General features: G+C 41.1%; 1 protein-coding gene across 5 annotated transcripts; it reads right to left on the bottom strand.

Moving 5' to 3' along the window:
- Positions 1-87,104: 87,104 nt before the first annotated feature.
- ZBED1 (zinc finger BED-type containing 1) lies at positions 87,105-243,987 on the bottom strand. Of its 5 annotated transcripts, none has more exons than XM_048492792.1 (7): positions 243,530-243,657; positions 192,476-192,583; positions 180,372-180,440; positions 136,269-136,370; positions 129,949-130,156; positions 117,276-117,483; positions 87,105-87,555 (listed from the first exon to the last, which is right to left on the bottom strand). In XM_048492792.1, the coding sequence occupies exons 1-7, from the start codon at positions 243,639-243,641 to the stop codon at positions 87,367-87,369; spliced, it is 996 nt and encodes a 331-aa protein (XP_048348749.1). In that variant the 5' UTR covers positions 243,642-243,657; the 3' UTR covers positions 87,105-87,366. The 5 variants fall into 5 exon arrangements, with proteins under 5 accessions (XP_048348749.1, XP_048348750.1, XP_048348746.1 ...); XM_048492793.1 differs by lacking the exon at positions 243,530-243,657 and adding an exon at positions 229,518-231,518 and having other exon boundaries at positions 192,476-192,582; XM_048492789.1 differs by lacking the exons at positions 87,105-87,555; positions 117,276-117,483; positions 129,949-130,156; ... (2 more) ...; positions 192,476-192,583; positions 243,530-243,657 and adding exons at positions 228,312-231,518; positions 243,734-243,987.
- Positions 243,988-288,358: the final 44,371 nt, after the last annotated feature.

Genomic DNA, 288,358 nt, shown 5'->3' with positions numbered 1-288,358 from the left:
ACACAGTAATTAAAACAAACTAAAAACAAGCTGAACTTATTAAAACAAGCCACTAAAACATGCTGAAGCAATTAAACATTAAAGGAACATGAACAAGCCAGGACTAATGGATTCTGGGCCAACTGAAATATCAACAGTTTTCAGGCAGACTCATGTAAAGCACTTTATAACAATGTAAATGCAATAGGACCAGAGCATAGATCACCCCTTCCGCGCGTGCAGAATAATGCACTTTCAATCCATTTTCAATGCACTTTACAGCTTGATTTTACTATGCAGAATAGCAAAATAAATTTGCAAACAATTGTGAACGTGGATTGAAAATGTATTATTCTGCATGTGCGGAAGGGGCCATAGTCAAATCATGCTTTGCAAGAAAAGGCTGTAGCTAGCATATTACCCAGATCTGATAGCAAATGCTATATGCGACAGATGAAAGCTGAGACTCCAAATGTAGGCCAGGCTCCAACAATCCCTGCCTCCACCCAACTGCAAATCTGTTTCTTTGAGGGATTGCAAGTTCCACTAGGACAGACTGATTCCTTAATCCTACAAGAGCTTTGTCATCAATCAATAGTTCTTCAGTCTTGTCTGGAATGAGCTTCAATTTTTTGACCTTCATCCATTCTATTACCTTATTCAGACATCAGTTCAGAACTTTCAAAGACCCACCAAACACAGATGTTAAGAATGTTAAGCTATTATGAATAGATATAATAATAATAATAAGCCTTTATTTGGCATAACAATAATCATAACACAATAAAAAACCTGAGATAAAAGGTATACAAATACAAAGGTTTAAGATAAAAGGTATACAAATACAAAGGTTTAAGATAAAATATAAATTATTGATTGTGCATCACCTCCAGTAAAAATTGTGCAACCAATTCACAAGTTTCATTGTCAGAATTGTCCAGAAGAAAAGGAAGTCTACTTGATTCTTCCATTTCACTAGGTATCCTAGAATAGATATTATCTGCATACTAGTGACACTTCACTCTATAACTCTGGATGATCTTTCCAAGCAAATGTAAAGAAAATATTGACTAGCATGGGGGACAAGATGGATGCCTCTGAAACCCCCAGAGAATAAGTACTGCAGAATCAAGTAGCAGTCCCCCATCACCACTTTCTGGAGTCAGCCAACAAAAAGTGGAACCACTTTAGCAAAGTGCCCCGGCTCCACTTCCAACACAGTCAGTCTCCCCAAAAGGATACCATAGTACTAAAAGTTCCCAAGAAAATCTTCAAAAGATGCTTAAGGTGTTACCAGTTCTGGATGGGTTTACACTCCCCTTGAAGGTACAGATCCATAGTTGGATCCATGACTATTGCTGTAAAAGCAGATGGAAGGTGTGGCCAGGTGTACCTTTAACCAGCTTCAATTGGTTAGCCAGCTGCAGCCTTTCATGGGCAGAAAAGATTTGACCACTAGGTTAGTGTACTCCAATGCCCATGAAAAACATTCAGAAACATCAGTAATAACAGAATGCTTCAGCCAGGGTGTTAACTAGAGTGGGTCACAGGGGCCGTTATCACTTCACTGTTGATCTACACCAATCTACACTGGCTTTCCATCTGTTTTTGGACAAAAATCATGGTGCTGATGTTGATTTCTAAAACCCCGTATGGCTTTGGACTAACATGCATGGAGCCATCTACTCTCTGATGAACGTACTCGATTGTCCACTTCTGTGGCCATCTTCTGACTATAAGTGAAGGTTTTTTTTGTTTGAGGTCTATGATCCCTCCTTCTGTCTTGTTTTTAATTGTTCTTTTTATGTATTTGCATTTTATTATTTTGTACATGTATTTTAATATTTTTAATTGTTTGAATATGTTTTTGTTCAGTTTTGATTTTTAAAGATTGTTTTATTGTTTTATTGTATATATTTTTAGTCTGTCAGCAGTTTTAGTGTTGCTGATGAGGGCAGAAAGTTGGGATATATATTTTTTATTTTTTTTAAATGCTGTGATCATTCAGGAATACACTGAGGATCATCTTGAGTAAACAAAGTATAACTTCATTCATTAAAAACACAGAAAGGAGCACAAGTCTTGCAAAATAGATTTCTTATTAAATATAACAGATGACATCAAAAATACTCAAGAATGAATGATCCTAACATATTCTTAATATGCATGTGTGGCGATCCTTAATATTAAAATACAGTGCTACTAATATATATGCACATTTGTTAAAGATATAATGTATTACTTAGCTAGAACAGCAGTCATCTCATCTATATATATAAAAAGCTAACAGTGTTTTTGTTGATGACAGTATACCTCAGTATCTGCTGGGCCAATTCCTCTGAAAATTCCCAGCCACTATAGTCAGCCAGGCGAGAGTGTTTTTAGATGTTCACATTCCTGACCTGGCCTAGGTAAACTGCCTTTTTCCTGGCACTCCCTGAAGGACATGCAGCTGCCTGAGTGTAACTGTCACCCTTAGAATGTTTGTGCAGCTTAGAATGTTCACTCAGATGGCCAAATATGAGCAGGGAAAACAGTACATAGGCAGTAACTCGAGTGGAAGTGAAACACATACACACACATACACATGAGGGAGAGGGAGGGAGGGAGGGGTGGCATGCAAGGGAAGAGAAGTGAGACAGGGGAGACAGTGAGGGGTGGCATGCAAGGGAGGGGAGGCAGGGGGCCCAGCATCTTGATATGACCCACCCACCCTAGCGGAGGAAAAGAGAAGGGAAGGAGGGGGAGGGGTGCCATGCAAGGGAAGAGAAGTGAGGGAGGGAAGAGAGTGAGGGGCGACATGCAAGGGATGGGAGGGAGGGGCCAGGCACCCTAGATTCCCTGAATACTGTGGTTACAGTTAAGAAAACCAGGCATGCATTACTCAGGAGTAAGCTCGGTACAGCAACTGTGACATACTTTGAATGGCTGCGTCGCGCCTAGATGTGTGGGAGGGGTGCCTTTCCATTCCCCCCCCCCCAGGAATGCAGGCACACACATCAATGACATCGCACAGTATCAGGCTGCGTGTTTGCATGAGCACGTACTGCTGGCTTCTGCAATTTATTTGATGCTACTGTTCCTTTTCCATTTCACCACAATAAGCCACAGCAACGCGTGGCTGGGCCCCACTAGTTGAAAGAATATGCATGGTAGAATGCAACAAAAAGCCTCATCCAAAGGGGGGGTAGGGCTTAAGGGTGTTGCACACACTTCTGATGGCACATTTGCTCTTCCCAGGGCACTTACCCCAGCAAAGGGGAAGATATGCTAGTGGCTGCCCATCACACACCTCTGCCACAGCAGAACCTGGAAGTCTGGGCTGCAACAGGACTGTGTTGGTGTTCCGTTTGGACGCCAGCATGGGAGGCCCTCATCAGCAACACTAAAATTGCTGACAGACAAAAAATAAACACAATAAAACAATTCCCTCCTGGAATTGAAGGCCAGTAGCATGGCACACCAACCTTGGACGTATGCCTGCCTTTTGGCAGTGCAGGATCTGACAGCCCTATGGGGCTTTTCATCAGTAGGGAGGTTTCAGGGCTTTTCCCTGCTCCTGCGCTGCTGAAAAGCCCTTTTGGGAGTGGTGGAGTGGTGCCACATTCACACCATGGCTCCCAGCCTCCAAGTTTGGATGGGGCTGTAAAATATTCTTAACTATTCCAAGAATCTGCAGATTTTTTTATTTTACCTCTTTACAGTTTATAACATTCATTATTGTAAATATTCTAATCACATTTCCTGCTTCAGATAGCTATAATTTAACATGAGAAAATATTTACTGCAATATTGATTGTGGGACTTTGGTGTCAGTCATTCATGTCCATGTCCATTTCTCACTGCAGTGTTTTAAACTACTGTAAGAAGCTCCTGCATAACATTATTTTTATTGATCGATCACATTAATGCCTTGCTGTTTCTCCAAAGAGCTCAGAATGGATTAGGTAGTGAAAGCAGGCAGTTTTCTATTGGAGGGTCTTGCCTTTTTGGCTTCAGTAGAACTGATTAAAATGCATCAATAGAATTTCTGCTGATAAAGAGGAATTACTGCTCTTTCCAGACATACTTGCCTGTTCCCTCTCATGCCACTATTACAACTAGGGTTGTTAATCCTTCAGAGGCAACAGTGGATACCATGCCTCTGGCTCTCATTTCCTGCCACCACTTGGGCTGCTAGTCCATTCTGGGGGAAATGCTGGTGGGGAGGGGGTCTTGTGGGGAGACGAAAATCTGGGGAAAATCTCATTAAGAATTGCTAGAAACTCTATGGTGAAACTATAGAATTTTTACAAATTCCTAAAGAGAACTGACATCGTTTCTAAGAAAAACCTGAACAGTGGTAGGAAATTTTAAATGGTTGTTTGGCTGATGGCGTGACATAACTTTTTGGGGGAAACCCAGAAGTAATATCACACTTCTCTAGATTTCATTTAAAACAGTGGTTCTCAACCTGTGGGTTGGGACCCCTTTGGGGGTCAAACGACCCTTTCACAGGGTCGCCTAAGTGTTCTCCATCTGTAAAATGGATAAATGTTAGGGTTGGGGGTCACCACAACTTAAGGAACTCCACAACCTCAGACCTGTTATTGAGGCCCCCACTGCAGAAATGTCTGGCATGCAGGCTCAGCCTTCCCCAAAAGGATGTGCTCCTATGCCCCAACCGCCACAGAGCTGTTACCAACAGCTCCCGTCCCAGCTTTCAGAGCCCGGAGTCACCATTGCAATAAAGCATATTTTATGGCATGTAGCCAATTGTCCATTCCCCCTTCGGATAGGTAGACTCCATCAGGCCAAAACCATGTTTCTAGCACATTAGATATGTCCACCGGGATAACCTCACCACCCACATCCATACCACTTGGGCTGCAGCCTTACCGGTCTCCCTTCTGAAAACCATAGCTACTGCCATAATGCCTGCACCATGGCATGTCACCACACCTCTCTGCCTGACTTGGACAGGTGTGCCCACCAGGTAAAATTATGTTGCCTGTACTCGGAGGTTTCAACCTGCAGGATAACCTCACAGCTTGACTCCCATAACACTTGCCTGCATCTTTGCATATCATGTACCTGGCCCAGTTTTAGGTTATTAACTGAGAACCAGGGCCTCCCCCGCTTAGCCCAAGAGAGCTAGCAGGATTGAGCTAGAATGCACTGTTGCAATAGCCTCCAATTTATTAGGGCTGATAGCACTCCACCATGCCCACCTATGTGATAGGCATAACCAGTTAATCTGGCCAGCAGGAGCCACCATTGCAGCTTACCCAGCTGTAGACAACCAGTCTGACAGCCAATATGCCCCTCTGATCAGGGATGATGATTGCCCGGTTGTGGAACTGTGGCATGTGGTGAACCAGATCAGGAAACTGCATCATAGTCCAGCAGCAGCAAACCACATCGTCCAAGCCAGCTAGCATAACGATGGAGTACCAACCAAGGCACCACCCCATCTGGATCACACAGCAAACCGACCTTGGTTTCCTGCTTCCTTCCAGTTCAAGAAGTAGCTTTCCATGGAAAATAGTTCCATCAGTGACTACTAGCACTGATGATCGAAAGGAATATGCATGTGCAGAAATGTCAGGGCCAAACGGAACATTGCTGTTTTTAAAGAGTTGGGCTGGGGTGTTTGTGTCACAGCTTCCTGATTATAGCTCTTCCAGGATCAACCTTGTGGCCACTGTGTGAAACAGTTTGATAAACTAAATAGGCTATTTTTTCTGATCAAGCATGGCTTGTATCTAGTTCTTATAATAGTTTATCAGACAAAATATTAATACATATGTGCTGAGCTTCTTAGCTAATTGTATCACAGGTCAATGTGCTTCAGTACAATACCCTTTTCATGTAAAACCTAATTTCTTCTGCTCCATCTTTCTGACTATTCATTCCCTTTGTTTACATATTGAAAGCAGCTGCAGTGAATATGTGTACTGGAAAATCTCATTATGTTTGAGACATATTTTCACAGATCCAGAACATACAAAAACATTTTGTCTTTTTCTTTCCTTGAAATACCAAAGTGAAACAGACTATTCACAGGAATTTTCCTTTTTACAAGAGGTGAAAATTACTAATTTCACACAAGTCTGCTCTAGGACAGATAGGACAAATATGTTCTGGTAATGACATTTCTAAACTCATTATGCATTCAGTAGTGTCTTATAGAAGTATAACACTTTTAAAAATAATCTGCAGTTCCAGAGAGGACCATTTTTTTAACATTTCACCTGGTGAAACTTGAGATTATTCTCAGTTCTTTGTTGTCAATGCTAGCTGACATAATAAATGTGCTAAAATGCTCAACTTTTGAAAGTTAAAAATTAGGCTATGTAATGAAATTCTTTCCTAACTTCATAATCTTAATTCGTTGTGGTGAATATTCATTCAAGTGCTAAGAAAATATTCCAGTTGAAAGTTTCACTGAAAAACATAAGTAAAATTTGTCCAGACTTAAACGTTTTGAAGTCTTTACTCTTAGTATCAGAGAATGAAATATGTGTTTAACTTTCCCATTGACATAATTTGTCCTCAAAGGTGCTGCATTAAGGTAGCTTTATGAGTTGATTATATCTGTAATATCTCCATTTACTGTAGCTCAAAGTTTGCCTGCTTCCTTGTGGCATTGAAATCAGAGGAATTTATGTCTACGCAGGATGACTCTCTTGAGCTGGAGCTCATATGAGTAGGCATATAATATTCTTTTTAAAGTACAAAGCATTATTTTTTCATTGCATACTTCCACCAGAATTTTGCCTCTGGAGTTTTTCAGAATGGCTCTTCTTGAGAAATTAAATAATGACTTTAAAACCAAGTATTGTATATTCCCATTTAACATAACAAAGCGAAAATTTCCAGAATGTGTTCTCTAGATTTAACCACATATTTGATGCCTGCCAGCCAAGCAAGATTAGGATAGTATACTTTCTTGGAGTATGTGTGTGTGTATCTGTAGCACTCTGACATCTGAAAATGATTTGGAAGAAACTATCAGAGTTGCTCAATGTATTTGTAGTATTAACTTCACAATTACAATGTGGGATTCTTGCTGTCAAATCAAATGTTGAGATGAGCATCAGTCAAATTTGTTCTTCACAAGTGCTTCTGGCACCTCCAGCATGACTCACTAAAATGTCCCTTCTAAAATCAGAACATTTAATTTTTACAGGAAATATGTAGAAGTATGATTCATAAGCAGCCCCTCAGGGAACTAACAATTTTTTATTATTTTGTTCTTCCTCAGTGTAAGTCCATTAAGAAAAGTTTTCAATTCAAAGATTGCTTTTCAAAAGTGGTAATAAGTATCTGCATTCAGCACAGGTATTGTTCACATAAATGCTAACCCACTGAATCCATTGGACAAATGAAAGCTTATGACATAATAAATTAGTTCTGAATAAGCTGGTATCTGCTTCAGAGTTTCCTTGTTATAGGGAGGTTTGTGTCAAGAAGTATGGCCTAACACAACACAAAATAGTGATTTGATTATAGATAGATGAAATGACATAATCATTGTAGCACATTAGCCTCTCATTTGCTCTAGATGTATCACATATACCAAGGAGTAGCCAGGGTTTTGATGGAGTGTGTATCTTCCATAATATGAATTAGTAAATCTTTGCTTGGAATAACAATCTCCATTTTGCAGAATTCTTCAAGATTTGGGGGCAGAGCCTGGGGAGGGTGGAATTGGGGGAGGGTGCTCAGTAGAGTGTGATGTCATAGAGTCTGTCCACTGAAGCTGCCTCCAGGTTGGGGGGGTATCAGGAGAGGGGGGGTATCAGGAGAGGTATTCCTGCAGGTACAATGGTCCAAGACTATTTAGGGCTTTCAAGGTCAATACCAAAACCTTGAACCTGATTTGGTGTTCAACCTGGAGCCAGTGCAGCTGTCAGAGCACCGGTTGAAAATGTACTTTCCATCAGGTTCCCATAAAGGTCCTGCATTCTGGACCAGCTGAAATGTATAGAGCAGCTTCAAGGATAGTACTGCATAGAATGAGTTACAGTAGTCCAGCCTGGAGGTGACAGTGGCCAGATCAGGGCAGGAAAGGTAGAACATCACCTGCTTATCCTGGTGGAAATGGGAAAATGCCACTCTGGCTCCATTTCTGACCTGTGCCTTCATTGAAAGGGAGGCATTTAGAGTTACAACTAGGTTCCTGACAGTTGGTGCAGGTAGTAATTGCACACCCTCAAGAGTCGGGTGCCGATGTCCCACCCCTGAATCCCCATGGCTCAACAACAGGGCCTCTGTATTTGAAAAATGCCATGTCATCAGACTCTGTCTCAACCATGGTCTCCAGATATCTAGCTAGAATATCATTCTGTAATTTTCAGTGTTTATAGAGACATAGCCCCAGAGGACACAGCCCCAGCACACAGGAAGAGCCCCCTGGGGGTACCAGTGCTATTTCCCCCCCATGCATCCACTGGGGGGGGGGGAGCTTACCAAGCCTTAGTCTTAAACTTTGGGATGTTATGTTTTAGGAAGTCCCATTGATCTCAGAAAAAAATTAGTTCCATGTAAACATGAATAGGCTTGAATTAAGTTTTAACATCTTTTAAAAACTTTTAAAAAGTTCTTCTTAATCTGGTTTTGAATTTTTTTAAAATAATGTTTCTTTAGTTTTCATTATTTTCTTTGAATTCCATTTAAATATTAGTAGTGCAGTGTTCTAAACCTTTTCAATTGCTAGAGTGTGCTAGTGTTATTTGATTTAATGACAACTCATAATCTTTATCTATTTTAATGCTATTCTGTTTGCATTTCAGTGTGTACCCAGAACTTGAAACTTAGCCAGAGAGCTCCTGATTCTCCTCTACATTCCCCGAATCAGATAAGATTGATCTTTTTAATGTGAGGCCAGTGGGAAGTTGCTATGTAGGTCAGGTTTTTTTGAAAAAAATCCAAAGGACAGCATATACAAGGAGCAAAAGTTCTTTACAATCAAGGTGAGGTAGAAGAAAAGACAGAGTTCAAGTACTGTTTATAGCCATGTGTTGAAGTAAGAGTTCAGGTAAGTGTAGTTTTTTCTTGTGTGAACAGTACTGTGCCAACATGGACAACATGGCTCTGTTCCAGTTAACAACACAATGAGAAGCACAGAAGTCCCATTCTTTTCTGTATCCCATTACTCATATCAGTTACCATGAGATGGTGTCCTAAAATACGTCATCTTTCTTTATTATGGAGATGATATGCACCTTACATGGATGCACTTTAATACTAGTTTTTGCTATGGACAGGACTTAAGCCATTCAGTACAACATGGGAGTGGCTGGAGATAATGCCCACTGGTGCTATATGTGTTCTCATGTTGAGAAGCAATTGGATAACCCATGTCCCCTTCTTTAATCATACACACAGTGAACTCTACATGTTTGTGCACATATGTGTAATCTTTGAGTACATGGGGATCGAGATGCTCAGTGGTCAGGAATGGCACCGGAGGGTACAACTTTGATTTCCATCCATCCCACTATGTGTACATTCTGAATTTCAGAAAATGATCAAAAAGTCATCTCTTTGAATATTCTTTCAGCTTCTGTTCTGAAGCTTTGAAAGCTGCTTAAAAACAGGTTTGGGATTCTGCAAATCCTTTGAGCCTAATACTTGGAAAATACTAGCTGAGTGTCATGCTAAAGCTAGCATGAAGTTTTAAATAATAGGATAGCATTGTTCACCAGACATTTAGGTCAAGTTTGTAAATAGACAATTGTCTCTACCCACCTGTGATGAGTAAAAATTGCCTTCGGGCAAACAGGTAGGGAAGTTTTTGAAAACTGGAGGAGAAGGAGTTCTCTTTTATGTTTTTCTTCCAGGCTGTTAATACTCCACAAACTACTTACATAACACTGATGCAAGGGAGGAGGGGAAGAACTGATGACTGAGAAGGATTCTTAAGCCTTTTCCAGCCTGCTAACTCTTTCCCACAAATGTGCATCCAAACAATTTATCGTAGTAGTTTTCCAGCTTGGTTCTGAAAAGCATGTCTGCTAGAAAAACTAGCCTCAGTAGTAGGGATATTTCTAGGAAGGAATCAGCAGATATAAAAGGGATTAAGCACTCCAAGGTACCTGGTCTCTCCTGCAAGTACCCTTTGCAAATTAACTACAAATGTTAACTGTGCCTTTGTCTATTTTGTTGCTAGCTGCAAAAGAGGCAAGGAGCCAGAGTTATACAAAACCAGTCCTGCATGAATCAAGGTTTTACTGAATAGCAGGCTTGAATGGATGGTGTTGCTTTCAAACTTCCCTTTCAGCTACTGTTTGCAATCAGGAGTATCAGGGCATCATGTCTAGCTTTCACCAGGACATTCTGATGAGCCACTGCAGAAAACAATTTCTCTTTCTCACTGATATCATGTAGTCCTCTGTACAGCCTGTAGTACTGTATGGTGTAATACTGTATGGTGAGGTTCAATTTTTTTTAATGTCACAGTCCAAAGAGGTATTTGGAAATTATTCAAGAGCAAATGTGTTCTGCTGACAGTTCAGACATCTTTATGGTGTACCATATAAAATCTACTCTGAAACAACCAAACTAGAAAGATGTGTGGTGAGTATGAAAGTCCATGTAGTCTTTAGAGACCCTGGAATCCCTAGGATCCTAACTACTCATTCTGCTTGCAGTGGCTTGCAGTAGTCACCAATTTTACTTCAGCCATATCAATTTCCTTTCTATTCAAAGCTGGACACTCACTATAAAAGAGGTTTATTGCTGAACCTGCATCTAACAGCTTCCAGGTGGTGACTGAAAATCTCCAAGAATTGCATAGTATCCAGGTAAATGAGACCCTGGAGAAAATGCCTACATTGGAAGGTAGACTTTATGACATTATCATAATGTCCTGCTCTCTCCAGGTTCCACCCCAGAATGTCCAGAAATTACACAATACAGAGGTGCCAACCCTAAACGACTCTGATGTTTCCTAGCCATTAATATTCCTGTTCACATAGTAGCCAGTGCCTGGCGTGTTCTTCACCAGGCCATTCTTAGAGTTGCTGGTATGCACCCTTCTATCTTTTTCCTTTGTTTGGACAATTCTGCTTCCAGTGACATTTTTTCTCTGCATTATCAGCAGATGCCATTTGGCCTAGGATGTCCTTGGGGAACTATTGCTGTTTTTTTTCCTCTGTGGCTGCAAAAATTGCTTGCAAGTGGACTTTTCCTAATTGTTGTTCTCACCACAAACCTGATAACACCACCACAACAGCAATCTTCAATCAGAAATGCAGAACTTTTAAAGAACACACACACACAATAACAGTCAATTATATAGAAGAAACAATCCCCCCCCCCCAATTAAGGTAACTTTTAAATAAACAGGTCAAACTAGACTTTTGTAGGCTTAGCCTGTGCACTATGTGCTAGGCCTTTGTGCCTAAGCCCTCAGCCCCCCCCCCAACCCCTGCCATACAAGACTAAAAGTAAAACAACCACAATAAAAAAGTTAAAAGTTAATTTTAAAAAAAATAAACCTGGCCAGTTAAACTCTTCTGGCCTTCTTCTCAAGGCAGGTCTCCTCTGCAGAACTGGTGGCATCCCATGGAGGCAGGTTCTCCAAAGACCAGAAGGAGGGAGGACAAGACAAAGGGAAACCTCTTGAACTATCACTCTACCAAAGTCTGGAACAGAATGGGTTGGTTAGGAACCAGCATTGTAATTTATACTGTTTGGGCCCACAGGCATCCAAAATCCTTCAGTTGAGGAAAATGTCATTGCTAGTTAGATGGAAAAGCCAACCTCCCTGTCCTGCATGCCAAACCACACCATCCCCCTCATGTGCCACTTGCTTGGCCCACCTCTCTCGCCCGGCCCACTCACTGTCCACCAGAGAGGTAGGCAAGAGGGGGCACAGTTTCAGGGGATGGTGCAATTTGGGAGGGGGAGGATGCATTGGGGAAGGGTGCACCTTTACTAATTTTCCCAGCCACCAATTACTGATGGTATACCCTTGCAAGGATTTTATAATGAAGATAATTTGTACTACTAGTACAATGATTATTTTCAATTTGTTACAGCCACTCAGCACTCTTGGTTATATTTTTCATAAAAGTTACCTAGGAGAGGAATGTGTGATGAATATTTAATAATTACCCTTGGCCCTTAAAAAAATCATGCAACTCAGTCTAATTAGTTATTAGTTAGAATATGTACTTACAGTTGCCAAGCGTGAGACGTGCTCTGTTTTCATTTGAATATATGTTTAATGATTGTGTAAGCCAAATGCAAAACATGAAAGCTGAATCTACGAACATTCTCCAGTTAGCATTATTAAAAGAATATTCTAATTCTTACATGAGGGACATCTGCCTGAGTCTGCAAATGGCCTGAAATAATTTTTTTTTGTATGACTTGTTCATCTGAATTTGTTGGATTCTACTTAAATAAATGGCCTTGACCATCAGTTTTGAGCACAATCCAACAAATATCTCCTATAGGAGCAGAGCTAATCCCTTCAAATAGAAACTATGTAAAAGCCTTCCCAAATTATTTTGTCAGTCATTCCTGTGGTCAACAGATGGGAGGCAAATGATATATCTCAGCACATGTTTTATGATGGATTTAATCAGAGGCGTAGCAAGGGGGGAAAGCGCCCAGTGCACTGGTGTGTCCTCTGCCCTATCCTGCCTCGGAACTGCCCTGGAACACCCACGCCACACCCACGCCATGACCCCAGAACGCCCTCGCCACACCCCCACAGGGGCATGCATAGTGGTGGGTTTCAAATAATTTAACAACCGGTTCTGGTGGTGGGATTCAAATAATTTAACAACTGGTTGTTTACAAGCACCATTTTAACAACCGGTTCTGCCGAAGTGGTGTGAACCTGCTGAATTGCACGACTGGGCACGTACCTGGTGTGTTGTGCACCCCCCAGTCCCCTTGGAGCTACACCTCTGGCATTTAATTTTAACAACAATTTCTGAATACAATTTTTATTCTCATATACATGTGTGTGCTCCTTTTTCTCAATACATATTGCATATACATTCTCAAATAACAATTGACATTCCAAGTAACTGTAATGTCTTGCAGTATCCCTGTCAATGTATGCCACATTTTTTAAGGGGCCAGGCTGCTGGCTCCACAGAGGCTTCCTGGCAGCATGGGGAGGCTGGTAAAGTGGAAAAATATTTCAGCAGCCAAGAAGCCCCCATTGGGCTGCATAGACTTATGCCACTGTTTTTGGTGGTATAAGTCAGAGACCCAGTATAATGCAGCAAAAGGCAGGAGGGAAGCCATCTAACATCACTTCCTATCCAGGCCACAACCCCAGCCTGCCTCTGCGACGCCAGTGGCAGCAAAGGCACTTGTGCTACATCTGGCAGCATGTTGAGGAGGGTTGCGGTAGCCGCACCCCAGCAGGATTGCCCCTCCACTGGGGTAAGGGACCCAGGGAGGACAAATTTTCCAGCTCAGCCAGGCACCACTCCATGGGTGGATTCTCCTCCAGTTCCCCACTTCCCCGGTGGGGCTCTAAAGCACTTTAAAACAGAGCTAAATCTCTGTGGTTTAAGTCAATGGGGTTTTTTTTTAACTCCTGATTTTCCCTAGGTAATTGAAGCCTTTTTCCCTTCTAGATAATCAAGCTGGTTCAGCATACTTGACAGTAGTGTAAATGAAGAACCTGCCTTCAGGGTGAAATTGTGCTGCATTTTTCTCCATTTCGACACTTTGTCTCAGGCAGAGCTATCACCAGCGGTGCTACAGAAAAAGGCCCTAGATATCTCTTTTGTTTCAGTGCTTGTCAACACATAGCTCTTCTTTCAGTGCAGCTGTATGGCTCCATTGGCAGTTCCACAGGCAATCATGTTGTTGGCTTGGAGGATGCCTCTGGGGCTCCCAAGTAGTTGAAATGACCTGTCAGCTCTGAGTCTGTTTATCTTCTCTCAAGCCTGGTCTTTTTGGAGGTTGTTAAAAATCTAACTCCCTTGTGGAAATGCATTTGAATTTTCTTTTTCTTTTTTTACAATGAGGCTGGAGGAAATTCTTTACTCTTAGATCAGTGTAAATATTTACCCACAATCCTGAGGCCTATCTGTCTATGCATCTCCCTTTCTCTAAAACATTGAGATACAAGATGGACTGCACAAGGGAGGTGGGGGTTGGAAATAGTCCAGATTTAATCAGGGAGTCAGAGGGATCCAGCAAATCATAAAGGGAAACAGAAAATAAAGCCAAATACTTCGACTAGCTGGATATGGTCTCCACTCTAATTCTAATTAACTTGATTTGGAACAGTAAGTCAGTGAGGTTCATTCCACCTTACCTTGCCACTGGGGGTCAATCAAAAGAGAACAAAGAACAGTTCTTTTGAGGTTTCCTTTTACACATTATTTGAACACTGCTATCTAGTCACCCCTACTGGCTAAATAGGACACCTGGGCTCATCTTCCTCCTCTGGCACAATGGTTCAATCTGGAGGTGTACGTGACCAATTCAGGGGTCCTTTTGTTTGACCATAAAAATGACTAAAAAGGATGAAATTCCTTACTAAAAGTAGGCAGGGAAAAATGTTTCAGCCTGGTGCATTAAAAAGAATAAGATACATGCTGGACAGGCTTCAAGGATGAGAGCATTTAGAACCACCACTAAGGCCCCTTCCGCACAGGCAATAAAAAGAGTTGTGGAACCACTGTATATGGATGCACATCAGCCACGGTGGCAGCCCCATTGACAGGAAGCGTTCCAGCGCCAGTGCAAGACTTCACATGGTGCCAATTCGCGAGCTGGTTTTTTTTGCTTCTGCGCCTGTGCAGCTACATAGCCACGATGGCATGACTAAACACAGGCATCACGGGTGCTCACCATGATGATTGTCTGGCTCCCTTCAGCAGTGCCTGGGTGGCCACAATTGTAATGATCCACTCAATCCACCACTCAGCACAGCTGTATGCCCCCATGGCTATCCCCTGATGTGGGGCCATGCCTGCCAGCTGCCCTCCAGGTGGGTACCTCTCCAGCAGCTGGCAAGCTGTGGCAGGATGGCTGACCTCACTGGCATGGCTGCCAGGAGAGGCCTCTTTTCCCAGCATGGCTGCCACCAGCCAAGTTGGCATTGCTGGAGGCAGCCTTCCAGCAAGTGATTCCTTCTGGCTCGTTTGCATGGTGCCACTCCCTCACCGTTTTATTCGAAAAGAATCGCTCGTTTAGCAATTCTCAAATAAAGTGGCATGGAGCAAATAGTACATTGCAGTGTCACTTCGTAGCCACGACCCATGCAAAGTGTTGGCCGCAAACGGTCTTTTTGGCGCGACTGAAACACTCTTTATTGTCTGTGCGGGCCTAAGAGAGCCCTATGTCTGGTCACTGCCTGCCTCACCTCTGCAGGCTAGGATCCAGAGTGCAGGAAGAGAATCCTAACCTGGAACACTAGACAATGCAGCAATTCTTGCTTTGTGCCTTTGACAGATGAGGAATTTGGATTATGATAGGTTTATCTGTTTTATTACCATGTATGAGTGTTTCCTTGGTGGGCGTTATAAAAGCATGGAATAGACGTTGTCCTGAGGAACAGAGCATTTCTGTTAACTGTACTTTTTAACCCTACACTGTTCATGGCTATATGTTAATATAGCCTTGCCTAAATCGTGTCTTCCAAGAATTGGCAACTCTAGAGATGAAAATGCTCATTAGCAGTTTGTCAAATGCTCAAATCTTCCTTTTACCATCTATTCATCTGGCTACGTGGGCCCAACTGCCTACGTGGGCCAAAGTAAAATGTTGCAAGTCCTACAAGTATATGCTCATATTCAAATGCCTCTAGCAGCCTGTGCAGGCTGAGGATACTGTTTGACCTATACATGAAATATGATCCTGTTAACTGCACATAGCACAGTACACCACAGCACCTTTGCCAAGTAGACCAGGACTTCCCCATACTTTTTGTTCACTGTTCCTCACAAATACAGACTTTGCTTGATGATATAAGGCCAAGAGACCTTGATTGGTATCTCAGTCATCAAGCAAGGCCTGAGTATGCACTGGCTACAGATCATAGACAAGAAGGGTAATCATACGCAAGTCAGTAGCATGCAAACATAGAAACCATGATTGCATCCCCATCAACATTCTCATCTGTCAGCTCAGCTGCCATTTTTAATATCCTGGTCATATAAAGTATGCACTTTAATGATGTGTTTCAATTACTGTGTTTGAAATTCTTTTCATATGCCCTTTGTGATTTTTCTAATTAAGCTCAGTGCAGATGATAAGGAAACTTTCCACAATGAGAGAATGAAACACTGCTAGTATTATTGAGCACCAAAGTGAAGCAATTATTTCTCTGGGCTCCTCATTTAAAATCATATTTTGCCAGTCATGTGGGACTGTTTGATCTCTTCATGCGAAAAGGTTAGAAATATGTTAATCTCAGGCAGACACTCACATAATTAATTTACTCAAAACAGAGTTCACAGGCCAACTCTGCTCAAAGCTGCTAGTGCCAAAAAGTAGCCTCTGTTATCTGTTTTTACATTGAATTTATCTCAGGGGTTAGCTCATCTCACTGTAATTGAAACCTTCTTAAATAAACTTGAAGAGATATCAGCCTGCTTTTGTAATATGCTCTTTGGCACAACATTTATTTTGAGTTTCTATTAGATTTTGAATAGCTACTTTTATAGCCAGCAAGGAACTGAGGAGCAGGAAGCTGAGGAGCAGATGCTGGGTAGAAAGGAACAGATTGAACCTGAGACAGCCACTTGCTTGCTTCTACCTCGTGTGGAGAATTTACTAAGTTCAAAATCTTGTTTGGAGTGAAAAGACACAGACATGGACCAAACCCATGCTGTTTTAACAAGTTTTTGTGAGATACTGCCTACAGATGCTTACCTGCCAAATGCTAGGAAATAATTCATATAGCAAAAGCGTCTCACTTTTCTACAGACATTGCCAGACCACTGAGTCTTGATGAAGCATCACTAGCTACAGCAGGCTACTATCTGTTCACTGTAGTGGCTTTTGAACTGTGTTCTGGCTTCATTATTTGAAGTGTTCCATAGGTCCCTCAATGAGAAAACTAGATCCATGAAAAATCTTTAACCTACCATTACCAATCTTTTCCTATAATGTACTGCTGTCAAAAAAGTGTCTATATTCTGTGGATACATGCATTAAATGCTGTCAAGTCACTTCCAACTCACAGCAATTCTATGAATCAATGTCCTTCAAAATGTCCTATAGTTAACAACCTTAATCAGGTCTTGCAAACTACAGGCTGTGACTTCCTTTTTAGAATCAATCCATCTCATGTTAGGTCTTCTTCTTTTCCTGCTGCCTTCAACATTTCCTAGCATTAATGTCTTTTCCAGTAACTCTTGTCTTCTCAGTATGTGATCAAAGTACAACCACCTCAGTTTAGTCAGTTTAGCTTCTAGGGACAGTTCAGGTTTAATTTGGTCTAGATGCTACTTCTTTTGTTGGGGGGCGGGGTATAGTTCCACAGTATTCTTAACACTCCAATACCACATTCCAAAGAAATTTGCTTTCTACCTGTCTGCAGTCTTTATTGTCAGCTTTCACATCCATGCATAGTAATGGGGAATATTATGGCATGAATTAACTTGATCTTGGTTGCCAGTGACACATCACTATGCTTAAGAATCTTTTCTAATTCCTTCATGGCTGCCCTTCCTAATCTCCTTTTGATTTCTAGGTTGCAGTCTCCCTTTGGGTTGATGATGAAACCAAGGAATAGAAAGTCTTGAATAATTTCAGTTTCCTCCTTATGCACTTTAAAGTTGAGTAATTGTCCAGTACTCATGTCTTCTTAATGTTCAGCTGTAGTTCTGCTTTGGCATTTTCTTCTTTAATTTTCAGGAGTGGTGGTTTCAAGTTTTTAAGTCTATGTTCTAGGGCACAGTTTATATGTAGATGGGTCAAATAGTGACCAGGCTCATGTTTCAGATAAATCGGCAAATGCTCTAAAGCATGTCCCACCAAGACCCTCCACAATATGCTAGTGTCCTCAGCCAATGAGTCAATTTCCAATAGAAAAGAAGCTGAAAAGATCATTGCCATCCTAAAAGAAATTGTAATTTTGTACAGATTTGTGCCAGTCACACCACCTAATTACCTCTCATTACTTCTTCCATCTGTTGCCTTCCCAAGCAACTTCATTGGTTTAGTGTGAATTCTGAGGATAATTCTACTTATGCTGATCATTTTTCCCCTAAGTAATAAACCTTCCCTTGTGATTGCCTTGAAAATATATACCGTAACTTTGAAGTGTTTATTATAAATTATGTTTGACAAGAAGACTTTATTTTTTCATTTCTGAGTTGTTTCTCATTCTCATTAGCATGAATAGCATTGAATGCAGCACAAAATGTCAGAAGACCATTTCTGTCATGGCAGTTCTGGAGACTGATTTCTGCCACCTGATCATAAACACAACGAAAAATTCTTTCTGCCTCCACCAACAGATTTCTGTTCTGCCCTCTACAATAGCCTTTTAACAAAATTGCTCTCAATTTCTGGCATATAATATTTTGGAAAGAAGCTTTAGTATCAAATACTTTGTATGACTACCATAAGAAATGCTAGTACTGATCTTTCTGTGAGCTTCTAGGGATTAGTCTGAGCTGCAATAAGAACCTTAAAGCAAAGTGCATTTCAGACTGAAAATAAACGAGCACTTCGGGTTCTCTGACATGAGCTGAGCGAGGCTGGATCTGTCAGTCATCTGTAGACCCCAAAATATCCCTCAATGTTAATTCGCACCTTGGAACTTTATTACTTGGGCCCAGTTTGACCAGTCTTAAAAGTCATTCACTTGTAAATAAATATATAATGTAGGTCAGACAGGTAACACCATAGGTTTAATACAGTGATCCAAAAGAGGGCATTAAAATGAGATTTCTGTTACACAAACATCTCTAGATATATTGTTGTCCGGGATGGTTCCACAGATACAGTAAATCATTTTAAAATGCCTATTGGCAGAACTAATGATCCCCAGACAATCCTGCTCTTACTCTTTTGCAGTCATCTGCAATGCTATTGAATAATGATGCAGATGTGGGCATGGTGAAATCCATGATGAGTTAAGACTAGAAACAATTAAAAACTTCCTTAATTCAAGTCTAGAGTGGCTTGCAGTGTCTGCCACAGCCATCTCATAATTATAATAATTTCTGTTATTAATCTTGTTTCTTATTATTTACATTAAACACACACACACGCACGCACACACACACACATTTTATGTTCATTACATGTTAGTTTTTATATCTTTGCTCTGCACATAAATGTTTTAAATTTCAGATTGCTCCCCCAGACATCATTTCATTAATATGCACAACTACCATATCTCCAGTCAACTGAAAAATTTCCAGCACAACAACAGGATCAAAACCTTGTCCAATCATGTTTGAGTTATATTATTCTTCTATATCCTTTTAGGTGAATTACTGAATGTAATTATGCTAATAATGCATCGAAGAGGTAAATCTTTGTCAGATTAATTGCCTCTTAATCACAAATTGTATAATGAGGTTTGTGAATAAAAAGAGATGATACTGATGAATGCAAATATTGGAGTACACTTCAGACTTCCCTAATGTTCCTGCATTTCCTGATCCATGATTATTTTATATTCTTCTGTAATTAGGAGATCAGTAAATAGATACCATCAGCATCTTTGGCCAAAAGATTAAGGACCTTGACTCAAGCAAGGCCCGGATGCAGATTTGTGAGGCAAGTAACATCAACCCAATATTGCTAGACGCTGGCAGCGATTCATATAAGCATGGCAGCTCTGGTTTTCCCATCCGTGTTCCTGTCAGCTGCTACCAGGTAGTGATCCCTTGTCAATGTGGTAGCACCTGATCAGTTGTTAAGTTTTTCATTCAGCTACACTCACAACCATTATCCACATGATAATATTAGATGTTGCTAAATATTATTTATTATTTTGGAGGCAGGATCTGGAAGAGAGAAGTTAATAAGGGTTTCAGCCTGATCATATATTTGGTGTTCAACTAATTTCTGGTTAGACCTATAACAAATAAAAACAAGTGCAACGGCTACCTAAAATAAAATATATTACTAGGACCTATCAAAGGATAATTCCCAAACACAAATTGCTTCTAACAGACATTTCCATCCTTTGACCCTCACCAACCCATTTCTTGTAGCCAGAGTGGATATTGTACACTATGGATATCACACTATGGACTTGTGGTACTTCTGGAATATGGTCAGAATGTAAGAGCCCTGACTAAAATTAGGGGCTGTTTGGTCCAGTTCCTTAAACAGTGTTAGGAGTCTTGGTAACCCTTTCTATTACATACATAAGGAACTAAGGTGCATCAGCAGATGCATTGTAGCAAGAAACATGCTTAGTAAACTGGTTCTTTGAGACTGGCCAATAATAAAAGCCTAGATTTTAAGATCATTCCCGAGCAGTGTTGCTAAACTTCAGGCCTGATACTTATCAATTATTCTTGTTTGCCTTTTTTCCATTGCTCAAATTTTACTATGTGATTGCTAAAGAAAGAATTTGTACAATGGAAGAACTTCCTAGCCCTTGGCCAGTTGAATTTTAATGCACATGGTGAGTTCTCTAATTCAGTAACTGTTTCCATCCACAGGTGCTCGTTTCTGACAAGAATTGGAAAATGTTTGGTTTGTGCAATTGCACAATTAGCTTCCTCTTGTCCATAAACAGCTTTGATTTAATTTCTCTGCTGCATTATTCAAATGTAGCCTATTTACTTCAGCTACCATTGCCACTAGAGAAAAAAGAAAGGCTATCTCAGTTTGCTCCTGTTGACACAACAGCAGGTTACAAAGGCATAGTGGCATGCAGAATGCCTTTTTTTGCACCTTTCTCTCTTTTGTCCAATTAAAAATGAATACCATATAAACATGTTGCAGCTTAGAGCAACAATTAGTAAAACCTAGGAAGATGAACAGCTTATTTGGGAAGATCGTTCCTCCGATTTATGCAATTAGATGTTGTCTCTGACACTCGAAGAACATGATTTACAAGCTTTTGCATTGCTATTCTTCCTGGACCTTAATCATGTTTTGACCATCCCAAAAATACAGAATAAAGTATACCAATGAATTTTCCATAATAAGACATTTGCAACGTAATTTTTGTGTATCCTAGCAATTCTGAATTAATCCCCTGAGCCTTCAGGGAGGGCAGTATATAAATAATAAATAATAAATAAAATATGTTTAATGTGAGGGGCATCGTTCCGTACATCAAAAATATTCTTCTTTCACTATAAGTGCCTCTTTGATGTGACTTCTAAAAATAATGAACAAATTTGTGTGTGAGTGTGTAACAGATTGCAGCAAAACAGAAGAAACCATGGAATATTAATATTGTAATATATTTCTAATTTTGATAACAACTTCATGATCCAATAGGAAGACTGGAATGAAAAACTTCAGATTAATGATTAAGTACAGATCAAGTTTGGTCAAGAAGCCAATGCATGTGTTTTTCCAAGTGGCCACCCTGATGAAGATTCATAAATGTTGTCTAGTGACAGGGCTGGAGCAAGGGGGAACTGCACCCAGGGCACCGGTGAGCCCCTGCCACACACCCGCATGCACCCGCCCCACCCCCAGAATTCCCCCACCATGTCTCTGCACCGGTGCATGCCCAGTGCATCGTGCACACCCCTTTTCCCTTGGCGCTACGCCACTGTCTAGTAATGCTGGGTGATGTAATGAAGGGTCCAAGTATAATTTCTCAGTGTAAACCTGAAATAAAAAACTCTCTCTCTAGTTGAACCGATGCATAAAATGCCATAAATCATAAAAAGAAAAATATATTTCTGAAATGTTTTCAATAGAACATATCATGATAATTGATGTGCTTGTCTGGTCTGGATTCCCCTGGTTTCTGGTAAAATATTCTTCCTTCGTATACTTGAGTCCTGATGGAAATTAAAATTTGAGGGGGCAACAGAGTGTTTTAAAAATAAGAATCACAAATAATCATGCAAGCTCTAACTTCACAGGAAGTCCCTTTTCAATCTGAAAATGTAATCAAAACAAAGCTACTAAGGTATTAACACCCTTCCTTGTGATAATGTATGTGAGTTATCTAACAACCTATTTACTCACCTCTAACTCCTTTGTTGCTGCTGGATTAACACCTTAACTTAGTTCTATCCATACCAGAAGCAGGATCTTAATCTATTAAGACTTTGCACATTTTTCTGACTTCCATTCCAATACACTGTTTTCATTTTAGATAAGCTAAATATAATATTCATAACCATTAACTGAAATATCTGTCTGTAACGCTCTGGAGCCTATTTTAATAGCTTTAAAAAGGGCTTGGACAGATTTATGGAGAAGTCGATCTATGGCTACCAATCTTGATCCTCCTTGATCTCAGATTGCAAATGCCTTAGCAGACCAGGTGCTCAGGAGCAGCAGCAGCAGAAGGCCATTGCTTTCACATCCTGCACATGAGCTCCCAAAGGCACCTGGTGGGCCACTGCGAGTAGCAGAGTGCTGGACTAGATGGACTCTGGTCTGATCCAGCAGGCTAGTTCTTATGTTCTTATGTTCTTAATATGCCTAATAAAGGTTGTTGTATTGTATTGTAACTGAAATATCTACTAACATATCTGACCCATGGAAAATAACTGAAATTAAGTTGGAAGAATAAAGTTTAGGCTTTTTGCCATTGTAAGCCACCCTGAGCCCCAAGGTATAGATATAAAAATAAATAAAATGCAATTAAACAGTTAACAGATATGGCTGGCAGCAAATCATTTTCAGTTTTGCTATCTGTGTCACTGACCAATTCCTCAGATTACTGGTCTTTATGTTCAATCGATTATGAAGATAGACTTGTATTTATTGTGTAATAGGTTCACAGCACAATTGATACCAGGGTACAATTTATACCATTATACAGTTCGGCAGCCTTACTGGGTATTTGCATAGCAGGAGAAGGAGTAAATAAACCTCCAGGGTTAAGGCTGAAGGTAATGGCACAAGGAAGAGTTGAACATCTAAACTAGAAAACTTGCAATTTATCAATAAAAATACTTGGATAATCATTCACAGATCTTCCAGTTATTTTTTTGATATGATACTCTTGAAAAAATAAAGAACTGCCAGCTAACTGAGCAAATGAAAAACATTCATATGAAAATGTCCTTGTGCTGGTACACAACTCATAATTGAAAAAAGAATCATGCTCCCTGTTTCCACCTTGTGTTTCAAGCAGGAACTTGTAAAATAAACATTCATCAAGCATCTCTAAAAATCCTGAGTGGGATTTTTTTGTAACTAAAGTTGTTGCTGCAGGATGAGTTAACTGCACAGGAAGTTCTGCCTGCTCTACATTTTATGAAGGTCAGTTGAATTCTACCTTGAACTTTAGTTTGCTTTGGATGAACATCTCTCCTGCTTGGCCTTTGCATCTCTCCTGCTTGGCTTAATTTAAAAAAGGGTTATCAAGAGACTCCTATTCATTCTGTGTGTATCTTACACTGCAAAGGAAGAGGACTCCACTACCTTATATCCTAATTATGGAACATGCAAAGGCTATACAGACATGTTCTCTAGGAAATTAAAAAAAATCATACAAAGCAAACTGAAGTTTAATTGACCTCTGAGAGATGTGGAGCTGGCATAGTTTCCTATAGCATTATTTCAGCCTGCAGTGACTTTGATTAGTCAAAGTCCCAGTGAAGCCATTTAGCGTTAGCTGGCTGCAGCATATGCCTTGAATGTAATGACATCTCAAAGTTACTACCTGAATTGAAACTGGCTGAATTAAAGGCATGTTTAATAGGGTCTGTCCTAATTACAACATTGCAATTTTCCTACCACACTGTAAACATTGTTTCAATCAGATTACAGTCAACCCATGACCCAAATGGAGCATTGGAGAAAACCTTTTACATAAATATAAAGAATGAACCAGGAACAGTCTGGATACATGAAAAAAAATCACTTTGCCTGGCTTGAAAGTACAGCAAAACCCCCATAAACTTTAATAGAAATTATTAAAAGCACTATATCCAATAGCCCAAATATCAACAATGGAAACAATAATGCAATACATACATACATAAACCATTAATAGGCATCAATAAATACAAAAATGAGATACAAAAGCAATATAAAACAACTGAAATCCAAATGCAATACATGAATAACACAAACATACAGAGAAGGAATCCCAAAATATGCACAAAAGATAATGAATCTCTGTATAAATAATATCCTTTCAGAGAAATCCTTGCGATTCAGTAGAGGCTTGAAGCGCTTCCATTGCCAGATCTCACCTGGATACCATAAAAAGACATAAACTGGCCATGCATAAGCATGAATAAATATCAAAATTTGGAAGTACTCAAGTTGCCAGATGTTCAGCTGGATACCGCATCAGGAAATAAGCTGACCTCATGTGAACGTAAAATAGATATCAGTAGTAATGCTAACCCGGATAAGTTACTGTATATACTTGGGTATAAGTCAATCCGAATATAAGTCGAGGCACCTAATTTTACCACAAAAAACTGGGAAAACTTATTGACTCGAGTATAAGTCTAGGGTGGTAAATTTCAAAAATAAAAATAGATATGGTCGGGTGCTATTTGGGGGTCTCTGCCACTGATCCCCCATCTCACCAATCCCAAGGTCTTTGTCTCCGACCTCTCCATCCCGCAGCTTGTCCAGCTCACCCAGGTTGACTGGCTGTCACCTGCCAAGAGCCAGGGGCCGGCCGCTGCCGAGAAGAAGGCAGAGGCAGAGAAAGTGGCTGAGAGGGGGAAGGCAGAGAAGAAGGCAGAAGAGAGCAAAGCAGAGAAGGAGGCTGAGAAAGCGGCTGAAAGCGGGGAGGCAGAAAAGAAGGCAGAGGAGAGTGAAGCAGAGAAGGAGGCTGAGAAAGCAGCTGAAAGGTGGGAGGCAGAGAAGAAGGCAGAGGAGAGCGAAGCGGAGGCAGAGAAAGCAGCTGAAAGGGCGTAGGCAGAGAAGAAGGCAGGAGAGAGCAAACATGGGAGAGGGGGAACGCCACACAAGAATTAAGTGGGACCCTCACTCGCGTATAAGGGGATGGACATTTAATAAAGGGATGGACAAATTCTTGAGTAAAAATGGCTAAATAACATGTCTGCAATTTCCACAAGCGTAATGTCCTTTAGCAATATCAGATTTAAAAAGGTTGATGAACCTTTAGTTCAACATTATATACACTAAAGACCTGAGGTTTTTGGTTTTGTATAAACATCATTCTAAGCACATTCTGGAAAATGTGCCCCAAATTCTGCTTAGTGAAGAGGCTAAATGGATATTTAAACTTAGAACTTTTCAAACAAGTTGGGGTTTGAACCACAATTTTGGATTTGAGTTGTTATTTGTAATCAATATCACTTTGTGCTACCATGTTCTTTTAATTCTCCAATCCTGTTATATCACTTTAAGTTCTGTCCATTTTTGGCTGAGACAGCTGCAAACAATATAGATGTATGAGTGGTGATGAAGGGTGAACTAGATATGATGGCTTTCTCACGACCCCCACAAGAATGCTGCTGCCATTTAAAGCCCTTTAAAAATGCCACGTGAACCTGATCAAAAGGCTAAGCATAGCACTCTTGTCCCCTGTCCATGCACAGGAGATGGAAATGAGTACCTCAGCCCACTGTGAAGCTGGCTTGATCAGGACCAGACCTTCAAAGCATTTTAAAGTGGCTTTAAAATGGTAGTGGCATCCCCATTTGGCCCTAAGTGAGGGAAAACTACAGATTCAGGATCTGAAATCTTGAACTGAGGTCTCTTTATAGGACATTTCGAGGTTTCTGTAGGCTCTGAGTGAGATTATAACTGGGCCCTAGGGTTATCAACCACAGTTTAGTAAAAACCTGGATATTCCAGGGGTGGAGCCTGATGAGGGCAAGGTTTGGAGAGCAAAGGGATGTCCATGGGGTATTATGCTATAACATTCCAAAGCAGCCATTTTCTCCAGGTGAACTAATCTCAGTCATCTGGAGATCAGTTGTAATAGCAGGAGATCTCCAGCTGCCACCTGGAGATTGGCAACCCTACCAGCCCTCTTTTTCACTTTGTGTTCCTCTTGGGAAGAAAAACAGGTTACAAAATAAATAAATCTCAAAGGAACTCTGACAGGTAGGTTTCAAAAAGCTATAGTGACTCAGTCAAGCTTATACAGTGAGCCTAGCTTAAGACCTTTTCTGCATGCATAGCTTACACAGATTTTCCCTGTGGTCAAACCTTATGTCTTGGAAATGTCTTCTGTGAAATGATTCCAAACACCTCCTTTCCCCTATTGTTTTGGGTTTCCCCTACTTGTCTCTTCAGTTGCATTTATTCCACATGCTACTTCTGAAAACAAATTGTTCCTAATGGTGGTGGGATGTCATCCAGGATGCAGAGAACTACCCTTCCCTTCAGCTACTTTCTCCTCCACCTTGTCCTCCAGGTCTCCTCCAGACACAAACCAGGTTGATTGTATCAGTTTTGTCAACTTCATTTGAAATGAGTGATGCCGAAGGCAAAGATATAATATATTTGCAGTTAGAAGTGAGTGAAATTTACAAGGGAAGTTGCTTTTGCGGGAGGAAATTATTGCTGTAGCAGTTCAATTTCCTCCTGCAAAAGCAACTTTCATTGTCAATTGTCAGAGCACTGGCAGATCACAAGTGTCTGATCAGCAAAATCAAGTTGAGAGTTGTCATACGACCCAGCCTCATTCTGGGCATAATTGAATCTGCTTCATGATTGGACAGCAATATGCATAAAAGACTGTTCTGTTGCTTCATTGTGACTTATGTCTCTGCACTGTCTGGCAGAGCACTTTGTTGGAGTGCTCAACATTGTGAACAATAAAAGTAGGACCGCTTCTGTGAAGCTGAGCTGCTGTGTGCGCCTGAGTTCCTACAACATTCCTTTGTGATTTATTACTCTGCTGCCCTTGGATTTACCCCCTCCTTTCACTCATTCCTAACTGTGGACACATGGGGCCACTCCCCACTCACCATAAGCCGCGGGGTCACCTCTTTAAAAGACACGAGGAGGATGGATGTTCCCCACGTCACCAGCGCCCACTGCGCAGCTGCCCTTAATTTGCTGCTCTCCCACCTCCTTGTCGCGCGGCAAATTAGGTTCTCTGAAAAGAGCAACATTTTCAAAAACCCCGCGGAGTGCCGCCCAGCAGAGGGGGTGGGAACCTCGGCTGTTTGCAGCCAGCGGCTGATTAAGCTCTGGCGCAGCTTCCGGCCAATCAGGAAACAGGAACCGCCATTTTGTTTAGGGAGGGTATTCCCGTCAGAAAGTGCTCGGAAATTGAGACGTGTGCACAACAAGACGTGCCAACATTGCTCTTTTTTTTGCTCTTTTTTGCTCGGGTTCCACTGTTTTGCAGCTTGGCAAAGTGCTGCTAAGCACAGGGTTGTCGGCGGTGTAAACCGAAACTGATATTTACTTTCATTTTTCTGCCCAAGCAATTTGCAACAGGTAGTGTGGAGTCCAGCATGTGCAGACGTCTTAAAACAATGCGTTCAGCTTATCCAAACGAACTTTCCGGGTCAGCCAATCAAAATGGAGCCCCGCCTTCGGCTGGCTGAAACTCCCACGTGTAAATGATGCACACACGTGCCAGCCAATCAGAACGCTCGATTGCCTCTTTGACTGGTGATGTGGAACCCCGCGCTATTTCCTGAATGGAAAATGAGTGGGGAACAAATGTCTCCGTTGTCAAAAGCCATGGAGGCTTTTCTACAAGGGGTCGCTGTGGGGTTGCACTCAGACAAGGTAAGTGGGGAGTGGCCCATGGTGTCTTTGCCTAGATGTGACATGACTCATTCAAAATGAAATTGGCAAATCTGATACAATCTACCTGGCTTGTGTCCATGCCATTATATTGCAGAACTAATGTGATAGAGACATTTTAAGTCCTTTTGAAAATGGAATAGGGGGTGGGGAAGTTAGGCAACTACACTGTCTGACTGGGTTCAGCTATATACTGCTGGCTCCACCTCTGAAGCTCCACCTCCAAAGTCACACTGACTTTAGAGGTGGAATCAGCAGTATAAAGATGGACCTGGCCAGGCTGAGCCCAGTATTGAACTGCACACTCTGTCCCCAAACTCCACATAAAGTTCAGGGGCAGGGTGTACAGTTCAATGCTGGACCCACTTAGCCTGAGCCCAGTTGAATGCTGGGCTTGACCTGGCTAGGTCCACCATTCAAGAGGTCCAAAAAATGCAAAATAAGAGCATTTGGGGGGATCTGCTTATTTGGCTCCCTTTTATTGCCACCTTTTTTGAGGGGGAGAAAAAAACCTGGAAAATACCAACAAGATATTGGGAGGGAGGGCTATCTGCAAATTTGCCAATATCCACTCTTTAGATAGATTGCCACTGGAATATTAGCCTGCTAAATAAAAGTGTTTATCAGCACCTTTTTCAAGTGTTTATCAGCACCCTTGTTTTTGGATGGATGTCCAAAATATATTTTGCTTGACTAAGAGGCCATGGCAACCTTGTTTTTATGGAGTATTTTGTAGCTTTGTTTCTTTTATTCACAGGGACACTTTACTAAGATTTTTCATTTTCTCAGAGTTGGGTCAGGAGGTCCGCCCCCCCCCCCCCACTACATACTAGGTGATCTCTGTTCCTGTCCTGTGTTATAGCTGTTGGGTTTTTTTATTGTTTTGGTGATGTATTTTTGGTAGGTTTTAGAGGTTTTTAAGATATGTTTTATTATGTATGTTTATGGTGTACTAGTCACTTTGTTGCCCTGATGAGGTCAAAAATGCATAATACAATTTTTGCAAATGCAACTAACTGCTAATTAAATAAATGCAACTAACTGCTAATTAAAATATTCTGAGCCATAGATGCTTGTTTTTGCTCTATTCTACTTCCTGCACCCACATGACAGATTAATTTTCAGTGCAGAAAGTTGCAGAGTTACTGAGTTTGACATTTCTTGCTTGAAATCAATTCCTCCTCTTTTGGCAGCCTGCTCAGCCCCCTCAGTTTATAATCTCAAGGGAGAATAAAGGGTGCTGTGATGGGTAGAGAGCCATTTGCTTTTAGGTTTTCCAAGTACAGTTATGATCTACTCTTTACTTTATTTTTTAATTTTTTTAACCCAAGTCTTTCATTTAAAATCTCTCCTCTGAGATCTTTAGGTTTAACCAGGTTGTTCCACTTCACCAACTACATTCTCCCTTTATTATTCCACAGGTGTGATGAAGATCTATTTTGTGGACAAACCAATTTTTATTGGGACAGATAATATAGTCATCAAGACAACTTTCTATCTTTATATGGTCCCTGGGTAAATTATAATAGTTATACTCACAGGAGTCAGGAAACTATATCATGAGTCAGTGCAAGAAACATTCAGAAACATACAAACCAGAATATAACATTGCCAATCATCTTAAAATATCCAACCTGCAGGGAAAGATGAAGAAATGAAAAGGGGGCACATTGCCCTTCTGTGTCCCTTGTGATGATAGACTATCTATTTTTAAAGCAATTAGGCAGGGAAGGAGAATGAAGTTGCAAAAAAGAGCATTCAGAACTGGAACAGAAGAGCCTCCATTTCACTCATGTTGCTTTATGGAGTAGCTGAGTCATCCTTTCAGCTGGCTTTGCATCACTAAAAGGGTGCTTGGGGGCATTGCTGAATCATCCCTGCCCAGTATCACTTCTAAGATAGTAATAATTGTGTCTCCCACAATCAGGACATTGCACACTTTCCATGCAGTGTCATTTGGAGGAATGGGGTCACAAACCTGTCTTGCACCTGCCTCCTGGAGAGCTGTGAAACTTTTCAAGATTGCATTCATAATAAATGTACAGCCATGTTGGTATCTTTGTGACTGGATACATTTTGGAAGTAGTATTTTAGGTATGTAATAAGGATGTGGACCCAATCAAAACAGTGGATTTCTACATACATTACTATCCTCATATCAAAATGCCAAGCAAACGAAAGGAAAGTAATCAAACTTCATAAAACTTTTTGGGGAAGATGCATTTCTTCAAATTCAACAAAACCAGACTGAAAGCAAAAGACATAACTTTTCAAATATACATATACAATATGCATGTGAGATATAATGAATAAACTAACAATTAATTCTATTCTTGTATTCTCAACCACCCTCTTCAAATAATGTAATAAGACAGTCATATCCTGAGTCCACCTTAATACCTGTGTCCAAAGAATATGAAGTCATGTCTAGAACATATGATGCAAATGTATAGATTCCTCGTAGATATCAACAAGTGGGGACCTGCAAGAAAGTTGCAGGGAAAGGGGGCATTACTCACCTGTGTTTCCTCCCCTCCCCTCTTACTTCTCTGCCTCCCACTCTCCATCCTGCTCCTCCTTCTCTTACTCTTGTCTCTCTTTTTGCTCCCCTAGCCCAGCTTTCTCTCTCTGCCATACCACCCCAGCTCTCTTTCCCTATTTTTCTATCACCCTATCCCAACTCTCTCTATCTTTCTTCCACCCTATCCCAATTCTATCTTTCTGCCTTCTTCCCCAGCTCTCTATCTCTTTCTGTCCCTTACCCAACTCTCTTTTTCCACCCCACCCCAGCTCTCTCTCTTTCATTTTGCCCCTCTACTCCAGCTCTCTTTCTCCCCCCTACCCCAGCTCTTGTTCTCTTTTTCTGCCCCTCCTGACCCAACACTCCCTTTCTGCCTCCTACCTCAGCAGTCCCTTTCTGCCCCACTGCCCTAGCACTGCCTTTCTTTACAGCTGTGCAGAATAGCAAAATCCACTTGCAAACAACCATGAAAGTGGATTAGTAGTACATTTAACATATAACAGAGCTTTTCAGATATTTTTCTGAGAGCACTCTTCTGGGGCGGGGGATTCAAAAAGTTTGAAAGCTTGCAACTATTAATTAAGGGACAGTTTCTTTAGTGTACAATACTGGACTGCAATGTCAAGACTACAGAATATCTCAGAATATGCTATATTTGGTATGGAGACTCAAGCACCGTTCCTTTCCCCAGACTTTCACTTCTCTTCACATTCAATAGCAGGCACCCTTTAATGTACTCTGTGGATCATTCTATGTGGACCACCATACATTGCACATATTATCCCACATTCTTCAGTCCTGATTTATGATTTATGAAGATGTGGCAGGCCATTAATGTCAATGAGGAGAAAGTCACTTGTCTTTCAGTTTAAATAAATCTTTTGCATTTGCGTGATTGCATAAGCCTGACAACCTTAATGCTGATATACTTTTCCTAAGTACATACAATTCATAGACAAAAATGGTGCAGTAAAAATATAGAGCTGCCAGTGAACTGGGATGGGTGTATCAAAATGGGATTGAGCAGTGGACCTGGGGTCAGGGTTTAGGGAGGATTTAGAAGCAGAAATCAGAATTAAGATAGCATTCCAATCTTGTGAAGTTTGAGAGAGGTACAAATTCAGATTCTGAAGAACTCTTAAATAGATGGAGGATAAATACTGGGTATATTCCCACAGAAACAGTGTTACATACCAGCAAAGACAGACTAGCAGAAAGGACATGGGGTAATTAAGGTACTCTGAATAAGAGGTCATCTAACTTTTCCAAACATAACTATATAAATTCCATCAAACTTGCCTGGCTGAGAGCTATTTATAAACCTTGTAATAGAGAGATTCTCCTGCTTTTCCTTCTTTTGCTTCCTCTCTTGGAAAATTCCTCCATATGTGGACCACTTTCTTTGGCCTGTTTTGTTTAGCATTCCCTTACTAACCTTCCTTTCCATCATTGTATTTTTTTTGTTTTTAATTGGTTTTTAATGTAATTTTTAAATGTTTAGACTGTTTGCCACTTAGGGTATCCAAAGATGGGTGGCAAGGCATCATAAATTTTTTTTGTAAATAAATATATTTATAAAGTCTACTTTGGGGTGACCAAAGGGACCCCAAACTTCATTTAGCTGAAGGGAACTTGTCCTCCAGTCTTGTGTTGGGAAATGTAGGTTCTCTGATGACAGGACATTTTTAAATAAACTGCAGCTGGGCATCCATTTCCAAGCCTTAATTTTGTGCCTTCTAACTGATAGGTATTACCATGTGTTTGACACAGTCTTTTCTACATATATCATAGCCCCTCAGTAGGTCTATAGCAGGGGTCTGCAACCTGTGGCTCTCCAGATGTTCATGGACTACAAATTCCATCAGCCTCTGCCAGCATGGCCAATTGGCCAATTGGCCATGCTGGCAGGGGCTGATGGGAATTGTAGTCCATGAACATCTGGAGAGCCGCAGGTTGCAAACTCCTGGTCTATAGGAACTGGGACCCTTTCTCCAAGCAACAAAGAAAAACAAAAATAGAATAAAAATATGAAGAACGGAGATCTCAAACATTCTTAAGTAACAGTCAAATATACAAAGCACATTTCAGATGTGAAGCTCTTCAAGTGCAACTCATTCATATGATTCCTGAAACTAGAAAAGGTATCTATAATCCCATCATGAGAAAGGATCTGTGAAGACTATAGGCACTGGTCATATTTTAACAAATTGTTTCTTAGCCCAAACTGAAATCCCTATCCCCCATTTCTCTCCAGGAGTGCAACTTCTAGTAGTGCAGAATCATGTATACAACAGATTATTAGACTTGTTGCATTGCTTTCTGTAGGTGTGCTAATAGATTGATGATATATTAATAAACATTCTTCATACCTTCATCCAGGAGATAACATCAGTGACAGGACAGAAAACAGCATGGCTTCCTCCAAAATAATTATATTCCATCATGTATGTACACAACAAATGACAGTCCCATGTGTTCACATGGCTCCAGCAGGGGCAGCAGGATAATGGTCCTTTCCACACAGCAGATTAAATTGTGTTGTTTTTCCCTTTTTTGTTTTGAGGGGGATGTCTGCGAAGCTACAGCAACACAACATGAGAATTTGCAATATGGTGACTTTGTGTTGTACCTTTGCAGACACCCCTTTTAAAACAAACAAAAAATGGCACATGTGTGGGATCACCATGCAAAACATACTTTATTCATGTACTTTTTACAGTGAAATTGCACTTGGATGAGCTGCAAGCAGAGGAAATCCCATGAAAAATCTTCACCAAATGGCAGAGTAAGAGTGCAAAAAAATGGCAGGAGCAACTATAAGAACATAAGAACATAAGAACAAGCCAGCTGGATCAGACCAGAGTCCATCTAGTCCAGCTCTCTGCTACTCGCAGTGGCCCACCAGGTGCCTTTGGGAGCTCACATGCAGCATGTGAAAGCAATGGCCTTCTGCGGCTGTTGCTCCCGAGCTCCTGGACTGTTAAGGCATTTGAAATCTCAGATCAAAGAGGATCAAGATTGGTAGCCATAAATCGACTTCTCCATAAATCTGTCCAAGCCCCTTTTAAAGCTATCCAGGTTAGTGGCCATCACCACCTCCTGTGGCAGCATATTCCAAACACCAATCACATGCTGCGTGAAGAAGTGTTTCCTTTTATTAGTCCTAATTCTTCCCCCCAGCATTTTCAATGAATGCCCCCTGGTTCTAGTATTGTGAGAAAGAGAGAAAAATTTCTCTCTGTCAACATTTTCTACCCCATGCATAATTTTATAGACTTCAATCATATCCCCCCTATGAAACTGACAACAGCTCTAACAGCCAGCAGGCAGGAAGAAAGAACCATTTTATCTGGAAATGCTTGTGTTCTCTGCAAATAGCAAACACAAAAAGCCTTAACAGGTCTTCTTAAAACATCTGAAGAATGTTTCATTTCTGCTGTGCAGAAAAGACCATTGTGTCTTTCATGATCAGCAGAGACTCACCCAAACTCAATGGGGCTCATAAAGGTTCTCTTTATTGCAAAGAACCATATCCATATGGGTATCGACATGAACACACGTCCCTTCACCCATCTGCTTTGACCCTCTAAACTTCAAGGAGCTGACCTGTGCCTCTGTTATGAGTGAGCTCTCTAGGCCTGCACAGACTTGGTTGTCTTGCTCATGGCCACAGCTTTACTCTAGGTTCATCTTTCTCTGTGTTTTCTTGGTCCTTCCCAGCCAATTTGCTTGACTTTCCTCTCCAGACTCCCTTGGCATCTCCCTTTGGAGCTCAACATCGCTCCTCCACTCTCTGAGTTTTGTTTCACTCTTAACCCCTTCCTTGCCTGGTCTTGCCCCAGCTAGATTTGCACAAGACTAGCCAAAGGTTCTCACTGCCCAGGACTCTTGGTTTCTCCAGCCCACACCATAAGCTGGTAAACTTCCTGCCCTTACAGCAGCTGCTTGGAAGGGGGGGGGGGATTTTCCTGCAGGTGGTACATCCCCTCTGCTGGGTCCAACATACTGCTACTGTCTTCCCAAGCAGTGCCCACCCAGGTGATTCATACAGAAACAACCACTGTACAAATCGCTTGGCCAGGTGACTCATGTAGTGAAAGTCTTCTCACATAAACAGCCCAGCATCTCATATATGCAACTTGCCCAGGTCAGACAAGCAAAGTGATCATTGCCACAGGACTTGCTTGGCAATACTTCAGCCAAACTAAGTACCATATGGGATTCACTTATGCCAAACATTTTTCCATGAGTAGGTATGGTAGGGAGATGGAGCAGGACCTCTCAAGGACTGATTTGATCTCCTTGTTTGCACCAGAGGCAGAATACCCACCCATCCCTGCCTCTCAGAATTCGTGAATCTTACCATTCATGGAGATCCCAGAAAAATCTCCTTCCCTCCCCAAGGAATGTTGAGGATCTACTATAAATAAATCTTGATGTTTCTGAGGTTAAAAAAAATCTATACAGTATGTACTATTTTATCTATTGCAATCAATTAATCTAGGGGTTTCCATTTTTTATGAACATTTCATTTATTTCAAATACAACTAAAACCCAAATAAAAGGAAGGATTGGCTGAATCTTCTTGCTCATACTGAGAAAACAAATTGGGTTTTTTTAGGGTATCACTATTATCTCTTCAAAGATCAATTGAAAACAGTTTACCTAATCCTGAAATGGCCAGCACTTCTTGGTGGCTGGTCACCATTACCCTTTAGAGGGAAGCTAAAGGCTGCTTTTGACCACATTTTCGCAATCCAGTAAGTTGTGAAACAGTGTTTATTCTAATCATAGCAATGCCCAAATTTATGACTTACAGAAAGAAATCAATACCTCATGCAACATTCCTTACAGATTGAGTGGTGTACAGTGCTCGTAACATTTTTCTTGTGGCTGAATTTCCAGTAGAGTAGAAGAAAGCCATCCCTTGGAGGGTTCCAGTCAAGTAGAAAATATCAGAGGGAAAAAGCTATTTGTGGACGACCCTAAACACTGAGCAAACAGGCTTATTCTTAGATTATGCTAGAATCTGCAGCTTTATGTAAACTATGATTCATTGTTCTTGAGACTGTTTTGATGTTGTACATGACTGAATCACATGACTTAGTGCCCGGTTGCTTTAAAATTACCAGAATGTATATATAGGTAAAATAAAGCATTTTCTAGTCTGAGGAAAAGGTAATTGGCATATTTATGACTCCTATTCCAATCTAAACCTTCTTAGAATTCGGAACATCAAAGCATAATACAGAATATTTCTCTATTTCTTTTCCATTGGCGAAATGAACTTAACAACATGTGTCTGGTTTGTTTATAGAATTGAAGATGGATTCATAAATTGGATTTATCCAATTATTTTTACTGAATAAACTTTTTTGTTTTTAAAAATACAGGTTATTTCTTACCTGCAAATAAGGTGTAAAAGGCAGCTTTCAATTAAAAGAACCTGCCTTTTCCTGAGACTGCAAAATGTTTGGGGAATTTTTAGTGAAAGGAAAGAGATAATTTGCTAAAGGTAGAACTCCCATAACATACAAGTTTGCTTCTTCTCTGCAGAGAAGCAGAATAAATCAGGTGTAGCTGGCATATACAAACATGACTGTCAGTATATTTCCATTGTAACATAACACGTGAACCAAGTTGATTGAGTCTGGGTTCAGACTTAGATTAACACTTTTCCTGCTCCTAAGACAGGCAATTGGTATTATTTAATTAAGTTGTTTACTTCTCAGAGAAGGTATGTAGGGTTCACCCTCCCCATTTTAACCTGGTTTCTCTCTGTTTTAGCTATTCCCTTGGTACAGACTGTGCCCTGGGCTTGCCTACCCAGTGCCTATAGGCAGGATTTTTATGTCAGAAGCAATCAGTTTCAACTCTTCACAAAGCCTTAAATTCATTTCCTAAGTGCATATCAATAAAACCAGACAGCTGGATGCTCTGTCATCTCTAACATCCAGCTGTTCTGACTTGGCATGCAGCTGGGGATATTTAAATATAAGGGCAATTAGATGTTCTGACTGTAACTGATTCAAAAGTGAAATATTAAATCACTTTGGCTTTGACAACAAACAGCCAGCAATCTCCTTTGAACCCAATGATCTGAAACTATGTTTGCTGCCTGAGAGTAGCTGATTATGGACATAATATTCCTGTAAAGGATGTGGACACAAGATGATGTCAATCTGAACAGAATCTTATATTTAACATATTTTATATTCCACATGCAACTGTCAAAAATGGTGAAAATCATTACCTTTCAGATAGCTTCAGAGACATCTTGTGGAATACTTGGATCTTTACCAGCTGCTTTTCACAGCTGCAAATGGTGGCAAAAGGAGGAGTGACAAGAGGAGGGAGTGACTCAGCAGATATTATGGAAGGGACTGGGCATTTTTCAACCAGAAAAATTAGTAGATTCAGGATGGACAGAAGGAAATACTTCATTACTCATTAAGTAATTACATTGTAGAATTCACTGCCATTGGTTGCAGTGATGTCCACAAGCATAAGTTGGCTTTAAAAATGATTATGCAGATTCATGGAGCATAGGTCAATCAGTGGTGACTAGCCATGATGACTATAGAGAATTTCCACAACTCTTAATACTAGTGGTAAGGGACAACATAAAAGAAATGCCTTGACCTCTGTGCCATGATAGCTGGCCCTCCACAGCAAATGGTTGGCCACTGTGTGAAACAGAATGCTAGACTAGATGGGCCATCAGTTTGTTCCAGCAAGGATCTTCTTATGTAAATTTTCCTCACTGTGGTAAAGACATGTACAAGTATGTCCTTTTACACCTGATCAGTACATTGCATTGCATTCCAAGTGGTTTGTGTGTATAACATTCTGTATAATTGTTAAAATTGGTTTATATTATGAAGTTATTGCATGTTTGTTTATTTAGATAATAGTATTTTGCAAGCTCTGCAAACACTTAGGAGATTGTTACATCACAGTTCTCATGAAGCTATTCACTGAAGCTTGAATGGGGAAGGCTCGGTGGAGCTATATTTCCCTACTGATGAAGGCTGTTGCCAATAAAAGTTTTACAGGAGACTTGTGAAGAGGATAAAGAGAAAGAGGAAGATAGAGATAAAAAGAGGAATAAGAGAAAAAGGAAGAGGAGACAGGAGGAAGATTGTTCTTCACCTATTACTATTACATAGGACTTATATTTCTTTTGTATGAGTGAGCTAAGATGAAATGTTACATTGTGAATGCTACTTAGCTTGCATGTTTAAGTAATTTGACACATCATGAATTTGTTGTGAATATAACATAAATGAAGAGAATATATCTTTGTGAATACAAGAATTTCAGTTCAATATTGTAGGTACAATTTTGGGGTGAGTGACAACTTCACTCAGCAGAGCCATGTCTTATTGAGGTGCCCCCCCCTCCCCGCAACTCTGGTGAGTAGGGAACAGTTTACCAATCCTAGTCCAGTTTATCCTTCAGTCCTGCTCTGTAGCCAACACAGAGGACATTCTGGACAACAGAGGACAACAGGCCTCTTTATTGCTTCCAACTGGAGAAAACACTTACAAATTGGCAACTCCAATACACACATATACACACATATACACACAAACTACACAATACTTTTTAAAATGCTGGATCCAGGTTCCCCACAGCCACACAACAGCAGTGGAGACAACTATTTGTGTGGGACCTCAATTCAACTAGAGAATGCCGCATGGAGGGAAAGGCTTTCGCCTCCACCCATGCCATTTTGCTGAGATAAAATGGCCCCAGAAGAGAGCTATTTTCCCATTTTGGAGCTGAATGTACATTATTCTGTGCATCTGAGCTTTGAAATGGAAAAGAATAAATCCCTGACAAGACTTCGTTTCTTGGGAAAATAGTGCAGTAGAAGGTAGAATCTTTACCACTGTGGTCCCAAGCTGAAACAAGTCCCACAGACCTGGGAACTTGAATCTGACACATTCTGCATTATGCAATGTGAACCTGAGAGACTACAACTAATACCAAGAACAAGACTGAAATGTGACCCCTCTCTTACAGGCCTTCAGGGAAAAACAGAAATTAGTCTAAGTCTCACTTTAAAAGACAAACATGCATAGATCACATCTTCAGATCAGTAGTTGCCTGTACCGGAGCATTCTGTGTTGTGTTTCCCCACCTAACAGTCTGGATCCAGGTTCCATGTTAGGAAGATTTCTATACTTCTGTTATTATTCAAAATATATAAAAAAGAGATTCAAAAGGCAATTTTTATATAGGAAACAATTGTTACACTGTTTATTTCATTATCTTTAGCTCACTATCTTGCCTTCTACTTTTGAAATTCATTTTCTGCATTGTCCATGATATATTGTATTTTAAACTTTTTATTTGCATTATTTTCTAATGACTCTATCCTAGTCCTATTGCATTGCTCATTGAATACATTATGTTGCCAGATTACATTATTCTTATATTTGCCAATTTGCCTTGAAACATTGTTAGACATTATGTAACTGCAATCTTTTTTAATTTTACTGTATTTTTAACTTTTTAAATTATTTGTTAACCCTTTCAGAGAATCTTTCTAAATGGTCTTTGTCTTTCTTCCCTACAGGAATTCATTGCTTCTGCAAAGTGATTGGATGTCATGGCACTAAGCAATTTCTTGGATTCTGAAACCTACTGTCTTCCATTCCCTGAAGCAGGGAAATAGGAATGGTTTGAAGAAACGGAGCAAAGTTTCCTATGCCCAGAGAGGGAGGCTGGTTGGAGAGAGGAGGCAAAAGGAATGAAGTTCACAGCACTGGCAGGCACTGGACCGAATGAGAGGATGATTCTGCAGGGCACTGACTCATACTTAGGAAGAAAATAATATTTTAATCAAAATTTAATCTCCTTCCATGATATTTTTTCACACTCTGGTTATTGGCAATAAGTTACCAGCTGCTGTAGTTGGCTCAATGACCTTGTACTACAGTGATTATTTTGCTTCAGGAAGATGAATGTCCTTTTAATTTTCTACTTAAAGGTCATTAATTTAGTAAGACTACTCCCTTTTTTGTTCTCATTATGGTGTCATGTGAAAAGAAGCTGATTGGATTTCTTTAGAATTCTCTATAGTTCGGAATACTTCAATTAAAGCTCCATTAATTCATCTCCCTTCAAGGCTAAATTTAATCAGTAAATTATCATATACATGGCACTTAACCAATTTTTCATGGGAATTACAAGTTATGAAAGAGGAAGAATGGTGGAAGAATGCTGTTTGTACAGAGATCCAGTACTGAAGAATGAAGTTGGGATATTTGGAGAGCTAGAGCCTCTGGCATGAGTGATCAGGTGATATAACTAGTAATCAACATAAGCAGTCTTATTAGGTTCCTCAATCCAGATCTTGACAAAGAAAGCCTCTATGAAACCAAGGAAGTTGAAAATGTACTAGTTCTGTACTATTTCAGATTTTGCAATCTTAGATACATTAAGCAGCTAATGCAAATCCCCTTTGTTCCACTGTAATTTGTACCATGGAGAGCAAAAGGAAATATTACAGATTTTAAAGAGTCTGGGTTGTCCAGACCAAATTCATATTCTCTACAGCCACTCAGCAGCTGTGAGGCATGGTTTCTAAAAAAAATGAGAGGGTCCAGAACAGCTGTACAGGGAAAGTAAGTGGTCCTGCCTGACCCAACCAGTTTTGCCATGCAAAACCTGCTCTGGGAGCAGTTATTGCCCTAATTTTTATTCTCCACACAAGCACTCCACAGGAAACTCAAAGCAACTCTTTGAAAACTGTAACATTTAGTTTGGCCTTTGTATTGACCTGTTTTCAGGGCTCACAGTCATTCAAACGCAATAGGAGATTGTTTCAAGCATATGAAGGTGGAACTTGGACACTCCTGGATACCATTGTATGGTTGGATTGCTCTATGGTAAAGTGAAAATATGGCCCCTTCATGATTTTATGGAGGGTGCAATAGACTTCAGCAATATTCAAAGTAGACATGCTTAGAATGGTACTGGAATTCTTCCTTAAGGATCTCCAAGCTTGTTGACTGAATATTACCAAGGTATGTTCTAATTTCAGCTTTCATGAGTGTCGTTGCTGTTCAGCACATGGACAAATAAAACACAAGCAATTGTAAGTTCTATAACAGTGATTCTCAACCTTTAATTCATTACCACTGAAAAAGTTTGCAACAACATCACTAAATGCCCCCTAAGCTGCAAGGTTTTTTTTTTTTTTAAAGGACATATAAACATCATTACAGTTATGGTAGATTTATAGAGGCTGAAACAGTATTATTTCTTGGGGTTTTTTTACCCATTCAGAAAAGTGGCATTCCTGTTCGATTCCTGCTTGTTATGTATCTTTTTAGGTTTTGAGGGTGGAAACTAAGATCTGGGATTTTATCCTCAGAGTAGGATGAGTGGTATAAAATTGCTTGGCTCACTTCAGATGTCACATGAAACCATGATTTGCCTTAGCAATTGTTATCTTTTTACACCAGAATTCATTTCTCAGAAGATCATTCAAAACTAGACTTCCAGTACAGAATATAGCACTGGATGGCTGTGCTTGGCTTTGCTCTAGCTTTGCCAGGCACCAAAGCCCAAGTGTGCAGTTCAGAAAAGAGCTGCATAAGCCTCTCTGGATGGAGAGAACCAGACAAGTTGAGTGTACTTCTGAAGTGATCCCCCCCTCCCCCAGGAAGGATCATGCGGCAACACTCACTGTAGTGGTCCACTGGAGTGAGTAGTAATCACCACCTTTTCCAACGTGAGCTACTAACCCCCCTCAGGAGGAAAAACCCAAGCCATGTATCCCTTATGAATGGAATGACAACGTTAAGAGATTGAAAGAGAAGTTCATATCCTACTGGTGATCAGTCCGGCAAAAATCAGAACATCTTTCTAAGAGGTATGGAGTGAACAGCAAATGCAGAATGTAGAAAAAAGAAGGGGCAATTTTTGTTAAAATATTTGACTGGGAAACTAAGTTAGGAGGATAAGGTGTCTTTTTAAAAAATTTTCAAATTGCGTCAAATTTTAAGTTGATATATTAGAAAAGGTTTAAGAAAAAAGAAGAACCTTTGTTAGGTTTGAGGTTTAATAAACAATGCAAAAATGTTATGGATAAGATTGACCACAGGGTATGGGTGGGAAGTCAGTTACATGTAGTCGATGTTGTTTATGTAGTACACACCTTTGTTGTATAAGTAGAAGAGAGTGGCTGGGTCACCTTTGTTTTTGCCTCCTATGTTAGTTTTGTTGTAGTTGTTAAAAAAACAATAAAAACAATTTAAAGAGCATTCAAAACTTAGGTTGCCTCAACAAATGCATTCTACGGGTTGTGCATTCCAAAATTCTCTCAAAAGTGAATTTTATCCCTTCTGCATTTATTTGCTGTTGTTCAAGATGCCCAGTGGACCGTGAGTAATGTAATTCTCTGGATGGTAGACCTACTTTTTTAGGCAGCTTGAGATCTGTGTTACCTTCTGGCACCTTGGATGTTATAAAAACATTTGAGAGACTAAGCAAGGGAGAGAGGAAGAAGAAAGGAGAAAGACAGGAAGAGTCCTCCCATCCATTGGCTGCCCCTGCTTTCTGCTACCTGACTCTGCACCAGTAGCAGCAGGTAACTTGGAAAACTGGGAGAGGAAGAAATACCTCTCAGTTTAGATATCCAATCCACTCCGAAAGAATTTGGAATGCCAGTGTTTGCTATAATTTTCAAGGTGAGCATTATGGGCTACTAGTTGCAGTTTTAAACCATTTATATGTTAGTCAGCACTTTCTCCTTCACTCTTTGTGAATAATTTGTGGTTCTGAAATGCAATTGCTAGCAGTGCACACAGAATATGGCTTCTGATGGCATTGTCACATTTGTAACCGACAAATTCTTCACAAAAAGTGAAGAAGAAAGCATAGACTCATATATGAATGACTTAAAGCTATTACCACTAACTTCTGAATTTGGTGGATTTTGTGACGGCATTAAAGATAATATAGTGCATGTCATACAGTCAGATGAAAAGAGCCAAACAGAGAGAGACTGATTTAACCCTGGGGGCATGCAACAGATAGACACAGAGCAAAGGAGTGGCAGGTGACAAGGCTGGAGGTGCTAGGGAAAGAAATGCATGCCCTAGAATTGCAAGAGACTATTAAAATATTGAAAGACAGCTGGTCTGAAAACAAATGACACACCAACCAACCCTCCTAACAGAACAAGTGCCACAGAGGTATCCAGAAATAGCAAAGGTCTGCTAGAAGTGCAGTATCAGCCATAGTCTAAATTACTATGTAGCATATGTAGCAGTCCAAATGTTATAGCATAGTTATTAGGGCATGGGTGTGTGAGTTAAGTGATCAATCTTAGAGGGAATGGCTTTTAAAAAAATAAAAGAAATCTTAAATGCACAATTGCAGGGGGGAGGAAAGGCACCTCCCTCCCAGATAAGTGCCTGATTCTGAATGGGTTCCCAGTACAATGGGCTGGAATGCTCTTTTTCCCTTCCCCCTGTGCCTCCTTTCAAGTATTAAAACAGCTGTGTGGAGGAGGGGGGGGTCAATCCATGACTGACAGTTCTAGTGAGCACAAATATGTTTTAAATATATTGGTGACATTCTTAAGAACAATGCAATTTTTGTATTTCATAAAGAAAACCAGATGACAGAGACTGCTTTTTATGCCTCTAGGCAGTGAAACCTTTCTAAGCTCATTGATGTCAATTACGGTAGAGCCTGGAATTCTCCCAGAATTACAGCTGGTCTCCAGACTATAAAAATGTGTTCCCTGGAAGAAATGGCAACTTCAGAGGGCAGGCTCTGTAGCATCCTACCTCCACTGATTTCCCTCCTCTTCCCAAATCTCACCCTTTCTAGGTACCACCCTCAAATCTCTAGGAATTTCTCAAACCAACGCTAGCAACCCTAGACTCTGAAGGGTGTAAATCTCCTTGTGACTGCACTGTAAATAGTTTATTCCAATAGCCAACATTTGGCCACAGACCTAGTTACTATTTTCATAAACTTCACATTTTAACCTTTGATATAAGCAAAAGCAATACTCTAGGTTGGGGTCTCCAAACTATGGCCCTCCAGATGTTCATGGACTACAATCTTCACCAGCTCTGCCAAATGGCCATGATGGCAGCGGGCTGATGGGAGTCATAGTCCATGAACATAGTTGGGAGACCACTGTTCTAGGCTTTTCTTAGCTACTCTCCCTCCCTTTGCAGCATTTGGCTGTGTAAAACCTGTTCATTTTTTATCATCCTATTAAAATATATATATTCTGGATCATCTTCAAGGTTTGGGTGTTAACCTTTAAGTCCTTGAATCATCTGGGTCATAGTATCTATGGGACTGTATCTCCCCATACTGTCCGTGGAGGACCCTTCACTTCAGTCCTCCGGTAGCAATCTCTTGGTGGTCCTTGGCCCCAAGGATATTTGACTGACTTCCAGTAGAGCCAGGGCCTGGCTCCCACCTGGTTGAATTTGTTGCCAATGGACATTATGGCCCTGTGGGATATTAATTCTACAGGGCCTGTAAAATTGAAAAGTTCTGCCAAGCTTATAGCTGAGGCTGCTATGGATTTTATGGTGTTATACTGGCCTCCGAGCTTGTACCCTTCCTCTTCCGCCTAAATAGGATATTATACAATTGGAGCAAGAGCAGGATATGTAATATGGGCAGTGAGAAATTTGATTTTAAATCACCATCTGGGAATATTTTATATGTTAGAATGCTTTAATGTTAACTATTTCACTGTTAAATGGTTTGTGACTGTGATTGAAATTACATGTGTTAGCTGGCCTGAGCCCAGCTTATGCCAGGGAGGGTGGGTATCAAATCAAATCAAATCAAAATAAAATAAAACAAATGTTTCTGGGTACAAACCGAGGATTGCAGAGGTGAGTGACGAAGGTAGAGGGAAGCCACTGACACAGCTAACATTTTCCTGCGCTATATTGAGATTGTCCCAAGATACTTTTCCTTACACATTCTGATTGTTCTTGTATCTGTTGGCTTGTTAACAGCACAAATTATGTCACATACACACCCCATCTAAATCTGTAAGGTCAGTTTCCTGTATGGACTTGTTTCTGCATATGTGGCAGAAGATACAGGCATAGCAGACGTTATTTACCTTCAGCAGTGAGGTACATTGTATTCGTGATGACCCATATGAATACTGCAAAGGGGAAGTCTAATAATGAATGATGAACAAATCAAGTCAATGTATTTTAGCAGCTTGACCTTTGAATGTCTCAATTTATTCACATACAAGTGTAGGATCAGATACAATTTTTCAGGAGGCAAAAAAAGAAGAAGGCAGACACTGACTATGAAGTAGAAATGCAATAAAAGATTTAGAATGAAAAGAAATTGCTGATGGGTCTCTTGCAATTAGGAATGCTTAAACACTATTTGTTCCAGCACATGTCCTGATTGCCAGTTGTGATCAGGCTGCCAATTTTTTTATGATCAGTTACACTTGTGACTTGTTTGCAGCTGTTCAGATAGTCTTGTACTGCCTCTCCAAACTGCACAGCACAGGACCATGGGATTTCATGCATGTGCAGTGAAGCTGGGAGCAGTACCCTGCCAATCATGTGTCACTGCTGCCTATCACTTTTCCTGAAAACACACAGTTCAGTCAGTCACCAAGCATCTACCATTGGCCAATCAAGGCTGTGTTCTTTTTAACTGTGTGCTGTTCCTTTCTGTGTATCTTATCAACTGCTGCAAAGCTGTTTGGCTGGGGAGAGCATTTGTACATGTGTGATTTTGCAAAACATGACAGGAGTCTGGGTTTCCTCCCTTGAATATGTTTTCATATCTTAAAAAATTAAATTATGCAGCATAGTGAGAACCAATCCCCCCCCCCAAAAAAACCCCAGAGATACTTCTTTCAAGCAAGCACACACTGATTGTGCTGTGCAAAATATCTGCCACACAATCCCTTGAATGGCAAATAGATCATTCCTGGAAAACCCTTCATTGCACTTTCTGTCAGGGATGTAATGGCACCATAGCAAGGACTGCTGTGACTGACTGTTTTTATGTCCCTCAGATAAAAGAGCAGCCATGAATGACCACTACCGCAGTTGCTGCCCCAGAAGGGCAGGAAAGAACCAACGGATTCTGCCCTTATGAGGGCAGAAGAGGGCCAGCAGCCATGCCTGTTAAAGGGCATGGTGCCGTGATGTCATCAAAAAGGGCTAGCCAGTCCTATAAAAGGCCAGCTTGGCCTTTGTTCCAGCCATGTGCAGCTGGCCGGCCAGTGAGTTGCCCACCCACCTCTCCCTTAAAGAATTCGGTGACATTGTTAATGCATGCTTCTTTGTCATAGCCATTCGGGCCGTTTTGCACATGGGAATTGATCTGATCGGGCTGGGGGTGGGAGCTAGGGAGCTAACTTCCCACCCTTGCGAGGAGTGCTACAGCAAGAGGCTGATCACCCAGCTGAGCATTGCAGTGGCCGTGATGCACAGAGCGGAGCTCTGGTAAGAGGCCAACCATCTGGCAGGGCTCCACTGCAGCGGCACAGGGCATCCATTCAGCCAACAGGGTGACTGGAAGAACGGTTTGCCCAGGAGGAACCCCTGGGGGGTGGCTGCCCAGCATTCAAATCAGATCAAGTCCCATGCTGCACCTCACACTTCTTTCTGCAAGGTCAATAAACAATTGACTATGACCAAAATATTTACCCCAATCACAAGTGCGGTGTGGTTACTGGGTCAACAGGGCTCTGAGCATGGGTGGTCCCATCTTTGAGTGGCAGCTGAACACAAGCAAGCACAGTTAACATGAAGCTGCAAACCTGTTCACAATTTGTTTGAGCTGTTTACTAACAAGCATCTAGGGATCAGCTCACTCTGATTGCTGTTGAAACTATTCCCAAAAACTTTGTTGCACCCCGAATCTTAGAAGGCAATGGAGCCACCAATGACACATCCTTACTCTTAAGAACTATACACATTTTGCCAGCCAAGGAGTCATTCTTCCTTGTGGAACAAAAACCTCTTCCCTATTTTTCTTTCTGTGCTGATGCTGAAATCATAGAATCATAGAGTTGGAAGAGACCCCAAGGGCCATCAAGTTCACAGTGTAACAATCGCTGGGTGAAGTATGGAAGTTTGTTGAATGCATCAAAATAAAAATAAAATGAACAATAGGCAACAGTTCCAAACGCAGAGAATGAATTAATGTGATAACATCAATCTCTGAAAAGTGATAGTGAACCAAGCGAGAAAGATATGATGGTATTAAAAATGGAAATATGAACTGAATAACTTAGAAATATTAATTAGCTAAAGAAAGCACAAGTTAACGCTTTAAAATTTATATTGGCAGTTAGCAACTAACACTCAAAATATATAAAAAGAGTAGTTAACAACGGAAGGACTTCCAGCCCACAGATCATGGATCATTGGCAGGCAGACACTTGATGCACTTAGCTAGGTCCACACTATGCAGCAACAGTGTTTCTTTTTGTAGGATTGATTCTTAGCCCTGATTCACATATGCAGAGGGCCAGGGTCGGAAGTCAAATGGCAAGCTGAGCAGCCCCTGAAGTGCTACAAGACCACAGACCTCCTCAGATCAGAGGAGTGCCAAGAAGGAACATTTATTGGCTCATCCATCACCTCCAGTGGCAATATGGATGGAGGGCATTGATGTGTCTGAGAAAAGCAATTGCTGCAGGATTACTGGTGTTCTGTTTGTTCCTGGCTGCCAGCAGCCCTCCAGGTCTCCCGGAGATGAACAGTCAGCCCATTCCTGCAGTAGCACTGTTCTCGCTCGCCTGTGCCAGTCAGCAATCTCCATCCTGAAGTTTCTAAACATTCTTACAATAATACAAAACTGCAGCAACAGCCAAAAGTATTTTTTTGCCTTCAGCACACAGATAATGTAACAATCTGAAAGAGCACCAGGTCCTAAAATTGACTTATGTTGCTAATTCTTCATGAGCTTTCAATTCTATCCTTAAATAATTCCACCTTAGGGTTTTCATGCTGAGGTGTCAGTGAAGGATGCATGAACTAACTTGATATTGGTTGCCAGTGACACATCCTTACATTTCAGAATCTATTCTAGCTCATTCCCTGTCTCTTTCTAATTTCTTGGTGCTAGTCTACCGTGTTTTCCCAAAAATAAGATAGGGTGTTATATTAATTTTTGCTCCAAAAGCTGTGTTAGGGTTTATTTTCAGGGGATGTCTTTTTTTTTCATGATGTTGCACCCCCCCACGTGACCAGATCAGCTGTGCGGGGGAATCTGTAACTAGGGCTTATTTTTGGAATAGGGCTTATATTTCAAGTATACTCCAAAAATCCCGAAAAATCATGCTAGCGCTTATTTTCGGGGTAGGTCTTATTTTCGGTGAAACAGGTGTACTTCTTTGTTGGTTATGGAGCCAAGGACCAGGAAATCTTAAACAATTTTCAATTTCTTCAGTCAACCTTAAAGTTGTGTAAGTCCCCAACAGTCATTACTTTTGTGTTCTTGATGTTCAGCTGTAATACAGCTTTGGCACTTTCTGTTTTAACCTTTAGCAGCAGTCATTCCCTACTTTCTTCCTGTAATGTGGTATAATCTGTGTATCTCAGATTTTTAATACTCTTTCCACCAATTTTCACTCCATCTAAATCTAATCCAGCTTTCCTTAAGATACATTCTGTATTGGGGTCTTGCCCACGAGGCCCCAATGAAGAGACGAGACGCGGAGATTCCATCTGGTGGAGAGAGCCAGTAGCAGGAAGCGCGGGTTCCCGTGATCCTGGCAACTCTGCCGTGTGCTAGGCTCTGCCTCCTTTTATTAGGGTTTACAAGAGGGGGGGGCAATGTGGGCGGACCGGGAGGCAGGAGGGCGGGAGAGCGGGAGACCATCATGTGATGCATGATCTCATAGGGCTGCTACGTGCAGAAGGAAGCATCAGCGTCTGGATCTAATCCACACCTGGGGGCAGGAGCCCCTTTGTCCCTTTGTCTGGGACATCTGGTGACCGTGAGTCAGGCATCTTATGACCTGTGACTCATGGGGGAACGGGGGTTGGGGGAGCGAGTGCGCCCAGAAGGCCGTAGCCGGCACTGGCATGCCAGGCGTTCCTTCTACGGTTCTGCTGGGTTTGCGGGCTCACCCCTACACTGTATATAGATAGAACAGATAGGGAGATAAAATACATCATTGTCTGACACTTTTGCCAGTTGGAAAACATTCTGCTTCTCCATATTCTGCCTTAACAGTACACCTTGCTCATCGAAACAATCAGATGCTGTGGCACACTCGTTTCTTTTAAAACCAGTCATAATTTTTCATGAACCTCATGGTCAAAAGCTTGGCTGTAACCTATGAAACATAAACTGCTTTTCTTCTGAAATTTTCTTGCATGTTCCAGTGACCAGTGTAACTTTGTAATATGATCTGTAGTGCCTCTTCTTTTTCTGATTCTAGCTTGAACATCTGGCATTTCTCATTTCTTTTATGCTAACCGTCTTTGTTGTAAGATTTTGAGCATTATTTTTATTCACATGAGAATTAATATGATGCTCCTATAGTTGCTGCAGTCTTTCATATCTCCTTTTTGGGGGAACTGGCATGTAAATTGAGCATTTTACATATTTGTTTGCATATTTTTGTTAAAGTATTGATAGACTCCATTTATGTGACTTGAAATAGCTCTATTGATATCCCATCTATGTCTGGTGATTGATTTCTCTCAATGGCTTTCAGTTCAGTGTGGCTCTCGCTTCACTTTTTAAAACTGTAGGTTCTTCTTCAAAATATTTTTCTGGGAAGGAATATGTCATCTTTTTATCTCTTTTGTACAATTCTTCAGTGTATTGTTCCCATATTTCTTTATTTTGTCCTGTTCAGTTAATGTATTTCCATATTGATCTTTCAGCATGCCTAACTGTGCTTTAAATTTACCTTTGATTTCTTGGGTCTTGTGAAATAGTTCTCTTGCTCTTCCTTTTTTGTTGTTCTTTTATTTTTATTTACAATGACTATTATAGTTCTGCTGGTCTCTCTATTTGAGTCACTGGAACGCTACATTTAGACTTTTGATTCTGTTTCTGTCACCTTTTACTTCACTTTCTAGTCTATCACTACCAATTTTAAGAGTTTGATCAGTCATCCATCAAGGCTATTAATTTCTTTTGGTTATTGATTGTTTTCGAGGGAGCTTTTATTTTTACTAAGCTAAGAACACTTTGTCTAGAGTTCTGCCTATGGACCCCCAGAGAGAGTTAGAAAGCAGGGTGGGTGGACATTTATTACAAGCTGCTTTAGGGTTTTAAAGCTATAGTTTACTTTCTTCCCATCAGTTTCACTTTTTCTCCCAGTTACTTTTGTATCTTGACAAGATCTGTGTGACGAGACACCTTTGCCAGTAGCAGGAATCTAGCAGTCACAAACAATTAGTTCCTTTTCTGAATAGTCCAAGGTTAATTTTAGCCTCCTAAACTGTCTACTGCCAGATCTGATATGTTCCCTTTTTAGCTCCAGCTGTCTGGTCCCTGATGGGATTTGGCTATGAGGATGGCATTATCAGCCCATTAACCATCACAAGCAATGGAACTGTGAGTCTGATTAATATTGATCACTTGTGCAACAGAGTTATCAGATGATGTTGAATGAATCCGACGGTTGGTTGTTTTCAAGGGAGTTTTTAGTTTTACTAGGCTGAGAGCATTTTGCCCTAGAGCTCTCCCTGTGGAGCCCTGGAGAGAGGGGTAGCTTTGCCAGCAACAGGTGCCAAACTGTAACATTTCAGAAACTTGAAAGATCTTCAGTGTCTTCACAGGCAAAAGTTAAAAATTTTGGCAAGCCAACAATTCAGGAGACAAAAAAATTGGAGGTCACTATGTAATGAAACCAGGGAGGTGTAGTGGTTAAAAGCAGAGGACTCTTATCCAGTAAACTGGATTTGTATTCCCACTCCTCCACATAAAGCCTGCTGGGCGACCCTGAGTCAGTCACAGTTCTCTCAGAGCTCTCTCAGCCCCACAAGGTATCTGTTGTGGGCTGGGAGATGAAAGATGATTGTAAGCCACTTTAAGCCCCCTTATAAGGTAAATAAAAAAATTTGGTACAAAAAACACCACCACCATCACTACTACTACTTCTACTACTACTTCTTTTCCCCATGTGACTGAATAAAAAATTATTATTACTCTTTTACTGGTACTGACCAAATATTTTTTTAAATTGTGCAAACTATTTCAAGTTTCCTAGAATTCTTCATAAAGTTGGATATAAATCTTAAGTCCATAAAACTTGGTGGTGATTCTAAAACTGCCACTGTTAATGGTAATCTCACATGGCTGAAGAAAGCTTTGGATAGGTCGAGCATGAGGCTGCCTCAAAATGTCAGCAAGCTAACTGTATTCATTCACTCCGGCAAAATTGTAATCAGAGTGGCAATGAGAATTGTTGTGTCACATTCTACCACCTGCTAAGTCATGCAGTGTGAAATTTCAGGTTGCTGAAGTATAGGAAGCTTTGTGGCCTTTAAAAACAGTTCAAATGCAGCTAAATGCATGGCCCTGACATGGGTGGCCCAGCCTAGCCTGATCTCATCAGTTCTTGGAAGCTAAGCTATGTGAACCCTGGAAAGTTGCCATGCAAAGGAGGGCAATGGCAAACCACCTCTGTTCATCTCTTGCTTTAAAAAAAACCTATGGGATTGTCCATAAGTCATCTGTGACTTAGCAGCACTTTCCACAAACACAACTACAGTAATAATTTTAGGTATCTGCAATAAGTTCCAAACATTGGTGGTAGTAGACTATTTTGCATACTCAGATCCATTGTGGAGATAGAGAAGAACAACAGCATGGGTTGCACCAGATGGGAGGGAAGTAGAAATTACGACTTATTCCTGAAGAGTGCAAAGAGACCTTCCTTTAATGATCTGTTCTCCTTTCTCAGTTAAGTACAGAAGAATACCATCTCTCCAGCATAAGCAGGGATTCTCTCACCCATAAAATCAGAAGTCTGTTCTTCAGTCAGAGTTCTGTATGTTGCTCCAATATCATCTTCATACTTTGTACTGCATATTGTTAACGGTTTGAATTGTAAGCCACTCACAGCATCATCTTGGGCAGAGTTTTTGCAGTCTAAGCCCATTGGTTTCAGTGAGTTTAGGCTGCAGTGCCTTGTCCTAGAATGGCATAGCTAGGGAGTTCAAAAGAAGCAGAAGTGATTTGCAACTTGTTGACCCCAGCGGGATTTTAGTCCATTACCACAACGAACTTCAACCATATTCATTTTCTTGGAAGTCCCAATGATTTTTTTAATTAGTGAAAGATGGGAAATAGACGTTAGCATTAAGTTCAGGATGACTTTCATAGACTGAAGACATACCAACTTTCATTTGACTACCATTGGGCAAGGCTGGCACATTTCCCATATTTTTCCCACACCTGCCTTTGTCAATTTCCCCAGGAGAGATGATCAGGCAAATCTATTTTCCATCTTGTTTGAAGACAGAATTTCAATCTGTATTATCTTTCATAATTATCTATTTGTGAAATTTCTTGGTGATTTTTCCATACCTTCATGATAGCCCTGAATGCAAGCACTGGGTCATTATTGACTCACGGGGTGATTTTATGTCACAAGTTTCACTGGGCAGACTATGCTTATAGGGTGATTTTCCATTGCCCTTCTGGGTTGCCTATGCTTTACTGACCTTGAAAAGATGGAAAGCTGAGTCCACCTTGAGCCAGCAAGCTGAAATAAACTTCCGTCGACATTGAACTGAGGCTGTAAGCAGAGCTTTGACTGCAGGATGCAGCTTCCCACCTGTCACCTTGGGTCTCTTATTATGGTTCCTACTCAGATTAAAAATATAACAGGATAAAACAGAGGATCCAGTAACAAAAGCCTATCAAAAGGAGATGGAGGAAAAACCAGTACTAGAACCTATAGGTTTTCTGGTGTATCATAACTCAGCTTTGAAAACAATCCATGTTGCAGCAGTTAAGAGCAGATACTGAAATACAAATGAAGTGCCAGATCTTGTGAACCAGGTTGATCTGTGTCACTTTGACAATCTCCCCCTAAGCCAGGGGCGGCCAACCTCTGGCACCCCAGATGTTCATGAACTACAATCCCCATCAGCCCCTGCTGGCATGGCCAATTGGCCATGGCAGCAGAGGCTGATGGGAATTGTAGTCCATGAACATCTGGGGTGCCAGAGGTTGGCCACTCCTGCCCTAAACTATTGGGGATTGTTTGGGGCAACATCCAGAGGGAAGGATTAGTGGAAATGCCCCCTCCTCCAGTTACATTTCAAAATCTAGGTAGGATCCAAGCCATTATAAATGTGGTATAGGAGGATATGCCTAAAAATTGTATTTGATATTAATATATATATAATGGATCTATATAACCAATGTGACCAAAGATTCAAGAAAGTTTCTCTCTAGGCCAAATGCTTAGCAGTTAGATGCTGGCAAAAGTCCATCACTAAAGAATGTGTGGTACAGGGTGGTAGATGGTTCAGAAGTCAGAAGTCAAAGGATACATAAAACTTGTAGGAACAGTGAGATGGTATTTTTCTATATTTTAATGAACACTGAAATGAAAGGTATGCATAGATATAGTCTAATAGAACCACATATTATAGATATATGCTTGTTAAATCTTTTTTACACTGGAGAGGTCTCCCTCTTGATATGCTCATCTCTCAGGAATTCAGGGGTCTGTCTTGATAAAAGTCGGTTAACTCTTAGCTCACTCCGAAGGGAGGGCCACCATGCTGTCTTTGTTCAAGGAAGGCAGACCAGTCATTTTGATTTTAGTTTACCTCATATGGGCTGGATCTTGGAGAAATATGACAATACTGCAAATATATGTATGTAAAGAGGAGGGATTTGAATTGTGATGTATGTATTCTTTGTATCTATAAAAGATAAAGGTCTTTGTCTAGCTGTGTATGAATCTTTTAGAGACCACCCTGTGAATAACACAGTAAAAATAATTTTTCTTTCTTAAAGCCTGAGTCTTTGGTATTTTTATTTCATCAGTCTTTTAAAATGTAACTGAACAGGGCCAAATATAGAGTTCATCTCCCCACGTAAGGATGGTACATTCTAGAAAGTTGCATTCTGATATGCTTATGATGCCACCCTATGGGTACTTTTGTGGGATTAAGCTCCACTGAATAATCTTAATTCTAAGTAGACCACTTCAGTATTCAGGATAAACCAAGTTTAAAAGCTGTGTTAGGTGGTTTGCAAATGCACAGACATTTTTTACATTCACCCCCAATTTATCTTAAAAATTTCAAACATTTATTTTTTTAAAAAAAAATAATCCCTACCTAGTTTTTTTTTAAATCACTACCTAGTTTAATATGCACATATAAAGAATGTGCAGCCACAGGTTCTATCATTTCTGGGTTTTACTGAAGGTTATGGAAAGAGTGACAGGTAAGCATACTACATTTTTCATACACACAACCATATCCTGCATAGTGAATGTGGAATGTGAAGACTGAGAAATCATACATGATAGATCAGTTTTCTGACATTATTGAAGGAATAATGTTTAGCTTTTTCTGGTTGTGGGTTTTCCAGGCTGTTTTTTAGCTTTTTCATTCGACTGCATCAGTCAATTAGAATATAGTAGAGGTGTCACTCTGACTTCCATGATGGCCTTTTTACTGCTTTCTGTGTGCATAGAAATGTCTTATCCTTTTTGCAAGAAGTCTAGTTTTGATTGGATTTTTTAAAAAAACTTCTGCACTTTTCAGGAAGTGGGGATAACAGTTATGACATTTCTGTGAAGGGTATTTAGCACAACATAAGGCCTATGTTGTTCAAGATGGCTGCTAGAGATGCTTTTTCTGATCAAATATGAAGGCCAGATAAAAGGAAATGTAATGTCAGGAAAGTGACGAGCAGGGACTTTAAAAGTATTAGCAGCAAACCAATTTCGTTTCTACAAAAATGCCAAACATGGAGCTCTGCTGGATTTCAGTGTCCCAGTTTCCATGACTTTTCATGACATATAGTGAGAACCAATTTTTGTTATGCCTCAGCATGAGTGGATTCTAACATCATAATACTCATTCCAATTTTGAGTAAGTTAAATTTAAGTTCTAAGAGAACCGTAACTAAATGCTCACTTTTGCAAAGAACAGTAGATTACCTGTCTTTTTAGTAAAAGTTTTTGCTTTTAGGTGGGTCCTTAGTTCATAGACAGACAGACAGACAGACAGACAGACAGACAGACAGACAGACAGACAGACAGACAGACAGACAGACAGACAGACAGATAGATAGATAGATAGATAGATAGATAGATAGATAGATAGATAGATAGATAGATAGATAGATAGATAGATAGATAGATAGATAGATAGATAGATAGATAGATAGATAGGAAGGACTCTTTCTATTAAAGGGCCTTCCAAGTATGTATCATGGTGTCTTGTTAGAGCACTGAGGGAATATTTCTTCAATTAATATAAAAGTATTTACTGATTGACATTAACAGTTGTCTTTGAAGGCTGTTTAAATGTTCATTTCCATGCAGCTGCTAACCTGAGGCCACTTAAGCTCCTGTGGCATCACAACATCTGACATATAATCCTTCTGCTTGCAAAAGTTCATTGTGACACCAGAGTATCAAATAGCATAGTGGTGCAGTCTAAGAGGCTGAACATCAAGGTAGAAATTGAGAAAGTGACACAATTCTGAAAGTTCAGGAATATTTGTTCAGTCAGTCAGAACAAAAATTCATATTTCTTTTTTAAGGGGAGAGTGTCTGGTCTCCTACTGTCTCATCTCATTAACCCCTCTGTCAGCATAAACAGATGTTTAACCCCATTAAGGACTGTGGCAGGGAGAGGTAAGAAAGGCCTTGCTGGCAACAAGTTGTAACAGCCAGATTGCATCTGGGCTCCTTTTCCTGCAGGTATATAATAGCTCTTAGCCTAGAGCTCGCAGCCTCAGACCTGTAAGGCATCGCCATCAACCAGAAGTAGTTGAGGATAGATTTGTTTTCTTTGTTTCTGTTGTATTTTGTTGTATTTGTTGAAATTGATTAGTTTTCATCTCTTTGTGAAGTGCTGGGATTCCAGCAGGGAGAAAGGCAGAGAGAGAGAGAGAGAGAGAGAGAGAGAGAGCGAGAGAGAGAGCGCCTAGGACTTTCCAGAACAAAGCTAACTAGGAATAACCATAAATAAACAATTAATGAGCTGCTTACATGGATTAGCTATTGATGTAAACTGGGCCTAACATCAGGAATAAACAAAGGACTATAAACTGAGATCACTGGAAAGATGCCTGCAGAATGTACGGATCCTTCAGGAATGAGAAGATGTTTTACATTACAAGACAGAATATTGTGAGAAACAGCATACAGGGAAGACTTGCAGAACGTTTTTTAAAAAAAACCCTATACTGGGCTGTATTACCTATGATAGTTTGAAGAAACAAATTGTAGAACAACGTGGGTGTAGCAGGTGGCCATTAGTAGACTGTCACGTTTCATCGCCTCCTCTCATATCTACTGAGGTTTTGTTCCCTGGCCCTTCTTCTTGATTTGTATAAGTGAACCAATTACAGTATATGTGTGGCAGTTCTGAACACCGAGATTTCCCTGCACTGACAAGGCTGAGCTGTTGATAACTCTTTGGTACTCAGAGTAAAATAAGTCCTTTACTTGTACTGAAAAACTGTAATGCTGAATGGCAGCTTTGATTTGCATTGGAAAATTCTGGGGCAGCTTCCATTTTAACACGCTGTTATATTTATATGGATATTGATATTGTAATTTATTGCGTTTTTCTTCTTGTGTTATAGTGTTTGCTATGGCTGCACTGATGCAATAAAGTTATTGATTTCTATATGGGTATGTTGTGAATGTGCAGCCCCACACAGCCTTTCCAATGACATACTTTAAGTAGTTTCGACTTCAGGAAAGTGTGGCTCAGCTGTTATATTGTGGGATTAAACAAAAGGGCTTACAGTTTAATCCTAAACAGATTTACATCCTTATAAACTTGATTAGGAAGGGTATGTGATAAAACTGAGGCCCCATGTTTCAATGATGGTAATTTCTAATGTGGGGCTACAAAAGGCTATTGTGAGACTAAAGTGAACTATTACTGTAAAGCACTAAGCATATGAAAATGTTATGGTATGAAAGATACAATAATAAAAAATCTTTGAGTTATAGTTACAAAGATACAGTTTAGATGGCCAGATTAGTTTACATATCCTAGCAATGGCCCATTATACATGGAACACTTACTTTGGAGCTTTCAGCTGTGCAGAAGGGCTGTAGTGTGGTCTCTTCATGGTTCTCTGTTTACACATGAGGACCCATTCACTGCCTGCCCTGCAGCTGCTTGCTGAAGACTCAGTGGGACTCTGCTTTTCCTGATTCTTTTAACTCTGTCCATCACCTCCCTCTTAAAGGCACAGATAACACTCAGTAGTTGCAAGATAACAGTCTTTGTCAAAGTGCTTTAAATTGCAGCTACATCAATATACATGTGATTGCAGTTATATCGATATTGTAACCCCCCTCCAAGAAAGAGGCAAAGCAATTCCTTAAACCACACTCTGCTGAAAAGGGGAACAAGTTCTAGAACTGATATATCTCCCTGCCCTCCTCACACGCACACACACACAAAATACAATAAAAGACAACCATTTTGTAGTGCTGTGTTTATATTGATATATCAATATAATAAATACACACTGAAGCAATAACATATCTAAAAAGGAAGAAGGGGAGAGATGTGCACAGGAGTGGGAGGCAGTGGGAGGGGCTGGTGGTGGAAAGAATGGGAGGGGCTGGTTGTGGGTAGAGGGGCAAACCTGCGCTCACTTGCAAATCTCCCCAGCTCTGGCAGCAAAGAAAATTAAAGTTGTGCTTAAAATGGTTTCACTTGACACAAGGACAATGGAAATTGAAAGTGGGGCTTGGGGAAATATTTCTGTACAAGAAATCTTGCTGTGACAGACATTTGGCCCTACCTTGCAGTAGACACCTAGTGCATAATGGGCCAATGTCTATGTTTTGGATGCCAAATCATCAACATGTAGATTCTTCTTTTCTTGCTATTCCACTACATGTGCTCTGTAGAAATATTGATAATCTGTAGCTTCTGTGTGCCCAGTATTCTGTTTACTGGGGGGAATACAGCTGCAGCGAATGAACTGTTGAAGTATTTTTCATATTTGGATTTAGTTTCCAACATATATTGTCTAAGACGCCAAATAAAATATTTTACCTCATAAAGACGATTTGGCTACTTAATCATTTTACAGCTGTTGTGGCACCTTCAAGTATGCAATAATTAAAGCAACTGCTGAGACATCTTATAGCAATACTTGTCACTCCCCCTAATCAAACACTGATTAAATGCTGATTAAAACTGATGATGGAGAGTACCTTTTGTATCATAATATATCCATGTTACATAAAAGTGTGGTTTTTTTCAACTAGGAATGGCAAAATAATCAAAATTACACAACATACATCTTGCAGTCAAACAGGACTGAATACTTCAACAGTTTACTTCAATTTACAAACATAAACAATGAGACTAATTAACAAGCTTGGCCCAACTGTTCAAATTCCAGTCAGGAATTTCTTACACAACAGCATAAGGTCAATTTCAAAAACATAAATAGCTTCTCAAATATGAAATGAAATGAATATCTCTAACAGTGTAGAAAACCCACATAGCTAGCCAGTGTCTGGTAACTATCTGGCTTCGATGAATCTTCAGAGGCTCGTGGTGGTATCTACCATAAAAATGTATAATCGCTACAGGAAATAGTTAAGCCTATTGGCTTCTATCAATGGCCCTCTCTGCACGGGCCATAAATGGTGCCCTGGGGATGGCAAAAACGCCATCCCCAGGGAGCCGTTCACACAGGCGGCGCTGTGTAAACACAGCAGTGCCGACCTGGCTCCCCCTCCCTGGCGTCCGGCCATGCCTAAAAAACCTCCCTCCCTGAGAGGGAGGTTTTATTGCAACAGCGCATCTTCCGGAGGGTCGCGGTGCCGAACGGGCACCGCCGAGAATGCGCTGTTTTTCTGAGTCTCCTCTCCCACTCACCTCGTCGCCTCTGTCGCCCTGCTGGCCTCCTAAGACCCTCCCTCCCTGTCCTCCAACCCCTGGAGGTCGGAGGGCAGCGTGGTCGGGTCTCAGGAGGCCAGCAGAGGCGTGAGGCTGCACAAGCAAGTGGAAGATGGGAGAGGGATGAGAAAAAAAGCAGGCAGCTCTGTCGCGGAGCCGCCTCTCTCTTAAGCGCCCGGAAAACCTCTTTGGGGGCAGCTCGCCTCTTTCGTCGTGCGAACGGCCCCCCCCTCCACCGGCAGAATTCCTGCCGGTGGGGAAGCGCCCTTGAGAAGGACTCCCGTCTTACCTTCTTAGTTCATCACTTATGCTAATAAACATCCTCAAGCTCTGCAAAATGAAATAAATGCACATCAATTATTGGGGATGTTTATTAGCATGACTGATGAACTAGGAAAGTAAGTAAGACAGGAGTCCTTCTCACTGATAGTAGCCAATAGGCTTAACTATTTCCCATAGTGATTATACATTTTATTGTAGATACCACCACGAGCCTGTGAAGCTTGTTATTTAGCCTCGCTGTTGATGTTTGTAAATTTCACTGAAGTAAATTGTTGAAGTACTTAGTCTAGTTTCATAACACATCCAGCCTGTACGAATGCTATTTTACATGGGCAAATACAGAATGCTGCTTTTGACCTTCAAAGCCCTAAATAGTTTGGGACAAAAAACCCTGAAGGATTGCTTTCTCTCCATACATCTGCCTGTTCTCTGATCATCTAAGATATTGCTTTGGGAATCCTAGAGATGCCAACTCTGGGTTAGGGAATTCTTGAAGATTTGGAATACAATGAAGGGTTGCTAACCTTCAGTTGGGATTTGAGATTTTCCTAGAATTACAACTAATTGCTAAGAAATCAGTTCCCCTTGAGGAAATTTGGAGGGTGGAGTCTATGGCATCATATCCTTCCTCCCCTTTCCAAACTCCACCAGACTCCACCCTCCAAAATCTCCAGGAATTTCCAACCCCCGAATTGACAGCCTTTGTGGTCTGGAGAGGGAATGGAGCTCCACAGGTGTGTTGCCCATAGTGTCCATTCTCTGAAACTGTTATATTCTTCAGGAGAACTAATCTCTGTAACCTGGAGATTGGTTATAATTCTAGCACCGCAGGCTCCACCCAGAGAGGGGCAACCTGAGAATCCACACACAAGGGTTTCTTTGTGTCTGCTCATAGACTATGGAATACTGTCTCTGAGGGAGTATATTGTTTTCCTTTCTATAGGTATGAGAATGGCAGCAGAAGACTTCTTTTTCATTCAGGAAAGCCTTTGAATGAAAATTTTACCCCTCATTTTAATATTTTACATTTTACTGAAAACATATGTGTTTTTTCTGCACCAATTAATGCATTTTTAATGGGTAAGTGACATATTCTAAGGGGCATGCAATATTCTAAAGGACATATAAATAATACATGTTCTTCTCAACTTCTGTACTAGGCTATGATTGCTTTTGGCACTTCTATAACTTTGCCCCATGAACTAAATAGCATTAACTTCCAGCACATGCAATAGCCAGTGAATGAAGCTGTTCACCCTTGCCAACATAATTCATCCTACCAGCAAATTGCATGCCCCCTTTTCAATTGATCCCCTTTGGGGGAGCGGGGAGGGAAAAGGCAGAGAGGGAAATTTAAAAAGTTAAATATCCTCATTATTGTTAAATATTCTCAGTATTGGTTTTATCCCCTCCAATCCCACTGTGCAAGTTGAACTGAGAACTAGCACTTCAAAATGTCTAAGCTATGACTCAGAACATTGTAAATCGAATTTCACCTCTGCCATCTACTTGTTAGGTAGCCACTAGAAAGTTGCCCTTCAACTCTCTTTCTTTAATAGGGAAATAATCTTGACTACTTTACAGGAAAATTATAGGGATTACAAAAAAACTGTCAAATGCTTTGAACATCTGAACACGCCATGCACACACATGAAGCTGCCTTGCATTGAGTCAAATTCCATCAGCATCAGTATTACACACTTTGACTGGTAGTCATTCCCCACCATATCAGGCAGTGGTCTTTTGCATGACCTATTGAGACAGTATGGTATGATGGTTAAGAGATGTGCACTCTAATCTGGAGAATTTAGCTTGATTCCCCACTCTTCCACATGAAGCCTGCTGGATGACCTTGGTCAAGCCACAGTTCTCTCAGAGCTTTCTCAGCCCCACCTACCTCACAAAGAGTCTGTTGTGGAGAAAGGAATGTATTGTGATTGTAAGCTGCTTTGAGGCTCCTTGCGGTAGAGGAAAGTGAGGGCTTTTTTTAATACTATGAACAGCTGAATCCCACCAAACTGGTTAGTGACATTTTACTGGTTCAGTGACCATTGAAAAAAACCCCTCAGTACTGTATGTTGCACATAGGAGGCACTCTCAGCTGTTCTAGGCTACCACAGCTGCTGTGGTAGCCTTGTATTGCAGGTCTACCACAGTGAGAAAACACGTTTCTATTTGTTAGCTGAATAATTTCCACTTTAAATCACCACAGTAGTGCTGTCAAAAACTCCCCTTGCACACTGTGTCCCATCTCAAGCTGTTTAGAAAGGTCATTCCCTCCCCCAATTCTCGAATGTCTTCCTATTCTGCTTGTAAGGAGGAATTAATAAATGATGTGGCAAAGTATCCCATTTATGACTCCTCATTAGGGAAAGTATTGTTTGCTTTAGAAGCCAAGCATTCACAATACAGCCTACAAAAATAAATGATGAGTTTGTCTCATGCACCCATTCACAACCATTACAGGACTTCTTGTGACGGTAGCAGATGCAGGGAAAAGCTGGGGCTAGGTTGTTTCTTTCTCAGCTGTTTCTGATGAGCAGCCTGTTGGTCAGAAGCACTTTGCTGCCCTTAGATATTGGAAAGTGGCTTGTATTTTGTTAAATAAACACACTGGGACCAACTTTGGGGATGATAACATTAACTACACATAACTGGGAGGACATACAATTTGTTGGGAACAGTGGAGTATCAATTGGGAAAGTTTTTTACCACAAAATCTCCAGTTGCTGCTATAATTGTGATGTTAGGACCAATGAGAAACATAAATGGAGAAGAAGGGAAGGGTCTTCCTAGAAGTATATCATGAAAGAAGAAAGGCACAGGTACTCGTAATGGTTTCTTCTAACTGTTCAAGCGCAGTTTTATATTGAAGCCTAAATATTCCTGTAATCTCTGTTAGTTCTTTGTGTTGGTAGAAAATTGAAGGATTTCCTTGATGAAGAGATGCTTTTTTAAATGCATAAGATTTCTAAGATACATTAATCATCTTTGTGCTACCTTTGTTATAAATACACTGGTCCTAACATCAAGAATGCATTGGCTACAATCCAGCCCCAGCCCACTGAAATCACTAAACTCAAGGGATTATTATATATGTCTCTTCAAGTGATTTTGAAAGTTACCTTAACCTTTTGTATACATGGATAGATTGTTTTTCTTTTGTCTTTCTTGAAGGTTAGTCATTTAAAATTAATGAGGTAGACAAGCTGCACTTGGTATTGTAGAATGAATGCAAAACAAAATGGGGAGAAACAAAACCTTTCGAGTAATTACTTTACTACAAACAATCTAATTTTAATATGGTTGTGCTCTCACTGATCCCCAAACATTTGCCCTTCTTCAAAGGGCAAATTAAACAAAAAAAAGTATAAAAACTATTTTTTTTTAAAAAAGCATGTTGTTTTTCCTAGAGAGAAATCATGTATGTAAGGAGGAAAACATATATTATGGACAGATTTATTTTGGTGCAAAGCCTTTCACTTCTTTCATGGTTTTTTTAACTGAATGTTTTAATGGTCTGCAGTAGCAGTTCTGAACTAATGAACAGCGATGATCTTCACAATAACCAAGTCACAGACATACTTAGTAGCTATAACCTTACATTGCCTTCAATATATATATATATAGAGAGAGAGAACACATATTAAACAGTGGTGGGATCCAAAAATTTTAGTAACAGGTTCCCATGGTGGTGGGATTCAAACTGTGGCTTAGCGCCAGTGGGGCTGGGTGGGGCATGACGGGGGCATGGCCGGGCATTCTGGGGGAGGGGCATTCCTGGGTGAGGCTGTGGCAAGGACGCAGCCGCTGTGCCGGTCCTTGGGCAGGAAACGAATGCACGCAGGCACAGGCTGCCATGCACGCCGGTGCACCTCCTGCTAGACTGCTTCAAGTTCTGCACACTACTGCTGAGAGGAGGGGCGTAACTAAGGCAAAAATCACGTGGCAAAATCACCAATTAGTAACCCCCTCTCGGCACACACAAATAATTAGTAACCTACTCTCGGGAATCTGTGAGAACCTGCTGGATCCCACTTCTGATATTAAACTTTGTACACAAATCCATTTTCAAAACATTAAATAAATTCCAGAGCACCCTCATGGAAATATAATTCTATAAGTCTATAGCCCTGAATTCTACTCCCCAAAGGCCTGCTAAAATAGTCTCTGTAAACAGGAGAAACATGGTAGAATGAATGTTGCTCTTCCTTCTCACACTAGCATCAGCACTCAAGAAAATAATAGTAATAAAAATAAGAAAATAATAATAAAAATCATTCATGAGATCTGAAAAGAAGAGAAACTAACAATTCCGAAATCTTAATGTCCAGGAAATATCAGGTGAGTGCCAGGAAAAGTGCTGGTGGGTGCTAGGGTCTCCACAGGCACCATACTGAGGATCCCTAGGTTAGATTAGGATCTGGGAGCTCCACTCTGCCATGGAAGCTGGCTCCCCTTGCATTAAACTGCTATCCCTTTCTAATGTTCTGATATCATGATAGTTCAGGGTCTGGGAAATGAATATAGGTGTGTGTTTGTCCAGTTTTAATACAAGATTCTGGTATTATCAGTATCACTGATCTGTCTTTTCCAAGCCTGGTTCTCAGAGTCAGTACCCTCCAGCCATGTTACTCATTGTGATGGTCGACACAGTAGCTCAGGCACTAAAGGGAAAATGATTGGAATGCAAATGCTGCAGTGTTTGCTATTTGACATCAGGAAAGCACAAGATATTCGCTTCTTTGCCAGAGAAAGAACACAATGTGCTTCTGTGGACTCCTGGGACACCCTTGCAAAAAGCTCAGTGGGCTCAAGAACACACACATGGAAGGAGACGCAGACTTCACAAAAGAGCCCTGCCATTTCTCAAAAAGCTCCACTCCCCATTCTTCTGAGCTTGAACCTTTTAAGATGGCTCATCTCTTTCACACATCTATTGTAGTTAGATGTGAATGGCCCCATTGTGGGAAGCATTTTATCCAGCTCTGCTCTGCCTGCTATGCAGCACATTCATTAATGTATAAAATGCAGTGTAGGAATGAGCCTCTTTTAAACTGTAATAGAAGAGAAGAGAAGCATTTTTCCTTGTCTCCCATTGAATAAGAAACTCCATGAGGTTCTCTGCTAGCCAACCCTGGCAGGTGGCTCTCTTTCAAGAGTTGGCATAATAAAAAGACAGTGGTAGCATTCCAAACAACACAATAGCCATTTTGTCCATATCTTGATCTAAAAGCAGAAAGGAAAAACAACACATCTTCCTTTGCATCATTAACTGCCAAATCATTTTAGTCGCAGTGGTGCAGATAGAGGTTTGCATCCCTGTAATCCAGTTGGTTACCTACTGGACTAAGAGTCATCAAGCAATGGGTTTCTACTTGCCCTAGAAAGAGCTGTATTTAGCTGTATATACCCCAGCATGATGCTATAGAAGCAATTAACACCTGGTAACAAATGAGATCATGTGCAGGCAACAGAATCCACTGCCATCCCTAAATCCTTGTATAGTACAGTTATGAAATTTTGTCATAATGGGTGTCTATCAAACCGCTGGCCCAATACAGTGTTTTGTAGGATGGTGAAGTTGCACATTTCCTGATTGTAACAAAGGGCTACATATATGCCCAGAGGGGGTGGCTGGTGCTTCTTTGGAAGAGTATTGTTGTATGACATGTTATACAATATGTGTTGTATGTTATGCTCCGATTCCAAATTATATGTATCCATTTCAAAAGTCTGCTGATCACACTTGCAAAGAGAACAGTGACATCACAGTGGAAATGCACTTTGTTAGAACCCATAGAAAGATGAAAATATTCAAGCTCTCCAGTATTTTCTTTCTCCATTGGAAATGAAAGGTCTACTTCAATATAGGGCTTGAGTGATATCTTTTTTCTGAACTGAGTGGTACAGAAACACAACTCAAAATTCAAAACTTAACTTTCTCAACTTCCCCTTTGTTGCTCTTCATCCCCTTAATCATAAAATATTATCTCTCAAGAAATTTAGATTTTACTTTTGTTAGCTGCACAGGGAGAGAATGTTCTTGGTTCATCTGATTTCAGATCCTCTGAGTTTTCTTATTAAGTTACTTCTTTGCAGTTAGCTTAAGAAGGCCATACAGTTGTGCATGTAGGTTCCCAGCTTTGAGAACAGTGTGGTGTTGGATAATGCAAAACCACAATTCAGAACTATGTAAACCAGTTTGTATTCAGGAAGCCATATTTTTTCATCACATTAAAATATTTATATGTCCATATTTCTCCCAAGGATCTGGGAGCCCAAGAGCAATGTAAAAACTATACAAACTAATAAAAGCAATATTAAAAACAAAAACTAAACAACTTTTGCCCCAACCAGGAGTGCATTCTCCCTTTGTGCCCGCTCGGACTACCACCAAAGCTCCCAGGCCCAGTGCTGACAGAGCAACTGCCTTCTTGAGACACTGTGCTAGAGGTATGGAGTAGTCACTAGGCTTACAATTACCCAACCACAGCTGGCAAGCTGATATCCCATCCTCATTCATTCACATTTAATCAAATGGACAGAACATCACTGATGCTGGGACATCCCTCCCAGATGATTGATCACATGGAATTTATGTCACTACCCTCCCACTGAAACCCTAGGAATTCTACCCAATCCCTATGGTCTGCCACCCAGAAATGATGTCACAGAATCTGAAATGCCACCACCACCACCCCTCCCCAGGCTCCAAAACCGGTCCCCAGACTTTGCATTCAGAAGTCTGGCAACCCTAGCAACCATTGAAGAAGCCTGAGCCTGGACTGTGGCATAATGTGCCTTAGACAATTGGAGGTGGGAGAAACTGATAATAGACATTGCTGGAAAAGTCAGAGCTATCTGTTAATTATGTTGGCCTCTGGCCAAGATATGTAATCTACAGTTTGTGCTTGCCCTGTGAACCAAGACTGTAAGCCACAATGTATCCATTTGCTTTGCAGACCAAACACAATATATAATTTTCTAGAATGAATGTAGTGTCAACTTATGATTATGATTTCTTAAAATCAGGAAATAGGACTTGTTCTACCCACCCAATTGTTATTAGACTTTCATCTTTCATTATTAATTATACTAATTATGAAAATAAGGTGTTTGGTAACAATCACATCTAATGTGAACATGAATTCAATTTCTCATCTAAAAATCCAGTAACAACATTTCTCATGACTTCTTTACTTTCGTTCTTGTTTCATTTGTTATTTCAGTCTGTGCCTCAATTTCCCTTTTACAAGGCAGCAAGCATTTTCCTAATATACCATTTCCTAATGGTGAGAGGCTCTGGGCTTTCTTAATAGCTAAAAATTGCAGTCACTGTTCAAAGTGAGGGACTGTGTACGGTCTCCTGCCTCAATGACAGAGGGGGACTTGACTAGAGAGTCAGTGAGATAGAAGGATCAAGACACTGAGCACCTCTACTGAGCACTATCCCTTTGATGTGTAGAATGCTACTCGCAGGGAAACTTTCTTACTTCCTGCTTCTTCTCACACTAACTTCTCTATCTTGCACCATGAGGGGAAATTGGGTCTCTGTCCATCCAGCTAGTTAGATTACAATAGAGAACCCAACTCTTCACTTTCCTATCTGGAATGGAGTTCTATAATAAAGACTCCTTATAATAGTTTGAAACTATGAACTGAATCCAAGATTCTTTTGTTCTGAGCACACACACATGCCTGTGTAAGTCTCCATGTGTTTTGCCACTGTGTACTCTGCTGTAAAACAAAAGCATCTCAATTCAGAGATCCCAACAACAGTCACTAGGATTTCATACATGTGTCAAATTTTCCAGTCCTAAAGAATATATGGTGAGACTTTGCCTTGTTGACTCTTCCCAGCACCTGCCCTGCTGTGCCGAATTTTCTTTTGCAGTCTATGCTCCCCTGCTTGCCTGCTGCTCTCCAAACCTTGCCCCCATGCCCAAGCAAATCTACCTCAAGGTGAATACCCTGCTGCTGCTGCTGCTGCCCTGCCTGCTTGCCCAAATAACTTGCCCTTCTTATGCCACCAGGTTGCCTTGCCTTGCCAATTTGCCTCTTCAAGCTGCTGTTCTTCAAGTGAAGTGACTGCAGTACTGCTTGGAGTACTGTTTGGGATGTTTCTGACCAATTCTCCTATAAACATTAATGTTAAGCATGGGTGCCTGTCATTACTGCAGTGTGTGTGTGTGTGTGTGTGTGTGTGTGTGTGTGTGTGTGTGTGTGTGTGTGTGTGTGTGTGTGTGTGATCTATCTGAAACTTGGTGATGTTACTATACCCAGAGAATATTATAACCCCCTGAGTTTTGTCCAATTTGGATAGAAGGCCTTGAATGTACAGACATGAGAACGGGGGAGGAGACTTCAATTGAAACCGATGAGAATTAACCATGAAATAAAATTATGAAAATGAAACAACAATAATGAAAGACACAATAATGGACCAGAACCATGTGAAACAACTTAACAACAAACCGTCTCTTTTGGAATTGACAAGAAAAATGAAAGAAACAAAACAAACTCCCGTGAACAAATCTATATGTTATATATATTGCCTATGGGGTAAACTTTTTAATCTGATCCATTTATCTTATGTTCAGAGCACTCTCACGGGCATCTCTTTTGGTGTATCTCTTTTAGCATACAAAATATTTATGCAATCATAAAAATAGAGATGTGTCTCAGATCACAATTCTTTCTAAGTACAAAATGATAGTTGTCCCCCAATTGTTTTTTTGCAAAAATAACTAAATCCAGGTGTGTGTTTTGTGAACTATTGATTAAAAATATTCATAAGCCAGCTCTGACAGCTGTGTTGATTCTGCTGTGTGATGCTGCAATCAGTCCTGTTAATGCACAGTTTATTTTCTACTGGGTGAACTTGTAATATGCACCCATAACATGTATAAGATTGACATGAGTTGTATAAAAACTATGGCAGAAGTACAAATTTGTTCAGGAGAGACTGTGATTACAGATGTGTAAAAGAAACAGAATAAAACAGCACAAACGGAGTGATTTGTATCCAGATTTCTGGCTCTTAAACTAGCAAAATCTTTAAATTGTTGCTTGGCCTGGAAGATAGCCAGTAGGCTGCGGTGTTCACATTTCCTAGGCTGAAAAGCTGCATCTGGAGGCCAGGAATTCCCACACATAGTCACCAGCAAATTGCTGGTTACAGCACTGCTAATCTACTCAAGACTACGAAGTGATGGGATTAATTCAGCTTTCCCTGCTACCTTCCAAGTTCAGTTGTATTGCCAGCAAAGTCAATTATGTGGAGTGGGTATGTGCTTAAGGAGACCTAGGCCAGTTATACACTGCTGCTGTACCCCACAGTGAGGGAACATTTCCTTCAGGGCAGAGATTTCTGTACTGAGGTGCTCTGTTTTATTGCACTGCAGATCCCAAAAGTGAGAATGTTTTCCCTTCAGGGTTTCTGCTCCCACATGCCCGGCAGGTATCTCCAGGGGATCTACTCATCTGGCTTTTGCAAAAAGCACAAGAATATCAACATAGAACAGAAATATTGATATGAAAATTTAAGGACTTGAAAACAAAGCTGGCAATCTTGTGATGATTGGGAGGGACCAGGAAGTGGGGACAGGCAAATCACATAGCAGGTAGTGAGACACCTCAAATGTAAACAGAAACATGAGGAGACCACACAATAATTCCACTGGGGAGTGAAAAGCCTGGGGAATAACACTCCATGCATAATGGATCCTAAGGTCACATCCCTATTCAAGTGTATATTTCTTTTGGTGACTTTGGCCCTTTCCGCACGGGCCAAATACAGCGTCCCAGAGACGGCAAAAACGCTGTCCCTGGGAGAGCGTTCGCACAGGACGTGTTGCTGCTGTGCAGCAGTGCCATCCTGGCTTTCCCTGGCATGAAGCTGGCTTTCCCCAGCATGGCTTTCCCCAGCATGAAGCTACCCCTGAAAACCTTGCTCAATGAGCGAGGTTATTGATAAACAGCATCTTCCCCGGGGCATGGTGCAAACCGCACCGCCGGGAAGCCGCTGCTTTCCCTGTTGGCTCCACTCACTGTCTTGTGCAGCGTCCCTCTGGAGGGCTGCAGAGACCCGCCCACGCTGCCCTGCGACCTCTGGAGCTTGCAGGGCAGCGTGGGTGGGTCTCTGCAGTCCTCCAGAGGGATGCTGCACAAGAAGGTGAGTTGAGGGGGACCACCAAGAGCAGCTCCACGGCTGTAGGGGAAGTCACGGCTGCGCGCACGCTAACGTGCGAACAGCCCCTGAGCCTCCACCAGCATACTTCATGCCAGTGGAGGTGTGTTTCTGCAGGTGTGCGGAAAGGGCCTTTGGGTCAGTCTTCACTCTTGACCTAACCTATCTACTGTAAAGATAAAATGAAGGAGAGGATAGCTATGAACCCTGGGGAAAGGTAGGAATAAATATGTACTACATGAAATACATCCCAATTACCCCTTCTAAGTTCACTGAAGTCAATGGGTTTAGAAGGTTGTTTGACATTTGTTAAGAACAATGCTGTCAGCACATCAGAATCTAGAACATGTCAAACTCACATGTCACTTGTAACTCAGTCTCTCTACAGGCTGGACAGTGAACGGTAGCTGGTTTGTACAAGTAATTGTTTTAAAAAGGGGTCAAATAAATTCGCACCATGTTGTTATCACCTCAGATGCACAGTAGAGGGCTGAGTTTTGGAGATGCTGCAGAAAAATGGGTCATGAGTAGTCTGGGAGCACACAAAGGGTACGGCTGAAATATTCATATTCAGTCCTTGGCTAAAATGGAGGGAGTAAAATATTGTAATCTGTTGGCTAGCCCATGATGCTGGAAAGATCCAAAATTGGCTGACCTGGGACAACTGGTGCATAGGCAGAATAGCTGAATGCAATTTGCATCCTTAATGTGTTGCCAACTCCAGGATGCGAAATTTCTGGAGATTTGGGAATGGACCCTGGGGAGGGTGGGGAGTGACCTCAGTGAGGTATGATACCACAGAGTTCATCCTCCAAAGCAGCCCTTTCCTTCTCATGTAGTCTGCAATCTGTAGCCCTCACCTAGAGGTTGGCAGCTGTAGTATGTTTTTGCCTTTCTTTACTTCTGCTGCAGATTGGGCTGGTGGCATAACAAAAAGAAGAAAGTGGTGATAAAGAGGCTCTGGCTTTTGTCAACCATTGCCCTCTTTTTCCCAGTGACGTTCAGGCTGATCTGTTGACATGATGACAGCAGTTCACATGCTATCATCAGTTTAACAATGGCAGCCACAGGGAGACATGCATCTTGACTGAATCCATGGGGTTTTCTGGGGGAAGGGATGGAGAAGCAGAGCCAATTTGAAAAAGCATCTGCTCATCTTCATTCTACTCAGGCAATTGTGGACTATCAAGACTGGGGTAAGGCAAGCCAAATTGTCAAAAAAGGATAATTGTAAAATCAGATTGGGAAAAACACTTTGGCCATTTCCACACGGGCGAAATATGACGTCGTGGAAACGGGAAAAGAAACGTCAGAGCGAGAGCGTTACGCCACTTGCATAGCGCTGGAGGTGCGCGAGTGGCGGCTGTCAGCAACAACGCTTAATCGGCGCTGAAGACGGCCTGTATTCAAAAAAATGCTTACGAAGCGCTCTTTTTCCACATGTGACACACCGACGCCGCGGTCGGGCGAAGCGCCGCCACGGATCCGTTCTCAAAAATGGCGACTGCCAAAAGGCCAAGCTGTGTCACCGTCCCCCCCTACACACCGCTTTGTTCCCGTGATTTCCCTGCATGGGCAAGCACCTTTCCCAGATCCATGTCGCCTGTGCAGATGGTGGCTGCCCATACACACTCTGGTCTCACAGGTAACATGCACTGGGACTGCCAGTAGCTGGGTGGGGAGGGTAAATGACTTGGATGGGGAATGGGCGGGCAGGACATCCAGAGGAAAGTCACGGTCGGCCAATCAGCGCATTGCTTCAGCGAATGCGCAGCCGCATAGCGGAGCGATGGCGATACGCCCCGGCTTCACTTGGCAGAGCCTCCGTGTGAACGTGCCTTTCTGCGCGGACTGCGGATGCCCATAGCTCAGCCTGTCTGTGCAGTAACGCTTTTTTTTTTCGGAGGCGTCGCTTAATTTCACGGCGTCATCGGCCCGGTTATTAAACTCAGCTTTGTCCGTGCGGAAACGGCCTTTATCTTCTCCTGCCAAGGGAGGAGACAATGGACAGAAAAAGGGGCAAAGCACTCTTTGCCTGATTCCGCATGGACCAAAAACAGCAGTGTGAAAACAGTGTGAAAATGGTGTAAAAGAGTTTAAAACAGTGGCCCCTTCCACACACGCAAAATTATGCATTTTCAAACCACTTTCACAACTGTTTGCAAGTGGATTTTGCTATTCCACACAGCTTCAAAGAGCACAGAAAGCAGATTGAAAGTGCATTATTCTGCATGTGTGGAATGAGCCGGTGTAAAAGGGTTTATACTGTTTTCACACCGTTTTCACACCACTGTTTTTGGCTCATGCGGAGTCAGCCTTAGCTTGGGTCCTCTTCTTAATCTGGGTTTTATCTGAAGCAGCAGCAGCAGCGAACTGTCTTTTGATGCTCTGCCTGACTTCCTGCATTTTCTTGAATCAATAAAATATATTATACCTTGAAATCTTGTCCCTGGGGCTTGTGTGGGAGCCCAGCACAGGCTTTGTAGAGTGAGTTGGTGGATTTCAGCACCGGCTGTATTTCACTGGAGGTCTTGCAGCATAGGCTGAGCAGTGTTAAACTTTAAAAAAGCGAAAAGCTATGCCTGAAGAGAGCAATCAATATTGGTACACTTTGCCATGCATGCCACTTTTAAAATTACCATTTGCAGAAAGATTTTTCTCTTTCCTACTGGCTGTAGAGGTCTGAAGAAAAAGTGAAAGTTTCAAAAGAAAAACAAATGGATTATATTAAAAATTAGGCTGTTATATAAAACAGTTTCTGAAGCCCATATCTCAATACTGCCAAACATCTGATAGAATAAATAACATTTTAAATTCAGAACTGGAAGAAGAAATGTGTTTATTGCTCTGCATGTTAACACAACCACCACATCTCAAGAATATGACATCCAAAGAGCCTTCAAGAAAAAGTTTTCTATTATCATAAAGTAATCACACTCTAATTTTCTTCTATCCATGCCAGTCCCTTTCATTTTCTTCTACCATTACATATAATCAAGCATATGCAAATAACAAACAGCCGCTTCTGCCTACACAGACCATATTTCCCTTTGCCAGGCTTCCAAATCACACTTGTGATCTCGTTCTCCCTGGTAACCTTTTGTGGCAGCAATATTCTCTCCTCCTCTTGACTTCGTTAGTATACGGCACTGTTTTCATTTGCAAACATTACACATAGAGCAACGGTTGCTAGAGGAAAATAAATAGCCATGGGCTTGGAAAGGGAGAATGAATGTACAAACATATACTTGGATGGTTGTGTCAACTTTGTTTAAAACTCATGGCGAATGTGTTTCCATCTGGATGATAAATAATGCTGCCATTGGGATGTTTTGCCACTAAAGCTCCATTTGGCTCCCTGAAAGTAGTAGTGCTCAATGTGCATTTAGTAGAGAGTGTAGCACAATTGCACATGTTGTCTCTGTACCTCCAAGCTTTCTATGTCTAAATAAAACTCTGTGTTAGGTCCTCTAGTCACAATTAGTTACATACACTCAAGATTCAATTTAAACCCTTTTCTGAATGCAGGGCGGGCCAGGCAAGTTGACATAACTTGCTAATTACCCACTTGTGTCCTCATGCCAGCCAGGGCCCCATGTCCTCTGCACTCGCTCAAAAGAGCAGTTGGAGAAAATTGTGGGGGTGGCAGGGGGAGGGGGAGGAGAGCTATATCAATCAATACTGTGATGTGACTTCCAGGTTTTACCAACAAGTGACATCACAACACTCTAAGAGGTCTCTAAAACTCTTTCGTTTTTTTAATGGAGTGTTGGGGAATTTCTAATGTCATCATCCACTTCTGAGTGATCGGAAATTATTTTGTGACACTGATTGACCTTTACGTTCCCTTGAAAGTTTCTGAGGGTTGAGGGAAGAGGCCCAGCAACCCTACACCTAACATATATTTAACCTCCTTACTTTTTCAAGGTCTGAATGGTGCTCCTGTTCATAAAATTGTACTGGTAATATTTAAAACTTTCTGGTCAGTTGTACAGCCAAAGAAAATGAATGCCTACATCACTTAGATTTTCATGTGCAATACATGATAAATAGGGTTATGTTTGGATTTCAAATTTGGATATTATGTAGACATACGGTAGAACGAGAAGGCAGACTGGATTGTATAACTTCTTCTTCTTCTTCTTCTTCTTCTTCTTCTTCTTCTTCTTCTTCTTCTTCTTCTTATTATTATTATTATTATTACTATTATTATTATACACATAACAACACAGCACAAGTGTCTGGAATTCATCTCTGAATATCGAGTCCTTCCCAAGGACCTAGGATATTAGAGGTATTTGCTTAGAACGTGTGCAGTTCCTAGAAGTGCTTCTTTCTGCAGATTGTGGACTGATGTTCTGCCCAAGTTGTTGTTGTTGTTGTTCTTCTTCTTCATCAACATCATCATCATCATCATCGTCGTCGTCATCGTCGTCGTCATCGTCGTCGTCGTCATTAATTCTATTTAATAGACCATCCTATCCCCGAAGGGTTCAGAGCAGTTTCTTCAGACTGAAGGCAAGGGATTACATTTTTCAAAGTTCCTCTTGGAAAAAACATTTCATGCAAGTAGAAAACTAGTACAGCAAGCAAAGGGTTGAGATAGAATCTTTCACCCTGTTTTACTAATTTCTACTTGCTTGTGAGGAATTTTTACATAGACAAGCTTTTCACTTTTTATCATCTTCGAATTCTGCCACTCTATTCAGTTGCTTATGTAGAGAAGGCATCAGAAAGTGGTGATTTACTATAATTCCAGGGTTATAGAACTATTTGCTCATCCATATTACAGTACCACCTCTGTTTCCAGTGCGAGGCAGAATTTCTTAAGCATAAATGATTGCTTCCCTCAATTAGCTGACAATCTTTATTTTGACAATGTCCCGTTCTGCACAACCAAAATAAAACATTTTGAGGCAGGGAATAAAATATTTCCTCCATGGAGTTCTGCATGTTTTTTCCCCCAACATATTTTATTTTCAGCCTGAAAATGTTTTAAATGAATCTTCTTCTTTAGCTATTCTTTTCTGGAAATGGTTTGCTGGAAGTGATTCTTTTGTGGAAGTGTTTTCACTCGTGCAGATCTCTTTAAAATGTTTCCCATGCTGCTCTGCAGTCCCCAGACATTTTCGTTGGTACCATTTTTTTAAGCTTGCGCCGGCTGTCTCATGCTGTATTTGTCAGCATTTTTTTTTTACTTTGGACTTTTGTGTCTCCATAGTTCCAAAGACACGACCCCTAGAGAATCACAGCACAAGGTTTTAAAGCTTCATAGAATCAGATCTACAGATCTGAAAAATGGTGGCCAGGAATCATTTTGAAAGGGTGAGTATGGACAAATGGTGTGTGTGTGTAGGGGGGGGGGGGTAGAAAGAAAATGTTTTGCAAATGTTTTTCAAAAATTTTCAGGGATCTGTGTGGAAATGGCCTATGAGAAAAACAGTAGAGGGAAAGGGAGATTCAAGAGTAGCAAAGAATGAAAGGGATTGAACAGAGTTGCAAATCCACCACAATACTGGTGGATGAGACTTAAGGGAATAAGCTAAAGACTTTGTTGAAAAGTTACCTTCTGTGGATAGATTTGGCCGATTCCCCATGGTCAATTAATCGCATAATACTCATGAGAAATATCAAGGATTCAGGAAGAACTCCCCACTGTCTGATTGACGAACAAGGATTCATCCCGGTTCTGGCGCTCATTCTTCCCCTTATCCCGCGTCTTTGCCGAACCAGCTTGACAGTACTATTTTTTTCAAAAAAACACGACTTTGATCCAGTTTGGAGGGGAGGATCAGGGGTCTAATCTTGGTTCAAATTTCCCGCCATGGAGCGTGACGCAAATGCCTTATAACCAATCAATGTGCGGCAGGCTCTCATGGTGCGGTTCTTGCGAGAGCACGATAACCAATCAGAAACTTGGGCGGGGGAGATGTGCTGATGCTCTGATGTCATAATGTGAGCATGTTTTTGCGGGGGGGAAAGGTCCTGACCCAACACGGCACGACAGCCAATCAGGAGAGACCTGCCAAGCCGATCACGTGGTAATGGGGATTGTTACATTTCTTGAATCCAAGATAGGCCTAGATGTCTTCACTGGAAACATGCTGCGTGGGGAGGTTGAAACTTCGATGAAAATGTGCAGTTTATTTTCAAACTTGATTTTATCTAAATTGAATTTCCCAGTGGGGATTCAGCCTTTAAAAGATAGCAAGATGGTATCTTATGAGTGTTCAAGGAAATATAAGTGGTAGCAACAGAAATAGGCAGAGAATTAAGACAGCAAGAGATTTTTGGACATCTGAGGATGGCAGAGCTTGATAAAAACAGTGTCAAACTGTGGGACAAGGGCAGAACATGGGGACTTTTGGAGAAGCTTGCAGAGATCTATGAAGGTTGCTTTCAGTCACCACAGTAAGTTGTGGTTCATGGACTTGTTTGATCAAACCCAATTAGTTGTAATGCCATCCAAGATCCAACACTTTGGGACTTGAAAGTAGCATTTGTACCTAGCTTGTGGTGATATCTGAATTCACAAACCACACTTTGTTGAGAAATGTCATCTCTTGCAGCTGTTTGTATTAGGAGTTTGCCATTTCTACTGGGAAATGGGAGAAAAGGAAAGCAGCAGACAAATAATATATATGCACAAATCAAACTTGTTACTTACATCTTGTAGAAAAACTGCTTTGGTAAAAAACTCTGGGTAATATTAACACATGAATACACTCCAAAAGTCATACCCACTGACAAGAACTATCGAGGGCCCTTAGTACAAACTCCTTCTGGATCCTCTTTTAACATCACCCAGAAGCAACCCACAAACCATAAAGCAAATCACATTTGAACGTCAAAGCAGAGAGGATTTCATAGTCATTCTGTCACAATGAAGTATAGAAGGGGCCGCTCGGGAAGATTTCAATGTCTAGAAGGTTTGCCATGGGGTGTTGAGGCCAAACACAAAATGTGAACAACACTGTGAATGCAGACCATGTATACAGGACTCCCAGAGCTAAGTCTCCCTCTACTATACCAAAAACTTGGCTCAGTGTTTTATTTGTCTTGCCAGGTCTCCAGCTTATTTAGGACAGATTTGTTTTTGTAGCTTATTTTCACCATTATGCATTCTCAACCATGCAAAAGGGCACATGTGTAAAGGGGCACATGTGCCACATCTATTTTTTACCAATATGGCTCCAATCTACCATGACAGCAAAGGTAGTCCCATGGCTGCTTCCAGATGGTGCTACATTACCAAAAATTAGTTATGCCATCCTGCTTTTGTAGTTTTCTGCATGGTGGGAAGCATCTTACAGAGAAAATAAGCCAAGCACACATATTCAAAGCATTACATGCTATTACCGAGTAATGAAATTGCTAACATGCTTTTAAAAAAACAGTATGCCTTTTTAAAAGGCAGACAGTGTGTTTGGGCAATAATTGACTTTCTGCTTGTTTTTGTTAAATATCTAAATGCTGAAATATATGCAGCTGTTGCATGTGTAGTGAAACTGGGATTTTTTAAATAAGTACAATAAAAACATGCTCACATGCCAGACAGAGCTGAAGGTGGAATCATGGTTCAAACGGAAATTTCAGCTTGAAAGTGGAAAATTTCAGTGACACTATCAATTTGGGTTGGACAGAAAGGGTGGGGAGCTTGTTACAAAAAATTGTACTTCCAAGGATGTACATGAACATTAATACTCTTGCTTTGCAAGTTGAACATCTCCACTTTTGCGTCCCAACATGCACCCATGAGCAGCCACTGATGGGTGGCCTGGTGCCATCTTCAGCAAAGCATCTTGTCTACTAAGCAGATAATTAGTCCTGGCTTTCCTGCGGTGTCTTGAATGAGGAGATACTTCAGAAGAACCTAAGGATCATCACCTTGATTTCTGTAGAAAGCTCCCATTCAGAAACAGCTGTTTATTTGATTTTGTGATTGGTCCCTATACCTGATGGCAAACATCAGGTATAATGACAATGAAATCTTGCTGAATGGCCTCTTCTGTGCATTCCCTCTGCCATCATAGTGAAAAAATGACTGTGAAATGCTCTGTTTTGATGTTTAGCAAGCATCTTCTCTCTATATATTTAGGTACTAAGGGATGGTCTCATTGTTCTATTTTGCCTTTTACTGATTTATATTTCATTTGATTTTCTACTCTTTCTTTACACACTTGCCCATCTTCGGATTAAAAACAACCTTATTTCTCTGGCCTGTTACATTTTTCAGAGCTTAGACAAATTGCTATCAATTTCTAATCTTTACATTCAGTTTTAAGTTTGTATTCTTTATTTTCATAACATTATAACATTTCATAATATATAATTACATTTATGTGATCTGTTTTGAATGTGAGGAATGTACACTCCAACTTTGATTTGATCACTTGTTTTGAAAGAAACAGACCTCTTTCTTGGATCGCTTCCTTTCCCTGTTTTCCTCTGTTACCCAACACACACACACTTCTACAAAATGAGGTACTACTTCATGTATTTGAAGAAAACCATTCTAATGTCTTCAGAGATAGTGGCCCATTCCGCATGGCCCTCGCAAGCAGGGGTACACTGGCATACTTGCTGCCAGTGCACCCCCGGGGCCATGTTCACATGGGCACAGCAGCACTGATCCCTCTTACCTTGTCTTCTGGCTGCCGGTGCACTGGAGAGGCCAGGGAACACGCCCCCATGGCCATGGCAATGCATCTGAGGCTGGACACCTGGAGGAGGGCCCCCTGACCTCTCCAGAGCGATGTTGGCCAGGAGTCAAGATAAGAGGGATCTGTGCTGGCGTGGGAAAAATGTCAGCCTCCACTTAGTGCCATTTGTTTAGCACTGAGTGGATGCTGGTGTTTTCCAAAAGACTCACTCCAAAAGAAAAGCCATTGTGGGGGGACGGCACCACTGCCACTGCACTCCAGCAGCGGTGCAACGTCTTTCCCAACAACAGCATTTTTATTGATCCCTTACCGGTCTATCTGGCCTGTGTGGAACAGGCCAAAGCTACAATAGATATGTTGGTTCATAAAGTGCTACAAGGTTCTACTGTTGTAATTTTGTAACTATACTAGTTTTGGCTTACATGAGATGTTTCAGATATTCAGACAAAACCATACCCAAACAGCTTTATTTAATTCAGTTTCTGATATTTTTGTGTTTAAGGAGTGTTCATATTGTGGATGTACAAGTTTTATTCAAGAATCATAAGAATGGGAAACCCTTAAAGGAAAAAACACTCTAGGAATGATGGCCTGAAATTTTTTGGAAAGTTTGGCTACTAGAATTTTATTTTTAGGCACTGGAATATAATTACTTTTTGTTAATATTAGGATGATGCCTGGGTCTGATGGGAGACTTTTATATACAGTTTAAAATGATTTCAGCAAAAAGTATCTGGCTAGCAAAATGAAATCACAGCCTTTGTACACATTGGGAGTTTTGCTTTCAAAAAGTTCAGTGAAATTAGAATGTTCCCAACTAAAGTAATTTCCCAAGGGCCCATTTCTTATAGTTTAAAAATGTGACATTTATTTAAAGACTAAGCATTATTCAAAATCTGCATGAAATTAGTGTACCTACTGAAGTAAAGTAGTAAAGTTCATAGGATATTCAGGTTTACATTGCTATATGTTGTGGGAATCTGAGACCAGCATTAGCTCTCCTTGGTTATCTATGTATTGAAGTGAAGACTTAGATCTGTCTCACACTTTATAAAGTACAGATATACATAAGGTACCCATAGACCTGCCAACTGGCAATGTGTAAAATGACTTGCAGAAGTTCCCCAAATAATGTTCTATGAATTTAGAAGGAAAAGGGTAGTTTTAAATCAAAGAAAATTCTCTGAAATTGCATTGAACACTGTAGGAACTATATAATGTTAATTTGTAGCCAAATATGGGGGCATAAGGTTGGAAGCAAAACATTGCCATGAAACAGAACTTTATTATACAGCTGTTTGGCTTTTCAATTATTGATAGACTCTCATGTGGCTGTATCCATCTTTGTCAGAAGATATGCTAATATGGGATGCTCTGAGTCTGATGAAATTCGGATCACTGATCTTCCTTAAGAGTAAAGGGTGCTTAGGATGATGTAGGTAAACTGTTTTAATTATGAAACAGTACTAATTTTGGCTTACATGAGATGTTTCAGATATTCAGACAAAAGCCATACCCAAACAGCTTTATTTTCATTCTAGTTCACAAAAGGGAAGCAAGGAAATCAGGCCAACACAATCTAATATTGAATAAACTTTCACAGCTATTCAAGTATATTTTGGCTTGAAATAGCAAGCAATTCAACCTAAAATTGTTCCAGCTTGCTATTGTTAATGAGTGAGTCACTTTTCATTTGATAGAGCTTCTGTTAAGTTGGAAGCTGATGAATTACATATTTAGAAATGTCACCTGATACAAGCTAAATGATGTCCCTTTGGAACTGAGGTAAGGGATTATGTTTTAATGGTTGACCATGGTAAAAAAAATACTGCATGTGGAAATACAACATGCTGATAAGTAGAGATCTAAAATAGTCTTCTTCCTAAGATATGGAATTCCTATGTAGCAGATCATTCAACCACTCTTTTCCTCACCTATGTACAGAAGGGGTCTATCACATCTAGAAATTATTGAACACATAAAGCTACTGTTAACTGAGCCACCATTGTTCTGTAAAGGTCAGTGTTGTCTAATTTGCAAAAGCTCTCTTTTGTATCACCTGCAACCTGATCTCTTTAATTGAAGATGTTGGAGGCCTTACACCCAGTGGTGGGATTCAGCCTGTTCGCACCAGTTCGGCAGAACCGGTTGTTAAAATGGTGCTTGTAAACAACTGGTTGTAAATTATTTGAATCCCACCTCTGGAACCGGATGTTAAATTATTTAAATCCCACCACTGCTTACACCTATGCATATAAAGCAGATGTTCTATGTCTGCCAATGACCCATGACTCTAATTTGAGCCTTTGAGTTACACTGTGTTTCCTAGACAGCCATGGCAAGAGACAAACAAACAGCTAGCCCTATAATTTCCTAGAGCAGGAATAGAACCAGGAAGAAGAAACAAAGTACCAAGGTGGTGACTAGGAACTAACTGCTGCAGGATGAGGAGGAGGAAAGTACAAGAAAAAGCATCTGCTGGCCAGGATGCTGGGACATTGGTTGCTATGAAATGTAACAACAGATAAGTAAAAGAAAAAAAAACAAGTGTTTCACTTGGAATCTGAAGTACAGTAGGGCTAAAATGCATCTCCAAGTGGTTTTGAAGATGGATGTGGGATACTGAGCTGGAGCTATAATGTAAATGGGCACTTACCTTAATGTATTCCATATTTCAAAGCCTTGTGTACTGTGCTGTTCTGCATACTGGGATTATTCTTCTTCTCATGATGATGCTTCTTTAAAGTTGTTCCTTTGTCATATTAACACATCAAGTTTTTGGTGAGAAACATCCAGCTGTTTATTCCATTGTGAAGTCAGCAACAGGCTCCGCCTCCAAAGCAAGCTAGACATGGTTAAGAACCTGCACCCAGGAACCAAAGAGCCAGTAGTGCCAGAAGACCCAAGACACAGGGACAAAAGTACAGCACAAGTAAGACGTCTGTAAAGCTCAAATAAGATGTCCACGAGTGGTCTAAAAAAAAAGCAACCTCCTCATTTTTTTGTCTGGACAGCAGGAATGTACCTGGGTTGGTGCGGGGGAGGCACCTAAAGACAGAAGAGCTGGGTCGGTGCGGGGGAGGTGTCTAAAGACAGAGCTAGTCTGCTTCCAGGAGCTGGCCTGCTGCTGGGACACCCATCCGAGCTGCCTCCTTCCCACCCCAGGCCCTTGGGGGCAGGGCTTGGAGGTGCTGGCCCAGGAGCTGACCTGCCACTGGAGTGCCCATCCAAGCCACCCCTGCCCCCGCCCCCACGCACGAAGGGGTGGGGGAGACACGGCGTTGGAGGGGGCCCAGAGCAGATGTTGTCCTCAGGCACCATTTCCCCCTGATACGCCTCTGCTGGCCAGCCTTGACAAAAAAGGCATCAGAGGACAAAGAGGGTTTCCCCCTACCTGCTATTTCCTCCCACCCGAGTTTCAAGCTCTCGTGCCTAACATTTTATTGTTCTGTGATTCTCATATGTGTGTGTTTGTGTCTTTGAACACAGCTCATAGAAAATTTAAAAAAGGAAAAACTACATCTTGGCAGAACTGGTGGGATGAGCAGAGCCTGCAGAGCAAACATCCTGGGGAAACCTTCAGCAAATGTTTGCAGGGAAGGAGAATCACTGCAGCATGATACAATGTCAGGTGCGAGTGGTGAAGGAAACCTGACAAGAGAGCTTTAATAGTCAGATGGGAAAAGTGAGACATCTCCTGAGCTCCTCACAGCAAGCAGGAGATAACTTGTAGATGAGTTCAGGATAAAGATCCACATTTTAGTGCAAAAAAAGAGACCTTGAGCTGAAATAAGGTGTTCTGAAGACATCTTGAGGAAAAGGTGTGCAAAGTTCCTCCCTAAGATGCCTTTTTTGGGTCCTTAGGACATCTTATTTGTGCTGTGCAGAATGGACCAAAGCAAATAACCAAAACTAGACAGTCAAGTATATAGACTAACATCCACATACAAATAGTGCTGTCTAGAAAATGTGAAGTTTAGTATAGCTTAGATCAGGAGTTGGGCATTTGTTAACCCAGGGGTCTTGGCCTTGAGCCTGTACTACTTGTCAGAAGGCTAGCCATTACAGGAGTCTCTCCTGATTCAACTGGTGGCCAAAAACAATGTTCAAGTCACAAAAGAAAGGGCAAACATGGAGCCATAATAGCTGACAGAGAAAAGACACAGTATTATCAAAAATTAACATACAGAACTTCCACAATAGAACCCCCTCCCCCCACGAAAGGATAAGTGGCTCCAAAGAAATATCTAAAACATAGGTAACATTTATCATGAACAAAGAGTATCTCACCATGCCTCACCAATTTCTGGAACGTTCTTTTCGTATTTGTAGATTTCAAGGTTACTGTGCTCAGGAACCTTTGCTTCTATTGCTAGGCTTCAAACATATTCTTCTGTAGCCATAAAATACCAGTACCACATATTAAGATCACTTCCACAAGGGTGTTTTGCTCTATTTTGGGTCTCAAAAGGCATCTACACTACACTTGGAGCATGCACACAGTATAATGCCCCAATCATCCCCCTCATGATTTCCTGTTTGCATTAATCTTTTGGGAAATATCAATACAAAACCCTCACCATTTCATAATTGTAATTAGGGAGCAAGTGGTGCAGTTTATTGTGTTTATCATTGGTGCAGAGGAAATGGGAAGTCTTCCCTTTCTCTCAGCATAGCTTTTGTGTATATTCTTAGCTGTTGTTTCTATCTTTTAAAAAGTCCTAATTAAAAAACAAAAGTGGTTTAAAAATGTCAGCTGATCAAGATTAGTATAGAGATCATTGACGGACAGATTATTAGAAACACATTTTGCAATCTCTGACATAACTTCACTAGGTTCCAGTTAGTATAAAACCCCAAGGAGTCTGAGAGCAGGACACTTGAAAGATGGCCCACTGCTATATGAATGTACCATGATATTAAGATTTCAGCAGATGACTTTTCTTAAATTAAGATGACTAGCTACCAGGAATATAGTCTCTTCTGCTGTGGAAAGCTATCTGTAGAACTCTCTTTCTACATCTATTCCCTAAGGTCACCTTAACATCTGAGCTTTAGGTGGCAGTTGAAGACATTTTTATTGTCCTGAACTGATAGCAAATATTTTACAATCTCACCATCTGAATTGTTTCATTATTTATTACATATTTTGTGAGGGGATTTTGTAATCCTATACATACAAAGAGTGCAAACCGACAAGACAATGACATCTTTTTCAGCCCATGAAATGCAAACCACAGAATCATCCAGCTTCAGTTTGTCTCACTGGGGCTATACAGGGAAGGCAGAGGTCTAACCTTTTAGCTATTTCATCTTCTGCTATTAGCATTTTAAATGTAATATGTGCATGTGTGTATAAAATTAAAAGCCCAGGGTGTGTGTGTGTGTGTGTGTGTGTGTGTGTGTGAATCAACCTGTGGGAGTAGTGGACAGTCACACTGGCATGTTTGCCCACTCTGCTGGCATAAAGGGCATCTATGCTGGCGGGGAGACCAAAGATGCAAATGTACATGTGCATACAGCTCCACAGCTGCCACACCTTGAAGTAGCTGCCACCCACGAGATGCATTGGCGTTCAAGTGCATACTGGTACAGCAAGGTGTGTGCATTGGCTGGGGGCTTCCACTGGGCTTGCAGACTTACACCACCAAAAAGTATGGTGTATGCCTGTTTAGCCTATGGGGCTATTCAGGTGGCAGGAATTTTTTTTTTAAAATCCCTCCTTTCTATGTCCTCAAAGCCCCTTTGGATGCGCAGTATGCCACCTTTGCCACACTGTCTTCAGTCTCTGTGGAGTTCCCCCCGCATCTGGATTGGACTGTCCATCCTACTGAACTCAGCTAATTCCAAGTAAACATTTTCAAGACTTCTGTGTCACAAAAAAAATTAAAAATGGAGGTTAGTTATACTCTACAAATAAATTGTAGTTGAGCTGTGCCAAATTATTTCCTCTATTTTCTAATTTACATGTGCAGTACCACAAGCAGCTATGCACAGAAAGGAGCAATCAAGTGGGGAGGCAAGTTGATGGCCCACAGGTTTAAATTTGCTACTCTTGGAATGAATCCCCATTAAATAAACTCAGATTAGCCTGTGCACTCCCACACACGCCAGCTGGGTGACCTTGGGCTAGTCACAGCTTTTCGGAGCTCTCTCAGCCCACCCACCTCACAGGGAGTTTGTTGTGAGGGGGGAAGGGCAAGGAGAGGGTAAGCCCCTTTGAGTCTCCTACAGGAGAGAAAGGGGGGATATAAATCAAAACTCTTCTTCTTAAACAGGAGCAGAGTTTTTATAACTGATAGTTATTTCACATAAAAAAAGAAAGTCATTCAGTAATGTTTTGGGTTTTTGAAGTCTCTTGTTGCATTGAATCTGCACGAATCTCCTTCACCTAGAGAAAATAGTTGACTTTTTGGTGCATTGCTGAATCAAATTTTCTGTCTCAATTTTTCTCTCTCTTTCATAGGCCCATTATGCATTGGGAGCTTACCACAATCAGAAGTCCCGGTAGCTTTCACTGAGCAGCCTTTGTTACATAGCATGTTGGCTGTTCTGCCCTGTTTCCCCACCCTGTTTTCCCACACTTCTGCCCTGTCTGCAACAGGGCAGGCATTACCCTTTCCCCTGGGGTTTGGCGTTTCTTGTTGCAGGGCCGAGCAGCATCGTGTTCATTGGATTGGTATCTCCTCCCTGCTCAGCCCAGCCCAGCCCAGCCCAGCCCAAGCAAATGGTGTTCCCATTGGAGGTGATTGGACATCTCCTCCCTCCACGTAACCCCCCCCATCTTACTAGTCCAATGGCTATAAAAAATCAAATAGATCATGTAGTGTATATCACAATTTATATCTCTTGGAGATTTCAGGGACAAATGCTCTTTTCACCAAGGGAGGGGGCTGCAACTGTGGCTGGATAAATCCCCTTGCAATTATGTTGGTACTTTTTTGGCAGAATGTGTAAGACAAAAATCCGGTTTGAAAATGCACAAAAAAGTATAATTTTACAATGATTATCTTTTTATATTGCTATATCAATATCCTGATATTACAATATGATAAATAACAAACATTGAAATAATAAATCTGAAAAGATTCCTTGCCTGCCACCTATGCACTGTTTCCATTCTCTGGTGTGAAGGAGTGGGAGAGGTGAAACTAGGTACACTGGTGGTCAGTGGAGGGAGGATGTCAGGGCAAAGCTGTGCTCATCGGCAAATTTCCCCTGCTCATTTACTCCTCATGCTGAAAGTTAATCTATAGAACCAAAATATTTATGTTAAGGAAAGATTTCTATGGGAGTTAAATTATGAAAATAAATATTGTAGAGAAAAATGGGAAGGAGAGCTGGATAAAGAAATCATGAAATCTGCTGAAGTTAGTTGGGGAAAAAATTGGTTATTGGAATAAGTGAGGTTAAGGATGAGGATATGTGCATTGAAATGTATGATAAGCTAATATATCAAATGAAAAATATAGCTGCAATCATGCAGGTCAGTAAATTTGGGAAAAATTAAATTGCATCCAATTATTCCAAATCTTGGATTGATAAGGAATGTGTGAGAGCTAAGGAAGCTGTAAAGGAGGCATATGTGGCTGTAAGGAATAATCTATCTGGAAATGCATCTTTTGAATTAAAAAACACAAAAACATCTATATAAGGCAAAACAGCCCTAAAGCTGTATAAGGCAAAATTGCTAAACCAATTGATGTATGGCACCTCTCTTTGCATTGGTCACAACATGCGAATTGTGGAAAGAACTCAGGCAAAATTTTTAATATCAGTTTTTCAAGCCCCTCCATATATAACAAATACAGCTATTAGGCTGGAAGCAGGAGTATTATCAGTGGAAGCTAAGGTATGGCTAACAGTAATATACTGTTGGCTTAGGATATGGGATCCCTCCAAGGGGATACTTATGGAATTAGTAAAGATAATTTTTTCTCACCCTGACATAATAAGGTAGAATCTAAACTGGAAACATGGATTTTCAAGCAAATCAGTAGCTGTAGTGGATTATAAATAGCTAAATTTATAATTAGGCAAAGGGTCTTAAATACTGAGAGGTCTCACAATAAAATTAGAATTAAATGTCCAAGGTTTGACATTTACATGAATTAAAGTTAACAACATATGTGAATTATCTTGGTAATTCGGAACTTAGGAGATTCCTGTTATTAAGACACAATCTCCCAACAGAGATATTATTTGGTAAGTTCAAGGGGAAACCAAGAACTGAATGTATTTGAATTTGCCAAGAGGGGGGTCATCCAAACAATGGAACATCTCATTTTCGATTGTAAGATGCTGGCACTGGAATGTGAAAACTGTATTAGCCCAATACTGAAAAACCTTGCAGGCAGAGACAGGAAATCCATTGTTTCTGTATTGACAACTGGTATGGATAAATGGATTACACTGACGGTTGCTAAGTTTGCACGCTGTATAGTTAATGTTAAACGGGAATTTCCAATAGCTGGATTTTACTGGTTTTGTTTGATGTTGAACAATTTTTGTTTTAGGGTTTATGATTTTATCTTGTAAACAAAGTTTTAAATATTTTGATACCTTTTTTGGACTGGTCAAATTACCATAATAAACATCAAACAGTCATCACTGCAGGACTCTGCTGAAGAGTACTAACTGTAAGCAATAACCTAGAGGGATGGGAGTGCTAGGGGAAAAAGGAAGATTCTGTTGTGCAACTATCCCTTGCTTACATAACTGTAGCATTCATCTCACGACATTCATTGGTCACATTCAAGTTTTTGAGAATACATAAAGTAGCTGTCTGGATCCACGCTTTTTCCCTAAGTGAAAATTCAAAGAAGAAGTTTGCCGATAAAACCTGGGTTCTTTTCTCCAATAACTCCAACCAGCTGAGGTCTCAACGATTTTTATTGAAAAACAGAAAATAAAGAAATAAAATATGATTGCGGTTAAGGGATTGCTTAGGTAGTTACGTCCCTTTTGGTTCTTTGTCCCCATTCCGGGAACCCATGGCCCAGAGATGCTTCTCTGACCACGTCTCAAGATGGAATTCCAAAAACCTTTGTTTTTCCCTTCCCAGGAAAACTCTGTTCAGGCCATGAGGTAACTTAGGCCTTTGAAGTTTCATCCTGGCACCTCTGCATAGTTTCCTGCCCTCGCTCCAGGAGATCAAAAGGCAAAGATGCTTTTCACAGTCATGTGTGATTTTGCTAGTTTTACAGTACCATTCCATCACAAAACAGTCATCACTGCAGGACTCTGCTGAAGAGTACTAACTGTAAGCAATAACCTAGAGGGATGGGAGTGCTAGGGGGAAAAGGAAGATTCTGTTGTGCAACTATCCCTTGCTTACATAACTGTAGCATTCATCTCACGACATTCATTGGTCACATTCAAGTTTTTGAGAATACATAAAGTAGCTGTCTGGATCCACGCTTTTTCCCTAAGTGAAAATTCAAAGAAGAAGTTTGCCGATCTACTGAAGAAAGGATTATCTGAAACTACAATGTTGAGCAGAATATTCCCTAAATTGAATATGTTTTAGTCTCAAGAGACAATCCCTTTGTCATATCAAAAAAACCCTCCTCAATTCTACATATGGTTAAAGATATTTTTTTAATCACAGACTGAAACATTATGATTACAAAATGGATGGTTAAGTTCAAAACCTTCGTACACACAATTCTAGCTGGAAATATCTTGCCCATCACTACCACCAGTCTGGTAGATCAAACAGAGTTCATATTTGACATGTGCCTGAACAGTGAATTCCGGAAATATGGGTGATGCTGCATGGTACAGGCCAGTGAGAACGCGTTGCATTCATGCAGCAAGCCATGGCTATTTTTTGAGACCTCTCTACAGGACTGTATCATGAATCCCGACAAGCTTGCAGCTTTCTGTCCAGAGTCTTCTCTGCAGCTTCTCATCATACGAGACATCCAGAGATTTTGTCCTTTGCTCATGAAGGAGATAGCAACCACCAACTCCTTCTAGCTCTGGTGAAACTGCTGCATAGACTGACGTGTATGAACCCTCTTCTGGTGTCTGTGGATTAAACAAAACAAAGCAAAACAACAGAAAGTAGAGAAAGTATTTAGAGAACAAGTTCCACTGAGAAACATGCATTTTAAATGCTGCCGAAATTTACTACCCTGCAGCTTGAAATAGAACTGTGCCTCAATAGTTAAACCTGGTAACTCTTTTGTTCATAATTTTTAAGTCCTCATTTCTCAATATGTTTTTATGTCTGCACAGTCTTTTGGGCAGGGACATTCATGGGGGTGGGAGGGACAGGAGAAAATGTGAAGCGAAGCTTGTCTTTCTGCCAAGCAACCTGTCTTGCTGCAGCCTAATCAAAGAGATAATCTGATTGTGAAGGACAGACTGCAAACCCACATAGGAACACACCCTGACAGTAAGCTTTATTGAACACAATGGGATTTATTTCTGAGTAAACACAATAGGCACCCCACTGAACAGGTGGGGTAAGTTGTAGAAAGGTAATGGAATTGAGCTTTATCTTTCTGCTGAGCCAGCCCTGCAATTTTTATCGGTATGATCTCTTCTAGATAAATGGAACTGCTCAAACTTCAGGCCAAAGAGAGCTAGGGGAGCTTGGCCATTTCTAATTTCAAGCACTGCGGTCTGGGTTATTGGTAGGGGTGGGGTGAAATATTTGGCAATGTTTTGCAGCTAAGTCCAGTAAAGGCCAATACTGTCAAAAAGCAGGGAGAGAGGCAGGGAGACAGCACTACTGAATGTGAGAAGTACAGTACTAATCCAGATTTATTGAGACTTACTATATAGTTGTGCCATGAACAAGAGACTATTTCAGAGTCTATAATAATTTTAATTACTCTAATCCCAAATGAGTACCTCATTGAAAAAGCATATTGGGAAAAAAATCCTGAAGGTCAGCTCTACCTGCCAGTGCTCTGTCCTAAAATATGAAGTGGATACAGGCATTACACTTCATAGCTGCTTTCAACTTGCCTCTATCACTTCTGTCTATAATTTTATATGAAATGGAAGGCAAGGAAAGGAAAGGCAGGGAGTTATGTGTTGCTTAGAAACCACTTTGCTCAGTCAGCTTTGATGCCCTATATGGCCAAAGCCTCGGTGTTTCCCTTTTTTAGATATAAGAATGGTCTATGTTGCAAACTTAAATCAGAGCCATGCCTCATTCTGACTACAAATCTGTGAATATGAACACACAAAACTTTCCTACAATTTCTAAAGGTATTTTGGGAAAATCTGTGAAAATTAAACTGTGAAAACTCCCTACAGGAGAGAAAGGGGGGATACAAATCCAAACTACGCAGTGGCGTAGGAGGTTAAGAGCTCATGTATCTAATCTGGAGGAACCGGGTTTGATTGCCAGCTCTGCCGCCTGAGCTGTGGAGGCTTATCTGGGAAATTCAGATTAGCCTGTACATTCCCACACATGCCAGCTGGATGACCTTGGGCTCGTCACAGTTCTTCTGAGCTCTCTCAGCCCCACCCACCTCACAGGGTGTTTGTTGTGAGGAGGGAAGGGCAAGGAGATTGTAAACCCCTTTGAGAGAGAAAGGGGGGATATAAATCCAAACTCCTCCTCTTCTTCTTCTTCTTCTTCTTCTTCTTCTTCTTCTTCTTCTTCTTCTTCTTCTTCTTCTTCTTCTTCTTCTTCTTCTTCTTCTTCTTCTTCTTCTTCTTCTTCTTCTTCTTCTTCTTCTTCTTCTTCTTCCTCTTCTTAACAGTCAAGAGCTTTAACACAATATTTAAAAACTTTCCCTTAAATACTGTTAACTATTTGTACAAGAATACATACTTCCTTCCTTCCCTAAGTGAAATTAAATCAAAGAATACTGGTTGTTGTGGGCTTTCCGGGCTGTGCAGATCTACCAGACCACGGCCACAAAACCCAGAAAGCCCACCACAACCAGTTGAGTCCGGCCAACTTCAACAATAATTTGAGAATAATTTCTTCCTCATTAAAAATGCTATATTTTTGTGGGCAGAAAAAATAAAAGAGAATGTGGATGATCCAGTCTCCTCATGATCCACAGCACTTCACAAAAGTAGACCCCCATTTTATCCGCCTCCTACAAACTGCACAGAAACTGAATTGTTGTCTACAATCTCAAGTAATAGCAGAGCAGCCAGGACACAATGAGAGAAATACAACACAAAAGATGATCTTGCTAGTTCCATTTAACCCCAAAGGAAAAAAAGGGGAAAGAAGTAGTAAGTAAATGGAAAGAAATATGCAAATTGAAGTGATATTTTTTTAAAAGGCCCTTTCTGAGGTCAACAAATTATTTTGATAAGAATTACTGTTGCACCTCATTTTAAAGTATAGTAGGCAGTGTAACCTACCTTTAGTAGTATGCAGTGAGTACTCATTCACCCACTGGCCAACTATCATATTTTTATAGGCTGTGTGATAATACTATTACTTCCTTAATGAAATTATCTAATATGATAATTTTTCAGGAATTATTGATTATCAGATTCTTTCAGTTAATCCAAACTAGCTAAATCAACATTAACATTTTCAAATCACTAATCTCTTTGTAAATATCAGTCTGTACCATTCTGTTGTAGTTTTTAACATGGATAGAGCCCAACATCACAGGATGCCTACAAGATGTTGGAAAATGGGGCTTACTCACTGCCAGTGGGTTTGGTTTAAGATTGTTAGGTTAGTATAGAACAGGGGTCCCCAAACTTTTTAAACAGGGGGCCAGTTCACGCATGGCCAGAGCCCAGTCAAAGGCCGACTAAGTACGCCTCTCATGACCATCCACTGACCGCCGACCCCTGGTCGAAGCCCCCCCCACCCTCAAGCTGTCCCCTCTCTCCAATCCGGCCCTGAAGCTCCACCGCCTTTCTCTCTCCCCCCTTTGCGGCATTGGTACGGTCCCCTTCGGCCGCTTGGAATGAGCAGCGAGTCGCCCACGCTTAATGCTGTTTGTAAACCTGGGGAAAAGGAGATAGAGAAGGGGGAGATCCGCTTCTGCCCAGCGGGCCGGATAAATGTCTTCCGGGGGCCTGATTTGGCCCCCGGGCCATAGTTTGGGGACCCCTGGTATAGAACAACATTATACACCGGCAAGTCATTTAATTCTCAGCCGTGGAACAAGCACACTTTGGAAAGCAAGCAGCAATATTGACATCACCAGCATAATTGCTCATTTTATCCGGATGAAATGTTCTTTACTCTGCCAGAAGCAGATGCAGGGGTAGGCTATATGTATAAATGCATTACATTCAATAATGCAATGTGAGCTAGAGACCATGACAATCAGGGTGACAGCAAGTGAAGACTTGGTTTAATCCAGAATAACAAGGTAAACTACAGAATTTCATTTGGCACAAAGATTTATCATCAAAGAAGAATTCTGTCAAAAAGAAAACTAGTACATGTCAGAGGCAAAAACAAAATGAAAGGAACAATTTGTATTCATGCAATACCATTTGCCTAAATTTTAACAGATAAGACTATGTATTAAAGAAACATTCATAGGATTTGTAAAAAAATTTAAATAGGCGTTTCAATTCCCTCCCTAAATGTATTACCTTGTTTCTTACTGTTCATGTTTTGAAAAAATAAAATACACTCGTTTCATCAGGCAAAATGCAAAATCCTTGGAGACAAATAATGTACTCCAATGGATTTATTTATTTAAAACATTATTATCCTTTCCTTCCAACCTTCTGAAAGTTTGCAAATATAATGAAATATAATTAAAATCAAAATTTGTTTTTACAATCACAAAACCAACTAAAACAAACCAAATAGTGGTAAATCAAAAGTGTTTAACTCTTCATGAACCCAAAAGCTGGTTAGAACTAGAGAAAATAAATAATAAAGTGTCAAAGAACAGTTCATATCCTGAACAATGAAAAAGATAGCTCAGTTGGCCAAGATCTGCCTGAACAACAAAATTATAGAATACTTTTTTAAACACTGGAGATTCACATTGATACACCTCCTCTAGAAGTTCTTTCCAGAAGCTTGGACCTATTGAAGAAAAGGCTCTGCTCTCCACCTCCCACCATCCAGATTTCCCTAGAAAACATTATTTCAAGCATTATTTCAATCCACCGAGCCTAACCAGCAGACAGGGCATGTGGTAATGTGTGCCTTTAAGAATTTGAATTGATGGGTAGGGTTAAAAGACCCGGGAGTAGCAGTTGGAACTGAGACCTGGGAAGGTTCATACTAAGAGCTTCTGTTAACTAATAGTTAATATTGTTAGCTGTAAATAAACCTGTTTAAACCACTACAGTGAGGAGATCTCGAGGGAACCTGGATATTTCAGGTGACTATTTTAGGATTAATTGCCAGTGAGGTTATCATCACTGTGAAGGCAATTGGTTTGAAAATATTTCAGCAAAAAGCAACATAGGAAGTATTTTAAAAAATGAGGCAAAAGGTGCTTGAAATTGTTTTCAGAACCAAACCCGGGGGGGGGGGGGGGCGGATGTGTGGAACTCCGCTAAAGAAACATTTCATTAGTGGGCTAAAAAAAGATGTAAATGGCTTCTGTGGAACAGGCCAAAAATGATCTGTACCTGAAAGGAGGAAAGAGATATTTTACCCCCCTGTTGGGATCCAGTGGCATTCATGGAACAGAACTCAGCCAGGACAAACTTAGAAACAACCGATATCTGCTTGTTTCAAATCAGTATTCCCCAGCATTTATGCCTGTCTCACTGATAGCCTTATCCAACCCTAGCACTGGAAAGGTACCAGCGATCAATGAGTCACTACAGCAGCTGGGGCAGACTGGAAGAAATTCACTGTAATGGAAGCTGCAGTAACCTTTAGTTGGGGTCTTTGTAAACTATAGATATAATCTCAGGCATAATAATGTGTAGTTAGAAAGAAAATCATTATTTTGAAAGCTAGTATGTTCTACTAATGTCATCTATTCCCTTTACAAAACTATATTGGGGACTTATCTTGCCAAGGCATGTCATATTTGCATACTTATTAGACACTTAAAGGGAAACCTCTTTGGAATACTGAAGACACAAGAGGTTAAATGAGGAAGCATCTCTGTAGTTTGTGCAAATGTCATTGTGGTTAGGACAAGATTATAAAGTCAATACAAAATGACAGACAATATGGTCCTATTTTCTGCAGGCTATCCTTTGCTTGAGCATTGCTGAGAAATGTTTTCTAAAGAAAAGGGTTCAGTTATAAAGCCATACATGCATTCCCTTTTTATTCTGTGATCTTTACTATCTCTCTCAGCTCCCATTTTCTGTCACATACTTTGTTAGCTTCAACAATCACCAATCGAACCTTTCTGTCTGGAAGACACACCAGAAAATCCAAAAGGAATTTGATAACCTGTGCATCTTCCATATAAAGGTAGATTCTGCAACATGAGTGGTTTCAAGGTTACCTATATTGCCATGTACAAATTACTCCTTCAGCACTAAAACTGTTTATGCTGAACTTTCAAAGTCGGGCTATTATAAAAAATGCAAGCAGTTGAAACAAATGACTTTTATGACAACCTTTCCTTTGCTGACAATTTGTACTGCACTCACTCATAGCTATAAAGTTCTGTTTCAGATTTTTAAATGCCAAGTTACTCAAGAGTGGGAAATAAGCAAGTGAGGTGTTGTACATTTTGAGGATTTGTGTTTGCATTTCATAAAGCAAATCAAATAGAACATTTTGTATAAATACTGATGCAGGATCTGGAAGCCTCAAATTGTCAGATAACAGCATTCTACGGACAACTGAAATAGGTAAGTTATTCCTGCGTCACTAACATCTATCTGTAAATATAGTCCATTAAAAATAACAGCACATTGATTTCAATGTACAAAAGCACACTTGCAGCCTTGTTCAGCTCTTTCTTTTCTTTGAAATTTATCAGACTTTCTTCCAATGGAATATATGCACTTTTGTCTCATTACGGAATCCAACCAACAGAACAGATAGCAATTAGTTACCTGACTATTTTCATAACTTATGCAGTGATATCCATCTATGACTTGAGATTTATAAACTCCATGGATAAATAATACATGTCTTCTGTTCTTAGAATAATGTTTAGAGCTCCACCAAGTTTTAACATTTGATAGCAAAGTCATCCTTTCCTAGTAAACTATAGTTCTGTAGCCATTGTATCATTTCATGTCCATGCAATGTTCAATGGCATGTGCCTGTGGGGGTACATATACACCAGGTTGGGAGCCACTGCTTTGGATATAAACTGCTGCATCTAAAAACACTTTAGTTGCATCAACAAAAATGAGCCACATTTTGCACAGCGACTAAAACTATAGTTGTGAATTAAAAGGCTGATAACCCACATAACACTTCTTGTTTCTATTTGAGACCTTCTTAGTGTCATGTATCATCATGATTTTCAGAACCTTGACCCATAAAAAACCCAATCCCCAAGAGTCCCATTTTGAATTTTTCCACTCCTGCCATTGGCCAGCCATCTTTTTTGTCCCTGTACCTGTGATGATCAACTGCCCCACCCCAAAAAGTTGGCAACTAAATGTTGTTTCACCTATCTGCTTATCAGGGTACTTGAATTCTTAGCGTCCATTTTTCAAAAAAGGCCCTAGCCCTTTTCATTGCACTTTCACTTTCATTGCACATTTCACTTCCCATTTTATCTCCACAAAGCAAGGAGTTAGCAAATTACCTTTTGAAAAGAGAAAATCAAATCTGAAAATTTAGAGAATCTAATACACAGGATATAATAATATTCAATTGCTGTTTTTAAAAAACTCCTTGAAAATGCTTGGGTTGAATGGGGGGATGACCAAGGATGCAGGTAAGGGGGGGGGGTTCTCAGGCTCAACCTCCCCCCTTACATGTCCGAAGCTCCACCCCCAGTTTGTGATTTTTTTGTATTTTTAGTGTTTGTTCAGTTTTTGGCCTGCAGGGGTTTTTTAGGCTAGCAGCACCACAATTTCAGGGATTATTTTGGGAGACTCTCCTGATGATACCACCCAGGTTTGGTTCAGGGGGTCCAAAGTTAGGGACTCCTAAAGGGGGTGCCCCATCCCCCATTGTTTCCAATTGGAGTTAATAGAAGATGGAGGCTATACATTTGAGGGTCCTGACAGCAGGCACCCCCCCCCCCAATTTCCCCAGATTCTCCTTTTAATTTCCACCCACTTCGGCATGGATTTAAAGGGAGAATCTGAAGTCCCCTGTTTAAACATTGAAAGAGATGCTGTTTTAGGGTGGGAGATAATGTTGTTTTAACTGGGGACCCCAGATTCTCCCTTCAAGGTGGATTTAAAAGGAGAATCTGGGCTCCCTAGTTTAAACACCATTGAAAATGATGCTGTTTGGGGGTGGATTCCAGCATCACAGCGGCTGCCCATGGGGCGGGCACACACAAAACTCAGATTTTGCACCGGCTCCATTTTCCTTATTTTCCTAGTTATGCCTCTGTCCGAAGGGGAGGGCAGAAGGGACTGCTGGCTGTCAGCTGGGAGTCCAGCCAGTGGGGGGGGGCAGGACAGGGAAGTCTGCCCACCCTGGCCTAGGAGAACTGCTTTTATAAGCACTGAGGCGGGGGGAGGACTTGGGGAGGCATGGCCATGCCCCCAGGGGTGGGTGGGTGTCCCCACCCCCTAAACCCACCCCATTAAAAATCTATACCTACATCCCTGGTGATGACTGCAGTAAGATTGGGCCAGGAAAAGTGTGAGGAAACTTCTTGTGGGGAAAAAAATCTTGTGGAAATCCTGTCAGAAAAAAAACACATATCAACAGGAAACAGTAGGCATGGAGTATTAGAAAGTGAGATTTGACTCACTTTAAGAAAGGAAATGCCACCCTTTTAAATATAAAGAACTCAGGAGATGTGTAAGTTAATTTGCCACATCTTCCTGGACCTTCTTTATGTTGGAATGCTCCACCGGGTCCTAGTGCCTGTCTACCTCTCCCCCCCTTTCCGATACTCTGGCAGCATGTTAAAATTATATTTCAGCCCCACTTCCATTGAAATCATTATGATCTTCATTGGGAAAAACAGCACTTTTATAAAATAGCATTTATATTGCTCTGGATGCCTATTAGCGAGACTTGCTTTTTTGTTAAGTAGAGCCTGCCATTTTCTTTCCCATTCCTGCCGTGGGAAAGAAAGTGGAGGGTGCAACTTTACAAAAAGGCATACACTGCTCTAACTTCTGCCAGAGCACGCACGGCACAGAGTTCTATTTGTTGAACAAAGTATAGCACCTTCTGGAGCTGATGTATGAAAGTATGGAAAAAGACTGCTTAGAAATTTGAGCTAGATTTCCCACTAGATTTCTTTGCCTTCTTTTTCTGAAAAGTGAATAAATGTGAACTCTACCAAAATGCCTTAATTTTTAGGCTTAGAAAACAAGGTCTCATTAATGATGTTTATTAGAATAAGAAAAATAAATGGGATCATCAATGAGTGAATAAAGGCTATGTGTATTTACCTTGCAACTAGAGAGTTCAAGAAGGTCAGAGGTAGTTAGAGAGGCCAGGAGAAATGAAACTGGTATCAAAACTTTCCAAACACTGAAGTCTAATGCATCTGACAATAGAAGAGATTTGTGGTGCTGAGTTGATCTTGCCACAGGATTTTAACCAACCACTGATGTTTCAGAGGCTTGCAGAGGGGTTTCTGGATTCTTATTTAAACAGCTGCGACTTCCTCTCTTCCCAAACTTCATGGTAATTGTATGAAGTATCTTTCTAGATGTTTCAGAACACAGGTTTTTTTTCTCAAGATTTATCCACCTTTATTTTAGCTACCTATAAAACTGAAGCAGTTACCTGTAGGTAGGAAGAATTTCTTTGGTGAGAGAATAGTCCCTGAAATTTGCTTTCCATCCAATTTGTGTGGAAAGACAAAGAAAAGAAAATATATAAAAAACCTGCATATCTCGGGTATGAGGTGGCTGTAATGACTGATTCAACAATCAGTTTCAAGAGATCAGAAAGTGCTAAATCTTTTGTCTGAGTAAAAGATACACAGCATACTGTTTACTATAAACTGCCTTGAATTGCAAAGGAGTGGGAATCAATAAATCCCTGTTTGTAATTGTAAATGTATGGGAAGGGAAAAGGTTACAATTTTTAAGAGAAAAAGGAAAAACACTCTGCTCAAATGTACCTTAATACTAAGTGTATTGGGAAGAAACAGACCTTACTTGGTTGATGGTAAGGGAGAAGCATCTGTGTAGTCTAAGATTTCTGCTTCTGAATTCTCAGCCATAGATTTCACTGTTGGATCCTGGGTTAGTTACTCACTTATGTGCCTCAGCTGCAATGTCCTCAAAATGATATAATGATATGCTTTTTAGCACTGTAGTACTCAGATATTAGATATATTTGACTTCTATTGTAATGTGTGACAGATTGACACTTCAGGACAAGCTTTGCCACTAACAGCACATCAGCTCTGTCAACTAAGTGTCAGTTTACCAGGACTCATTCATCCCACTGTGTTTCCCAAGCATTTGCTTAGGGGTTTCCACAGTCCTTCCCTACTAAGTTGTTAGGGAGAAACAGAGGAGCAGGCCAATATCTACATATTGGTGGCATTTCACTTCAACTCTCTGGTGATCTCTCAGAAGGAATGGGAAAGGACAAATGTGTGGTACTTTTATGATCTCATTACAAGTGGTGTTAATCCAGATAACAGGGATGTCAATTCTGCATTTTCTTTTTTGTGTGCTGCTGATATTGACCTGCCCTACACCAAGAAATAGTTTCTACACCTTTTTTTGCTATCAAGTCACCGCTGACATGGCGACCCCCTGGGTTTTTCAAGGCAAGAGAAGTTTGGAGGTGGTTTGCCATTGCCTGCCTCTATGTCATGACCATGGTATTACTTGAAGGTCTCCCATCCAAATACTGAAAATATGTGACTGGCCTAAGGTCACCCAGCAAACTTCCATGGAGTGTGTGGGGATCTGAATCTGAATTCCAGGCCTTGGTCTGACACCTTAACCACTATACCACACTGGCTCTCTGTTTCTACACTAAACTATTCTATATCCTCTCTGAGACTTTTTAATACCTCTTTAAAAACACTAGCCTAGTATTAGTCAAGTGAAAGTATAATAAGAATTAGTGTGTTTGAGGGGTCACAGTCTGATCAGCACCTTTGAAAACAAAACTTTAAATAAACATTTGCTTTTTCTCTAATCGTATAATATCCTTAATGAATGAATGAAAGGCAGCTGACCTTTTAGTTCTTAAATTTATGTTCACTAAGAGGATTACAATTGTTTGTGAACTTTGCAAAGCCTTAGGCCTAGAACACAGATGGAGAGAAAGAAAATGAAGTTAATTTTTATCCAAATCAAAACAGTCTGCATCACTCTGGGAGACAAATTGCTTTAATTATTTTCCCCCTCCTAGACTTGTATTTCCATTCTTTCATGAAAGCAATGCATTAGACTCTTGCTTTAAACAATAAAATCAGCTGAGAATGACAGGAAGAGTTTAAGAACCATAAGCACCAGTGGGAGAAACATAGGACTAAAAATCAAGCTGAGAGTAGCCATATTTCTTCTATAACACTGAAGTCTAGCAAAAAGGGACTGCTGTGTTATATTCCCTGTGGGTATATATGTATATAATGGAAGTCTGCTCCTCTTTTTTTAACAGTGTGATTTAGTTTGGCCCCCATTGGGTAACATATTTGGTTTTATTTTCCAGTTCTTGCATGTTAGCTGATGGTTGTATGAATTGCCTTTCTTGCAAATCAGAAGCTGTTTTTTGGACCATCATAAGAACATAAGAACATAAGAACAAGCCAGCTGGATCAAGCCAGAGTCCATCTAGTCCAGCTCTCTGCTACTCGCAGTGGCCCACCAGGTGCCATTGGGAGCTCACATGCAGGATGTGAAAGCAATGGCCTTCTGCGGCTGTTGCTCCCGAGCACCTGGACTGTTAAGGCATTTGAAATCTCAGATCAAAGAGGATCAAGATTGGTAGCCATAAATCGACTTCTCCTCCATAAATCTGTCCAAATCACTTTTAAAGCAATCCAGGTAAGTGGCCATCACCACCTCCTGTGGCAGCATATTCCAAACACCAATCACACGTTGTGTGAAGAAGTGTTTCCTTTTATTAGTCCTAATTCTTCCCCCCAGCATTTTCAATGTATGCCCCCTGGTTCTAGTATTGTGAGAAAGAGAGAAAAATTTCTCTGTGTCAACATTTTCTACCCCATGCATAATTTTATAGACTTCAATCATATCCCCCCTCAGACGTCTCCTCTCCAAACTAAAGAGTCCCAAACGCTGCAGCCTCTCCTCATAAGGAAGGTGCTCCAGTCCCTCAATCATCCTCGCCAAGGTTCTCTGCACCTCTTTTTTCATCTCTTCAATATCCTTTTTTGAGATGTATGCACCAGAACTGAACACAGTAATTCGGCGCGCGGTTGCACCACGGCTTCATCCTGTCTTTGCTGACAGTGAACTCAGCTGACAGTTCCCCATTAAACTTTAAATTTTGATTTTAAGAATTTTTTCCACTTTAGAGGCATGCACAGTATCATAAAGCATTCTAAGGTCTGTAGTTTCAAGACATCAAAGCTGCAGTTTACTTCTTATTTTAAGGTCTGTGCAGCTTAATCTATACACATTCCATGATACAGCTTTCAAACCTTCTTAAAGTGAAGGGAACAAATTTCTGAGCCTTGCATGATCCTACTTAGAGTACCTGGGATTACAAATGAGAGTCATTTCAACAGCTGTCCTCAATACTTATGCATAAATTACATTTTATCCCTCATGTGATACCCTTTGATGCATATTTCTTTTCCTACCCCCCTCCCCCCCAGTCCCCATCAGGAATTTATCCATCTCACCACCAAATGAATAATTCACCTTTCCTCCTCAGAAGATAAGTTTCCCAGCCTTCTCACTTGGACAAGGATGCATATGAAAAACACAGGCAAACTTCACCCTAGCAGTGGACTGAGATGCAGACTTGGGATGTGGCTGTGAAATAGCATTTCTCAAGCAAAATGACAGTGACTGAATGACCAGTCTAAGGGAGCCATGGGTTAAGGAACTCTGGGTAAGGGGCATAACACTACATTATGCACGAGATCACAAGAGAACATCCACTTGATTCCCTTTTCACAGTGGTTTTGGTGAGGACTTGAATGTTAAGTAGGGTTGCCAATTTTGTGTTGAGAAATCCCTGGAGATTTGGGGAGCGGACAACTGAGGAAGACAGGATTTGGGGAGGGGAGACCTTTGTAATGTGCAGCTGTCCACTGGGTTTGGGATAGATATTATTGCAGTTATCTGGTCAGCAGAAGTTGAAAGGTGATGGCTTGTAGCTCAGAAGGGCTGAAGTCAGAACCCATTTAACCACAGCAACTGCCCGGTTGCTGTGGTTAAATGGCTAAGAGTAAACAAATTGAAATAAAACCCTGGGAAGACAAAGGTAATGCTAGTTGAGAGGGTAGCTTTCCACTTTCAGTGGGGGTTAAGCTGATCCTTGCCAATGCAGTGAAAGGCCCTGGGGTTGCACCACACCCACCAATATTGCTGGAGAAGCAATCTAACACAGTTACAACAAAGACTTTCTTCCAATTTAGCGAAGCTCAAAAAATTGCCCCTTTACCCTGAGAAGGCTGAGCTGGCCACCTGGATTCATGCCATGGTGACATCAATACTAGACTAGTGTAAAGCACTGTACATTGGTCTCCATTCAAAATCAATGTAGAAGCTCCAGTAGGGGCAGAATGTTACAGCTTGGCTATTATTGGAAGTTTGATGGGACATGTATATTCCTCCCTTTCTACAGTCACTCTACTGGCTACTCATCAGATACAAGGATCAGTTTAAAGTATTGGATATCACATATGAAGTCTTTCATGGCCTTGGACCCTCATATATGTGAAACTGTCTCTTTCCCATGCTCCCCCATGACAACTTCACTCAACTGGACAGGGCCTTCTGAAGGCGCCAACCTGCAAATGGGCAAAATAAACAACTACAGTTCTTACACAAGCTTTTTCCATTGTTGCCCTAACTTTGCAGAATGGCCTGCCAGATGAAGTCAGGAAGGGTCCTACTCTTCTGGCTTTCCACAAACTATGCAAAACTGAATTATTCAAGTGGGGTTTTCTATTCAGTCAATAGAATAGAACCATATAAAAGATGTTATGCAGTTACTTGAAGTGGTGGGATTCAAATAATTTAGCAACCAGTTCTTGGATATGAGGGGATGGGTGGGCAGCTGAACACTTCATGCCCAAATGGCAGAGGTGCAGGGAGGGAAAATGGCACCGGGGCACACCTGCGCCCCACATGCCCCACTTATCTGAGGCAGCAACGGTCATGGGCAGCCTGGCGGGCCGGGCCTGGCGGGGCAAGAGGCGCCCTGTGGTGGCCCTGCCACACTGCTCATTTAGCTGGCCTCCGGTGAGACGGCTGCCTGGTGAGGCGGGCGGGCCAAGGGGGGAAGGAGTGATTGGCAGAGCAGGACTCGGAGTGGGGGGATTTACCATTTAACAACCGGTTCGGTGAACTAAAGGAAAAATTAGAAATTGGTTCTGTCAAACCAGTCCGAACCAGCTGAATCCCACCTCTGGTCACTTGAATAAATTATTGGGGACTGTGGTGTATAGGGGACAGTGTTGGTTGGATCCTATTATGTAATGTGCCATGCTAACGCTTATGTTTTGCATCAGTCCTGTTTTTAGACTTCTGGTTGGTTCTACAACCCAAATACTATTTCATTGTTTGTTAATTATTCCATCATGTTGATTGCATTAACTCACTCTTTGTAATCCACCTTGAGTCCAATTGAGAAAGTCAGACTATAAATAACGGAAATTAATGAATGGATGGATGGAGTAAACTCACTGTGCTTCTAAAGAAATGTTGCCCCTTATAATGCTGGAAGCTAGAGAGATGTAATATACCTTGATTTCATTACACTCAAATACTAAGATATGGTCCAAACACATATTATGCAGCAACTTTGAAGGAGCTCAACAGACCTGGATCTGCTCCATGCCTGGCTCAGTGATTGCCTAAGGATTCTACATAAAAATGATATACATGGTTCCATGGGGTGAAAGCAAGATATAAATGTAACACATAAATCCACTTCTCTTTCAGTGGCAAAAAACCTGTAAAGGAGAAAATGGCTAACTACCTGCTGGAATTAAGTAGGTTCAGAGAACAATTATCCAAAACTAGGTTCTTGAAAATCCTGAAAAAATGGAGTTTGAATAAAAATATTTACCTTGTAGCAAATAATGTGCCCCTAGTAACTTGTGTAAGACTCAATGCACAGTACCACAGTGGCAAATCCTGGCAGAGACTGGCACAGGATACTAGCCAAGGTTCAGTAGGTATTTCATTGGAGCGCTTATGTCTGACAGTTGGCTAGGGAGGCTGGGTAAACAAACACAGTGCTCGCAGTTAGCTACTACATTGCTTTCAGGTGAAGTGCTAAACAACAGCAACTGTGTAGTGTGCTGAACTCTACAGGAGGGCCACCATGTTCTCACTTTGGAATATGACATGGCTACTTAATTAAAATAGAAGTCATTAGAACCTCTTCACAAAAGTAAGGCCATTGCCAGCTCTATTGTTTTAAATTATTTGCTTTTACAGCTGATTTAGACACCCATAGATTATATATCCCCCTCCCCAACCTGGGTTTCTTTTACACAGAAGTGCCTTTGAGATTAATCAATGAGGATAATTGCATTCTGTTCTGCATTAATTGCATTACTGTTCTGAGTAAAAATTGGTTGTAATGCACCAAGAATTGTTGAAGCTTTGAAGCAAGCAAGATTTCTTCCAGTTAAAATACATCCTGGTTAGAGATTATCTCTTGTTCCCATTTATGGGGCAATAATGTCATCACATAGAATCAATTAATAATCTACAGTGCAGTCCCAAAAAGAGTTATATCCTTCTAAATCCGTTTGGCATTGCTCTGTTTATTATTTACATAATATACAACTACCGTACATTGTTTTTTTAAAAAAGTCTCTGCTGCTAAAATTGCTGGTTTGGGGGTGGATTCCTTAAATCATTTCCAAGGACAAAAAGATTTCCTGCCCTGGCATGTAACTGTCTCACTTGTCAATTCCCACTGAAGCCTCATCCATCCCCAGAATACTGCAGCACTTTGAGAAGCAAGAGGAAGAAGTAAAGGAAGTTGGACTCAGCAGGTAGAATGTCTTCTATCCACAGAAATCCCCTTTATATTTGTAGCTTCACGTTTGACATTTTAAAATGGGATTCAATCATTTGACAAAGGTGTTGGTAGTCAGGAATCAAGTTCTTTTGGTTGAAGGGTTTGATACAGATGTTTCATTGAAGGCTAGATTCAAGGTACTTCAGATGATGTCACAGATATTGATCATACTACTCTCAAAAATCAACAATGAAGAAATGTTGAAGAGATACATTTGCAGCCCAATTCACACAGGAGAGCTGAGGGGGCAAGCTAGGGTGTTCCTGAAGGTGGGGCCAATGTTAGTTGGCTTCCACCAGCATTCCAGCCCGTGAATGCCACCATCCGGACCCACAGACATAGGCCATACTTTTGTGTGATATAAGCCTAGTTTACCCACAGACATGGGCCATACTTTTGTGTGATATAAACCTAGTTTGGGGCAATTTGGGTGGCAGAAGGGTTTTCAAAAAACCCTTCTTTTCGCACCACCCAAAGTCCCCGTGGAGGCAGCATGGTGCTGCCTTCCTCGTGCCGTTCCCAGCAACCTCGGCACTTCCCCCCCTTCTGGATTGCAGTGTTAAACTACAAGGAAATGTTTGGATTTTTACAATATTGGAAGTAGTGAAAGAAATGGGTTAAAAGGGGGAAACTTTATAAAAATTGGATATAAATATAAGATGCTAATTTGACATTATGATATTTAATTTGGAAGAAATATGTCTCAAAACTAATGGTAGTAATTATCTATCATCTTTTTATTATTAACATAATTTTGTTTATGAGAATTCATCCATGATTTTTATATGCTTTATATAGACATGTTGACAACCTAGTGTTTAAAATTGTGTTTAAGAAAAGATCTATTTCCTTACCCATCGTTTCCATTATATTTTTTATTATTATTGAATAATAATATCTAAAAATGAGAAGTCTCAGGGTGATGACTCCTAATAAAATCTGTAATATGCTATCCCAAATTTAATTAGTTTTTACACAGATCCCATTTAAGTCTCCACAGGTGGGATTTAAAAATGTACCAAACAAATTATAATAAAAGGAAATCCAAGTAAACACAGATTAGCAATATTTAGTCATTTGTTTTTGATTGAGCAGGGTTACTTTTCGGTTTTTAAAAGGAAAAGATCAAAAACATTTTTGTACAGTAGCTTTTACTGGGCTATTGTAGGGGGAATCAACATTTCGTTTCTAGCCTCTTTGGACATTGTTAATCAACTGGTGATTAGCTTCTTAAAAATCCATGCTGCTAATTAGATTAAGACTTGCGTTCTTTCTTAATACTTGGCCAAACACTGCGGCATAAATCTATGCTGTAAGTATGTCTGCCTGCAAAATGGTCTGCAGCAAGATTTCTTGTACGGAGGTATTTCCTCAAGCCCCACTTTCACTTTCCAGTTCCTCTGCAAGAAAGCCAGACCACTTCTACCAATAATTTAATTTTGCTTCTCTGCCATAAGACCATAAGAACAAGCCAGCTGGATCAGACCAGAGTCCATCTAGTCCAGCTCTCTGCTACTCGCAGTGGCCCACCAGGTGCCTTTGGGAGCTCACATGCAGGATGTGAAAGCAATGGCCTTCTGTGAGCTGTTGCTCCCGAAAGCACCCTGGACTGTTAAGGCATTTGACAATCCTCAGATCAAAGAGGATCCAAAGATTGGTATAGCCCATAAATCGACTTCCTCCTCCATAGAATCTGTCCAAGCCCCTTTTAAAGCAGCAATCCAGGTGTAGAAGTGGCATGCACCCATCACCTCCTGTGGCAGCATATTTCCAAACACCAATCACACGTTAAATGAAGAAGTGTTTCCTTTTCATTAGTCCTAATTCTTTCCCCAGCATTTTCAATGATACTTATATGCCCCTGGTTCCTAGTATTGCTTGAGAAAGAGAGAAAAATTTCTCTGTGTCAATATTTTCTACCCCATGCATAATTTTATAGACTTCAATCATATCCCCCCTCAGACGCCTCCTCTCTCTCCAAACTAAAGGAGTCCCAAAGCGCTGCAGCCTCTCCCTCATTAAAGGAAGGTGCTCCAGTCCCTCAATCATCCGTCTCGTTTGCCCATTCTCTGCACTTTTTCTATCTCTTCAATATCCCTTTTTTTGAGGATGCTTGGCACAAGGAGACTGAACTACAAGTACCTCCAAGTGCGTAAGACGCATCTAATGGGCTTTTATTTTATATAAAGAGGCATGACAATCTTTTCCAGTTTTATTATCAATTTTTTCCTAATGAGTCCCTGTGCATAGAGTTTGCCTTTTTAACGGCTACCATGCATGGGGTTGACATTCCCATGGAACTACTTCAACTAAGACTTCAAATCCCTTTCCTGGTCTGTGACTGATAGCACTGACCCTTGTAGCATGTATGTGAAGTTTGGATTTTTTGCCCCTATGTGCATCACTTTACATTTTGCTACATTGAACTGCATTTGCCATTTCTCAGCCCACTCACCTAATTTATCAAGGTCCGCTTGGAGCTCTTCGCAATCCTTTGCGGTTCTCACCACCCTACATAATTTGCCAGAGTGGGGTGATTTTCCAGTGAGCACAGCTTTGTCCTGGACTTCTTCCCTCTGCCCATGGCCAGCCTGCCCAGCTCTACCCTTCCCACTCTTCATACTGCGGTCCATGTCTTCCTCTTCCATGTTGCTGGCTCCTTCCTTCTTCTCTAAACATTCATATCACTATATCAGTGTATCAATATAACAGAGTTGGCTCTTGCAAGGAACAGCATAAACAGTGTCTGTTTTTGACTCCAGCCCATCTCCCCTGCTCTGCTTCTGTCCCCCCCCGATTATCAGGAGACTTAAAAATTTTTTTCACACAAGCATCTTTTTTAAAACAAGCCTCTCTCTCGCAGTAGCAGTGAGAGAGGCTGGGGCTGGGGGCGGGGAGAGTCTCTATGGAAGGAAAGGGGGGGGATATCAGCTTTATAGTATTGGGACTACAGAGTGATCAGACCTGTGCTTTTAAGTGGGGCAGAGTTAAGAGAACCAGGAAATAGAGATCTGTTGAGACTGGTTGTGGAGAGGGCTGCCTTCTCACATGTAAACAGAGAAATGTGAGGAGACCACATTTGAGCCCCACTGCACAGCTAAAAAGCCCAAAGTAAGTGTTCCATGAGTAATGGGCCTATGTTACTAAAAGCTCATATATTTTGGTAATATGTAATTATTTCCTCTCTTTGCTTAAAAATTAAGATATTTGTTAAGAAACTTTATCTCTTGAATCTTGGTATAAACCATAATGTCAGTACAATACCATCTTACAGTGGAAGTATTCTACAAATAGAAGTGGAACACACTTCAGTTTCTTAAAGTGACTTATGGACAACAAAATACTAGACATTATTAAACTTACTATTAGAAGCAAATATGCCACATCTTTTCAGGTATCTAACACAGCTGTGTATTGGATCTTTGAAATAGTATTTTTGGTATTTCATACAGATTTGTAGTCCATAACTCAATAGGGCTGTGTACCTGGGGCAAATACAGTCAGCCAGTTTAGTAGGGGAGAAAATGTCTCTCTTAAATGCGTGTCGAAGCGTTGCACATTTTGATGGTGGTTTTGCAATACTTTAGAGTGGTTGCTGCTCCACTGCTAGTCACAAAGTCATTCTATTGCTATGGAGTGAATACTCTAATTCTACATATCTCTCCATGCATTATTACAACATCATGTCTCTACTTACTTATTCTTTATTTACAGAAGTTTGTGAATTCTTAAACACAGAGTAAAAGCACAAAAGACAAGCTGTTCTTTAAAAGAGGGCTCTACTCATGGAATTCTACAGCTCAAGGGAGTAACATTCCCAAACAATTTAATCATGCACTGCTACCACAATACCATCAAATCACACGTGGAAGACCTATCAGTTGACAAAAGTCTTTACCAGACATAAGAATGTGTGGCAGAAAAGTTAAATCACACTTATATAAATATATGTAAAAAACTTTACTAAGTGGTAAGCTTTTTGTCTGTAATAACAGCTTTCCACAGAAATCCAGTTGTGGTTGTTTGGACATCTTATTCTATCTCTTTCTCATGGTTACTGTAATTAGAATTAAAAATGTCTCATTCTTATGATTTCATTAGTTACAGAATAATATAGGCTGCTGAACCAAACCCTGTCTTGAACCTGTCTTGATGAGGAACTGGCAGGCTATGAAGCCAATAAATTAAAAAATAAATAAAAACAGTTTCTAACCTAAATTTTGTTTGTAAAAGAAGCTGATGTGGGAAAGGAAGAGTCAAGGTTAACAAAGCAGCACTGAGGTCAGGAATGGAAGTGTGAGCAAATATAGTTATATATACTTAGATCTTATTCTCACTGGAGATAAGCAGAAGATGTAAAGTTAAATGAAGCACACTGAAGAAAGCCATTAGAAGAAGAACAAACTGTCCTTCCACACTAGATGAAAGAAATATCCATCAAAAAGAAAACAAACTGGAGATTAATAAACCATGTAAGGACTAGAACAATGCATGGAAACCACTATGCACTGCTATGGTGACTACACTACTGCTTATACAAACTGAACATTGCTAAGTACATTATCCTTTCCACTCATTGTTTTGGACCAATGCAGCTAACTGCAACTTTGATCTACCTTCTGTTGCTCATAGTTTGAAAATGTAGATTCTTCCCTGTCCCCCTTCCTTAGTCTTTAATCAGAGTTTTATAATTTGGTTGATGGCGATCTGCTTTTAAGAATGTTTTATATGCTATTTATTTTATAGGCCCCATTTTTTCACTATTAAATATGATTAGTTCTTATGTATAATACTGATTTATATTTTTATTGATTTATTCCCTGAACCACCCACAAATATTGAGCTGTGGAATCAAACAGAAACATACAAAATAAATAATTACAATATATTGTAGTTTTTGTTGGGAGAGTTCTTAAAGAAACATTCATCTGTAGGAAGAGTTCTGTGCTATTTGAAAACTTACATTCCACATTGTCATGATTTTTTTTACTTCAAGTAAAGGCTCAAAGATACATAAATTTTACTGCCTACTTTTAAACTTCTTTTTCACTGTCAGCCTAGAGATGATGGACAGTCATGTGTCTTATTCATGTTTTCTGACCCATTTGAGAACCGATTGATGAAAGAAAAGCATAAGAAGGAGCTTGCAGTTAAGGAGAGAAGCAGACACTAGTTGCCCTCTGTTTGAATCTGAATAGGGAGGCGAAGGCAGATATGCTCAAATACCAGTAGAACAACGAATCTGTATTTGCAGATGTGAAGTAGAGGATCTACCTCATTATGTATTGAACTGCCCCCTGTATGCTGAGCCTAGGGCCAAGTTCCCTCACAGTTTTATATCTATGCCCCAGGTATACTCTGATCCAGATAAAATATACTTTCTCCTTTCAGATTTGGATCCTTACATATCCTACAGGGTTGGCCTCTTTGCTTTGGCAGCCTCAGCAATCCAATCTAAAAACTCACGGAAGTAAATAGTCAAACCAAAAGTTGCACAAGATATGTTTGACTCTAATTCAGATACACTGGATGGGGAAACTGAGAGGGACTGAGTGTCCATATATTTGAATTTTAGCTGTTAAATCTTTTTGTTTATGTATTATGCTGATCTATGTGTTTTGATACTGTAATATTGTGATGGCCTATGGCTCTACAATAAAGTTGATGATGATGAATAGGGAGGCAGAGGTACTGGAGGAACACAAAGGACCATAAGCAGACCTGGTTAAGGTGAGCACAGGAGATCAAAGGAATCCATAAGACAAGAAAAAGTCTCCACTTCCTATTCATTTTGTTTCTGAAAGATTCATGAGTTGCACTGAATTGAATCTTCGTAATCTATTTAAATGAAATGAATCTATTCATATGGTTTCATATAGGTTGATTACCATTTATCTTCATTCTGGTGCAGTGATAGCACAGAGCATAACAACTAAGCGGGGGAGTCTCCCCCCTGCTCTTCTTCAATTGAATATTGTATATTCTCCTCTGAATCATTTTATATGATGCAGGCAGATATCTGAATAGTATTCGTACACCAGCCCAATCATGTCCAGCTTGCCCCTTCATGAATAGATTACTGCCCTACTTCATTGTCTAGAACTATTGTTTTTATCATTAAGGAACTCTTAGAAAGGTTGTGGGGAAAGTGGAAGGTAGTAGAATGAAAGCTAGCCTGTTGCTTGTCAGCAGCGCCATGGTTCTTGCCCTTTCTTTTGATTTGAAACTGTATTTACTTGGGGATAATTGCAAGGACTCTTCTCTACAGCCTGCTGTTGTATTGACAGTGACAAATAGTAGGTAGAAGTGACAGCACTTTGTAGCCTGCCAAAATTCACAAAGCTGTGTCATTCTTCAGTATAATAGATGCATGTGCGCCAAGATGTACTCTTTGTGTGGTGACTAAAAGTTTAGAATAGTCTCTGCAAGGAACATCAGGATGATGACTTGAAGCATACAAGAGTTACAGCCAACAAAAATTCAAGACGACCAGAGTAGAGGTTGCTGGTAAAGAATGCCCTGTGCCCTCTTGAGATTATGACTTTTCAAGACCATTACACAAGGGCATCACCATCAACACTGTCTTCCAAAATGTAGTAAGAGGGAAACAGAAGTGTTAGGAGTTATCTAAGAGATGGAGATGGAAACAGATTGGCAGAGGAAGTGCGGAACACACTTGCCTGGGGTTTTTTGTTAAAAAAAAACCCAACCCAACCATTGCAGTGGTATAAAAGAGATCTGAAAGAATATGAAATTCATATGCTGATTGAAACAGCTTGTTAAAGCCTTGTTCAGAGAAGATAATGAAACATGTGGAAAATTGGACCACAAGGCAGAGAATTCATAATAGTGCCCCAAATGTAAATATTCTAGCTCTATTCTTCCCCTGTCAAATCACAGCCAACATATGACAGCCCTATAGGGTTTTTAAGGCAAGAGATGTTCAGAGGTGGTTTGCCATTGCCTGCCTTAGCATAGCAGCCCTGGTATTCCTGGTGTCCCATTCACATACTGACCAGGGCCAACCCTGTTTAACTGCTAAAGATCTGACAAGATTGGGCTAGAATAGACAACTGAATTCTCCATGTGTTCAAATTCTTAATTCCATAGTAGCATAAAGACAAATGACATGTGCTTTATTCTCACTACACCTTTCTCTCTCTCTTCCTAGGGAGAGGTATAAATGGACAAAACTGCTGGTACAAACAGGTTGCAATGCAGTACTGATTTAGTGGAAAAATACTAGCTTAATTGCCTAATATGTTAGAGACTCAATAAAATATGAATCCAAGGATATTATTAACAGACATTCCACTTCAAGCAGGGAAAACCCTAAAGGCTCCTGGCAGCAACAGGAAGGGAAATCAGAGATCACTGAACTGCTTCCAGATTCAAGGCTCTGAGTCCTATGTTTCAGGCCAGTATCCTGTTTATTTCTTAACAGAGGAAATGATTCAACAGCCCCATTAATGTCACATTTCAGCATGCATTTACATCAAAGGGCAAATGTATAGGTCAGTAATTCTGTGAGGCGTTAATGGAGATCTATGCCTTGTGATTTGCTGTAAATTAAGCTGTCAATTTCTAAAACCTGCTCAAGACGTAGAGTTTGCTTTCTTTTCTTATGAGGCAGAATATTTGCTCAACTTGCAAATTTATTTGCTGTGCAGACCAGATCAGCAGCATGCTTGAAAGAATCACAGGGATCAATGTGAAGAGGAACTGATATCTTAGTCATACTTTGCCTAACACCTTGTTCATGTGGCAGGTTTTTGTACAATCCACCGCTGTACATTCTTGAGGTAGCTATTTGGAGATCCACATTGTATGTCATGTTCATTCATCTTCAGTTTCTGCATGCTTTTCCCCCGAGAAAGAAGGCCCAACAAAAATCTGTTATGCTTTATGTTTACTTGTCCCAATTATATGAACCTAGAATAGAATCATAGAGTTGGAAGGGACCTTAGTCCAACCCCTGCTCAATGCAGGATCAGCCAAGAGCATCCCTTACAAGTGTTTGTCCAGCTGCTGTTTAAAGACTGCCAGTGAGGAGTAGCTCACCACATCTCTAGGCAGCTAATTCCACTGTTGAACAACACTTACTGTGCATTTTTCCCTAGTACCTAGTCTGTACTTTTCTGTCCATAATTTAAACCATTATTGTGATTTATCCTCTGCTGCCAACAGGAATAGCTCCCTGTCCTCCTCTAAGTGACAGCCCTTCAAATACTTACAGAGAGCTATCGTGTCCCCTTCAACCTTCTCTTCTCCAAATTAAACACTTGGTCTCTAGGTCCCTGATCATCCTTGTTGTTCTCCTGTCCATTCTATCCACATCCTTTTCGAAGTGAGGCCTCCAGATCTGCACACCATATTTCAGGGGTGGCTTGACTAATGCCGTATACAGTGGGAGTATGAAATCTTGTGATTTGAATGTTGTGCCTCTGTTGATACAGAAATCACATTCACCTTTTCTTTTGCTGCATCACACTGGCTGCTTATACAGTGGAACCTCAGTTTTAATTGGTAATCCGTCCGAAAAGAATCGATGAAAACCGAAACCGATGAAAACCGAGACAAACTTTTCCATAGGAATGTAAATCCAATTAATCCATTCTAGGTACTCCAAAAAACATACCAAAAACACATTGTTTGGTGAATAAACATAGTGTTTAATGCTGAAAACAGTAACAAACAATAACACTAGGACCAGCTTCAGAGCCAGTGAACCAGAAAGCTGCCCAAAGAGGTCTGTTTCTGATGCCTCTTTAAGATTTGTCTGAAATGGGGCAAGACATTGTCATTAAACAAGTTGCAGACACGGCCTGAAACAGCTTTGTTCGGGTGATTTTTCTCCACAAACCCCTGCACCTTACTGCAAATCGATGAAAACCGAGACAAATCGATGAAAACCGAAACAAATTTTTCACTGAAAAAATTGATGAAAACCGAAACCGATGAAAACTGAAGGCAATGAAAACCGAGGTTCCACTGTATTTAACTCACTGTCCCCGGGTACGCCAAAATCCTGTTCATACACACTGCTACCTAGAAGTATATCTCCTTCCAGTTTGCGTGTTCCTCACTGTGTCACACTAAAGTGATTTCATCAGCCCTCTCAGTTGACAATTATTTACCCTATCTGCAACCATCTCGGCAAGTAATCAGTATTCAAGAGAAAAGTCCAGGCATTTTGGGGGGACTTGATAATCCATCAAGCCTCTCCTACTTTTTTGCTGGAACTCTGGAAAAGCAATCAATTTGTTGTCTCTGACTTGTCTCCAGATTACCTCATAGTACCTCAGGATCCATTTTGGGGTATATATATTGGTCTTTTGGCCATTCATTGTATATGTGTGGCTTGGACCCATGCACCCATCCCCACTTGTGTATGGGTCCCTTTTTTGTTGCTCCTAGAAACTCTGGTAATTTTCCTCCTCAGCGCTGTTTTCCTGGTCATCCCTTCAAGACTGGTAACTATCACCCATCCCTGAAACCTATCCAATTTCCCCCCTTTTCTCATTATCAGCTCTTACATGCTTTGCATGTATATGTTCAGTGCTTATTTCTTTCTTGTTTTTATTACTTTTATTCTTTAATAAAACTAGTTTCAGTTATACAATTGCCTGCTCATTTAAGAGTTCTCACCAGAGACAATCCTGGTACACAGAGGTTATCCATCCCAATTACACCCTCTTGCTCTCTGTCTTTAACTCCTTCAAACTTAAGTGGAGGCGGCCTGATCAGGGTGACAAAGTAATTACATGGGCACAACCCTGCATTTCTGAATATTGTTGATGGCTCGATCACTAATTAGCTCTACTTACTTTACAAGAGGTGCTGAAATGGACAGCACAAAAGGTAGGCAGGGGAAAGTAAAGCCTCTTCAGCCATGCAAAAACACACATATGCTTGAATTTATGTTCTCATTAAGGGAACATGGGGGCTGACCAGAAGTTATGTGGATCAGAACTTGCTTGGGTGTAATGTTGATCGCACACAGCCCCTAAAATATTATTCCAGCAGTGGTAGCTTTTGATGCTTTTCCCAGGTTAAATGGCAAAAGGAATTAAGTTTTAAAATGGGTGTTTCTCAAAGCAGCCTCAGCATACAGAGCTGGGACTCTCCTGACAGTAGGAAAATGGAGCGATTGAAGGGCGAGGAGTGGAAGGCCACAACAGTAATCACCATGTCTAAAAATAAAGTGGCTGGCCCAAATGCCAAATCAATGTCAACAACTAAAGCTGCCAAAGGGGGCTTGTTACACCTGGGGAACATTCCAGGCTTACACCCGACTTTGTAAAATAGTCAAAAAAGCAAACACAATCTGAGAAAAAGTGAGTATGCCCAAGGAACTAAAGACTGTTAAGGGCAGTTAAGACTCAGCTAAAGTAAAGAAAGAAGGGGAGCGGGGGGATTAGCCTGCTGAACCTACTGAGAGTTGTAGAATGGTATTTGTATGTGTGTTTAAAGTGTTGTCAAGTTGCAGCAGACTCCTGGCAACCCAGCAACGGGCTTTCAAGGTAAATCAGAAGTAGAAGTGGTTTGCCATTACTTAACAGATGGTATATAATCCCCCCCCACACACACACACACATACACACCATAAAAGTGACCTTGTAATTACCTAAAGACAAGACGAGGGCTTTCTATACTTGTGGAACTCTGAAAATACAGAAAAAAATGTCTTCGTGAATTTAAAAAAACTGTCTGGGCTAGACTGCGATTTCAAGAAGAAAGAAGAAGAAGAGGGACTAGGTGCTGCTGCTGTGATGGATTTTAGTACCTGGCTCACTAATTTGATAAGGCCAGTTGTGTCATCTGACAGAGAGGTGAAGCAGAATGGCAGAAGAAGCAGGCAGAACAATTCACTCTCCTGTTGCAATAGCTCCGTGCAAAGTGCCAGCTTCAACTTTGATATTTCAAAGAAAATTAATGCTAGCAAGAGGGGGGGGGGGGAACCCTCTGAAAGCAAACCACGAAACAAAGGGCAAAGGAACATACTATCAAGGAATGAAAATGGATTCTTCTAAAAAGTAAACAGGATTTTTTTTAAAAAAGATGTGATTTCTTTTCATATTTATTATTAGTTATTTTTTCCAAAATAATCAGCGGGGAAACAAAAGCTGTACTTTAAAGACCACTATCAAGCATGCTTTAATTGCATTCATAATTTGTTTTTATACCCATTGTTGCAGATTATAATAAACTTCCCTGGATGAGCACTAGATCCATGGCAAGTTTGTGAATTCAACTTTCAACTCTGCAGAATAATTTAGACCCAGATTTAATACTACTAATTCTTGTTCGGGGAAAAAAAGAAACTTTGTGTGCAATGCAGATTTGTTTGGGCTAACTCTTTCTAACATAAAAGGCTGAAGGACATCAACATTTCATTTCTCCAGTTCTATCAAGAACCATGCATAGCAACTCATTGTACCAATTCAAAAAATCCTCAGATCTGCTTATGTATTTTTATTCTGATTTTTGTCTTAGGAGTTCACAGCAATGTACATCCTCCTCCCTCATTTAGGTTTGTTTGTTTATTATTTAGATTTACTATAGTGCCCACCCCTGAAGGGCTCTGGGTGGTGCACAATCTAATACGTAGTTAAAATACATTATAAAATCTGAAAATGAAAATACCGCATAAAACCTTAAGAACAACTATCAGATGGCCATCAATAAGTAGATCAGGGTGGTCAAAAGATCTTATGCCCCCACAAACTGCATAGGGAATGGCACTATCAGTGATTGACTCCCCCAAAGGCCCGGTGAAACAACTCCGTTTTGCAGGCCCTGAAGAATTGTCCAAGGTCCTGCAGGGCCCAGATGGTCGGAGGCAGAGTGCTCCACCAGGCTGGACCAAGGCATTAAAGGCTCTGGCCCGGGTAGAGGCCAGCTGCATCACAGAGGGGCCAGGGACCACCAGTAAATTGACCTCTGCAGAGTGCAGACATAGGAGAAAAGTAGGGGCACAAGGGGAAAGATGGTTCTTCAAATATGAGGGCCTTGAAGGTAAGTACCAATACCTTGAAGGTAAGTACCAACACCTGGCACAAGGTCACCTGATGAGCTTTGAGTGAGGATATGAACCTGGATCTCTCAGGTCCAGCATTCTAACCACTACATATTAGGTCCTATTGAGAAGTGGCAGTTTAATCAGGTTTTGAATTTCTCAGATCTGCTATTTGAATGGATGGCCAGAATGCTTATTCTTGTATTCACAAACGTAGAATTCACATGTCATTGAATACTGCACTGCTGTAATCATTTACATCCTGGATTTTCCTGTGCTGACTGCTGAATAACTGCACAATATCTAACATATGTAGATCAAGTCAAAATGACAGGAGTCCCCAACTTAATCCAGTCTGCAGGCACTTTTGGAATTCTAAGAAGGTGCAGTGGGTTCCACCACATTCAAAGTTCTTTGAATTTTATCCCAAGAATCAGGAAACAAGGAGGGGGTCAGGAAATACGTTGGCAGAAGAATTGCACTCACTTTTCTAAATTAAAAACAAATTTTATCATTAGTTGTGAAAACATTCTTAGCTGGTTTAAAAGTAAAAGGATGAAGAAACTAAAAAAAACAAGTCATTTTATTTGGTAAGCACCACTTGTTACTACATATGTCATATTCTTAAGAAAATGAGAAAGGGCCAGTTCAAACTAGCACAATACATATGGCAGAGAAAGTATAGAAGATATGGAACGTGCTTTGCCTCCCAGCTCACCTAATGTGTCTGTTCTGCCTATAATGCCCTGTGAGGCTTGCTCTCACAGGGCACCCCTATTTTGATCCCTGTATATTTTGATCCCTGTATACATGTACATCTTAGCATGGGCCTAGCAGTGAAAAATGGAGTCTGGATTCAACTGATACCAAAATGATAGTGAGTCACACTGAAGGTGTGTAAGCATGAACCATGACTTTGGATTTATACCTTGCCTTTCTCCCCTGTAAGGAGTCTCAAGGCAGCTTACAAACTCCTTCCATTCCTCTCACCACAACAGACACCTTGTAAGGTAGGTGGGGCTGAGAGAGTTCTGAAAAACTGTGACTAATGCAAAGTCACCCAGCTGGAATGTAGGAGTGGGGAAACAATCTAGTTCACCATATAAGAGTCCACCACTTATGTGGGAGGAGCGGGGAATCAAACCCTGTTCTCTAGATTAGAGTCCACTGGTCTTAACCACTATACCAAGCTGGGTCTTAGGAAGCAGGTTTGTATGTCTTTGATTCTCCCCTTTTATTCTCTCATACAGTAGCATGTAGTCTGTTAGGGAAAGGGTTTAAATCGTGTTTGTACTTCACATAAATATTTCCTTTCTCTAGTGTCTCTGTTTTTATTTATCTGCTTTAACTTGGTTCTCTTTCGGTTAATTCAATAAATGCCTTTTCTTGTTTAAGAAGCTTATTCCCCTTCATTTCATTAGAGTATTGTTCTGCATCTTGACTCCAGTACAAAGAGGGTTAACATCTCAGTAATTAATATTCCTAATACACACATTTTCTCCTTGTTAGCAGAAAGAAGCCTCACATACCAACACGCATCCACTTTGTGGTGTGGCATCTCAACCTTCCCACAAATAATGCAAATAAATTTCATATGCACAACTGGTTTCCCAGGTTTAATATAGGAAGTCAACTGAATGTATGACGCCTATGCCCACTGGTCAGATTTGGCTAAATCTAAATATTAAACTATCACATAGAAGCCTGCTAAAATCAGAAGAAGGCAGCAAGCAGAGAGGTTGGGGAAGTAAGGCACATTCACTTATTTCCACCTGCTCATCACTAAATACTGTCTTAATATTGGATAAATATTGGCTCAATAAGCCTGTTGTAAAAATAATCTTGGTAGAACTTTACCACATATTCAGTGAATCTGGGCTGTTAAGTCTGATACATGCTGTAAAATCTACAATTCATTTCTCTGCATTATGGAAGGTAGCAAAGCACTGTTCACATCAGAGCAACAACCCAAATTCTTCATGTTCATCCCCAACTAAGCTGCTCCAGAGCTTGTCATGGTATCATCATTTTCTCCATGAAGCTTCTTAGACACCTGGGCTGATCTCGGTACAAAAGCAGTTGATGTACCAGAACTCTACAGCAATGCTGGCAGGAACTTCTGAAACATGTTATGCTTTCATGCTACGAGGTATGCCAGCTAGATGGGTTACCTTTCAATCAATCCAGTGCTTACGGTAAGGATGTCCCAACAGCCTTTGTTCTTGGAAAGGTTGAGGGACAGCTGGCCAACCAGCTTCAAAATGATGAGTCATGTGCAGCTGTTGGACCAACTAGTGCCAGACAAAATAGTAACAATGGGCAAGCATCATCTCTGACTGGCAGGAATTAGGATGAAATCAGCTGGTGACCAGCTGCAGCCTGTGGGCAGCCAATTGGGTATCCCTGTGATAGATAAATGTTCCTGAGACAGAAATGTTTGTTTCATGTTTGTTGTTAGAACAGGTAAATCAAAACAAATAGAAAAAACTCTGTAAATTACTGGCAATGTTAAACATAAAATGAAATCATGGCAAAAATTCCCTGTACCTTAAGAAGGAGCCAACCCAACGTCCACTTCACCAGTTTTCCTGGGCAACTGACATGCTTATACAGGCTGGTATTCACTATTCCAGGATCCGCAACATTAACGGTCACATGGCTCCCTTCCACTGTCAGGAGATGTTGCAACCAATAGCTGAACAACACAATGGCAAGTTTGCTTTGAGCATAGGCTCCGTGGGGTGAATACAAGCGACTACATAGAAGAAAAAAAGAGAGGGAGATTCGGATATAATGTTAAGTTGCATACATTGAACAGAGGCAAACAGGAACAAAGCAACAATACAATTAATGGAGTCGAAGGCTTTCACGGTTAGTGTCACTGGGGAGCCATTGTGGTAGAAGTTATTCTCTCTGAATCGGTATCTTCTAGCAGGGATCTGGGATTCAGATCCTCTGAAGTTGCCAGCCACAGATGCAGGCGAAACATCAGGAGAGAATGCTGCTAGAACACGGCCATACAGCCCGGAAACCACACAGCACCCCAATTAATGAAGTTTATCACATTAGTTACAAAAGTGATGATTTTGGGAGATTCATTGAGTGATTTGTGGAAAGAACTTTGAAAAATGTATTGTTGAAGGCTTTCATGGCTGGAATTAACTGGCTATTGTGGGTTTTCCAAGTTATGTGGCCGTGGTCCGGTCGTTTTTGCTCCTAATGCTTTGCTTGCGTCTATGGTTGGGTGTCTACAGAGGCATGTCACGGTGAGATGTGTTTCAATGTGCCACAGTGGGAACTCGTCTCACCATGACATGTCTTTGGAGATGTCTGTCATAGATATGGGCAAAAATGTTAGGTAGTCTTGGCAGAGTTTGACTCCCAACAAATATCTGGATAATTGAAATCTTCCATTACTACTATTTCTCTTCTTTGTGAAGGTTTGCTCATCTGCTCCAGGAAGGCATCAACCAACTAAGGGCAGACTTTTCAGCTCAAGGACGATACCTGTAACCAACTTGACAATAGTCTGGCTGCCCAATTTTGGACCAACTGAAATTTCAAAACCATTTTCAAAGGAAGCCCCACATTCAGCCCATTACATAACTCTAACTTGGTTTTGATCAAAGCATGTAGCACCATTACCAGATCACTTTTTAAGGGATGGTTACAGCTGGCAAACCAGATGGAGATAATGAAAGGTGCTATAGCCCACAGAGAGGACCTGAGCCTAAAACTGTATGTCAGGACCCAGTAACAACCCAAACTATGAACCCCACGCCTTCAGGCAGAATGCAACTCCCTCCAGGACAGGCTGATTCTGCAGTCCCTGAGCACCTTTTCCATTGACTAACAGCACCTCAGCCTTGTTTGGATTGAACTTCAGTTTATTTTGCGCAACTAACTTCCTGTAATCTGACAGATGCGGTTAGAACAACACAGTCCCCACACAGAATGCACTATGAAGTTATGGGAAGTGATTTGATATACATGATGTCTGATAAATCCTAGATCTTGCTGGGCACCTTTAGAAAGTTGTTAATTAAATTGTTTTTTGCTGGCAAGTACTCTCAACCGGACATTTTTTGTGCCCTACCAAATTTATCTTTTTAAAAATCAATCAATAAATTGTACTATGATCTTGGATACTTCAATTTGAATCCCCATTCTGCGATGAAAGCCTGCAGTGTGGCCTTGGACCAATCACAGACTTTCAGCCTAACCTACCTCACAGATTTGTTGTGAGGATAAAATGGAGAAGAGGACCATATAGAGGAGTTTCTTTATATTCCCAGTGGAGAGAAAACAAAGTATAAATGAAGTAAATAAATAAAATGGAACCAAAATTACATACAGACAAAATCAAACAGTACTAAAAAAAACATGCTTAGCCCTACGTCTAGAAAGGGTTTAACAGCTGGAAATGAATAATCAAGAATGTACTGATCCTTGATGCATTTTGGATTTTGTCAAAAGGTACTTTTAGACCAAGTGTGGATTTGTGGCTGTCACTGCTGACTTAGTGCCGGCATTTTTCAAGGATTATCCCAGGAATTACTTTCAATGCCAGAAGAGAGTATTTAGCTATATACCAAAAGTTTCAGTGAAATGCAAAAGTACCTTCCCTTCATTACTGAGTAATCACAGTCTGTTCCCACACTTTTTGACAGAAGAGCAAGCCTTTTGAAACTGAGGGAGATGGCATACAACAATCATCTCTCTGTCTCTCTCTAGAAATTATGAATTAATAGCTATTCAGGGGTTCTATGGGTAGACTTTTGGAGATGACACAGCAGAGAGTAACACATCCCATAATCGTCTTGATCAAAGAACATACAATTATAATAGCCAGCTGGCCCACATACAATTACAATAGCCAGCTGGCCCACATTTGAAAAACTGTTTCTTCTTCCCAAACATCACAGAATATAATGAATCTCCTCAATTTAGCTGCTACAGCATCTTACATTGTGCTCCAGACACTGCACACTCATGCTATGTTGAACACAAGACGGCATGTATTGTAACTACGCGAAAAGAGAGTACAACATGAGCCTACCAAGCTTTATACCTTTGCTATGGTTCCTTTTGTACTGAGCTCTTCTACCTGTTTTTTCCACAAGTGGCAAACATGCACACTTGAAGGGGAGTCTAACACATATTGATTGACATGAGGTCAGAATAATACATCAGGCAGTCACTTGATGTCACTTCTAAGCTTCTGGAGGCTTCCCCACCCCCCTCCATCAGCTTTCTCTGAGCTCACGCTTCAGAGACACATAACTGTACTGAGTTCATGACTGACAGCTATAATTAACCTCCCTGTTGCCAGTTGTTGGATTTTCATGACTGGCACCTGTGTATTTTACTCATCAAAAACTGTGATATATCCTTTCCTTAACTAACTTCCACCAGTTTTCAAGGCGCTCATCTCTCTAGGAGGCACAGTAGTATATTAAGTTCAGGGAGAGTGCTATACCCTGAAAGCAGCTAATTCAGCACCGTATTCTTCATTTTGTTATGTGGCTTATAACCAGAGCCGTAGCGAGGGGGAATTGCACCTGGGGTCTGTGTGTGTGCTCTGCACCCCTGCCACACCCTGGAACACCCCCACACAGGGAGATCCGCTCATCCTCCTCCCTGCCCCCTAGGTGCTGTAGCACTGCTTATAACAAAAAGTTGATAAATACCTCAGTTTTAATTCTCTATAAGGAAGATGGAGGCATATGGTAGGTATCCAAAAATGCTTTTTTAATGCATTACATTTATAGCCATCACTGTTGCCTAGTCCCCTCTGCCCCAAACTGCTGTGAAATCTTTTTGACTGGTGCCTGTAGGTTCTTAGTTGCATAAACTCTGCACATGTTTTGCATAATCTCTAGCAGAAAGATGAGACATGTCAGATTTCACCAATTCTCCCTCTAAGAGTAATCATAGCTATCAACATTTGCCCTTCGGAAGTACTAAAGGTAATTGCCTAGGCTGAATCTGACATGATTGAAAAATGACTTGTGGACCACAGACTAACAAAGTGTTTCATACAGTGCTTTCCTGCTACAACAGAATCTCTCACAAATAAATCTGTAGCTTCACTCTGAACTGCTTGCCTTGCATAAATATCTGGGAATGACAATCAGTTTGCAACTTTAAGTGTACATTTTGAGTGCATAACCCATATGCCATTCTTTTAAAAAAGCATCTTAAATAACAAGGATGGGAAATCAGTGTTTAAATGAGGGAACGTAGGTCATTGGCTCCCATTTCATGTTATGCAAGAGCAATCTGAAAGGCCCATGAGGTTTAAAGAAGTCTGGATCTGCTTCCTCAACTGGAATGAATGCAGAAAATCTTGCAGGCAGGGCGAAAGGCTTTGTGAGGGCAGCAGGAATCCAGTGGCATCTTGAAAACTAACAAATTTTATTTCAACATCAGCTTTGGTGAGTAAGAGCTGACTTCAGGCAGAATTATTTAAAGTAAAAGCTGCAGACAGCAGAATAGTGCAGTACTGGGTTAAAGAGACTACCAAGACGGAACAATTTAAAACGATATCTAAAGGGGGGGGGGGGAGTGGTTGGTACCATAACGTCCTCATTCCAACACACCTTTCAATTGTCCAAGCTTTGATTATAAATACTTCTGTCTAATAGAGGAACACTTAATGGATCTGCTGAATGGAACTCTGGCCCACAAAAAACATTTGTAACTTGGTATAATATGTAATTATTTTAAAAACCACAACCCTTAAGGCAGTGGTGGGATTCAAATAATTTAACAACTAGTTGTACACAAGCACCATTTTAACAACCGGCTCTGCCAAAGTGATGTGAACCTGCTGAATCCCACCACTGCCTTAAGGTTAATTTTATATGTCTAGATACATACAAGTCATTTGATCTGATGAAACCTAATTTTTTACTGATGATTCTCAAAGCTTTTGATTTTGGAGATGGCTTCAATACTTGGGTTACAGTTCTATGGGTACCAATTGAACTCTTAAGAGGTGTTAAGCAGAGCTGGCCTCTTTTATTCCTGCTTTGTGCTATAGAAATTGAGTCCTTAGCAATCTATACACATGAATCAGGCATTAGCATCCATGATTGCTGCTACCAAGTGAGTTTATATGCTGATTATTTGTCAATGTTTATACTGGATTTTGATATTTCTAGAGTAAAACTGAAAAAATATATAGATAGGTATGCAGGAGGATCTGGATATAAATTGTTTCCAAATCATGATAAAGATTTAAAGAAAAATAAATGGTAATATAGGGTTTTTTTTATCCCTGATGTTGATTTTTTTTAAGTAAAAAATTAGTTTTGGACTTAGATTGGGAAAAGAAAGTGCCAAACATTGATTGGAAACAGGCATAACAGACATGGAGCTTCAGAGAGCTTGAGATTCCCAACTTCCTATGTTATTTCCATGCAGCTAAAATCTTATGACTGGCTGAGTGAAAGGCAGCCCAATCCACAGCCCCTAGCAACTGGGGATGGCACTGCCCTGCTGCCTCCAGAGGGCTTTCCAGAGGTGCGGAGAGGCAGGGAAAAAAATAAAAAACCCTCCATCACTGGAAAGCACTCCAATTTTTAGTATATGTGCTGCCGAAGAGAGCACCGGAAAGCACTCTATAGGCCTTAATGGACTTGCACCACCCAAAAGGGTGGCCTAAATCCACGCTCCAGGTCAGAGCGTAACTACTCGCAAAGCTGGGATGAAAGCAAACTAACATTATTTTTATCTTTTCTAATGCCTGGAAATCCAACAAAGACCATCAATATCTGACTGGTTAAATAAAGTTAGACAAATGACTCTTGTTTTCATTAATAAGCTACATACCTCTATGAGTTGTCAAATGAAATGTTCCATGACAGAGAAGTTAACTCAAAAAATTCTTGTTATCAAAGGAGTCAAGGAGGGTTGCATTTTGGCTCCTTTGTTTAAGCTGCTGTTAAATGATTTTTCAACTTTTCTTTCTAAAGTTGATGGTCATAGCCCTCGTTTAGGATCTGTTCATGTATACCCTTTTATGCTGATGATGCAGTTTTATTGTCCTCCTTGCAAGTGGGTTTAAAATGCTTACTCAATCATTAGCTTTGAGTATTGCATGACTAATAGCTTAAAACTGAACTATGAAAAATCAGAAGTCTTGTCTTTTCAAAAACCTTGAAACCCTACCATTGGGGAAAAAATGGCAACAAAATAAAACGGGTCAAGCATTTGAAATACCTAGGCATTCATTTCTAATATAATGCATTTTGGACTTCTCACCATAAGTCTGCAATAAACATGGTCAAAACAAGTGCATTAGCCACTGCATGTTTCTTTTTTCATACTGGAAACCAATATGTGCCCACTACATTTAAAAGTTTTTAATGCTAAAATAGGTGCACAATTGCGGCATGGAATTCTGTTATGGATTGGTGTTTTTAACCATTCCCTGGAATGAATTCAATCTAAATTCCTGTGGAAATTTTTGGGGATGCTGAGATGTGTACCGTATGGGGCTCTATGTTTGGAAACTGGGAAGGGTCTATTGGAATCTCAGGCATGGCTTACAACTATTGGCTGACAATACAGCATAAGTCTGACCCCCTTAGCCTCATTTATCAAATGCTGTCCAAATCCAATGTATCAAATTGGTTTCCTGCTATTGAGAGGGAAAAAATAGATCCCTTGGCATATCCATGGACTCTCTTTTTAATTTTTTAGTATTTGAGGCTTTCCAAAAAATAAAATGCAGGTTTTTGGAGATCAAAGCACAAAATCTTAATAATGCAGCCAATAAGGCTTTATTCCCTCTGAGATTGGAGATTCTACTTACAGGCCATCAAACCAAAATCAAACCAAATCAAAACTTTTCCTTTGGCCAGATTCAGTGTTATGCCATCTGAGCTTCATTATGGAAGTGTGGGGCCAGGACAGCGTCTCTGGTCCTACACAGCTGAATTAGTTTTAAGACTAAGTTAGAAAACACCCAAGAAACAGTTTTGAAACAGAAGATAAATTTACTGGACAGCATAAATATCTGACCAGGGTGTCCCCTTAAGGGTAAGAGGCACCCACACTTCATACAAAGGACCAATTTTATAGACACAGAATTTAGAAAGTTACAGAAGGTGAACTCTCCCGAGGGTTTGATCATGATTGCCTGGTATGTTTTACATGCCAGTAAAGGTTTTCTGCCTGTCTGCCTCTTAAATTAAAGAAATAGATGAATTTTTTTTGCAAATATCTCAAGATATGGAAAGGGTGATGCGAATTCAAAATTATGTGAATTTAAAAACAGAAAATTGTTGTAATATGCTATGAATCGCGCTCTGACCCACAAAATCTTATACAGGAATAAATTTTACTCATCTTTAGAGTGTCACTGATATCCTATTTTAATTTGCTGCTATAGACTAACATGACTATACATCTGGAATTATGCTGTTTATATCAGACTTGTATACAGGTCTTTTCTGCATATGACTGCCTTTCTGTTTTTTCTTCCTTCCCTTTTCTTTAAAATAACCAAAACAAAATAGTGAAAGGAAATCACAAGTTTTATTTAATTATCTGAAACATGGCAGTCCTGTTTAATCATTCAAAGCAAGAACACCTACAAAGAAAAGAGTAGAAACATGTCTACTGACCCCTGTTTCAGACCAAGGTGCACATACATGTGTGCTTGCTGTTCCCTGAAGACATTCAGCTGTGCCTATAAAACCTGTGGAGCCAACAGCTATGAAGCCAGGCTCCTGCTCATTAAGAGTTGGATGCACTTTGATCAACTGTATCAGGGCAGTAGGTATTAAGAATCTAAGTATGTCTTCATATTCATTTGTCTAGATATAAAAGGGAATGAATATGCCAGATAACAGAAAAAAAGAAGGATACAGCATGTGCTTCTGGCAATTATTCTAGAGACACAGTTATTGTCTGAATATAATGCCAAGATTTCTCTTGCAGATGGTAAGCAGCCAGTAGTGCTGTGTGTTTATTAAACCATCTAGACTTTCCTTATTATTTGTAGAGAAGTGAAAATGATGAATCAAATAAAAAATATCTTTATGTGGAACATGTAGCTTCTGTCTTTCATAAAACATCCAATCAATTGATCAGAAGGCTCTCAAGGCTATCTTCTAACATATGAAAGCAGCTATCTTAACTATACAGTTATATCCTGCTGTCTGAAAGGGAATGTTGCTGTTGATCTTCCCAAGCTATTACTGCCTCTCAGCCATTGTATTGATTGAGGGGCAATGGCTTCCACTAGTTGTTGTGTCAAATTCATCATTTAAATCAATACAATTTTCTGCTCCAGAACAAGCTGTCTTTCTTGCTATGCAGCATTGCTTCTACTTTTTTATCAGCATCTCACACAGCCACCCACTCTGCCTCTTTTTCAACTTTCACAGCCCTTCTTCCTCTATCATTCAAGAATTTGATGTACAATGTTCTACTCATGCTGTACTACACCAAGCAGTAAAAAGGGTAAAAGGAAGGAGAGGGAAATGATGTAAGCCCCTTTAGCTCACCACTAGAGAGAAAGACAAGGGATATTATGTTTCCCACGCAGCACAAAGCCTACAAAATGGCAGACACAACTGTAGAAAAGCAAAAGTGTCGCTATAAGCCATCTGGGACAATATAAATACTCTTTAATGAAAGTGGTCTGTTAAACATTGTGAAGGCTAATGGTTTGATGAAGACACTGCTTAAACATATTTCTCTAGCCTTAAAAGAGAATCGAATGGGTGGGGGGAGACAAGCAGTGGAACAGCCCGCCAAAAGAAAGGTCCAGGAGGATGTGCCATATTGATTCCCACATCTCCTGTTTTCTTTATGTTGAAAAACTTATAGTATATGTGAAGAAAATAATGACCCCATTCTGTCCAATGGCCAGTAGACCTGACCTCTGTCGGTAATACTATTAGTTGTTAGGCAAGGTTTCTGGTCCCTTTTAAAATGTGAAGGGACGTAGATATCAACTAACAGCTGTTTGGTAAGGCCAGCTCCTTCTCTCGCCATCCCATCCTGCTGCTGAGGAGATTAGAGAGGGGGGATTGCCAAAATGGTCCTGAATTATCAGGATCCCCCACCAAACCATGAAAAAAATCCAAAATAGCAATAGAGGTCCAAACACTTCAAAATGACTAAAAGCATCATCTCCTTAAAATCTAGATCCAACATCAAAACAAAAATGTTTGAGGTTCTCATTGGGAGCCAAGATCAAATTATTTCTATCAAAGGTTTTCTGCAAATACTAGAAGAGTGGTAGCAAAATAATAACAACACTAAAGCATCTCAGTTCATATGTCAGCAATTCTTTTTTAAACTGGAAATAGAGCAGAAGACCTAGATCTCAAGTCAGCACCATACTATTAGTAACAGCCTAGACATGTGGCTGAAACTTATTTGTTAAAAACACATTGAAATAACTATAACTGCAGACACAAAAAATACTTAAAAGGACACAGCAACAAACATACACTTCAGCAGAAAATGCAGTCCTAATGGTCACTAATTGAATTTTCCAAGATCCAAAAACCTTCAAATGTAACTGCAAAGTAATGCTAAAGCGCCTGCATAAATAAAGAGGGGGTGGTGCTGTTCTTCCGAATCACAGAGGACATCCCACTATCATTACGAATAATATGTTTTCAGCAGTGACATGTGGAATAAATGAAACTGAACAGACAAGGGGATAAAAACTTCAAAATGATGGTGGTGGGGATGGGTAGGTGTGTGGAATGATTTCACAGAAAGAACATCCCAAGCCTTACTTGAGGGCCTACATTGCCATCTGGGGGTGGGGTGAGGTTGAGGGTAGTCTACGCTGGCCTTTGTGCATGCAGCGAGTGGGGCCGTTAGAGGCCTGGATGGTGTGGCAGTGTACTGTGGCTGGGGGCAGGGCTGAGGGGGGTGCTGTTCTCCACCTCCTTTGCCTTGGCTCCCCAGCATCAGACTTGTCTTGTGCAATTGGTTGTTGGCTTATGAAACTTTGGCAAGAAGGTGTCCTTGCTCTTTGACAGGTTGCACATGGGAACTGATCTACTTCAGGGAGGAGGGGCCTGCTTGCCGGCCCTCCCTGTTAGTGGGGGCTGCCATGGACATGGGACAAGCCATGGTGCCAGATGCCCAGGCTGGGGTTGCTGGTGGACTTGAAGGTAGCAACAGGAAGATCCACTGAGAGGCTGGTGCACAAATGGCTCCCATTGGTTTGCTGCTCCAGGTTCCCCCAGTGTTGGGTCTGGGGGAAGGATGTCACTGGAGGACAGCAAGGGTGCTGCACAGTGATCGGATCTGTCCCCTATGTTGCATCTCTGCTTCCTTCAAGTCAGCAAAACTAATAAACAAGCTATGACCAGATTTTTTGATTTTGCCTATTAAGGGCCCTCAGCCTTTTTCTCCCTCACTTGGTTGGCAAAACGTTTCCAAGACACATTTATCCATTTGGAAAATCTGTGGAAATCTATGTAGGTGGAAATGGCACATGGAAACATTCTGAAGGTTTAAAAAGTATTTAAGAGATTCATTGAGCCTAAGTGTGTCTTATTTCGCTAAGAATCTTTTCGATGAAAAATCTTCCAGGCCCTCTTATATTGACCACTGTGTTGTGACAGTAGCAAAATTCTGGCGAAGAAAACATGACTGAGGAATCCAATTGCTGCTTAGACTCGAATCCCTTGTGCATTGGAATCATTGTAGCTATTTGTCCAAATGCAATTTAACCTCTTACAAGTGTTATTTGGTAGAAAATAAGTAGAAGACAGAACAGAGAAATAAAAAGATAGATCAACATATACTACAGTAATAGCTATTCAATTACTGCTTTATTGATGTCATTATGCTCTATTAGCAAATGCATCTACAGTGTTTTCACAGGCACAATGTAAGCAAATTGGCCAATAGGTATTCACTCAACTCACTTATTGCTCTTATCCTATTCACCTACCAAAAATGCAGTCATTTATTTGGTTTCAGTGCTCACCCAACCGAAGGCATTTATAATCTAGACTTTTTTGTTTTTCCTATGATGCCTATCATTTTGAAAATATGGAGGCATCAAGGACAAATTGCAGAGCCCCTGTTGAAGTAACTGCTTGACCTTCACATTGGCAGGGAGAGCTATTCATTTATAGAAATCTTACCCAGAATGTACTTGCATGATCATAACTATGTATTATTTAGTTGTATACAATTGCTATTTCAGGTGATTCTATTAGAAAAGCAGCCTTAATCATTAGTGATATGTATAAAATGAGGCCATTCATGCTTCTCCATACATGATTTCAACGTACATTCTACATGAAACTGCCCTTGAAAAATGTTCAGAAACTTCAATTTGCGCAGAATGCTGGAGTCAAGTCGTTGATTGGAGTGGGACCATATCATTCCAATCTTGGTCTATCCACATTGGTTCCCAGTCTGTTTCCAGGCACAATTCAGGTGCCTGTGTCAACCTTTAAAGTCCTATATGGACCAGAAGGACTGCCTGCTTCCTTATGAGCCTACCCTACCACAGCAGCCATCTTCAGAGGCCCTGCTTTAGGTGCTGTCACCTTCTGAGGTCAGGCAGACAGGAACCCAGGAGAGGAGTTCAGCTGCATAATTTATTCTTCTTCTGCTGCTAGAAATGAGGCAGCAGAGGAATACAGGGAATTGATGCCCCAAGATATTGCAACAGGATATCCAATCTCCTCTTGCACCTGAGATTTAACAAGGCATTAATCAAGTCAGTTTTCCCAGCTATAAAGAAGAGTCTTTTTAAAGTGAACAGTTTTAACGATACTGGATTTCAGCAGCCACTGCCAATTTCTATATTGCATGGTGCACGTTTACAATGTGCGTTCCTGACAATGCTGAAAAAAAAGGACTAAACAAAGGCAGAGTAGAAAGGTGACTCAGTAAATGAGATAGGGCAGAGAAAACAGGAGCAACTGTGAGCAAAATGAAGGGAAAAGTTAAATGAGAGCCATGTCATCCAACTCACACTGCAGTAAATGCTAGCTGGCACAGGTATGCTGCCAGGTAAACCCAGTTAATGAGAAAGCCAGTAGAGAATTGCAGGACTAAGGAAACACCTAAAATCCACGTTTTGGTAGAGTGGAAGCAGTGGAGTTCTACCAGCTTTTCCAATACAAAAGAGGGAAGAGGAATCTCTTCTTATAAACTATCATCCAGCATAGAGTCTCAGAACAGGGAATGCGGAAGGGGTTCCTCTTAACCCACATCCTCGTTCTGCTCTGCAATCTACCTGTTCCCAAGTGTTTTGAAATGGGTCTGATTACTCCTGTGCGTGCCCTTTAAATGGTTCCTCAAGCGAGGACCAACCCTGAACTCAGCCAATCTTCTCTCTCCCACCCAGCCCTGGGGGTGGACAAGCCCCTAGGCCAGTGATGGCGAACCTTTTTGAGACAGAGTGCCCAAACTGCAACCCAAACCCCACTTATTTGTTGCAAAGTGCCAACCTGGCAATTTAACCTGAATGCTGAGGTTTTAGTTTAGAAAAAAACAGTTGGCTCCCTCTTCCTCTGCCTCACCCACTTGAGCAGGGGCCAGCCTGCTCTAGCCTCCAGCAAGTCCCATGCACACTGCTCTGTGCCTCTCTAGCATCTCTGCCTCTTCTGCGCCCCTACCCCTTGGGCAGAAGCTACCCAGAGCACAGGCACCAGGCCCGCCAGCCAAGTCCTCCCTGTTCACCGCGGTGCGCGCACCTCATGCTCAGTGACCCAGGCCAGCATAGATGTGTGTGTGTGAGAGGGGGGTGATTTTCTGCTCCCCACATTACGGACTCTGTGTGCGCGTGCTCACAGAGAGGGCTCCAAGTGCCACCTCTGGCACCCATGCCATAGGTTCGCTATTACTGCCCTGGGTCAATGGATAGTTGCCTTGAATAGTGAGTTAACTGGCTCTTCTCCCTGGACTTCTTTAAATAGCTGGCCAACCTCCTCTAAGATGGTCAGTGTTGCTGAGCCTGCAGCAGAGAGCTGGATGGGATCCTTCAAGATCTCTGACTGTTGAGTAAACTCTGTCTAGGTTGCTGCAACCTGACTGGCACTTTCTACAGCTGTGGGACTTGCGGTCTCCTGAAGAAAGTACAGGGGCAGTCATGGGCACACTGTATGAACACTAATAATAGATTTCTTTGATCTGTAAGATAAGTTTTAAGATGCTGATTTCTGTTTTTGTTGATAAACAAAACCTTGTTAAAATGGTAAAATATTTTCCATACCTGCTTTGTAGGTCATTAAAATGCAATTCACCTACAAAATGAGTGGCTGATGAGAGGTTGACAATTCTAGCATTGTGGCTCTGGGTTCCTGATTGCTTCAGCGTTTCCAAGAGAAGGTTAGTCAACAAGAAGTGTCCCAAATAGTTAACGCCAAAATGTTCTTCAAATCCATCCTTTGTTTTCCTTTCAGGCACCAGCAACACTCCAGCTGAAACAGAAAGTTATGGTGAACAGGTGTCTAATTGTGGTGCACGGGTCACTGTTTGACTTGTTCACTGGCCGCAGAAAGTGACATTTTGTATGCTATCAACTTGATTGAACAGTAAAATGTAAATGTTTATCCATCCATCCATCAAGGAACTGAACGACTACAGACCAGTTGCTCTAACATCTGTAGTTATGAAAACTTTTGAAAGGCTAGTGATGTACCATTTGAAAACCATCACGGATCCACTGTTGGACCCCTTGCAATTTGCATACCGAGCAAACAGATCGACAGACGATGCTGTTAATATGGCTTTGCACTATATCCTACAGCATCTTGAATCGCCAAAGACCTATGCAAGGGTCCTCTTTGTTGACTTTAGTTCAGCATTCAATACTATCAGACCGGACATTCTTCTAACCAAACTAAATCCTCCAGGCTAGCAGGTACCGCAAAGAGCATATTTGTAAAGTGGATCACAAGCTTCCTAACAGATGATATTAGGAAACAGCAGGTGAAGCTAGGAAAAATTACATCAGACACCTGTAAAATGAGCACAGGGGCCCCCCAAGGCTGTGTACTTTCACCACTTCTCTTCTCTCTGTATACCAATGACTGCATCTCAAACGATCCATCTGTTAAAATACTGAAATTTCAGCAGGATGATACAACAGTGATTGGTCTCATTCGAGAAAACGAGTGAAACCGCATACAGACGGGAGGTTGAACAACTAGGCCTCGTGGTGCTACACTGGAACAATCTAGAACTGAATACACTTAAAACCCGACAGAAATGGTGGTAAGATTTCCAGGAGAAACCCTCCCCATCCTACACTCCTCTCACAATACTAGACAACACAGTATCAACAGTAGAGACCTTTAAATTTCTATGCTCCACCATATCTCATGACCTAAAAAATGGTCACCTAATATCAAAAAAACCGTCATCAAAAAAGCACAACAAAGAATGTTCTTTCTGCATACCAACTCAGGAAGCTCAAACTGCTCAAGGAGCTGCTGATACCAGTTCTACAGAGGAATCATTGAGTCTGTCATCTGCACCTCTATAACTGTGTGGGTTTGGTTCTGCAACCCAACAAGATCGACACAGACTTCAGAGAATGAAATCCAGAACTGCAGAAAAAACAATTGCTGCTAACCTGCCTTCCATTGAGGATACCTGTATACTGCACGGGTCAAAAAAGGAGAAAGGGCATGTGAAGAATATTTACTGACCCCTCGCATCCTGGACATAAACTGTTTCAACTCTTACCCTCTAAACGTCGCTACAGAGCACTGCACACCAAGACAACTAGACATAAGAACAGTTTTTTCCCGAATGCCATCACTCTGTTAAACAAATAATTCCCTCGATAATGTTAAACTATTTATTATATACTTATTATATAATTACTGCACTACTTTTTTCATCATTCCTATTATTTATTTTATTTATTTATTGTTTCGATTTATAAACCGCCCCATCCCCTGGGGGCTCTGGGCGGTGAACAACATTCACATATACAATTAATTAAATCGATAACAACAATATAATACTAAAAACCATTAAAAAACTACTTAAAAACAGCGGTTAGCATCGCATAGCCGATAGGTGCCCTATTATGGCCAATTCAATTTAGATCACTCCCAGTAAAAGAAAAGGGAGGGGTCAGGTTCCTCTCTGGGAGGATAATAGGTGGTAAAGTGCAACAGATGGTATGTGCAAGAAGATGCACGGGGAAGGAGAGGGGAGGGGAAGGGGGCGCCACTCAGCGACTGGACACTCCAAAGGCCCGGTGGAACAACTCGGTCTTACAGGCCCTGCGGAACTCATCAAGGTCCCGCAGGGCCCGGACAGCTGGAGGAAGAGTGTTCCACCAGGCTGGGGCCAGGGTCGTAAAGCGTCCCTGGCCCGTGTGGAGTCGCCAGCCCGCATCATCGAGGGGCCAGGAAACACCAGCAAATTGGCCTCTGCTGATCGCAGAGGCCGAGTAGGGGCATATGGGGTAATGCGGTCTCTCAGATTTTTTACCCATCTCCTCCCACTTATGACAGTATGACTATAGCCTGTGCTGACATTTTATTTTATTTTATTTTATTTTATTTTATGATTTTACATTTTATGTTTTCATTACTACTGATTGTTTCCTGATTGCTTACTAGACCTATATGACAATCATTAAGTGCTGTACCTTATGATTAAGTGATGTACCTTATGATTCTTGACAAATGTATTTTTCTTTTATGTACACTGAGAGCATATGCACCGGAGACAAATTCCTTGTGTGTCCAATCACACTTGGCCAATAAAGATTCTATTCTATTCTATTCTATTCTATTCTATTCTATTCTATTCTATTCTATTCTATTCTATTCTATTCTATGTTCAGTTTCTGTGTATTCATCATGATTTAGGTGACTTGGACCCAGGCTGTTCATGAGGCAAGGGATGAGTTGAGGTGATTTGCCTTCTTCCGCATAGCAACCCTAAACTTCCTTGGTGGACTTCCAGCCAAGTACTATCCATGACCAACCCTACTAAGATACCAAATTCTGGCTAGCCTGGGCTATTCAGGCAGCCATTCAGGCAGGATGCTCTGCCAACCCTTACTTAGGGCAACTATGCATTACTCAGTTTAAAGAATTGGCCAGTTTTTGTTCAACCAAAAATTGGGAGTATCTTTTGATCATGTTATGGTCTTTTTTGGTTGGACCGAAGATTCATCAGGTGTTGAAATGGGGCAGCTACCAATGCATAGTTTCCCTAAATTGAGAGTTATCAGATTTTCCCAAAAGGGATACCTGTTACAGATAGCACTCAACATGGGATGCCATCTATGATAAATATCTCCCCAAAATATGAATTAGGTAGTCTCTAGTTGGTCAATTTGCATAACGGTTCTTTCATTTTTGGAAGTACTGATTATTCAAGGGACAACAAGATAGGGCCTCCAGTACAATGTTACTTTTTATTGTCATCACTAGTAGTGTTTTATCTGAGAAAAAAGTGCCAATGTGCAAGACAAAATTTTGTTCTGCAATGTGTAAAGTTTCTTCATATCATATCATTTCCCCAGCTACTTAGAGGAAAACAAAAACAAATATACAAACACAAATATACAAAAACAAATATACAAACACACAAAACTTTTCTTTGCTGATTTAAAGCAAAGCCTTCTTTCTACATTTATGAAGTACTTAGCATTCAATAGCACTAAAAAGTTGAAAACAATTGATTTTTTTTAGCAATTTAGACATGTCATCAGCTGTACTCACTGGCCCTAAAGAGGTAACTACAACAACAGAGCAATTATATTTATTTCCTGATGCCATAACTAGGAAAACTATCGAAGGCTGAATTTCCAACCCACTCTAAAATGTATTAAGATGGTCTTTTGATAGGAAATTCATAAGAGAAGGATAATTTGTCAATCAGATTTCATTATGAATTGCTCTGGGATTCCTAATTTTCCCAGGTCTTTACAAACACACATGACAGAAGGTTTTGAAAATGAATTAGAAGCATACAGAATGTTAGTATCGCTAAAAACAACAACAAAACCTCTGTTTTGACAGGACTGTCATTTAGATGCAATTTACTAATTTAGCTTAGCGAGCTAGATTTCAAAAGCCTTTGATTAAACAGACATCAACAGAAAGTTAGACAGTAAGAGCATTTATGAATAATCTGTACAGCATGTGTCAATGCAGATTTTACTTAGCAATTCTGTCTACTAGTAGTATACATGGAAGCAGATCTGCTGGTTATCAGGATACTTAGGTAATTCATTTAATTACGTATTGCTCCTGACACTCTGTAAGATAATGTCAGAATTACATACTTGAATCAGTTCAGTATCTAAGTGTCTTTTTCATGGGACAGCATGCAGAGCAAGAATGGGGAGTCATGGTGTACAAACATTTTCAACTAACGTTTCACTGAAAAAGTCATTAGATTCACACTCAAATCATACTGTGGCCTAGATCCTATATAACAAAGCTTATACGTATTTTCTTAAAAAGAAAAATCAGAAAGCTGGGATAAGATTAATTAGAGCACCGGAGAGGAGGAAAGAATACTTCTCAAAAAATATTAAGGAAATATTAACAGTAAGCAGGAAAAGATGGAAACGTATTTCAATGAACATAAAAGGTAAAGTTTCCCCTTCAGTTGTGTCCGACCCTGGGGTACCACAGCAAGCAGTGATTTCATAGGCAAGCCGTTTTTGTGGGGTAGTTTGCCATTGCTTTCCCTGGCTATTCTTTACCCCCTAGCTATGTGCTAGGTACTCATTTACCAACCAAGGAATGGATGGATGGCTGAGTTGACCATGAGCCAGCTGCCAGGATATCTGACCCACAGGGGGCTGGAACTCCTGACCGTGTGAGTGGCAATGCAAGTACTTAACAACTACGCCACGCGGCTCCTTCAATGAACATAGAAAATCCACATTTCTGAAAGTGTAGATTGCAAAAAGTAACTGCTTAACAAGAAATGTTTGTTCTAATACTTAAATTCTTGCTTAAAATAATGGTTTCCCATTCGCAGCATGTGCATCTTCTTCATACTTACAAAACAGCAGCAGCATTCAGTGAATCCTGCCTAAATCACAGGACACGCAGTGATGGGAACTGGGTTTCCTGGTACCGATTTGCTTTTTTCCCAAAGAACCTCTTCCTTAAATCAAAGCCAACCCTAGATTTCCTCTATGTCAGCAGTTCCCAACATTGCTTATGGCCATTAATCTAACATAGTTTCTAAACTCTCAGAAAGTGCTATGTTCTGAAAAACATAATAATAATCCCGGTGAATTAAATGAAATGTACATCTAGTCTAGCATGCTGTTTCTAACAGCAGCTAGTTAGGTGCCTACAGAAAGCCTATAGGAAGATCTGAAGGAAACTGCCTTCTATTGCCATTTTTCTTCAACTCTGTATTTCATGATTGATAGGCATCGATACACTTATTTTCCATGAGTTTGTCTAGCTTTTCTTAAAAGCCATCTAGATCCCCTTTCACAATAAATTCCATAATTAAGTAAAAGTATATTTTAATTAAAGTATTATTTTTGTTTTGCTGATTATTACCTTATTGGATGACTCCTAGGCTGTTTCCACACAGCCCAAGAACAGCGCCCTAGGGATGGTTCAAACACCGTCCCTAGGGTGCTGTTCACACAGCAGGCACCACTGCATCGCAGCAGCGCCATGCTTGTGCTGACCAAGCGATGCGAAAACACAGCTTTTGAATTTCGTTCAGGGAGCAAGGTTTTCAAAAGCAGAGTCTTCCACCTGCTGCTGTGCGAACGGCAGTGGGTGGAAGGCGGCGTTTTCCTTACGCCGGTCCCAAATGGCTCCTTACCTCCTCCTGGCTTCCAACACTCTGTGGAGGCCAGGGGACACACCTCCTGGCCTCCGTCCCTGCAGTCATCGCTCCACAGAGCGACATAAGCCAGGAGAAGGTAAGAAGCCATTTGGGATGCTGTGTGGCCATGTGGAGCCTGCTCCGCCAGCTGCGCAGCCAGCATGGCCATTCGTGCAAACAGCCCCAGGGCTTGCATCGGCATGAAGCCCCAGGGCTTGCATCGGCCCCACTGCTCTGGCTGTCCGGAAACAGCCCAAGTTCTAATATTTTAAGGAAAACTCCTTCCGGACAGTCCAAAATTGTATAAAATTCAATTGTGTCCCTCCTTAAATCATCTTTTTTCTCTCTGAATGCTTGATAATTTAGAGTTCTTTTCTGCTCCATATGCAAAACAGGGAAGAGATCTTTTGTGTTTGAGGAGTGGGTTCTGTACACAGTATTCAAAATGCCACATCATTATATTTTCAATGCCTTTTCAAATAATTCCCAACACTGAATTTCATTTTAAGTAGGTATTATACTCTGAGATGGCAGACAAATGATTCCTTTGGTATAAATTGTTAAGTGAACAAATTTTCAGATTGGGCAATATTATACCTGCTGGCATAATTCTACCACAAAGCAGGCATATATTCTCTGTAAGAAAAACAGATTGTATTCTTTTATTCAAAGAACAGAGGAAAATATGAAACAAGAGTACAAATTAGTATGTGGAAGATCACACAATAAGCATCTTTCAAGAAAACTCACCATTATTAATCAGGACATGGAGAGGGCAATTCTTCGCTTTAAATGTGTGAACAAACTGATGTATGGACTTCATGGAAGCCAAATCACAGTATAAAAACTCCACTGAAAAAGAAAAAAATAGTGTCAAATTAACTGGAACAAAAAACAAGATTCAGGATTAAGAAACCCAGAGCTTGTAGCCTAATGGTGGGAGTACGTGTAGATCAACAGTGTTCCATACCTTCATTTAAGAATAGTGTATAAGAAACAGGCATAGTTCATGGCACACATGCATAATCTGTCAGTGTTTGCTCTGTTTTAAGGGCCTACATGCTCATATTTTGTGACAACTGTCCTACATAAGCAGTGGCTTCTTGTTGTTTGTTATTTAACAGTAAGTCTGGGCCCCTTGAATCTACTCTTCACCAATTTCTTTTAAAACGTATGAACTTCCATGAAACTGACTCACGAAACCACATTTAGCAAATGTGTATAAAGAGCGTATAAATAAATTCTGCATTTATTTGAACAGAGAGAGAGTGTAAGGAATTCCATAGAAGCAGAAATAAAAGGCTCTTTGGTGAAAAAGACCGTTTATTCAGACATCTTAGAAAGCTCAAGTACACGCAGTGGCAGGAATGACACTTCCCTCCAGAAGCACAGGTTATAACTCTATCCATCCCATCCCCCTCCCGGCTTCCCATGGGAACGGAGACCTCATCTCCCGCGCAGAGATAAAGTCTCCGCCGATGAAGCTGGCCCATCGCCCGGGCTGTGGAATGTACTCAAGGTTAGGCGGCTGCCCTTCCCATCAACACCATTGAAACCTTTACACTCTGCCTCCCTTAAAGAAGACCCCTCCCCCCCCCAGGTTTATGCGGAAAGGCGCGGTGGAAAGCAGAAATAAGGGTGGGGGCGTCAATATTTTCGGAATAAACCCATTGATTATACCCAGAGGAATATCCCACCCAAGAGACTAAATATTGCAAGCGTTTGCGATTAAAGCGAGAGTCCAGGATGGCGTCAATTTCGTAGTGCTTGTGGCCATCAATAATAGTCGGTGGGGGTCTCTCCGGCGGGTCGTGCCAGGCATCGGAAGCGGGAGCCTCCTTGAGTAAACTGGAATGGAAGACAGGATGAATGTTACTAAGAGAGTTAGGCAAATCCAATCGGGCAGTGACATCATTAATCACTTTAGTAATCTGAAAAGGTCCCACAAATCTTTTGCCTAGTTTGGAAAATTTATGCACGTCTTTGAGATTTTTGGTAGACAAATACACCCAAGCGCCCACACGCAGAGGGAAATCCGAGCGGTGCTTATCCGCTTGCAGCTTTTGGGAGTCCTTAGCCTGTTGTAAGGCGGTCTGGACCGATTTCCACCCCTCGGCTAGGGATGAAATCCATTGTTGAAACTCTGGAGGATCCAAAGCTGTTGCGGGTAGTTGTGGCAACGGCGGGAAGGAGCGACCAGACACAATTTCAAAGGGGGTTTTCTTTGTACTGCTATGAACCGCATTGTTATAGGCGCATTCTCGCATAAACGAATGCGCTCGCACCAATTGTCTTGGTGGTAGTTGGTGTAACAACGTAAATACTGCTCTAGGGTTCTGTTCGTTCTCTCCGACTCACCGTCACTTTGAACGTGGTAGGGGCGGCAACGCCAGGGCAGCCCCTAACAACCCTAAAAAAGCCTTCCAGAACTTTGAAATGAATTGGGGGCAGCGGTCGGAGACCACCTTAACGGGGCTGGAGTGTAGACGGTAAACATGTTGAATGAACAGCCGTGCTAACTTAGGAGCGGAGGGGATGGAAGCACATGGAATAAAAATGGGCTTGTTTAGAAAATAAGTCAACCACTACCCATAAGACCGTGTTGCCATGACTTTCCGGTAAATCTGTAATAAAAATCCATGGAGATGACTTCCCAGGGGCGGGAGGCCACCGGGAGAGGTTTCAACAGCCCATGGGGCTTTCCCGGAATGTTTTTGGCTTCTGCACAAACAGAGCAACCTTTAATATATGCCTCAATGTCCTTGCGCATTGCAGCGCCACCAGAACTGACGGCGGGCCAAATGCAGAGTTTTCAGAAAGCCAAAATGTCCAGCCGAGCGGGCATCGTGGCAGGCTTCAAGAACCTGCTTGCGGAGGAGGCATCGTACCAACACTCCCCTCCGCCAAACTCCATTCTCCAAACGCAATTGGGAGTCACCTTCCTCCGCTGGAGGCTCATGCAGCCCCGCCTCCTCGAGGTTCCCGCAGGAAAGGAGAGACGAGACTGGGAATGGGCGGTGAAGGGGGGTGGGCGTCTGAGATCGGGTGACAGCCAGCCCCAATTGGGAGGGAGAGAACAGTCGCGTGGAATGTCTCGTAGGCAGCTCCACCCCTCCCCGGGTAGGCCAGCGAGTAGCGCGTCAGCCAGTTTATTGGTTTTCCCGGGGAAAAAATGGACTGTGAAAGAGAAACGAGAAAAGAAATCGCCCAACGGAGTTGTTTTGCGGACATCTTGAGGGGGGTGGAAAGAGCGGCCAGGTTTGTGATCCGACCAAACCTGAAAGGGGTGTTTAGCCCCCTCCAGCCAGTGGCGCCAAGTGGAGAGTGCTACTTTGATGGCCGCAGTCTCTTTATCTCCCACAGTCCAGTTGAGTTCAGCACCGGAGAATTTCTTTGACAAATAAGCACACGGAACCAGTCTACCATCTTTATTTTTCTGCAACAGGGCTGCCCCAAGCGCTTTGTCCGAGGCATCCACGTGAACCACAAGCGGGAGATCTGGGTCAGGGTGCTTTAGGATGGGTTCGGTGGTAAAAGCAGACTTTAAGAGCTGAAAGGCTGTTTGACATTCTTCAGACCAGGAAAGGGGGGCCCCGGGCTTGGCGGACAGTGGATCTTTACCCTTAGTGCGTAAGAGGTCTGTGAGAGGGAGAGTCAGTTCAGCGAATTGGGGTATGAAGTCCCGACAGAAATTAGCAAGACCAAGACTAGATTGGGGCTATTTGCGGTTGGTGCGGGCAGTCCATTGGCGGACTCCGTAAATCTTAGCAGGATCCATTTTAAGCCCTCGGGCGAGATCCAGTAACAAATAGTCAATAGAGGTCTGGTGGAAACAGCATTTTGGAGAGTTTGGCAAAGAGAGAGTTGTTGAGCAAAGCGTTTTACTACTTCGCGACCCACTGCTTCATGCTCTCCTCGGGTTTGTTAATAAATTAAAGCGTCATCTAAGTATACCACAACTCCCTTGTACAATAAATCATGGAGAACTTCGTTGATAAGGGCCATAAAAGCCCCGGGGGCCCCACTTAACCCGAATGGCATTATTAAGTATTCAAACTGTCCAAACTTTGTGTTAAACGCAGTCAAGTGTTCATAGCCTTCAGCAATTCTGACCCTGTAGTAAGCTTCTCTCAAGTCCAATTTAGTAAAGATGCGCCCTTTGCCCAATGCATCTAAGAGGTCCTTGATCAAAGGCAAAGGATATTTATTGGACAGGGAGACTGCATTGAGACCTCGATAATCTGTGCAAAGCCGTAAAGACCCATCTTTTCTTTTTACAAACAAAGCGGCAGCACCGTGTGTGTGTTTGGTAGCCCGCCGTATGACCCCGCGAGCGAGGTTCTTGTCCAAGAAGGCACGAAGTTCCTTCTCCTCATTGGGACTCATCACGGTAGATTCTACCTTTGGGCAGTTGCGCTCCCGGCTGTATAGCGATTTTGCAGTCAGTGTCTCTATGGGGTGGCAACTGATCGCATTCTGGCTCCGGAAAAACTCTGGCTAGATCTTGGTACGCCCGATTGGGATGCCAATAGAATCGGGAGCAATCGCTGATGAAGCCAGAGAGGTGTGTCAGGAGAAGTTGAGTTTTCCCCAATTCATGTGTTCACACGCAGGGAGGGTCAGTGAATTCTAAGATCCTTTCTTTCCAAATGAACTTTGGTTCATGTAACAATAACCACATGGCATGCCCAGAACTATGGAGTGTTTGGCCACTGAAGCCAAAATAAAACTAATTTTCTCCCAATGGTCGGCGCAACGGAGGAGAACCGGTTGTGTTTTGAACTGGGCCGGTCCTTCGTTCCCGAGAGGGCTGCCGTCCATTTGGGTGAATGGTATGGGCTTAGCCAGGGAATTTGGTCAGACCTAGCTCCTCTGCCACCTGGGGCGGCATTAAGCACTGGGAGCAGCCAGCATCCACAAGCAACGCGGATATAATGCGAGTATGCTTAGACGGGTTGGACAGAAACGCTTGGAAAGTAATGGGAGCGCTGCATTCCCTCACCGTCAGGAGTCGGACCAATGTCCATGGGGGCTGAAGAAAGGCAAACAGCTGCTTCCCCCTCCTCCGGTCGCCTTCGATGACCGCTTTAGATGAGCCCGTCGGCGGCCCCGATTTCGCGTGGTGGCTTGGCAGATGGGAGTGCGCGTGGCTGGAGCGGTTGGTTTTGTTTCTTCGGACAGTTGGCGGCTAGATGACCTGGTCCTCCGCAGTAAAGACACAATCCCAGTGGCGGCGGCGCTCAGAAGGTGGTCTCGGTAGAGGCGGCTGGGCTAGGCTTGGTGGGCGCAGTGGCAGGTTTTGGGCGTGGAGTGGCCTCCGGCACGAAGCGTATTCCAAGCGAGGCGCCACCTGGGATCCCAACTGGATCCAATCAGCAATAGTGCGAGGAACCCGAATTAAAAACACCGTTTCACGCAGCTTGCCGTCAACAGCATCTGAGAAGTATTCGCATTTCATGCGTTCAGGCCACTCAGGAGGAGTCGAGCAGCCGCCGCACGAAATTCACGGGCAAATTCTGCAAACGGCGGTTGCCCTGCTGGATAGTTTTGATGGTGCGGATAGCTTCATTTTCGGCGCCCGGATCTTGGAAGCGCGCTCTTAAGGCTTGGAGGAATGCGGGCACCGTGCGAGAGTCTTCATCTTGCAAATCCAAAAGAGGCACAAGCGAGTCGGCTGCTGCGCCATCGAGGAGTGAGCCGATGTCCCGCAGTTTTTCGCGCTCAGACCGGGATAAATCATCATAGTCCCTCCATGTGGGCATCGAGTTGTAAGATGAAGTAGGGGAGTTTGGAAGCGGTCCCATCGAAGCGGGCAGGTATCGGGGCCTGTAGTAACCCCTTTCCATGGCTCTTGGCGCCTGCAGCGGCCCGGATGCGCAGGTTGAGCAGGTTAGGCCGGGCAAGCGGTTTGCACGGGGGGGGGCCGGAATCGGTGGCGGTATTAATGCCGGTGCCGCTGGCGTTCCGGTGGGAGCTGGTCCTTGGAAGGTGGCAGGGCCCAACAGCGTTGCCCCTCTGGCGCCGGCAGTATCAGTGACAGCGTAGACTCCAACTTGGGGCTTCCTGGTCTGCTGCTTCCTCAGTTCCCTCTCCAAGGCAGCCAGCTCTCTCTCCTTGCGGGTCAATGCATCCTGGTGCGCATGCAGAGCTGCTTTTTCTCGTTCCAATTTAGCCAATTCGTCCCGTTTAACAGCTGCAGTAAGCTCACTTTGCGTGCGCAAGGGCCTGAACGCTTTCAGCGTTGCAGCTGTAAATCCAGTTTGGAGTGTTCCAGGACCTTATCATGGACTGACAGATTCTGCGCATATTGTCGTTGGAGCGCATCTTTTGGCACGGTCCAACTCGAGTTGGACTTCTTTGCGTTGCTGTTCCCAGTCCCTCAGCAGGTTTTCGCGCTCTTGCTGCAGCTGTGCCCGTTCCTCCTCCCATAGCTGGCGTTCACGGGTCCATGCTTCTTGGGCATCTCGCAGTCGGCCCACTTCCTCATCCCAGTTCTCTTTCGATGGGAGAGGGAACAGATCCGGCTGGGAGTGCAGGCTTTCTTCGGACTCTTAAAATGCGTCTGGAAGCGAGACATCGGAGACACCGTAGCCACCGGTGGCTCCCGGGGCACCTCAGGTGCAGCCGCTGACCCGGGATCAGGGGTCCGATTGGAAGACGGCACGGATACCCCTCCCAATCCCAGGTTTAGTCCCAGTGTCCTTCGGGCGGGCCCCAGTGCTGTGCCACGGTGGTTCTTTGGGAGCATCACCAAAATACGAGTCCAGGAATCGTTCAATGGACTCCTGGGTTGCCGCCGCATGAAAGGTGGTCAGGCCGTCCTCCTCCATGACAGGTTGCATCTGAGGTTTGTAATCCATACGAAAACGGGTAGAGATCCGATCCACAGGCGCTCGATCCATAGACAGCGCCCCAAACGACTCATGTAAATCCCCATGGTCGTCGTCACGTCCCTCGTTCCAACAGAGTAAAGGAAGACTCGTGCTGATACGAGGACGGGAAAGAGTCACCAGCGAGACCCGTTCTCCCGCCGGTTCCTCCAGATCCAGAAGGGAAAGGTTGGAGCCCTCTTTGGGGGCTACCGCACCTTCCCCAGAAACATTCAACCTCTCCATGCCGAGACACCAGAGGTCCACTGCACTAGGGATATAGATGAATTAGGATTCCTGCCACAATGTAAGGAATTCCATAGAAGCAGAAATAAAAGGCTCTTTGGTGAAAAAAGACCGTTTATTCAGACATCTTAGAAAGCTCAAGTACACGCAGTGGCAGGAATGACACTTCCCTCCAGAAGCACAGGTTATAACTCTATCCATCCCATCCCCCTCCCGGCTTCCCATGGGAACGGAGACCTCATCTCCCGCGCAGAGATAAAGTCTCCGCCGATGAAGCTGGCCCATCGCCCGGGCTGTGGAATGTACTCAAGGTTAGGCGGCTGCCCTTCCCATCAACACCATTGAAACCTTTACACGTATAAAGAGCGTATAAATAAATTCTGCATTTATTTGAACAGAGAGAGAGAGAGAGATTAGAGTGGGAAGAACATGAGAAATATGCAAAAATTAAATTCCAAGACAGTAAGGGACAAAAGTGAAACACAACAGCTTGATGTATTTTGAAAAGTGGGACTGCAAAGACTAAAACATAAAATAAAGGGAGAGGAAATGCAGTAGAATGGTTTAGAAATATTTCCTGTTGCCCTCAGATACTAGTATAAAAATCAGCAGAGGAATTCACCTTTACTATGTGAACGGTCCATGTTTGAGAGTAAACACATTTATACATATTACATGCCTACACATTATTTTGAAAAGACTAAATGAAGTCCTTGTTCAATTGTAGATAGACAGCATTGTAGTTGAGTAGAAATATTCAGACCAGAAATAATTGCTTTGGGTAAGCATTTTCAGCATCTGATACATGATATTGTTTTGAAAAATCTTAATTTCCCATCTACCTCACAGGATAAAATAGAAGAGAAAAGGCCAGGGAGGATAAAATAGAAAAGACCAGTGTAATTTGTTTCAGGTCCCCACTGGAGAGGAAGGCAAAGGACAAATGAATAAAACACTTAATCTCTTATTTTGTGGCAAAGTGGACAAAGGATATTTCATTGGAATTCTACGTAACCATGAAGTTAATTAGGATGGCCTTGGACCAATTAATATCGTAAAGTCTATTTTACCTTTTTTACCAAGTCCCACTGAAGTGACTGCTGTGATTTAACCATGTCCTTAGTTTTGTTTATTTCAGTGGGCAGAGCTACTCACACAATTTCCCCTCCCTCAATTACAAGGCTAAAATAAGTTCTACTCTTAATTTATCATGCCTGTGTTCTGTATTGCTCCAAAGAAGTTTAGTGTGGATTGAGTCAGTTTTCACATTTTTTTTATTCTTCCAGCAATCACAAAGGTAAAATAGACTGCAAGATATTAATTGGTCCAAGGCCATCCCAATGTCTTAAGAACATCCCATTTCTTAAGAACAACACAGTTAACACTGACAGCCACTATAGGTAGGAAGGCACACATGATGTAGACTCACACAGATATTTTCACCCCACCATGTTATGATTTCTGCAATCTATCAACAGCAATTTGGAACTGTGAAAGCCTGGGATTCTAGCCAGATTTCCATCCAAAGACTATGGTTTGCATCTTACCATCTGTTTCTAGTGATGAATGGAGTTTCTTTCCAAGTTCAATACAAGATGCTGATTGTGACCTTTAAAGTCCTTTATGGCCTTGGACCCAGGAACAAAGTTGGAAAAGTGGAGGAGCAGACAGAGAAATCTTGCTACATGGGCACAATTCTGTTCATAGATCCTGTAGGGTATGTCAGTGCCACAGAAAAAAATTTCCTGGGAAGATACCTGATGCTGTTAATACTTTTGATAATCTTGTGTTTGCTGGGTTGCTTGAAAGGGGGCTCTACCAATACCTTCACCAATACCTTTAAATGACTCTTGGCACCAAAACAAGACCCAGCCACTGCATCTGCAAGTCCTCTACTTGTCACTTCACTCTAGTATTCTTTTGTCTTATCCTTCACTCATCCTTCCCAAGCCTTGCAGCATGAGCGCTCTATTTTGATCCCATGGTAATATGGGAGTAATGAAGCAGAAGACCCAGCAGTTGTACCATGGAGAAGATCCTTAAAATCTCTTGGAATGTGAAGGTTTGACAGACCTCCATCCAAGTCACAATACAAAACAGTAGCATACTGAAGTCTTGGAGATGTCTTAGTGTGTTCAATTGCTGGCAATGACATAAAAATGCTTTGTGGGCTGATTACTACATTTTTCACACATGCATAGGATTTCGTAGTTTCCCAGTTGCCACTGCAGCTGCTAACACAATGCAACAATAATAGGGCTTCCACATGGCAGACTGCCCCATAGTTTCCCTTCTCCAGTTCTGTGGTCAGTCTCCTGGGGTACCAGGGAGCTTTCAGGTGTCCTTTTTGAATTAGTAAATGAATGTAGTTATAATAATTTGTTTCAAAGTTTCTAAACCCTTTCCAAGAGAAGATATTCCTTTCTTCTCATATTTCCACAAATGAGACTTTTAAAAAACCATATCCAATTGCTGATTTTAAAAAAGCTCCTGGTAGTAGAGCAGTGATGGTGAACCTATGGCACGGGTGCCAGAGGTGGCACTTGGAGCTCTCTCTGTGGGCACGCACACACAGAGTTCGTCGTGGGGGGTGGAAAATCACCCCCCCATACACATACACATCTAGGCTGGCCTTGGCCACTGAGCATGAGGTGCACACACCGCGGTGAGCAGGGAGGACTCGGCTGGCGGGCCTGGTGCCTGTGCTCTGGGTGGCTGCTGCCTGAGGGTGGGGGTTGGGGTGCAGAGAAGGCAGAGATGCTAGAGAGGCACTGAGCAGTGCGCACGGGGCTTGCTGGAGGCTAGAGCAGGCTGGCCCCTGCTCAAGTGGGTGGGGCAGAGGAAGAGGGAGCCAACCATTTTTTTCTAAACTAAAACCTCAACATTCAGGTTAAATTGCCGGGTTGGCACTTTGCAATAAATAAGTGGGGTTTGGGTTGCAGTTTGGCCACTCGGTCTCAAAAAGGTTCGCCATCACTGTGGTAGAAGAAAAAAATGGTCATCAAGGGAACAGGGCCAAGGAAAATATTTGCCAGCTGGATGGTACCAGAAAACCTTCCAACCACATGTCAGCCATTCATGCTTTATTGCAACCTATCCCAAAACTTAATAAAAACACACGGTTGGAAAAGAGTGAACAATAGCTGGAAAAGTCCTGATGCTGCCCAAGGCAAATAAACCTTGTGAGAATTTGCCAGTGTGAATTCTGCGTGAATATGAGGTCAAGAGTATAGCAAGTGGACCCAAGTGGATCATTCTAAAACAAAGACAGTCCAGCATGTTGCAGATGTAGTTACAATTCTACTTAGATCTTTTGGTGGAAAAGAGCATAGCTTCAAATAATACCATAATTAAAATCAAATACCCCAGCCCAGTAACTCAATTTCTCCCTTAAAAGATGCCTGCCGTTCAGAATCTACAAAAGCCCAGGCAAACAAGCAAGACTTGCAGTGCTTTCTAAAGATCTCCAGCAAGGGAGCTCCCCTCAGTACTTCAGATAGTCCGTGATGGAGAAGGCTCAAGCTCCATTTAATACCAAATGGTCCATCCTGATTGTGAAGCAGCAGCATTTGACAGCCTGTCAGTCATAGCTGGTGGACAGGAACATGTGGAAGAAAACAGACCTTCAGATAAGTAGGTTCCAAATGGTGAAGGGCTTTAAGGGTCCTAACCAGCACCTTGAATTGAAGTTGAAAACAAACTGATGGCCAATGACGCCCTTCCAAAAGGAGCAAAATATGTTCCCATCAGCTATCCCTTAACAACGATCAGGCAAATGCATTCTGAGCTGCCTAGCCACTGTGCTAATTTATTTTTCAGACAGCAAGTCTGGGTTCAAGAATCCATTCCCCCCAGACTTTTCATCTGCTCTACAAAAACAGGATGAGTGGTTCCAGTCCCTCTACAACAGCAGCCTTCCTGACCAGTATTATCTCTGTCTTGTCTGAATTTAATTTCAGCTTCTTCTGCCTAAGCCACCTGGCCATGGCCTCAAAGCACTCATTCTGAAGTGAGACTGACAACTCTTGAGGCTCAGATAACAAAATATTGAGCTGGGAGTAATCTAAATATTGACCATACCCACCCCAAAGCTTCAGACAGTCTCATTCAGCAGCCCCCTATCTATCTACTTATTGACAGAAAACACGTGGGTGAAAGAGAGGAGCACCCAACCTGCAAGGCACTCCTCCTAGTGCTTCAGAGCATAAACAGATCATCCTGACACACTCGGTCTTTTCCCGACACAGGAAGATGATGCAACATTGTCTTCCTGAAATAAAATGAAGTGAAGGCAGAAAAGGCTTCAGAAACCCCAAAATGGTTCCAACCATAAAGCAGAGGAGGAAGAGGAAGAGAAAAAAAAATCTAATGTGCAAGAAACTGTTATCCCACAGATGATTAAGCCACAATGAGTACCAAGATGGACAGCTGTTTTATGTTTGATCAGCAACTTGTGAAACCTCACAAGAACCACTTGCTTTGCATGATGTTGTCCCACACTTTACCATTCCTGTTTAAAACAGGAAACATTCATCAAGATAATGTTCTTACAACTTGACAGCTGCACAGTTCTGATGTAAATGCAACTATCATACTGTATTTGTGTCACAGTGCCCTGGCAATGTTAAATTTAAGGATATGAAATAAGACAATTTCTTCAGAACTATCTGAAAAGTTCCAAAGGAAAAGTGAAAAATTGAGGCTGCCACCTATCTTGGAAAGAACAGCTACACCTAACTGCAGATGCTAATCCAATTTCAAGTATATTTAAAAGTTTTCAAAACTAAGTAGAATTGAAAGAACTTATCAAGGATGGTGGTGAGGCTGAAGAAAGGAGAAAGAAATAGGAGGCAAATCAGCTTTAAAATGAGTGTGTGTGTGTATACAGAGAGAGACTATACTTCACATTCAGTTTAAATTATTGGGAAAATGACAGTATACAAATTCATTTTGTTAGTTTTGGCCCAGCTTTCTAATCTGTCCAGGTCATTTTGAATTCTGACCCTGTCCTCTGGGGTATTAGCTACCCCACCTAATCTGGTGTCAACTGCAAATTTGATTAGCACACCCTCAATCCCATAATTCAAGTCATTGATAAAAATATTGAATAGCACTGGGCCCAGGACAGAATCCTATGACACCCCACTAGTCAAATCTCTCCAGGGTGAAGATGAGCCATTGGTGAGTACCCTTTTGGTTTGGTTGGTCAACAAATTATAAATCCACCTAACAGTAGCACTGTCTACCCCACATTTTACTAGCTTTTTTGCAAGAATATCACAGAGGGCCTTTTCAAAGATCTTACTGAAATCAAGGAATGCTACATCCACAGCATTCCCTTCATCTACCCAAGCTTGTCATTTTATCAAAAGGGAGAGAAAGATATAAGATTAGTCTGGCATGACTGGTATTTAAGAAACCCATGTTGACTTTTTAATGATTACAGCATTTCCTTCTAAGTGCCGACAGATTGTCTTTCTGAACTGCTCTAGAATCTTTCCTGGTATTGATGTCAGAATGACTGGGAGGTAATTATTCAACTTAGTTCAGTTGAAAGTTCTTTAAACATCCATCCTTGTTTCCTTAGACACCTCCCATTTATCCTCCTCATAAGAACTCTTTTAAAATTATGAATTCAATATCTCAGTATTAAGAAACCCATCCATCATAAACTCCCTTGTCTTTTATACCGTGTCTCTCAGAAAGAAAGAATCTCAATGTTGAATTACTTCACAGCCACTTACTGGACCTTCTTTGTATTGAAAGGAGATGGTAGAGGACCAGAAAAAATGATGAAATTAGAATGATTGAGTTTTGAAAAACCGATGTGTGGAGAAAAATTCCTAGGTAACCCCAAGATGAATGCAATTTAAACTGCCATGATAGTCCAACGGCTTCCAGAGATACAGGTGTTTGTACCCACAGTGGCCATTTTGAAAAATCTGGGGGTATGAATTTCAAAAAACCAATTAATAGGGGAGAATTCTCAGGGGTCACTGAGAAGAATGCATTTAAAACTGCTGTGATAGCCCAAGGGATTCTCGACATGCAGATGGTTTTATCTGTGGTGTCCAGGATTTAAGTCATGGACCTGCTCACAGGTATAATCATCCTTAACATATAGTGCTATTCCTTCTCCTGTCCTATTGGTCTATTTCTCTGAAATTGGTTATGTTTCTCAATTATTACACCCCAATCATTCCACCAGGTTCCACTGATGCCTATTATATCATATTTGCTTTGATGTGTTAAGATTTCAAGGTCGTCTTGTTTATTTCCCATGCTCTGTGCATTAGCACAGAGGCACCATAGAGGCATTGGTTCATTCCCCCAGCTGCTTCTTAAAGGTTTTTTCCCTCCCCCTGTTGGCTCCTTGAATTATTTGCTCAGTTGTTTCTATAACATTCAGACTATTATGCCCAGCACTTCATGAACTGCTGCTGTTAAGAATACTGTTTCCCTCCCCCACAAAACTCAGTTTAAAGCCCTTCTGATCAGGTTTGTAAGCCTCCTAGCAAATATGTTTCTGCCAACTGCCATGAGGTGAAACCCATCCTTTGCCAGAAGTCCAAAACAGCAGACCATGCTCTAAGAAGCCAAAACATTCTTGGCAACACCATCTGTGAAGCCATCTTCACTAATCTTCTCTCCCTCCCTGGGTCATGTCCTTCAACTAGGAGGAGAGACGAGATGACAACCTATGTATCAACATCCTTCAGCTTCCTAACCAGAGTTTCATAATCCCTTGTAATATCCTAAAATATATGTCTTGTAGTGTCATTGTTTCCATCTGAACCAAATGGAAGGAATAGCAGTCAGTTCCCGTAACATATCTTATGAACTGACCTCATCCATAGGCCATTCCAGGCAAGACGAGCAAAGGTCGTTTGCCATTGTCTTTCCTTGCACAGCAACCCCAGCCTTCCTCGCTGAAATAAAATAATTCAGGAGCTTCATGGCTGAGCAGGGATTTGATCTGAGATTGTGCTAGTTCAGTGCTACAACTACAACACTATACTGAACCTGCAAATGAAGAGAACCATATTCTCTGATATGTTACTATCCTGGTTATTCTCCATGATGTTTACTTTATTTTTCATTACATGCCACCCACCCACAGAATTGACTTTTTCCATATACAAATCTCTACTATAGAAACACATTCCTCTATGATGTTACTGAGGATACTGCAGAAAATAAATATTATTCTAGCAAGTTCATTTTCAATTGTCCTCCAATTTCTCAGTGTTAAGTAATTTTTAACATGAAATCAACAAAATTGTCCTTTATAGGTACTGGGAATATGTCCTCGAGCCATTATGACATTTGGGAGAAAGACATATCTTCTAGAGAGGCACATTTTGACAAGATGGCAAATTCTGAGAAATATAGCTCAGATGTCTGATTAGTGCCCTTCCAGCAGTTCTGGCACGGAGCATGTTGTCACTCCTGCCATCTGTTTTGGCATCCTAGCCTGCTTAATGTTAGTACACTGTAAGTTTTTGTTTTATAGACTACACTAATAGGGATGTTTCAATGCCTTTGAGATTTGAAGGCTGACTTCACTCCAAATGTTGTGTCGTAGGTGGGTAGCATTCAATGTAACAGACAAAAATACTATGTCCTTAAGAGGATCCATCAGTATTTACCACTTTTCCTGACAGTAAATTTGATGGTTAACAAAGAAGTAAAATGGAGCCACTTAAAGCTGTTGGCTTGTATCCTATTAGTCAAGTTTGAACTCTTTCTCTAATACAGGAAAGGAAGAAAAAAACTGGAAGAGGTCATTACAGTTGGCTGAATGAAGGAGTAGGGTTCAAGTCAATGTGAATGTGGGGGGGAGGGGTTGCATACAGAAAGAAACAGTTCTTGTAGCAAGCGTGGTAAAGGTTAAAACATGAATTATTTGAAGGAGGTGAAAACACAGGTAATTATTGCGTGCTTAATATATTATTCAGAAAACACTGGTAATTATTATTTAAAATGCTAAATTAGGCAAGAGTATAGTGGAAAAAATGAAAATCTACTTCACATTTATTTAGCATAAAATGGAGAAAATCCAGCATACTTAGTTTAAAAGTCACAGGATAACATTATGTGATTTAACCAAGAAAACAGAATTCATCCATTTCCACAAGGGAAAAATCTATAAAAGGTTTAACCTCTTATCAAGTTTGAAGTAAATTTGTTTGCAGTATGCAACACAAAGGTTCTAGTTGTGAGGAGAGCAAGGTACAAAGCAAGCCTGAGGATTTTTTCCCCCTAGAACAATGAGTTGCACTCCTTTGGTACAATATCACAGCATCAACCAAAAATATTTGACACTAATAATCCAAACTTTTCTTTCACCTTATCAAATACAATGCTTGCAATGCCTGTTGTATCTGTGACATGCTGAAACTCCCCCCAAAATCCTTGATGTCCGCTAATAAGTTTACTGCCACTAAATGTGTCCTTTGCCCTGACTTGGATAGCCTCAGGCTAGCCTAATCCTGTCATATCTCAGAAGCTAAGCAGAGTTTGCCCAGGTTAGAATTTGGATGGGAGACCACCAAGGAATACCTCAGTCATGATGCAGATGGGGACAATGGCAAACCATCTCTGGTCTCTTGCCTTGAAAACCATTGGGGTCACCATGTCAGCTGTGACTTAATGGCATACCAACACAAATGTGTACCTTGCTTGATGCTGTTTTATTGCATTAACCACTGTTTTAAAGGGATTTTAGTAATTATATTTTATAACTAGTGGAGCTTGTGTAATTTGTAATTTATCTATCTGTATTTAGTTCTTGATCCCCTTGTTTTGGTTGTATTTGTGGTGAAACTTTATGTTGTGCACCGCCCAGAGCCCTCCAAGGATAGGGCAGTATACAAAACCAAATAATAAATCTATATATATATATGAAGCTAACCATCCGTTTGTTGGTGACTCCCTAACACCGAAACGGCTGGACGGATCGCCCTTAAATTTTCACGACGTCCCTCCCTGTTGCGGGCAGATAATCGGACCTTGAAATTGCCAAAAGTCCATACCTGAGCCAGGTAAAACATCTTTTTCCTGGCGCATTAGGCCATGAAGCTGGCTCTGTTTAACTGTCACCCTTAGAATGTTTGTGCAGCTTGTCTGTTTGTGGCCTGAGGGCTTAGAACAGGGATAGGGAACCTGCGGCTCTCCAGATGTTCAGGAACTACCATTCCCATCAGCCCCAGTCAGCATGGCCAATTGGCCATGCTGGCAGGGGCTGATGGGAATTGTAGTTCCTGAACATCTGGAGAGCCGCAGGTTCCCTACCCCTGGCTTAGAATGTTCGTGCAGATGGGCAGAGATGAGCAGTGAAAACAGTAAATAGGTAATACTGTTAGGTAATACGAGTGGAAGTGAAACACATACACACTTTGCCGGGTGAGACGCCAGGTGGGGTTTCCCCCCCCCACACACACACACTCATGCAGGTAACTTTCACTCTCTGTGCCTCACCCACTACTACCACACAACACACATACTCTCATCCACATCCAGCTCATCCTCACACACCTCACTCTTCCCTCCCTCACATCCACCCACTTCCTCACCCATATTCGCCACAGCTCTCTTTTACTAAAAGCAAGCTGGAGTTTGCCTTTTTCTTCTAAGAAAATCCACGGGGTAGGGGTGAACCAATACTACTGCCTCTGCTTCTTTTGCATGTGGCCCTTTAAAAACCCAGGGAGCTGGTCTCAATCTGAGTGCCTCACTACCCTGCCTCTGCTGCCTGACTGGGATAGCCTCCTTGCCCCAGTTCTGCCTTACCCAAGCCAGGACTGTGCGTGTCAACCAGCCTCATGGACAGCGGGATTCGCACTCTGGACAGTTCTGTTGTGGAATGGAAAGGGTTACCTTATACTAAAAACCAAGACAGCACCATATAATAATGTGAATTAAAAAGGGAAAGAGGGATTCCATTTGACCACCCCAAAAGAAGAAGAAGAAGAGGAGGAGGAGGAAGAGAAGGAGGAGGAGGAGGAGGAGGAGGAGTTTGGATTATATCCCCCCTTTCTCTCCTGTAGGAGACACAAAGGGGCTTACAACCTCCTTGCCCTTCACCCCTCACAACAAACACCCTGAGAGGTGGGTGGGGCTGAGAGAGCTCCGAAAATCTGTGACTATCCCAAGGTCACACAGCTGGTGTGTGTGGGACTGCACAGGCTAATCTGAATTCCCCAGATAAGCCTCCACAACTCAAGCTGCAGAGCTGGGAATCAAACCCAGTTCCTCCAGATCAGAGTGCACCTGCTCTTAGCCACTATGCCACTGCTGCTCCGAAAAGGCTATGCTGGGGATCATTGGACCTGCATGGACATCTGTGTGGGTTGCGGACTGTGATGAGAAGGACAATTACCACAGCAACGCGTGGCCGGGCCCCGCTAGTAAATTAATAAATTATTGCTGCTCATGAAAACAAATGCTTAATATATTATTCAGTTTGAAAAGTCAAACATTTAATGACTATAATTCAAATTATCTTACACATCACCTTAACAGATTTTTTTAAAAGAATGTCACATTGTTGCACTGCTTGTGAAACATTCTTAGTTACTGATTTGGGAAGAACATGCTATCTCAAAGTCTGAGGAGATGTGTTTTAGTAAGCTGGTTCCCCCATGAGTAGCTTCAAAGGATAGTTGTGTTGAACAACTAGATTTGAGACCAGTGGCACCTTAGAGACCAACAAGATGGGGGAGGGGTGAACTTTAAGGAGTCAGAGCTCCCTTTGTCAGATACATCCTGCATGCAAGTTACAAATGACAGAACTACTTAGCACTCCATGTGGAAAGATGCAGCACCCTGCTAGATATTCTCTCTGCAGGCTAATCTCTGACTAATCTTATTTGTACTAGGTTAAGTGGAATGGCTGTCTACATCTTCATTTTTAAGTGATCACTGAAATACCCTAACACTCTCTCATTCACACACAAGGGGAATAACAGTAAAGCTTTATTAAATAAGAATCACCACCAACGATATTTTAACTGTTCTAGGATTATCATTTTATCCTGCTGAAGGTGTTTGTGCAGCTTATCTTTTTGGCTTGTTTTTGTTATTCTTGATTTCTTATATTGTTGTTTTTATGGTTTTATTTTATTGTTACTTGTAAACTGCCTCAAGCAAGTTTCTGGCAGAGCAGAATGTACATTTTCTCAGCACAAAGCATTAGGGAAAAATGCTAACTAGAAGATCAATAATTATCAGGAGAAATCAGACTTGGGATGCATAAACCTGGTAGAGGTGTAAACAGTATCCAGATGTCAAGGGACACAATACAGCAAACAAACCCCAAAGGAAACAACACTATACCACACTACAAAAGTGGTCAGTCAAAAGTAATGTAGCATTCAAGAATATCATGTAACCTAGCTGCTATTCCATTTCCTGTATGCAATAAAATATATTCTACTCAGTTATATATATTTGTTTCCCTATGCACAAACAAAAGTATATGTTCCTATATATGCATCACAAATAATCACACATAACATAGAACACATACATTCACATTATATCCTTCATAATGTAACTATCATAAAACTAACATCCATCACAAATCCAGTCATATGTTTCCACCATATGCACATTGCATTATAACTTCTTGTAGTACCGATTTTGTAGTGATAGTTTTGAAAAGCACAAAATATTCAGGGATACTAAGTGGTAGATTATGCAATAGGAGTTAAATGGACAACACACTCATTCCTCCCTACCTACCTCATCCCCCCAAAGTAAAGCTCAATGTGTAATCAATTGTTATTAAGGTGTAGTTACATGTCTGTTTGTTTTACTTTTCCCTATGACCTTGGATACACTTCCCTCAAAAAACTGCATATAATGTTCATAGTCCTGAAAACAAGAATTAGACCATGTTGCCCAGCAATTCAGCTGCTTGAAAGAAGAAACAAATCAAAACTGCAAAACAAAATAACTAGAGGCAGCCTAGAACAACATTTTAAAAATCTCAACTCTCAAATATTGCTTTTTACTGCAAGAAAACATGGCTGGCTCAGACATGATACCCAGGCCTGGGTTGGTTTTTGGGGTGAGGTAGGGTGGCTGGGGTAATAGGGAGGCGAGTGGATGGCCTGGTGGGAGAGTGGTTTGGCTCCACTTTTCCACTGGGCCCTTTTGAGTATGATGATGAACCCTCAACCAATGGGTGTGAAGGACAGTCTCCTGTGCACCCATTGGTTGAGGGTTCATTGACAGGAAATTAGAAAATTATATAGGTTGTAAACTTTTCATATTCCTTCAGTAGGAAACTTTTTTTGGAACTTTTCATATTCCTTCAGTATGAAAATAAAATTGTATCACCATATTTGTACTTTTGTACTGTTTTGTATATTTGTATATACAAAATATATTGTTTTGTATATTTGTACTGTTTTTAATATATTAGCTATTTTTTTGCCTTCCAGAGATTGCCAAATAATTCAGATAATAGAGAAATACATTGGAAGGGTTTATACTGGACCAGGTTTATACAGTTAGTGACATGGGGGATTACTGGTAATGCTTAGTATGAGTAGTTCTACACATTAAACAGGAGGATGGTATTTTGGGACATGCTCAATAGGTACTTACCACCAATGTAAGCAACCTAAGAGAACTTGAATTTTTCATATTGACATTTTTCATTTGTAAGTGTGCAAGCAAGGTTTATGTGAAAGAAATTCTGCATGTGCAATCTATTGCAGCTAATTGCATTTTTTTAACCCAGGTTTCTAGAACGATGTAATAACCATACTAGTCTGCCTTGTTTGGTCTTTCATCTCAGTCCAAGGAGTACAGTGCTATGAATGGCAGAATTAAAGAAGAAGAAATCCATGAACAGTTGAAAGATAATAAAACAAACCACCTTCTGAACTGATCCCTAGTCACTGGATATTACCTAGATCTATTCAGTATTTCTCTTGAGTACTTTTTTTTTCCACAGATGGGTCAAATTTATGATTGCCAACCTCCAGGTGGTAACTGGAGATCTCCTGGTGACAGTGATCAGTTTACCTGGAGAAAAGGGCTGTTTTGGAAGGTGGACTCTATGGCATTATAACCCATTGAAATCCCCCCTCCCCAAACCTTGCTCTCCTCATGCTCCACCCTCATGTATTTCCCAACCCAGAGATGGTAACTACTTTTAATGGCTTTAGATGGGTTATAATGGAGCTCTGTGTGTGTGCTGTCAAATCACAGCTCATGGCAACCGTGTAGGATTTTCAAGGCAGCAATGTTCAGAGATGACTGGTCCAAGGTCACCCAGTAGGCTTCATGTGGAGGAGTGGGGAACCAATTCCAGGTCTTCAGATTAAAGTCTGCTACTCTTAATCATTCACCATGGTGGCTCTATAACAGAACTATAGTGGAGTTATTTAATGGAACTAGCAGGGCAAAATTTGTCTTCTAGAGAATGGTGTGTATACCTCCCCGGGAATCCAGTTTAAAAACTCCAGTACTTTGGCTGAAAGACATAATTTTCTACCCTCAGAAGGTTTTCTGCTTCATAAAATAATTCCATCCGGTATATTTCTAAGGCTGAATTTTAAGAGTATCCAAGACTTTGCTTCTGTTTCCCAGCAACCTTTCCAGAATGAGATGAACCAGAATGACTGCAAACCTCCTGACAGCAGTACGCTGTTAAGATGTTTTGCCAGTCATGAAGGAGACAGTAAGCAATCACAAGTATTTTCTTTCCACATTTTGGAAACAACTGCAGCCTCCTTTCGTTAGCAAGCAGCTCTGATCCTGCCTTTGCCCTTTGCAACAAACAGCTATTTTAAGCCCAAATCAGATCAAAAACAAAACCCTTTATAACAGATGTTGAGGGTATGTGGCATACTCTTTGCTGATGTGCCACAACCATATTATAGACACATTTAATTTTGCTCACAAAAAAAGACTAGGTAGATCTAAGTAAAGTCTGTTTAAAGTGAAATTTACAGTCTCTTCAGCAGCAAAAAGAAAATAAAAAATTCACATAGCTAGCAATCAGCAATAAAGGTTCTTTAGCATCTTCCTCACGCATTCCCAAACTACTAGTGCCTGCCACTTCAAGGATGATCAGGTATTAGTTTCAGATATGCAGTTTCCAAAAGCAGTCACCACTTCTTTCTGCATCAAAAAGGCATTATCGAAATGTGGAGGATCAAAGTGGTGCTGTGGGCAGAAGCAGGAAGGGAAACTAAAGTACTTCTTGATACATAGCTACATACACAGACTAAAGAATTAAAACCAAAGTTGATAATTTCTATTTTTTTTAAAAAAAACCAGTCAATATAAATGCTAACAAATCTAATATCCAATTGTGTACTGTGGTGGAAAGTGTCATCAAGTTACAGCTGACTTGTTGCAACCCCACAGAGTTTTCAAGGCAAGAGATGTTTGGAGGCAGTTTGCCATTGCCTGCTTCCGCGTGGGGTGAGAGAGTTCTAGGAGAACTGTGACTGCCCTGAGATCACCCAGTAGGCTTCATGTAGTGGAGTGGGGAATCAAACCCAGTTCTCCAGATTAGAGACCGCCACTCTTAACCACTACAGCCTGATGGCTCTCTTAATGCTGCACTAGCAAGGAGATTACGATATAATATAATAAATCAAGGGATCAAGCTCATGTATTTTTGTAGGTCTTTTCATGACCCAAGAATTTTTTCTGTGATCACATTTACAAAAGACGTGCTTTTACAGATTCCAACATTTACCAGATCTTCATAGTACCACGTCCCCTTCCCAATTTTTTACATGAGAAGAAAGCACCTACAAAGTTTGAGTTTAAATGACAGTATAATCCATGTCACGTTAGCATTACAGCCTACACTAAATTCCCCACACTAGCTACCAAAAGTGTAATGCAAGTGCTCGTAACAGATAAGTCAAGAGCTAAGAACAAGCACAACCAGTCAACACCTCAGTAAATAGCAGAACTAGATGGCTTTTCTTGTAAATATCTAGATCTGACCATGCCAGGAAAAAGAACTTCTTTGTGCAGTCTTGCACACATGTCAAGCATCTGATAGGTGCAGTGCTGCTACATGTGAAACACCCATATGGACTACAGATTTCTGGCATGCGTTAGTAGAATTCCAAGCAACTGAAAGCTTAGCTTCATGGAACATTGGTGCACGAAAGAGCAATCAAGTCAAACACTGTTACTCACCAACATCACACTAATATCAAGCCCTCTTAAGCAGGAGACAGTTATCCCATTCTGCAGGTATAAAACTCACTCTGAATAAGAAGAATATGACTTAAGAAGACATGAGATAAGAATGACATGAGACATGAGTGCAATCGGGAGTGGTGATGAATTCCCCTCTGGAAGCAGCATGGGTTAGGGTTTACGCTGGTGGACTTGCCCTCCCTGGGGCACTTACCCAACAGAGAGGCAAATCTGTCAGTGCCCGGCTGCTGCAGGGATCTCATATTTTGTGAGACTCTCAGCATGATAGAAGTCAAAAGGCTTGATGTTCACAGATGTCAAGTCCATTTCCAGTTTAACTATCAGATACATTTATTAGAATAGCCATTAATTTTTCTAATTTCAATCTCTTACATATGCCCAGGTATCTTGATGTCATTTAATGAAATATGAAAGGATCTGTCTGAAACTATTATTAAGTACCTTTAAAGTCTCATTCTCCACAGATATGTGGGGAACAGAAATATTGACTGTGACACCTTGTGAAAGTTCCATTTCTAGAATGCCCTTTGCCTGATGCATGAAATAGTGAAGTCAGAAGAAACTTTCACAGAGATATTCTGAGACATTGCTATCTGCCTCTTCCTAGATCTTTTACAGAAAATACAGGGAATATGGAAAAAGAAACAAATATATGAAACCAGCTGCAGAGGAGTTTCACCGACAAAATGTTTCTCTGGTTTCTCTTGTGGGGGGAATGTTAAAGTTTATGTAAAACATAACATTTAAATACATTGGGGAATTGTAATGAGCAATTTGATCTCTTTTTGAAATCAATATGTAAACTAACCAGTTCCTCTTTGTTTTGTCTCCATCCCATCCCATCATTAGCTAGCCTCTTCTATTCTTAGGAACGATTTCTCCTCAAGGTCAATAAGGTCAATATGCACGATTTCTCCTCAAGGTCAATAAGGTTTCACACATGCCCTGTTCGCTCTCCTGTTCATGAACATTCTAAGACATCACAGTAACTCAGTCAAGAGTGGCAGAAAAGTAGGGGCCCTTGGTGCCAGGCAGCCAATGGGGGCATGCATACATGCATGTGGGGACAAATAGCTGCTTTAAATATATTGCAACAACTTGTTTGCAAAATTCACAAACAACATTATCTTGAACGTGAAGCATTCTATACAGGGTAAATATCTGAGCATGTAATTATAAAGAATAAGTGCATTTTTTAAGACTACCTCTTGATAATGAATTAGAGTACCTTTTGTGCCTGGGTGGTGGCAGAAATAACCTGAGCAGGTTGGAGAAGTTGCTGACAGCAATTGGTCTGTCAACCACACCCATTGTCACCAGCCTATGGTGCAGCAAGATCTGAGGAACCTATAATCAGTAATATAATCAATAAAGTCGTGGGTGATTCCTCCCAGTAGGGTGTTTCTGTGTTGTCTTTCTCTCCTCCTCCCATGGGCAGATGCTTGCTCTAGGCACAACCATTACACATTCACCTTTTCCCCATAAAACAAGGTGAGGTCACACTTTCCTAATGGCTGCATCTTTTAGGAAATGCTTTTCAAATGATATCTACAGATAAAGACTTCAGCACTCACTTAATATTTAAAAACTTTGTACAGAAAACAGAAAATGTGAGTCAACTACTAAACACAACTCATCATCAGTTTTATCACAGCCATTAGGCCAGCAAAAAGAAAACAAAAACAAGATTAAATTATACATGTGTACAGAAATCCATGGTATAAAATCTATACGCAAAAATATCATCAGCTTGTAACATTATTACAGTCACCATCATACAGTATGGCTCTCTGTCCTAACATAGATCTACAATGGAACCTCGGTTTTCATTGGTAATCAGTCTGAAAAGAATCAATGAAAACTGAAACCGATGAAAACCGAGGCAAACTTTTCCATAGGAATCAATGTAAATCCAATTAATCTGTTCTAGGCACTCCAAAAAACATACCAAAAACACATTTTTGGTGAATAAACATAGTGTTTAATGCTGAAAACACGAACAAACAATAACACTAGGACCGGCTTCAGAGCCAGTGGACCAATGTCGCACCAGAAAGCTGTCCAAAGAGGTCTGGTTCTGACGCCTCTTTAAGATTTGCCTGAAATGGGGCAAGACATTGTCATTAAACAAGTTGCAGACACGGCCTGCAACAGCTTTGTCCAGGTGATTTTTCTCCACAAACCCCTGCACCTTACTGCAAATCGATGAAAACCGAGGCAAATTGATGAAAGCCGAGGCAAATTTTTCACTGAAAAAATCGATGAAAACCAAAACCGATGAAAACCGAAGGCAATGAAAACCGAGGTTCCACTGTATGCTTATTATGTGCCAGCATACAAAAGTTGGCTACCTGCTGAGATATAAAGGAAATTCGGTCTTCCAGTAAAATTCTTAAGAGAACTGAATCAGGATTGACCATGGTTGAATTTGTATAATGAGTTAACAGTGGATGAATTAAAAACTTCATTTCCCCTTTATGGAGCTCACAATGCAATAGAATGTGTGACACAGAGTCCACTTCCCATGTATTGCAAACATATACTCTCCTATGCCATGGGATTTTTTGAAATCTGCCCATTAGATTGGCTGATGGAAAAGCGTCAAAACGGGCCCTAGAAAAGGCCCAGTGGCATTTTGCAGATGCTATGTTAGACAGGTAAGGGGCAGCCAAAATTCCTGACCAAGATTTTAATGGTATATACAACATGGGTAACAAGGGGAGATCTGTTTGCATTTCAATATTGTTGAGCCGTTGATAGACCAGGGCTGCTGCTCTACGATTATCCAATTCCAATAATTGCATAGGGTCCAAGCCACACTGTTTAAATTTGAGTGTTATTTTTTCTAACCAGCTTGGACAAGGTGTCGCTGCCAGTAGTAAAGGCAATAAACCCAAGAGGTATGAAAGGACTTTAAGCCAATATTTAATAGTCAGCCTCCAAAAGGTTGTCTCAATGAAACACAACGTTTTCATGAAATATCACTGGATTTCAGTAACATGCAGTTCATTTTACATTTCAACAGTTTGGAAAATTAATCATCTGAGTGGGTGACCCCATTAATTTATGCAACAGTCTGGCAATTGTGTTAGCAAGGTATTCTAAATGTCCTATGAAAGGAAACCAGGAGAAAACTATCAGCAACCCTTACATAACTATGCATATGAAACATTGCACAAGGAATTCAAGAAAAATGGATGGAAGTAGTTCATAAATAGATACTGAAGAACATATTCCTTCCTTCTGTAATTTTATAAACAGCATAGTAAAAACTATCTTTAATTCTGAACCCTTGTATTTTTATCCAGTAGCACCATAGAGACCAATATATTTGCAGTATAAGCTTTTGAGAGTCAAAAGTCCATTTGTCAGATATTAAAGAAGCTTTGAATCTCAAAGTTTATACCCTCAAGCTGACTGGAGGTGGCACTTGGGGGGCACAGTCAACGGAATAAAGCTGAAGACAGTCAGGCCAGTTGCTCAGTTTGATGCTGGACTTTGGTAAGCTGAGCCCAGCATCAAACAGGTCCACCCCTCTTCCAAACTCCACATGGAGTTCAATGGTAAGGCACGCCCCATTGGCGATATTCAACTGAGCTCCTGCCCCAAATTCTATGGGGAGTTGGAGAGAAGGTTGAAGCTACGAGGGAGGAGTTGGCCTGGCAATGCGCCCCCCAACATGACCCTCCCAAGTGGTGCCCAGGGTTCTAGACAACCCCACCATAGCACCTCACTATACCACTCTAAGTGACAGATGGAGGCTCACATAGAACATATTGATTTTAGTTGTAAATGTGGACCTCTTCTGCCTACTTAATCAATTCCATCATGTTTGAAGGCATGTTAATTAAATGCACAAATGAAACAAGCATTGATTATCTTAAAATTAGTGCTAATAGCATATGAATTGCAAGAGTTATATTTAAAGAATTAACTGCCCTTCTCTGAACAATTGTTTCTGTACCATGTGACTGACAAATCAGAAAACCCAAACTGTGTATTAAGTTTTACAAAGTGTGTAAAGCAGCCCTCCATATGCCTGTTTGCAGTAGATCATGCTATCTTGATAAGACATTTGGAGGCAGAAGTAAGTATTCTACTTGTGGAAGGGCCTGTTGAGTTGGTAAAGAAGGTTCCTACACTTGTGTCTTTCTGCAAATTTTGCCAAACATAACTTTTTATAAAGATAATAAGGTTATAATATAACAAAATGATATAATATAACAGAAACACCTTTTTAAAAGGGAGTGGGACTATGAACTATACCAATGTGTACAGTATTTCTCTTTTTGCCATATTTATTAATCTACTGCTGCTTCTTATTTTATATTTTCATAATATTATTTCTGCATTGTTTAACCATATCGCATATAAAACTTTATACCTTGTTCCATATTGTTGTAATCCTATCTTAATTGCATTGCCTTACACTGAGTAATCTCCCCTAAGTTTCAGTTAAAAAAAGATGGATTAAAAAGTAAAGGAATAAATTTAGTCTATTAGTTATTCTCTGCTGAATGTTACAAAACTTGGGCTCAGTACATCTGAAGGTACTGTACAGTTTTGCTGTTCAGCTATTCAAGTCTGGATCAACAAGATGCATGGAAGTCATGAACATCTTTGAGCTCTTCTGAAGAAAGATAGGGTATAAAAATACCACACTATTATTATTATCATCATCATCACTATTTTATGAGATCACAACTGCCAGACCTTCAGCCAGTGCGGGCCTTCATATGCATCAGGTTCTTTCCAAGAATCTAGGATGTCATAAGGTACCAGCATAGTATAGGTGTAGATCCAAGCAATGTGGCCTTTTGTATCTGATAAGAGATTTTCTTAATATGTAGGTGATGATGATAATAAAAATAATAATATAAGGAGTAAATACAATAAAGGCAATTAATACTTGGGCGGTGCCTGTAATACGCTACACTGCTGGCATAATTAACTGGCCACCCTGGACAGAAAAACAAGGAAAATTATGACCATAAATCGAGCACTGCACCCAAGAAGTGATGTAGACAGACTCTACTTAGCAAGGTCAGAAGGAGGAAGAGGGCTGCTCCAAGTCAAGCAATCAGTAGAGGAAGAGAAAAGAGGCCTGAAAGAATACATCCAAGAAAGCCAAGAGCCAGCATTGAAACAAGTCCACAAGGCTGAGATGCTGAAAGCCAAAGAATCAAAAGAATAGTATAGAGTCCAACAGTTTACAGCACAAAAGGAGCAGTGGCTAAACAAGCCACTCCATGGGCAGTATTTAAAGAACACTGAAGGGAAGGTCAACAGCAAGAAAACATGGGAGTGGCTCAGAAGGGGAACTCTAAAGAAGGAAACTGAAGGCCTGGTTTTTGCTGCCCAGGAGCAAGCATCACGAACAAACGCAATAAAGGCACAAATTGAAAAGTCCTACAATGACCCAAAGTGTCGTCTCTGCAAAGAGAGTGATGAAACCGTGGAGCACATCATCTGCTGTTACAAGAAAATAGCCCGAACTGACAATATTGAACGTCACAATAGGCTAGCAGCAATGGTGCACTGGAACCTTTGCAAAAAGCACAGCCTGCCCTGTAGCAAGGCCTGGTACAAGCACAAGCCAGAGAAGACCACAGAAAATGAAGGAGCAAAAATACTCTGGGACTTTAGAATACAGACAAACATGTTACGGCCTTAACAGGGGTAAGGATTTTATTAAAGGGATTCTCCACCAGCTGCTAAAAGTGTAAACAGCACACATAGGATTTTAAAAGTAGCAAAGGGGAATGAACGCTCACGTTGGCAGCGAGAGGGGCCGAGAGGGGATCTTTTAGACTGTGTCTACGGGGAAGGAATTCTAGCAATGGATATTCCACAGAGAAGCAAGAGTCCAAATTGAGATTTAAAATGCTTTATATAGAGATTTGTTTTAAAGATACACACACCCAGTAAGAACCACAGGGGCACATACATTTCAGAGTTCCTAAGATATAGAAAAGGTGTTAAAATATAGATTGGAGATGAGAAATGGAGGGTTTTCAGGAGAAATACACCTAACGATTCTTAAGGAGGGTAGAAATAGAAGTAAGAAGGCAGGGATTCCTACATGCCAGCACAGGAACAATGAAGGACACGAGATCCCGTAATGTCTCAACACCACAGCTTAAAGGCACATGTGGCAAAGAGCAATATGTTGCAGGTGAAACTTCAGAGACCTTTATACCCTTTTGCCCAGGAAGAGGCGGGAGCTGAGTGAGTTTTCCTTTTTTTTCTGATTCTACTGGAATTTCCCATGCTGGGCTTAGAGGGTGCTTTGGTCTACTGCTTTAAACCGGGACAATGGGAGTCAATTGGTCCCTAGATTAAGTCAGGAAGCACAAGAATGGCTTTATGCAAAGTAACTCTGATTTTAGGGCTAGAGACATTAGACCGGGGAAAGGTGGAGTGCTTTAGGAAAATTCATAACAATGGGAGGAGAGGAGATGCAGAGAAGCAACCATAAAATGTTGATTGACTTGGTTTCCAAGAAGAGATAGGGAAATGACCAATTATCTGATAAAACGGTATTCTTTGTTAACAAGTATCTTTGCAAGGTAGAGGTAATCAAGCATTCTAGTAGGCTCAAATGAGGCCTCCAAGTTATGCTGGAGTAACTCATGATCTTAGCTTTTGTTAAAGTAGTTTTGACCTTTTGACATGCTGCTACCTACAACCCATAGGAGTGCTTTTGGCAACTAGCTTTTGCCAATATGATTTTAAAGCAGAAATATATATAAATAATATTCTTGGGGTCCTTTGGGTCGTTACAAACACCTGGCACATAACACCCCAGACATAACAGTGGTAGAAAAAAACATATTTGGATCATAGATGTTGCAGGACCAGTTGACAGTAGGGTAGAGGACAAAGAGCTGGAAAAGATCACAAAATACAAGGACCTACAAATTGAAGTCGAACGATTGTGGCGAAAAAGAACAACAGTAGTCGGTGCTCTAGGAGGAATCCCAATAGTAGTTGGTGCTCTAGGAGGAATCCCAAGAAAACTTGAAAAGCATCTGAAAAACCTAAACTTGGACAGAGCATAATATTTTGGCTTGCTGATTTTTGATCACTTTTTCAGTGTTATGTTCCCACCAGTTCTTGGGTGTGGGAAAACCATAATTTTTATATATAATTCCAATGAATCATTTTGGCAACTGAATTATGCCACAATCTATAATCAGTCTGCGTGATGATCTTGCATGAGCTGAGTATGTGATCCACAGTTTCATCCACTTCAGCACACAATCTGCATTTGGCATCGTTAGATGTTTTATCAATTTTTGTTTTTATTGCATTTGTTCTAATCGCTTATTCTTGAGCAGCGAGAATTAATCCTTCTGTTTCTTTTTTCAGTGTTCCAGATGTTAACCATTGCCATGTTTTGGCAGTGTTCACTTTCCCATTGATTTTATCTACATAATGACCATGCAATGCTTTATTATGCCAGTTTCCTGCTCTTTCTTTTAAAGTTCTTATTCAGTATTCTTTTTTTGTAGCTGATACCTTCAATAAGTTCAGATTTTTGACTTCTTTCAGGGCTGGTTATTGACTACCCTTTGAACCTTACCCCAATCAACATGATGGAAACCATGCTAGTTAACAGAAATTCAACCCAGAGTGTACATTTTGTAGATTCTTTCTTTAGGACTGTTCCAGTTGCCTGTAATGAACCTAGTGCCATGTTTGATGAGAACAGGAAGAAGCAATTGAGTATGGAGCTACAGCCAAGGCATACTACAGCAACACCATTCATATTATAACTTGGTGCCTCCAGCTGACCACTTTTGCAGTAGTTCCCATTCCTTATCTCTACAGTCCTATGTATCCTCCTCCTCAATATTTTAGTGCATTTGGAGTCTTCCATCAACTGTGGATAAATATGAATAAGTTATTTTGCTACACTGTACTTCCACTCTGCTTCCGATTTGCTGCCAGAATAAGATGATTTTCCTGCCCAATAACAGTTTGTTGTAAACTTGACTGCTGAAAACATTTTGTCTGCACAACTTGCCAGACAGTGGTGAGAGACAAAATGTCTGGAAATCTAGCAGGAGAAATATAACAATGAACTAGTGGGAGATTTACAGGCAGCAGAAAGGAGTAAAAACAACAGCATGAAAACAGACTGGTGAAAATTAGAAGAGTGTCCACAAAGCTCTGCAGAAAGGAAGCTATCCTTTTTCAACAAGATGATCCAGCTTTTAGTCAGTGATGGAGGCACAAGAAACAGTTAGTGTTGCATGTGCAAGTCCTTTTTTGTTTAAAAGAGCATACTTTAAATATGACTCTGAAAGTCATTAGGATTAGGAAACATTTTGAGAACAGGCATTAAAATAAAGAAACAAGGCAGACAACATAAAATCGTGTCCCGGGCTTCAGCCCAGCAGCCCCGTTGCATCGGGGGAGGAAGGAATGTAATGCCTCCTCCCCTAGGCCGGCTGAACCTGTCATGTAGCTGTGGTCTTTATTAATGGAACGAGTCTCCACACCTCCACATGCAACAAGTTTGAAAAGACTGAGCACTACAATCCCATATTATGTAGCATTATGTAGCAACTAATAATACAAGTTTGAAGTTGGTTTCCCCTTAGAGGGAATAACGCAATTATATGGATTGTATAATTCTGTTCAAGAACCCAATCTAATTATCATAATAGTACTGGGAAAGAGGAGATGAACATGTAACAAATCACTGTCTACAGATTATTTTCTATATTTTCTTAGAAAACTGGTAACCTCAACAGAGCAGCTACTGTGCATTAATTTCAAGAGTTTTCAACATTTGTTTAAACAACTATTCTTTCTTACAAGGGAATCTTGTGCACTATCATTTTGAGGGCATCACGAGAAAAAGGAAATTCTGTTACTTGAGTTCTCAGGGTCCTCCAGAATAAGCTCTGATAGACTGGTATAAACATCTTTTAAAATGTGTTATGTGGATATGCACAGAATTAAAAAAACCCTTCTCATATATCTAAATGTTCTTGGGGAAATACATTAATGCTATGCTTAGCATTTTGAAGATGATCATTTTTAAAAATGACACCTATCCATAGTGCTTATACTGCTATACAATCCTGAGCCTGACTTTGGTTAAAACGAAGTCTCAGATGGTCCTGGAAAAGTTAGGGTTGAGTTGGACATCTTGACTCCAAACTCTGTCAAGCTAAATCACTCTGAATGACATGTATTACAATTCCATTTACTCTACTCCAAATGAAATGTAACTGTTGAAAGGCAGAGCAATCAGAAATGAATTTCTTCTTTCACCTATCAACTTTTTTGAAATGAAAATACTATGTGGAGAACAAAAAACATTTGTAATATTGGGGAGTGGGAGGGGTTGACTGAAAAGGGAAAAGATCATCAAGAACTGACTGTTAAGGAAAGTCAAATCTTACAGAAGATTTTTTTTTAATCTATAGCCCATCTTGCTCAAGGAGGCTTACAAGGAGTGGCTATTTCACCCTCCATTTTAAAATTGCCTCATTAGGGTGTCAAATAGCAACAGCATACAATGATGGACCAGCGTACACCATCAAATCTGGTTTGAGTTGAATGAAACTTACATTGCCATTTTAAACAGAGTCACTCGGCTTTATTACTCTGGCCTTTTCTGCACAACACAAATAAAATGTCTTGAGGAAGTTAAAAGAAGCTTTTTTGGGAGGAACTCTGCAGTTTATTTCAGCTCAACCTGGTTTTAGCAAAAACACCAAACTAGCAACTTTTTTCCTGAAGTCTCCTGCTTGCTGTGTGGAGAACATGAGACATTTTATTTTTCCTGCTCCCCTTCCCAGTTTTTACCTTCAGTTTCTACCCACCATTTTCTGTCCTCTTCACGAGGCTTCATGCTGCCACCATTTGAATAATGTTTGAAAATATCTCATTTAAAACAATAAAGGGGGGGGGGGAAGACACGTAAATGGGATCGCCAAGAAAAACTAACATTATTAATGAACTTTGTACACTGAAATGATGTGCAGATGAGTCGCAAGCAGAGGAAACTCCATGGGAACATTCTACAAATGGAGGCAGCATGGAGCCTCCTGAAGAGGGCAGAAATAGCAGGCACGAGCTGCTCAGTGAAACCTAAAAATATGAGCTAGGGGACAGAGGCAGGAAAAATAACTGTTTTATCTGCCAAACCTTTATTTGTCCACTCTATGCGAACAAAAAAGCCAAAACAGCTCTTTTTAAAACGTCTGCAAGATGTTTTATTTGTGTTGTGCAGAAAGGAACTCTGTTAAGCAAACTAATTCTACATAGGGCATTACTACAAGTTGCACATGGTTATGCTTCTGTTGCTTTCATGGAATTTCATGTGATTACTTTTGCTGGACAGTGCCCAGTTGTTTACAGGAATGTTGAAGTCTTTGAGAGTATGTGAACTCGGCCATTAAGATCATGTACAGTACAACTTCTAGCTACAAGAATGGCACAAACAGAACCAAGTCATTAAGGAGATATAAACTTGGCAGAACATTTCAATTCAAAATTAGTATTTCTCACCCCAAGAATATGTTCAGCAATATGTTCAGTATTTTTGAAATATGAATGACTTCAAATAGGCACAATTGCTTGTGGAAATTCTGACGGTATATCTAAAGTTCAAAGTAATTGTTGCATGCACATATTTCCTACCACTACCACCATATGTTCCTATATAGAAAAAACAGTCAGCCTGCTCTCAAAATGGATCTTTCAAACAAGAAATTGCATTCAGTATTCAGAAGTGTTTTTTTATGTAAATTATGCAGAAATAAAATCGAGATTGAGAGGGGAGTATTACCTAACACACTAATCCTGAATTTAGCAATGAATACTCAGCAATATTCCTAATCAAATCCAGTGATTCTCCCACAGAGGAGTTAATTAATACATAGCTGTAACTGGACACGAGTCAAATTTGTATTCACAGTTTCAAAATCCATTTGCATGATCTAAATTATATATGTGTTCTAACCTTGAAGGGGTTAAATTACCCAATAAGATGATATCAGGTCTGACAGCTGACACTATAAAAATTTCATGAACTATCAATGTATCTATTAATCAACATTGCCCTATCCGTGTGGAACAAAGGTGCCTTGTGATGATTCCAGACCAGGCAATGATGGCATAGTTGCCACTTGTTTTTTCCATGAACTTGGGTGGGAGTTGATGAAAATTTGACAAGTTAAAAAAGAAGGGATTGCAATTCCCCTAAAACAAATGTGTGTGCAAGCCCAGACAATTTACCTATTTTGCCCTGCAAGGACAACTGGAGGAGGCAGAGCTGCCTGTGAGTGGGGAGAGGAGAGTAAACCACTGCTTCCTGCAGCTGGGCAGGCAGCATGGTGGGGAGGGAGTTGTCTGGCGATGGAGCAGGTGGACAGAGTGATAATGGGAATGGATGGGAGGCCAGATTCCTGTGGGAAGGGGAGAGGGAAACCAGTGGTTATCCCCATGATAGCCAGTTTGCTATCAATCATGCATGCTTTCCTGCCATTTTGTGCTAGTACCATGTATTCTGTGTCAGACAGAGGCCCTTTCCGCACAGTGGAAAGGGCGCTCCTCCACCGGCAGGAATTATGCCAGTGGAGGGAAGAGGGCTGTTTGCACGGGAGCGTGCGAGTGGCCCTCGCAGAGGTCAGCAGAGAAGAGGTGGCTCCGCATGGAGCCGCCTCTTCTACGTCCCCCCCACTCACCTCATCCTCCAGCGTTGGTCTGGAGGGCTGCAGGGACCCGCCCATGCTGCCCTCCGACCTCCAGGGGTTGGAGGGCAGCGTGGGGGGGTCTCAGCAGCCCTCCAGACCAACGCTGGAGGATGAGGTGAGTGGGGGGGGATGGGAAAGTGGCGCCTTCGGCGCAGTGCGGGAAGGCGCCGCTTTCCAAAAAGCTTCCTTGGGAAGGGAGTTGGAAAGCGGTCCCTTCACGCCGCTCGGGGCCGCACAGGACTGCCTGTGCGAACAGCTGCCCAGGGACCGGTATTTTTCCATCCCTGGGCCGCTGTTTTTGGCCCCGTGCAGAAAGGGCCTTACAGAGGTACCCATGACTTCAATCAATGAACAGAGAAATAAAGGAGAAAAGTTATAATTGAAATATTGGAGTGCTGTGTGGTTTCCGGGCTATATGGCCGTGTTCTAGCAGCATTCTCTCCTGACATTTCTCCTGCATCTGCGGCTGGCATCTTCAGAGGAATCCCAGATCCTCTGAAGATGCCAGCCACAGATGCAGGCGAAACATCAGGAGAGAATGCTGCTAGAACACGGCCATACAGCCCGGAAACCACATAGCACTCCAGTGATTCCGGCCGTGAAAGCCTTTGACAATAAATTGAAATATTGTTTATGCACTTATTTTTCACCCTATTTATAACTAATTCTAACTGGCTTCAGCAAAAAGCATTTCATAATCAAAAGAATACTAAAACTACTACCAGAAAAAAATTCAAATACCACTTCTATAACCTTGATTAAATAAGTAAAACAAATAAATAAAACTACAGTGACAAATTGACTGACCCTTAAGATCACCCTCCCAAGTACAGCTTGATGTGCCCAAGTTTTCAGAGTAGTGGTAGGTTGCCTCTACAGACAGGATACAATCCTGTCTGTAGCAGCTCATCTTTGGAATACCCTTCCCCTTGAAGCTCACTAGTCCTGAACAAAACATTTGTTTTTACCTAGACTTTTAATTGTGGCTTGGTATTTTTCATTGTTTTACGGTATGCTTCTAGCCCAAAGACTGGGTCATTTTTGGATATTCTTTAGATAGCTCAGTGGTTGTTTTATGCTGTTTTAATGCCCATAGCTTGTTTTGAATATTGATAGTTTAATTATTGTCATGGTTTGAGTGAATTTTTATTTGAGAGTCATTCCAAGCAGGTTGCTAGAGAGCTGGCATATTTCCAAAACAAATATCAGACATGTTGGTGTGTTCTCTGGCTTCTTCTACCACTTATGAAACAATCAAAGGCAGAATCCTATGCCTGGTGTATACCCAAAGTTGGAAATCAGTGTATTAAATTATTTCATAGCAATGCATGAAAGGATCTAAAATGTTTATTATAATATTAGCCTCAAAACTTCCTCTTAAAATCCACGCATTGGGAAACTGACCTAACTCTTAATGATGGTATAGTGTCAATGGATGTTTGTTTAAAAAATGTGATCATGGCAGCTATTGTCGTACTACTTGGAGGTAATGGGCCAGCAATGAACAGGAAGCTTCAACTGCAACATGAGCATAAGGCTCATCATGCCACCATCATGTTTCAGTTTCACAACAGCAGGGAAAAAAATGCATCACATCAGCTCCTGGAAAAGTTCTGGTGTTTAACAGTACAGTGAGAGAACGATGAATGGTTACCAGCAATGTCTAGAACCACACTGTGCACAAGTGGCAACCGTGCCATCATTGCCTGGTATGGAATCATCATAAGGCTCCTTTGTTCCATACCAAGATATTATTGCTAGAATGAAGCTCGTTTTTGTGAAGCTTTGGAAGATTGTCCTACTAAAGCTACCAATGAGTAAGAATGGGTGAAGAAGAGCCACTTAGGCCTATCATTATCAAGCAACCATTAGCAAAACATTATGAAGCTTTAAGTCAACAATGAAACATTGTGTAGTACAGATCCTCCGAGTTGCTTGATTAAAACATGGATAATGAATGATTTCAATAGCACCCATGAATAATGAATAATTTCAACAGCACAATATTTACTGGTATATTGATTTCCATTGTAATTTCATATGCAGCTAACACCCAAACATCTCTGATTGGTTTATGGTGAATGGCTGCAATGGGGAACTGACCTTTTATACCGTCCTGGGAGGAAGAGGCCAATAAGAGTCATGAGACAGGACAATGGAAATGCAGGGAAAAGATCAATACTCAAAACTGATCTTAGCAATATATGGCCTGAAAATGAAAGTGCCGTCATTATGAAGAAAGCCATGGTGGAAGGATTTGTCTTGAAGGACCAAGTTGAAGACTGCCTCAATATGGGGTCACTGAGGGCTCAGGCCTCCTGACTGTAGCTTAAGCTGAAAGGAAACTGTTGAAAAGTTCGTCCAGCTCAAGAATCCCCTCCCCATTTTATTCCAAATATCTGTACAAATATATTTATAAAGTACAAACTTATTTCAAATATGTCTACACAAATTATTTTTAAAAGGTTTCATGTGAACCTTACTAGGGTTTGCTTACTGTCACACTGATGTTTCAGTTCTTTTTGGTTTGTCACAAGGCTGCTCAAAAGTGCAAATATTTTGGTTCCTTGCAAATGGAATATTCTGTTCTCATGGTCTGAAAATACCTTTGCAGTGAATGGAAACAACATGTTCCCTCTGCCACACATCACTAGTATTCATGAAGCACAAGCCAAGAACAAATGTGGTGTACTGGTTAAAGTGCCAGACTAAGGTCGAATCCCCATGACCATCTTAGCCAGGTTTCAGAACACAAACTAACCAGGTTTGAGGGACAACTTCCCCTTTGCTTGCGTGGCAGATTACATTTCTGGCGCTCGTTCTCCCTGTTAATCCGCGTTCTGGCAGGACCTGGTTGCAAGTGGTATAGACCCCATTAACATGGTTCAGAGCTGATCCAAGGGGAGGGATGAGGGTTGAAACCCTGACTCGTTTCCTGCCCTGGAGTGTGATGCAGAATTCAAGCAGTCAATCAGCGCTGCGATGTGCGCGCAGCCTTTCCTTGGTTTCATTTCCGCTTTTGCAATTGGTCAGCAGAAGGGGATGCAAACGTTAAACAGTCAAACGTTTAACTTTGAATTGATAATAGTTTACACAGGTAACGATTAACTGTTTCCAGAGTTAAATGTTAAACTTTTACATGTTGGTTTTTTTGATCATGCACCTACAACGTATGTTTCCGCAGTGGGAAAAGGTCCCGCTCCATCAAGGCATGCCAGCCAATCAGGGGAGACCGGCGAAGCCTGGTAGTGGGGATTGCTAAGAGTTCTGCAACCGGATGTGTCTGCTGTGTGCTCGCTGCGGTGGGGAGGGAGAAACTCCGATGAAGAGGACACGGTTTCACAACAAACAGATTTGGATCTGCGTGCAAATTTCAAGTGGGGATTCGACCTAAGACTTAGGAAGAGCTGGGTTCACATTCTTACAGTCACATTCTTACACTGCTCACATCTTCTTGGTCTTTCATCCTCTCTCACCTCACAGTACTGCTGTGTGGATAAAATGGAGGTGGAGAAAACTATATACGTTGCCTTCAGTTCCTTGTAAGAAAGTACAGGCCCAAAAATAACAGAAAGAAGCCCTCAGTTTGTAAAAGAAGCAAAATCCACACAATCTTGCATTTCCGATTACCAACCTACAATCTAATTAAAAATACATACTGTGTCGTAACACAATCAAAGGACAATATATCACCTGTGCCCTTCCTGCTACTGTTCTAATTTACAGTCTGCAGGGTTATACAGAAAAGACAGTGTGAACAGTGTCACTTATTTCAGTAGAAACCAGCAACCTGTTCAGATATCCAAGATGAGCCGTGCAGTTCCCCACTTACCTCATGTGGCCTTTGCATACACTTCCCCTCTACATCAATGCTTTCTGTCACAATACCTGCTGTTGTATGAAAGAAACAGAGCCTGGAACTACAACAGCTGTGGGAACTCAGTCTGTCTCAGTGGCCCTTTGAATGTAGCACACAAGAGAGAAACCATGTCGTTGTTGTTGAGCTTGGCTGCAATTGCAACAGCGGCATTAATGAAAAGGAAAGGGCTTGAAGCAGAGGCTACAAAGAAAAAAGATTCCAATGGGAACTATAGGAGGTAGCTATTTTGGAAGAGGAAGGACAAGTCAACATCAGCAGATCAGGGGGTGAATGAGAGCCATATTTGAAATCCCACTCTGACATGACAGCTTGCTAGCTGATCTCAGGTCTGTCACATAAATACAGTCTAATGTATCTCACAGTGTAACTGTGAGGATAAAATGAAAGACAGGAAAATGATGTAAGCCACTTTGGGTCCACATTGGGGAAAAAGGTGAGGTATAAATGAAGTAAATAAACTCAGCAACAACTATACCTTCCAAAGTTATTTTGAACACTAACCTAGATAGGTTTACATATTGGGGAAATCATCCTTTGCTAGTTTCGCCACAAAAGCTAGCCATTCTTTTCTGGAACATCAAGCAGCCGATAGTGATAGATTTGGCTATGGCTAGTGTTAATAAAATAGGGGGGAATGTATTTTTCATTAAATGATCTTATTCATGCAAGGTCCACTAAGTTCTTGGATCATTAGTATTTTAACTTGTGTCAGGAATCTTCATTTTTTTTTACCTGGACTACCTGAAACAAGAAGCTACCATCAATGTAGGCCAAAGCAATTAACGTTTACTCACCACCAATGGCATATCTACAGGGGATACAGAAGGGGCAGAGAACCCAGGTACTACTTTGAAGAATCACATGGGAGAGGTGTTAGGCTGGTCCCTCTGTCCACTCCCCAGGAGGCTCTTGCAGTGCTTCTACCACCTTGCTGTTGCTTCCCACTACCCCCAGCTGCTTCCTGCCACTTCTGCCACCTTTGCCACTGCTTCCCCTTGCTTCCTCACCATTTACTCACCATCAGTGGTGTGCTTCTTGCCACAGCTGCTTCCTACCACTTTACTGCCGCTTCCCACCTCTTCCTGCTGCCTTGCCACCGCTTCCTGCCACTTCACCACTGCTTTTCACAATGCTTTGACTCTGAGTTTTGTTATGATCCTTTCCCTCATTATCCTTGCTTTCTTTCATCTCTTGACTCTCACTGTACTTCTACGGAGATTCCAAACCTCCTTAATATTTTTGTTCCTTAAAAATTGAGTTCTTGGTTTTTTCCCTCATATCTTCTGTGATATATTTCAGGACTGATTTGGAATCAGAGCAAAGGCACCTGAAAGCAAGGAGTTAACCAAAATATCTTATGATTGGCTGGTGAGTAATGTGCCAGTTAGTCAGTTAGTGTTGGATTGGAACAGAAAGGGAATTGGCAGAAAAACCGAAAGAAAGAAAGAAAGAATGAGAGAGAGAGAGAGAGAGAGAGAGAGAGAGTTTAAGAAACAGTTGTGGAAGAGCTGCTTTGTTCTCTTGGTGAAAGCTTTACACTATGAGGGGGAAAGTCAGACAGACGAAGCTGGTCTGATGTGAGTTCCCAAGTTAGAGTCTAACACAAGAAACACACTTGATACTGTTATTCTCTGGGGAGATTCACTGAAGGGGATAAGCTAGAGAGTTTATTGTTCAGTTAGTATCCAGAAAGAGAGAATATTTCTTCTGAGAGGGATAAGAAGGGAAAATTCTAGTCTACATTCTGTGGGGAAAGGGTACAGGATCTGGTGATCTCCCTTAGTCTGTGGCCCATTACGCATGGATTGCTTCCCACACAGCTCCTCATCCCACAGTGCCTTTCCAATGGGGTCTCTTTGCATTTTCTTGTTGATATGCAAGGAAATGGCTTGCTTCCCCCCCCCCCCCGCCCCTTCCAAGCCAAGAATGAAGATTGCTGTTTTGGGGGTTTGCCTTTAATTTTTTACCTTTAAATGTAATATCAATATCCCTTATATTGATATTATGCAGGCTGCTATCATTCTTTTAAGGGTTTTGGGGGGGGGGATTCCAGCTGTTGATCTCTGCAAGGAGTGTGGGAGAGACGATCCCCCCCATACTCCCCACAAGGACCCACAACCATCATTTGCCTAAAAAACAAAAAGAATGGGAGCAGCCCACGTGATAGCGACATAAGGAATATTGATATTCCATTTAAAGGACTTAAAAAAACCCAAAACAGCAATCTTTACTCTTGGCTTTGATGGGGAGTGACCAACTCTCACTAACTGCAGAGCTTCCAGGATCAGCGGCACTGTAAGTATAAGAACACCTGTACAGAAATCTCTGCCACGAAGGAAACGTTCCCTCACTGCACAGCAGAGTAGAAGTGTACAATCAGCCTGTAGTTAGTAAATTCTGCTAAAAGTTTTCTGAGTGTAAAAATAAATATCTCAAAAGATATAGAGAGGGAGGATATCTGAGAACCACAGTATAAAGAGTCTCAGAACTAACTTAGAGTATACTATTATAAGGAAAACTGACATCTTTAGAAAGAACAAAGTTAAAAATAAGATACTTGTAACATCTTGGCAGAGCCTGAGAAGCTTGACTAGAATTAGAAACAGTATAAACGTAAATCAGCACCACCTCTATATAAATACCGGTACTGCCTGTTTAGAAACTTACCTGTTTTATTTTTGTTACTTCGCCAAACCACTTAGTTGTTTTAAATAAATTCTTCTAGTTCGTTTCTTTTCAAACTGTTAAGAAGCCTCTGGTGTCTCATTATTTCTGACAAGGCAAAGTGTGGGAAAAGAAAGCAACACTCTTCTGCTTTCAAGGAGGTTCTTTGGATCTGGATAAAAGAAGCCCAATTGACTGTATATTTATTTGAGTTAAGGGTGGGAAAACAGCTATGTTCCAAAATAAAATCACTCAAACTACATTTTCAAAAAGAACAATTCAAAAAGAACTGCCAGTTCCCAAAGGAGAAGGCTGTTAAAGTTTAGGATGAAAAAATCTCCTCAGGGTACTTGAAGGTGGAGGGTATGTCGCATCTCCCCTCATAATCTCTGCGCTCTGCTGTGTCCTCTTCTTTTCATTCAGCACTCTTCCATATTTTAGACTCCTTTTCTCCTGTTGCTACTCATTTGGTTTGGCTCACCCCTCCTCAACTTGGTCATCTCTCCTCGTATGCTAATTTAACAGAGCTGCTGAATATTTTGGCATGAATCCCACTCCCTGCCTGAGTTCATTTATTATTAATGCATGCTTTCTTCCTGTTTAACCAATTTATTTTCTGCTATGCAATCTTTTCTCAAGTCTTTAATATTCCATCTCTTGTCCCCAATGCTTGCTACTTCCAATCCTCCTTTGTCCTCCTATTGTGTTTTTTAAAAGGAAAAATATTTTACTTGGAGATTTGTACAAAATCCAGGAAAGTTGGTACAGATAACTTTCAACAAAAATCCAACCATGGGATCTACTACAAAGACTATTACCAAGATCTCCATCTATATAAACACTAAAAAAAAAGAACACAAAACAATAAGCAACATCTATAATGTAAAACCAAAAACATTTTTTCTGGCTTTACCTTCAATGAAGTATGTAAGGGAGGGAATTAAACAAAGATTCATAGAATTCTCTGGGGTCCTATATATTTTATCAATTAAACTGAAACCTTCTGTGGTCCACTTGTATCTAACTAAATTTACTTAAATAATTTAACTCGCACAAATATACCAGTGATTATTGACTATTGACAGTGATTATTGACCCTGAGTGTACAATATATTAAATTTAGGGGGTGTCCTTAGGGACATTATCACCTGTCCTGTTAGCTGCCCTATTCATTATGATAAATAATTCAGGCCTGGTTCCATCCTTTTAGACAATGTCCCTGTATAAAAAACCCTTCTGCTGTTAGAAGCAATCCATCGGGCCACTTAACCCCTAGTATCATTGAATCCCAAGGAGTCAAGTAGGGCTGTGTGTTAGCCCCTGTGCTGATTTTGAATCTTTTTTTTTAATGATCTTGTTCTGACCTAGAACAACATAAATTACCATTGTCCCCATTTGGATAATGTCCCTGTTCCAAACTTTTTATACACCGATGATGCAGTCTTGTTGTCCTGTTCAAGGGTTGGGCTTAAGAATTTATTAATCAAATGTAACGATTACTGTGTATCCAACCGGGTATTAATCCAACAAAATCCAAGGATTTGGTATTCTCAAATGTTTGTAGTCCCATGAATTACGTAGTCTATTCAGGGCTCAGATATTGAGCAAATTAGATAATGTAATTAGTTAGGGATTGTTTTCCAGCACAAGCCTGGCTGGTCCAAACATATAGAGAAGGCTTTGAAGGATAGTAAAAGTGTTGCTGCTGCTGTTCTGAAGTTTTTTTCCCTCTAAATGGCAGCAGGTTTCTACTAATGCAAAAATGATTTATTTTTTTTACTTAATAACCCTGAGACTGAAGCTGTAGCCAATTTTTTGTTGTGTGTTCTGGATAAGGTCTCCCTGGCTCTTGTTTATACTATTTACACTGTTCATTATTGGATTCATTCTTTTTTCCCCATTCTTATGCTGTAAATGCCTAATAAAGGTCATTGAAATTGAAATTACTATTTCACCTGGCCCATTTCATGCTGCCCATTATACTTTCTCCCTTGGCAAAATTATCTCTTCTGCTGCAGTCTTACTGAAGATAAACAGCTTTCGATTTCTGTCAGTTCTTCTCTTCTTTTTCTTCCTTGGTCTCACCAAGAAACCATTTGCTTAAACACCACTAGCCTATGCCATTTCTCATCATCCTGAGTATCCATTATATACAGTGCCTCTTTAGATATCTGACTGACTGCTCTTCTGAAATATTCAACCCTCTTCTTTCTCATATTTCTTCCCTGATACATTAAGCTGAATTCTTTTTCTAATGGTATTATAAATCATATTAGCCCACTAGCAGAAAACAGTGAAGATTTAAAACTACAGATGAAAGTTAAAGAAGGAGCCAAAGCAGAATTACAGGTGAACATCAACAAGACAAAAGTTAACAATGAAATAACTGAAAGTATTCAAGAGTTTCCATTTCTTGGCTCCATCATCAACCAAAAGGGAGAATGTATCCAAGAAATCAGAAGAAGAGTGAAATTGGGGAAAACAGGCATAAAGGAGTATAATGCCCAATATAATGTAAAACACTTTATAAATAAAATAATAATAATACATTATGGATGCATTGATAAAAACAGAAAATTTATTGAGTTCAACAACAAATATTTTAAACAAACTTAGAACAAATACACTAGCATAATTTATTTCTGTTTCAGCCAGTCACAACTCAATCCTGGGAGAAATCCTTAGAAAAAAATTCTCAACAAAAGCAGTGTGGTTTTTTTTGGGGGGGGGGGGAGGGAGGGTAGAACAGTCTACAGTCATTCCCAGGGAATAAATCACCAGAAAACTGATTAATCACAAATTATTTTACCATCAAAAGTGTTAGAACACACAAAAATCTCAGGAATCAATAGGATGATCTGTTGTGAAATATAGTACCACATTTATCCATGATCAAAAAGGTATTACTGGCAAGTCCTTGAATCCCACATGTAGAAAAACTATTTGAAGGGAAATTTCTATTTATTTCAATGCTATCTAGCAAGTTCAGCTATTAAGTTACACATTGGGGAAGGCTTGAAGGATTTTATCAGCAAAGAATCATTCACAATTATAACAGGCAATATCCATTCTGGAGTTTCACATTCAGAGTAATCAATGACCAAGTTAAATTCTTATACTCATCCTAAACCAATGACAGCAGAAAGTAGAATTTCTTTGACCCTGGCATTTACCACCTCATAGGCTATCATGCACATGAATATTAATGTTCTCTCTAGCATGATTTGTCAGAATCAGCCATGTTTTAATTTCCTCAGCTCCATGGTAAACTGTGAAGCTATGTTTCTTTTCAAAACAGAAAAGCACACTGGTGAACAACCCACATAAGTTGCCTTAAGAAGTCTAGTATTCCAGGTTCGTATCAACACTCCAATGAATTTCTGCTCAGATTCTCAGAATCCCTTAGGACATTCTAGAAGCCACATGGATCCATCAGTCTCTGAGGCCAAGGGGCGTAAGACCAACGGGGCCGGGCTGGAGCACGACGCCCCAGGCGGAGCTATGATGGGAGCGTGGCCAGACCATTGAGGTGGCGTTCCAGGGGCGTTCCAGAGACGGGGCAGGGGCAGGCAGCACTGTGGCAAGGGTGCAGGGCACGTGCGTGCCCTGGGCACAGTTTTCCCTAGCTCTGCCCCTGCTGAGGCCAGACCATTTTAATCCATCAGCCATTCCTGCAAAGACCTGTAGCAACCACTCCTTCCATCTCTGGATTAGCAACCACTCCTTCCATCTCTAGATTATGGTCTGACCAAGGCACATGTTGCATTTTTAACTCAGTTGTCAGACTACAGAGAAACCTACTCATTTCAGAAGCTTAAACACAGTGTATGAAAAAGCTAAACCAAGCCAGATTGAGTTGAAAATTACATATCACCATCAAGCAGCCGTGCTTTGGTTACACATGGATATCATACTTAATCCAACACCCAAAGATTATACAGCACAGTAATTCTATTCCTTTAAAATCTGGCATTACATATAATCAACGTAAAAATGATGGTTCACTAAGATTTCTTCAATCATAAGTGTAGATTAGACAATGGATGAGCCCTAGCATTTTTCTCTGTTGATTTCCCCAACACACCCCGAACCAATTCAGCACCTCATAATCTGTAGCCATCACTTTTTCAGTTCCATCAATATCAAATGTCAAAATGTACTCAATGTTGAACAATGTAGCTATGTAAAAAGTTTTGACACTGGACTGGAATATTCTAATATTTAAATCAAGAAAAAAACAAAACTTATTTTTTTAGCAGAGAGAAATAAGTACCTTTTGCATTCAAAGTTTCTTCTTTTATTTTCATCACAGTTTCTTGGCCTTCACGTTCATTGTTTCCAGCTATAAATCAAATCAGAGAAAAATAATGATATACTTGCAAGTATTCCAGAATACCAATTCATAGCCTGACATTCATTTTTGTAACTATCCCCAGTCAAAGTATTAGACTAAGTCTTCAGGTGAATTAAGCAGCATTGTTGATAGAAAAAAAGACAGGAAAGCACAGGTGTGCTTTGCAGAGGTGTATCTGGGGGAAATGGCACCTGCAGACAACACCTGCTCCAGGCACCGCCACCCCTGCCCCTCATGCTTGGACACAGGGCTTGGGGGCAGCTCAGATAGCCACCGCAGCGGTAGGCTGGCTCCTGGGCCAGTCTGCTGCCGCAGCGCCCATGCAATCTGCCCCCCCAAGCCGCCCCCTGCCTCCCTGAAGACTGCCTCCTGCCCTCTCCAGGCCCTGGGATGGGCAGAAGCCAGCCTGAAGGGAGGCAAGGAGCAGGGCACCATGGCGGGGAACCCAGGAGACAGCCTGCCGCCACAGTGCTTGTCCAAGCCGCCGCTGCCCCCAAGGGCCTGGGGAGGAAAGGAGGCAGCTCGGATGGGCACCGCAACTGCCTTTAGACGTGGAGGAGGAGGGGGTAGGGGGTGATTTTGCGCCCCTCATCATTGTGCTCAGGGTCATTTGACACACACACACCCGTCCCCATAGGCAGTACTCCACCGGTCCTTTGACAACAAAGAGCAGAGCAATTCATGTAACAGAGTACTATGTATTATTAGCCAAGTAAGCTTTGGCCATCGCACATTTTCAAGCTTTGTTTGATGTTTGCAATGTGGTTCCTTAACTAAACATCAGTGTACTGAAATAATATTAGGTACACCTGTTCCGGATATAAAAATAAGTTTTATATCATACCCTTTTCCAATCAGGGCAGGAAAGGTGAAGATACCCAATAACACACACTCTTCTTGAGCACTGAAACAATATCCTGTCACAAACAGTGATAGGAGGTCATCATCATTACCAGAGGTGGCAGTGGACAAGAATATTGGCTGCGAGAGAGCTGGGTTCTGCAAATGTGAACTGATCTGGCTGTTCCCATTGGAGAAAAATTCTTAGGTTCCAAGTGAAACTTTTATGGGTTTTTTAGAGGGGAATTAGAATAGGTTAGCTAGTCTATAGGTTGATAAGTTTTTGTTCCCCAATTAGATAATATTTTCCATTGTTGTTAGTTGTGCACTAGTTAGTTATAAATTATTAAGTAGCTTAGCACATTGGTAGTTGTTGTTGATGTAGTAAGTGTAGTTAGAATTGATTGCTAGGCTAGGTAAGGCAGTTTTTGCTAGTGTTAATGGTATTGGGTAAGTTGATATGGCTTTCTTGTTTGTGCCCACTGAGAGGCCAGGGCCTAGGCCATATAAGAGACATCATGGTAGGCCTAGGCCATATAAGAGACATCGAGGGAGTTGTGACTATGCTCACTCTCTATCTGACCTACAGCCTATCCCAAGAGATATATGTTGTGTGGTTCAGGTCTTTGACTCTTTTCGAGGATGCTGTTGTTGATTGAGAGGTCCATTAACAATAAACCTTCCGTCTTACGGGACTATATTGGTCATCAGGTGGTGGACCTTGTGTGCATAACGGAAACCTGGGTGAGGGAGGAGGAGACAGTTATCCTAAATGATCTCACCACGGATGGTTTCACGTTTTTTCAGCAGCCTCAGGGAAGGGGGGGTGGCGAAGCTTGTCCGAGATACCATCTCCTTCAGGACATCTCCTGTTCTGCCGATCATTGGACTGGAGTGTCTGGGCCTTCATTGGGACTCCCTGGAGAGACTGGCTGTTCTGCTGGTGTACCGGTCACCTAGTGCATTGGCAGACAGCCTGTCACAGCTCCTGGAGGTCGTCTCTGAGTGGGCGTTGTTGTACCCTAATCTGTTGGTGTTGGGTGACTTCATGTTGATTCAGCCTCCTCCTTAGTAAGCTGGCTTCTCCTTGGTAAGCACCAGGTGTCCCATGCATCAACAAGACTACACTCTAGACCTGATCTTCATGGCAGGTGTGAATGTGGGCTTATCCTCCATTGATAGAGTGCCGTGGTCTGACTACTATATCATGAAGGCTCAGATTGATGCTGCTGCGCCCTCCTGTCTAGGCGATGGGCACATTTTGGCCTAGCTATGGAGACTAATGGATCCAGATTGGTTCCAGGACTCTCTGCAGGGGACCCCACACACTGGCGCACCCTTGATGAGCTGGTAGAGGGCTAGGATACCAGGCTCTCTGAAGTCATCAAGGCGGTAGCTCCAAGGGTGCCAGTGTCACACCGGTCCCTTGGTACACTGAATGAGTGTGGCGGCAGATTTCTGACACAGGAACAAGACACTCATATTGAGCGTTTATGAGAACATACAAGAGAGCTGTGAAGGAAGCGAAGAGGATGTATTTTACTAGCTTGCGCCCAGCCCAATTGTTTAGAGTAATTCGGTCACTCACGACCTCTTCTATGGGTCCTAACTTGAAAAAAGACTGTGAGGCGTTTGCAAGCTACTTCACAGACAAAGTCTTGACCCTCCATCAAACCCTACCCATGACAATTGCTTCAATAAGTGAACTGGGGGGGCCTTGGCCGTCTTTGGGTCCTTGTTTGGACCACTTCAGCCTGCTTGATGGATGTGTACAGGACACTGGCAGCTGTACAATCTACCACTTGTCCTTCCGACCAGTGACTTTCCTGGTTGGTGAATGCCAGCAGGGAGGAGCTTAGGAGCCACCTGTTGTAAACTGTTAATAGCTCCCATGAGTAAGGGGTTTTCCCAGATCGGCTTAAAGAGACAGTGGTCTGCCTGCTCTTAAAAAGACTGCAATTAGATCCATTGGATCTGGCCAATTACTGCCATAGGATCTGTTGGATCCAGCCAATTATCTGGCCAATTACCGTTTTGAATCTTCAGTTTCTGGGTAAGATAATTGAGTGAGCAGTGGCAAATCAGCTCCAGAGGTTCCTGAATGATGCAAATGTATTGGATCCCTTCCAGTCTGGTTTCCATGCTGGCCATGGGTCTGAGAAGGTGCTGGTCTCAGTCGTGGATGAACTCTGGCTCCATCTGGACAGAGGTGGTTCAGCACTGCTGGTGTTGTTAGATCTCACTGAAGCATTCGATGCAGTAGATCATGACCTTTTGGTTCAACACCTCGCTGATGTCAGAGTTTGGGGGTCAGCCTTGTGCTGACTGGTCTCATTTCTCTGAGACCGGGGACAGCTGGTGACATTGGGGGGGGGATTCCAGGCACTACCCCATATTTTGTGGAGTGCCACAGGGGGTGATCTTCTTCCCAACACTTTTTAACATCTACATGCACCCCGTGAAGAGACTGGTACGGAGTTTTGTGCTGCGCTGTCACTAATATGGTGATGTCACCCAGCTTGTGTTCACTATGGAGGGCAGCCTGTTTTTGGCCCCTAGAGCTCTCCAGTGATGATTGGAGGGCGTGGCTGGTAGGTTGAGAGCAAGTCGGCTGAAGTTAAATCTTACAAAGACAGAGGTTCTGTGGTTGGGTCAAGGGAAGCAAATGGTGGACTTTTGCCTGCCTACATTGGATGGCAAGATTTTACACCTCGTCTGTCAAGAGCCTGGGAGTAACCTTGGACCCAGCATTATCGCTAGAGGCCCAGGTGGCAGGCACAGCAACTGGCCTTATGCCTCTCCCATTCTGACCTGGCCACAGTGATCCATGTAATGGTCACCTCCAGACTTGATTATTTGTAACTTGCTTTATACTGCCTTCGACTGTGATCTGGAAACTTAAATTTGTTCAACATGTGGCTGCCAGTCTCCTAACTGGGTCATCTAGCTGGGACCAGATTACACAGGTCCTGTACCAACTCCACTGACTACCTATCGAGTTGCAGATCATGTTCAAAGTGTTGGTTTTAACCTTCAAGGCTATAAGCGGCCTCAGGCCTGCATATCTGAGGGACCACGTCTCCTTGTATTGCCCCACTAGGTCACTCTGCTCCTCAGGAGAGCACTTATTGGAGGTTCCTGGCCAAAAAGACATCTGGCTGACCTCCAACAGAGTCAGGGATTTTACGGCCCTGGCTCCTACCTGGTGGAACAGGTTCCCTAGGGAGACCAGGGCCCTGAGGGACTTACAGAGTTTCCGCAGGGCCTGTAAAACGGACCTGCTCAGCCAGGCATTTGGCCAGATGGGTTGACCGTTTAACCCCATTATATCTAGGTCTCCTATGAGCATGATAAGGGGGGAGGATTTTTGTCACCATCTGCTGCTATGTAGTTCTCCTTTTACAAGTTGTTTTACTGTTTTATGTTCTTAAATAATAGGTTTTTAAGCGATTAAACATTAAATTTATTGTATTGGTGTTCACCACCCTGAGCCTTCAGGGGAGGGCAGTTTAAAATTTTAAAAGATTAAACAAACAAACAAACCTCAGTATAATTTTGGGGTACAGATTTTAAGCTCAGAAATGTTAGGAACTGGCCCCACTGACCCAGAAGAGAAATGAAAGATCTACCACCTTCCCCATGGTGCAATTCCCACTGGTACTGCACGATGAGACTGTTTCATATCATAGGATGGACATATATAGCTATGCCATCATGAATTGATCTATCTGATGCCTGTTCACATCCCTCCATAACAGCCATTCTATTCTTGCCACAGGTTTGAATATATCTCTACAATCCTGACAATTTTGCAGCATTATCCAGTAAGTATGGCGGGATGAGGAAGAGACAAAATGGAAGCTCTTATTTTACATGTCTTTTTTTCTGGCAGAAATTGTTACCGTATATACTAGCAAGTAAGTTGAATTTTTCAGCACATTTTTTGTGCTGAAAAAGCCCCTCTCGACTTATACGCAAGTCAGGTGTATTTGTAAAAAATATTTTAGGGTTTTTACTTTGTCGGCAAGCAGGAGGCGCAGTTTTTAGGCTAGCAGCACCAAAACTTCAGGAAGTTTTCAAGAGACTCTCCTGATGATGCCACCTAAGTTTGGTAAAATTTGGTTTAGGGGGTCCAAAGTTATGGATCCCCAAAGTGGGTGCTCCCATCTTCCATTGTTTCCAATGGGAACTAATAGTAGATGGGGGTACATTTTGAGGGTCCATAACTTTGGAGCACTTGAACCAAACTTCACCAAACCTGGGTGGTATTATCAGGATAATCTCTTGCTGATACTAGCCAGGTTTGGTGATGTTTGGTTCAGGGGTCCAATGTTATGGACCTCCAAAGGGGGTGCCCCATCCCCCATTGTTTCCAATGGAAGCTGATAGTAGATGGGGCTACCCTTTTGAGGGTCCATAACTTCGGACCCCCTGAACCAAACTTCACCAAACATGGGTGGTATCATCAGGAGGGTCTCCTAAAGATGCTCTGAAATGTTGCTACTGCTAACATAAACATTCCTCCCCTGACCAAAAAAATCCAGTTTTGAAGGATTTTAACTCTTGTGTTTTAGCTTGGTTGCTGGTTGAGCTAAGGTTTTTGTACTTTTAAAGTTATTGTTGAGACCATATTGTTTTGTTGACCCTCTTTTCCACTTACAGAGCTAGTTTACTGTTTTTCTTTGAAATAAATATTCAAAAACATTTAACCTACTGATGCCTCAATTAATGTAATTTTATTGAGTATTTATTTTTATTTTTGAAATTTACCAGTAGCTGCTACATTTCCCACCCTCGACTTATATGCGAGTCAATAAGTTTTCCCAGTTTTTTGTGGTAAAAGTAGGTGCCTCAGAACTCTATATTTGGAATTCGCATTCCTATTAACAACAGTATATACGGTAATTTTCTACTTTTTTTATTAGTTTGGAACAACAATTTTCTAAGCTACTTCTTTCTCAGTCTCAAAAAACATTTTATGTAACCATTCCAAATAGTCTCATAATATTTAATTTTGTATATGGAAGCAGTTTTTGCCCATGAATTCCTCACATGAGGACTAACCTGCCATCCCCAATGCATGTATTAGATCAACTTTTCAATTATACCTGCCTAGATCAGTGGATGCCTCTTTGCTTTGACTACTAAAGCCATCAGCATGACTCCTACATTGTGTGTTTTTTCCCTACAGAAATCATCCTGGATTGCACAGTGCAAATATCCAGTTTGATCCTAATCTCTTGAAATAGATGCAGTGTCAACAAACAAACCCTGCAGTGGAACTGCCACGGCTGTGGAGCTCTTACTAAAAGAAGCTATGGGCATGAGATCAAGTCTCCTCACTTTCTCAGCCTAGGTAATTTTCTACAGCAGGGAATTCAAGTTCAATGTGCCATAATGCAGGATATAGCTTTGTCCAATATGCCATAATAGTAGATATAGTTTTGTTGGAGAAAAAGAAAAATTCTGTAGCAATCCCTGCAAGGTTTTTTCCCCCCACATTTTAGCCTCTTCTTCCATGAGCTACTATACAAGAAGCATCTTTATTAAAGCCTCCAGGACTCTGCTAATATACTCATTTCATTTGGGGAACATATTATTATTCATTTATAACAGAAAAGCGTCCATATGGAAGTTCTGAAGAAATAATGTCACTTAAAATGCTGCACTGTTGGGGTTATTTTACAATGCTTACCCATACTAAAAGCACAGCAAGAGAGAACCTTTAGCAAATGCAAATTATATATTCACCAACAGGTCTGCTCTACCCAATACGCAAAAGGGTACTGGTTCAGGGTCCACCACAGCCATGGTCTAACACTAGTCCACAGAAACAGCTCTCTAGGAGTAGCAATGCTATCCACTGCTATTTTTATCCCTGCATGAATTGAAGGAGGCAGCTGCAGGGAGATAGTTTGCAGTAAGTGCTGTCAGCCACTGCTGAACTAACCTATGAACCAGTCATGGGCTAAAAAGGCCCCTCTCTAATGGGTCTGCCACACAACTGTACAGCTGTGAACTTGCTGCAAAGCAGAACTCAGGTGTGGGATGGCTGCTCATAAAGCTAGCAATGAATATAGTTGACAGGACTAAAGTTTGACTTGAGAGCAGAAGTCTGTATTGAAGATATCATCAACTTCAATTGGGCAGGTCAAGGGGTGCCTACTTCAAAGAGCACAGAACTCTGTTGGGTCAAGAAATAGTTTTATCTAAGATGAACTGGCAACTGGGGAAGGAGGAGGGCACACAACTACATAACTAAGCAGCAGAGTAGTAAACCATAATTTCTGCAAATGCTTTGAACCAGGAATGTCAAACTCGCAGCCCTCCAGATGTTCATGAACTACAATTCCCATCAGTCCTTTCCAACATGAGCAATGGCTATACTGGCAAAGGCTGATGGGAATTGTCGTTCATGAACATTTGGAGGGCTGCGAGTTTGACACCTGTGCTTTAAACATTCACCATCATTTTTCTTTGTTTTAACTACCGCACTGATAAGTCCCATGATTGTAGGATCAAAGAACAGGATGAGATTTAACAGAGATAAATATAATGTTTGAGATTTAATGAGATTTAATAGGGATAAGTGTAAGGTTTTGCATTTGGGTAATATTAAAATATTAGATATGGAATATTAAAGATAGCTTTTAAACAATAAGGGCAGCTCAGTGGTGAAAGTGGTTGCCCAGGGATGTTGTGCATTCTGGGGTGCGCATGGTTTTTTTAAAAAAAATTACCTTCCACCGATGTGTGGCTTTGCAGGCAGGCACGAATGAACCCCCCCAGCCATAATACACCCTTTTGTGCCTGAGAGGCTTTGCAGATGTGAGCTGGGATAGTTTTGAAAAAGGAAAGTGCACCTGAGTAAAGCGCCTCCAGCCCGCCATTCGCTCAGCCATGGCTGCAAGGTGCATTACAACAAAAGAATTGCACATAGTACAATTCTTGAAAAATCTGGGTTGGGGGGGAAATGTGGAACAGACTCACGTTAGAAGCGGGATCCGTGCGAAGTTCCCCCCAATCTGGGTTTTATCCTGTCCTCAGCCTGTGTTTACTGACCCATGCAGAAGGGTTCTGAATGGTCTTTAGACCCCTTCCAACTTTCAACTATATGGAATGATTCTATTAAAAGCATGGCTCAGAGCAACCATTTCACCCTTGCCAGCAAATACCTTCAAATATTTCTGCTGAAATTCCCACATAAGGTTTGAAAGACTGTATATCAGTAGCACTCTCCATTATATGAAACATTATAAGAATAAGAATATATTCACTGTGTTTGCTAGGGTTGCCAGGTCCTGGTTGGGAAATTCCAGAACATTTGGGGGGGACCTAAGGAGGGGGGGACCTTAGGAAGGTATAATGCCATACAGTTCAGCCTCCATAGCAACCATTTTCTCCAGTGAACTGATCTCTGTCATCTGGAGATGATCTGTAATTCTGGGAGATCTCCAGGACCCATCTGGCAGTTGCAAACCCTACCTGTTTGCTCAAGAGGCTCTTATCCCCAATGCATGTTGCTTACATGTCCTGCTTAACCAATAAAAAAGTGATTTATTCGTGTATAGTATTTATAAGAGCACTTTTTTCCAAATAAATGGGACACAGGATGAATAACCTTTAATCATTTCAAGTGAAAAACATGCAAAAAATGGGGGGGGGGGGTCAGAAAATTAAACACAATAAAAAGAATGAGCAAGCATAACAAATAAATAATACCCATTTTGGAAACCTGTCTCCGCCAAGTGTCCTGACAAACTGTAATGTAATTACATGACATTTGTAAAGATTCCAATTTACAATCCTTCCAAAAGTGTAGAAATGAGGATTTTCTTAAATTCAGCTAGAGATTGTTCCACATGGTTGGAACAGCCACCAAAAATGCAATGATTAGGTAGCAGTGGCAGCAAAATCACTGGCATAGGGGAGGGGAAGAGTAACCAATAAATGACACAGGGCACTGTACAATTGCTGCACAGTTTTATATCAGGAGAGGCAATGGTTCACCTATGTGATTCCTAGGTTACAACAGGCATGACTGGAGAAAATTCTGCTCTTTTTTCTTCCCCATTTAGCCGTGACTAATCAGATTTTAAATCCTGAATGGACTGTTGGGGGGGAGGGAGGAGGTGCCCTAAGATGGTTTATTTGTAGTGGAAAAATAGGAGTTGGGTTTTGGAAGAAGAAGGAGACAGAAGGTATGGGCAGAGTCAAATAGAGCATGGGTCCCCAATATGGTGCCCTCTGAGACTTTTCCTCGTGTCCACCAAGTGTTTTTAGAAAATGGGCCGGACTGTATGGGGCTTTTGTCCAGCAGACAGCCATTAGAGAGCTGACTGACAATGTGAAACACAGATTTTTCCTGAAATGTTGAACAGTTGCTACTAAAGTTATATTTGACCCACTTGCTAACATTTTGTGGTTTGCTCCACTTCTTGGATAAGCACATGTGACGGACTGAAGAAGAAAATTAATTTTAAAAGTGAAGATCTGTCTGAAGTCAAGCATTGCTTACATTCAGTGTGAGACATAAAGGTCTAGGAACAGGAGAAGTCACCCGATTGGCCTACTGCACTCTGATTGGCCTAATGGCTAGATGATACAAAGGGTGTAGGGGGTTAATTCCCTGAGAACAATTTGAGAGGCTTTTAGACCTTAGAGTTCCTGGTGTTAAGAACTATTGTGCCTAAACTATGTTCAAAACAAAACATCTCTGAGGGGAGTGTTCATCAAAGTGTGTAACTGGTTCTACTAATATCAGTCTGAGAGCTGTGGTGAAAGCAATAACATACACAGACTGAGAGAACTGATTGAGGAGCCAAGTTGAAGGACCAAAGATATAAACCAGTGAGAAATATCTTCAAGTGACGGAAGAATTCCAGTGTACCAGTTTTAGTTGGGAGTTTTCTAACTGTGAGGGCTGAGTGAGGGTACTGAGTATCTGCACGTAGCCTGGTCAGAATCCTGTGTGTGTAAACAATCAATTAGACAGAACATCTGCATTTAAGGAACTGTACCATCTATGAAACTGAATAAAATCTAAGCTGAACTGTAACTGGGAACTGAAACTGAACAATATTATTAAGTCTGTGATAAAGAACTAAATAGTGAATCTCTATGCCAAGGTCGTGTGTGTGTGTATCCTGCTTATTTGCCTCATCCATTCCTTATTTCCAAGTTATCTCCCTTACCCATCTCCTCTCTGTTAATACCTTTTATTCTGTTTAATTTTAAAATCTATCTCAGTATTTATTTTATGTGCCTTATAAAGAGGATTGCCTAAAAAATTTTAAGTCAATAAGTATCTTTCACCTCCTGGGTGAAAGATGAGGGCTGAGGGAAATTGCTTTTATTATACCAAACACTAACATTTCTTAAGTACCACAGTCCCTGAAGGAGAAAAGGCAGGAAAAATCAGACAAGACAGATCAGTGAATGGTTTCCCTTCCTGAAAAAGTTACACCAGGATCAGTATCAAGAAGCAGGAAAGGCATGGAAACAAGGGAAACCTGACTATCCATGGCTATATCCACAGATCTCTCAAAGCGGCAGTCAACACACAAAGAAAATACAGGATGAAATCTCACATACCTTAAACTCACAAGCACATAAATTGCACCCTGGAATCTACCCATGGAACAGCTGAGGGGAAAGCATTTAGGAAAATCTCTCTTACACAAAAAAACAGCATAGCACATACTGTATGAACTGTTTCAACTGGCACAAGAAGCCTAAAGAGTAGAAGCTGGAGGCACATATAGAGTGACAAAAGGCAGTAACCAACTGGAAACCTGGGGGGGCGGGGGGCTGTCAGAGTCAAGAAGGGAAAATAGGAAGTTGGGATCATTTCAGCTCCAGTGGAGATCAAACATGGCATACATGCTCTGTGTCTACCTCCAATTGAATCTTTACTGACGGAGATGAACAATTTTGAAAAATCTGGACAAAAAAGACTGTCCACAGTCCAGATCTCTTGCAACAAAAGACAGTCAAAAGTATGGAAAAATTGACAGAGCTCAGGGAGTTTACCTTTAGAACTCCATTATTTTATTTCACTAAAACCCCTCCTTTCTTCCTAAGGGGTACCCAAAGTGGTTTATGTGTTTTCCTTGTATCAGTTTTATCCTCACAACTAACCTGTGTGTGACTTGCCCAAGGTCACCCAGCAAGCTCCCATGGACAAGTGGGAATTCAAAAGCGGAACTTAGACCATTGTCCAACACTCTAGCCCAGGGGTAGGGAACCTGCGGCTCTCCAGATGTTCAGGAACTACAATTCCCATCAGCCTCTGTCAGCATGGCCAATTGGCCATGCTGGTAGGGGCTGATGGGAATTGTAGTTCCTGAACATCTGGAGAGCCGCAGGTTCCCTACCCCTGCTCTAGCCACTATACTCCAACAGAATGCTGACATGAAGGGTAGAGAACAAAACATTGTTTGGGGTTCAGACCAAAATAATACACTTTGGTTTCCCTTGGAAGCACTTAATTTTCCCAACGCCAGGGAGGGGATAGAGAAAACTATAGAGTCAGAATTCTCCTGGCTGATTGTAAGTGCCATGATAAACTGTGATTTATTTCTGCAATCTTGCCATTGTGCCAGCTGATCTCATTTCTTCCTACAATGCAATATACTTTCAGAACAAAGGCAACAAGTTCCATCACAGTTTAGAAATAATTGAAGAGCTTGCACTGTAGATCATTTTTAATAAGGGAGCTCAAGTCCCTTATACCTGTCAATTATTCAGCAGCCAAAAAAAGGCTTCTACATGGCAAGCAACTACAGTCTTGCACAAGCAGCTATTGCAAGGGTTTCACATCAGGAAAATCAAGATGCATTGAGATAATCTCTTCTGTATGTAGACATCTGTTTCAAACAGTTAGTTGTGCATACAGCATTGTTGTGCATGTGCACATGGAAACATTATTTTTGTTCTTCACATTGCAGCTCCCTGCATCCTGCTCGTTGACCAGAACTTCAGTGCTTCGTTGATGGTGCTACATTTAAAATTTATTTCTACTGAGAAGTCTGGAATAAATCCATCTCAGTCCAACCGATTTTACATGAAGGTTGTGAGATTAAAACATGACTCTGAGTTCCTTTGAGAAAACATTTAATTAATATTGAAATAAAACAAAATAAAAATCCCATCAATGTGCATCAATGATATAACAACAGTACCTATTATAACGTGCATGCCAAGTCTTGCCAGATACTTCACAGTATGGTAACCAATTCCTCTAGTGCCTCCAGTCACTATGGCAACATTCCCATTTTGTTGAGGAAAATCTACGTGGAAAGAGAAGAAAAAAGGAATCCAGGTTAAGATCCATTTCACCACTCCTAGCCTTGGAGACAAACAGTAAAGCTTGACAGGCAATCAAGACAGCAGGACTTACTATTAATCAGCAGGAATCACCTAATAGTATATGTGGCAATTGGGTTTGCAATAGCTACCAGAGCTTATCCAGCTTGTGAGAAACATCATCTGGTGTTTGCAACAGTGACACAGTTATGTGTATAAATATAAATCAGCCCTGAGGTGTAAATACTGTAGAAGAATTTTGAAAGTGCAAAAACCAGGTTCAAATTCGCACTAAATTGTGAAAATATCCAGCAACCCAACTCAGATAAGGAGGAGCTCCACAGCAGCAGGGGCCCGTGCAGCAAAGGTGGCACCGCAATGCCTCCAAAGTGGCTTTGGGTGAAAAACCCTCCTGCTATCTGAATGGCCCTATAGGCTACAGAGGCTTATGCCCCACTTTCCAGTGGTGTATGTCTGCAGCTGTGGTGGGGAGCATTCCCGGGCTGGAAGGCTGGTGGATGCCAAAGTCAAGTCTGATCCACCCTGGGACTGTTCCCAGGTAGGATCCCACTGCACTTCTGTGTGCTTGGCCACCAGCATTACTCCCAGGCAGCCGTCACTTCTGGGTGTGGCTGCCACAGAAAAGTACTGCCTGCACATTGGTATATTTGCTCTCTCTGCCGGCATAGGTGCCATCCACCACTCCCACAGGCCATTTCACCCCAAGCCATATCTACATTCGACCCCAAGCCTTCCTCACAGGATTGTTGTGAGGATAAAATAAACATAGTCTGTATAGTGGACTCTTGCTTTTCATGATTGCTATTTGTTCCAGTTGTTCTTTTAACATATAGTGTTGGCGGGGGAGAGGGGGTGGCATAATTTGTAAGCTTACTCAGATTCTTCATAAGGTGGAAAGTACAAGGCACCAATTATTTACTTGATGATCTTATGAGGTTCTTTAAAAAAAACAGCAGGTTAAGTGACCAAAGAGATAGCTAAAAATGTTTTATGTTTCTGGCGCACTGATACTGATAAAATCAATGACTGCATATAATGGCTGAGATATTCACTGGACCCAAGCCATGGAGGCTGACCCAAAGGAATCTCAAGTCTCATCCACAAACAAAAAATTTAGTTATAAATTCAGTTACACTGAATGTAAAAATAAATTATTGCATCTTAAAACCTATTCCCATTCAGCAAACAGTAGTCCAGAGAAACCAGTGGAAGAATTTAATTACAACTAATAAACCTCACTCCTTTCAGCTGAACTCTGTTTCCAGTTATGGTTGCTGTGCTGAGAGCACATTGTGCAATTTTAAATGTATAAAAACAGTTAATTTGTATGATAAAATCTGTAATTTCATTTTTAAATTAAGTAAACATGAAATTAAATATAGCAATAAAAATAGAGAAACCAAAAAAGAAGAAAAAGAAATAAAAGATTAACTATTTTCAAAAAGAAATTAAAAATACTGTAAGAAAAAGGAAAGAAATTATAGTTTGATTGACTTCCAAATATCTCTACAGTTAATACAAGAGAAACTTCAAATAAATAATTCACTATCTAAATCTAAAGCTTTGTTATAATACTTTTTAACATAATCAAACCAGTTTTTCCAGTTTGGTTGTGAATCTTGTTCTATTTTGAAATCAGTTAAATAAAATATTTTGGCTAACTTAGCCAATTCAAATATTTTAATCTGCCATTCTGTTTTAGAAGGTGATATATTTGTTTTCCAATATTTGGTCCAGATTAATCTAGATACCATTGCCATGGATTGAAACAACATAGTTTGAGTTTTAGTGAGTTTTGAATCTATCATCCTTAATAAATACCATTCGGGTTTTCATGATATTTTAATTTTCAATATTTTCTTAATTTCTATATGTATCATTTTCCAAAAAAAATCACTTCTTTGCATGACCACCATTGATGAAAAAATGAACCTATATATTTGTTACACTTCCAACATTAATCAGAGAATTTATAAATTTTAGCCAATTTATCCAGAGTGATGTACCATCTCATCCACATTTTATAAAAGTTTTCCTTTATGTAATTACTTTTAATAAAGTTTAAAGCATTTTTCCAAAGATGTTCCCAAGACTCTAACATTATATTATGACCAAAGTCTTTGGCCCATTTAATCATAAAGTCTTCAGTATATTCTTTTTTCTTGGTCTAAGTCTAAACAGAATTTATAAAGTTTCCCAGTTATATTTTTGGTTGATTTCAAATATGCCAGTTTCCTCTCTCTTCCTGAATCTGGTTTTATCTTTCAAAAAGCAACTTTGAAGATGAAGCCACCAATCTATTTTTAAACCCTACTTTTTAAGGGTTTGTTATGATTTTTAATTCTTAATTTAATTGGCCTTTATGCTGTATTTTAATAAGAATATCGTATCCATCGCTCTGAATTCTCATTTCTTCCAAATAGTGCTGCCTGGAGTAATATCCACATTGGTAGATGTGAATATATTTTTATTCTATATTTATTCCAAACCCTACATAGAGAAAACCATATAAAATATTCAAAAATGTTTATTTGCATTAACTTTATCATAATATAAAAATGCATGTAATCTAAATCTTAGTCCTTCAGTCTCCAACATTATTAATCTAGGACTGGACAGATAGAACCAGTCTTTTAACCATGTAAGATATGATGTTCAAATTAGGTAATGCCAATCCACCCTTTTGTTTTTGTTCTGTCATCACCTTCTATTTAATTCTAGGATTTTTCCTCTCCATAAAACATTATTAAGTTCTTTCTGCCAATTATTAAAAGGTTTTTCTGATTTGGTCATTGGCATTGAAAAAATAACCTTGACAAAATATTTATTTTAATGGTTGCTATATGCCCCAAGAGAGACAAATTTAATTTTTCCCAATTCTTCCATTTTTTAACCTCCTTGCACAATTTTCCATAGTTATTTTCAAATAAAACTAAATTAGAATTTGCTATATTAATGCCCAAATAAGTAACTTTGGTAACAATCTGGGTTTCCATCATCTCTGCTAATATTTGTTTTGCTTTCATTCTCCATATTTTTAACTAAAAGCTGAGATTTTTCTTTATCTTTAATCCAGAAACCATACCAAAATTAAAAAAAAACTGAATGGGTTGGATCTTCCATATTAACCACAATATCATCAGCATAAGCCCTTACTTCAAACATTTCTTTTTTAATTCTTACATTTTGCACTTCTTCATTGTCTAATTTTATCTAGCAAAGTTTCTACTGCATCTGTGGCTGGCATCTTCAGAGGTGTATCACAAAGAGAAGTCTATTACACACTGTGTCCAGTGAATAGAGAGTAAAGTGGGCATCCTTGATAGGTGCCTTTGGTAATTTGACATTTATTTGTAAGTTCTTTGTTCACTATAAATCTTTCCCACTAAATGTATAAATTTGATTTGTCCCCAAAGCCTCTTTTTTCCATAATCACAATTATAAATTTCAAATAGATACCATCAAAAGCTTTATGAAAGTCTATAAAGAAAAGTGCCAATTGTTTGGTTTCTGTTCAAATGCCTACAAAATATTTATTACTACTCTAACATTATCCTTTATCTATCTGGTAGAAATCTTATTTGATCCCAGTGTATTATTTTGACAAGACTTTTTTAAAGCCTGCTATAATAGCCAAAAATATCTTATAATCAGTATTTAAAAGTGAGATGGGCCTAAAATTTTCAGTATCTGTTCTGTCTTTTCATTCCTTGGGCATTAGAGTTACATTGGTTAATTCCCATGAGTTATGAATGCCTTCTATATCTATTTTTCTGAACAAATCAAATAAAAAGTCCACAATTTCATTTTTAAACATTTTATAGAAAATAGCTGTTAACCCATCTGGTCCTGCTGTTTTATTAAGTTTTTCTTTTTGAATAGCTATCAAAATTTGTTCTTTTGTTATTGACTGATTCAACATAAATTGATCTTCTATTTCAATTTTTCTTAAGTCACATTCATTTAAATAGTTATTCCAATCATTCTCTTCTATTATCTCTTCTTTATAAAGATCCTGAAAAATGTCAACAATAATTGTTTAATTTTCCCTTGTTCTTGAGTTAGGTCACCACTCATTTTAATTTTAGTAATCCATCTATCTTGATTTTTTGTCTTAATTTCCATGCTAGCCATTTAGAGGTTGTATTCCTGTGTTCAAAATTAATTTGTTTACTTTTAAGTAATTGTTGACTAATTTCCTCAGATGCCATTAAATCTGTGCCTTTAATATCTTTAATTTACACATCCTAATAAGTTTTTTCTTTATGTTGAAATTCTTTAATTAATGTATCATTTTTAAGTTTAATTTTCTTTTAAAATAATATTGTTCAATAAAAAAGCCATGTATATATGCCTCGAGGGCACCCCATATAGTGCCCAACTTCAATTCTTCTTGAATATTACTTTCAAAAAATTCACCATACCAGAATCCTGTAGTAAAGTATTGTTCAGCACCCATCTGTATTCTGTTTTTACCTTTTTCTCATGTATTTTTTTAATCACCACTGATCTATGGTCAGTTATAGAATCAGATAATATTTCTGCTCTAATCAAATCTTTTAATATTTCATTGGCGATCCAGATAATGTATATCCTTGAACAAGTACAATTTCTTGCTGGGGAAAAAAGTAAAATTCTTTTCCATACTGTTATGTCTCCAAGTATCTACTAAACCTACATTTTCCATTTAATCAAAAAAAGATTTTGGGAAGTTTCTTACTTTCTATAATCTCTATATTATTTATGCCTCTACACTAAGGCCCTTTCCACATGGGCCTAATATGGCGCCCTGGGGACGGCAAAAAGACCGTCCCCAGGGAGCCGTTTGCTCAGGGGGCGCAGCTGTTTCACAGCCGCGCCGCCCAAGCGGTGCGAAGCCAACGTTTTCCTACCTCGCTTCCTGAGCGAGGTTTACGGAAAACGGCAGCTTCGAGCTGCTGCCGTGCGAACGGCAGCTGCTCGAAGGAGTTTTCCCTCCTCCCATGTCCGGTCAACCTACCTGCTCTATGGCCCTCTGGCACATCGCTGAGACCTGGGGACACGCCCCCTCTGCCCTGCGACTCCGGAGCAGTGCAGCGCCGTCGTCCCGGTAGGTTCTGGGACTGTTCATGTGAACGGTCCCAGAGAGGTTGGGTCAGCGTATGTACACCGACCCAACCCCTACTGTGGCCATGCAGAAACGGCCTAAGATTAAGTCCCCATTAAAGTCAGCTAACATAATAAAGTTTGCATAATCCATTCTAGACATTTTATTAAACAGATTTAAAAAAACATTTTAGCATCATTTGGTGCATAAATCCCAAGAAAATACTTTTTTCCATTTTCTACTTTTACTTCTACTAACAAATATCATCCCTCTTTATGTTCATTAATCAGTTTTGACTCAAGAACTTCCTTAACATAAAGTGTTACACCACAATTCTTTTTAATCTGTCTTAAGCCAATGAATTCTTTGCCCAATATTTTATTATTCAAAAATGTCACACCCTTTTGTATAATGTGGGTTTTCTGGAGACAGTATATTTGAGCATCTTTTTCGCAATAGGTAACTAAAAATCTTCTTTCTCTTAAGAACATAAGAACATAAGTACATAAGAACAAGCCAGCTGGATCAGACCAAAGTCCATCTAGTCCAGCTCTCTGCTACTCGCAGTGGCCCACCAGGTGCCTTTGGGAGCTCACATGTAGGATGTGAACGCAATGGCCTTCTGCGGCTGTTGCTCCCGATCACCTGCTCTGTTAAGGCATTTGCAATCTCAGATCAAAGAGGATCAAGATTGGTAGCCATAAATCAACTTCTCCTCCATAAGGAAATCTGTCCAGAAGCCCCCTTTTAAAGCTAATCCAGGTTAGTGGCCATCACCACCTTCTGTGGCAGCATATTTCCAAACACCAATCACCACGCTATCGCGTGAAGAAGTGTTTCCTTTTATTAGTGGTTCTAATTCTTCCCCAGCATTTTCAATGAATGCCCCCTGGTTCTAGTATTGTGAGAAAGAGAGAAAAATTTCTCTCTGTCAACATTTTCTACCCCATGCATAATTTTGTAGACTTCAATCATATCCCACCTCAGCCGCCGCCTCTCCAAAAGCTAGCAAGGAGTCCCAAAGCGCTTTTGCAGCCTCTCCTCTATAGGGAAGGTGCTCCAGTCCCTCAATCATCATCCTTGATGCCTCTTTCCTCTGCGCTTTTACCTATCTCCTCAAGCCTATCCTTTTTGAGATCACGGCGACCAGAACTGGACACAGTACTCCAAAGTCGCGGTCGCGACCACTGCTGCCTTATATAAGGGCATGACAATCTTTTGCAGTTTTATTATCAATTCCTTTCCTAATGATCCCCAACGCATAGAGTTTGCCTTTTTCTACGAAGCTGCCATGCATTGAGTTGAGCATTCCCCATGGAACTATCAACTAAGACTTCTACAAATCCCTTTCCTGGTCTGTGACTGTGATTTAGCACCCTGACCTCTGCTGTCCAGCGTGTATGTGGAAGTTTGGATTTTTTGCCCCTATGTGCATCCACTTTTACATTTTGCTACATTGAAACCTGCATTTGCCATTTCTTGGAGCCGCCACTCACCTAATTTATCAAGATAGTCCGTATGGAGCTCTTCGCAATCCTTTTTTGTGGTTCCGCCACCGCCCTACATAATTTGGTATCATCTGCAAACTTGGCCTGCGGCTTACTCCAACACCCTACTTCCAGGTCATTTTATGAATAGAGTTAAAGAGCACTGGTCCCAAAACGGATCGCTTAGGGGACACCATAACTCCGACATCTCTCCATTGTGACGGCAACTTCCCATTTTACACCCACTCTTTTGTTTCCCCTTGTTTCTCAAATCCAAAGTTTTTAATCCCAGTAGGAGGACTTCCACCTCTTATTCCTTCATTGCTGAGTTTTCTCAACATAAGCGATCTCTGGTGAGGAACTTTGTTAAAAGCCTTTTGGAAATCCAAGTAGAACCAATGTCCACCGGTTCACCCTGTCCACATGCCTGTTTACACCCTCAAAAGAACTCCTCAGTAATGGTTTGTAAAGACAGGATTTGCCTCTGCAAAAGCCATTGCCTGACTCTTTCTCAGCAGGTCTTGCTTTTCTACATGTTTAATGTAATTTTATCTTTAATGATAGATTCTACCTAATTTCTACTCAGGAACAGATGTCAAACTGACTGGCCTGTAATTTCGGGTCCCCCCTAGATCGCTTTTCTTAAAGATTGGTGTGACATTTCTGGCCATCTTCCAGTCTTCAGGGATGGAGCCTGATTTCCCAAGGGATAAAGTTGCATAATAAAGTGAGAAGATCAGCAATTTCCATGGCCTTGAGCTCTTTAAGAACTCTTGGAAGTGCAGATGCAATCTGGGCCAGGGGATTTGAGAGTAACATTTAGTTTAATTTTCAATGGCTGCCGGGGAACTTCTTCCCTTTGTCTACCACTATCTTTAAGCTAGTTCTGATCTCGGATTCGCCTCCTAAGAAGCTTCTGGTTCAGGTGCAGGAATGTTCCTCACCTCCCTCCTTGGAGTGAAGACAGATGCAAAAGAGATTCATTCAACTTCTCTACCGAGCAATCCTCCCTGCCATCTTTTTTAGCCACACCCTTTGTTCCTTTGTCATCTAATGGGCCTACTCGCTTCCCTTTGCTGGCTTCCTCTGCTTTTTTGATGTACTTGAAGAACTGTTTGTTGCTGGTCTTGATGTTCACAGCCAGGCGTTCCTCATAATCCTTTTTTGCCTCCCTTACAGCTGCTAACTTGTGCTTCTCTTTTGCCACTCATTTTGTGTTCCCTCTCATGTATTCATTCATCAGCCAAAGGCTGGACTTCCATTTTCTAAAAAGACATTTTTCTTTTTTTTCTGATAATTTCCCTCAACCTCTCTTATTGCTTAACCATGGTGGCTTTCTTTTGGACTGGGTGCTGCCTTTTTCTAACACTGTGGAACAAGCATTCCAGCTGAGCTTTTTATTGCACTGTGTTTTTTAAATAACCTCCAAGCATCCTGGACAGTTTTGACTCTCTTGATTTTTCCCTTTCCAGCTTCCCTCGCCACTATCCCTCTCATCTTTGAGACACATTTCTACCGCTTTCTGAAGGCGAATGTAAACTTCCACATTAGTAGTTGCCACTTGTTCAAGCATGCTGAGATACTGAATCCTGACAGCACTTTTGTGGTGGCTGTTCCCTCATCGACTCAACAACACTGATTTCCTGCACCAGGTCCTGGGTCCCACATAGAATTAGATCTAGGATCACCTCTCCCTGGAAGTTGGTTCCACAACCATCTGCTCCTAAGCCACAGTCATTTAGCATATCCAGGAATGCTCTCCTTCCTTACTATGACCTGAACATGCATTTTTTCCAGTTTATATGGGGATAGTTAAAATCACCCATTACCACTCACTACATTTTTGTTTTTTATTTGGCCTCTCTAATGAATTTCTTTTTTTCCCCATCCTCAGAATCCTCTTGTGCACTTTGGTCCAGGGGGGCGATCAATATATTCCTAATATTAAACTGTCCTTCACCCCTGGTATTGATATCCACAGTGATTCTAGTAGGGGGAACCAGCTCCCCTTGCATTGTCTATTTTATGGTGATAACTATGCTTCCTCTTTTGATGTAAAGGGCAGCTCCACCCCCAATGCGCCCTGTCCTATCCTTTTCCTATAGAGCCTGTAGCTCTGAGTATAACAGCATCCCACTAGGTTCTCCTCATTCCACCATGTCTCTGTAATGCCCACTATATCAAAGTCCTCCTTTCAAAACTCCTGTACTCTAGGCTCCCCATTTTTTAGGTCGAATAGCTTCTACTATTAGCATAGAGACACCTGGTATACCCTGGGTCTCTGTGTCCCTTAACCTGGGATTGATGTGCTTCTACCCTCAAGTCTTTTGTAGACACTACTCCCTTGTCACATGCATGCATTGCTAGCATGTTCTTCAAGCTTGTATGTGGTTGATTTTAGAAAAAACCTCCCTCTCTGCATCCCTTATAGATATTGTATTCCGAACCGAAGTCACTCCTCAGCTCCTGTGCGGCTTTCCCCAGTGATCAGTTTAAAAGCTGTTCTGCCCACCTTTTTTTAATCGTTGAGCGCCAGCAACACCTGGTTCCTCTTTGGTTAAGATGAAGCCCGTCCCACGTTTGTACAGGCCTACCTTGGTTCCCAAAGAAGTTCCCCAGTTCCTGAAGCAAATCTGGGAAACCCTTCTGCACTTACACCACCTTCTCCTCATCCCACGCATTGAGACCACTGTGTTTCAGCTTACTTCTAGCTCTCGCCTCTAAGCGCATGGGAACGTGCAATTAGCATTTCTGAGAATGCCACCTTGGAGGTCCTGGACTTCAACCTGTTTCCTAGCAGCCTAAATTTAACTTCAGAACCCTCCCGGCTACATTTCCCAATGTCGATTTGGTGCCAATGTGGACCACAACTGCTGACTCCACCCCAGCACTGTCTAAAAGCCTATCTAGGAAATGAGAAGCGTGACATCCTGCAACCTTACGCACCAGGCAGGCAAGTCACTCAGTAGGAATCATCACGCCTCTCACAAACCCAACTCTCTACATTTCTAATGATCGAATCACCCACTACAAAAGGAGCCCCCCACTCCTCCCCGGTAGGGGTATCCTCAGTGCGAGGAAGGATAGCTGGATCACTCAGTTAAGGAAGGGATCCCCATCTAAAGGGGAGCATCTTTCCCCACCTCGAACTGGCACCCTCCATCCCTAAGCATAAGGCCTTTCATTCCCCTCCATGACATCTGAAGAGATGTCACCCTTAGGAGTGGGACCGCCGGCTGTTAGGTCCCTGAAAGCTCCTCGAATCTGTCACCCTCTCTGCCTCTTTCAGGCTTCTCCCAGGTTTGCCACCTTGGCTTCAAGAGAACGCACAATGCGTTCCTTGAGTTTCAGGGAGCTCATTGCGAAGCGAGGGGCACACCTCATTCGGCCTGTCCCTGAGTGGCAGATAATAGTCATACATGTGACCCACTCCGGAGTGCCACCGCAAAGAAAACACTGGAAAGCCCCCCTATCCCTGCTGGCTTTCTGCCTTCATATCTGGATTTGTTTAGATATTTAAATATTAAGCTTTTAGTCACTGCCCCCCTGGAGCTATCTGCCACGTACTATCTGTCAGAATATGTCCTTAGTTTAATTTAAAAAACAAAAAAAATTAGAATTAAAATTGCTTGGCTACACAAGTAGGGCCTCTTTCCTGGCCAAGTCTTTCGCTTCTGCTGCTACTCCTCTCTGCTGGTCTTCCAGAGACTGGAACCTTAATTAGGAACCTTCTTAATAAGGTCAACGAATTCATCCCAAGTTAATCGTTCCAGAGTCAAACAGTCCAGGTTTTTTTTTAGCCATATTTGTCAAAAAAGAAATAATTCACACTCACTAAGAAAGGGAACAGCCACACACACAAAAAATAATTAAATATAAAGGAGAAAGAGATTATTTCAATTCTTTTTTGTGTTTATAAAGAAATTCCTTAGCACTACTGATGTTTTGTATCCTCCTTCTGATTCCCTTGAAATGAAAGGATATCCCTTCAGGATTTTCCCATTTATATTATATATATATGATATATATATGATATATATATCATTTTTCCTTAAAGTCTGTGATAGTTCTGCATAATCCTTTCTAAATTGCAACAGTTTGTTAGGTACTTCTTTCATAACCATTATTTCCTTATATACTTTTAATCTATTTGCATAATGTACATGTAAAATATAATTTCTAGCAGATTTTCTTACAAAGCTGACAATTACATCCCTAGGGATCTTCATTTCAATGTATTGTCGAAGGCTTTTGCCCTTGCTATCTACAGGGTTACTCCCAGGCTATAGTCTTCATTGTTACTCATACTTCTATTCAGATGCCCTCAACTATTGACCTGGTTGCCGCCTTTGTTGCTCACAGACAAGGTTTCCCCACCTACCCTGGACACCTTAACAGATATATACTCCACTTGCTTTCCCCAACATCTGACATCATCTGAAGATGCCTGTTCCAGCCCAGGCTATAGGCCTTGAAACGTCAGGAGAGAATGCTGCTAGAACACGGCCATACAGCCCGGAAACCACACAGCACCCAAACGATCTTCATTTCCTTTGCCACTTTTGAGTTTATTCTATATATTTCATCTAATTCTTTTTTCAGTTCTTCTACAGTTTTTCCGAAGAACTCAGCCAAAATACCCAACATTCTTTCATGATTTTTTTCATTATTCATCTCATTTATCCCTCTAAATCTTAGTAGTCACTCCATCTGGTTCATTTGTGTAAATAACCATTCTTGTCCGTTTTTCTTCTCCTCTTTTTCTATGACTATCATTTTGTCTTCCAATTGTCAATTCTTTTGTTCACTGATTTTATTTCTTCCAGAATTGAATTCATTCCCTCTTCGAATGTTGATATTGTAGCAATTTTCTGTTTAATTTCATTCAGCTCACCATCAATTTTGCCTATTTTAACATTAGTATCCAACATCGTTATGGAGATTATATCCACCTTTGATAATAATTCCTTTATTATAGTTACAATAATTTAGAGCATTGTTGCCATTTAGGGCATTGCCAGTATTTTTCTTTCTTGGCATCATTGCTCTCTGCTTTAAATGGGTGAGACAATGTTAAATCTAATAAGGAAGCTCTGTACAGTTTCTCTACTTCAAGCTCCATAATAAACATTAGTAGATGTATTTTCTCAGCAGCCCTGCAGGGACACTTAACTACTAAAGCTAAGACAAAAGGGGGAAAATACCTTTTTCCTGCCAAGAAAGGAAACTTTTCCACAGGACTTGCCAAACTGACTATAATACAACAGCTGGGCTCCTTTCTTCTTACATAACTGGGTTCCAACACAGCAAAGAGTTGCCTTTGTAGACTCTCTCCCCTGCAGCTCCTTAGGGTGTTCTCACAGGTCAGCTTGACACCATCGCTGTTTTCCTCGCCTCTCGCACCCACATTGCCTCCTGCAATTAGAGCTCAGCCGAAGCTCCTCAACTACCCTCTTTTGCACAAAGGGTAAGAAAATAATTTACAGGTTTATTTGAAAAATAAGCCTGTTAAAGCTGTTATTTAGAAGTTCCGAAGCAGCTGTCGTGGGCAGAACTTCCCCTGGAAGTCACTCCAAACTCAAAATCTGTAGTGCTGTGTGGTTTCCGGGCTGTATGGCCGTGTTCTAGCAGCATTCTCTCCTGACGTTTCATCTGCAACTTTGGCTGGCATCTTCAGAGGATTTGATAATAGGAATGGAAATCAAGTGGAGTATATATACTGTGAGGTCAAAAGGTGAGGCCAGGATACTTCTATTTAGATGCATTCAATGCGATTGTGACCTTTAAGTATCATCTTCATTGTTACTCACATGCTACAGACTTCTTTGTGACTCACATGCCAAGCTACTCTATTCAGATGGCCTTCAGAACACGGCCATACAGCCTGGAAACCACACAGCACCCCAGTGATTCCAGCCATGAAAGCCCTCGACAATACATCAAAATCTGTAATTTCATTTTTTATTCTGGCTAAACTGAAGAGTATAATTTGAAAGAACAAACTGATCTGAGAATAATTAAATTGTTACATTATTGGAACTTTATCTGCTATAGCATTATGTATAACTTGGAACCATCCAAAGTTTATCTAATGTATCAAAAGAGTGGCTTCAGATGAATCTGGTGACTGATGCATGAATACGTAGTTCAGGCCACATGGCATAATTTCATTCTGTGAGATTTGAGGCAGTCCACCTACTGCAGCGGCTCCCCCAGCATGGAACTCATGGACACCAGGGCTTTTTCTTCAATTTCCTAACAGTAGAAGGTGCTTCAAAAAACTACATTAACACATCTGTGTACCTGGGATTGAAAAAGATGCTTCCGTTATAGGAGAATGCCAGGACTTGGTTTGGACCACCTAATATTTTGTAGAACCTCCCAGATTTTTGAGACTGGACCACCCTCGATGGAAGTCATGATGTGAATGGTGACCCACACACACCCCACACATGGCAGCCATTTTGACATAGTGCCCACTACCTGATTTCAACATTCCAGTGCCCATAGGCTTGATAAAGGTGAGGACCCTTGACTTACTGGGTTGTGAAGCAGGTAGTTAATTTACTTGAAGTCTTCTTAGAAGAAGAAGAGGAGGAGGAATTTGGATTTATAACCGACCTTTCTTTCCTGTAAGGAGACTCAAGATGGCTTGCAAGATCCTTTCCCTTCCTCTTCCCACAATAGACACCTTGTAAGGTAGGTGGGGCTGAGAGAGTACTGAAGAACTGTGACTAGCCCAAGGTCAATCAGCAGGAATGTAGGAATGTGGAAACACATCTGGTTCACCAGATAAGCCTCTGCCACTCAGGTGGAGGAGTGGGGAATCAAAACCAGTTCTCCAGATTAGAATCCACCAGCTCTTAACCATTACACCACTCTCGCTCTCACGCAGGACTAGATTTCACTGATCTTAAGTGGAAGCAGTCAGTTTATTTATTTGTTTAGAATATTTCTATGCCACTTCTTCATAGTCCTGCTCAGGGCAGCTGACAATTTAAAAAATGCAATGTTAAAAAAAGAAACCATTAAAAAGCAAGTCATTCACTGTGCTTACTGAATTTAAAAACAAGAATTAAGCCAATTCTGAGCTGATTTTATAGCCTAAAGCTTTCTCAAACAAACTTATTGTATAAAGCCCAGCACTACACACACACTACATACAAAATATGAAAATACCTAACTCACACATTTCACTGGCAGTACTACTTGCTTCAACATTCTAGACTGCAATTTGTGGGTGAGGGAATTGATCTCATTGAACAAACAAGTGCATTCAGTATGAAGAAGTACATACAGCCTTTGAAGATGAGGATGAAATAAGACAGGGAAACACAACTAGGAGATATCTTTGTGATGTCAACCCTTGCCACCCTGAAACAATGGATAAAATGATTATGTTGGAGGACAGCGCAAAAGATCAGAGGAACAAAGTGTTGGCACATGGCTGCTGGAAGTTTTGACATATGGGGGGGGGGGGACAAGTAAACGAACGGCACAGATCCTCCACAAAGCAGCTTCCTGCACACAGTTAAAGGAGCATCTACTGCTCACTCACATAGCTCATATTTCAGAGTGCAGCTGCCAGCAATTAAGTGTCTGCGTGTTCAATATTTAAACACAAGCTTAAACTCTACATCCAGGCTCTCATTCTTAAAACCTTGACCCTGCTACATGTTTCTAAAAAAGTGGAAAACACTGGAATGGAGCAAAAGGTCTCATTGGCAACTTTCCACACAGTCTCCATCTTATCCCATCTCCTGAACCACATTGTTTCTGGGCCATGGCATACCATTCTCCGAGACTCACGAAATATTTTCCAATTAACATAATTGAAGGAAACACTTCAGGTGTTTTTTTAAAAAATAAGAAAGGAAATGTTCATGTTTTTTTGTTCAACTATGAATTATGCCCATTTTAATTTAGGGCTAAACAAATTCCAGGTGCCAGAGTGCCTAATCCTTTTGTTGTGATGCCTAGCATTTTTAAAAGTGATTTTATTGTAGTTTCTCTCCACAATTTTTAGTTGTAGTACAATGGCTGGATCGACCAGTTTCTTCACTGATGAAAAAGGGAGGAATGAATCCCTTTGGGACTGCTGAACCTGTGTGGACAAAAGCCATGGGAACTAAAAGCTGTAACAAGCAGAAGATTAGGTCAAGATTGTGTGTCAAGTCAAGTCAAGTCAAGTCTGGACCCAAACCAAAGCAGATATATCATTTTGAATCAATGTTTTGCTGTATGACACGAAAATAACTGCACATGAAGTTCTTGTCATTACAAAGTTCTTATCATTGTTTTAGTTTGTATGCAAACTTTACAAAATTCAGTGACAGTGAATGAATTCATTTCTTAACCATAACCATTTTATAGTGGCTCCGAAATTCAATTAAATGCAGCTTTGTAAAGAAATAATAGAATTATGAGAAGTTAGGATAGGCCCTACAGTTTAGCATTTTGTTTTGGTGATCGCAGCCATGATTATATTATTCTGATGTTAATTTATTTATTTTTGTTCTAACAAAATTAGGAGAAAGTGGGAAGATGCTGGGATTAGGTTTTGTAGTAGCAATAATTAGAAAATGTGGCCACTAAAACAGCTAATCCTGTAAACTGAAAAATAGGTCTGTTTTAGACCTGTTTTAATTCGTCTTAATTCCAATGACTATGCCTTTGTGTAAACTCCATAAGACTCTTTATAAGTTTCCATTAATTGTTCCTTAATTAATTCTTCTTTAGGGATAGAGACAATTCCTCACTTCCCTTCAATAACGTTCACAATAGCAGGATTTGTTTCACACCAGCTTATTGCTGCTCAACAGAACTGAAACCATTCCTGATGGTGTGCTTTTCATGTCCCCATTCTTTGGCATCACTTCCCAGTGTACACTCACTGTAGCACAGACCAAGGTTAGCTGTTTTACACCATCAACCACCAGCAGAAAAAGATAACTGAGAAATCACACTAGCCAGTGTTGCCCTAGCAAGCCCTTTTATTGTAGGGAGCAATTGCTTTTACCAACACCCCAACCTGCAGTTTGTTAATCTTTTAATTTGTTTGTTTGGAATATTGCTATGCCACCTCTTCTGAGTGTTGCTCAAGCTGGCTTATAATTAAAAGCCATAATATTTTTTTCAAAGCCATTTAAAAAGTAAGCCATTGGACACAGCAGCATAAAAATGATCCATAAAACAAAAGCAGATCATTAAAAAGCTGATAAGGAAAAAAACCTAATTATAAGAAGCTTCAGTAAAAAGGCCAGGTGTCTGAAAAACAAACAAGTAAAGTAGGCCCCAAGAAAGCCTAAAAGGGGTGGGCATTCCAAAGGCAAGATGGCATCATGGAGACACAGAGAGCTGAGCTTGACCATCAGAGCTTAACTGAAGGACTGGATAACATAGAAGGAGATGGACCTTCAGGTATTTTGGTCCTAAGCCATTTAGGGCCTTTTGGGTAAAAACCAGCCCTTTGAATTGTGCCTGGAAACAGATAGGTAACCAGTGCAGATCTTTCAACACAGAGGTGATACTGTCCCTGTAACCAACCCGACAGTAGCCAGGCCACCCCATTTTGAACCAACTGAAGTTTCCAAACCATTTTCAAAGGCAGTCCCATGTAAAGCACCTTAAGTAATCTAAATTGGATGTGATGACACCATGGATCACCTTGGCTAGGAAACGCTTTTTGAGGAATGGTCCTCGCTAGCAAAGCAACTGGAACTGATAAAAAATGTTATGGAGGCCAGAACCTCTAACCACTGAGTTAGAGGTTCTGGCCTCCATGGCACATAACATTTTTTATCAGTTCCAGTTTTTTATCAGTTCCATTTTTTATCAGTTCCAGTTTTTATCAGTTCCAGTGGTTCTCAACCTTCCTAATGCCATGACCGTTTAATACAGTTCCTCATGTTGTGGTGACCCCCAACCCTAACATTTATCCATTTTACAGATGGAGAACACTGATGCAGAGAGTCTTAGGCGACCCCTGTGAAAGGTTCTAAGCCATTTCAAAGGTCGTTCGACCCCCAAAGGGGTCGTGATCCACAGGTTGAGAACCGCTGCTCACACTGTAGGCCAGGATCCAGCAGCACCTCTAAAGCCCCTTTCGCACATGCAGAATAATGCACTTTCAATCCACTTTCAATACACCTTGCAGCTGGATTTTACTGTGCAGAATAGCAAAATCCACTGTCAAACAATTGTGAAAGTGGATTGAATGTGCATTATTCTGCATGTGCAGAAAGGGCCTTAGCTATGAACCTGCTGTTTTAACCTCCTTCCAGGACAGGCAGGCTCTGTCTTTCTTGGGTAGCACCTCCATTTACTGATAGCATCTTAGTTTTCTCTGGATAAAGCATCAGTTTGTTGGGCCTCTCCATCTCATTACCTTCTTCAGGCACCCATTCAGAACTTCCACATACCTGATGTTCTATGAAAGATTCTTGTGCTCAGAGCTTCCTAGAGGAAATACAGGATAAAATATGGCTTCTATTTGCTCCATTATCAAACTTGCAAAAGTATGCCTGGGACAGGGCTGAGCAAATGGTCAAAACATAAGCTCCTTCCCCACCACTACTTTTTTACTTCATACAACACTTCCTCAAAATAGCTTTTCCCTAGCTCTTGAAATTTTAAACACAGATATTTCCAGATAAACTGTACTATAGCCCTGAGATAGCAGGTAATATAGAATTATGTTAAGCTGACTTTTAATGCTGTGGAATGCTAGGGCATTACTTATTAGTTTGAATTTAGTTTAGTCTTACATGAATTGCCTTTTTAAAATTTGCTTGACTAATAAACTAACATGACTAATTAAAAAAAACTACTTCTAGAACAAAACAGTATGGGAAATAGCACACAGATTTAGTGGCTGAGATCATGACAAAAAAGTGAGAGAAGGTCTCTTGCCATCTTCCTTTTCTCCAAGCAGCCTGATGTTCATTCTGAAACGTCACCTAAGAATTGGGACAGCCTCACAAGCAAAAGCACCCTAGGGTAGACTGCTGTAATGATGAGGAATCAAGTAATATCATCTCTTTCTAGCTTGCAACTTGCATCACCAGAGGAGAAAAGGAAAGCAGTTTTACCCGAGTTTTCTTCACTGCAGCACCATATCATGTGATGCATTTAGCTTGATAGTCTTGCTGCCACTAGAAGTGGTTTTGGTTTTGCTTTGCCATCAGGTTAGTCTCACTTATATTGACCCTTGGTAGAGTTTTCAAGGCAAGAGATGCTCGGAGGTTTGCCAGTGCCTGATCCTGTTTCATTACCCTGGCATTCCTTAGAGGTCTCCCATCTAATACTTGCCAGGCTTAACTTTATTTAGCTTCAGAGATCTGACGAAACTCAAATCAAATCTAAGAGTAGCCAGTGTGGGCCCACAGGCACATTCAGACAAGCAACATTACTACAAGATCCTTTTAGGTAAACAAGGTTTTCCATAACTGGTTTATTTGAAAAGGTCTGTTGTGTGTTGCTCATGAGACTGTGAAAGCCTTATTTATAGTCATTCAGTATTTATGCAGCTGCATTTCCTGTATGATACATACAGATGCAAAATTCACTAGAATAAATTGTAGCTTAAGTATTCAACAAAACTAAGAATGTAGGATAGACTGTTGGGTAAAAATGATATTTTCTGAAATAAGAACCAGCATTGTTTATAATCAGACCCATTTAGTTTCCGAGAATGAGACACTTTTTAAATCTCAAGAAACCTAAATTGAAAAGTCTCATCTTCATGGTATATGCAGAATAGATTACCTGTCTGTGGACTAATTAGGCTAGTGCTACCCATACCTCATAAAATAAGACATATCTTTTTTATTTTTGAAGACTGACTTTGGTTTTTAGAGGACAGTAGATTCTAACAAAACATATTATGTGTCTTAAAAGTCACTGAACAGGGTTTTCACTAGTGCTTGGAACACATTAGGCTCCAGATCATATCAGGCCTGAAATTTATAAGGTAACCCACTCTTAGAATTTTTCACTAAAAAGGTAACTAAATAGGCACCCTATACTGGCAGAAATTAATCCTCCCACCCTTCTTCTTCACCCAAAAGCTCTATGTAACCTATAAAAGAGTACTACAGAGACAGGAGAGCCCTAGCAGACAAAATAAAATGTAGGATGAGTTGTCTGTAACAAGAAGAATTGAATAATAGAATACTTTCTCTTTCTTCCATCAGTAAAAGATCGATAGATTACATGCCAGAGCATCCAGTTGAATTATTTGTTATTATTGGTTCTTATAACAAATGACAAATATTAGAAAGGATGCCAAATCAATTCTTGCAGATGATAACCAAGGTCATCCATCAAAATTTATTTCAACAGGATAGATATTAGTAAACTACTGGGGGTAATCATATTACTTTCTGAAATTTTCTTAGCTTTCTCAAAAATGGTTACCCTGTCTATAGCTACTTGAGAATGCAAGACTGGTCTGCAGTAGTTTTCTCCTCTCAGAGGCCCCTTCTGCACATGCAGAATAATGCACTTTCAATCAACTTTCAATGTACTTTGCAACTGGATTTTACTGTGTGAAATAGCAAAATCCATTTTCAAACAATTGTGAAAGTGGATTGAAATTGTACTATTCTGCTTGTGCGGAAGGGTCCTGACTGTTGTGAAGAGGCTAAAACAAGACTCATAAGATCCAGTCAACTGGAAAAAGTTGCTCTACTACATTTGCATGTTTACAACACTCGCTACACCTCTTTGAAAACATGAAAACGTAGAGTGTGTGGCTGGAGTCTTGCTTTAGCTTCTTCCCAACAGTCAGAGAAGACTGTAGCACACACACATGCACAGTTCCTCACAATTTTTGCAATTGTCCTTCTCCCTTTCCTGCCAGAGGCATCCATGACCCTGAGATGAACTGGGATGATGACCAGATTGTGGCAAGAGGAGCAGACTCCTCTGAACCAAATTAATTTACTTCAGGGACTACTGAACTTAACCTATTTGCCCTTGCCCCTTAAACATCTTTTGCTGCCTCCAGCAGGCCCAATTTTTAACCAGGAAGGGTCCTGAGATCTCCTGGTTAACCTAAAGGGAAGAAATTTCCTTGAGTTTGTTGCTACCAAGAACACCAACCCTGTATATAAAAAAAACACAGATCCTGTTTTCACACATGCTTAGCCAAGTCTGGAAATGGCATGAAAAAAGTTAAACGATTGAACTCATAATGCCAGATTCAGATTAAAAGAAAAGTAACAGGCATTCTCCAGATGGACAAAATATTCTGGGGGAAAACTGGGATCATACATACCGGGATGTTTCTATCTCGGTTTTTCCCTCCGCAGGGCAGCCCATCAGCGCGTTAGCAGAATTGTATTAAAACCCAACAGGGACTAAATAACCAGCCTGATCTTTCTGATCCATGCCAAAGCCTCTCCCCAATCTCACCCCTTACCAGCCAGTTTCACCAGCAAAATCCCAACTACTGCTTCTTGTCAGCTGATAAAAACTGAAGTCCAGCTACTCTTTGATCTGATTGGTGGAGCCCTCAGTGGAAGGACTCCAAGGACACCATTTGCTATCACCAGACTGGCTGGTGCCAATGCAAATCAATATAAGCAGCAGGCTTATATACGTCAGTAGAGGAGGAGTGGATTTTGCTTTGAAAATCCATCACAGGCCCCCAGCCAGGTGCACTCAGGCAGATGCCTTCAGGTGAAGTGACTGTACTCGCACTTCCTGAAAACAAAAAGAGAAGCAGACATTTCTAGTTGATAACCAGTGATTAGAACTGCCTTGCCAGATCAGACCATTTAGACCAGTATTTCACCTGGATGCCTGCAAACAGGACATGCTAGAAATAGCCATCACCCACTGTTCCACATCCAGCTTCTGATAAAAGGTTCCATTTTTAGTTATCACAGATAATAGCTGCTGAAAGCCCTGTCCCCTGTGAATTACCATACTTATTTGAAACAGCAGGCTTCTTTCAGTAATTCCTATTCTGGTACTTTCATGCAGTCCCCAGCAATTGTCACACTAAGTCTGCATCGTACCAAGAAAAACGAAGCACAGTCAATTAAGATAAGGGAATCTTAAACTGAATATGGCAATTTACGGTTATAAGTTGCGTATGGCAAAATGTCATGGGTCCTTGTCCATGTTTCCACAAAATGGCAGGGCTCTTCTTCCATGATTTGGGTGGAGGGGAATTAAACAGAGCTTGATCAACATTTCCTCTATTTGGTAAACAAGTTGTTTTTATCAACAGTTTCTGTACATGCTCAGTGACAACCTAGAATGATGTGGTAGAACAGGCTGCACCACCTCAAAGAACTGATATGAGGATCGTATGTTTAATAACCCTCAGAATTTCAAAGATACATGAAAGCAGAAAATCAGGACAGTGGGTTTCTAATATATTGTTTTCTATTTGCAGGAATTTACTTATGAGGAGAGCATTCAAAAGATATGGTACAATCCATTCTACCAGAATTCCCAGCATTTTATTTCCACCACCCTTCTGCTGTACATGCAGACCAAATCCAGTTTATAATTGAAAAGTTTTCAAAACATTTGAGTTCACATAAAGAGGCCCTATAAGTACAGTGTATTTTCTGCCAGATTTCACAAGGACTGAGCCTTCAAAGCATGTGAAGCACTAATAATAAAAAATGGCCTTTAAACATAGGCAAAGGGCTATGCCCTCAACACTCATAGCCGCCCACAAATGTGGCTTCCAGACAGGCTTGATACACTTTCTGGAAATGGAATACATCACATGATTTTGGGATGGCTGCAGATAGTGATTAGAAATTGCTGAAGGCCTTGACCCTTGAAAGTAATGGAATCATTTCCCTTCTGAATTGGGCATCACCATAAGTGTTCCTTAATTATTTTCAATGCTCAAAAAATGAGTCAAGATACAGCTTCGTTAGACATTTGTCTGATACCAAATACTGCAAAGCTATCCACAGAAAGGGATACGCCTACAGACAGGGTTGTTGTTGTTTTTTAATTGGCCCGATCTTAGAACCTAGACATGACCATCAAATGGATTAATGAAGCAAATATTGTATGTCTAATAATTAAACAAATTTAATGTTGCTTTACATCAGGGGTCCCCAGTCTTTTTAAAGCTGCAGCCAACTTTTGTATTCTGCCAGAGAGTCGTGGGCACCACTACAAAATGGCTGACACAGGACCACAAAATGGCAGCAAGTGTGGTCATGCATAACTCTAGTTCTTCAGTATTTCAGATGGAAGTTAAGTTTGAGAGGATGCTTTTTAACATGAGTCTCTTGTTTACAAATATTTTCTTGCATACACTTAGTTTATCTTCAGTCACATGGAGAAGATTTTTGTATTGTTGTAGCAGCTGCTTTGGAAGCAACTTTTTAATACATCTGCACAGCTAATCAGATCTTCATTAGCCAATTAGCCGTACTTACTAGAAGCTCCACCTACTTTCAAAAAGCAGGAAAGTTGTCAGAGAGCCCCCTTCTGTCCACAGGCACCACCATGGGGACCACACCCTAACTCATATCTTTGATTCTCGGGCCCACAGTCCAGATTAAAACAAGAATTCTACACAGCGGAGCTATCCAAGGATAAGCAGACTGTTTCCCCCCAAAAAATGTATAGAAAGATTTGAATTTGTAGGAAAAAAATGTATTTGTATTAGATTTTTATACAAAGGAAATCTCTAGGGAAAAGGATGTTTTAAAAAAATGTAAAAATTTATGTTAAACTGCTGCACCACAGCATTACTATACAATAATGGTTGGCACTGTAGAGAGAACGTGTCAATGTGGTTTCTATTCCCATCAATCCCATCTGGGTTACTTTTTAAAAGAAATAAAATCAAACAGTTTTAAAATGCCAATACTGTATGAATGTATTTTTCCAGTAAATAATGTATTGGTTTGTAAGAATTAGCTAAAGTAATAAAAATAGCTCAATTGTATACTATAGCTGACATTTAAATTGAAAGATCTTAAGAAATAAAGTATTTTTTTCATAAAATGCATTGTTTATGAAATTTAGTCTTTTTAATATTCATAATTTATATTTTCAATTTGGTTATGGGTGATTTTAAACCAGTGAATACTTTCAGCCTACAATACTTCACAGGGTTGTTGTGTGGATAAAAAAAAAAAAGGAGAGGAGACTAATTAAGCTGCTTTGGTTCCCACTGTGGAAAAAGACTGTAGTTTTCCCTGTTTTTTTTTTATTACATACTAAGTCAAAGGGAAAAATGATCCTTTCTGTAAAAACCAAATAAAATGTTTTGAGGTTTTATTTCCTCCATGGAGTTCCACATGTTTTTTAGCCCAAGACATGTCATTTCCTGCCTGAAAATGTTTTGTTCACACGCTGTTCCCAAGCGATTCTTTTTTGAAAACGATTTTCTGGAAGTGTTTCCTTTATGGAACTGTTTTCACCTGCTGTGTGGATCTCTTTAAAACATTTTCTGTGCTCTCTGCAGATCCCAGACTTTCTCATCAGTGCCATTTTCTAGCCATTTTTTCTTCAGGTGTTTTTTTTTAAATTTGGAGCTTGTCTATATATAGCTACATAGATATGAACCCTAGAAAATCAGTTGACGCTTTAAAGTGTCATAGCATCAGGTCTACAGATCTATTTAAAAAAAACAGAACAGCCACAAAATGGTGGCCAGGAAACATTTTCAAGGAGGTAAGTGCAGACAAACAGGGGGTTCTGAAAACATTTTGAAAATGTTTGCAAAATATTTTCAAGGGTTTGTGCAGAAAGGGGAGATGTAATATATTAAACAGTGATATAAAAAGTATTGTACATTCCCAGGGCACAAGTGTCCAACCAAGTAGATATTAAAAAGAAACTTATGCAATTAGAAGCTAAATGGTTTTTTTAGGTTAGAATCTTTAACCCTTTAAGGATTGAACATAGATATTCATTTTTCTTGTTTTATACAATTTTTCTTTGAAGTTATGATTGCCGTTATTCTGTACTATCCTTTTTAAACCTGCTGTTGTTTTTTGAATTGTAAATACCAAAGTTAAAGAGTCTTTACAGGACCTGTATCAAACCGGAAAACATAACAGTTAATCCTTTTGGAGCAGACAGCTGCCATCCATTAACTTTACACCATTTAATGTGCAGTTTTAGAACTCACACCCAAGCCTTTAGTTTAAAAGCATGGAATGACTCAATCTAATGGAGGATGTCAGTTCCTAGAGTCTGAATACTGAATATTATACATGGCAAGTGACTAATGATTCCTTGTATTTTTTCTATGTAATATTTATGCAGTTTATTTAACATATCTATATCTAGATATGTTATTTATTATATTTATTTGTTTATATTTATTATGTATCTCTGTATACTTGTGGTTTTAGACAATTGCCTTTTGTGACAGATAATGAGATAGTGACTCCAAGGTTTATTGGCAAGATCAATTAAACTGCTGATGAAGTGGGAAAAGCTAACCATGAAAAGGGCAATATCAGGGAGCTCATCCCATTTTTGGACTTTTGGGTTATTCCTGGTTGAGCACTTTTGACACATACATTTCATTTTGATATTTTGGCTTTAACCGTAGTCTTGTTTACTTTGCTTACTTTTATATGCCCTATTTTGTGCACCGTTTGTATTAAATCAGCATGTTCAACAATTTATGTAACCTTGGTACAGGACTGTATCTATTTTTTTTGTTTCCCATTATATTTTACACCAGTAGAAGTGTATTAAATTTAAGTTTCTAGAATTTCAAGAACTATTCTTACCAAATATTCAAAACAAAGCTAAAATTTCTTTCTAAGTTCAACTGTTTCTGTAGCAAATTCAAGCCTATTTGATCCAATCCACAACCAATTAGTCTAGAGAACTAACGACGCATAAACAGACATTTACAAAACTGCTCCCTATCCCCTGAAAAGACTTTCAGGAACACAGTGGAAGTAGAGCATAGGGACTGGAGTAATGAGAGATAATCAGCAGAAATACCCACATTTAGTGTTTCTCATAACCTGGAGGAAAAAATACCCTGTCCCTTTAACAGAATCTTAATGTGATGTTATACAGCAATGATATTATTTCTTTCCTTGCCATGAAAAGTTTCACCAGGTCATTTCCACACATCAAAGGAGCAGAACTTTTTTTCTCCAGGTTATGTCATCCCCTCATACACTTGTACAAGTTCTTGTTCTATTCTCATAACAGTCCATTTGAGAATATTACACCCCTCTCCAGTTCCTGAGGATTTATTGAGCCCAAAGTTTGTTTGTTTGTTTGTTTGTTTACAAGGCTATACAAGGGAAGGGGAGAAGATGACAAGTATTCCATGAACTTTCTTCATTTATGGTTCACTGGATCAGTCCCTTAGCAAGGAACACTAGTTTCTACATGATATTTTTGCATACATAACTCTAGCTTTCAAGCCTCTTGTCCCAGTTGCTCTCCAGACAAAGAATGCCACAATATTTCAGCAAGCCAACAACCCACTGCTCTCTTAGAACTTGAACATACAGAACTTCCATCACATACAGAGGAACTGTACTGAAGTACAGACCCAAGGCGCCTGTAAAAGAAGCTGAAGTCACCCATCACATTCACCCATTTACTTCAGCCTACTAGCTGTTAATACTAGCATACAATGTTTATCTTACAGCAGTGATCAACCCGAATTTTCACTTTACAACGAAGTCCAACAGTGAAGAAATGCCTTTTATTTCAAGGCTTGGATTTGACACAACCTCCCCGTTCAGTTTTAAAAGTTTTTTTCTCTCTCCTGGCAGAATTCAACAGGAGATGGAATTTGTTCCCCAAATTAGTGAAGTATCAGTCATCAAAGCTTTGGAAATACTAATGACCATCTTGTCTACAGGCCTTTTCCACATTTTTTTTAAACAGCTCCGGCCCCACACTGTTTCCATTCATCTTTGATTTGTGCACACATTTCTGAGCCTTCACTTCTCACTTCAAATTTATTTTCCCCAGACAATTTTCTGTATTTTTTAAGACCACACTCTATTTTACCGCAATCTCTCTTTTTTTTTGGGGGGGGGGGGGGCAATTTTGAGTTGGCCTTTTTCTCATGTGTAATGTTTCTGTCGACTTTCTTTGCCCAACAATTTCCATGCACCTCCAGCTCACTTCTCAATGACTGAACTGTGATCAACATGAAACCACTCACTCTCCTCCCCCCGGCCCATCCAGCCCTGAAGACAAGTGGTTTCATTTTTTTAATGGGCACTAAAATACCAATATATACTGCTGTAATGAAAAAATATACTGCTGTAATGAAAGGTCAAGTAGGTTCTCTGAGTTCCCAGATTTCCTTTTTTTAAAAGTAAGTCTATAGCCCCCTCCCTGGTACAGATATAAGGAAAAAGTCATATATTTGTGAGGAAGAGATAGTGACTTACTTTTTAAAAATGAAAACTGAGAATTCAGAAATTGATATATCCGTTATATTGATATATAAATATAAAAATGTGGACAAAATAAAAAGTGGGCGCTATGTCACCCCGCAATGATACCACCAATAATAACTACATACCCCCTAGAAAATCCTGATTATTTACAACTCATATGGTGTAAGCTAACTCCAGAACTGTGAGGGAGGGCTGACGTGCAAAAGATCATATATCTAATGCTTGGGGCTTGACTTCCAAGAAAATCAGGAGTAAGTCTAGCATGGGGAAAAGCCCAGAGACAATGAAATGGTCAGCTCCACCTCAGATGGAATCTAATACCTAGAAGAGACAGAGAGACTAGATTGTATCTTCCTGGAAATGTCAGGACAGGATTTTTGACTACAGCAGGAATGGGGAAATGGAAGGGATTAAATCCTTAGCATGGAGGGAGAAGGTCCATTTTGGCAAGTCTTTTCAGGATCAATCACAAATGAGCCCTACTTTGATGGACGCTATTACCAAGTGCAGCAGGAAAGGACTAGTTGCCTGGACAAAGATTCCAAGAAAATTGAAAGCTTTTAGAACTCTGTAACTTCTAAGAGCATGACTTACAATGCAATCACCTGGAGCATGTATGGAGTAAGGAACAGGGATATGCATATTTACACCAATTTTTTGTGTTCCTTGTTCAAACTTTTGCTGTGCAGAGAGTATGTATTCAGACTTTTTGCTTGTACTACATTATTTACTATTTACATTATTTTGAATGCCAGTGATTGTTTATAAAGACTTCCATCACTTGACCATGTTGTTTAACATGACCACCAGGGTAAAGGAAGAAGTCATTGCTAAATCACAGTTTTCCCAAGAGTGACATAAGCCATCCTTGTAGTAACCAGTCACTGTGCAGCAAGAGAGAAAGGCATGAAGTACAGCTTCAGAATGGCAACACAGGAAATAAACATAGGAATATTGCCCTTTTGTGCAATTAATTCATAAAACAACCAGTTGGCAGCAACATACCAGAGACAGGGAGAAAATCCAGTGCGGGTCAGGTGAGTTGCACATTGCTAGGCAGACTCCCGGGACAATTGTTTGACACCTTGAAGCCTTGGAGGGTGAATTGAGTAGCATTCACTAGCCCCTCGGTCCATTCCACCTCACAAACATCCAAGCATACAAGTGATACTACTATTCACTTATCCAGATGAAACACAGACATACTTCAAGAGCTCTTAATCTTATTTGTGGTCATTCTTCCATCTCATTTTTAACTCTGCAACGCCTCTTGAATTTATAAACAAAACCATCCACAAAATAATAACCGACCATATAATAGGTCCTAATTCACTAGAGCTTCAAGTTTCAAAGCAGTTTTTCAACCCACTGTTATAACTACTCAATGGAAGACTAAAATTGTCATTCAATTTTATCTGAACCAAACACAACCACAAACCTACCATGTACTTCGCAAGAATTATTTCCTGAAACATCTTATCACAAATTTCTCAAGCATCTTATTGCTCTTCAGTGCTCAAAAATAAATATCACCTAAACAGCTTTAACAGTAAAAAAGAAAAAAAGAAAAAACAACCCTGAGAGACTATAATAACACAAATTCTGGAGTGATTTGTTCTTTACCGTTTCCAGCCCCTTGAACTATTTTTTTTAGAATAAGAGTTTGGGCTGTTTTGTACAACACAGAAGAATTTCCCTAATCTTCTAGCACTTTAAATTTGAATGTGAAAAACCAAATTCTTCTTTCCCACTCCAACGATTTTTACTAGAAATTGATTTTACATCAATAAATGGCTTACAGAATCTCATGTAGACTTACAAAAACTGGTTTTATGACCGTTTGAACTCTGATAATACACAAAACATTTAAGAAAACAGACACATTTTGATAAGGGAACGCACAGCAGAAGCTGTCACTGGCTGAAATATACACTCAGCTGAACCACTTGGGCCTCCAGGCCTCATCATGTGAGTTGGCCTTTTGACAAGGAAAAAAACTATCAACAGAAGATTCCTAAATTTTAGCTGCACTTCATTCCACTGAGCAGGAACACATTGTGCCCACTGTAGTCTAGATCCAAAACAGTTCACAGTCACTGAGGAGGAAGTACTTTCAGTTTATCTTTTTTTCCATGTAAAAGCCAAGCTAAACAAAAAAAAAAAAAAGCAGAAGCAGTTTGCTGACACCAAGGAGCAGAATAATTCTCCTAACATATATTCCTTTATTGGGTTGCCAACTCTGGGTTTTGAAATACTTGAAGGTTTTGGAGTGGAGACATGACAGACGTAAGACATACTCTATCAACAAAGCAGGATAATGGAATGTGATGTTCCCAGGCCAAGGGTTTTACCTTCTCTATACCTAAGGTTGCATTTTCAAAATCCCAGCCCCCACTTTTAAACAACTAAACTAATCAAACCTGTGCAGGCTTACTGGTATCCCAATGAAAACAGGAAAGGGGGAGATGACTTTAACTCACACCCCCTTCCCCATCCCAACTCAGTTTCCCAGTTCTTAATCGCTGGATATGCTTTTGGGTTGAAATTCAATGTTCCTGTCAACAGGATCTTGTCATACCCTTTCCAACCACACCAGGAGTTCCCAGTCTCTCAAATAATCAGGAACTGTGTTTGTGTGCGAGTGAAAGAGACAGCTGCTCTGCCCTTTTCAACAAAAAGAACTAAGTATAGAATTGTAACTTCATCTACCACATGGCAGACCATCTTTGTTTTAGAATGCTCCACTTGGGTCCTAGTGTCTACCGGTTTAGCCTGATCTCATCAGATCTCAGAAGAAAAACAGGGTCGGTACTTGGATGGGAAATTTCTGAGGAAGACTCTGCAGAGAAAACCACCTCTGCTTCTCACTTGCCTTGAAAACCATTTGCTAAGGTTGCCTTAAGTCATCTGTGACTTCACAGCATTGATGTCCATTTTTCTTTCTTAGCAGGGAACTTGGTAGACTTTCTCAAGGATGAACAAGGACTGCGGTTAACGATTTATGACCTCCTGGATAAGGCAGCACAGGTGTGAAACAGAGTGGGGTAGATGGGTCTGGACAAAACAAAACCTGGTAAGATAGCAAGGGAGGACATGATGATAGGGAATTGGAGTTGTCAGCTTCCAGGTGGGGCCTGGAGATCTCCCAGACATAGAACTGATTGCCAACTGACAGAGATTAGCTCCCTGGAGAAAATGGCTGTTTCAGATGGCGGAGTGTATAGTGTTATACCCCATGTCGGTTTTGCCCCTCCACAAACCCCTTTCTCCTCAGGTTCCACTCCAAAACCTTCAAGTATTTCAAAACCCAGAGCTGGCAACCCAATAAGGGAATATATGTTAGGAAACGGGAAGGGGAGTTACCATTCTTTGGAAATTCATTTTTTCAATTGTGGAAAAAATGTTGAGCAGGATTTCTGCTAGCAAAACAGAAGCTAGTATCATGTTTACATGACAGACGTAAGCCAATTTCACTGTGTCTTCCCCTTCTAGGGAACACTGTGTTTTTTAATCTGAGAGGTGGTTGCGGTTTACTTTATTTAGGAGATTTCTGTGTTGCCTCACCGGAGTCCTGCTCGAGGCGGCTTTCAATTTAAATAATAAATAAGAAATTGTGTTAAGCAGGCACTAGGACCCAAGCGAAGCACTCTAAAACAAAGATGGTCCAGCACATGGTGGATGAAGTCACAATTCTACTTAGTGCTGTTTGTTGAAAAGGGTATAGCAGAGTCCTCCTGCACTCTGCTTTGTAACTAATCCCTTGTCTGACCAGCTAAGAGCTGCTACAGTGGAATACCACTATGTCACACAGGTTGTGGGGGAGGGTGTTTAACCATGGATGTTACCATGAGGAACAGAAGCTGCACGGGGGTGGGAAGGAGATGGGAGAGAATGAAAGTTGCTGGCTGTGAGCAGGACCTTTAAAATGCATTAAAAGGTACACCCCACCCCAAGACAGTGATGCAGTAAAGACATAGTGCAACGTGGTCTAAGAAGCTGGGCTAAAATCAACATCGCACGAACTAGAAAATGACTGTACACTCTGGGAAAAACTAGCATAGTTGAACTGAACTGAAAGTTAAAGCTTGTGTGCATGACCTTGATTCTGAAAGGTAGCTTCCCATAACAAATGATCATGTGTTTCAGAGTATTATAGTATGAACAGACAGAGAGTGGGTCTACATAGCAGGGGGAATAAACCTTAAGAGAAAATTGTTACGGTCACAATTTTTGATTTATTAAATAATTTAAGCTTAAAGCATTAAATAAGATCACACAAAACAGAAAAGACCAACAATAGCTTTTAAATCATTAAGACATGTCTTGTCAACCATCTGTAACTTTTTTTTTTTTTGGATACCAAAAATTTTAAAGGTCAGGAATACTTTCCAGTGGCACCAAAAAGAATATATCTAGGGAAAGGATGAGGTCCTATAATACATAATTTCAGTTCAAAAGAGGAGAAAGATGGCAGGCTTTGGGGAAGGTGGTGTTTTGAGAGTCAGAAGTAGGGAGAGTAAAGTCAACTTCAACCCATTAGGAAAGGAGATTCAAAACATACATGCTACAGTTTGCGATTTCATTAAAAGCTGGACTGAAATTAAGGAAGGTACACAACAGCAGAATTGAGTGTTTTGCCAAGTACAGCTCCCATGGAAGTTTTAACCCCCACTTGAGTGATCAGTCTGTCCTTTAAGCATCTTGTATGCATGCTACCCACCCTCCAAAAAAATTCTTCTAAACAGACCCATAACAACGTGACATTAACTTAACATTGATTATCCTGCTATATTTGGATGATGTTTTGAAACTGACCATCACTATGGTCCACTCTGCACGGGCCAGTGAAGCGGCTGCACACTGGGATAAATGACCCCGGCGCAACCCTGGGGTCGCATGCTTCCATGAGGGCGGCCTCAGAGCTATTGGGCCTCATGGAGGCCACACTCATTTTCTTTTTTAATTTACCTTCTCTTCCCTGCGCAGCTCCGCAGGGACAAGGGGACATGCCCCTGTGGCTATGGCAACACCTCGGTTGTCGGAGGGCACGAGGGGAATAGGACAGGGCTGCCTTGCTTCAGAGGCAGCAGCCATGTGAATTGCTCCCCCCAACTGGTGTTTTTACCGAGCCTGCACCGGTGTAGTTGGCCCGTGCGGAGTGGGCGTATAACTCTTCATTCTGTCAATTCACAGATTATCCCTTCTCTCCCAATAAACATCAGATTTAAACAGAACTAGATGGGGTGATACATTAGTACTATAATTGAGTCTGGTCAGGAGAGCAAGCTTAAGAGACAGAAAAGGAACTTTTAGACACGTTTGCCAGAAGAGATGGGATCAAGTTGAACAACTGAGAAAGAAAACTAAAAGAACAGGCAGAAAGTACAAGCAGGCACTGGAAGCACAATCACCGGAGGACAATTTACAGCTTTGGATGTACAATTGGGGAATGAGGGCAACAACTCAGTGTGAATGTCCCAAATTCAATTTTTAGCATGTCCACTTACATTATCTCCATGCACGTCTGAACAAAATCTTTGTCCAGTGGTTCTTAAAATTTCTGAAGTAGGATCAGTTTCTAAGCTTACTGAACTTCTTAAGTGCTAGGCTGCAAAGTACCTTCACATTTTCTTCCTCCTCAGCATAAAGAAATAATATTGTCATGTCAGATAGTAGTGAATGAGTTTTAAATTATTTTTTATGTTTGGTATTTTGTGTGTATGTTATTAAGCAATAGGTGGTATTTCATGACCCCTACAGGCAAACCAAATTTGCCAAAGAATCTCCCCAGAGCCTAGTTCCTACTCTCTTCCACCTCTTCCCACTTGGCCTCACAACCAATCTGAAAGAATGGTGAATTACTTTTCAGTTTCCATTTGGGAACCATTACCTTCAACCCAGACCATAAATCAGTATGAGGCATATGGGCCCAAGGGGTCCTATGTTAAGGAGGAACCTAGTGCCTTCAGCAAAGGAAATTAGCAGAGTGAAAGGTGACCATTTAGCAGCAGATTTGAAGAGTTTCCTAGCTGGGCTAGCAAACAGGAAATGGAGATGAGAAAGTCACTCATTTTACAATATTACAGACATTGCATAATATAGGCATAGGAACATTTAAGAAACAGAAGCTGGTTATTTAGTTACAATGGAATAAAGTTAAGTTGCAACAAGAGAAGCCTTTGAGTTTTAAAATTTCAGCTTGAGGTTATATGTATTTGAGATTCAGGAAGCTGCACTCTTGTTCAAACCAGATTAATATCACTATTCCATCATGTACTTTCTAAGAGTCTTTAGCTACTTATGATTGGACCACAAAACATTAAAAAAAACTAGTACAGGTCAAACACAATTACAAACATGTTCCTTTATAAGATTTACCTCACTATAACTAAAACTGCTGTGCTACAATATTCAGCAGGCTTTTCCAATGAGTTCAGCTGATCTGCACGTTATATGGTTGTTAAACAAGAAAATTTACACCATGTCAGCAATAACATGAATGGCAGCAGTCTTTTTATAAGAGTTCTCTAGGGCAAGTGTGTTATATCTGTACCAATCCCATTCCATGTAGAGTACATTCCTGAACATGGAGGTTCATGTGTAGTAGCTATGCTTAGACAATATGGAGAACCTTGATAATGTCCTTAGCAAAGATAATTGATGAAAAATATCTTCATTTCTGTCAGAACTAATGATATGATAAGGATTTGTCAAACTGAAACAACTGTTCAGAAGAGCATGTCTAAGTGTGTCACTCTACAATCAACTGAAAAATTGAAAGTTCTTTTTTTAAAAACCTGAAGTTTTAGGCTTTTAATGAGATTCTGAAGACTTTTAAAAATGGCCAAAATGCTGATTTGTATATTGAAGGACAAAATTCATTCACAGTCCTTTAGTCTCAAAACTGATACACTACCTGAAAACACCATCTTGTACCTCCTTTGAGGCACAGCAGAAATTATGACCAAATCCCACAATATGTTCTCAACAAAGGACTATTTGCAATAGTACCAACTACATGAAACCAAGTCTCACAAGTGGGTTCATACCCTATACCACATGACAAATAATACACAGGTCTAAACTGCCTCCTGACAGTCGTCACATCAGCCAGTAAAATCTGTGTTATTCAAGTAGCCATTTCTAATTTGGATAAGGAAAAACCTCAATATGTAAAAAAAAAATCACAAAGCAGAATAGAGTCAAATAAAAATAATAGATTTTTTAAAAATTTAATTAGATTTTTTAAAATCAGATTTTTTAAAATCAGATTTGTTTATTTAAAGTGGATTTTTTTTAAATAAAATGATTCTGGACTAAATATCCATATATGTATAGATTTCTATTTAAGAAATATTATAGTCCAAAGGTAATTCATCATAAATTAAGGATTAGTTTTAACTTCTGTACTCTGAAGCTGTATATTCATTCAATGTTTGCGTTTTTTGATAAATGAATTCCATCAATCCATTCACAGCGTTATGTTCTTCCAGAGGTTTCTGTAACATTACTTTGGGCATTTTTTTTGTCTAGAACATATTATCATAGTTGCTTGTTTTATAGTTCTCAAAACTATGAATTTGTGTCTGAAGATGTAACTTCTTCTTCTCCAAAGGAAAAATGTTATAAAATAAACACACACGCCCACTCTACACAGATCATAAAGACCGGTGTGCTGCCAGTAAAAATGCTGTTGTGGGGGAGGGATTCGCACTGCTGCTACTGCTGGAGTGCAGCTGCAGAGGTCTATTCCCCCCACAATGGTGTTTTTCTGACTCACTAGTTTAGTGAGTCTTTTGAAAAGCAGCAACATGCAGCCGGTGCCGAGTAAATGGCACCAGGTGCACATTGCTGATTTTCAGTGCACCGCTTTTTTAAAAAAAACAACGTACCCTTCTTTCTTGCATAGTTCCATCGGGCTGAGGGGACAAGCCTCCTGCCCCCCAACCCCCAGACCATTGCCAGGACCACGGAAGCGTGTCCCCTTGGCCCAACGGAGCTACACAGGGAAGAGGAAGTAAGAGGGATTTTTTAAGCGGCGCGCCTCCATGCAGACACATGGCTGTGGGCTGCAGCAGCTTCCGGGCTGCCTGCACACAAGTGTCTAAACAGCCGCAGGAGTGCACCGGTGTCATGTACACCAATGCCTCGCCACTCCCTGGGGCCGTGCAGAGTGGGCCACCGAGTTGAAAAAAACATCTTAACTCATTGTTTCTCTGCAAATCTATGGACACAGAATCATTCCCTTACCTCAAATGCTAAGTTTCAAGAAGTTCATTTAACAGAAAATTGTTTGGAGTGGAATAGATCTGCACAAGGAGCTAAATGTGAGGAAGGACAGGCTGGCAGCAAAAATGAAAGTGAAATCTTTTGAGCTGAATACTGCAGGAGTCCTGGGATCTTTGTGAGTATACCCTGAGGTTTATCATATTATTGTCTCTTTGGAGAAGAAAATCTATAATAGAAGCAGACCATAAAAGAGACCCAGTTTGGGCATATTTTAATGAAGTTCCTCTACCTACTGGTAAATCAGGTACACGTGCAAGGTCTGGTGGCCCAAATAAAAAAAAATCATGTTACTTATGTAGAAGACTATGATGTAAATCTTGTCTTACTGACTAGTGATTTAAATTATTTAAATCAAATTCACCCTGTTATGAAAGCTCCATTTGAACAGACATGAAAGTCCATATTTTTGACTGATTTTTGCAATGACTGTATCAGAAACTGGATGCAAGGGTTGCATTGTAGCTCAAAGCAGCATCACCAGTTGGAATGGAGATAATGACCATCTCCTTAGAGTGAAAACACCTGGTGCTGATATAATGAAGATCAGATAAGCAGAAAGGAAAGAAGGAGAGGTAGCTCTCTCTTTTTTGGTCACTTGGTAACTAAGGCTCATTCCGCACATGCAGAATAATGCACTTTCAAACTGCTTTCAGTGCTCTTTGAAGCTGTGTGGAATGGCAAAATCCACTTGCAAACAGTTGTGAAAGTGGTTTGAAAACACATTATTTTGCGTGTGCGGAAGGGTTGGGGCAGATAGCCCTTGTTTTTCTTCAGTATACTGAAAAGGTTTTTTTCTAATCAGTTGTGGAGCTATTTGAAGGATTGTTTTCTTTTCCTGTTTTTTTAACTGCTGTAAATAAAAGGTTTTGGACCGGCAGTCAGGCTTGCCTACTTTCCTCTATGTTCTCAAAAGTGAAAGCATTTCACGGAGAAGGTTGCTTTGCGGGAGGTGAGTGAACAGCCTTCTGGAGAAGCTCATGAGCCGCTTGTCTTCTGGCTTGCAAGACTGCAGGAACGTCAGAATAGAGGGCCTGGGCTCATACAGAAACGCAAGGCAACTTTTATCTCAAGCAGTAATACAATAATAGACATTAACAGTGTCACAACTGACTCATGGTGATGCCATTTATTGGACATTCTGGGCAAGAGCAGAATTTACTATCCCCAATTGTCCTAGACGGTCTCCAAGTACTAACCATGGCCAGTCCTATTTAGTTTCAAGTGTTAAGTCATGGAAAGAACTATGGCTAAAGGTGAAAGAGCCTAGTGTTAAGTCATGGAAAGAACTATGGCTAAAGGTGAAAGAATTCCAAAGAACCTAAAAAATCCTTCCAAAAGTTTCATTGTGAAACAGAAGACGATATTTTCATGTGCAGAACTGAACATGTCTTAACTGGCAAATGGGAGTAATAAGAGGAGAGAGGTTAACAAAAGTTAAATCATTTTGAAAGTACAATTTATTTCATTTCCAGAATACTCCTTGGAGAAAAGTCCAAAACAGACTTAGTTGGAACTTTCAGACCTCCTATTTGCCTATTCTGAAAGAAAAAACAGAGTGAAGACCACACAGAGCTGAGCACACTTAAAACAACTAGGATCAAGGGTTTAAGCACATCTAAAAATACTGAAGTCTATGCTGCACTACAGCCATAGAATTATATACTCTAGGCCTTGCCAACGTAGTATGCTAAATAGTTGTCGTTGGGGTAAGGGGTGTAGCAAATAATTATGTTTTTGCTTAACCATAAATATCTGCACAGGTGTTCTATCCTTGCAAAAAAAAAATCTCGATTTGTAGAATGGTAGCTAGTACTATGGGCCAAATTAAATATGTGTGCAGGTACAGCAAATATTACCACTGATTCATTTGTTCATTTTCCAAAAGGATATCAGGGGCATGGGACCTAGAAAGCACATACCAAGAACCTACCATATCCATCTGGACAAAATTAAAAGAGAGAGAACAAGGGAGAGCATAGTCACATATGGCTTCTAACACAAACATTAATGTGCCAGAGAAAGTTACATGTGAAGCAATCTATTAAAATTAGTTCTTTTAATTCCTGATGATCTGACATATTGTGAGAACAACTTTTTATGAAAGCTTTCAAAATTTAAAAATTCTACTTCAAATAGATTTACTACCAAATCAGAACAATCTGTTGTCTGCCCATTTAGGGAATCTCTCAATATGGTAAAAAGTACTGTGTACATAGCTTACAAGTTACCCTTTGATTTCAATTATTTTAGTTGTTTCCTTCTGTAGATAGCAGAAACTGAGCTGAGTTTCATGAGAATCAATTTTCAAGCCCATCTTAGTGTTTTGGAGCCAAAGGTCACAGTAATGATTTAAGACATGAGCCAAACATTATTTATATATATACACACACATATGTAAGTATGAGGAAAGCTACATGGCATCCATTCAGTATTTACAGTATTCTTGTCATGAGAAATTATATTTTGTAATTTAAGACAAATTAGCTTTTTGATGCTTAAAGTGCACCAGACATCTTCAATTCATATGAAACCACTATCTCGCACATTAAAGAAAGTGTTGTTTGTATTTGGGGCATCACTAATACTCTGTTCTTGTCCCAAGCCCCATTCCCCTTCATCTTCTTCTTCAGGTTCTGCATCAGACCCAATCCGAGAATTCTCATACAAAAAAATCTGTTCATCTACATGAGCTGGAGCCAACCTATTTCTTTTAGCACTTACAACATTGGCAGAAGAGCCAAACAGACGCTCTGGGAAGACTCTTGAGGCCACAATGCACCAGTACTTCTGAAGTACTTTTGGTAAAACAGGAAATAAAGCTAGTCTGTCAGACCACCACTTCAATGGATCCTCATTTAGCCCAAGGACTTTCTGTGACTTGAAATTGCTCAGTTCTTCAATTATTTGTGCATGCCACTCTTCTTGGTCTTCGACACCCCCTGTCTGACAGAAGATTTCTGCAAGCATATTATTAATAGCACTAGTAGGGGGAGGCGGAGAAGCAAGAGCCACTTTTTTCAATGGTGGCTCTTCAGAAACCACAAAAAACTGTTCTTCAGGCCTGAACGTGTTCTCTTTTATTTTTTCCAGGATACTTTTTGCTTCCTCTACCACTCTGTTTTCAACCTGCTGCCTTTCAAATGCAGAAAGAAAGGGCAGTTTCTTGTATCTTGGGTCCAAAAACGTTGCAACATTAAGAAACATATCTATCTCAGGTGTGTGCTGGTATGTTGTAGCTATTTCTTTGGCTATTACTTCCTTAGCCATGCTAATTTCTTTCAAGTCATTTTCTTTGATATTTAAGGTCGTATTGACCAGCATGTGCAGGAGGGGTTTCACCATACTTATAATTGGGTATTTGGAAACAGACAGCATCTCCGCAACTTGCTTGAATGGTTGGAGCAGCTCAACCAAGCCTTCAATTGTATTCCATTCACTGGCTTCCAACATGAGATGATGATTGTTGCTGTCCTCCACAAGGACAGCAGCAATAGCAAACTGCTGCTCTTTAAGACGCTGCAACATAGCAAGTGTGCTCCCCCACCAGGAAACACGATCACTCACAAGCATGCACTGTGCACTTTTTTGCTGCCTCTGTTTCTCATTCAACATGTGCATGGCTCCTGAGGATTGCTGGAAATATTCTACCAGTTTACGACACCTGGATAGGAGAATGGACAGCTTAGGAAGCTGAAAAGCTTGCTGGACCCCTGCATTAAAAGTCTTCCCCAAGCAAGGCATCTGCACCAGAATATCCAGAAGAGAGCAAGCTTTCACTATGTCCTTCCCATAATCTGTTGTAGCACCAAAAACTTTTGTATTAATTCCCCATTCAATGAATATCTCATAAAGGACTCGTGTAATAGTCTCTGCGGTGTTTTCTTCTGGCACTTCAAATGTTTTTAAGCACCTGGAATTAACAGCAAGACAGTTGGATGAACCATTGCAGAGAAAATGAACTGACAGAGTTACATAGGATCTATTCTGGTTTTCACTTCTCCACATGTCAGTGGATATGCCACACCATGGGATATCAGTGAGTTCTTTTAGTACAATGTCTCTAACAGCACTGTACTTTTCAGGAATTGCTTTTGTGCAGAGATACTTCCTGCAAGGAAGTTCGTATCTGGGGTCAGCTGTTTTCAGGAGAGTCCTGAAGGTGGGTTCATCCACTATAGAAGGAGGATATAAGCCCTCACATATTAGGCTGATCACTGCAGATGTCAGTTCCTGATGCTTTTTGTTCTCATAGCTGTGACTTGTCTTCATAATTAAAGTCTCCTGAACAACCTGCTGAGATGATTCTGGTTTGAGTTTTGAAAATGCAGTTGCAAAGGCCTCCCGCATTTGCTCCGTGTTGCTTTTCACAAATTCACAGAATTCATCAGGATGATTCTTCTCAAGATGGTAAGATAGGTTGGATGTATTTCCTGAATAGGCAATCTGTGCCATGCAAATACGGCAGTAGATTTTCTTCCACTGTAATATGCATCCTTCTGCATTGGTATCAAAGCCAAAGTACTTCCAGACTTTACTCTTTGCTCTTGGGTGGGCCACTAATTTTAGGTCTGATGGTGAAGTTTCCAAACTTTTATTCTCCATGGCTTCTTGGCCACTGCCTTTTGACTCTTCACTCATTAATGAGTACCTGATAAAGGCAGCAGATAAACATAAAATGAGAAAGCACAAGTCTGTCACCTATGTGAAGTCAGTGCTTCTATGAATAAACACAACCTACCTTATTATTAATATATGAATGTGTACCAGAGAAGCCCCATGACCCCTTTGTAAAGTGGGACAATATGACAGCACTGTACATGTATGCATGAATTTACATTGCAGACAAAGTCTTGAATGTAAGTTATACCATACAGCACTACAGAGGGAACTAGGAAGAAACCATTCATTTTAAATCATGCTGATCCCTTTCACTCAAGGAGCTTATTTCACTGAGGAGACAGTTCAGCGTTAATGAGTTTGTGAATTCTGATTGATCTTGAGATGCAGCCAAACTTCATTACCATTTCAATTCCACCTCTCCCCCAACCATGGGAAATGCACAAGTCAAGATGATGCCCTGAGCACTACTGGAGAACAAAGAAGAGAGGGAGGCCAGGAACACTGTCCTACCCTACCATCAGCACAAAATTCAAGTATACCCATATTGGTTGGAGTTTTAGAAGTGATCAATACCCCTTCAAAAACAGGAACCACACAGACTATCCCTTTCATTACTCCTCAGAAAACTGGCTCATCATATTCACAGGAAGGAAAAACAATGTTCAGCATGAAAACATCTTTGTCAGTCCCTGAAAATGCTCAGTTCCAGGACTATGAATGGTTTCAGAGGGTAGCCATGTTGGTTTGCAACAGAAACATTTGATTCAAATCGAGTAGCACCTTGGAGATCAACAAGATTTTTGAGGCATAAGATTTTGAGAATGACAAAGTATGATGTATCATAAGCACCACAGCATCAACATAGGGGGACAACAATAGAAGTAAGCAGACTGGCCTGTGTATAACTTCTTTTGATTTTTAAAGTGGTCTGTCAGGTAGTAGTAGAATCTTTAAGATAATCCTAAAGAATCCTCTGACTATATATTCTCCCCTATGCGTGTATCTTCTTTTGTGCCTCCAGATAAAAGGGCAAGAGAAGCTGCTGCTACTTAGAGTAGACAATACTGATCTTGATATGGTCTGCCTCGGTACAAGGTAGCTTCTTATGTTCACATATATCCACATGCTTGATTATGTAAGACTCAACCCAACCCATTTTCCTGAATCAATATTATTTACTGTATATATATTTATGGGATTTCATCATCAGGACTTTTTTGACCTATTTCTTAGATTGTGTTTTGGTACATAGAAAGGCATAACAGAAGCAACAGTTTGCACTAATATTAAGCACTGCTTCTTTTGAAACAAGTTTAATTGGTGCTTAGATAATGGAAACAGAAAATGAAATCAAAAACAATAATAATAAAAATAGTAGAGGATTAATGGCCAGGCTTCCACAGTTAACATCACACAGAGACTTTCTGAAAACAACAGATACTTCACAAATCAGTTATAACTATCTGAGGACAAAAGAAAAAATGCTACAGCAAGTTACCCAACCTAACTTGCCCAACTTAAGAAATCCAGCTTCTTTACCAACTTATCTGTAAAGACTTATATTTAATGCTAGTAAGTGAGGCAAGCTCACTAATGAGGCCATTAATCTGAGGGTAATTATCATGTACAGTCAGATTCATACTGCACTGAATACAGAGTACAGGCATGTACCTTGTGCCCTTATCAGCTTTTTAAGTAATTATCAGCAGCAGTGCTGGCTGGCATTTCAGATACCAGCATGATGAGGAGAAGCAGACTTCCAGTTCATAGAGCCTCAGACTCTTCCACCAACTGTCTGATCCAACTTAACAGGCATTACAGTTGATTCCAGGTAGGAAGATGCTTGTGCCATTAGAAAATTAATGCAATTAATGTGCTATGTACAGCAAACAGGATGTGATGTTTTGTTAAGAACAAATTTTAAGAAAAAAGTTAGCAATTGTTTACACTCAGGATCATTAACAAATAAATCAGTAGCTCACTTATACCTGCTCACATTGAACTATTTAGATCTAGTAGATTTATCCTGCCCTCCTTCCAAGAAACTCAGGTGCAGTATACTGTTTTTTCCTTCCCCACAGTATTGCCAGAACAACCCTGTGTGAAAAGATAGGCTGAGTATGCTAGCAAGCCAAGAGTACCCAACGAGCTTCATGGCAGAGTAGAAATCTGATAAGTCTCCCAAGTTCTGGTTCAAGACTCTAACTGCTACATCACCATTACAATGGCTCTGTTAACAAAAACAGATATACCCAATGGCAACTAGGGCGAAAACGTAAAAGGACTTAGCTGATTCTAAGAAAATGTCATGCTTCACTATTGTCTCGAAAAGATGTTAGTAATACTGCCTTTATAAAAACAAAGTTTCACCATATACTGGAAATGTATATTTCAGTTCTAATTGGCTTGATAGAGGTCAGTATAACTTATTCAGACTTACAGCTCTCTGAAAATGTCAAGTAATGAAGAAGCTAAACAAAAGATGAAAAAACATGATACAATGTACAGGATGGTGATAAAGATATATAGTAGTTCTTTTATTGAATCTTTATTACCTATAATGGACTTATTCATCTTATATACATTAATTAAACACATGTAAGAAGTATTGAGGGAAATGCTGCTTATCCTACCACATTGAAAATGACAAATGCTCTAGCAAAGCTTCAGTCTAGAACCCTCATCTGAAACCTGAGCTTTTTATTTCTCTTCAGTGAGGAACAGGTCATACAATCAGAAGCCACTTGGATGCCCCTCAGAACTCATCAGTCTATCTGCCATAAATTTGACATCTGCATCAACTATATTAACACAATGTATTTTCTTGTTGGTTGTCCAAGGTCAGCAATGTAAATCATTCCTTAACAGGAATTAAGGATTCTAACAGACTGTTTGAATCCCTTTGCATATACAGAGTTGCAATTATATTCACTGCTGAACAAGATATAGCCTTTCCTGCCTGAACTTCATTGCTTGAAAATGGTTCGTTTTGATTAATATCTGCGTATGAAAACTTGTTAACATTATTGACTAGTTATCATTTTGCTATATCATTCCTAATGGGACATCAGTTTATTGTTTTCTCACAGCTTCTAAGCAAAGCTGACAAGACAAAGCATTATGATGCATTATGCCATATATATACTAGTTTGACCAGTTCAATATTAAGAAGACTCATATCAGCATCTACTTTTGGTTTCACATGCCTCAACTTCAATCCATGTCAAGATGCTTCAGGGATGACTAAAGAGTGTTTCTTGGAACACAGAGAACCTGGAAGCAAGAGAAAGGACATATCTTGGAGAAAAACCTCAACAGAAGAGGGAACACTTTGGGGTTTCTTAGACAACAGGCCAGTGTAGACGAACCACTGAGATCAAAATAAGAAATAAACACAAATTAAATTTCCAAAGATTTAAAGAGCAAAATAGATATGCCCTCAACTGTAAAATTAAAACACAAAAACAAAAAGAAGGGCTGCCAAGAAACAGAGGCCGTTTCCGCACGGCCTCGTTGCGCCCCCACACCGGCAAGAGTGTGGGCGGCGTGGGAAATGAAGCCCGTTCGCATGCAACGCTATCGACGCTAATCGGGCCGAAAGCAGAGGCCGCCATGAGCGGCCGGGCGGCTCCACATGGAGTCGCCTCTCTCCCCTTCCTCCGGTTCAACCACGTTAGGCCCCGATTAGGTCGCCTGCTGGGCGTCGAAGCCCCGCCCATGCTGCCCTCCGGACCCCCTGCAGGTCGGAGGGACAAAGCGTGCAGGAATAAACGCCAGCAGGCTTACGTAATTTTAACCGTGGAAAACGTGGAGTTGGACGGGTGTAGGAGATAGCTGAAGTCGTTCGGCCCGGCGCGGTTACGCATCCGGGCCAGCTGGGATAAGAACTTCCTTCTCCCCAACAACAACCCTTTAAAGGGTTGTTGTTTAGAAACGACCTGACGCCACCCTGGGGAGGGAAGTTAGGCCTGTGCTTGACGGCCTGAGGCGGCGTTTTTATACGCCCAGGCGTCGTATATGGAGCGTCGCGAGAGCTTGGCCAGATATTTAAAAATTCAAGCAATAGTGATGCAAGAGCTTGATAGTGAAACTCCATATATTTTATGAGAATTTATTTCCCATGGAGATCAATGAATTCCTTCCACTCTAAGATGCTAAATGATTCAAATATTAAGTAATCTAAAATGAAAGAGAATTCTAGGGATCCAGTCATGTGGTTATGTTTTATAGTCTCTGTACAATAGAAGTGACATTTGTGTCCCATAAATAGGGAAAGTAGTTGATGTCTTTTGGAAAATGTACATAAATTTATTCCTTACATAAAACAAGTTAGTCAAACTGTATCACAGGAGAAATATTAATACAGAATAAATTCCCCCAGAGTTTGTGTTGAATTCTGCACTTTATGAACCTTTATATAAAAGAAATAGAAAAACTAATATAGTATTACTTCACTGATTTTTGCTTTATAGTGCTCACTATTAAGGAAATCAGCAAAACAGACCTTTGAGAACCATCAGAAATGGAGAAAAATAAAACATCACCCTTTACTAAAGTCACATGGGGTGATATCAACACTGCGAAATCTATGCAACAGTGTCAGAAATGTTATTTTCTACTGTCAAACCACCTCAAAGATACTAGAACATGTCAGGATTTCCCAACATTTTTTAAAAAAAACTATCTTATCAGGAGTGAGGGGGCTTGTTTTGGATCAAGATCTTTTAAAAGGAGGAGATGGATTAGACCTCTTCCTGTGCCTAATACCCAATTTAAAATTACCCAGGGTACTATGAGGCCAGTTGTGAAAACCTACATGCCCTATCATACACCGGGTAAGAGACTCATTAAAAATACTGGAAATTCCCACCATTCTATCCAAATAGGGCTTTAGCATAAGCGTCTGCCAGTTAGGTTCTCACTCTATTTTACTCTATTTTGGTGTTCAAAATAGAAGCTGAATATATTTATCTGCTTTCTAATCCTTTTTTAAATAAGATTTTTTGATGGAAGACTGTTTGCAAGATAAATGGACAGTTAATTATGATCATTTTACAAGGAAGGGAATTTTTAGAGAAGGTTGCAGTACCGAAAAGAGGGGTAGTGCAACAGGGAAATAAAGTGATATTGAAAAGCATGCAGTTGTTAAACTAATTCAGACAAGTATGTACAAAAAAGGAATATATAGTAAAAGTTTAAAAATGGAACAATGAAATACTCATACTGACTGAAAAAATATACTTATATTTCTACGATATTATTTACTGGAACTGAAAGCAGTAAGAATAAATCTAGGTTCAAGAGAGATAATTTTGTTTACAGTGATACCTGTTGATTCACTGTTCAGTATCTTTATGAAATGTACTCATTTACAGCACTTGATTAAATGGCGGACTTGTCTAATTGTCACTCTTATTTACTGCTAACATCTGATTTCTACATTCAACTAGTTTTTTTTCTTATTTTGACAGCTAGGAAAGATGAAGATGAATTCAGGTAGTCTGGGATACTGTGTTCATTTCTAGTAATTTCTTTGAGGACCAACACTATCCAGTTATACGTGAAACATTTAAAGTTCCCAAATCATTACAATATTTTTAGGTTAAGTTTTGAATTTATTTCAAGTTTTCTCAAAATGTCATTTTTCCCCCAACTGATACAAGGGTCATTTCCTAACTTGAAGATGTCTCAAAACATATTTATAAAGTTATTCAAGAATGCATAACAGTAGAACTGTTACACAAGAAAGCAAAACTACACTAGCAAATATTGGCTGGAAGACCTATTTTGAAATAGCTCTTTAGATGAAAGTGCCAGGCCCAAATGGCACTCAAGATGCCAACAGTCAGAATAACAATTAGGGCATTCTTCTAATATGTAGATCGACCTCATGTATGGAAAAGGTGTTGTAAGCCTTACTCTAAGGAACAAGGCCTTTTACTTGGAAATTAATAATTCTATAAATCTCAAAATGAAAGACTAGTACATGGGCCAAATTGGCTATGTATGTTGTTCACATGCCTACCATATTCACACTTCAAGTCGCAAAACTCTTGTTAAAATATAAAAATGGATGAATAGTGGAAAAAAGCTCCATCTTCCCCACGTTGATCACCAATGTACTTTTCTCCCACCCAGACTATAAGAACATAAGAACATAAGAACAAGCCAGCTGGATCAGACCAAAGTCCATCTAGTCCAGCTCTCTGCTACTCGCAGTGGCCCACCAGGTGCCTTTGGGAGCTCACATGTAGGATGTGAACGCAATGGCCTTCTGCGGCTGTTGCTCCCGATCACCTGGTCTGTTAAGGCATTTGCAATCTCAGATCAAAGAGGATCAAGATTGGTAGCCATAAATCGACTTCTCCTCCATAAATCTGTCCAAGCCCCTTTTAAAGCTATCCAGGTTAGTGGCCATCACCACCTCCTGTGGCAGCATATTCAAACACCAATCACACGTTAGCGTGAAGAAGTGTTTCCTTTTATTAGTTCTAATTCTTCCCCCCAGCATTTTCAATGAATGCCCCTGGTTCTAGTATTGTGAGAAAGAGAGAAAAATTTCTCTGTCAGCATTTTCTACCCCATGCATAATTTTATAGACTTCAATCATATCCCCTTAGTCAGCCTCCTCTCCAAACTAAAGAGTCCCAAGCGCTGCAGCCTCTCCTCATAGGGAAGGTGCTCCGAGTCCCTCAATCATCCTTGTTGCCCTTCTCTGCACTTTTCTATCTCCTCAATATCCCTTTTTGAGATGCAGCGACCAGAACTGGACACAGTACTCCAAGTGCGGTCGCACCACTGCTTTATATAAGCGCATGACAATCTTTGCAGTTTTATTATCAATTCCTTTCCTAATGATCCCCAGCATAGAGTTTGCCTTTTCACAGCTGCCATGCATTGAGTTGACATTCCCATGGAACTATCAACTAAGGCATATAAATCCGCCACACGGTCTGTGACTGATAGCACTGACCCTGTAGCATGTATGTGAAGTTTGGATTTTTTGCCCCTGTGTGCATCACTTTACAGTTTGCTACATTGAACTGCATTTGCCATTTCTGAGCCCACTCACCTAATTTATCAAGGTCCGCTTTGCGCTCTTCGCAATCCTTTGTGGTTCTCACCACCCTACATAATTTGGTATCATCTGCAAACTTGGCCACCACGCTACCCACCCCTACTTCCAGGTCATTTATGAATAGGTTAAAGAGCACTGGTCCCCAAAGCGGATCCTTGGGGACACCACTCCGACATCTCTCCATTGTGAGAACTTCCCATTTTACACCCACTCTTTGTTTCCCTGTTTCTCAACCAGTTTTATTCCGTGGGAGGACTTCCCCTCTTATTCCTTCATTGCTGAGTATTCTCAACAGTCCCTGGTGAGGAACTTTGTCAAAAGCCTGTTGGAAGTCCAAGTAGACAATGTCCACGGTTCACCCCTGTCCACATGCCTGTTTACACCCCTCAAAGAACTCTAGTAAGTTTGTAAGACAGGATTTGCCTCTGCAAAAGCCATGCTGGACTCTTTTCTCAGCAGGTCTTGCTTTTCTACATGTTTTATAATTTTATCTTTAATGATAGATTCTAATAATTTACCAGGAACAGATGTCAAACTGACTGGCCTGTAATTTCCCGGGTCCCCTAGATCCTTTCTTAAAGATTGGTGTGACATTGGCCATCTTCCAGTCTTCAGGGATGGAGCCTGATTCCAGGGATAAGTTGCATATTAAAGTGAGAAGATCAGCAATTTCATGCTTGAGCTCTTTAAGAACTCTTGGGTGAATGCAATCTGGGCCAGGGGATTTGGTAACATTTAGTTTATCAATGGCTGCCAGAACTTCTTCCTTCTCTACCACTATCTTCGCTAGTTCCACGGATTCGCCTCCTAAGAAGCTTGGTTCAGGTGCAGGAATGTTCCTCACCTCCTCTTGGGTGAAGACAGATGCAAAGAATTCATTCAGCTTCTGCCACGATCTCCCTGCCATCTTTTAGCACACCCTTTGTTCCTTTGTCATCTACTAGCGGGCCTACCGCTTCCCTTGCTGGCTTCCTGCTTTTGATGTACTTGAAGAACTGTTTGTTGCTGGTCTTGATGTTCGCAGCCATGAGTTCCTCATAATCCTTTTTTGCCTCCCTTACAGCTAACTTGCTTCTCTTTTGCCACCATTTGTGTTCCCTCTCATATTCTTCATCAGCCAAACTGGACTTCCATTTTCTAAAAGACATTTTCTGATAATTTCCTCAACCTCTCTTGTTAACCATGGTGGCTTTCTTTTGGACTGGGTGCTGCCTTTTCTAACCTGTGGAACACATTCCAGCTGAGCTTTTATTACTGTGTTTTTAAATAACCTCCAAGCATCCTGGACAGTTTTGACTCTCTTTATTTTCCCTTTCAGCTTCCTGCGCACTATCCCCTCATCTTTGAGAAATTTCCCTTTCTGAAGGCGAATGTAACTACATTAGTAGTTGCCACTTGTTCGCATGCTGAGATACTGAATCTGACAGCATTGTGGTCGCTGTTCCCTATCGGCTCAACAACACTGACTTCCTGCACCAGGTCCTGGGTCCCACATAGAATTAGATTTAGGATCACATCTCCCCTGGTTGGTTCCACAACCATCTGCTCTAAGCCACAGTCATTTAGCATATCCAGGAATGCTCTCTCCTTACTATGACCTGAACATGCATTTTTCCAGTTTATATGGGGATAGTTAAAATCACCCATTACCACTACATTTTTTGTTTTGTTGGCCTATCTAATTTCTTTTTTCCATCTCCAGAATCCTCTTGTGCACTTTGGTCAGGGGCGATAATATATTCCTAATATTAAACTGTCCTTCACCCCTGAATTGATATCCACAGTGATTCTGTAGGGAACCAACTCCTTGCATTGTCTATTTTTATGTGATACTATGCTCTCTTTGATGTAAAGAACAACTCCACCCCCAATCGCCCTGTCCTATCCTTCCTATAGAGCCTGTAGCCTGGTATAACAGCATCCCACTGGTTCTCCTCATTCCACCCTGTCTCTGTAATGCCCACTATATCAAAGTCCTCCTTCCCAAAACTCTGTACTCTAGTTCCCCATTTTAGTTCGAATGCTTCTACTATTAGCATAGAGACACCTGTATACCCTGTCTCTGTCCTTAACCTGGGATTGATGTGCTTTACCCTCAAGTCTTTTGTAGACACTATCCTTGTCACATGCACATTGCTATGTTCCTCGCTTGTATGTGGTTGATTTAGAAAAACCTCCCTCTCTGTCTGCATCCCCATAGATGCTGTATTCGAACCGAAGTCACCTCAGCTCCTGTCGGCTTTCCCCAGTGATCAGTTTAAAAGCTGTTCTGCCACCTTTTTTTAATGTTGGCCAGCAGCCTGGTTCCTCTTTGGTTAAGATGAAGCCCGTCCCGTTTGTACAGGCCTACCTTGTCCCAAAAGGTTCCCCAGTTCCTGACAAATCTGAAACCCTCTGCCTTACACCACCTTCTCATCCACTCATTGAGACCCTGTATCTCCGCCCTGCTTCAAGCCCTGCTTGGCGTGGAGCGGGTAGCATTTCTGAGAATGCCACCTTGGAGGTCCTGGACTTCAACCTGTTTCCTAGCAGCCTAAATTTAGCTTCCAGAACCTCCGGCTACATTTCCCAATGTGGATTGGTGCCAATGTGGACCACAACTGCTGACTCCACCCCAGCACTGTCTAAAAGCCTATCTAGGCGGCGTGACATCCGCCAACCTTGGCACCAGGCAGGCAAGTCACCATCGCGGTCATCAGCCTCTCCACAAACCCAACTCTCTACATTTCTAATGATCGAATCACCCTACAAAGGAGCCCCACCTCCCGAGGGGGTATCCTCAGTCTTGCGAGGAGAGGATAGCTGATCACCAGTTAAGGAAGGGATCCCATCTAAGGGAGCATCTTCCACCACCTCAGACTGGCACCCTCCATCCCCAAGGCCTTCATTCTCCATGACATCTGAAGAGATGTCACCTTGGGAAGTGGGACCCGGCTGTTGGGTCCCTGAAAGCCTGGAGTCTGTCACCCTCTCTGCCTCTTTCAGCTTCTCCAGGTCTGCCACCTTGGCTTCAAGAGAGCACCGTTCCTTGAGTGCCAGGAGCTCATTACAGCGAGGGGCACACCCATGACTTCTGTCCTAGTGGCAGATAGTCATACATGTGACACTCAGTGCAAAACACTGGAAAGAAAGCCCCCATCCCCCTGCTGGCTTTCTGCCTTCATATCCTGATTTGTTTAGATAATAGCAAATATTAAGCTTTTAGTCACTGCCCCTGGAGCTATCTGCCGCGTACTATCCTGTCAAATATGTCCTTATTAATTTAAAAACAAAAAAAATTAAATTAAAATTGCGCGAGCCTTGCTAGCTCGCTAATCCAGAAACTGAACTAAAGCCCCACCTTTAAGGACAAAAGCCCCACCTCTCAGGACAAAGAGGAACAAGAGATGAACTCTGTTAACCCCTGTTAAGCCCCACCTTCCAGATTCAGCAGCCTTGCAAGGAGAAAAAGAGATAACCCCTGTTAAAATACACTGTTTTAAAAGCTGTGGCTTTGAGAAAGCCCTCCAAAATGAACACCAGCAGGTCACTCTGCTCTTCCTGGCCAAGTCTCTTCTGCTGCTACTCCTCTCTGCTGGTTCCAGAGACTGAACTAAAGCCCCACCTTTAAGGACAAAAGCCCCACCTCTCAGGACAAAGAGGAACAAGAGATGAACTCTGTTAACCCCTGTTAAGCCCCACCTTCCAGATTCAGCAGCCTTGCAAGGAGAAAAAGAGATAACCCCTGTTAAAATACACTGTTTTAAAAGCTGTGGCTTTGAGAAAAGCCCTCCAAAATGAACACCAGCAGGTCACTCTGCTCTTCCTGGCCAAGTCTCTTCTGAAGCATGCCATGCTGTGAGAAAGCATGCCATGCTGTGAGAAAGCATGCCATGCTGTGAGAAAGCTGTGAGAAACAGCAACAGTGCACATGAGATTAAACAAAGGAAGATTCAGCTCCTCTCACTTATTCCTTTTCATGTCAAAAGCCATCCAAAATGAGTTGTAGTTTCACATGCATAAACAGACCTAGTATAAGCAATAGAAAAGGCAAGGACTCTCCCCCCAACACACACACCCACAAATAAGACAGTCAATAATATCAAATATAGCCCACAGTTTACCTACTCTAGTCTAGATTTGCTTAACTAGGGCATTTAAAGTCCTAATATAAATTAGGAAAGTGCTGATAGTCCTGGGACACTAGGAAGGAACCCTAACCTGCTATTCTTTTCAATGAAAAGCTGAGCATTAAACAGCAAGCATGAATTTTCCAGCGCACTCTTCCCAAACCTGCAAATGCAAAGGAAGGCCAGTTGTCAGTGCCAAGGAAGGCAGAGCTCTTACAGAGCATGTGCTGGGGCTTTAAAATTTTCCTTCTCAATAACATCTATCCCGATTTACATCCACAGCGCAGTAAAAGTCAAGGGATGTCAACTGCCTTTTTTTGTGATAACTCTAAAAGACGCCAACTTACCGTTGCCTAGACTACCATTTTAGCATCCTATGTACCAAACTAGCAGCGCAGTTTAGAGGAATAGCAGCTACAGTTACAGGCACCGAAGTCTTGCCCAGGAGAAGTGGGCCAGAAAGGGGGCGGGTGCTCGGGAGAAGAATACATTTGGGAGGCCGTGGACAGCGCCTTTAGGGCAGAGTTTGCAGCCACTCGGCTTTGCCTTTGCTCTGCAATATGAGGCCCGAGGAAGGAAGCCCCGAAACCTACGGGCAAGTTTAGTTCGCTCCGTCTTCTTTGATGACAGCAGAGTCAAACTGGACGACACCATTTAAACCATCTCTGCTGGGTGGTGGGGGCAACACTTGCCAACCCCGGCTGCAGAAGGAAAAAAAATGCTCAGAGTCCTGGCGCCCACTTTTTGTTCCAGCCCACACTTGGGTGGCGAGCCAAGCTCGGTCCGGCACCAGGCAAAGGAGTGCTGCCCGGTCTCGCAAATTGCAATGGGAATGGCGCGAGACCCACTCACCTGGCTTGAAAGGGCAGCCCGGGCGGAGGCGGCGGAGCAGCTGCTGCAACAAGGCGCAGAAGCCGATGTAATAGACTCGCACTGCGGAGAGAAGCAGAGACAATAGCGACATGGCTGCCTCACAACGCGGCGGCTCTTGCGCGATTGCCGCCTCCTTGCCCCTTCCTGGGCTTTAAAAAGGAGCCCCGCCACCACCGCGCTCACCAGGAAGGGCAGAGCCACATGCCTCGGGGCTCCAGGATCGCCAGCCACACCCAACGGAAGAGCAAAGAGAAAGTGCCCGCCCTGGGTGTCTTCTCCGCCTGCTCTTTTCTGAGCATGTGCGAGGCTGGCTTCGCGAGCTTGAAGCAAAAGCCGGTCAGGGGCGATTTCCTCCGCTTTCTAGTTCCCGTTGCAATAATTCAGAAGGCAGGATGGGCATTTTGCAAAGCGACAACGTGGATTTTCATGTCATTGGAGATGTAGAACGAAATTCTGATAATGAAGGACACGCCGGCTTTGGAGCTTCCAGCTGTCTGTTTCTGTCGGTATGCACTGTCTTGTTTGTTTACTCCGGCTTCGCTAATCCGAATTAACCCTAGTGATCTCTGTACTCTCACGAGCACGGGAAGCGGTGTACGTAAATTTGTGCTAACAGAGTGTTAATAGGCTTTGTCTAATCTGATAGCTACGTCTACACTTATGCTGAATTAATAAAGCTTCAAGTTCGTTTCAAACTGCGTTCACACAGCAGGATTCTCTGCTTTGAATTCATCCCCACCGTAAATGCAGAAGTATGAATACTGGCAACAGAGCTTCCACATGGGAGCCTTGTGCACTATTCGTTACCATTTTTCCTACATTCTTTCCCTGCTATTCCAGGGGAGGATTTTGGAAGGCTTAAAACACTTGGTAATTGCTGTAGCTTTATTGTGGCATGGCAAGTGAAATGTTAGCTGCAAGGGGCTGACAGAAGGAAAATGGGATGGATATAAAAGTGACCCTTGAAAATCTACCTCTTCCCATTCAGATGCTGACTGCATACAACCCCCTGCAATCCCTGAAAGGCTTTTTTTCTGAAGCTCATCCCCCCAACTGTGTAATGTATGGTTGCCAACCACCAGGTGAGGGCTGGAGATCTCCTGGGATTGCAACTGATCTCCAGATGACAAAGGTGAATTTTCCTGAAGAAAATGGCTGCTTTAGAAGGTGGCCTATAGCATTATATCCTCCACTTTCCCTCCCCTTTCCAAGCCCTGCCCTCCCTAGGCTCCACCTCCAAATCTCCAGGTATTTCCCAAGCAAGCTGGGCGTGTTGCTCAGGAGGCAATACCAGGAAAGGAAATAGTGGCAGAACTTGCTCCCACAGACACCTCTTGTGCGAGTCATGGGGATCTTCACCATAGTTTCCCCATAGCTTATCTTCCCTGAGTTCAATGCTAGCAAGGAAGCAGAGTCCCCCCCTCCCCACAGCATTGTGCTGCATTCCTGTAGCCCAGCTTTTCTCCAACTTTCTTTGCTCCAAACTTTTGGGACAGATCACAATAAATCCTGGATGGCTAACATGTGGGAAGGTAAATTTGGATTTTCAGGCCCACATGTCAGCAATTTTCCCTGACCTTGCCCTGTTGTCAGAAATTTCTCCCCTTGCCATCAGGATTTTTTTTTATTGATAGTAAGTACAAAATTATTATATCAATATAAAGCTTTAACAATAGGATTTCTGAATCATTGGATTTCATTTTTAAAAGCCCTTAGGGGGGAGGGCGGTGTATAAATTTAATAATAAATAAAAAATAAAAGTAAATATCTAGCTTTTCCCCTTGTGGAAATACGAGCAACAAGGCAAGGGACTGGAGACTTACTTTTTTAAATGAAAGCTGATATTTCAGAGAACATGGTACACCTATACTACTGTGTATTGGTACAACAGCATTCTTGTGCCAAATTTTACCAAAAAGAAAAAAAAGACTGCAAAAGTTGTTGGTCACACTGTGGCAGAGAAACTGGAGAAACCTACCATATGGTGATCCTGTTGCTATGTTTTATCTGTGGGAGACATCAAGGAAGGCCAGCAAACAGAGAAATATCTATTTTTAAGGCAATAACTTCTGATGCAGTAGCTCTACAAAGGTGTAAGATTTCCAGATCATTCATTAAAATGTTTCACAGCCCGCTTCACATCATTTCCCACACTTCTAACTGCTGTCAAAATGAAAGGAGCGATAGAACATACTGCTATTGTTACCCTTGGATAAAAGAAATACCGGAAAATAAAATAGGCATCTTAGTTAAACTCTTCCATCAAAGATGAAGATAACAGTTACTCAAAAGAACAGCATTTTCCTGCCCTTTCCGCCTATATCCAGTTGATCAAGCACTCCTCTGCTACCCGAAACATTCTCCAAGGCACATTTAACCATGCTAATCAATCAATAGTTCTGAGTTTGTGGCTTAATTACGAATTGAAGAAGGTGCTGCATGTTTTATTTCTTACAGGAAAAACACTAAGTTCCTGCACCTCACATTTTCCTCAGGGTACTTCATTTGCTATGTTTCATATATTCAAATGTATTTTATTTTCCAAGGATATGTTCCTGAACTCTGGCAAATAAAATACAAAATGGCAGAGCCATCATGTTCTTCCATTGGCTGGTTCCATGTCAGGGTTGACAACTCTGACTTGGAAAATTACTGGAAATTTGGGGGTGGTGCCTGGGGAGGGTGAAAACAGAGAGCAGTTTTCTGTCTTCCAAAGCTGCCATTTTCTCCAGGATCACTGATTTCTTTCATATGGAAATAAGTTGAAATTCCAGAAGAATTCCAGAACTACTTGAAAGTTGGTAACCCTATGCACACAAGGGCGTAGTTCAAGTGCCCCTGCTGTGAAAGCAGCAGTAAGCAGAGGTAGACAGGTGCGACATCCACACACACACCTATCTCTGTACTACCTACTTCTGCACTGTCAACCTCTGCCCCACTCCTTCATCGTCTGATGAGCACAGAAACACCAATACTACACCCTTCTGCTTCTGTCATCCCCCTTCTCTTCCTCTGACAGCTGAGAGGTGGCTCACCTTTTAATACAAAACAAGTCCCAAAAGGACTTGAGGATGATAAATGTTGGAGTCCCTTTCCCCAGATTATCTGCAGATGCTGCTTCTAAACAGAGGCTCTGCCTATACTACCATGCCATTCCCCCCTTATGGTCCCCCCCAGAGGTGGGATCCAACCAGTTCTCACCACTTCTCTAGAAGTGGTTACTATTTTTTTCTGAGTGCCGAGAAGGGGTTACTAAAGCAACCTCCCTGCCCAAGAGGGACTTGAGGTGCGTGTGTGCAGCAGCGCCACTGTTTGAATCCCACCGCCATCGGAACCTGTTATTAAAATTTTTGGATCCCACCACTGGTCCCTGCCCCTTTTTTAAGGGGAGAGTTTCTGGAGCCCCACAGGTCATGGTTGGAAAGAGCACAATATCATTTGCAGACTTCTAAAAAACTTTGGAGGGCAAAATACTGATGTGGAGGCACAACTGTGCCATTTTTTTTGAAAAATTAGGCCATGTCAGCTCTGTGGAACTCACCATTAGACTGCTGGAAAATGGTGGAAGCATGACAATGAGTAAGAATCTGGGAATTCTAGATAAGCTGGATCAAAATCAAAAGTACTAGATATGTGAGGGTAACTAGTATATTATAGCATATTGCTATCCAGGAATTGACCAATTGCTCTTACAGGCCAATAGCAGTTGTAGAGTTTGAATTACCTCAGTTTATTTGAATTAAAAAGGTAATGGTAGTCCCTTTGTGCAAGTACCAGGTCATTACTGACATCACAATATTTACTAGGGAGACTATGTTTGCAGGCTGGTTTGCATTGCTTTCCTGGGTCATCTATACTTTATCCCCAGCAAGCTGGGTGCTCATTTCCCCAGCCTCAGAAAGATGAAAGTCTGAGTCAGCCTTGAGTAGGCTTCCTGAAACTTCCTTTGGGATTAAACTCAGGTTGTGAAAGAGCTGGGACTGCAGTGCTGCAGCTTGCCACTATGCACCATGGGGCTCTGTGAATTACCTAGATTCTAATCCTAGTGTTTGCTCAACTGATCTGAAATTGAATATCATTTAAAGAATGGATGCATGTTTTGAATGCAATCATAGGTAGACAAATCTGGAGATAAGGGGAAATGTTACTCATCAGAATCAGGATTGGAGCTTCCTTATACAATTGTCACAATTCCTGCACTTCAGTGTTTGTTTGTTTTCTTATTATTTATTTTACTTTTTCGCTGTGCTGGTGTAGCACTAACGGTGTCTACTGGTAATGCTGCACCAGGACTCTTGTGGATATCTTGTTGATCTGCCCTTAGCACTGGCAACATAATGATGTCTTCCATTGCTTGATGAATTACATAAGTTAAAAACCACAGCTCAGCAACCTATGCAACACATCTCAAATAAATATGTTCTGAAATGAACTCTGGATGTTAAAAATAATATTTTGCACTGGGGTTTAGATAAAACATTCCTTGTAAAGAAGCTTAACTCTGATCAAAAGCCCCTTTTATAAAATTACAAAGGAGTCATTTTTGCATTTTTTTTCAAATCTCTAGATGAGAATTATCCAGGTTTAAATATAATGTTCTATGTTTGAATAAATGTAAATGTATTTCTCTCTTTTTAATAATATCCTTCATAACACTTTGAAAGAGTGTTTTAACAATATGTGTCTATTTAGATTTTTAAATTATTGTTTCTTTAATCTCTTGTCGATGCATAAACCAACAGCCAGTGGAGGCTAGTCCACTGATGCAAATAGGGCAGTGCCCCACCAAATCAGGGATGTTCTGTGACAGCCTCTGGCTCGTTTATCTCCTTACTTTCTTCCTCAGACTGTGGCTGACTATTAGCTAAGTAGTCAATCACTCTTGCCTTTGACTCAGCTCTGCAATCAACCAAGCCCCGTTCTTGAAGGCACATTGGATATCATGGGAGCCAAGAATGTCAACTGAGTTGCATAAGCTCCACTGAAAAATATTACAGCACAAAAACAGTTGCAAAGAAAATGCGGAATGGATTTTGAATAAAGGTCTCTAGGTCAAGATAGGCTACTTGGGGACTGGAATGATGAACTGCAGAGAGGAGTGGTAGTTTCTTGGAGTAGCAAAATCATTCTGAACCTCAAATGACAGATCCTAGAGTGGAATGGTGGCCCCTGTGAGTAGCAGAAGTGATCTGGCACTGGAATGACAGCCACCAGAGTGGAATGACAGCCCCTGGGAATAGCATAGGGTTGCCAGGTTCAGATTGGGAAACACCTGAGATTCGGAAGGTGGAAACTGATGAGAGGAGGGGAGGGACTTTAATGGGATATAATGCTGTACAGTCCACCATCCAAAGAGGACAGTTTCTCCAGATGAACTGATCTCTATTGCCTGGAAATCAGTTGTAATAATGGAAGATCTTCAGCCCTCACCTTGAGGCTGGCAACCCGAGAGTAGCCTGAGTGTTCTGGGTCTGGAACGGTCCTGGTAACTACCGGGAAGACGGCGCCATGCCCGATCGACTTACCTTCCCTGCGACCGTCAGGCATGTCACCGAAGCCAGGGGACACGTCCCCCTGCCCTGCGCGACCGCTCCGGAGTTGCAGAGCAGGGGGGGGGCAGCTCTCCAGGCCTCGGCGATGCACCGGACGGTTGCAGGGAAGGTAAGTTGATTGGGAAAGGGGGGAGGGAAGTTGGAAGCCGCTGTTTCCCAAAAACCTCGCTCGGGGAGCGAGGTTGGGAAACAGCAGCTTCACGCCGCTGGGGAGGAGTGAGGGTGGCGCGGCTGCGAAGCAGCTGTGCCCCCCATGCGAACAGCTCCCTAGGGATGGCGTTTTTGCCGTCCCTAGAGCACTATAATTGGCCCATGCGGAAAGGGCCTGTGTAAGGTATTTCATTCCATTCTAATGTTTGTTATTACAGGTCCAGAGCACTGATTTCTACCACAGGCTGTCATTCTACCCTCAGAGCTCTAATCCAAGTCCCAGAAAACTTCTCCTATTCTCAGGAGCCCTCATTCCACTTGAAGGGGACTGTCATTGCAGCCCCAGAACACTTCTGCTATTCCCAGGGGCCATCATTCCACTCTGGAACCTGGCATAGAATCATAGAGTTGGAAGAAACCTAAGGGCCATCAAATCCAACCCCCTGCAATGCAGGAACACTTAAACATAGCACTCCTGACAGATGGCCATCCAGCCTCTTTTTAAAAACCTCCAAATAATGAGAATCTACCACACTCCAAGGTAGTGCATTACACTGTTGAACAGCCCTTACTGTCAGGAGGTTTTTCATGATGTTTAGGTGGAATCTCTTTTCCTTCACCTTGAACCCATTACTCCTGGTCCTAGTCTCAGGACTAGCAGAAAACAGACTTGCTCCCTCACCAATATGGCATCCCTTCAAATATCTAAGCATGTTTAGACTGTTATAGTAAAGACCAGAAATGCGGGCACCTCTGCCTACACCTGTGATTGTGAAATGCTGACACAGAACTGAGATGGCTCAGTGCTACTTGATGAAGCTCCAAGATTTGTACACAAAAAACCCAGAGATTTTCTGACACACTGTACTTCCTAGAATTACCAAAAGCTAAAATTACATTCTGATATAATTTTAAATTATAAATCTGTGATGAAATCCTGAGAAAATTAATTATCCTCCTAGAGAGGAGCCTGGCCCTTCCCTCTTCTTTTTGTTGGGGTGATCTTAATGAACTGGATTATAGGGCACCTGTCATGGTGATATTAACCGCTGTTTTAAGTAGATTTTAATGGATTTTAGTACTATATTGTTTGTTATTGATTTAATTGATTGTATATGTGAATGTTGTACACCGCCCAGAGCCCCTAGGGAATGGGACGGTTTATAAATCGAAACAATAAATAAATAAATAAATAAATAAATAAATAAATAAATAAATAAATAAGTAAATAAGTAAATAAATATTCAATATCTAGTATTGACTTTTAGTGCTGATAAATTGGGCATTTTAAAATTGCTTCTGTTTAATTTTTTTAATGAATTAGCATGGCCCATGAGATTTAATTTTTGCATTCAAAGTGTGAACAAAACAGCATGCAATTACATTCTTCTCTATTTTACGTAAAAACACTGTTCAGTCTGTACAGTCTTACTGTTCACCCTGAACGGTCTTTACTGTTCAGTCTTTACTAAATAATTACCAGTCTTTGCTACCTACAGCATGTGTTATATTGGAATTGAAAAGAGATTAGTGAAAACCATTTCATTTTAGTGTTAGTGCTCTAAGAAAGGCAAGCTGAGAAAGAGGATTCACAGATATATCTCGAACAAGGAACCGATCTCTGTAGCTCTGTTGTAATCCTAAAAGAGCTCTAGCCACCACCTGTTAGTTGGTGCCCTATATTGTAATGAGACCCAAGCACCCAGAATGGGATTTCCTTCTCACCATAGTGAGCATACTCTAAGATTCTAGTGAGCAGTTGCATTGAATTGTTCATGAATAAATGCTTAATGGCCGAATCCAGATGAGAGCCAAATCTACTCATGGAGGTGGCATGGGCTGGTAGCTCTGCCCTCCCCAGGGCACTTGCCCCAGCAGAGGGGTGCCATTGGTGTAGCGGAGGCATTCTGGGGACATGACTGGAATGGAGCCAGGGCTCCGACTTATGCTTCCATGTAGCTGACTTACGGTTCCATGTAGGCTTTCTGGCAGCAGGGAGGGGGTTTTCTTTTCTGCCTTCTTGTGCCACCGAAAAGCCCTTTGGAGGCAGCAGGACAGTGCAGCAGCAATGCTGTCCCCATCCACCCAGGGTTCTGAATTGGCCTGCCCAAATCATAATCCTGAGGTAAGGTAAAGAAAAATAAGTAAAACTCCAAAATTCAGTGCCAAGAAAAGTTGGATGCCGTAGCTTGTATAAATGATGCAAATTAAACAATCTATTATTTTCTCATTTTGCAGAACTGATTTTGTTTCTGCTACGGATGGAACAGTGCAAGAACACAGACCATAGAAAACTGTTCCCTGCCTTCTGGAAATCACACTGAAATGTTTTCTCTCCTTATCATATTGGAACAGGTAGTAATCACTTTTCAGCCATAAAGGCCACAGCACTAGTCTGGTTTATATTATGAAGATTCTAAATTCTGCCCACAGTAACATGTTTGCATGGAAGCATACATTGCATACAGCCCCATCAACAGACTGACTTCTGAGAACATTACCTGTTGTGGCTTCTATTATCTTCATCAAGAATGCTTAGGAAGAGATGTAGGTGCGATTATTTTTTAATCCTGAAAATCATGCAAGGGTGAAATGAGGACAGTTTTTCCTCAATTGCAAAAATATGTAGACAGATCCAACATCAAGGCTTTTTACTCCAATTTTCAAAATGTAACCCCCCCCCCCCTCAATTTGACATTGTTATTAACACTGTGTTATGAGAAAAAATACATAAATAATCAGATGCGCACATTTTCTGCCGAAGTGGGAGGAGGATACAGGAATTAATAACTGTTATACAATTTTGGAGACAACTTAATTGTTCCAAAATTCATTTCAGCATGCTAATCATGGAGCAGCAGGTAACCAGGTACACGTATGCTTTAAGGCACAAAGATGCCAGACAGAAGCCAATAAAATACAACAATCCAAAACATCACTTCATAAAAATCAGTTGGCTTGAGTTACAGACATGGGCTTGACTTCAAAATAAAATAATATTTTACTCAGCTGTTTGACAATGTTTCTTGCCTTCAGTGTTGACTCCTACCTCACTGTTATTTAGATACCACTTTGCCTTTCAAATTTCTTTTTCAGTTATTTGATTATTATTTGTGGAAAAGCTACTGTTTACATTCCCTTGAGACTTATTTTGCCTTCTGTGTGGAGCACCTGAAAACTGGCAGTGTAAATAGGAGTGTTGAAAACTAACTCCAGAATGCTTAAACAATATTCCGTGATGCAAATCAGTTTGGGCAGCTGGTTTTGAAAGCAACGTAGGTATAAAAACAATCGCTACGGAGTGCATAGCACTAAGAGAGAAAGCAAGTACAATGTTACAGTAAAGAAGTTTATTTTTCTTCTCCACAATACTGAACTACATAGTCTATTTAAAGCAGTAATGTAGTGTCCGCCGGGGGGGTGGGGGCAGTGCCTGAGTGGAGCTGCGGCGGAGGTGTGGCTAGGCCATAGAGAGGGCTTGGCCGAGGTGTTCTGAGGCAGGGCGGGGGGCACCACAGCAGAGGTGCAGGGCGCGCGCACACCCCGGGTGCAGTTTCCCCTCGCTCCACCTCTGATTTAAAGTGCCTTGTACATTGACCAGAATAGTCAACAACTTCAACTTGCTACTTCTTCATTTAAGATCAAATATCTTCTATAGCGAAATCAATGCTTATGTCTACTCTTCATGAAATGATGAGTGAAAAATTTACTGTAGCAGTGGAACTGCATCAGCATATGGATAGTTCGCAGTAAAGAATAATATTTTCTTAACTCGGAACATAATTCGCTCATGACTAGTTATGCTATGAATATTGGCCAATATTTTTCATGTTATATATGGTGTAATTTCTTTGCATAATCATGTAGCATGCAAGCCATTTTGTGTAGTGACTGATAAGAACATGTTTAAAAGTCCAGATGGCAATAAACTGCTTTTTTAATATTTCAGAATTATTTGGAGAATATCTGACAGCTTTGATGTAGAAGGGGTTTCAGAACCTATCAAGGGGCCACAAGGGTTCACTAACTGTATCAGTTAAAATATTTTCCATGTATTTTTTCAAACGCTGTCTACTTTTATATTTTGTATTTATTTTTGACACTTCAGGGAGAAAGAGACCTTGCAATTAGTTTTGAAGACTTCACCCCTTAATTATCTTCTGTTGCTACCCAACATTTTTAGTGCCTTGAGAACTCTGTAATAATTTGTTTTGATTTAGGGCCATAAGGATTTGCCCAAACTGGGAGGTAAGTTTTGCTTATTATCACTGCTTATCACCTCACTAATTTATCACATGCATACCAATGAATGTATTTAAAGATTACTCAGTTACTTTAAACAAAATAGTTATTGGTTTCAATTCAGAGGTCCTGTGCAAGAATTCTGTCTGTGGCAACCAGGGAAAACTGACCGTTAAACTGGCTGGGAAGTTCCCTCTGGGCCACTGCATTATGGAACAAATAAAACCAGACACAACAGCTCTGCCAGGGGGCACTTTGACTTGTATCATTCAGCAACAATTCTTGTGGTCCCTCTGACCAGTCCCATGGCTTATATTTGGAGACTTCAGGGGAAGAACCAAGGTGCCCTGGGAGGACCAAAAAGACCAGAGAGGCCCTACCATGTACATAGAACCATGTTCTGAAAGTAATATTTCACAGTAAAGTTCAGTATCCACAGTACAGCTGAGTCTTGGGAGCTCTAGCACCTGCTGGCAGTGCAACTGGGCACAGTTACCTTCCAGCTTCCTTAAGCTGAGATCTGGGACAAAAACTGCCTCACTGTATCAACAGGTAATCTTGGGGTTATTATTTCTGGTGTTTTATTGCTTGTAGGAAACATGAAAGAACCAGTCCCCCCCCCCCCCACACACACACACACACACAAGCTGATGGGGGAGCAGCAGTGGCATATCGCTAATGGGGACATGGGGTATCCCATGGCCCCAACTGCACACTGTTTCATCATGTGGGGGGTGCTGGCCAGGTCCCCCCCCCCCCATGCCAGGGTGCCGCTCAGTGGTTGAGCTGTTCATCGCAGCCACAGACCAGCTCCCAAACCTCCAGGGAGGCTGGGGAGGGCAGGAGCTGGTTTACCGCTGCAGTGCCCACCTGAAGCACCTGCCACCAAGCCCTCCTGCCCTCCCTGCAGGCCACCTCCTGCCCTCCCCAGGCCCTGGGGAGCAGCAGCGTCTGCCCGAGCTGCCTGTCACCAAGCCCTGCTCCCCCTGGCCTCCCTGCAGGCCAGCCTAGTGCTCAGCAGCAGGCACCTTGGGCAGGCACTGCAGTGACAGGCTAGCTCCTGCCCTCCCCAGCGGGCTCGATGGTGCCCATCCAAGCAGCCCCCTGAGCTCTGCCCTCCCCAGCCTTCCTTCTGGCTCCCATAAGTGAGGCACAGGGTGGGGGGCACGGGAAGCCAGTCATGTTCCCGGATGCCATTTAGGCCTGGTACACCACTGGGGAGCAGGATCAGATCACAATGTTATCGGGAGCAGCTGGTGGGGACCACAGGACTTTTTGGCACACTTCCACCACTGGTGTTGTAAAGACACCAAGTGAATAGGCTGCCCCTAGTCTCAGTTCACTGGTTGCCTCCTTCTACTCTGCCATCAGTGCCTAGCTTAAAGCCTCTGTGGTCATACAGCTTGGCTTCTCCTAGGCTGCTTTGACCCCCACAGGCTTCTTCATAACAACAGCTGCTACAGGTATGGTTAAGGAAACCACAAAACAGAGTCTCTGTGATTCATGCAAAGCTATGCATATATATGAAAAGTGTGCTTTTTCTGTGTGCTGAGGAATATCATGCAGATGTGGAGCCCTCTTTGATGAAGAAAAGTACTAGGAGCCCTGTTTTAGTGCAATATTTGTATCTGACCTGTCAAAGATGATGGGGTTTGCTGCAGGTGAACTGGAAAAGATTTGCTGCCTTGTCTGGCATCAGAAATCCCTGTCACTGATTGCTACTGGATCACAGGCTCCATCTAAGAGCTGTCTCATGATTGTATTTTTGAAGGTTTTCACAAAAGCAACTGGTTGTTGTGGGTGTTTTGGGCTGTGAGGCCACTGACTGGTACTTTTTGCTCCTAACATTTTGCCGCATCTATGGCTGGCATCTTCAGAGGCATGTCACAGTAAGACATGTCTGTTTTGTCTCTTGTCAAAAAGAGAAATGCATCTTACCATGACATGCCTCTGAAAATGCTAGAAATGGATATGAGCAAAAAATTAGGAGCAAAAACTACCAGACCACAGCCACACAGCCCAGGAAACTGACATCAGACTGTCTCATGATTGTTTGTATGGGACTAAAGGATATTAGGTAACTTGTTCATTTCAGGTTATTGAAATATGCAACTGATTTAAGGATAGTGGTCACATAGTCCTCCAGTGTAATAGACTTTGCTCTGGCTGTTTAAACATTATATACGACACAGAAAAACAGACAGTTTAGCAGTGATTCCAGGACTACAATATTTTCAGCTGCTGTTACCTGACATCTAAGGGGTACATAAACCATGTTAATTACATGTAAATTAGAACATTTCTTGAGCTCACTATATGATCCCATGCCAGCCTCTAGTGCAGAGTAAATTTAGATCCCTGCTGGAGTGTTTAGGGGAGAAAAATGTTCTCCCTAGTGTTCCTGCTCACATAGTATAACTGTTTTACTCTGTATGCTGTCTCTTCCTCTGTAGCCTATTATCTTGTTTGTCTTTTTTATTGCTGCTGTGGAATGGCCTGATAGTTTCAACGAGTTCCCCTTAATCACCTCCAAATCCTATTCCTGATCAGTGCACTGGATAATGGTCCCACTTAATACCTATCCCCTTGGCTCCCCATCTAGTTATTTCATGTTTCTACACACTACGATATCTGTGAAGCTGCCAAAGAGATTTGGTTGTTTTTCTTCCATTAGGTCCTGCAAATTGCACATATCCTCAGGGATTTTCATGCTTTAAGAGAGATCTTTATTTGTACGTGTGATTATTTTACATGTATCAATAATTTAAGCTTCACTTGTTTCTGGTGGTCAACAAATAAAATGACCTTATATTTTGACTGTGCCAAACACAACATAGAAGAAAGAACAAGGCTTTGGAGATATTTAAACTCCCTTTTTTGATTTGAGAACAGGGAGAAGGAGGGTTCTTATCTGTGACCCATTAGCCATTATCCCGGAGCTGCTTGCTTTGGAGTGAGGTTTCTTCACTGCTGCTTGTATGGTTGCTCAATTATCAATGCCTCGTTCCTGCTTCCGGGTTGAACATTTCAAACACTGAAGGGTTTGCTTCAAAAGGAATTCTACAACAAGCTCTGCCATATATTCTTACAAATTTAGCTCAGTTGTCCTGAAATCTTTCCTGGCTGCTCCCAGGCTGTTCCTTCAAGTGTTGCCTGCTGTCTTTTTTTTTCTTTTTTTTTTTTGGGGGGGGGGGGATGCAATGTTTATCAAAAGGCCAGTCAAAATGTGTAACTTCTAGTTTTTTTCAGGAGCCTTTCTTTGTATTTTGCTAATAATGTACCACATTAAAAACATGTGAATGATTTAAGATGAGAACGTTAAAGGGAATAAAACTGACGAGGGTAAAATAAGGAACTCATGTACTGCAGCTGATGGGAATGGCTGGCAAAGATGAGTGACTGAACTACTGCATCAAGCCTGCTAAATTTCTTTCTGTCATAGCAACTTTCAGCCAAGCATACGCATCTTTATTCAAGAGCGAACCTTATTGATTTATATGTTACTAATTGTTACTTCTTCATTAGTGTGCTTAGAATTAAGGCCCAAATGGAACATGAAAAATTTCCAGATCTAATCTGTGGACAAGCAGAAATGCGGAAACCAGAAATATGTTAAATCACTGGGAACAAATTGAAGCCAACAACAAAGGCAGCTACGTGCTATTTGTGATCTTATTCTGACATCTAAACCTTTGTTCCCAGTCTTACAAACTGTGCTTCATCACATGGATTGCTAGACCATCAGGAAATATTGTCAATTCTACCTCAGTGCAGAAAAGCACTAATTTTGTAGGCATTTGGCTGCTACTTATGGAGAAAAATTGGATGCAATAGTAATAATTTCTCAAAATAGGACTGGCATTGGATGTGAAAGTTCAAACCATTATGGTCACCTGGGTAGTTGCTGCTTTTGGCAATTCATTCTTATCATTGTCTACCTCATAGACAAACATGCAATAAAGTTTCAATGGAATAGATGTGTGTGGGATCTAATGGAGAGAAAAATCACTTTTGATAAAATAGTCTTGTTGACTCCAAGGCGTTTTCCGCACAGTCCAAATATCCCAGGACAGGCAAGTGAAATATCTCGGTTTGTGCAAGATTTTTGCATGGTTCCCCGTCCTAAATCGGGGCTGCCCTGTGGCATTTCCCTTATCCCGGGATTTTCGAAAATTGTCAAATTGGAGGTTCTTTTTTTAAATCCCAGGGGAAGCCTGCTAGAGCCTGCTACCATGCAAAAACCAATCAGGAGCTGATCTGTTTTATTTTTCCTGCCAGTTGCCTGATCTCCCAGCCTGACATTCATTCAAGCTGCCACTCAAAAACAACAGCCAATCAGAATGCGGGACACTGGGCATAAGAGGCTTGCAGCTTACCGCTGCCACTAAAAAAACAGCCAATCAGAACACGGTACACCAGGCATGAGAGGCTTTCAATTTGAAACTGCCACTCAAAAACAACAGCCAATAAGAAAGTGGGACACTTGCAATGTGAATACAGAAGTCCCAGGCTCGTGCAAAAGAAATGTGAGTATTTCATTCCTATCTTGACTCAATTCCTTCATGGAAATGTGCAGCCATGCAAAGGGAGGAGCCGGGATAAAATTACCCCGGAATTTACAATCCTGGTTCCACCCCAGTGTAATTATGCCGTGCGGAAAATGTCCAACACATCATATTGATGTTTCCCAAGCCCTTCTGGTGCATTATGTCAGCTCTGCTGTGCCTCACCACCTCCAGATGCTAAGCTGCAGAAGCATCTGGCTTTCCCATTGCTTGAGGCCTAAAGACATGCAGAAGCAGCCAGAATCAGACAGAGGCAGAATGGCTGGTGGGGCTGATCTGAAGCAATACAGCAACAAAAGCCCCAGTTCAGGCATCACCAGTAGCGGTTACCAGGGCCAGCAGCCAGGGGCTATGAAGAGAAGCTGTCAGTGGAGTATGGTGGTGCTGCCCAGTATGGTGGTGCTGCTGGCTCTGGCACAGTAGACATGGAGAGGAGGCTCTTGCTGGCACGTCTGTTCCATCAGACTGACTCTTCAGCCCTCCATCAGCTGGGAGTGGTATATGGCAGAGGAGGGCTGGGGCCCTTTTTGCAAAACAAATTTGGACTCCTAGTTTGTACCATACAAGAAATGTTTTTAGAAATAATCAATAGTTTTAGGAAGACACCCTAAGATCATTGCACTTATTCATTGTAGGAAGCATATATTTCCACAGCAAGATTTCAGCATATACTTTTTCTGTTCACTTTCACAGTGATGTTTGGTTAGGTCAGATGTCTCCAAATTACATTATCAAATCCCTGTAATACATTTTCTTTACCCAAAAAGAGCTTTGAAAGTCACTTGCTGTCTATATTTTGCAGTATGTTTTCCGCTGCCTTTCCTATAATTAATGATGTTGTTGGACTGAGTTTCCAGTTACCGTTACAGCAGAAGAATCTCATGCACTATGTTACATTTTTTATTTATACTTTGATGTATTTTCACTTTGAAAATATTAGTAATTATTTCCATGTTCCCAATTTGGTTTTTTGCAACTGTAGTAAATCTATTCTAGACAAATAAAAATCTAACTAAATAAAATAAATGCAGCTTCTCAGATCTTTTTATTGACTCAATCCTAACACTGACATCACTGCATGGTAATTTTATTGTATTATAGCTATATTCCTATATAACTGATTAAACAATGGAACAGCTTAAAAAACAGTGATCTTGGATGAGTAAACAAATGAAAGGAAACTAGAATCCTCTAACTTTCAGAGACCCATGACCTACTCTGTAACCTCCAGATAGCAGCAGGAACTCACTGAGCTGCAACAAGATAATATTTGACATCAGATTCATAAGACAGAGTAAGGAGGTGCCGGAGTTTGCAGCTCTTGCTATGCTAAAATGGAATCTTTCCCAAATAGGAGTGACTCATCTTGCTGTCCTGCTCCTCCTTTCATGATGAACATAGAGAGGCAAAATGGTTGCTGCCCTTTGCTTGGACCCAGTACAAGCAGAAACAAACAAACAGTGTAGTATCACTTGCACAAGGCTTTGTGCAACACTTAGTGCTTTCTTCCCAGTATGCTACAATGACCTGCTTGGACCCAAGTGCAAGCAGAAACATACCGGTGCAAGCAGAAACATACCAGAAAAACCAGTGTAGTACCACTTGCATAAGGTTCTGTGCAACCCAGTTTTTCACTAACCAGGTCAGGATCAGAGCAGCTTACAACAATCTCATCACAATCTAAAATTACATGATTAACCATGTAAAACCTCAGCACCACTAAACTCTAATGGGGCCCTAGAACATAAGTTAATGGGAAAGCAATCTGAGGAAAAAGATAAACAGTTTGCATTTATACCCCCCCCCACCTTTCTCTCCTGCAATGAGATTCAAAGGGGCTTACAATCCCTTTCCCTTCCTCTCCCCACAACAGACACCTTATGAGGTAGGTGAGGCTTAGAGAGTTCTGAACAAACTGTGACTAGCCCAAGGTCACCCAGCAGGAATGTAGGAGTGGGGAAACAAATCTGGTTCACCAGATAGAAGTCCGCTGCTCATGTGGAGGAGTGGGGAATCAAACCCAGTTCTCCAGATTAAAGTCCACCTGCTCTTAACCACTACACCATGCTGGAAGAAAAAAATGGAAGAGAAACAACTGAAAACTCTAAATAAAGGACAAAAGGAGAATAAGAAACAATAAATTCAAATACTAAATAATGGGGCGGGAAGAAAAGGAGGGAGGGAGGCCAGCAGCTAGATAGATACAATTGCTATTTTCAACCATAGGCCTGACATAACATCTCAGTCTTACAAGCCCTGCAGAATTGCATCAAATCCTACAGGGCCCAGTCACACTTGAAAGTTGAGTTCCACCAGGTCAGGGCCAGAGCTGAAAAGGGTCTGGCTCTGGTTGAGGACAGGCAGGTGATTTTTGGGCCAAGTGCTACCAATAAGTAGTTCCCTGCTAAGCATTAACGCTCTTTGGGGAATGTAGCGAGGGAGACTGTCTTGCAGATATGGCATTGCAATTTTGTAGGGTTTTGAAGGCAAGAAGATGTTCAGAGGTGGTTTTCCATTGCCTGCCTCCATGTGGGCAGAGAGAGTTCTGAAAGGACTATGACTGGGCCAAGGTTCATGTGAAATAGTGAGGAATCAAACCCAGTCATCCAGACTAAACTCTGCTACTCTTAACCATTATTCTGTGCTGATTCTCTGAAGTTGTGTGGAAACAGATGAATAACCAGAGCAGAACTTTCAACACAGAAGTAATACAATTATTGTAACCAACCCCTGACAATAGTCTGACTGCTGCATTTTGGATCAACTGAAGTTTCCAGACTGTTTTCAAAGGCAGCCCATTTAGAGTGCATTACAGTAATCTAACTTTTGATATTATCAGAGAATGGATCACCTTGCCCAGATCATGCTTTTCAAGGAATAATTATAGCAAACTATCTGGAACTGATAAAAGATGAACAGGATCCTATAGCACCTCCAAGATCTAGGCCAAGATCTAGTAGCTATGAAACCTGCTCTTAAAGGAGCACTGCAACATTTTGGCTGCAAAGTCCCCAAGTGTCTTCTCCATTAACCACCAGCACCTCAGGCTTGTCAAGACTGAGCTTCAGCTTATTGGCCCTCATCCATCATAGTGCCTTCTCCAGGGCTTCCACAGACATTCATGGCTTAATTATTAAGGAGAAATACAGCTGGTGTCACCAACATATGGAAACATCTCACTCCAAATTCCTGGATGACCCCTGCCATGAGGTTCATGTAAATGTTAAATAGTGTGATAGACAAGATGGACCTCATAGCACAAATGTCACAGACTCAAGCAGCGGTCTTCCAGTACCATCTTCTGGAATCAGTCAAGTAAACAGTGGAAGTACCCGCTACTCCCAGTCCAGCCAGCCTTTCTGGGAGCATACCAAGATTGCTGATATTGAAACCTGTTGAAAGGTCCTGGAAAATAGAAAGGGATATACTACCCTTGTTGCTTTCCTGGTGAAGGTCATCAGTCAGAGTGACCAAGGCCATTTCTACCTCTGAACCTGATGCCTGAATCCAGATTGAAATGGGTCTGATAATCTGTCTCCTCCAAGACCACCTGAAGTTTTATAACTACTACCCATTCAAGAACTAGCCCAAGAACAAAATATTAGCCTCTGCGCAGTAGTTGTCTAGGCTATTTAGGTTCAGGAAGGCTTTCTTCAGAATAGGTCTCACAATTGCTTCTTTCAAAGCGGTCAGTAAAACACTGTCCCACAGAGAAGCACATTATTACTTCCTGGACACAGACAACCAACATAGCCCATCATGCTATGATTAGCCATGAGGCTTACGAATGAAGGCTAGACATAGTGAGCTACATATTTCAAAGCACCTGGTCCACTGTAAGGCCTCACTGTAAGGTCATCCATACAACTTAGATCAGACTGCATTCCAATAACATCCTGGCACTGAACCAGTTTACCTATAGTGTCTAAGTTGTGGCAGATGCAAGCAATTTTATCTGTAAAATGCTTTGCAAAGAAATCACAGTGAGCTTGTATGTTTTCCAGGTATGTTTTCCTCTGGGCCTTGAGATAAAAGCCCCTTCACAACCTGGAAATGCTCTGCTGGATGGAACTGTATAGATGCAAAGGTAGCAGAAAAACTAGCTCTCTTGCATGCTATCATTGCCACAGAGTAGGCATGACAATGTTTTTTTATCCATTGCATTTGCTTTTTTCTCTACTTGTGCTCCAACTGTCTGCCCAGCCATTTCATCCTCTGAAGCTTCTCAGTAAACCACAAGGCATTATGGATTTCATGGAAAGAAAGAAGGCACTGAGGGCAACCATATCTACAACTCAGTTCACCTCTGTATTGCACAGGTCAACCAGGGCAGCAACAGGAGGTCCAACCTTGCCTATCAGAAAATCCCCAACAGACATCAGAAACCACTCTGGATCAATCAGTGGGTGGACCTCTTAATTGTGTCATCACCCTTGCAAAGGACCTGAGTGTTCATGTGAATAAATTTCGCCAGATAATGGTTGACATATCACAAGGGCAGAATGGAAAATCTGCACACACACACACACACACACACACACACACACACACACACACACACACACACCCGCACCAAACCTTATCTACAGAGAATCAGTCATATGAAGAGCTGTATACATGGGTACCTGAATGTTCTGGGGCAGTCCCATAGTTGTCATGGTGGCATGAAGCAACTTAAATAAATCCAGGATCTGGTCAAGAAACCACTTGGCATCAACTTTAGAACTGTCTTGTGTTAAGATAATGTAATTTGTGGTTCATAAATTCTTTTAAGGTTGAAAACCTCTGTCTTCTCCCTCTGCCTTTCGCTGACATAAACAAGGGTGGGAAATTACCAATACAGTTGTGGTTGTCTAGGCATTTGTTTTTTAAAACTATAGGCCCTGCCTCTATCAGTTTGGACAGGATGTTAAATCCTAATCCCCCAAATCATTTTTTTAAACTTTTCTGGTATTTCTGCAAACTTGGGGCTTTTCTCAGGTTTGTTGAAAGACCTGTCTCATCTGTCCATGGCACCAATGCTCAAGTATCCATAGATTTGGCCATGTTGAGAATTACGGTAGATATATTGATGTTGATCCCTCAACAGGACATTTAACATTTCTACTGAGTTCAAGTCTCTGTTTGCTGCACCAGAAAAAATCCTTATTATTAAATTCAGTCTGACCACTAAATTGGCCTTCAACATTCACTACATAATCCAACTAATAGTCCATTTGTTTGGTGAAAGGCATTTGAAAAAAGAAGACAACACAGTATTTACTTTGTACAAATGATTCTTATTCTAGTGTGTTATATAAAGTGTCAGGGCTTTTTCTCTCTGAAAAAAAGTGTTGTGAATGTGAAGTAACACTGTTTCTAATCTGAGCAGACACCAGCCCCTTCTGGAGAAAATTAACATTTCATTTTCTCCTTCTGTAATTCATTCTAACCCATTTCAGGTTTCTGCACAGCAGTGTAGGATTGCTAGGCAACCCCTATACATACAGGTCAGCTGCTGCTTCCTGAGGATGCCAGAGTCAATTCAGTTCATAAGCTGAACTTTTAGCAGTGACTCTTTTGCCACTTAAGATCATGATTACATATAAAAAGTAACTACTGTTGGACTGGCTACCGGTAAGACTAGGAAGAATATGAATTTCTCTTTGGTATCTTGTGTATCTAAACCATGGATATTTTGCCTAGCTGTACATAAACTATTTTCCATAATGCAATTGCAAGGACAGAATAAGCTGTAGCGATTTTGTATGTGGTTTATAATTTACTTTATTTATATAATTTTAACTAAATAACTATTATTTATGTAACCTCAGTAACGCAATTGTATATTATATATTACACATTCTCTTTAAGAGGTCTGTTGGTGAAATGCATAGGGAATTTTGGGGATTTTGGCTGAGTAATTTAAACAAATGCCCTATTGGCCTTATTTTTTAATCTCTGTATATATGTACCATGGGGATGTGCCTACACATGCAGAAGAATGAGGCAGAAAAAATGAATTAGATCTTTCCCGTTTCCAGCCTGAAGTTGTGGAATTCATTTGTCATCTTAATATTCTACCAACATATTCCACATGACATAGTGTGTAACAGACTTCCCTCTGTGATTCACCTCTGAAGATGCCAGCCACAGATGCAGGCGAAACGTTCAGAACAAGATCTACCAGACCACGGCCACACAGCCTGGAAAACCCACCACAACCATATTCCACAGACTTTGTAGACATAAGAAGAGTTTCATGGGATCACACAATGATCCATCTACTCCAGCATCCTGTTTCACACACCAGCCAACCAGTTGCCCAGGATTTCCCCTGATACTGGCACAGATATTCAGATATTTGCTCCTCTGGGTATGAAGGTTCCCTTTGGTTCCCATTACTAGTAGCCGTTAATTAACCTATCCTCCATAAATCCATTTTCCTATTAAACTGTCCTTGCTTGTGACCATCACTACATCTATTGACACTAGTGACTCTGTGTGGTCAGTGATACCTATTTTAGCACATATCTGCAACTGGGTGTCATAACATTCTTCTTCCCTCTTAGCAGGCTGATTCCAAATACTGACTTACCAAGTTGCTATATGAATATTGGGGTCAATTATCTGTAATAATCACCTTAAGAACTGGAACATGATGACCTACTGTTGATAAAACAATCAGTGAATCACTCTGACGTGAGACAACTTTTTCAGGAGTTTAATAGTACATATGACAGTCTTCATAGTTTAACAACTTTATCTGATGTTAAACAAGGGATGCCAGCCATGTACTGGCAACCAGTGAGAGTAAATTCCTAGAGTGTCATGATAGAACTTTTGGGTAAAAACCAGAGGAATATCACAGCATTGAATGCTATACGTGCTCTTTTCTTCTGCTGCAGCTAACAACCCCAGCATACCTAGTGCTCAGAGGTAGAGCTTGCCTTTGGACAAGCGGCAAGCCTATGTCAAACAGCAATTATTTTGAGCAAAATTATGATTATAGGTTAATAAAAGGACAGAGATATATTCGCTATTGGACTATATAGGCAAAAAACAGCAAATAGGGGAAACTGCATACTTATAGACAAAACTCTTCTCCCAGTTGTAGTGGCTTCTGTCAGGTAACGGAAAAGAGCTATTTGAAAATGCTAATTCTGCCCTGAGGATAGCAGTCAAGTCACTTAAAGAGCTAGCTGATGGCCATCAGGCACAAGAATGTATACCTGACATCTGTGTATTGCATGAATATATAATAATTATACCTATAAAAACAAAACTGCTTAGTGTGCAGTGTTGCTTTTGTGTCTTGTTTGTTTGTTTTTTACCTGTGACTTGGGGGTGGGGGTGTTGTATTTACTTATTTATTAAATTTCTACCTCGCCCATCCCCAAAGGGCTCAGGGTGGCAATGATACTGCTGCATATTTGTCAGCCAGTAATACTGCTGAAGCTTCTGTGAGGTGAGGTGGGTCAGGGTACAACATTGCTAAAATTCTGTTCTGTTCTATCATAACCGTCACAAAAATTGCAGTGGGAGATACTGAATCATACCCTTGGAAAGTGATAGAGGGGTGTCACAAGACTCTGTAAGGTCTGTGTAAGACACACCTTAATGAGCTTGTCCTTAAAATATGGTGTAAGGGAGCAATCCTAAACTGTTATAAGTAACTATTGAATCAATATTTGAATATAATTGTCAATATGTATCTCTAACCCTTTTCTTCATTCATGAACATTTTCATGAAGACATATACATATAAAATATTCTGACATTCCAGTAACTGACCACTGTTCCAGACTAAAAGACTTGCCACCTAGTTTTGCCTTTCATCAAAATACTGACTCCTAGAGTTAGCTGTAATGGCTGCACTTCCTGATAATTGTGGCGGGGACAGGAGAGAAAAGAGAGAGAACAAGCATTTGCCACAACTTACAAAGTATCACAATAGAAAACAAGCTGTATATTTATTGATGTTGTACAGGGACGTAGGGATAAATTTTTTATGGGGGGGTTCAGGGCGGGGCTTATAAAAGCAGCTCTTACGGGGCCAGGGACAGCAGACTCCCCTGCCCCGCCCGCCCCTCCCAGCCTCTCCCCCACCTGCTGGGCTCCCAGCCAGCAGCTTGCAGTCCCTTCTGCCCTCCCCTCCGAGCAGAGGCATAGCTAGGGAAAATGGAGCCCGGTGCAAAATCTGAGTTTTGTGGGGGCCTCTCAATGGTTGGCCACTGTGATGCTGGAATTCACCCCCGAACAGCATCATTTTCAATGGTGTTTAAACTAGGGAGCCCAAATTCTCCTTTTAAATGTACCTTAAAGAAAGAATCTGAGGTCCACACTTTAAACATTGAAAGTGATGCTGTTTTGGGGTGGATTGTCCCCCACCCTGAAACTGCATCACTGTCAATGTTTAAACTGGGGACCTCAGATTCTTTCTTTAAATCCATGCTGAAGGGGGTGGATTTAAAAGGAGAATCTGGAGAAATTTGGGGGTGTCTGCTATCAGGGGTGCAATTGTTAAGCTAGCAGCACCAAAAATTCAGAGTATGTTTAGGAGTCTCTCCTGATGATACAACCCAGGTTTGGTGAAGTTTGGTTCAGCGGGGTCAAAATTATGGACCCTCAAATCTGTAGCCTCCATCTGCTATTAGCTCCCATTGGAAACAATGTGGGATGGGGCATCCCCTTTGGGAGTCCATAGCTTTGGACTCTCTAGACCAAACTTCACCAAACCTGGGTAGTATCAGTAGGAGACTCCCCTGATGATACCACCCAGGTTTGGTGAAGTTTGGTTCAGGGGGGCCAAAGTTATAGACCCTCAAATGTGTAGCCTCAATCTGCTATTAGATCCCATTGGAAACAAAGGGGGACTAACCTGGACAGCTTTAAAAGGGACTTGGACAGATTTATGGAGGAGAAGTTGATCTATGGCTACCAATTTTGATCCTCCTTGATCTGAGATTGCAAATGCCTTAGCAGACCAGGTGCTCAGGAGCAGCAGCAGCAGAAGGCCGTTGCTTTCACATCCTGCATGTGAACTCCCAAAGGCATCTGGTGGGCCACTGCGAGTAGAAGAGTGCTGGACTAGATGGACTCTAGTCTGATCCAACAGGCTCTTATGTTCTTAATGGTCAATCAGCAGGATGACAAAAGTTACTTCTCCCCTGCCAATCAGTGGAGTCTTCAGTGAGACCCATGAGTGAGGTCTGCTTGCTCTTCTTTCTGACTCTCACACACAAAGGCCACAGCAAGCAAAGAGGGAACTGACTTCATTCCAGACTTGAAACTACAGCAATGCACACATCACAACCCTAGCTATTACCTGGTATGATTTGGGTGTCAAGTGATAGCAGTACTATCCATTTTGCCTGAAGTACAAAGAGATAGAGAGGCAGCAGGAGGGAAACTCACAGCTGGGTGAGAAAACAGGCACAACTACTTGTCTTGTTAAATCAGATCAACTCTACTCACACAGTTAATTTCCATCTTTCTGTAGTATAATTACATCTTGTACTAGGGATCATTGAATATTATATGATACCTTCTAACTTTCCATACTATCAGGGGAAACAGTGTCAGCTTCCTCCATGTGATGGCAGGATACATAATGAGCCAATGGGATATCATGTAGAATGAATGGCTAGGTAGCTTCAAGTTAATCTGTTCAGGTACTACAACTATCCCAGAGTCCACATTCCTTAATAAGTTTCTGAATCATGGTAACAGAGCTAGGTGGGTTCCAAAAGAAGAGTCTATCTAGTAATTGGCCTATGTTTGAGTTCTACTTTGAAAAACAAGTTCCATAGCTGAAAACTGGCTAAAATGGGCTACCTGGCTTCCGCTATTACTGGACAGTTTCTTTATAAAATAGTTGCAACCTTTTATATGCTTGTAGATGTATATTTTTTTTAGTTCTTCTCCCTTTCTAACCATGCTCACTCATGCAATTCTAAGCATTCAGAACTACCATCTGTTGTTTCCATGTAAAATGCTAAAAAATGCAAGGTCACAGATCCTGTCAAACATTTATAGTTTTCAAATTTTAGTAATATATTCTACACATGAATTCCTATTAAAATTCAGATTAATTGTATTTGCCTTTTGACAGTGAAAAAGTCTTAATGCAGGTTGTTGCATGGAGTTATAGGTTATTTGTAATAATTTCTGCAGAAATTATCAGTGCACAAAATGATTTATAATTCTTATTTCTAAAGCTTCATAACAATCATATGAATTACCTTAAGCCGAGAGTATTTTGCTCTAGACATTACCCATAAATTCCACCTAGGGATCAATTTGAATTTGGTGGCCCAATCCTAACATTATTCATTGTAACATTCTCTACTTCATAAACCAAATCAAAAATTCGTTAGATGGGGGAGGGGGGAAGGCTTTTTAATATTTCCAGTGAAAAATATACCTTGACTGAAAATGCATAAAATGGAAATATTTACCACCATATATGATGGCAGTATGAATGGGGGAGGGGTATTCGGGATAGTTCTGTTCAAACCCTTGTTCCCTGCCAGTTTTCCTTTCAAAAACTACAATTTTCCATCTGCTTCTTTCTTTCTTTCTTTCTTTCTTTCTTTCTTTCTTTCTTTCTTTCTTTCTTTCTTTGGCCCCTTCCGCACACACAAAATAATGCGTTTTCAAACCACTTTCACAACTGTTTGCAAGAGGATTTTGCCATTCCGCACAGCTTCAAAGAGAACTGAAAGCAGTTTGAAAGTGCGTTATTCTGCATGTGCAGAATGAGCCTTTCTTTCTTTCTTTCTTTCTTTCTTTCTTTCTTTCTTGCATTAGAGGAGATAGCATGAGTGTCAAGTGTGTCAAAACACAGCCAACTTATAGTGGCCCCATAACTTGTCAAGGCAAGAGAGGTTTGGAAGTTGTTTGCCAATGCCTACCCCTGTGTAGCAATGCTGAACTTCCTTGGTGACCTCCCATCCAAGTGCCAACCAGGCCAACTCTGCTTAGCTTCCAACAATCAGACCAGATGAGGCTACCCTGGGCCTTCAAGACCTTAATGCTCTTTTAATGGTTCCCTACTTTACAGAGATCCTGCAATGACCTAATTTGGATGCATGGATCCATCACCATCACGTATAGTTTGGCTCTAAATGACATTCAAAAGCTATGTATTTAATTGCCAGCCAAAACTAATGTCCAAAGTCACTGAATTTCAGCAATAACTTATTGATTTCTGAAAATATGACAATATTTTATCATCACTGAAGAATCAGAAAGATGTTAAAAGTGAGGTGCATTATCAAGCATATAAAGGATAGAACAGAAGCAAGGAGAATGATATAAGTCACTTTGGGACCCTGTTGGGGAGAAAGGCAGGATATAGAAAAGGGATATATAAATAAAATAGACCAAAAACAAAACATTAAGATCTGAATAGCAAGTCCAAATGTAAACAATTCCAGAATAGTCCCACTTGAACAGCTTCAGGATTGTATGTCAGCTACAGATATACCATAAAATACTTTTTATTTTAAACTACCAATAAAGTATGTTGTGTGAGAAAATACAACAGGCTCTAGAAAATTGTAAGGCCGTATCTGCACGGCCCGTTTACAACGGCCTGGGGGTGCCAAAAAAGGCGCCCCCAGGCCGCCGTTCGCACAGGCGCCGCTGCTGCAACGCAGCAGCGGCGACCTGACGCCTCTTCCCTCCCCGCAGGGCGGCGTCAAGCCGCCCTAAACAACAACCCTTTAAAGGGTTGTTGTTGGGGAGGGATCGTCTTCCCTGCGGCGCGGTGCGAACCGGGAAGACGCTTTCGCCCTTCGCCCCATGGTGTCCTCCTCATCGCCAGCAGGTCGCAAGTCCCCGCCCACACTGTCCTCCGACCTCCAGGGTCGGAGGGCAGCGTCGGCGGGGCTGGAACGCCCGGCTGGCGGCGAGGGAGGACAATCGTAAGTGGGGCGGGGGAGGGTGCAGAGGCGGCTCCGTGCGGAGCCGCCCTGCCTTCTGCCGGCCTCCCCGTTGCCTGCTCGCACGCTTGCGTGCGAGCAGGCTCCCGCCCCCACGCCGACAGAACTCCTGCCGGCGTGGGGGCGCGAGGGGGCCGTGCAGAAACGGCCTAAGTTGTCACCATGTGCTCAAGTCAGCACAGCCTACCTCCTTCACTCATACACCTGTGCAGCTCTTTAAAAAGTGAGTCATCGCCAATATGCCTTGCCTTTTATATATTTAGATTAGTACAATGCTTATCAATATGTTGAGTAATATAGCTAACACACTGCCACCATGAGATGGAGGTGCAAAGACCATGCATCCCCAAGCCATTGCTGCTGCAGACAAAAGAGCCAAACAGTAATCTTGGATACATATTTTTCACTTATTATTATTGCCCAAAATGTTGCACATCCTGACATACACATACTCACCCAACAAGTTATGTTTATTCTACTGGTAACTCATCAAAACAACAAACAACTGAGATCATGTGCTATATATGATATATGTGAATCAGATGGTGAGCAAGAAATATTATTTCTTGTTTCATCATTTCACAGCACTATACTGCATCAACTCATTGTATATCTGTATGCAATTCAATGTGTGGGTGAGGAGTGAGATGGAAAACTTCAGGTGAATAGTTTTATCTTGAGCTAAATTTCAGTAATGCACAAAATTGTCATTTAAATCAGTTTGAATTCTATGAATGGAATCAAGATAGTGTATGGAATCAAGGCATTTAATACCAGTGCTCAATCAATCAGTCTTACCCCTTTTGGGGGACTGACAGAGGAGGCTTTATGTATAGTTGTAGATAACTTATGATCCCTCATTTATTATGATTATTATATAAGTTAGTTTTAGATATATCCTACCTAATCTGGTTTGAGAAGCAATGTTCTAAGATGTAAAATGTGGCAGCATGAACCAAATGTCCTAGTAAAACTGCTACTTCCCACTGGCAAATATAAATATGTATACAGTACCTTCAAAAGATTCCAAGACTAAACGAAGCTTTCATAAGACTAGTGAATAATTATTTAAAATGGTTAATAGCAGCTGCTTGGTTAATGAAATGTCCTGTGTTATAGTAATGAAAGATGATACACCGATAAAGGCACACATCTCCCAGTGCAAGCATTTAGCATTGAGATGACAGTATACTTTTCAGTCATGTATATTTTTGTTAAGATACACCACATATTGAACATTAATTTCAGCAGAGGAATCTGCAGTAACAATCGCCCTGTGAATTCATCACAGCAGTAGTAGTTATATAATCACACATGTGCAGAGAATATCAATGAAGCTATTTCATTTTAAACTGGGGGGAGGGTTGTGCCCAATTACAGGCTCAGATGAATGCCCTTTGAATCACTCAGATTATCACTAAAACTGACAACAATGCAAAATCTTATATTGCTCTATCATCTTCCTGAGACCAAGCCTGGATCCAAATATAAATCATTCAGCAATTATCCACAGAAGGTCTCCTTGAATATTGAAAATGTCAACAAGTAATCCAACCACTGTTAAGCACTTCTATGGCCCATTATTGTCAATGGGATAAGCTTTACTCTCTTCCACTGAAATGTATGAGATTTCAAAGTGCTTAATTCTGGCTGGATCCTGACCTCAATTTGTAGTGCAAGTTATCTGACCTCAGATCACTGTGTCTCTTTCTCATCCACTTTGCTAAAACACATTATATCTACTTGGTCTCAAATTAATCTCTTGTTGAGAATGATCTACCAAGTTCATAGAAATAACATTTGCAGGTCTGTACAATGTAAACTGTAAATAAAACATTTTCAGTAATTCTGTGGTACAATTACACTGTTCAAGTTTAGTATGTTCACAAACACACTAAGCAGTCTTAAAACACTTCAGCTTGCAAATTTACAGCACAGAGAAATGTTATGTAAAACGCAAAGACCAATTTTGTTCCAGGTTTCAAATATTTTTTTTAATTTGATCTAGTTATGATTACAGAAAACTGAGTAAGATATACAAATCTTGGCATGTTTTTGACTTATTCTTCATGACTCTCGTGGACAGCAATTCAAATAATTATTCCAAAAGCATAAAATTTGTATGATTCATTGTTAGTCTACACAAATTTTAATATGTTGTGGTTCTTAAATAGCTCTACTGTGTATTCATTGGGTCCAGTGCCCTGTTGCACATTTGGATCTCACAGGGTGCAAATGACTTTTCAACTAAGAACATGCACAATTCAAGCACACAGTTCTTACCCAAGTTGTCATTTAGATCTGCAGTGGAGCAGTCTACACCGGGGTTCTCCAGCTTTACTGAACCTGAGGGCACCTTTTGAATTTTGAGAGAAAGTGGTGAGTACCACCCCAAAATGGCTTTCACAGAAGGCAGAACCATGCTACTTTTTCAATCTGCACACTGTTTAGGATAGAGGACTATAGCAGTCTAATCAAGCCCATAAACTAATTGGAATTTATTGACCACCACATTTCAGATAAATAAAATTTAAAAAGTTTACAAATTGGCTGACTCTGAAGTTGGAACTAGAGAAATACCAAATGTGGCTAGGTATGCCTCAAGCCTGTTGCATTCTGGGCATGCACTAATTTCTGCAGATAGCACCTCCAGCGCTTGCGTAACTATGCAGATTTTCAAAGACACCCTAAAATTTCATGAAAAACAAAATAGTGCAGTGATTAGAAAGTCAAATTAGAATCTGGGAGACCTACAGAGTTGCTAGCCTCCAGGTGGTGGCTAGAAATCTCCCACTATTACTACCAATCTCCAGGCGATAACAGTCAGTTCACCTGGATAAAATGGTGGCTTTAGTTGGTGAACTGTATGATATTATACACCAAAGAAGTCCCTCCTCTCCCCAAACCTCACCCTCTTCAAGTTGTACCCCCAAAATCTCCAGTTATATTAAAAAAATAAAGATTCTTGTGCTGCTCCATCTGAAGATAATGGGCAGCCCCATTGACAAGGCAAGGCACAGGCCACAGCAACACTGGCACACTGCTCATAAAGAGGCTTTTAATCAGCGCAGGGAGCCTGGGAAAGCTCCAAAACTCCTTTGCCACCAAAAAGTCCCATAGGGCTTAAAGGACATACACCACCATACACCACCATATAGCATATGTCTGAAGGTTGTTGTGCTGCACAACCAGCCCTAAACATTACCCCAAGAACCTGCTGACCCACTTGTCCCACCTTGCTGCTATCCCACAGCCCCTCCTCCACAAAGCCCGGAAGCTGCAGCCTGTGGAGGAAGGGTTGTGGGATGCACAGCCATAGGTGTGTCTGCCCTCTCTGGAAGGATAAGTGTCCCAGTGGATTGGGGATGCACCAATGTGGCAGTGCGCCGCTTCCAGGAACCTTTTCAGCCCCCCCCCACACACACACTTTGGATGGGACTGTTTAAATGCAGCTTCCCATGGGAGATCTCCCACCCCATCCTCTCTATGAAGAAAAGGCAAGAAAGCTCTGAAAACCTGCACTTAAAACTCGATTTTCATGAGAATAGACTTGCCCATGTTTTATTATATAAGCCTGCTTATTGTCACTGCACACTGGATCCACTCAGTACAGGAAGCAATTAAAATAAGTAAAAGTCATGTTTAAGATGAAAGTTTTAGCACTTTACTACAGACTGTATCTCCTTGCTCTCTTTACCTTCCTTTACATTTCTTTGTATCTTGGAATACCCAACAATAAGAGGGGAGAAATCTCTTAGTGGGTTTATAAAAAAGAAAGAAAAAGTATCCACTACTTCAGAGTTCCATATGCTTTAACCTCAGCAGTTTAGTGGATAAGGTAGAGCTGGAATTTCTTGTGGCAATCAGTGGTTAAATGCACATTATTCAACATTGGCTTCAGTTGCTATAAAGCTAAGCCAGCAAGTTGCTTTCTGTATGCTCACAGCATTGTATTTTATCTTCACTGATACCATGTTTCTATTAACCTCCCACTTAGCTCAAATCCCCACTAGGCCTAATAGAATAGTATTACTGTATGAAGCAAAAACAAGTCATTAAGACAGAGACTGATTGTCAACTTAGTTTTAATCCCTGTTCTATATACATATCTCATAAGGGTGGCAGTGATAACTTGTTATCTTCCTAAGTGCATTAATTTAAGAGAGAGGGTTTTTTTTAAAAAAAGAATTCTGTTCAACAAGTTAGTTAATTGTGTCAATTTATTTTCCCTGAAGACTGTAATTAATGGAGACCTTACAATTGCTACTGTAGGTATAGTCAATCCATTTCTCAAATATATTTGTCAAGTGTTTATTAAGCAGGGCTTAGCTCATAGAATGGCCTATAAAAGGAATGGAGAATAAACTGCACGTTCTGCATTATGTCTGCATTGGGTTTATTTCAAACATCCAAAGATCAAAGCGACACTTTACACATAGTGGCTGATTCTGCACAACATGTTTGCTGCATAGTGGGGGGCAAATGTCCACTGCAACAAGATTTCTTGAACAGATGTATTTCTACAAACTCTGCTTTCACTTTTCATTCCCCCCATGGCAAGCAAGACCACTTTTAGCACCACTTTTAATTTTGCTTTGCCGCTAGAGCAGGCAAACTTGCCAGTAAGCCTTGGACATCTTCCCTCTGCCCACAGCCAGTCTTTCCACTCCTTCCTACAACAATCCACACTGGGCCCTCACACATCCTTCCATGTTGCTGGCTCCTTCACATGAAAGAAAAGATGCTCATTCACCCTCTGCATTGATATCTCAACATAATAATAACAGAGAGCGCTTGGAAACAACCTGCCTCTCTGGTGGCAGCAGGGCTGGGGAGAGAATATTGGCTCAAAGGCATGGTCCCCTTCTTTAGTTGTGTGTGGTCCTGGGAATTGCTTTGCTCTTTCATTTGCGGGGGATTATTTTTGGAACAGTAAGATCGATCAAAGTGCAATGTAAAGACTAAGCCAGCAATCTTGACTACGAAGTGTAATGAGATCTGTGCCTTTAAGAATAAAGATAAGTGCCTTTAGGACATGCACCTTTAATAATAAGTTGATGGAAGGAGTTAAGACAGGGGTAGGGAACCTGCGGCTCTCCAGATGTTCAGGAACTACAATTCCCATCAGCCTCTGTCAGCATGGCCAATTGGCCATGCTGGTAGGAGCTGATGGGAATTGTAGTTCCTGAACATCTGGAGAGCCGCAGGTTCCCTACCCCTGAGTTAAGAGAACCAGGCCTGGAGAGTTCTCTGCAGAAAAACTGCACATCCAGGAGGGAGTGCCTCCTTGCGTGTAAACAGAAAAATGTGACGAGGGCCCATTTCAAGCCCACTGCACAGAGAAGAATCCCAACATAAGTGTTCCATGTGTAATGGGCCAGCAAGAAGAATCTCTAAAACTGCTGTTCAAACCAAATATAATTATATAATCTATAAATGTCAAAATCCAAAATATCTGTTCTTCATAGAGCAACAAAAAGCCTATTGATTTAAGTTATATCTTAGGTTCCTCAGATAAACTATTCTAAAACAATTCAAATAATTTTGCCTTTTTTCGTACTCATATATCCCCTTTGCTTCTTGATTTGTTCAATTAGAAGTACCATAAGAATCCCTAAGGCATATATGATATGTCTTGAGAGAACTGATGGAAGAAAATTCAATCTGCAACTACCCTGAGGTGTTGGGGGGCGGCAGGGGGCGGGTGCTGCTGACAAAACCAGACACAGTGGGCTGACCAATCCATGTTCCTGTGTTGAAGAACTTACTTGGAACTGAACACCATCAGCTGAACTTGCAAACTGAACTATGTGAGAAAATGGAGTTGATGAGCAATTTTTCTCAGTACAATGTTGGTGTGTTGGCAAGGAAAAGTGAAATATGGTGTAATACCATTCTGAGCTTAGAGTCAGGATAGTTCTCCCCATATGTTAGGAACCCATCACTAACCTCCAAGAAAACCCATACTAATAAATGTTAAGAGCCCAGTACAGAGGGCAGTGCAGCTGTGTGAAGGTAAAAAGAACTTAGTTTACCCCATTCTGTCATATGACATTTCAGTGGGATGTACAGGTTTGCTATATGGTACATGATAGTTGCAATACTGATGCACACCATTAAAGTCTGTGAGGATTGGATGCTTGAAACTGCACCTTGCTCCTTTTAGGGGATAAATACAACAGATAGAAACACATATATTCTTTCTACTATATTTTTATTTTAGCCTCTGGGTCTATAGTCTGATGTTCATAGTTTTTAGTTTGGGAGTATACTGTGCAGTACAGAGAACACAGTGCAAAATTTAGATGGACATCTAAAATTAATTATCCTTCCAGTAGGGTTGCCAACTCTATGTGGTGGCTGGAGATCTAACAGAATTACAATGGGTTTTCAGACAACAGAGATCTGTTTCCCTGGAGAAACTGGCTACTGTGGAGGGTTGACTGTAGAGCGATATACCCTCCTCTACTCAAACCTCACCTTCCCCAGACACCAAGAGTTTCTCAGCCCACAGCTGGTAATGCTACTTTCCATATATGATACTATCTAAGTCACAAACAGAATGGAGAGAGAGAAAGAAAAAGAAATGCTATATCAGAAAGTGGTCCTTTCTGTGTTCTCCTAGCCTTTTTATTGTCTCTGCATCTATAATCATAAAACCATTACACCCTCTCCAAAGCAGCAAAATCAGAATTTCTCTCCCATGCACTAATAATCTTGCTGCAAACTAGCCATCTAATACTTCTGGCATCTTAGTAAATTATGGAACTGATTCTTCCTTACTATGGGAAGCCTATTTTCTAGGAAACTTCATAGACATACATTAGTGTATGCATGTTGTCTCCCCCGTACGTATATACCATACAAGAAACATGTTGTGTGTTCTTTGTGATGGCTTTGAGGCTAATAATACAGTTCTTATTTCACATAATACAGTTCTTCTTCTGGATACAACAGGTTAATTTTGTTAATATTAATAGTGATTGTTCTTTTACTCAGCTTATTTAGCAGGTGACTTCATTTATAGTAGCTTTGAGTTTTATTTTCTGTTGATACACAGTCCCTCTGAAGAGTAGAACTGGTGATTAAAAATACATGTTTATATGGAGTTTTTAAGGCAAGAGGTGGCACCTTTACCTATATTTGTGTAGCAACCTGTAACAGTCCAGGTGCTCGAGAGCAACAGCTGCAGAAGGCCATTGCTTTCACATCCAGCATGTGAGCTCCCAAAGGCATCTGGTGGGCCACTGCGAGTAGCAGAGAGCTGGACTAGATGGACTCTGGTCTGATCCAGCTGGCTTGTTCTTATGTTCTTATGTTCTTAACCTGTGCTTCCTCAGTGATTTCCCATCCAAGTATTAGCCATGGCCAATCCTTAGCTTCTGAGATCTGAGGAGAGCAGGTTAGCCAGAACCATCCAGGTCAGGGTATGTTTTAATACTATTCCAAAATTGTTCATAAAATATCATCATTTTGGTATGAACTGAACTTGGACCCAACACATCTGTAGCCACAGACAATTAAACACATGTAGCTGATGGCCCTGGATGAGAATTATCTTCTACCATATGAAACTACTCATTCTGCAAATTCTGGATAAACTGAATAAGTACTGCAATATAGATTATGTATATCCAAGCATGAATCTGCATTTGCATTGGCTATGCACATGGAAAGCAGTTTATACATGCTGATGTCCTTTACTGGTTCAGAGCATTTGATATAGTACTTCCTGAGGCACAAGAAGGGCAGAAGAAGAACTGAATGTCAAGCCAAATACATTTACAGTGCAGTCCTAAGTAGAGTTACATCCTTCTATTCCATTGATTTAAGTGAATGTAAAAGGGTAAACCCTTTTAGGATTGCACTGAAAGTAAACCAACTAAGAAATCCTTGATAATTTTAATTATGCAGGCTTATCACTCAGTCCTACATATTAGTATGAAATACAGAATTTATTTTTATTATTTTATAACTGGAAATGACAATTTATGGTGCTTGATATCAAGACTCTATAAATTTTTCTACATTATTTAATTTTTATATTTATAATCTATCTCAACATTTTTCTCTATATATAAATTAATGCATTTTAAATCACAATAAACAAAGATCCAATCAAAATGAAGACATAAATAATGTACAAAATTACTAGTAAAATCAATGTACTGCACACACACACACACGCTAGCAGTAAAGCTCGTTGTAAGAACAAATGAAATGGGTTCTAGAAAACTGTTGGTGGGTTAACGGCAACCACCAAAGGGGGCAACCCCTTTTACCTTTCCTCCCCCTCAGCCCTGTATCACCTGCTTCCTCCTCCTTCTCCTCCTGTTCCTAGACACCTGAATTGGCATGCAAAAGTTAACAGCACAATTGCAGCCGCCAGAAGTCATGACCCTCCGACAGGGAGTGGTCGATGCCTGCACCTGCTCCTCCTCAAGTAGTTGAAGATGGTACAGTGACTGCAATTATTCAGCAGTGGGAGAGAAAGGTGAAAGTGCAAGAGTGAGTAACCACTGTATTATGCTGTTTTGTTTGTATTGTTTTCCATTCTGTGTAAGACCACCCCCAAGTTGTGTGTGAATGGCGATTGGCTGGAACGGAGTTGTTGCCACTATATTTACCCTATGCAATAGGATACCTTCATGCCTTTCAAATCCATTCATTATGTGATTTGAAGTAACACCTCCAGAATGTATCTAAAGGCTTCCAGAATGCCAAAAGCATCATAATTAGTTACTGATTCAGATGCAAAGATGAAGGCCCAGGAGTACATCAGTGTAAACCAATATAGAATTACCCCTTTGAAACTGTATTTCCCAACAAACTAATTTCTACATTCCATAACTTTTAATAAATGGTAGAAATTAATAATTATTGATATGTATTTGTGCACATACCTATAAAAGCACTGAGAGAAGTCTGGAAGACTAATAAAATCATTCCAAAAATTCAGAAAATGTGATTTCATAAAAGGTTTTTCAGTAACTGAAAGGCAGAAAGCTCGCTGGAAAACAGCTATAAGAAAATTATATTTCAGCATTTGTGATCTTTTCTCCATACAGTCTATGGCAGAGATCAAAGGAAAGGAAAGTATTTGCTGTGGTTTTGTACATGTAAACTCATTAAGGAGACATTAACATTGTACTCTATTTTCCCACTGTCATCTCAGTTGTAATTTCTAAATACGACTACCTGTTCATCAAAAAAACAAAAGAAATTAAAATCCAAAGTGATACTGCAGTTCTGCTCTATTAAAATTAACTAATATTTTGATATTTACACAGCAAAACTATCTGTTACTATTCTTTACTGTAATTAGTATACAATGAATACTGCTAGTATAACCTCAAAGTAGAAGAATCCAGTAACACTATAAATACATAAGAAAGACATGTTAAAATGCTTAACATTTCAAAGATCTCATTACATTTTCCAAATGTGACAACTTTAATCACCATTATCCAAGAGTTTCAGAGCAGATAAACATATAAGCCCATGACTACAACTGCACATACTTAGCAAAACAAAAAGGAAAGGCTGCTTAAAATTCCCTTTAAAGGTCAATAATGCGTCTCAGTGCATGATTAGTTTTTTTCTAAATTTCCAGTTTGTATAGCAGCATACTAATAATAGAAGAGTATGTTTACCAGCTTTCTTGCTTCTTCACTAATTATACCTCTGTGACACAAAAAATCAACAGGTATAGTTTTTCATTCATTCTAGCATCATAGCAGAATAACCAGCACACATAGACTTTATATATGTAGCTGCTAAGAATACAAGAATTGCTGCAGTAAAGGAGTTGGTAGTCCTATTAAAAACTAGCAACCTTATTAAATAAATTAAAATTATAGCCAATGGTTCTTATCACACAGGGCCAACATGGAACATCATTATTTATTACTATTACTAACATATTTATCTCCTACTTCAGTGAAGTGTATCTGGAATTATCTTTTTTCTCTGCAGACAAACAGACATGTTGAACTGAGAATCAGAGACTGGCCTATGATTATCCAGTGATCTTCATGGTACCCCCAATCTAAGGTGGTTTCTGCAGAGCATACTAATAACATGTGCAACATGTTATTCATAAATTGGGTTTCTCCTGTTTGCCTTTGCACTGGAGATTTCACCCCTCCAGGAAGAAACTGAAAACAGACCGGGCTGCTGTGGCTCCTTTGGTTTCTCCAAAAAGACAGCTAGTTTAGCGACTTTTGTAAAACCCAGGTTGAGGAAATATAATTAGCTGAACCCATTTGGGGGAAGAGATAGAGGTGGGATCCAACCAGTTTTTACCACTTTTCTAGAAGTGGTTACTAATTTTTTCTGAGTGCTGAGAAGGGGTTACTAAAGCAACCTCCCTGCCCAATAGGGACTGGGGGTGCGTGTGTGCAGTGACGCCACTATTTGAATCCTACCACCCTCAGAACCTGTTATTAACATTTTTGGATCCCTCCACTGGGAAGAGCCCCGTGTGAAGTTCTTCCCCAAAACGAGATAGTTTCCTCAGCCCATTGTATTTGGGCTGTGCAGAAACCACCTAAGTCTCCCTTGAACTCAGGTCCTCCTAGTCAAAGGCACGCAGACTTCCAGTGCATTCCTAAGCAGAATCAAAACATTTCAAGCCCATTATCTTCAACAGACTTAAAGGTGTAACTCTGTTTAGGATTGTACAGTTATTCTGCTATGTCACACTGTGAGAAATCAAGAAGTTACTAAAGAACATCTTCATTAAATCTGCACTGCCTATTCATTTCCTTCTTGCCCTAAAAATTAAGGCTTAGTGAAAAAGGATTAAGCATCAACCACTGCAAAAGGTTTATGTTAACTGTATTTTCAGAAAGATGAACAGAAAATGAGAAAACAAGATTAGCAATGGAGTGTTGTGGGGTTTCCAGGCTAAAAACAAGATTCATCAAAGGTAAAGAGACTGAAATGCAAAACTTGTTTATTCCTAAGAGCAATGCAGCTGACTGTTCTGTAGTAGCTTTACAGCAACAGCTGTAACTGTCTATGCATTCATAGCAGTGAGACACAAAAAAACCTAGCTTTGCACTGGAATAAATACTGAAAATCCAAATCCTCACAATATTTTTGCACAAAGAAAATAAAGAGGAAGAACTTCATCTGAAATATGTTTCCACTTCATATTAAAGTTTTTAAAAGTTGTGGATAAAAGTAAGGGATATATGATGAAAAAATTACAGAGCAATGTTGGAGTGAAAAATAATAAGATCAACATTTTGGTCTATGCTTTCTTACTCAGAAATTAAGTAAAGATGCATTCCTGTACATGCTTAGCTGGGAGTAGACACAATTGGACATAGTGAAGCTTACTTCTGAGTAGATATGACTAGGATTGCACTGCAAGTGTATTTCCACCTAACTAAAGTTAACTGCAAATGTTGACAGGTTTATTAAAGTCCCACTTATCTTCACAATGAATTATTTGCAGACAAGGTTTAAGAATTAGGTGTTAAATTTTGCACAACCATTTTAACTGTAAACACCTACTCTTACTTCATAGTGTCAACAGTATGTATTTGCAAAGCTGAAATACAGTTGCAGGGAGTTGTGAAGGGCTTTTCTTCTTACCTTGATTGTATTTTGTTAAATAATTTTACCTTTTTATTGAAATATTAATAGATACGGATGTGGCATATAGAAACACTATTTCACAGACGGTGAAATGTGATGCATTTTATTTGAGTCTACAGATCTGCTTCCCTTCCACTAGCTCACAAAATAAGAAGGGATATTAACAGTGCAATCCTGAACAGGTCTGCTCACAATCCTAATCAGGTTTATTTAAGGAACGATGTGGCTTAATCCCAGAAAACTGGTTTTAGCATGGAACTGTAAATTTGTTAATTGTTTATTCCTAAGAGCTGTGCTATAATCCACAGTCGGTTTAACCAGCAAGGGTGCAATCCACAGGTAAATCATCCACGGCTGTGCTTAAATGAAATGAACAGGAATTGTGCAAGAGCACTACCATATTCTTCTGCAGTTGAATATGACTGAAGTCTGTAAGATCATGCAGGAGAGATTCCCAGTGGACTGTGTCTCAGTTTGTTATGAAACGAGCATAATGTCTGAGAGACTTCATAAATAAATGGTGTTTTCCTAGCTGAAAATTGTTGTCATTTGGAGGGAGTCATATGTATTTTAAAGAGCTCTACAACTGTAGGAAATAGTTCTCACTAAAGAAAGGGTAATTGTTAAAGATACCTGCTCATGACCTTTTACTTGCTAAGTCATTTTTTTAAAAAAAAAATTATTACAACATATAAGAACAATTAGTAAAGCTGACATCTATATACAGAACTTATGACATAAATTTGTAATGATTTGTTTCTATACTAGGTTTTGTTACAGTACATTCATAATAACTCAGTCTTATTTTCATCTACATTTTCTTATAAAATCTTCTTTTAGAACATTTTTTCCCTTTTTACTTTAATTCTTATCTGAACCTGTTGCCATATATGTCTCAAAGGCAATTTCATTTTTCCTGGAATTCAATCATGGTCTGTTTATATATACATTCATTTGGAAGAGATTTCACCCATGTCATTGCCATAATTCAAGAGAGGCACCCATACTAACCTCATGACTGATTAGTGTGGGTTTAAGTTGTACGTCTCTGTCTGTTTGACATTTGCTCCCTTGAAGCCCAGAATGTTTGGTTGAAAGATCTTTTTTTTGTTAGACAGACAGACAGACAGACAGACAGACAGACAGACAGACAGATAGCTAGATAGCTAGATAGCTAGCTAGATAGCTAGCTAGCTAGCTAGCTAGCTAGATAGATAGATAGATAGATAGATAGATAGATAGATAGATAGATAGATAGATAGATAGATAGATAGATAGATAGATAGATAGATAGATAGATAGATAGATAGATAGATCTCCTACCAATTTCTTTTTCCTTTCTTCAAGAGTTGGGCATTTGTTGGCTTTCCACTTTGCTACAAATATTGTTCTGGCCACTGTTACCATATATTTGAATAATTCATGATAAATTTTTGGAAAATATATTTAATACTATACTTAGGGCCCATCCCAAATTTAATTTTTAAAATATTTTTCGTGTTATCTATATTTTCTTGCTTTCTTGCATGACCACCACATGTATTAGAAAGATGTATCCATAGCTTGGCATTTCTACGAATTCCCACTGTATTTGCTATTAGATTTTGATATAGCTTTGGGTGAAATATACCATCTATAAAACATTTTATATCAGTTCCTCTTATTTGACATTCTGTAAACTTGATTGCTTTAGTCCATAAATCTTCCCACTGTTTCATATTTTTGCATTCTCCAAAGGTTTGCATTCATTTTATCATCTTTACCTGCTCTGTTTCAGTGTCACATTGCAATAGAATTTTGTAGATTTATTCTAACAAATGCCCTGGGACCATTAACTGTTCAAAGTCCATTTTCCTTTTTAGTTCCCCTCCCTCTGCAGCTATATGTTCTTAATCTTATCACCATTGGCAATTTAAAAACCACTTGATTTTTTTTAATTGCCAAGTTTTTATTTTTCCTTGATTATCAATCATTTTTTAAATAGCTGATAAGGTTAGTTATTCTTCTACTTCTTTCACAGTAAGTATCAACTGGAAATATCAATGGCAATATTGGAGGACTTATTTTACTTATGAACTGATACCATACTCTCAGTAGATAAGTCTTACAACATGTTTTCCATCTTGGATTTGAATTGTGTTTGGTAATTTCTTAATCCATAGATAATTATCCACACCTTTTGCATCAAATGTTTTCAATTTACTATCCTTTGGTTGGGAGCAATAATCAAATCCATCAACTAAACTGTGTACCTGCTTGTCAGTACAGCCTTACATTTGGTACTGCTAAACCATCTCTTTTTTCCTCCATCTTGTAATATTTTGAATCTTACTGTTGGTTTTTTCCACTCCAGATGAAATTATCAATCTGTTTGTGCCATTCTTTTAAGGGTTTTTCCTTCTACCCTGTTTCCCCGAAAATAAGACATCCACTGAAAATAAGACATAGTAGAAGTTTTGTTGAAGTGCTAAATATAAAGCATCCCCGGAAAGTAAGACGTAGCAAAGTTTTTGTTTGGAAGCATGCCTGTCGATCAGAGCATGCAGCTGTGGAGCGGAAAAATAAGACATCCCCTGAAAATAAGACATAGCGCATCTTTGGGAGCAAAACTTAATATAAGACTGTCTTATTTTCTGGGAAACAGGTATATAGGATCTTGGAGCAGAGTGGTAAAACTGCAGTATTGCAGTCAAAACTCTGCTCATGACCCAAGTTCTATCCCGACACCGAAGTCACTTTCAGGCAACTGGCTCAAGGTTGACTCAGCCTTCCATCCTTCTGAGATTGGTAACATGAGTACCCAGCTTGCTGGGGATAAAGTGTAGATGACTGGGGAAGGCAATGGCAAACTAACTCATAAACATAGTCTGCCTAGTTTGGGTCAGCAAAAACCCGGTGTTTGCTCAGGGTACTATCTTTACTTCTATGGTAACATGGAAAGTTACCTTTGGGAAGAAAGTTAACTTTTGTAGTATATCCATTTCAACTGCAAAAATTCTTCCTAATCACAAAATTCTTAACTTTTCCTATCTGTGCAAATCTTCTTTGATACTTGTCTAGTTGTTTTGGATTGTTGTCCTTAAAAAGTGTGTTGTTCTATACTGTTAGATAAATTCCTGAATAGTTTATTCTTTTTCTGTCATATGTTCTGTTGTTTTTTATGTTTCCTCTTCTTCTGTTTTGGTTGCTGATATCAGCATCACTTTAGTCTTCTTTATGTTCAGTTTATATACAGAGAAGGTTCCAAATCCATGGATGTTACATCATGTAAATCAAAGACGTTTTTGGTTTTGTTACTGATAATAAAACGTTATCTGCATAGCTTTTTATTTTATACACTTGTTTATCAATGTTTATTCTGCAAATCCTCTTATCTTGCCTAATTTTTGTAGCTAATATCTCCATTCCTAGATAAATAAAACAGGTGGTATTGGGCAGCCTTGTTGTATCCTTTTTACTATCTCAGTCTTCTCTGTCATGATCTCATGGTCTTTAGGACCAAGAATTTCAGCTGTGAAGATGGAAAAGAGAAACAAATATAGTTGCCAAGCATGGAAGCATGGCTCTGCCTCTAACCACATTATAGTTGGCAAGAGGTGTTGGTAAGACTGATCAGACGGTCCAGGAGATCTTTGAGGTGTAATATGAACAAGAGTGAAACTAAACCGGAAATCACTTCAAAAGGTTTGCCTTTTGTTGTTGTTATTTTTCCTTTCCAGACAGCATAAACAAGGCTCCAGGGGCAAGAAGTCACCTTGAGGCAATGCAATGAAATGTCATTTCAAATCACAGAACTGCAGCTTGACTACATGGATACCCTGGGGGAGTTTAAAGCAAAATTGATCTATCTCTGCTCCCCATTCCAAGTATTTCCCTTCTCTGGCGCACATGCTGTGTGAGACACTGATAGTTTCACACAGAGAAACATATCCATTAAAGGACATACATCTGGTGGTCTGTGCTCATTCCTAAATCCTGTCAGTTACAGAAATAATATTGTCAGGAGGAGGCTTTGCCCCACTTCAGAAAGACACCTCATTTTGATCATTTCCATGTGATTATTTTGAAGCTCAGGCTACCTCCTTTTTCTTTTACAAGAAACTAGAACAAGGGAGGTCACAGTGATACATTGCCATAATTAGATGTCCATATTCTTTTTTGAAATATAGTCCAGCAAGATGTGTTTCATGTAGTGTCACCAGTACTTATGATATGGCAACACGTTAACTGATTCTGACACTGAAAACAGTAGATGCAATCCACTTCCCTCTGAATTCAATGTCAAAACTCTCACCTTTTTAAATAGAACTGAATTGCACCTACAATCAGCATAGCTTGGAGGGGAGGATTTTGTTTTAAACACAAAATCTTAGCTATTCAACACAAATGCATGTAGCATATTTTTCTCCTCCTCCCCCCTTCCCACATTATTTCAAATGTCTTGACCGCATAGGCACACATACAGAAACTTCAAAGGGCATTTAAAACAGCAAATCTATTCAGGGTAAAACCTATCAGAAGCAATATCATTCCAAAATGTTTACTCCATGAAATGGTGTTGTGCTGTACTTGGCATACAGCATATACGATGTCTAATTCTTGATTTCTCACCCTTTGAAATGAGCAAAGCATTTGTTCCTTCTATCAGACGGGCTTACCTTTATGGTCTGTTTAGCAGTGCAGTTACCTCCTGCATACCAATGTGAGGGCTGCAAAGACAGGCTAAGAGCCCTTGGTAGCAGGCAGCCTCACACTCTTTCAAACACTACACAGATCCAGAACATTTTAAAAGTGTGCTTTGAGAAGGAGGGTGGGAGAGACAACTAACACTTTCCATTTTGTTTATTATCTACTTTCATGTTGCTTTAAATCCATTAACAGACCAGTTTAATAAAAGAGAACCCAGCACAGGATGCAGCTGTGTAAGGAGTGGGCAGTGGCTACCTTTAATGTTTTCCAAATGTAAACCCCCAGGGAAAACATGTTGGGTCACACTAGGAGAGGAAGAGGTCCCCTTTTCCCTTTTTCACACAAACAACTGTGACTGTGACAGTAGCTACCAGCGGAGCAGCTGTGCGAGGCAAGCCTGGTTCTGCAGTACTTTGGGCAAACAGACATGCCAGGACTCTAATCGATCGGGGCTGGGGATGTTGATGTGGCTCCTTGCACATCAATTGCTCAACCAGACACAAGAACTTTTGTCGCTGTCCCCTTCCCCGTTTGTAAACAAAAAGTGGGGGAACTCACCCGGTCACCCTGATCTCTGAAGGTCAACCTCGGGCTAGCTTGGAGGGTAGTTTTCCTCAAGGGGGCTCCAGAAGATTTCTTGCCGTTGTGTTTGCCCCCCTCCTCCTTTCTGTTGCGCCTCCCCGCCTTTCCCCCTTTTCTCGTCTGTCCTTGCAGCTCTAGGTGGCAATAAGGCAGCGTCCCTTAAGCCTCTGCCCAGCATCCCAAATCAGATCCCATGATCGCAATCCACATCCCGGCAGATGTACCACAGGATCACATAGAGAATGAGGAGGATGGCGAAGATGAACAAAGCCACCAGGATCGCCTTGGTCACAGGAGAAATGAGGGACTGCATGACCCCCGGGGAGAGCCGCGGCCGCTGAAGGTGAGCTGGCGATCAAGACGGGGCTCGGGAAGCGCCCGGGTCGGAAGAGCCGCCTCTGGGTCCCCCGCGGGTCTCCAGCAAAGGCACTGGGCGCGCAGAGTCCGTCCCACCATCCACAGCTAGCCCGACTCCCCGGCTGCCTGAAACAGCCCCGCTAAGCGGCGGGCCGCCTCTGCATTGGTTCGTGCCAAGTGGACCCCCAGAGGGCGCGGAGAGAGTGGCCGGGCTCCCCCCCTCGTCGGGGCGCCCGGAGAAGAGGATGACCTGCGGGGCGTTCACAAGCCGGCGCTCCCCCGGCCCTGCTGTGGCTGCTGCTGCGGCTGCCAGTCCCCGGCTGCCGGGAACAGGAGGGGGAGGAGGAGAAGCGCTCCGCTGGGAAGCCAAGGGGGCAAGCAGGGAGAAGTTAGCCGGCCGAAGAACGCTGCCATGGGCGCCACGCGCCGGGGGGGCTCCACCGGGTGGAAAGAGGGTCCCTTCGCCTGTCTGTCTTACCGCCGCGGCGCTCGCCTCCTCTTCAGCTCGTCTGGCTGCGACGACGCATCGGGGCGCCTTCGAAGTTGGGCGACGAGGCGGAGGCAGCCCGCAGGTGGAGACAGGTGGGCAAAGCCAGGCGCCTGGGAAGGGCTGTGCGGAAAACCATGAAAGGGCAACGGTGGGAGGGAAGGTGAAGGAGCGCGCGCGGGTGGAAGTTCCTGCAGGAGCTCCCGGTGCCCGCACCGAGGGGCTTCCCCTCAGCTGCGCGTGGCGAGGGGCGAGCTGGTCCGAGTCTGGGCGCGCTTCTGCGGCTGGCTCGCTGCAGAAGGGGCACCTGCCTGATTAGTATTCCACCCAACAGAGCCCCGCTCTCCTCTTTCCCGCCTCCTTCCCACTCAGCCGCCCGCCCCTCGCGACTCGTCTAGCTCCTCTTCCCCCTCAACCCGTCAGTGCAGCGGGGAAACCTCGGCTGTCATGGTGCATGTGTGTGCTCGTGTATGTGTGTGCGCGCGCGCTGTGATTGTAATTGCAGGGGAGGGTGAAATGGGGGTGGGATGATGGCTGGGTTGGAAACCCCCCCCCCCTTGCGCGCGCGCGCGCACACACACACACACACACATTCCCCGTGCTGAACTGACGTCTCCATTAGCTTCGATATCATTAGAAACCCGATGCGT

This window comes from Sphaerodactylus townsendi, linkage group LG04 (assembly GCF_021028975.2).
Source record: "Sphaerodactylus townsendi isolate TG3544 linkage group LG04, MPM_Stown_v2.3, whole genome shotgun sequence".
Taxonomy (NCBI): Eukaryota; Metazoa; Chordata; class Lepidosauria; order Squamata; family Sphaerodactylidae; genus Sphaerodactylus; species Sphaerodactylus townsendi.
This window is presented reverse-complemented; position numbering and strand designations above follow the sequence as displayed.

What these genes read in the sequence shown, in the direction of transcription:
- ZBED1 (XM_048492793.1), bottom strand. Translation starts at nt 231,508, where the DNA reads ATGAGTGAAGAGTCAAAAGGCAGTGGCCAAGAAGCCATGGAGAATAAA. An exon ending in TGGCATGCACGTTATAATAG is followed by an intron (nt 180,441 to 192,475) that starts GTACTGTTGTTA and finishes TTTGATTTATAG; the next exon opens with CTGGAAACAATGAACGTGAA. An exon ending in CCATGTCCTGATTAATAATG is followed by an intron (nt 130,157 to 136,268) that starts GTGAGTTTTCTT and finishes TTTCTGTTTCAG; the next exon opens with CTGGAGTGTTGCTGGTGCCT.